Source organism: Dendrobates tinctorius, unplaced genomic scaffold, assembly GCF_039654945.1.
Source record: "Dendrobates tinctorius isolate UK_male_01 unplaced genomic scaffold, ASM3965494v1 ptg000208l, whole genome shotgun sequence".
In the NCBI taxonomy this organism is placed as follows: Eukaryota; Metazoa; Chordata; class Amphibia; order Anura; family Dendrobatidae; genus Dendrobates; species Dendrobates tinctorius.
Genome location: NW_027361875.1, coordinates 5,698,299 through 5,982,111, shown reverse-complemented (window position 1 = coordinate 5,982,111; position 283,813 = coordinate 5,698,299). Strand labels below are relative to the sequence as shown.

At 44.5% G+C, this 283,813-nt stretch overlaps 1 protein-coding gene across 1 annotated transcript; it reads right to left on the bottom strand.

The window, feature by feature from the left end:
- Nucleotides 1-51,395: 51,395 nt before the first annotated feature.
- On the bottom strand, nucleotides 51,396-194,958 carry ITPKA (inositol-trisphosphate 3-kinase A). The gene is made up of 7 exons (XM_073554174.1): nucleotides 194,288-194,958; nucleotides 109,130-109,220; nucleotides 75,624-75,837; nucleotides 60,527-60,731; nucleotides 59,962-60,063; nucleotides 59,695-59,766; nucleotides 51,396-57,726 (listed from the first exon to the last, which is right to left on the bottom strand). The coding sequence occupies exons 1-7, from the start codon at nucleotides 194,828-194,830 to the stop codon at nucleotides 57,526-57,528; spliced, it is 1,428 nt and encodes a 475-aa protein (XP_073410275.1). The 5' UTR covers nucleotides 194,831-194,958; the 3' UTR covers nucleotides 51,396-57,525.
- Nucleotides 194,959-283,813: the final 88,855 nt, after the last annotated feature.

The following is a 283,813-nucleotide window of genomic DNA, read 5'->3' as shown; positions in this document are numbered from 1 at the left end:
TCCTAAGGTAGGCTCACTACCTAGGACTGGCAGACAAGAACAAAAGACAAAAAAACAAAACACACACAAAAAAACGCCACCAACTGCATCAATGGCAAATACCTGATAAATTAATCTTGAAGATACGGCAGCATAATCATCAATCAATAGATAAAAATATCCCCCAATAGTCAATAAAACTTCACCACACTTGAGGGTATCCAAGGAAATAACTCCTCAGCCATAAGAACACCAAAGCTTAAGGCTGAGTGCAGACGTACTTTTTGGCCCTGCGGATTTTTCCGCGCAGAATGGATGAAATCCGCAGGTCAAATGACCTGCATTTTTCCTGCGGATTTCTTCCATTTTTCCTGCGGATTTCTTCCATTTTTCCTGCGGTTTTATTGTGGTTTTTGAGCGGTTTTCCACTGCGGTTTTCCCCCTGCGGATTTGGTGACAGGGGAGATGGAAAACCGCACAAAAGAAGTAACATGCTGCGGATTTTGTACCGCGGGAAAACCGCGCCTAAAAAATCCGCAGCGTCTGCACAGCGTTTTTTTTTACATTGATTTTAAGGCTACTGTACATCACAATGCGGATATGCAACGTTTCTGAGCGATAAAATCCGCTGCGGATCCGCTGCAAATCTGCATCGTGTGCACACAGCCTTAAATAAAGCCGAACATATGGATATAAACAATTAGAACTTAGCGTGTGTTGAGGCCACCCCGACGCGTTTCCCCGTTAGCACGGTTCATCAGGAGGAATAGATGATACGGATGCCGTGATGATGCTAGGCATAGCCGGCAGTCACACAAGGGGGATATAAATAACCCCCGTTTAATCAATCGCCTTAATAAGCTCCGCCCACCTATGGTCGGCGGTATCACATCCAGGTCGTATAATCACTGCATGTCCCACTTCCCCCTCACCTGCGGTCCACAGCTCAGCCCCAGGCGCTCCCAGGACTCGCAGGATGCGCTCGGATCATGTGACTCGCGTCACTTCCGGTTTCGGGAGTACAGAGCTCCGATCATGTGACTATCGTCGCTTCTAATAACCTACAGCTCAATAAACTTAGCGATCTCATCTATTCAGGCTCAGTAATGGACCCCGAATTTTCAAAGTAGCGTTAATGAGAATACATTAATAAATGCAAACATGCACATATAAATACATGGTAACCATGGTAATATATAACCACATTGAAATGCTCATATGCAATAAATATCTCCTTTCAGAGCTAATAAATGAAATCCAGATCAATAGCTATACATACTCACAACGGTACCAATGAGGAACAAAAACATGAAACATACCTATATTAATATATACATTTCAATCAAGAAGGATTAACCTTCAGGGAATAACTAGGCATGCTCTGATCTGGATTTCATTTATTAGCTCTGAAAGGAGATCTTTATTGCATATGAGCATTTCAATGTGGTTATATATTACCATGTATTTATATGCGCATGTTTGCATTTATTAATGTATTCTCATTAACGCTACTTTGAAAATTTGGGGTCCATTAGTGAGCCTGAATAGATGAGATCGCTAAGTTTATTGAGCTGTAGGTTATTAGAAGCGACGATAGTCACATGATCGGAGCTCTGTACTCCCGAAACTGGAAGTGACGCGAGTCACATGTTCCGAGCGCATCCTGCGAGTCCTGGGAGCGCCTGGGGCTGAGCTGTGGAACGCAGGTGAGGGGGAAGTGGGACATGCAGTGATTATACGACCTGGATGTGATACCGCCGACCATAGGTGGGCGGAGCTTATTAAGGCGATTGATTAAACGGGGGTTATTTAAATCCCCCTTGTGTGACTGCCGGCTATGCCTAGCATCATCATGGCATCCGGCATCCGTATCATCTATTCCTCCTGATGAACCGTGCTAACGGGGAAACGCGTCGGGGTGGCCTCAACACACGCTAAGTTCTAATTGTTTATATCCATATATTCGGCTTTATTTAAAGCTTTGGTGTTCTTATGGCTGAGGAGTTATTTCCTTGGATACCCTCAAGTGTGATGAAGTTTTATTGACTTTTGGGGGATATTTTTATCTATTGATTGATGATTATGCTGCCGTATCTTCAAGATTAATTTATCAAGTATTTGCCATTGATGCAATTGGTGGAGTTTTTTTGGGTGTGTTTTGGTTCTTTTGTCTTTTGTTCTTGTCTGCCAGTCCTAGGTAGTGAGCCTACCTTATGAAATGTGTTATATAAGGATCTATTCCTTTCATTTCTTTTCTATATTGTTTTCCCACCTATATTTATAGGGTTATATCAGGGAAGAGAGGGATAGCCCACGGTGAGTGGGGGCGCCAAAAAAATCGTTTCTTAGGGTGCCAACCTCCACGGCAAGGAAGGAGTCAGTTTAGGTATAGTGTAGGGTCTTGGCAGGCAGGATTATTGTATTTTTGTTTATTTTTTTGATTTTTTTTATTACCCTTCACATTGAGTTAGGTGTTTTTTATAAAGAAGAATTAAAACTATTGCTTTTAAGGGAAATATATGTTCACTATCTGATTGCATTTTCCTGAACAAAAATTTTGCTTAAGGCTACTTTCACACATCAGGTTTTCGGCGTCAGGCGCGATCCGGCGTCGTGCCGGAATGCCGGATCCGGCAAATGTTTTGTAAAACCTGATGTGCCGGATCAGGTTTTCTGCTGGATCCGTCTTGTTCTTGACAGACAAAACCGGATCCGTCTCATCCGGTTCATCCGTTTTTCTATCCGTTTTTCGACGGATTACGCCGGATCCGGTTTTTAAAATTGACCCTTGTGGCCTTCCGAACGGGATTGGCTACTGGAAAACTATATATAGCATGTTCCTACAGCCCTTCTTTGACAGGTTGTAGAGAAGAAAGTGCAGTTTGGAGAGAAGAGCAAGTTACTGGCGAAGATGGATGTTGTCATTGGAAATATTACCACTAGAAGTTCTGTGACGGTTTCAGTAATGAGGGACAATTTTGCACTATACTTTATGTCACCTCAAGGCAGAGTACACTGGCAGGATGACAGAGTGTGAAAGATTTGTGCCCTAACCAAACTTGTGTACCTTCTGGACCAACAGTATATACCTTTGCCAACCAAAGTTGGCTATCTTGTCATGGTCTTTTTTTTTTAGCTTTAGGCCACAGGTGTGTACCTGGTTGTGTTTTATGCAAAGTATTTCACCTTTTAACAAAAGTTGTGTACATTGTTAGGAAATCACCAACAATAAACACAACTTTTTAGGTGAAATACTTTGCTTCAAACACAACCAGGAACACAACTGTGGCAAAAAGCTAAAATTTACCCACAGTTATATACCTGGTTTTGAATACCTTTTTACCTTTGAAATACCCTGTATTTAACCTTTTTTTTAAACATAGTTCGCCGCAGAAAGAAATGACAGACAACCATTGTGAAACGATAATTTAACTTTTATTTAAAATTTTTTTTTTTTTTGTAAAATGTTTTTAAAGTGCAAAAAACCTTTTTAATAAAGGTTTTAAACCCAATGGGCATTTTTATTAAAAAACACACATTACAAATCTGTGTAGTGTGGGGTGGAAATACTGCTGGAGGGGCTGCGGGACACTTCGACACTGGGTGTGTGGAGAGAGGACTGGGATCGTGGTGGGGAAGGAACAGTTAGAGGTGAAGGTGTGGAAAAAGCTACAGAATGGGTGGACATGTGGGAGGCAGAAGAGGTGGTGGGCGGTGGAGTGGAGGGTTGGGCAGGGACTGTAGGAGCAGATGATGTTGATGGAAAGTTGTATGGGGAAGGAGTTTGGTACGGGGAAGGAGTTTGGTATGGGGAAGGAGTTTGGTACGGGGCAGGTTGCTGGAAGTGGGGAGATGTCTGGTACTGGGGAGGTTGCTGGTACTGGTGAGGTTGATGGTATGTAATAGGAGGGGGAGGATGGAAAGTGGCTGGAGGGGGTGCAGATGTAATAGGAGGGGGAGGATGGAAAGTGGCTGGAGGGGGTGCAGGTGGAGGAACTACAGTGGTGGGAGGTGGAGGTTGGGAGGTAACCTGCTGTAGAGCACCGTGGCACGAATGCATTACATGCATCTGCTGGGTAGGAGATAGTGTTGCCATGCGCTCCACAACAGACCTGAAAAAGGTGTGGTTTGGTGAAGGTCTTGCTTCTGAATGCATGGTTTGCAGAAGTGTCTTCACCTCCAGAATGCTGGAGTTGATCTGCTGAAAGCCTGAGGAGATTTGCTCTGACAAGACTTTTAGACAGTTCTGGAAAGATGCATTCAGATGCAAGAACTCTGGCGCATAAGTCTTTTCCTGACCCCTCTGCCGCTGCCGCCCAGTACCCGCAGGTGTACTAGAGGTGGCAGGGGCAGAAGGGTGGGGTAAAGGGAAAGCGATCTCCTCACCAGCAGCTTCATGTAATGTAGGCGGCCACGATGCTCCTGTGCTGGTGGATGGGACAGATGGGTCGAATGTGTGGGAAGGCTGGGAAGGTGCAGATGTACCGGGGCGGTCGAAGTGTCCCTCGGTGCCGGTCTCCTCAGGGATCGCCTCAGAAGGGTCCAATCGTGCAGGCTCCCGAGTGCTGCTCACCGTGCTGTGGAATAAAGAGAAAAAAAACAATTAAAATACTGACATGGTATGGCCCTGGCTGAAAAAAAAAAGTTACATCTAACATTTTTTTTCACATGTGGTGTGTAATATTTACCTTCTAGTGACCATTGTTTCCCGGAGGAACGACAGGGCTTGTGCGTACTTGTACTTGCTCCTGCGTCCTCCAGATCCACTCGGGGCCCGCATCTCTTTATTGAACTCCTTCTTGAAACGATCCCTCACAGACCGCCACCGATTCACAATTCTGTTCCCTGAAACGAGAAAGGAGTGGTTAGTATACAACATCAGTGTTTCACAAACTCCAGTCCTCATGGTCCCCAGGGGTCATGTTTTCAGGATTTCCATAGTAAATAGAAATCCTGAACACATGATCCGTGGGGACCACGAGGACTGGAGTTCGGGAAACACTGGTTTACATCAAGCAACCGGTACTGTATATACTTACGCTCTTTAATCTGGGCCCGAACATTGAGGTCCTCCCAGCGGCCCACAAGGAGCGAACAGATTTCCTCCCAGAGTCGTCGGGTAACGATAAGGTCAGCGTGGCGGCGGTCAGCCATATTCCAGAGCGGCTCCCTTTCTCTGACGAGATCGATGAGGTGGTCCACATCGAGTCCTCCATCCTCACCGTCAGAGTCGGGAGCACGCTGTGAAGGCTGTTAAAGAAAAAGACAAAAATAACATAATTAGCCTCCACAAAAGAAATGAAATAAAAAGTGCAAAAAAACAAAGCAAAAATATTTATACTTACACGCTGGTGACCGCCGCGTTGCTGTCGCCGACGACCCTGGGAGGCACTGCGAGGACCTCTTGGCCGAGCACCAGATTGGGAAGACTAGAGAAGAAAACAAAAAATGTTATGTCTTTGGATGTAGGCATTTGTTTGCTGTGTGTGGTCTGCAGAACATTGATTTCTATGTGTTGTGTGTAGTGTGATGTTGTGTTTCTGCGTTTGATGCAAAAAACTTACCAATTGTGAGCCCACTCCAGGTGTCTGTCCACCCCTTCCTTCTTCTTCTGGGAGCTCCTCTTCATCTTGTGATTCCTGTTTTGAAATAAAAGGCAATGAATAGACATATATTACAGAGATGATGGATTTTGGAAATAAAAACTTACCGTCAAACGCTGACGATGCGAGGGAGGGCTCCCAGAAGAAGATGTGCTGTCCTGTTGATGGCCAGACTCCATGGCTGTGGGTATTGCTGCTGCTGTTGCTGCTGCCAGTGATGCCATTTCTGCTGCTGCTGCTGCTGCATCTCTTGGGCGGCTGTTGAATAAAGAGAAACAAAGGGCCAATGAATATCTTGATATTCCATGGCCCTAGTTTGGAGGAATGGGGGATTTGATAATTACCGTCTCTCATCTGCTGCTGGACTCCCCTCCTCAGCATGTTCCATTTGCTGCTCCATTTGGGGTGGTGGTGGTGCTGATGGTGCTGCAGTGGTCTCCTGCCTTCTCCTGCTGCGCTTGGTTGCTGTCTTGGGTGGCATGTTGGGTGTGGCTGTGGGTCCCACTGTCTTGCTTTTATATATGTCTTGTGGGCAGAGCTACTGAGCATGCTCAGACCAAAAAAACCGGATCGGCTTTCGCCGGATCAGGCGCATTGCGGCACTTATAGGCTTTCATTGTGTGAAAAAGCCGGACGCGCCGGATCCGGCGGGTCCGGCTTTTTCGCCGGAGACAAAAAACGTTACAGTAGCCGTTTTTTCCAGACGCCGGATCGCGACACATTGCCGGATCCGGCGAAAACCGGATGAAATGCATGGCCATCCGGCGCGATCCGGCGCAAATGCAAGTCAATGGGGGGGAAACCGGATCCGGCATTGCATTTCGCCGGATCCGGTTTCTGTCAAAAGCGCCGGATCGCGCCTGACGGCGAAAACCTGATGTGTGAAAGAGGCCTAAGTGAGTTATTTCAGGTGCAGTCAATCCATGCAATCCTAATTGATTCCGCACATGTTGTGCTAATGGTGCGTTTTTTACTGCTGCGGAATTGCTTCGCGGTAAAAAACTCAGCATGTTCATTAATTTTGCAGCATGTTCATTAATTTTGCGGAATCGTGTGCGATTCTGCATACATACACTTGAATTGAAATAACGCATAGGAAAACGCGTCAAAATTGCTTACAAAACCACGTCAAAAACCGCATGTGTTTTTCCGGCAAAGGGTGTGCATTTCTGCTCAGGAATATTCTGCTTCAAAACTGCAATGTGGGCACATAGCCTTAATACAGATCTAGGGCCAGCTATATAGGTACCTCTTCCCAGAGGTGGACATATCATTGGGGCGACCTGCGCAGGGGCCCAAGAGGTAAAGGGGTCCACTTCTACCTCCAAAGCAGGTGCAGTTTTGCATTTTTAGGAGCTCTTGGGCTGCATATGGCCCATATACTGTTCTGGCGCAGGGGCCCTCATCGGTTTGTGTCCACCAGTGCCTCCTTCTGTCCCCAGGGTCCTCCTCACGCCTGGGCATCACTAGCGCAGAGGTGTCAGCATATTTCAGGAAGATAAATGCTCGGCCTCTTTTTCTGGGAGTGTCCGATATCCCTCCGGAGAGTGGTCAAGTATTCGGAAGTAAATAATGAGCCTAAAATTGCACCTACAGGGGATGTCTACCTTTCTGACCAAAAAGTTTCTTCTTTTGAGCGGCTCTCAGTGGATTTATGATCATACAACGCTGAATATGAATTGTGAAAACCAAAAAGTCTCCGGAGGTGTCCATAGCCTTTAACCTCATAATTACCAGGCCTGAAAGGGCATTAATTACCTGGCAATTTTTTGGCGGTTTTGCCTCTCCGCATTTTATCAGTCATACCTTTTATTTTATTTTTTTATACTGATGTGACTGTACGAGGCTTTGTTTTACATTTTATGAAATTGTTTTATTTATCTGCTTTTTTTTTGGAGGGGGGGATTCAAAAATATACTGTGTAATTTATAAAGTTTGTGTTTTTTGTGTGTGTGTGACATGAATATGCAATAAAAAATGTTTAATTTTGTCATTTTTGTGAGTGAGGGTTATTACATTTTAATTAAACTTGTTTATATTTTCTCTTTCCATGTGTTTGTTACATAAAATGTCCTAACAGTAAAAATATCTTTTTTTGGTCTTTATTGCTCCATCAGAGCCCAAGTGCGGGGGAAAAAACACCCCTCTGCTCCGCCATATGTCACCTGCTGAGCTTATCTGTATTCATCTGTGTGTCACGATCGGAGTGTGGACCATGATTCACGGACGGGCCGCGGGTCTCCCAACCTGAACTTGAGGGACTCATATATCTATAAGGCCGGTTTCACACGTCAGTGTCTCTGGTACGTGTGGTGATAGCTTTCACACATACCGGAGACACTGACACACGTAGACCCATTCAAATGAATGGATATGTGCACATATCTGTCTTTTCTCACGGACCGTGTGTCCGTGTGCTCCACACGTCGACATGTCCATTTTTGTGCATCTGCACAGATCACACGGACCCTTACAAGTCAATGGGTCCGTGTAAACACATACTGCATACGGATGCCGCCTGTGTGCCGCATCAGTACCACACGGACAGCAGCCGGGGAAGAAGCGCTACAGTAAGCGCTGTTCCCCCAGGGCAGGTGCTAAAGACGGCTCTTATCATTCTTCCGTGCTCTGCCGGCGATTGGCGCGAGCAGAGGAGAACGATCAGAGTTATATTAAAGTCAGAATGATGACAGCAGGAGGGGACTTTTGGGACTATTAGTAATCTGGATAGAAATAGGAGAGGGGACAACTTGCTGATTCCGGTGGCCTGCTCTCTGTGAGATTTTCCTGGTTGGTTAAAGAAAATAGGCGGAAACCCACGTCGGGTTTTTCATTCATTTATTTCATTAGATTGCAGGCGGCGGGTGAGGGATACCCCGATCATCCGCTCCTGCTGTCACTGTTCTTAGCGGTTGCAGGTGTCGGATGATGGGAGTAAGAGTCCCACCTGCTGTCATCGTTCTGACTTTAATATAACTTTCATCATTCTCTTCTGCTCGCGCCATCTCCGGCAGAGCAGGGGAGAATGATGAGAGCCGTCTTCAGCATCCGCGGCGTCCGTGTGGTACTGATGTGGCACACAGTTGCCACATGTGTGCCGCAAGTAGACACATGGACACGAATATCTCCGGTACCATTTTTTCCGGTACTGGAAATATCAGGACATGTGAAACCAGCCTAAGACACGCGGTTATAATGTGATTGTTGGGTCCTATAGAAACATCAATACTGTTGATGTTTCTGCTCACTACGTGTGCTCATTGAGCTCTATGTAGCTGGGACAAGAGAATACAGAAGCGGTTCATTCATTCCTCTTCAGGTTTCATATTGAGGGTTCCTAGGAGCAGGTGTAAATCTGAGACCCTCGGTTCTCCTAATTTGTCATACTATATAGAGGTAACAGGCCGGACCGTGAAATGGCGCTTTAATCAATTGTCTAATCACTTGTCAGCCTTTGAAAAATTATAAATTATGCAAAAAAAATTGCAATATAGTTCAAGGCTTATTCCCAAGATAGCAAGTCATAACCTATCCCCTATAGTTGGCTATTTCTGGCAGTCTCATAGACCATGGGTGGACATACCATTGGTGCAACCGGGGCAACTTCCAGGTGGAATTCATTATGGTGAACTATTGGGCTGCAAAGAGCCAAATATATTGTTCTTACACAGGGGCCCTATTCTGTCTTTATTGTCCAGTCCAATAGACAATGAATGAAACCTTTGCACTGCCAAGATGAAGCTGGGCTGAGTCTCACCCTTAGAACTGCTAGACATCAGACCACCGGAATCAGCAAGTTATCTCCTCTCCTATTTCTATCCAGATTACTTACTGCTTGAATCTCTAGTTTAGTGGGATCGGTGCGATCTGGTTATTGTTATGGGATCATGCTAACGATATTGGATTTATCCAAAGCAAACAACCCCCTTAGTGACAGTTTTCATGAGGCACCTGTTTCTATAACATTTTAATACATCTGCCTATTGCCTCCAGGATTCTGGTTTTCTATAGAAAGAAATCAATAAACGCTTTCTATTATCTCGCAGGCTGCATAATTCTGAATAGCCTCCGGGTGGCAGCATTGCCCAGAGCATACATTATAAAAGTATCTGTGACTTGAGATTCTGGTTTATTTGTTTTTCCTAAGTCATGTGGCAAGGGTCGATATTGACTATTAAGATTGCTACTTCCTATAGGCGGCACTAGAGTTCTAGTCCTCTTCCTCTCTGAAGAGGACTAGAATTTACATATTTAATTTCCCATAGGGGCACTGCAAGGCTTAAAAGCCTCCTGCATGTCAGGCTTGACATGTCACTCTCCGCAAGAAGAAACATTTCCCCTTGGATCCCTTCTAAGGCCGGGGTCACACTAACCTACGCAAAATACAGTCCGTATTTTACATGCGTAATACAGAGAAATGTCCCCTAAATAGTGCTCCGTAAGTCATCCGTAATCAACGTGCGGTCGTGTATTTTGCGCATGTCTGCATCCGTATGTAATCCGTATGGCATCCGTATGGCGAGATTTTCTCGCAGACTTACAAAATGGACATTTAACGGTTTTGAGGCCTGCAAACTATTTAAATTATAAGCCTACACCCTATTTATTGGCTCCGTAACATGTGCCTGCCTCCATTCTGTCTATTTTTGACCTTGCCTTGACTAGGTGTGTTGGTGTTGTATGGCCAACATGACAGACAGTCTGAGTTTCAACACAACTGAGCAGGTTCTCTTCAACTGGCTTTTGTCACGCCGCTTTGGTCAGCCATACCCAGTGATAGTGGATCCGCGGAGGAGGAGACGCATGTGGGTACATCCACTTTTGAGGCAACGACTCACAAGAGGTCATTTCCACCGCCTCTATTCTTCTCTACGGGAGCATCCGGATAAATTCTACCAATACTGTCGCATGAGCCTTGCAACATTTGATAGACTCTTGGAGACAGTGCGCCCTGGGATAACCTTTCAGGACACAAGGATGCGCAAAGCTATATCTGCAGAGGAGCGACTTCTACTCACAATACGGTATGTACTACACAACCACATTCTCAATGTTCATGATGTGTTGCCCAAAGTATGTATTTTTTGCTTCTTGGAGTAACTTTTATGCCCTCATCTTAGTCCACCTATGTGTGAACTTACAGACCAGAATGTTATGTGTAATATGTACTGAATATCACTAACTCATTGTGCAAACAAAGATGTGTGTGTTATTTCATAGAATCATAGAATCGTAGAGTTGGAAGGGACCTCCTGGGCCATCTGGTCCAACCCCCTGCTCAAAGCAGGATTCGCTAAATCATCCCAGTCAGATGTCTGTCCAGCCTCTGTTTGAAGACTTCCATTGAAGGAGAACTCACCACTTCTCGTGGCAGCCTGTTCCACTCATTGATCACTCTAACTGTCAAAAAGTTTTTTCTAATATCTAATCTGTGTCTCCTCCCATTCAGTTTCATCCCATTGCTTCTAGTCTTTCCTTGTGCAAATGAGAATAAAGTTGATCCTTCTACAATGTGACAGCCCTTTAGATATTTGTAGACAGCTATTAAGTCTCCTCTCAGTCTTCTCTTTTGCAAACTAAACATTCCCAAATCCTGCAACCTTTCCTCATAAGACAGGGTTTGCAGACCGGTCACCATTCTGGTCGCTCTTTTCTGAACTTGCTCCAGTTTGTTGATGTCTTTTTTAAAATGTGGTGCCCAAAACTGGACACAATATTCCAGATGAGGTCTGACCAAAGAGGAGTAGAGGGAAATAATGACTTCACGTGATCTAGACTGTATGCTTCTGTTAATACATCCTAGAATTGCATTTGCCTTTTTTGCTGCTGCATCACACTGTTGACTCATATTCAGTCTGTGATCTATTAGTATACCCAAGTCTTTTTCACATGTGCTGTCACTTAGCCCTATTCCTCCCATTCTATATATGCTTTTTTCATTTTTATTGCCCAGATGTAGTACTTTGCATTTCTCCCTGTTAAAAACCATTCTGTTAGTTGCTGCCCACTTCTCCAGTTTATTTAAATCTTTTTGAATCCTCTCTCTCTCTTCTCTAGTATTAGCTATCCCTCCTAGTTTTGTGTCATCAGCAAATTTAATCAGTTTACCCTCAATTCCTTCATCTAAATCGTTGATAAAGATGTTGAACAATACAGGGCCCAGGACAGAGCCCTGTGGTACCCCACTTGAGACATTCTTCCAACTGGATGTGCAGCCATTTACGACCACTCTTTGGGTCCGATCACTAAGCCAGTCATGAATCCACCTAACAGTTGCCTTGTCCATTCCATACTTAGTCATTTTTTCAATAAGGATTGTATGAGAGACTTTGTCAAATGCTTTGCTGAAGTCAAGATATACTATATCTACAGCATTTCCTTGATCCACCCAATCAGTGATACCGTCATAGAAGGAAATTAAGTTAGTCTGACATGACTTATTAGTTACAAACCCATGCTGACTCTGTTTGATCACTTCATTCTTATCCAGGTATTGACATACATGTTGTTTAATAATTTGTTCAAAGATCTTTCCTGGTATAGAAGTCAGACTCACCGGCCTATAGTTGCCTGGGTCCACCTTCTTCCCCTTTTTGAAGATAGGAACAACATTTGCTCTTCTCCAGTCTTCTGGCACTTCTCCTGTTCTCCAAGAATTTTCAAAGATTATGGAGAGGGGTTCAAAAATTTCTTCTGCTATCTCCTTCAGTACTCTGGGGTGTAATTCATCTGGACCTGGAGACTTGAATTCATTTAGGTTAGCTAAGTGTTTCCTCACTATCTTTCTGTTTATAGATATCCTGGATTCTTCTATTCCCTTAATAGGACAGTGAATAACAGTTGGTGTTACATTTCCTTTCTGAGAGAAAACAGATGCAAAATAGGAATTTAAAAGTTCAGCCTTCTCAACATCCTGTCTTACCATTTCATCATTTTCATCCAGTAAAAATCCTATAGCATCTTTGACTTTTCTTTTACTTTTGACATATCCCCAAAATCCTTTATTATTGCTTTTGACATCTCTTGCAAGCCTCAATTCATTTTCAGCTTTAGATAATCTGATTTGTGCCCTGCAGGTTCTGCAGACAGCATTATATTCTTCTTTAGATATGCCTCCCTCTTTCCATTTTATAAACATTTTTTTCTTCCTTTTTAGCATGTGCTTAAGTTCTGTGTTCACCCATCCTGGTTTCCTTAAATGCTTCCTATTCTTCCCTCTTTTCGGAATTGTTAACAACTGTGCTTTGAGAATTTCATTTTTCAAGATTTCCCATCCTTCCTGGACATTTTTGTCTTTAAGGATATCCAGCCATTGGATCCCTCCAATTATCTTTCTGAATCCCTTAAAATCTGCCTTTCTGAAATCTAACCTTGACGTCTGAGTCTTCACAGGTCTTCCGCCTCTAGTTATCCAAAATTCTAAAATAGCATGGTCGCTACCTCCTAGGGTTCCAGCCACTTTTACCTCCTCAACCATTTCCTCCCTGTTTATAAGGATTAGATCCAAGGTAGCAGTTCCCCTTGTTTTCTCCCCTACCTTTTGGAAGATAAAGTTGTCAGCAAGAGAGGATAAGAATTTCCTTGACCTGTTAGTTTTGCCTGAGAGAGATTCCCAACAAATGTCTGGATAGTTGAAATCTCCCATGACAACTATGTCATATTTTTTGGAGAACTTGGCCATTTGCTCTGAAATCCTACCAAGTTTGTTATGTATGGACCTGTTTGTTTTGTAAATGTGTGCATTCTAAAATATTCCTTTTCTGTTGCTCTTCAGCTTCCTGGCCACTGGCCTGTCTTATGCTGCCCTACACTATGAGCTTTTTTCAATATTGTCGCATGATCATTGCAACATTTGATCTCCTCTTGGAGACAGTGCGCCCTGGGATCACCTTTCAGGACACAAGGATGCGCAAAGCTATATCTGCAGAGGAGCGACTTCTACTCACATTACGGTATGTACTACACAACCACATTCTCAATGTTCATGATGTGTTGCCCAAAGTATGTGTATTTTCTCATTTTTTTGGCCTCATCTTAGTCCAGATATATTTAAACAGCTGACCAGAATGTTATGTGTAATATGTACTGAATATCACGTAGTCATTATGCTTGAAAAAATATGTGTGTTAGAAGATGTGAAAAAAGAAAATGTTTGGTACGTGTGTAGCTGTTGTGTAAGGAGTGGCAAGAGTGGACCCTCTGGGTCACGGTACCGGGATACCTGGGGCAAGCTGGCCAGGTGGTGCCGACCCCTATACAGGGACCGTTAGGAGCAGGCCCGAAGGACTCGAATACCGCGACAGCTGATACCAAGAGGGGTGGCTCAGGTGCGGATGAGACAAACAAGGCAGAGGGTCAGGAGCGACTGGAGTCAGGAGTGACTGGAGTCAGGAGTGACTGGAGTCAGGAGTGATCGGAGTCAGGAGTGACCGGAGTCAGGAGTGACCGGAGTCAGGAGCGACAGGAGTCAGGAACGACAGGAGTCAGGAGTGACTGGAGTCAGGAACGACAGGAGTCAGGAGTGACTGGAGTCAGGAGCGACAGGAGTCAGGAGTGACCGGATTCAGGAGTGACCGGATTCAGGAGTGACCGGATTCAGGAGTGACCGGATTCAGGAGTGACCGAAGTCAGGAGTGACCGGAGTCAGGAGCGACTGGAGACAGGAGAGACCAGACGGCGCCAGAGTACCGTACGGTAGGCACACGATAATCAGGCGCCTCCATGAGGGAGGAGCCGCCTGATATACCCTGTGCTGGAGCTTGATTGGTAATCGCTCCACAGGGCTGGTGCAGCAGGGGTTAAGTGAGGGGAAGAGCGCGCGCCTGTGGCCTAAGGCGCATGCCCGGGACAGGAGCAGAGGAGGAAGCCCCATGCAGAGCTGCAGGATGGGAGACTGGGAGCGCTGCGCGCCGGCTGGAGTGGTGAGTGGGGAGACGGGGGAAGACCCAGGGAGCAGGAGCAGGTAGAGCGGGACCCAGCGAGACAGGTGACGCTGGCCCCGACCTGACAGGCGGCGCTGGTACCGACCTGCCAGGTGGCGCCAGCGTGACAGTACCCCCCTTTACGTCTCCTCCTTCTGAGATTGGCCAAGAATCGGTCCATGATGCGTGGAGCATCCACGTTCTCTCGCGGCTCCCAAGACCTCTCCTCAGGACCGAACCCTTTCCAATCGATGAGGAAAAAGGTCTTTCCCCTAACCTTTTTCATGGCCAAAATATCTCTCACCTCAAAGACGTCATCGGCCCCTACTGGCTGAGGAACAACAGGAGGCACAGGGCAGAACTGATTGAGGACGACCGGTTTCAGGAGTGAGACATGGAAGACATTATGGACCCGGAGTGAAGCAGGCAGCCTCAATCTATAGGCCATACTTTTGATGCGTCCAAGAATCTCGAAGGGACCGATGTACCGGGGACCCAATTTATACGGAGGGATTTTCAAGCGGATGTGCTTGGTTGACAGCCAGACTTTGTCTCCTGGATGGTATGGTGGGAGATCCCTCCGCCTCTTGTCATGTTTTTTCATCCGGGCCGCGGCTTGTATAAGAGCCTCTTTGGTCCTCCTCCAGACCTGGGAAAACTCTTGGGAGAGGGCATCGGCGGCGGGTATGCCAGAGGATGAAGATACTGGAAGAGGCACACCTGGGTTCTGACCGGAGACCACAAAAAATGGAGACTTGGTGGTGGATTCATTGGAATGATTGTTATGGGCGAACTCTGCCCATGGAAGAAGATCGACCCAATTGTCATGATGGGCGTTGGAGAAGTTCCGCAGGTAGGAGGTCAAGACTTGGTTGACCCGTTCAACTTGCCCGTTGGTCTGTGGATGATAAGCGGAAGAGAAGTCCAGAGATATGCCCAAGAATTTAAAGAGTGCTCTCCAGAAGCAGGAGGTAAACTGTACCCCACGGTCAGACACGATTCCCTGAGGAAGCCTGTGTAATCTGAAAATCTGATGAATGAAGATTCTGGCCAATTCGGAGGCCGTTGGCAAGCCGGGTAACGGGACAAAATGGGGAAAACCGATCGACTACTACCAGAAGTCATGCATCCAGAAGAGCGGGGTAAGTCGGTAACAAAATCCATGGCAATGTGTTGCCAGGGGGCTTCGGGACCAGGCAACGGCTGAAAGAGACCGGAGGACAAGCTTCTAGGTACCTCGTTCCTGGCGCAAATTGAGCAGGAGGCCACGAATTCTAACACATCCTGGCATAGAGAAGGCCATCAGTAATAACGGGAAACCAGCGCAAGGGTCTTCTTGATGCCAACATGTCCAGCGATCTTGGAGGAGTGGCCCCAGCATAGTACTTCTGCCCTTTTGTCCTGCGGGACGAGGGTCTTGCCAGGCAGCACACAACGAAGATTCACAGGAGCTACCGTGATAAACCGGGCAGGATCGATAACATGCGAAGGAGCATCCTCCTCTTCAGGTGACTGCAGGGACCATGAAAGAGCATCTGCTTTGGTATTCTTGTCACCCGGTCGGAAGTGGAGCTCGAAGTCGAAGCGAGAGAAAAACAATGACCACCTGGCTTGTCTGGAGTTGAGTCTTTGAGCCGACTGGAGGTAGTCCAAGTTTTTGTGGTCAGTGAAGATGGTGAAGGGATGGACTGCCCCTTCAAGGAGATAACGCCACTCCTCCAGCGCCATCTTTATGGCCAGCAACTCTCGATCCCCAATCATGTAGTTACATTCTGCGGGTGAGATTGACTTGGAGTAGAACCCGCACGGAGCCAAGCGCCCGGTGGACGTCTTTTGGGAAAGAATCACCCCAGCCCCAGTAGAAGATGCGTCTACCTCCAAGACGAAGGGTTTGCCGACCTCTGGCCGATGCAAAACTGGAGCCGTGGCAAAGGCCCGCTTCAGGGCGAGGAATGCGTCTTCAGCTTCCGAGGGCCAGATGTTCGGTCTTGCTCCCTTCCGGGTAAGGGCAATAATAGGCTTGGTTAAAGCAGAGAAGTGCGGAACGAATTGCCTATAGTAATTTGCGAAGCCTAAGAACCGTTGAATGACTTTCACTCCAACAGGTCGGGGCCATTTGAGCACCGCGGACAATTTCTCTGGGTCCATTCGCAACCCCAAGTCTGTGATGATATACCCTAAGAAGGGTAGGGAGGTCTGCTCAAACAGGCATTTTTCTAACTTGGCATAAAGTTGATTCTCCCGCAGGCATTGCAAGACCAGGCAAACACTCCTCCTGTGAGAGGACAGGTCTGGTGAAAAGATGAGGATGTCATCTAAATACACCACGAGGCACGAGTACAGAAGATCCCGGAAGACGTCGTTAACAAATTCTTGGAAGACCGCTGGGGCATTACAAAGTCCAAAGGGCCTGACCAAATATTCATAATGGCCATCCCGCGTGTTAAAGGCGGTCTTCCACTCATCTCCGGCACATATTCGGACCAAATTGTAGGCCCCCAGCAGATCCAGTTTGGTAAAGATCCGGGCACCACGCAGGCGGTCAAACAGTTCGGGAATAAGTGGTAGAGGATACCTATTCTTGACTGTGATGTTATTTAAGCCTCGGTAATCAATGCAAGGTCGAAGGGATCCATCCTTCTTACGAACAAAGAAAAACCGGCCCCTGCTGGAGAAGACAACTTCCGGATAAAGCCCCTGGCCAAGTTCTCCTGGATGTACTCCGTCATGGCTAAGGGTTCTGCAGGTAACAATGGGTATATTCTTCCCCTGGGAGGAGTAGCTCCAGGAACTAGCTCGATTGGACAATCGTAGGCCCGATGTGGAGGAACGGTGTCAGCTTCCTTCTTGTTGAAGACATCCGCAAACGAATGGTAGGCCACAGGAAGCCCCGGAAGGTCCGCGGGCACTTGTTGTAGACTGGTACGGGTAACAGGCAGTAGACAACATTCTTGGCAAGAGTGACCACAGCGAAGGACTTCCCCGGAGCGCCAAGCAAGGACTGGCTCATGCGACCTGAGCCAGGGCAGGCCAAGGAGCAGGGCGTGAGACAAATTAGGCAAAACATAAAAAGCAATTCTCTCCCGGTGGAGAGCTCCAATCTGCATTTCCAGCTCAAAAGTGACTGTGGTGACAGGAACAGGTAACGGCTTGCCATTCACCGAGGTGATCACATGCGGCTCTTCAAGGGTGATGACAGGAATACGAAACTTGTCCACCTCTTCCATCCGAATGAAGTTGCCCGCCGCACCCGAGTCCACATACGCTTCCACAGATCTACGCTCCCGACCTAGGAGAATTAAAGCTGAGATAGTAAGGGGTAGAGAGGGAACAGAGTCACCTAGGGAGGCCTCTCTTACCTGGCCTAGGCGGAGGAGTTTCCCGACCTCTCAGGACAGAAACGCAGGAAGTGGATGGTTCCACCACAATAGAGGCATAATCCTTGCTCTAACCTTTCCCTGTGCCACAGCTCCGATAGCTTAACGCGGTCCACCTGCATGGGCACCGGGGCAGAACTACTGGCAGGCTTGAATGAACGAGGACTGGGGGCTGGGTTGAATCTAGAATGGGCCTCTCTCCCTGACTGTCTCGCGGGAGCATTCCTGGAACCGCAAGTCAATACGAGTAGCCAGGGAAATAAGGTCTTCTAAAGAGGTGGGGGTATACTGACCAGCAAGCTCGTCCTTAATTTTCTTTGAAAGCCCCCTCCAAAATGCCCCTACCAACGCCTCATTATTCCACCCCAGCTCTGAGGCCAGGGTCCGTAAGCGAATAGTGTACTGTCCCACGGTAAGAGTTCCCTGTCGGAGATTGAAAAGGGACTCCGTGGTGGAGGCCAGACGCCCGGGCTCGTCAAACACCCGACGGAAAGTATCCAGGAAGTCGTGTAGGCTGGATACCACCGGATCATCCCACTCCCACAGGGGGTTCACCCATGCCAAGGCCTCCCCCTCGAAATGGGACACGATAAATGCCACCTTAGCCCTATCAGACAGGTATTGCTGGGGCAACAGCTCGAAATGTAGGCGGCACTGGTTAAGAAACCCCTGGCACAATTTGGGATCCCCGCTATACCTAGGAGGCTTCCCCAAACATGGCGGTGGCTGAGGTACAGGGTCGCGGGGCAGAGAATATGGGACTGTGTATCACGCTGCTGCGCGAGCTCCTGCTGGAGTCCTGCCAGTAGGGGGGCACTCCCTGGATCGGAGGTTTGAATGGCGGATAACCGAGTGTCCATGGACTTCATAAAAGCCATAATCTGGGTTTGGTTCTCCCGCAAAAAGAGTAGTTCTTTTTGGGTGGCTGCCGAGGCACCAGCGGGGTCCATGGCCTGATTATGCTGTAAGGAGTAGCAAGAGTGGACCCTCTGGGTCACGGTACCAGGATCCCTGGGGCGAGCTGGCCAGGTGGTGCCGACCCCTATACAGGGACCGTTAGGAGCAGGCCCGAAGGAGTCGAATACCGTGACAGCTGATACCAAGAGGGGCGGCTCAGGTGCGGATGAGACAAACAAGGCAGAGAGTCAGGAGCGACTGGAGTCAGGAGCGACTGGAGTCAGGAGCGACTGGAGTCAGGAGTGACCGGAGTCAGGAGTGACAGGAGTCAGGAGCAACCGGAGTCAGGAGCGACAGGAGTCAGGAGCGACAGGAGTCAGGAGTGACTTGAGTCAGGAGCGACTGGAGACATGAGAGACCAGACGGGGCCAGAGTACCGTACAGAAGGCACACGATAATCAGGCGCCTCCATGAGGGAGGAGCCGCCTGATACACCCTTTGCTGGAGCTTGATTGGTAATCGCTCCACAGGGCTGGTGCAGCAGGGGTTAAGTGAGGGGAAGAGCGCGCGCCCGTGGCCTAAGGCGCATGCCCGGGACAGGAGCAGAGGAGGAGGAGGAAGCCCCATGCAGAGCTGCAGGACAGGATACTGGGGGCGCCGCGCGCCGGCTGGAGTGGTGAGCGGGGAGACGGGGGAAGACCCAGGGAGCAGGAGCAGGCAGAGCGGGACCTGGCGAGACAGGTGACACCGGCCCCGACCTGCCAGGTGGCGCCGGCGTGACATGTTGTTTTTCTAATTTTTGGATTCTAAATGTTAATAATAAATAATAATAAATTTTATTTCTATAGCGCCAACATATTCCGCAGCACTTTACATTTCAGTGAGGATTTGTAGACAATAGACATTACAGCATAACAATAATCACATAGATTATAACAAATACCAAGAGGAATGAGGGCCCTGCTCGCAAGCTTACAGTCTATGAGGAAAAAAGGTAGACACGAAAGGTGGATGGTAACAATTGCCCTGATTGTATGGACCAGCCATAATGTTAAACGTGTAACAGTACAGACACAGAGGGCTAATAGATGCATAAAGCATGTGGGAACATGATGCGGGGAACCTGGTTATATGTTAAAACTTTTGACTGTGCCACCCAGGGATAGATTAGGTTAATGTGTTGAGGCGCTAGGCCAGTCTGAATAAATGCGTTTTCAGGGCATGCTTAAAATTGTGGGGATTGGGGACTAATCGTATTGACCTGGGAAGTGCATTCCAAAGAATTGGCGCAGCACGTGTAAAGTTTTGGAGACGGGAGTGGGAGGTTCTGATTATTGAGGATGCTAACCTCAGGTCATCAGCAGAACGGAGGGCGCGAGTAGGGTGGTATACTGAAACAAGGGAGGAGATGTAGGGTGGTGCTGAGCCATGGAGGGCTTTGTGGGTGAGGGTAATAAGTTTATACTGAATTCTGGAGTGGATGGGTAGCCAGTGTAATGACTGGCACAAGGTAGAGGCATCGGTGTAACGATTGGTGAGGAATATGATCCTGGCTGCAGCATTCAAGACAGATTGGAGAGGGGAGGGTTTGGTAAGAGGGAGACCGATTAGAAGAGAGTTACAATAGTCGAGACGAGAATGAATAATACAAACAGTAAGAGTTTTTGCGGAGTCAAAAGTAAGAAAAGGTTGAATTCTAGAAATGTTTTTGAGGTGCAGATGACAAGAGCGAGCCAGTGATGGAATGTGGGGGGCAAAGGAAAGCTCGGAGTCATGTTATATTTCTGTTGTTCTTCAGCTTCCTGTCCACTGGCCTGTCTAATGCCGCCCTCCACCATGAGTTTCTCATTGTAAGATCTAGCATTTCTGGAATAGTCAGGTCGACATGTAGTGAAATCTGGTCAAGACTACATCAACTCGTCATGCCCGAGCCCAGGATGGAAGACTGGTTGAGGATCTCAAGGGACTTTGAGGAGGAATGCCAGTTTCCAAATTGTATTGGGGCCCTTGATGGGAAACATATCCGGGTGCTTAAGCCGCCGAACTCTGGCTCCCAATTCTTCAATTATAAACAATACTTTTCTGTTGTATTGTTGGCTCTGGCTGACCCTCAATACAAGTTTATAATTGTCGACATTGGGACCTATGGAAGGACGAGAGACTCAAGAGTCTTCAATACTTCCATTATGGGTCGGCGACTACGCAACAACCAGTTGGATCTATCCCCCACCACGCAAGCTACCAGGCTCCACTCAAGAATCAGTCCCTTATGTCCTTGTGGCAGATGAGGCGTTTCAGTTAACGAGCAATGTATTGAGGTCATATCCCCGGCGCAACCTGGACCACCGGCGCAGAATTTTTAACTTGCGTGCACGGCGACTATTGGAGTGTTTCTTTGGAATTCTTTGTGCCAAATGGCAGGTCCTCCAGTCTGCCATTCAGCTGAGTGAACAAAATGTGAATGAAGTTATAAAAGCATGTGTCGTTCTTCATAACTTCACCAGGATACATGATTGTTCCTCCTCTGCTGGTGTTGTGCGTGGGTCGGACAATGTGCGTAGTGCAAGACCACATGTCAACCCTCAACGTAGACCACTCTCTGGTCTCAAAGTGTGTGATATTTTATTATATTGTGTGATATTATTTTATGTCACCTGAGAGGGAAACTTCTTGGCAAGAGCATGCTGTGTCTATGTTATAAATTTTTGCTTTTTGTCTGTGTAAATATATATTTTTCAACCCCTTACGTTTCTCTCACTCTGTAATTGCCTTGGTAAGCGTATGTTAGTATGTCGTGAGCTTTTTGCATAATTGAGACAGAGACGTAAAATTATGTTGACAAATTTTTACTTTTGCCAATTTTTTAAGGGGGGGTTTCAAACCATATTATTGCCATATGGTAAATGTGGTAATGGCACAAAGTGGCCTTTTTGCAGATTATAAAAGTAACAAACAACACATTTGCAGAACAAAAAAAAATATAGAAACAAAAAAATAGCAAAAACAGTTTTCCAACATTACAAATGGTGGTAGGTTGGGGGAGGAGAAGGTGAAAGACCAGCCTGTGTTTGCTGCTGGCTATTTGGCCCAACTTAGCCATCGCCCTGTGTGGGGGCATACTGTTGCCCATGATGTGGGTAGTGTACTGCCTCCTGTGATTGTGGTGGGTACTGAGCAGACTGATACTGGAGAGGGGCCTCCTGTTGGAGCTTGTAGGCCCTTGGCTCATACCCACCAAAATAGCCATGTCGTCCCCAAGCAGGTTGGGACCAGCCTCCAACACTGGGTGGGAACAAGTGGCCATATTGGTGAGGTTGGCTAGAGGCAGACAGATGTGGCTGCTGTGGGCAAGGTTGGGTAGGGGGAGGAAGGGGGTGAGGTGTAGGCACACGTATTGGAGGATCCTCAGAGCCTGATTGAGCAAGCATGTGTGTGGGTGGTCTAAGGAGCACCAGATTCCTTGGGGAAAGCTGCCACCTCTCCAGATATTCAAATAACTCATATGGCGTATTGTGGTGTGTGCTTGCGTCAAGCAGAATCTGAAAACATCCTCGATTACATAGCCTCACCTCACGGGGAAGGGACTGAAGATAAGGGCCAGGCTGCGTGAGTACGCCTCCTCCCCATCATCATTATTAACACTAGCCAGATAGTTGAGCACCCCGTGTCAACATTTGTACGGCTATCTTGGACAGGGATCTGGCGCCTTCTTCTTCCTCCTCGCCGCCGGGATGGTCCAGCAGGCTGTGGGGAGCCCTGTAGCTGGGTAGTTGGGCTGCTGCTGATGTTGCCCTGATCATCCTGTATGGCGGATGGTGCTGCAGCAGGCGGTCCTGCGTGTGGATGTGGTCCTGGTGGTGGGGTTTGTGGTGCAGGTCCACATGCAAGGGCAGGCGCTGGGTGATCAGGAGAAGAAACTTGACCCATGCTTTTTGGAGGGGGAGAAGATGGGCCAGCCACCTCTTCCCCTCCAGCCACAGGATCAGTGATGGGCTCTGTATAAGACCCAGTTTCCCTTTCCGTAAGGTTAGACTGAGTTCTGTTATGAAATATAAAATAGCCAAAACAAAAAAAGATTACTTTTGGGCCTGTAAAGTATCTGTGTATTGTGGTGTGAGGTATCTACTTACGGTCTCAGATCCAGAATTGGAGCGAGGAAGGAGAGGCGATCATAATACACATATTTTCGCTTTGTGTGGCCCGCATCACCACTCCTGGCCCACTGCTGACGTTCCCGCCTGTACTGGTCGCGGATGCTGCGCCAGCGTCTCATCACATCTTCAACTGCAATGTGACAGGAAATATTCTAAATTTCACATATTTGCTAAATAAAATTTGCCAAAAGTTGCATAGTCATGTGGCCTTTTAGGGTGTGCTTTCTACCCAGCGTGGCATATATAATTGGGGCAACCAGGCCAGATACACAGGATCACAATAGCTCAGGGGTCAAGTAACTACTCTTAAATTGTTTGCCTTAAATTGGAGGATGAGGAGGATGAGAACAATGGGTCAAATAAAAATCTACACGCCTCAAGAGGCAAAAAGGCCAAACACAGGAAGGAAAGGGGGGTGGCCTTATTCCAAAAGCCTTTTTTGCGGTGAGGTCATTTTAAACCTTTTCTTGCCCAGTTGGCATAATGGGCATCACGTTGGTCCCAGATTTCCGGCCGCTCCTGCACTAATACAATAAGCATCTCCAAATTGAGGTAGTAGGGTGCCATGATGCTGTACTCCATGGAGGCGTACTTCCTGGATGTCTGGAGCGCTTTTTGAGCTAATTAGCATGTCTAAGCTTCCTGATGATGTATTGGCCCATTTCCTGTCACCTGCCAAAGTCCTGTGTATTTCTCGCAAGTCACATGTGTGTAATCCGTATTTTTTGCGCACCCATAGACTTGCATTGGCGTACTACGGGCGTAGTACGCTGACAATCGTAGCATGCTGCGATTGGCACGGACCGTAAAATATACGCGAGAAATATACGGCTAATGGGAGCTAACCCATAGAGAATCATTGGTTTGTGTGCAATGCGTGTTTTTACGCCTCTCACTCGTCCGTATTTCTCGCTAGTGTGACCCCAGCCTAAAATTACAACACACCACATTTTGGATGAATTGAGTACAAGGGAGACATGCAATCATCAACACTAAATAAATGAAATTACTTTAATCATTCATTCTCCGAAATGCAAATTAGTCAAAATCTGGTGTCATACCAACAATTCATCATAGGCCTGTTAGGTACGGCCATGGTTCCCATGATGAACTGATATGCTGACTACTGTGAGAACAGGATCATTGCTGAAATTTTGTTGACCTTTTTTAACAATCTTAATGCTGTCACGTTTTTTCACATAAGGACTTGTTCACACAGAGCATTTTTCCTCTTTTTTTTCCATACATTTTTCCATGCAGAAAAAAATGTAGTTTAACAGTAGCAGCAAAATGAATGAGATTTTGTAAGTCTCATTCACACTGTCAGGCTTTTAGCCTTGCTTTTTTTTTGAGCTGCAGGGCGCTGTCTTTAATTTTAAACCACAGAGCATGTCAGTTTTTTTCAATTGCATACATTAAAAACATGTAAAAAAAAACTAAAAAAAATGAAAACGCGTTAATTTAGAAACATTTTTTCCTGCCACACTCTGTGTTTTTAATGCAGAAAAGAAAATTGCAAAAAAGCAGTGTGAACTTCCCCTAAGGCTGTGTGCACACGCTGCGGATTAGGTGCGGATTCATCCGCGCGGATTTTGTACAATCCGCAGGTGAAACCGCAGGTCAAAAGACCTGCGGTTTTACCTGCGGATTGCTCTGCGGTTTTGCCCTGCGGTTTTTCATCTCCTCAATGGAGGAGATGGCAAACCGCAGGGGAATCCGCAGAAAGAATTGACATGTCAATTCTTTCTGCGGATTGAAAACCGCAGATAATCCGCGCGGAAAATTCCGCACCGTCTGCACTGCGGTTTTTGATTCCCATAGGGAATCATGGTACTGTACACCGCAGCAAAAACTGCTGCGGGTCCGCAGCGGCCAAAACCGCTGCGGAACCGCAGCAAAATCCGCAGCGTGTGCACACAGCCTAAATGTCCCCATAAAACTTTTGCATTTACTGTTAGTTTAGGTTTATTCAATAACGCTTGTTTTTTGTTTACTGTCTTCTTTATTATGTATTTCTCACCATTTATAGACGTTGTACTGTTATATATGTTGGTACATTACCTGCATAATCCGCCATTGGATACTTGGTGCTAAATTCATGGACACACACAGGGGCAGCATAAGCCCATAGGATTTTGCAGACACCGTTAATACACGTCCATTCAGAGCTACTGCTGCAGATTTCACCCATACTAATGAATGGGGAAAATCTGCACCAAAAATGCAAGTAAAAAAAAATCATAAAAATGTGGCAAAAACGCTTCTATTTTACGCTGCGTTTTCCAAAATTTCTGCATAAAATACGTAACGTGTGCACATAGCCATATTATATTTTATGCTCAGTAATAACTTCAAGCAAATGACTGCAGCGGAGAGAGAACGCCCTATTAATGATCAATGTCTGTCATCACCAGCCTCGCTGTTTACACAGTAGAGTATTTCTTAGCGTACAATACATTTTCCTTGTGGATAGGCAAATAAAAAAAATGTAATGACGCAGATAGATATGCATTAAAAAAAATGTACAGTATATGTTATGCAATAAGCTATTAGCATCTCTCTTTGAGGTTCCGAAAAATTGGAAGGCGTGCTAGACACCAGGGGAGTACACAAGGGACGATCAGTTTTTTACAGTGTTTTTTGGCAAGAAGGTGGTCACTAGAAGGAGATAAAGCCTTGGCAATATAAATCTATAACCCCCAACCAGCTTCAGGAGAGCTTTTCTAAATCCCCAGATAATTAGAATTGTATAAAGCTGTGTGAACGTACAGATTTGAGAACACGGACCCATTGACTTGCATTGCCGATTTTGATCAAACCCTCACTGCATTCTTCCCTTTTTAATTGTGAATTTTAGGTGCAGATTTGGCGCAGTGATTTTTAATTCTCCTCTATACAGAACCGCTGTAATTCTGTGCTAAAATGCAGTTGCGCTTCTTGCATACTGTACATTTTTTTCATGCTCCCCAAAGAAGCCCTGCAAAAGGAAAAATTGCACCATAAACATAGAGTTCAGCACCATCTTTAAGGCAAATGGCAGGAGTTTTCATGGTATCACATCCAGAAGATGTTCTGCACAAATAGGCGACAAAAAAAAATGTAATGTTTGCAGTATGGCATTTAACATGTTGGCCTATGTGCACATGAAGGCTTTTGGAGGAGTTTTTGGCACAGAAAAAGTTTTTGAGGAGCTTTGGAAGAGAAGTTGGAGAGTTTGTGCACACAAGGGGTAGGTGAACCCGATGAGTTTTTTCAAACAGAAGACTTCAGCATTTTTTTATTGTTGAACTGTCTTTTGTGTCCTTTTTTCAGCCACTTCCTGAGCGTTTTTCTGACTGTATTCGCCTTCAACGATTTTTTGGCGGTTTTCTATGGTTTTTGTAAAGTCCGAGCAGAAAATGCCAGAAGGGTGGACAGGTCACTTCCTTCAAAGATGTTCAAAAGACTGAAAATATGTCCAGCAAGTCGTGTTAACATAGAAATGTTTATGTTCATTCTTATGATAGGTTTTTCAGGTTGTTTCCGCAGCGGAATCCATCTGACAAAACGTTGCGTGCACCTAGCCAGTTTCTGCTCCAAAACGTTGTGAAAAACTCCATGCGCACAAACCCTTACTTTACATGCAAGGGAAAGAGTTAAACGCTGGCGCTCACATACTTCAGGCTCTGTAATCGGAATTGTTACCTGCAGGGACGTGTACGAGCTAAATACGTGATTCCAGTAGGATCTTGGCAAGTTTTATTGTGTTGACATGCTACATGGAAAAAAAAAATCCAAGTTTTGTAATATTAGCCACGGGGGACAAAGCAAAACATAGAGAAAACAATAAGAAGTTCTGTGTTTTATGGGTATTTATATATAAACCTCAGGGCTTATACTAAATATTACAAATTGCTAGTAGAAACCAGGGAGAACACGTACACTGAGTATTATGGGAAGGTGACGCCCTGTTATGTGATACTTTATCTGTCACATCCAAACTTTACGAGGTACACTCTATACAAGAGTTTGCTCCAACTTTTTCAAACTTATAAAAGTCTTTGAATTTTATGTTTTTGTGCCTACATTTCTCCGACTGTCTGATCCCAAACCTTCAGTATACAACATTAGAATTAATAGATATAATGGAAGGGGTCCCTAACTATGAACCAGAGTTGATAGGGTCTTTCAGAGTCTCTTACTTTGACAGGCCCAAGTCTTCCATCTATCACATGGCCACTCATTTATATACGGTATATTGCTGCCATATAATTCATTTTCCGTGCAGGGGAAAAATATATAATTTTAAAAATATTTTAATTATTAAATGCCCCTTTTAAAATATTTTGTGGCGGACCAGCTATGTGCACCCTATTGACCGCCAATTAATTTCAGTGGGGACCGTGTAATTAATTATTTGTCCAGCGGTGGCGCTGTCAGATTCCCCGCTGTTTACAGCTACCAATGCTAAAAGTCCCTCCAGCAGGACTCCATGTGACATCACCTTTAATTTGGCATTTCTTTAAAAAAGATCATTAACACATCCTCAGTGCAGCCAGCCAACACATTCCTAAGAATGGATTCTCCAACCTGTCTGACCTGTTTTACAGATGGCACCTTTATAGAGGGGTGGTTAACACCCGACAGCTAATTTGTATAGTGGTATAAATGTCTATTTACTCAGTGTCACTACACCCTGGGGAAAGTCCAGGAGAACCGCAGATTCCTAAACTCGGGATGCCCCTGATTTCCAACTGTCATTTTCTTCATTAACGAGAAGCTTAATAAATCTTATACAGCTGACGGACTCATAAGAACAAAGGATCCCACATCATCATAAGGCCTCATTCACACGTCCGATATTTCCACCTACTGGAAAATGGCCCGATTATTCTGATCACAGTCTGAGGTCTGAGTGTCATCCATTTTTCTCATATACGAAGAATTAAAAAAAAAAGGTTTCTCCACTTTCTCCTTTCTGAAAGTCCGTGAAAATCAGACTGCACTCAGATGTCAAGTACAGACCAATATTTTTCACAGACCCATTGACTTGCATTGCTGATTTAGATCCGACCCTCGGATCAAAATTGGACATGTCTCCACGATTTTCCATGGACCCCTTATGTGAAAATCAGACATATGAATGAGCTCAAAGACTGAGGCCGGATTCACACATCCATGTTTCGCGGTCCACTGAAACACCCCAGTTTCCTTCCTGAACACGACAGTCTCATAGGCAGATATGAGGCTGTGGAGTTCGCGTCAGGAGATTCACTTCCAGTCCGTTCATTACAGTCTACTCCTGTGAATCTGGATTAATGATTCTGTTCAGAAAATTACATTTTTTTTCTTATACAATCCAACCAGTACTTAAAATGAGCTTTGCTTCTCTAATAATGATTCTAGAGAGGTAATGCTTCTCATTGTGCATTGTGAAGACCACCAGTTGGCAAAGGGTGGCAATGCCATTGGTAAAAAAGCTACCACTCTAGTATCATCTATCGGTAGATACTCTATGTCAATGTCCGACATTAATGAGCTTTGCTACATTATTAAGAACATTTGGCCAAAGCAGGAAGAGAAGTCTATTTGCAGGCAACTGGTTCAGGATTCTTGCCCCTCATGATTCCTGAACAGGGCACTGGATGACAGTGTAAGAGGCCTATTACTGTATTTGGATGAAGTGGGAGTAATGTCTCTGATTGTGGAGACCTTCAGCTGATGTATGTAATCTAATAGGCCAGGCAATGATCTCTGCGAAAAAGGTTTGCAAATTATGGTACCTCTCTTCCAGAAAGACAAACAATAGATGGGTGTAGATGAGAGTCTCCTTATGGCAGAACCTCTGCTGATGCTTAGATCTTTTAAGGCTCCCAACACATAAGACTAATGTTGGCCGCACACACCGATATCGCAGAGTTCAGACGAAAGTCTAAGGAGTGTGGAGGTGCCATCTGATTGTCAGGGGATGCCTGATTTTGGACTACCAATCACATTGTCTCCCAGAGATAAGCTTCCACCAGACATGTTTGGTAAAGTATTTGCAACACCCGCTAGGGCTGGGGTTACTCGGTACCAGACCGGTCAGTTCTTAAAGGGGATGTCACAGCATCAGTGACCCGGTCCGTAGCCCTGGGTATCCAATGAAAAATGCTGATTAAAGGGGAAATAAAGATTAGAAGAGATGATTCGTGACGCCACCTGTGGTACTTGGCCAAGAATGGTCGACGCTGCTTAAAGAGACCGCTGGGGCTAATGGTGAAGCAGCAGAGTTGATACAGCTTTTCACAGATAGAGCTTAGTCCCAGGGCAATTATATTGTTAAAGATGATGATGATGGATGTAGTGCAGGGTGGATGGTGCAGTAAACAACTCAGAGGACACAGCAGGGTGCAGTTTCCACACTTTTACACAAGGTTTCAAGTGCAGCCGGGGCACTAGGTACAAATGACAATGGAGGTCCGGAGAACCTGGAAGCAACTTAGACACTGACTGACTGACTCCGCCTCCAGGCCAGAACTAATAGAGAAGATCCCCTGACACCAGGTTTAGAGCTTCTCCTTCTGGTCTGGAGTCAGGAAATGTGTTGGATGTAAGTGTTATCTGGTCAGGGAACCCCTCCTTGCTTCCAGGCATGTCATCACCCCCTGTGAGGGAGGCAATGCCACTGTAGCAACCGGACTCCAGGGGTGCCACAATCCCCCTAGTGAAATTCAGTACTCCCGGACAGAGGAAACAAAACATTATAACAAGTGAACAATGTAACCATTTACAAAATTTCAAAAATAAAAATTCCAAAAACCTAAAGCTCAAAAATAGTCCTGTTGACAATTAGTCCAAGCGTCATTGTCCATTGTTCATTCCTGAGCCATGTTGTTAACTATATACAAGTAAGTTCCTGGTCACACATAGTCCTATGGTCCAATTGTCCTTCAACAGGTTATTACGAACATTTTTAAAAGTTCATACAGTAAGTCTCTGTAGGCTCATATGCTTAACGGTTACGTATTACATTACATATTTACGTATCTTCCTTACGCACTTTACTTACATGCGGAACCTTATGGGGGTTTGACCTTGGGTACTACGGGCAGACTTTGGTAGCACTGGTATTGCTAGTGACTTAAGCAGATTCGCTGTGCTTGCTACCACTGGTGTAGTGCGCTCTTTCCAGCTACGCTACAAGTGACTCTACGTAGCACAGGTATACCTGATTTTCAACGACTGCTGATGCTCACTGTGGGCATGACATATTCGCCGCTGGCAGGGGTTTAATTTTCTTGCTCCTCTACTGGTGTGGCATCTGCTGCTTGAGGTCGCTGGTCTTCAGGCTGGTCTTGAGTGGTATCTCCTTCTGGCACCACTGGCTGGGGAAAGATCAAGACGGGCACAACTATGGCCTGGTTCACTCTTGTCCAATCTGGAGGGAACTCTCCTAGTACTGTGCTGATCTTTTTCTGCACCTCTTCCATGGGCTGAGGAATGTCTGGGTCTTCCAATCCGTTCCTTTAGTTGGTCAGGGCATGTGTTGTGAACTCATTTTCTGGTTTACCTCTGGCTTCTGGTGAGGGTGGTGGAGATGGCTGTGTTGACAGAGGAGTCGTGAGTTCTCCATCCGGGCTCCCTCTGGTGGTGACAGCAGGTAATGAAGCTGGTCTAAATGGCAGAGACCTGCCACCTGAGGAAGAGGACTGTGAGTGGACATCCGGAGTCTCTGACTGGATTTAAGACAGCCGACTCCCTAATTTTGTGCTGGTGATTTTCTCCTGCCCTGAGGTTCTGGTTTCCAGTTCTGTTCCTGCCTTCTCAAGCTAAGTGTGCTCTGCTATTTTTCACATGAGATTCGGTCTGGTTTACTCAGTTTTTGTGGTCAGCCAGCCCCTGCTGGGGCTGTGCTGAATTTCCATTCTTATGTCTCTGTTTATGCCAGTTTGCTTTTTGTCCCTGATCAGATTGGTCTCTTTTTGCTCTGTCTTCAGAATATACCAGAGTGCTGATATAGGGAATTGAAGTCTAGCGACTTCAGGGTTTTTGTTATCAGAAAGTGTTGGACATTTTTTGGCAGGGTTTTGTGCGTGATTGCAGACAGCATCTTTCCTTTCCTGTCCTTTCTAGTTAGTGTGGGCCCCATCGTTTGCTCAGCCTATTTTTCTATCTGTGTTTGTATTTTCATCTTGTCTCACCAACAATACAGTCATGGCCAAAAGTATTGACACCCCTGCAATTCTGTCAGATAATACTCAGTTTCTTCCTGAAAATGATTGCAAACACAAATTCTTTGGTATTATTATCTTCATTAAATTTGTCTTAAATGAAAAAACACAAAAAGAATTGTCCTAAAGCCAAATTGGATATAATTCCACACCAAACATAAAAAAGAGGGTGGACAAAAGTATTGGCACTGTGCGAAAAATCATGTGATGCTTCTCTAATTTGTGTAATTAACAGCACCTGTAACTTACCTGTGGCACCTAACAGGTGTTGGCAATAACTAAATCACACTTGCAGCCAGTTGACATGGATTAAAGTTGACTCAACCTCTGTCCTGTGTCCTTGTGTGTACCACATTGAGCATGGAGAAAAGAAAGAAGACCAAAGAACTGTCTGAGGACTTGAGAAACCAAATTGTGAGGAAGCATGAGCAATCTCAAGGCTACAAGTCCATCTCCAAAGACCTGAATGTTCCTGTGTCTACCGTGCGCAGTGTCATCAAGAACTTTAAAGCCCATGGCACTGTGGCTAACCTCCCTAGATGTGGACGGAACAGAAAAATTGACAAGAGATTTCAACGCAAGATTGTGCGGATGTTGGATAAAGAACCTCCACTAACATCCAAACAAGTTCAAGCTGCCCTGCAGTCCGAGGGTACAACGGTGTCAACCCGTACTATCCGTCGGCATCTGAATGAAAAGGGACTGTATGGTAGGAGACCCAGGAAGACTCCACTTCTTACCCCGAGACATAAAAAAGCCAGGCTGGAGTATGCCAAAACTTACCTGAAAAAGTCTAAAACATTTTGGAAGAATGTTCTTTGGTCAGATGAGACAAAAGTAGAGCTTTTAGGGCAAAAGCATCAACATAGAGTTTACAGGAGAAAAAAGAGGCATTCAAAGAAAAGTACACGGTCCCTACAGTCAAACATGGCGGAGGTTCCCTGATGTTTTGGGGTTGCTTTGCTGCCTTTGGCACTGGACTGCTTGACCGTGTGCATGGCATTATGAAGTCAGAAGACTACCAACAAATTTTGCAGCATAATGTAGGGACCAGTGTGAGAAAGCTGGGTCTACCTCAGAGGTCATGGGTCTTCCAGCAGGACAATAACCCAAAACACACTTCAAAAAGCACTAGAAAATGGTTTGAGAGAAAGCACTGGAGACTTCTAAGGTGGCCAGCAATGAGTCCAGACCTGAATCCCATAGAACACCTGTGGAGACATCTAAAAATGGCACTTTGGAGAAGGCACCCTTCAAATATCAGGGACCTGGAGTAGTTTGCCAAAGAAGAATGGTCTAAAATTCCAGCAGAGCATTGTAAGAAACTCATTGATGGTTACCGGACGCGGTTGGTGGCAATTATTTTGGCTAAAGGTTGTGCAACCAAGTATTAGGCTGAGGGTGCCAATACTTTTGTCCGGCCCATTTTTGGAGTTTTGTGTGAAATGATCAATGTTTTGCTTTTTGCTTCATTCTCTTTTGTGTTTTTTCATTTAAGACAAATTAAATGAAGATAATAATACCAAAGAATTTGTGTTTGCAATCATTTTCAGGAAGAAACTGAATATTATCTGACAGAATTTCAGGGGTGTCAATAGTTTTGGCCATGACTGTACATGTTTGGGGGCTGTCTATTGCTTCGGGGTCTGCTCTGGGGCAGTTTAGATTTCCCCTTTTCTTGCTTTAGGCTTATTTAGTTCTCCGGCTGTGATGAGGCGTCTAGGATCATCGTAGGTAAGCTCCACGGCTACTGCTAGTTGTGTTGATAGGATCAGATGTCTGCAATCCGCTTAGTTACCAACCTCTCTGGTTTTCTGGGGCTTAGCTTGCTTTTGTTTTTCCTCCTCGGTGACTCATTCATAACAGGCACGGTTTTAGATGATCTCTTGACACTGCCGCTGAGGTTTCTCCTTCATCCTTACTGATGAGGCACACCTTGATGTTATCAAAGTCTGAAGGTAAAATGGTGTATGTCTAGTTTGTGCACTCGTCTCCTCCTTTTGAGTACCTGTTCTCCGGGTGACAAGGGAACTGCAGGGGCGCGATAATTATAATTTCTTTCCTGCCTCTGTCTTGCCTAGGACAAATTTCGTTCCACGCACTCTTGCACTTTGCGGTATTGCTTCTGCCGCTCTGTAACCCAGTCTGCATCCGGTGATGTTGTCTCAGGTGTTAAAACGCCCATGTCCAAGTCAATGGGTATCTTGCCAGGTCTTGCCCTCATCAGGTAGGCTGGGATGCAGTTGGTGGAGTTTACTGGGGTATGGTTGTATAGATCTACCAGATCCGACAACTTCTCTTGCCATAGGTTTTGCTCTTCCAGGGGCAAGGTCTTCAATAGGTCAACTACCACCTGGTTCATCTTCTCGTACATGCCATTTGTCTGTGGATGCTATGGTAAGCTCTTAATTGGACAACTGGGCCATCCATCGCTGCTCCAGCGCACCCAGCTTAGCCTTTCCAAGGTGGGTTAGCGAATTTTTGTCCGTGTAGATGGTAAGCTTCGCTGAAGCCAGGCAGTGCTTCAAGCGTTCCGTTACCGCCGAGACAGTGGCAAGGAACTCCAGCTTAAAGGAACCGTAGTTGTCGGGGTTCCTTTCAGAGTGACGAAGTTTCCTGCTGACATGGACACTCTCTCTCTACCTTTCTGCATTTTTTACAGCACAGCTCCTAAGTCCAGGTTGCTGGCGTCCGTGTAAAGTGTAAATGGTTGGTCATAGTCAGAATAGGCCAGGACTTCATCTCCCGTGAGAGGCAATTTCAACCGAGTGAAGGATTCTTCTATCCTGTGGTTCCCCTCGAATAAAGGGCTCTTGTTCTTGGCCTTCTTGGATTGGCTCACAAGCAGGTCTTGCAGAGGTCCGGCTATCTTGGTGAAGCCCTTGATGAATCTTCGGTAGTAGCTCACCAACCCAAGGAACTGCCGTACTTCATGAATGTTGCTGGGTCTTTGCCAGTCCCGGATAATGGTGACTTTATCAGGGTCTGGTGCCACACCTCCCGCACTTACCATATGACCTAGGTACTGCACCTTGGGTTTCAAAAGGTGGCATTTGGATGGCTTTACTTTCAAGCCAGAGTTGGACAGCACTTCGAACGCCTTGGCCTGGAGCTTCAAGTGGTTTTCATAGGTTTTGGAGAAGATGATGACATCATCCAGGTACAGCAGAACGGTTTCAAAGTTTTTATGTCTTAGGCAGAATTCCATTAACTGCTGAAACATTCGTGGTGCACTGCAGAGTCTGAATGGCATGTAGTTAAACTCGCAGAGGCCTATTGGTGTCGTAAATGCTGTCTTTTCTTTATCTGCCTCGGCCACAGGAACCTGCCAATACCCACTGGTGAGATCTAAGGTAGAGAAATAGTTAGTGGATCTCAGTGCAGCTAGTGATTCCTCAATTCTAGGTAGCGGGTAGGCGTCTTTATGTGTAATCTTGTTTATCTGCCTATAGTCAACACAAAATCTCATGGTACCATCTTTCTTTTTAATGAGGAATACTTGGAGCTGCTCAGGGGCTACAACTATCTGATTACCCCTGCCTCCTTCATCTCCCGAAACATATCATTGGCACATTGATAGTGTGCTGGGGCTACAGGCCGGTACCACTCTTTAATGGGTGGATGATCTCCAGTGGGGATATGGTGTTGGAACCCTTTTGCCTGCCTAAAGTCTAGAGGATGTTTGCTGAAGACCCGCTCATACTCTCAAACCACCCGGTAAGCCCCATGCTTTTGGTGTGAAGGGGTGGAGTCAGTGCCTACATGTAGCTGCGGACACCACTCCTACAGCTGCCCCTCAGAGCCATTGTCCTCCACCTGGTCGGATGGAAGCAAGGGCTCGGCTGCCTCTATTGAATTGTTACTGACGGAGAACAGCTTAGCAAGGGTGGCGTACCGGGGTAATTGGACCTCTCTCTCCACAATTCAAGATGCGTATTGGTACCCTCCCCTTGCGGATATCGACTACCACCCTGGCTGTCAGGACAGTGGGCCTACTATCAGAGTACACTGGTTCTACCAGGGCCTGGTAATCTTGACCTCTGAGGCCTATTGCTGCCCAACACCAAGTTAACATTTCACTCCTTAGGGGTACAGCAATGAGAAATGGATCACTCACTCTGACACTGCTGACTTCTCCACCAGACAGCTCTACCTGTTGTCTCTGTATCTGTGCTCTGATCTCCTTTTGCAGGACTCGTTGACTGGAACTGGGCGGTCTCGGCTACCCGTTGCAACAAAACAATAATTTCTCCAAGACAATTTTCTATTACATTGGTACCTAAATTAATCAAAGGATGGCGTTCTCGTTTGTCGATATCAACTATAATCAAACCTTGCGACTGCAATTCTACTTGGCCAATCTTAATGGTCACCTCTTTATACCCCACCTGAGGCCAGTACCGCTTAAAGAGGACATAAGGCATTGTTGACACCTGGGAGCCCGTGTCCAGTAAGGCGTTCATCGGGAAGCCATCAATCACGACGGGCAGGACCGGCCGTCCTCCCACATACTTGTCTCGCCAGTTTTGTGGGCCTGGACGTCTTACTCCTGGGGGTTAGCCCTCAGCCCCAGAGGTTGCTCATTCAAATTACAGAATCTTGCAATGTGCCCCACCTTGTTTTAGCGGCGACGGATGGGCTGTCCGTCCTCGTCGTAATGATCGCTGCACCATGGGGTCTGCGGCTGCCGCTGGATCTGGTTGCTCCATGGGGGCTGCAGCCACTGCTGCAACTGGCCACATCATGGGGGCTGCGGCCGTCGCTGGGCCTCCACCCGGATTGGACATTTTCTCCCCCCCCAGTGAACTTCAGCCAGGCCCTGCGTGTTGTTACCGTTGCAAGCGGCTGCTCTGCAGACAAGATCGATGGAGCTCCTCCAGATTTTTCCCGTCGGGGTCTCCTGCTTCCGCTCACCACAGAATGTGAATGCCTGTGCTTCACTTCGCGCCCTTCTTTCAGGATCCACCCACGACGACACGCCCCTCTCTTCCGCCGTGGGACACAACAATGGCGGTGATTTCACAACTCAACAAAATCTCTGGCGCACAGTACACAGCAATGCCGGGCTCCGAAATCCTGTTTGTGATGCCAAAATGGAGCACCTGCCAGGGCCGTGGGGATATTCGGTATCGGACCGGGTCACTGCTGCCGAGACACATCCCCTTAAGACCTGGCCCAGTACCGAATATCCCCACATCCCTGGCGGGCGCTCCATATTTCTCGTAAACAACACAGAAGTGCTCAGCAGAATGAGAGCTCCTATATATGAGAGAACAGGGGAAGAAGGTGATGGCCAAAGGATCGACGGATGCAACGTTCGACCGACAGCCATCTAATGTGTATGGCTAGCTTTAGTCACATTGGTGCCACTTTTTTCCTGGAAGAGAGATTGAAAGGGTACATTACCATCATCAAATATTGGCGTTAAGATGTATAAATATGCAAACTTTAAAGGGAGTCTGTCACTCCATTTTAGTCATACTCATCATGTTGGTTTTCCTCGGGTTTTCCTCGAATCTTCTCATCTGTTATGAAAGCTACTCGTTCACAATACCACCATGCTTGATGGGTGCAGTGTGTTGTTGCCACCTATTAAATGGAATCTCTCACCCCATTTTAGCCCTATCAGCTGCCGGCACCACCATCAGGGGCTTATCTACAGCATTCTGTAATGCTGTAGATAAGCCCCCGATGTAACCTGAAAGATAAGAAAAACAAGTTAGATTATACTCACCCTGGTGTCCGGTCCGATCCAATGGGCGTTGCGGTCCGGTCCGGCGCCTCCCATCTTCTAGCGATGCCGTCCTCCTTCTTACTTCTGCCGCGGCTCCAGCGCAGGCATACTTTATCTGCTCTGTTGAGGGCAGAGTAAAGTACTGCAGTGCACAGTCACCGAACCTCTCTGACCTTTCTCGGCACCTGCGCACTGCAGTACTTTACTCTGCCCTTAACAGGGCAGATAAAGTACGCCTGCGCCGGAGCTGCGGCAGAAGTAAGAAGGAGGACGGCATCGTATGAAGATGGGAGGTGCCGGACCACGACACCCACTGCACCCGCCCCCGCCCCACGATGAGTATAATCTAACTTGTTTTTCTTGTCTTTCAGGTTACATCGGGGGCTTATCTACAGCATTACAGAATGCTGTAGATACGCCCCTGATGGTGGTGCCGGCAGCTGATAGGGCTAAAATGGGGTGACAGATTCCCTTTAATAGGTGACAACACACTACACCCATCAAGCATGGTGGTATTGTGAATGAGTAGCTTTCATAACAGATGAGAAGATTTGGTAAGATCTAGGGACATGTATGATTTTGCATTCTTACTTATCTGAGGAAAACCAACATGATGAGTATGACTTCATGTGTCTCAATGCGACATCTGATCGAGCATGGAGACATTTAAAGGTATTGCATGAGCCAAAAGATTTTTCTATAGCTGACATCACATATCTGAGAACCGGCTGTGTGCTAGAGACCTAATAAATCAGTGGTGGTGTGGAAGTTGACAATGAAAGCTATTTCAGACTGGGAAACTCAATGCTTATCTGTAGAAATGGGCGGACACAATTGGATGTTCGGGTTCGGCAGCACAGTTACAAAATGTTTGAGTACCAGAACAGTGCCTGGAAACTCATTCACTTGAATGGGGAGCCCGAACATCCAGTATTTGCCACGCTGTCATGTGCATGACAGCGCAGCAAACACCACTTCTGATCAACGGTAAAATCATCACCGCTGGTCAGACAACTGCGGTTCCCATGCTGTAAAAAGACAGCATAGCCCACAGCTGTGATCGGAGGTATAAAGTTTACCTTTGGTCATTGGTGTCAGCTGATGGGACTACAGGGTTCCCCTGTATTTTTGATAACCAACCAGGCATCAATGACTAGCGGTGACGTCATCGAGATTACAGCCGGTCACAGAGGCTGCATTCTCAGACAGGCAAATTAACAAACAGCAGCTGTCAGCGTTAGCAAGGCTGTTTATGAAGAATAGGGGGTCCCCATGCCATTTTGTTTTTAATTATTTAAATAATAATAAAAAAATGATATGGGGTCCCCCAATTTTGACATTCAGCCATGCTAAAGCAGACAGCTGAGGGCTGGTATTCTCAGGCTGTGTAACGATCCATTTTTGGATTTTAGACAGCTCTGGTTTGTCTCAGTTTAAAACTTTTTTCCTTTTGGACCATGGGGGGGTTAATGTTAGTTTTTCCCTGCTGGCAATCTGGTGTTACTGCAGTGCTGCTGGGTCAGCTGATGCAGGTGGTGACCACTCCCATCATCCTTTAAAAGGTCACCTGATGTGTCAGCTGACTGTTGGTGATACAGTTCCTTTCTGGAGACCAGCCTAGCTAGAGTAGCTTTCTGGTATCAACCACGTCTGGTGTTTGGAGTCCAGTTGCTGTTGTTATCTGCGGTGTGGAGTTTAGCAGCCGTGTACATAAGCTAAGTGTGGTGTTTTTGTTACCCTGTCCCTTTTGTGTTAGTCACTTCCCCCTGTGCGTATTATTCTTCAGAGGTGAGGCTAGTGCTCCTTGCTGTGCAGTGCACTAGCCAGGGCAGTAATAGGTGAATACTAGGGAAGAGGTATCATGACGGCGGCGGGGGGAAGGACCCGCATAGGGCGTTAAGTGAATGCAGGGACAGGCTCAGGTTGGAGCTCAGGTGGTGACCATCCCTCATTCCCTATTGGTAGGGCCTTCCTCTCACCTATGCCATGCCCTTTGTATGTGTATTGTGCAGCTCGCTGACTGACCATCCATTGGGTCGAGTCACTCTGTGACAGGCCGGTAAGAGGCCATAGATATTGGCCACCCCAGCCTAAATATAGCAGCCTGCAGCCGCCCTGAAAAGGCACATATATTAGATGCGCCAATTCTGACGCTTTGCCCAGCTGTTCCTACTTGCCCTGTAGAGGTGGTAAGTGGGGTTCATATATGTGGGGTTGATGTCTGGTGACATCAAGCCCATAGCTTAGTAATGGAGAGGCGTCTCTAAGACACCTATCCATTACAAATCCTACAGTTATATTGTAAATAAAAACACAGCCAGAATAAAGTCCTTTAATTGAAAGAATGACAGACTCCTTTAATGATTCTAAATTAAAACTATACTCACATCAACGCCCATTTAATTAAATCCCTCATCTCCTGTAATAAAACAAAAATAAAAAACAACCATTTCCCTCACCTGTCTGTCGCTCTTTCCCACGCCGTAATCCATGTCTCCAGGTCACAGGGAGAATTTTACTGCGGTGACTTTGAACTGCAGTGAACTCGCCTCTGCACCGTGAGACTTTCTCACTGTGCTAGCAGTGATCTCACCGAGGTCACCGCAGTTCATTGGCCCAGTTGGGAACGCAGACTCAATGACCGTCAGTAACCTTGATGACATCACCGCTGGTCACTGATGCTGAGCTCGCAGCAACTCATTCATCAGTGGTTCTCAGCCTGGATGGTCGTATCTTGGCACCGTCCAGGTTGAAAGCTGTTTATCTCCCAGACATGAATTACGGCGTGGGACCCAACGACGGACAGGTGAGGGATGTACAGGAGACGAGGGATTCAATGGAATGGGCATTAGGTGAGTATAGCAGTGTTTGCTATTTTTAAATAAAAAAAGTAAAAGTGTTTTGTTTTATTTCAAATAGAGGCCTTTATTCTGGGTGTGTCTTTATTTACCATACAATTATAGGATTAGTAATGGATAGGTGCCTCTCCACCTCTCCATTACTAATCCGTGGGCTTGATATCACCAGACAATACAAAGGTGACATCAGCAGTACAAATATTACTCCACTTGCCACCGCTTCAGGGCAAGTGGGAAGAGCAAGGCAAAGCGCCAGAATTGGCACATTTAACAGATGCGCTTTTTGTGGGCGGCTTGCGGGCTGCTATTTTTAGGCTTGGGGGAGCCAATATCCATGACCCCTTACCAGCCTGAGAATACCAGCCCCCAGCTGTCTGTTTTAGATTGACTGGTTGTCAAATATGGGGGAAGCCGTTTTTTTTAAATGATTTAAATAATTTTTTAAAAACCGGAGTGGGGACCCCTTTATTCTTGATAGCCATCCTTGCTGAAGCTAACAGCTGAGGGTTGCAGCCCCCAGCTGTGAGTTTTGTCTGGCTGGTAATCAAAAATATAGAAGACCCCACGCCGTTTTCTTTTTAAATTATTTATTTATGGTGCAGGCGCCGGCTGATGAATATTCCTATCAGTCACCACCTGCTCTCACTGTTATTAGCAGCAGCAGGCGCCGGTTGATGGGAACAGTAATTCCATCTGCCGACACCAGCGACCAGTATATAAAAGGGGGCTGCCTCTGTTTCCAGAGAGACTCTATAGAACATCAGATAAGGAACTATGACTCCAACTGGAGGAATACAGATCTGCCCCACTGCCCATCAGTGAACTCACAAAGATGTTTGGAGAATCCAGGTTAGAACAATCATGTCACCTGGCCACATACCTCACTGTACTCAGTCAGCTTCCTAAGCTTGCCACTATCTCCTCTGTGGGTGTCCATCAAAAGCGAGATGCTACTGGTTGGGGTGGTTGGCTCTGGATGTCCCGAAGTTGCAGATGTTCTAATCCCCGGCGAGCCAGGGGAAGGGTGAGACTCTGTCATTTGCACCATCATGTGTACTTGCTGGGACTATGCTATATGTTATTTACTGTTGGTGATCCAATAAAGTATTGCCATATTGTGTTACCCTCACCCTATGTTGTGTGAGGAGCATTCTACCCACGAGGAAGGAGTGCAGGTGTTCAGTGGGATGAGCCCTGGCCTGTGCGGTCTTTGGAAAGACAGCCATTCCAGTGGATGAGAGCACCCCCTGACTCATGTCTCCACATTACTCCTTGTGAAGAGTGACATACTAGTGTAAGGAGACTTCCAGGCCATGTATTGCTTTTCTGGGAAATTAAATATGCAAATTGTCTTTTCCATAATCTTTACTTGCAGACATGTGTTTCAGGGTGTTACCCCCTCCTCTGTGGAAAGCAAAAGATCTGATATGGCTGTATGAGGGGTGAAATGTTACCCATTAGACTCCAATCAGAGGCCTCTTATATAGCCAAATCAGATGACTTGCTTTGCACTGATCAGGGGCAACACCCCAAAAACACGTGTCTTCACATTTGGATTCCGGTTTGACTTTTATCCCAAGTCATGTGGCAAGGCTCGTTAAAGGGTTGATATTGACTTTTAGGATCGCTACTTCTAATAGGTAGCACTAGAGTTCAAGTCTTGTTCCTCTCTGAAGAGGCAATTTGCATATTTAGTTTAAAAAAGACACACACCTCTTAATAAATCAGGCACATCTCACCAGAAAATCAAATGCAGTAGTGCATATCTCTAGCGCTATTGCATGGAGTGCTGAATTTTTTTTTAATCAAAGAAGGAAGGAAAACAACTGCAGGGAACAAAAGCGCGATAGGGTCTTATCCGATGGAGATTGTAAGATATAAAATGAGATTGCACTCACCTGATGTTTCCAATAATTATAGCATGAAAAAACTCCTCAGAGTTTGCCAGCTGCCACAGATCCACTGGTCAAACTAGTGACCGATTCAGCGTATTCAAAATAGGTTTTTGTGGATATCATCCGCGCTGCTGTAGAAATGAATATTCAGGCGTATTGGAGATAAAGATGATGGTTTATTCTCAACGCGTTTCAAAGTCACTAAGACGTCTTCCTCAGGAGATGCTATAAAAGTACAACATCACTATATGCTGTTTAAATAGATAACAATTTATTTTTTACACAAATGTAGATTTGTGCCATAATTTCTGTCAATTTCTGGCATAAATTATATTAAATATGCTGCAAATGCAAGCAGTCATACCCTTATGCCAAGCTTTGTACACTCTTCAGGAAAATCTTGTGAGCAGAGAAAAAGTAAAAAAGTTGAAAAGTTTATCCATGCCAAAAATTGTTGTGGAATTATTAAATTCCCTCCTTTACAAATTTTTATAAAGTATCTAAAAAAGGGATCATGCATATATAAGCTACACCAAATTTATTAATGCCATGCACCAATTTTTTGCTGCTAAAATGATCTAACATTTAGCCAAAAAAGAGGTGGTACAAAATTAAGGCCCCTTACACATTAGGTACCTTGATCATTTGGCCAACAGCTCTGCTGATGTGATACCTATGCCAAAGCCTGTCTACTCTATTCCTGCTTCGATCATGGGCTGATGCAGAGCCACTATTTGGCAGCCCTATTTTACTCCTGGGACTTGTGGCTCTGTCCTGTCTGGAAGCTTTGGGTTTAAATCCTAGTTTGATTTTCTTCCCACTGTCAGCCCTTGGTGGGGTTGCTCGCCATTTGATTCCCTGAGAATCAGTTTTCCCTGCCAGTTCTAGCCTGACAAGCTCTTGTGTGTATCTCAAGATATCCCTCAGTAGATATTCCGTATTCTGACTTCAGCTTGTTTACAGACTATTCTCCTGTCCGGCAATTTTGTACCTACCGATACTCAGGGTTTCTGACCCGACGTCCTGACTATTCTTTTTGTCAGACTGCTCCACTGAACAGCAGCCGCCTCCGTGTCCTCAGCCCATGGCCCCGACCCCCCCCCCCCCCCCCCCGTGTAAGTTCAGATCACTGTAGAGGGGTTAAAGGCTGAAGGTCAGACAACCCCTAGGATCTGTTAAATGGAGTAGCTCCCACCAAGCAGGTTCCTGCTATTTCAGAGCTACCAGGTGACCACCATCAGCGTCCTCGTGACACCTGTATTCTCTATACAAATTTGTGCTCAACTAAATCAAGAATCCCTGTGTATGTTAAGACTGTCTGTTCCGGATCTAACCCATCTTAAACAAGTACTACCATCAATGTTTTTATCCTCTTGATGTACTGCAATCATATTATATAGCACTGTGTACTTACAATTGCTCATTTTGCACTGTTACCCAGTTCATTTGTCTCTTTTCTCAGCTTTATGTAGTAATGGGAAGTCTCTTGACTGCAGAATTCATTCCTCTCTTCAACTCCTCCTTCTCCCTCCCTGGGACTTTTGCAGACTCATGCAGGGAAAAGTGACCTCCTGTTTCCACATAGCGCTTAGAAGGATTCAGCTAGTCAGTGTTTAATAACATGTCATAGACTTAATGGAAAAGAGTAGAATTAGCTGGGTGGAAGGGAAAATCAGCAATTGTAAGTACACAGTCCTATATAATATGACATCTGCAATAAATTAAGAGGATAAAAATTTTGATGAGAGTGCTTCTTTAACCTCTTAATAACCGCTGATAAGCTTTTTAATGGCAGTGGTTAAGGGTACTTAAACCACAGCGCCGTTAATTAATGGTGCTGTGGAAAAAGTGTATAGCGCCCCCCAGAGTCGCATTTTCTCCGGGGTCTCGGCTGCTGGGTAGCCAAGACCCCAGAGAACATTATTCGGGTCGGTTTTACCGACCCCAGTTTTGCGATCGCTGTTATTAACAGTATAACGGCGACCGCAAAAAAAAAAGTCCGATGTGCCATTTACTTTCTCTCCATTCTGATGTGATTGCACATCAGAAGAGAGAAATAGCGTCCCCGATCCCCCCGTTGGTCCTCAGCCCGCGCGCTTCTCACCTTGATCGCTGCCATCTTCTTCCGGGAAAAAAAGGCTCAGTGCGCCCGCCGAGATCTGCCGGCCGGCACACGACAACAATGGGAAGATTTTTCCTTTTGGTTCGTTTTGGTCTATCACAGTGATCAAAATAAAAAAATAGTAAAATAACGCCTTACAGAAGTTCACCAGGGATTGGCAGGCTTGGGAAGCCACAGTTAGCGAGTCACAGTTGAACCAGTCAAATAAAGGTTGGGGACGGGCCCTGGGTGGGAGAGGATTAAGACCGGAGCTCTTTGTTTATACTGCAATGGTTGCATAATTACACATTTATGATACTTTGACCTGTGTCGTACATTTGTGCTAATGTTGTATTATAGTATTTTCAATAAAAACAAATTAAAAAAAGATAAAAAATAAATAAAAAGTAAATAAACCCACCCTTTATCACCCCAATAGTTAGGGAAAAATAATGAAATAAAGAAAATATATTTATTTATGGGATTAGGGTTAGGGGTGTGTTGGGGTTAGGTTTTTGGTTAGGGTTATGGCTAGGGTTGGGATTAGGGTTGTGGTTAGGGTTATTGCTAGGGTTGGGATTAGGGGTGTGTTGGGGTTAGGGCTGTGGAGTGGATAGGGTTATGGTTAGGGTTGGGATTAGGGTTAGGGTTGTGTTGGGGTTAGGATTGTAGTTAGTTATGTTTAGGAGTGTGATGGGGTTAGGGTCAGAGTTAGAATTGAGGGGGTTTCCACTGTTTAGGTCTCCAAACGCGACATGGCACCACCATTGATTGCAGCCAATTTTGCGTTCTAAAAGTCAAACGGTGCTCCCTCCCTTCCGAGCCCCAAAGTGTGCCCAAGCAGTGGTTTACCCCAACATATGGGGCATCAGCGTACTCAGGACAAATTGCACAACAACTTTGGGGGTCTAATTTCTCCTGTTACCCTTGGGAAAATAAAAAATTAAGGGCTAAACATCCTTTGTGTGTTTTATTTTCACGACTCTGCGTTATAAAATTCTGTGAAGCACTACACATCTAGATAACTTCCTTGGGGGGTCTAGTTTCCAAAATGGGGTCACTTGAGGGGGGTTTATGCTGTTTAGGCACATCAGCTGCTCTGCAAACGCAACATGACGCCCACAGACCATTACATCAAAGTCTGCATTCAGCACTCCTTCCTTTCCGAGCTCTGCCATGTGCTCAAACAGTGGTTCTCCCCCATATATGGGGTATAAGCATACTCAGGACAAATTGCACAACAACTTTTGTTGCCCAATTTCTCCTGATACTCTTGTGAAAATAAAAAAATAGGCTTGAGGAAAAAAAATGATTTTTTATTTTCACGGCTCTGTGTTATAATTTTCTGTGAAGAACTTAGGGGTTCAATGTGCTCACCACACATCTAGATAAGTTCCTTAAGGGGTCTAGTTTCCAAAATGGTGTCTCTTGTGGGGGCTTTTAATTGTTTAGGCACATCAGGGGCTCTCTAAACACGACATGGCGTCTGATCTCAATTCCAGCCAATTCTGCATTGAAAAAGTCAAACGGCGCTCCTTCCCTTATGAGCTCTGCCGTGCGCCCAAACAATGGTTTACCCCCACATATGGGGTATCGGCGTATTCAGGAGAAATTGCAAACAAATTTTGAGGTTCATTTTCTTTTTGTACTTCTAAAAATAAAAAAATTGGTTCTGAAGTAAAATGTTTGTAAAAAAAAGTTAAATGTTAATTTTTTCCTTCCAGATTGGTTCAGTTCCTGTGAGGCAGGTAAAGGGTTAATAAACTTCTTGAATGTGGTTTTGAGCACCTTAGTTTTTAGAATAGTGTCACTTTTGGGTATTTTCTGTCATATTGACCCCTCAAAGGGGTGAGGTGGTCCCTAAAAAAATGGTTTTGTAAATTTTGTTGTAAAAATGAGAAATCGTTGGTCAACTTTTAACCCTTATAATTTCCTAACAAAAAAAAATTTTGGTTCCAAAATCATGCTGATGTAAAGTAGACGTGTGGGAAATTATTTAGTAAGTATTTTGTGTGACATACTCTGATTTAAGGGCATAAAAATTAAGTTTGAAAATTGCAAAATTTAAAAGATTTTTGCCATATGTCTGTTTTTTTCATAAATAAAATGCAAGTCATATCGAAGAAATTTTACCACTAACATGAAGTACAATATATCATGAAAAAAAATCTCAGAATCAGCGGGATTCGTTAAAGCGTTCCAGAGTTATAACCTCATAAAATGACAGTGGACAGAATTGTAAAAATTGGCCTGGTCATTAAGCTGCAAATTGGCTCTGTCACTAAGGGGTTAAAGATAGGCAAAATTAGTAAATTTGCCACTTTATGTCATATAGTTAACAAAGGATGTGAGGTGCACAGTTGGGAACTGTATGAAGTATAACGTATTTTTTTTTTATAAAACAGAATTTTTTAGAGTGAGTTACAAACTATTTTTGAATCGAGGGATGCTTCTAAAATCTAGTTGACTGCTGTCGGAAACAGTCAATAAGTATTCTGACATTCACATCCCTACCAGCCCAGCTAAACTGACTGAGGCCGAGATCACACACAGCGAGATACGGCCGAGTCTCGCAGGTTAAAACCAAGCTCTGGCGCCGGCACTCCGGAGCGGAGCGTGCAGCCGCACAGCAATACATGGAGCTGCACGCTCCGCTCCGGAGTGCCGGTGCCAGAGCTTGGTTTTAACCTGCGAGACTCAGTCGTATCTCGCTGTAGTGTGACTCCGGCCTTAGACTAGGGTTATACTGCAACACGGGTAATGCAGCAACTCTCCTACATACCGTATTTCGTAGAAACAACCCAGAGAGAACCAGCAGTCAAAAAATCCATAAAATGCAATATTTTATTGAATAATGTTTAAAAAAATATTATGGACATACAGTGTATTGATAGGGAGGAACAGAAAATATGAACACACAGTGGTCATAGGACCAGCCACACTGCAGACACAGCACCAGGAAACAGCAATATATAGAATAATTGCAATAATAATAATAATAATAATAATTGCAATAAGTCAGGGACACAGAAAAATAATGATCTTAAAGCAAGGAGTGTTTAAGAAACATCTCCATGTAGCAAGTGCTACTGCCCTTATATAAGCTGAAAGAGTTCCCTGATAGTTGGAGACACACATCATAGCTCAACCGATGCTCAAAGAGCATCGCAAATGGAATAGCTGATAGCTACATTCATGTACCTGGAAGCAGTGGTGGCAGTGGGGTCGATCCAGTCCCCGACGCGCGTTTCGGAGCCAAAGGACTCCTTCCTCAGGGGGCGTGGAAAAAGGCGCGACCACCGGGGTTATATAGCGCGCCCGCCAGAGGCCGTCTGCGCGCTCGAAATGCCCACCCTGCATCAGCCGGATCCATGCTGCGGTGACAACGGAAACACGCGGGCCCACGTGATCCAGCGCGCCAAGCAAGGACCACAGATGACCGTACGACGGACACTGCGCATGCGCGCAGACAGCGTCGAGCCAGAGCCGCCATATCTAAAAGGGGCAGGGATAAGGGCAAAACAAAAAGTGCATCAAATAATACTCATTATGTATACATAAATAAAATATACCATCTGTGCACTGCATATTAATCAGTACATAAAGAATGGCATAGGAATAAGGAGCTTGGCATAGCATGTGGAACTAAATGAATAAATTCCACATATATATAAATAGGCCACATCTATAACATATGGTAACATATAAATTACTATTGTCAAGATTGGAGCTGGAAAAGGACTCACAATTAGACAGGATTCATTATCCGGTACATAATATATAAATGAACTGTATCCATATGTAGATATAGCCATAATGGTATAGAAAATCTATATCACATTTGCTAATGCCAACGCACCTAAAGAGCATCGAAAAATACCCCATAAAACTGCACATATATGAGGAAAATACAAAAATACACACAGATATGTATATATATATGTAAATAATAAAAGAAATGTACAAAACACAACACAGAATTCAAAAATGATAAACAAAATTAAAGATACAAAATACATATAGGCTATATGCCAATATGGATAACACCCAAGCCCATCACTCAACATGGGTAGGTATACACTGCCCCATATGTATATAAAAAACACACACAAAGAATTCCAGAAACATCATCGTGGATCAATGCGTCAAGCAGCTTTTATGATTCCAAAGAACCCTCGGACACCTTCCACAATTTCAAGAGACAATATGTCATATTCAGGTCACTAAAAGGATATAAAAATGCATATTAGTAAAACACAAGACCACAATGCTCATATTAATGTCCACCCAGGTGAATTACAAGTATGGGGCATACGAAATATTTTCATTTAATCCACGTGGATAGATGGTACCTAAAGTCCAGATCCATCTGGTTTCTGACCTAGCCAACCGATTAGACAATTTACCACCCCTTATATTGATGTTAAGAGCATCAATACCCCTTACTCTAAGGAGTGTAGCATTGCACTGATGGAATTCCTTGAAGTGCCTAGGTAGCGTCTTCAAGCTTGAATCATCAGTACAAGTGGCAGCAGCCAATATACCCAAGACATGCTCCCTTGTGCGTACCTTCAACTGCCGTGTGGTCATGCCCACGTAAATGAGCCCACATGGACAGGTGGCATAGTATATCACTTACCGAGTGGTACAAGATATACGTTGCTTAATAGAAAATGTCCTGGTACCATCAAAGTTAGTGAATGAGGTACTCCGTTCGATATTGGGGCAGGCTATACATCTGCCGCAAGGAAAGCATCCATGTCTAATCGGAAGGTCATCCAAGAAAGTATGTACTGGATGATCAACATAATGACTAGCCACCAATTGATCACGTAGATTCCTAGCCCTTCTATAGGTGATGGACGGACACTCCGGGAGAAATTTATTCAGAATGGGATCCACCATAAGGATAGGCCAAGCCCTCCTCATCGCATCACGCATCATTCCATGTTGGGGGTGAAAAGAAGTGATAAATCTCACATCATCATTCCCCTTAGATTTATTGCGATCCCTGTAGAGCAGCTCATTACGAGTTACATGTTTAGCACGTTGATAGGCCTTTTGTACACTCCGTTTACTGTATCCACGTGATAGAAACCGAGTTTTTAATTCATTGGCACGGTTCTCAAAATCTACATTAGTGGAACAAATACGACGGAGTCGTAGGAACTGTCCCACAGGGATAGCTTTAATGAGATGATGCAGATGACAGGATGAGGCATGTAGTAAGGTGTTAGTAGATGTCTCCTTACGGTAAATATCAGTCTGAATTGTTCCTTCTATATCCTTTTTAACAGAAACATCCAAAAAGTTGATTTTTTCCGGATCCCAAGTCAATGTAAGCTTGATATTCAGATCATTACTATTCAAAGTAGATATAAATTGCAGGAGGTCGATGGAGCTGCCCTGAAAGATAAAGAAGATATCGTCGATGTAGCGCACCCATAAATGGACACACTCAATCAACCCCTGTTTATCAGACAGGAAGAGGTCCCTCTCCCACAGCCCCAGGAAGAGATTAGCATAGGATGGCACAAAGGCTGCACCCATGGCGGTCCCCTGGAGCTGTAGGTAGAAGGATCCCTTAAACACAAAAAAGTTGTGTGTGAGAGTGAACTCTAAGAGCTCCAGGATGAGGTCCCTAAGTCCCACTGAAATAGTGGAGGTGGTCAAATAAAATCGTACGGCATGTAGGCCATCGATATGCTTTATGTTGGTATATAGGGACTCAACATCAACAGAAGCAAGAAGAGAATCACTCTCCAAACAGAGTCCATCGACCTTCCGCAAGAGATCTCCAGTATCCTTGAGGAAGGAAGGCAAACTGGATACCGTATTTCGTAACCAAAAGCATTTGCACAACTTTCATTTTACAGAGTGAGCTGGTTAAAAAAAAATCAGGGAAGGACAGGTGTGAGCAAAACCCAACAGTGTTGGATTATTTGCAATTGTAGTTTTACAGGTTGCAACACACCACTATTGACAATCATCAGATGCAATGTAATAATGCATCACCGTGATCTTCAGGATTTGTGACCAGTGTTGCTTTAGTGTTCTTGCACCAGTTAACCTAGGTATGCTAATGACAGAGCACAGAATGCTACCTCTGCATAGATAAATGAGGTGGCAGGTAATGCTCAAGTTCAGCTCTAAAGCAGTTAGAATTGTGATTTTAACTCTGGACAATCTTACATGGTGTAATACCTTAACTCAAATAACTTTTCTACTCCAAATTGTTTGGCAGTCATCCCAGCTTCAGTGCCAGGTTTTGCTCCCATCGCCTGTGGCCGACTCTCTTGGTACCAACCCACGCCAGGTTACTTAGGTAAGCATAGTTACCAGCTACTATGTTTTACAGGAGTCTGTCCCATCATCCACTTCTCTCAGCTCCAGCCACTTGTCTTGTCATCTCCCCAGCAAACGCCTGCCTGTTATACAGCCAACTGCAAATACATTCTAGCTCAGTCGTGTAAATCCTGGTGTTATTGAATTCTCAACTCTGCTGCAACTCGGTTCCTGATAATGAATTCATCTTTTCTAATTCTAGTGCAATTTACACCTTTGTCTCTGTAAGCAAGGTCCCTTACTAGACTTCATCTCTGCTCGCACTGGCAGCTCTCTTCTGTTTCTCTGTATCGCATATCTGCAAGCAAGTTATCAGTTACAGTGGGGAAAAAAGTATTTAATCAGCCACCAATTGTGCAAGTTCTCCCACTTGCAGGGGAAAACTGCAAAAAACATGTAGTGAAACCGCACAAAAAAAGCACTAAATACGCAGGAAATATGCGCAGAAAATTCCAAAGCAGAATGCGCACCGTGTGCACATACCCTTAATGACCAAATACTTATTTTCCAGCATAATTTGCAAAATAAATCTTGCCACATCAGACAAGGTGATTTTCTGGATTTGTTTTCTCATTTTGACTCTCATAGTTGCAGTCTACCTATGATGTCAATTACAGGCCTCTTTCATCTTTTTAAGTCGGAGAACTTGCACAATTGGTGGCTGAATAAATAGTTTTTGCCCCATTGTTCTTATTCAACAACAATTCCTGTGTGTATTTCATCTATGCAAGCAAATTATCAAATTGCTTATTAATTAACTATTCCTGTGTTTTACATCTCTGCTAACAAGTTTTCAGATTTCCTATGTATCTATTGTTCCTGTGTATAACAGCATTCATGCAAGGTAGTTAAAAGATTGCTTCTGTGTCTACTGTTGCCATTTGTATGTCTGCTTTATCTGCTCTTCCTTGCTGCATTTATCTGTCTGCCGTTCTGTATACTCTGCTTTCCTGGTCTTGGCAAATCCATCCAATCTCCTCCGGTCCATGTTGTTCACCCTGAATTACGGCTTATAGAATCCATCTTGCTTATCATATAATTAATAAAATGGAGAACAGTTCTAGAAATACACAGGCATTTTACAAATTATAAGGCTACGGTATTTATCCTGAATGTTGATGGCAATTTATTTATTCACATAAAACAGATATCTTGTGAACAATATACAATATATCTTACCGGAGATACTACAAGTCATATTACAGTTGTTTTAGTGTTATGAACCCATATATATATATATATATATATATATATATATATATATATAGGAATAATAGGAGGTTATCTATGTGATCTATGCATCAATGATACATAAAAATAGGTGCACCGTCTTGCAATATTAATCTACCAACAAACCCTTTTATTAAAATGTTCTTTTGTACAATGATTTAGCATTACAAGTTTTTTTTTTTTACATCTCAGTTGTCGTTTTTTTTAAAAACATTGCTTTGCAAAACTGTTCCCATCAGTTCACTGAAAAAATAGATAATATTTTACATAACATTTTACAAGTTCTTTATTACAGTGCATTAACGGGCCTCAACATAGTGGATCACATAGCTTTGTAGCTGTTTGGATAAAGTAATGGCAAGTTATAAAGTTAAGGACACCTTGGATAATCTGGGAACCATGATGACAAGGCCAAAGTCCCCTCGTATCAAGCTACCTTCATGACCATTGCTGGAGATGGAGGCAGCAGCAGCTGAGATTTGGGAAATGTTAAAGGGTTATATGAGATTAGAAAGTCCTGACTGCTTTCCTCCAGAAATGGTGTCAGTCTTGGCCATGGGCTGTGTCTAGTACTGCATTTCAGCCTGATTCAATTTAAAGGGGTTGTCCAGCGGAAACAAGTTATCACCTTTCCTGTGCATAGGTCAGGGGTGGACATGTAATTGGTGCAACCTGTGGAGCCGCATGCGCAGATATAGACTGCAAAAATGGCCATAAACTGCATCCAGTGAAAACATCATGTCAATGTCATCTGAAATATAGCTCATACGCCATTTAAAACTGTGGAGATGAGACTGCATGCTCGTATCTTTACAAACTTCATACTGACTCACTATATAAACCCATCAAGTGCCATGTGCTTAGGTAAGGAATATACAGTAGGGCAATGCATACCGTGCTATGATGGGATATTGTACTGCATCCCAACTAGGACACTTGTAATTGCACTCCTGTCCAAAAAATACATAATAACGTGGTATACATTTTTTTACTATGCGGTTCTATGGTAGCCATCAAAACTGTGGCTGCTGTATCGGACTAATATCTCATGAACGTATACGTCTGACAGTAGGCGCAAACTAAATGAGCACTCATTGGCCTAATTATGACCTACTATATGATTCATGGGCCTAACTGTACACAAAGGGTTAATGCATGTGTCTATACTCAATGTATAAGACTGCGTTCTGACGTACCCTAAATGCTGCCATTTTATTTTGATGCTTTTTATCTGCAGGTTTTCTGCACCAAAATAAGCATTAATAATCTTCTCTGACTATTGAGAATTGGGTTTTTTTTTTTGCTGAAATTCTCCCCTTTATTTGACACTTTTTTTTGTGCAGATTTGAAGTATGATTTTTTTCTAATGGAGAAAAGCTTTGATTCTGCACTTAAAAATGTAACTTTCTCATGGTTGCCTTAGAAGTGTAGGCAGAAAAAACGCACCAAAAAAAAAGTTCAACTGCATCTTTAAACGCACAGTTTGAATGAGTCTTAATGAAATCACATCCACTTTGCTTAAAGGGAATCTGTCACCCCTTTTTTGAGATATCCTATAATGATATCATTCAATTGTGTGTCACATAAGGATTCTCTTAGTACTTTTGCTTCTCCCTGACCCCGCACCTTTCATGCATAAATACCTTTTTTATATCGGTTCAGATGTATGTAAACTGCCACGGTCCGGTCCGCTGGGCGGGGCTTATTCACCTGCTCCCCCTCCCTGTCTAAGAGAATCCTTATGTGACACACAATTGAATGATATCATTATATGATATCTCAAAAAAGGGGTGACTGATTCCCTTTAAACAATTAGGGCAGCAGATTTTCTGAAAAAGAATGCAGCATTTACACTGCATGGGAACACGGTGTGAGAGTAACTGGTCACTACAGCAGCATTCTGTGATCATTACCAGTTTGTCAGTGTAAAGACAGAATATACGGCATAGTATGCTAATGTACAGGAAAAAAACGCTCCATAGCACACTGTGTAACCTCCAAAAGAGAATCCCTATACCATATATCAACCTGCACTAAATCTAACATATTAGTGTTTCTTCTAGGGGAAGAATGAATAAAGGAGTATTCCAATCTGATAATGTGATGGAACATTGCTAGGCTATATAGTCAGCTTATGATAAGATTAGTAGAGTCCACCACTGAGGACCCACACCAACCCAGGGAATACCAGGAACTCAGTACCGCCATGCTTGCACTGACAGCTTCATTGGGGTGTGCAGGAGAAGTCTTCCTGATTTACATTATTCTAGCTGGGACTTGTGATCTCTCCCAGACAGGGAGTCTATGTCTTACTGCAGGGTGCTGATTTGTTATAATCAGCTTTCTGCTCTCAGGCTTGGGTATGGCCACCAGCAGCTACTTCTGCCCGCCAGTTATAGTTTGTTACTACCTGGTCTATTGCTTTGTATGTCTCTTGGATCCTAAATATCCGGTTGTTTAGATCATGACCTTAGTTAATTTCTCTGTTTACCTGACCATCTCCCGATTTTGTCCCTAACTTTGACCTCCTAGAAACGACCCATCTTGACGAACCTTCTCTTTGCTAGCTCACTCCAGTGGCCAATATCCACTCCGAAGATGTAACCCAGTGGGCCCTGAGTAAGTCCAGATTCCTGTATGTGCTTAAGGAATAAGGACCTGGGTTCCCCTGATACCTGCTAAATGGAGTGGTTGAACCTTCTCCCATGGCTTCTGCCACGAGACAGAGCCATGCTTGCCCTGCCGACTTCACTGCTGTTTTACATTATTCTTGCTGGGACTTGTGAGCCCTCTGAGACAGGGAGTCTAGGTCTTACTGCAGGGTGCAGCTTATCTTTTGTAATCACCTCTCTGCTGTAATCCTTGGACAAATCATGCTCTATTTACACTACCAGCAGCTACTTCTATCTGCCAGTTATAATTTGTTACTACCCTGGTCTATTGCTTTGTGAGTCTCTTGCATCCTAAATATCCTGGTGTTTAATTCCTGACCTTAGGTCGTTTCTCTTTTTGCCCAATTGTCTCCCACTTGACTTTGACTTCCTGGAAATGACACAGCTTGGCGATCCTCTCTCCACCGGCCAGCAGTCACTCCAGTGATGTAACTCTGTGGGCCCTAAGTCCAGTTTGGGGGTTAATGGGTAAAAGCCAAGGCTCTCCTGGGACCTGGTAAATGGAGTGACTTATGCATGAAAGCCAACTAAAAGCTGCTAGGCTTCCACCTACAGTGTGCCTTTACATTTGTGCCGTCCTCTGAACCAGCACTACAGTAAATAGATTATTTTCAGCCTTTATATGTGACTAAGCACATACACTTAGCACACAGCTCCTATCCTGGCTCTTTTCCATGATCAGTTCATGAGATGTTCACAGTTGAGATATTATGTAAAATGATCTCATAATCCTCCCTATAGCAAAAGTATCAACATCATAGTGTTAAATATAGCAAATTATGGCTCTGTTCATCAGCATTCGATATGTAGGCCCTGAGAATGAAACAGACTAAAAGGGGTTGACCAGGTTTACATTTTTTGGGGAATAGGCTTTCTTAGTGAGAAAAACAAAACCGGCCTTACTTTCCTCCTGCCACTCCATTGTTGCCTCTGCACTGCTACCTCCAATCTTTCTGGTAGCAGCGGTGAAGTCACAACTAGAGCATGAGACCGCTGCGCTCCAGTAGTCATACCAAGATGAACAGTATGAGAACTGCTGAGCCCAGTGATTGACTGCAGTGGTCATGTTTTCTCGAAAATTTAGAGGGGTCTCTGATGTCTCAGATGTGTGGCCTGACTCCATGCTTTCCTGGAGCACTGTGGGCTGTAATATACAGTACAGAGATAAAATATGGGAGGCTGCGAGAGCACCCAAATGATAACAGCTGCCTTCCACTAATTTTATAAGAATAAGTCAGGACCTGGTTACTAATAACACATATCATAGACCAGACCCATAGCCACAAAAAACTCAAAACCATGAACTAGGATTTCTCAGTTACTTTACCAATGACAAATATCTTTGCCTAATGAAAAATAAAAATATTAATTTATATTTTCTGAAAATTAGCATCTAAGAAAAGCTGCATTCTGGTACAATGTACATGAGAAATGAAGAGTGACAATGGAGAAGATTTTTTTCTACAGCTCATACATCTCATCAGCGTCACATGCTCTGTTAAATAAGATGGAGCACAATATGTATAGCTCATCTCCTATAAAAAAGTCCCTACACTGTAGATTGTGTAGCCTGAAAATCTTAGAACAGGTAAGAAAACAATACATGTATATAAAAGGTAATTGTGTTACAGACCCGCATCGTGTCCATTTAACACATCATATAGATGGTCTATACGAGGGATAAACCCAATGAATAACCTTGGGTTACAGTCTCTAATGTATTTTAAAAGTAGTCAGGTTTTTAATTCTTGATTGCGAATTACGTAATAGTGACCACTCAGTTTCTATCAGACCTCAAGACCAAGAAGTCTTTGGCATTACCTATGTGAACTTAGATCACTATAGGGATACTTTGGAGCATGGGGAATAGCAGATGAAACCACAATTCCAGGGCGGAAATCGACAACATACAGTAGTGGCCATAAGTTTTGAGACTAACACAAATTTTGGTTTTCACGTTTGCTATTACACTATTTTTAGATTTTTTTGTTATCTTTAGATCATGAGTTTTTACACTTTTATAGACACATACATCAAGTTTATGTAAAGACTCAATATTTACAGGGTTGAACCTTATTTTTTAGGACTTGTGCAATTTTCCTTTACAGCTGGGTATTAGCTTCTGGGCCAGTCCTAGAGGTGGTCTTCATCAGAGAATATAATTTTCCTCGTCCTCTGCAGTCCAATCCCTGTACTCACTACAAACTTATTTTCTCTGATGAAGCCCACTCTAGACTATTTAGGACTCTGGAATATCTGGAAGAATGATTATCCTGAGAATAAAAGGTGAGCGCTACCATGAGTCCCGTGTCATCCAACAGTAAAGCATCCTGAGACCATTCATGTCTGGGGGCTTTTCATTTATGGAGGGAGTTGACTCATTATTTTGCCTAAGAAGACTGCCATGAATAAAGAATGGGATCCAAACATCCTCTAAGAGCAATGTCTCCCAAGCATCCAGGAGCAATTTGGTGATGAACTATGCTTTTTCCAGCATGATGGAGACCATGTCACAAGACATAAGTGATAAGTGGCTCATTGAACAAAACAATGAGGTTTGGGTCCATGGCCAGGAAACTCTCCTGATCTCAATCCTACTGAGAACCTGTGGTCAAACCTCAAAAAGCGGGTGGACAAACAAAAAAACAGAAATTTTGATAAACTCCAAGCACTGATTAGACAACAATGGGCAGTTGAGTTTTCACTTAAACGTAATTTGTCAGTAAAAGTTTAAAAACTTATTAAATGCTGATAATTGTACTTCAGTAAGCAAAGAAATATTGGCCTAAAACCTAAAGATAATGAAGCAGCAAAACCAACATTTGTGTAAGTCTCAAAAGTTTTGGCCACGACTGCATATGCGACTATACCCGAAAAGTTATTTGGCCAACAGCTATCCCACATATTTGTATATGGAAAAACAGAATAGGATTGGCCAAACAATAGTTCAATTATGGAGCTCTGCAGATGCCCAAACTTATTAATTGTTGGTCATTTCCACTGAAACCTACCAACCGGGACCAATGCGTATTGGCACATGAAGACCTTTTCTTAGGTACTCCTAAGTTGTAAAATTATTATTATTACATATTCTTTTGTGGGATTATTTAATAATTTTGTCCATGAGCAGCCCACATAGCGATCCTACAAAATCATTAATGTAACTGACCGGCTCACTGGGGCTATTACGTACATGGGTCCATCTTTCATGAGTGTGCCACCATTGTCTGGAATAGTCTCTGGCAGTATAGCAGGAGGGCTTTAGTTGGGTATTGATGTTGAATTTTATGTAATTATTCAGAAAATGCGTCAATGCTGATGACTGATGATTCGGTGTCGTACAGTACTAAGAAATTTCGTCAAAGAAAGGAAGGTTTTTGCGAAGATCATCATAGATTACTATAGTTAGGCATAAATAATCCATGCCAAAACCAGTACAAGCATTGTGAGTCCTATGTTAAAAGATTCTTCAGGTCCATCACCAGTAAATAAAATCCATAGTAAACAGCATCAAAATGAAGGTAAAATCCTAATGTAGTGGTCAGGAGACTGGTGGAGGAATCCGTATCAAGATCTAATGCTTGATAAGATTTCAATTAGATTGTCAAATCCATAAAGATAACCGTCTTCTCGGTTCCCCTCTTGCCAGGGAATACGGTGGTTCAAAATTTGTCCCTCTGGTAGTGGTGTCGTTTTTCCAAAATCTATAAGCCATATGTTACACTTGCATTTCTTGTCGTGTACAAAAAGCAAGGAGCTTCCAATTACCTGCGGTGGCAGAAAGCAAAGGTTTATCACAGATTTAGTAAAATATAGAAGAAACTAGAAAAGAACTTGGATCAGGAGTAAAATGAGCCAACAGAATACAACTCACTTCCGTCTTGTGTTTAGCAATGCTGAGACCCCAGGTAGGTAACTGCACAGGGCGCGATTTGAGAGTAGGGGGTGCGATTTACAGATTTTTTTGATGTCAGAATGATACTATACACATTGCTCTGCTTTTATAGTGAGTTTTCCCATGTTATAGAGTGGCAGCATATCGTCAAGAGATGTCTTTAGGATTCACACGCTTGTGAACGGAAATTGCAGAACGGCTTCACTAAATAGCAATGGCTCAAGGTGCCACTGTGCAGAGGCCGCAGCACTGATTCAGCACTGCAGCCTGTGCGTCCTCAGAATCGGTGCCGTTCATCATGTACTCGTGCCATATCTTAGCAATGCCAAGCAGTTTGGAGCTAAATGTGAAGGCTTAGCTTGTGCCATGCTGCTTGCAGGAGATAGTTGTTAGTAAAGTGACAGCAACACATTTCAGGGTCGTGCTAACCTCTTCGCTACATGTACATCCTGACAGAGGTCTGGCGACCCTGAAACACGTTGATCGCCTTTTAATAAAGCTTTCAAAGTGAGAACAACTATCATCTGCATCTTCTGCAGGCTGCGCAGCACAGCCTAAACCTTCACATTTATCACCATACTGCTTTACATGCACGGATCATCTGGATCCAGGCAGCAGATTACCAGCAGCTGCTCTATGTGTTTTCAGATAAGACTGATGTAGGTGTTGTGTGAGCAGGGACACAGAGAGGCCTGCAATATCTGAGAATCTACGCTATTTGTCCCCCTTATTTTTTCTCTGGATTCTAATTTTCTTTAACTTAGCAATATGGCGCCATTTTATGAGCCATAAATACCCCCTTAAGTGTTCATGCACAGCTAATTGGCAATGCTGTAGGTGTCTGTACCTCGGAAATAGACTGTAGGTGAGGACAACATGGGGTAATTACATCACTGAGAGAATGAGGGCTGTATATGCAATGCATAGTTTTTATTTCCATTGTTACCATTTTTTGCCAACAGTTGGTGCATCCTGGATTCAGTAACGCAATATGTAGACTTTAGATTAGGTACATGAAATTATAGTAAGCGTTTTAGCCCAGATGCAAATCTTTATAAGGTGTATTACAGCTCTGTCAGTGACGGCCTGGCAGCTCTAAAAATGGCTACCACGGACAGGCTTAGCGCAAGCCACTCTGTTTACCAGATTCCAGGAGTTGCACTGGCCTTCACCCTTTAACCCCTGTACAGGGATCTGGACTTACACATGGTCCCCTGGGTTGGGGCCATGGAGTAGGCTGCTGGACGGTGGCACAGGTTTGTAGGAGTGGTCAGTTGCCCATGTCAGACTCAAAAGGGCAATCAATGTATAAAATCAGAAAACTAGTCAGTAAATGTGCCGACATCAGAACAAGAAACCTATGGACAAAACAGCTAAAAATCAGAAGCAAGCCAGCGGAAGAACAAACTGCCAGTAAGCTGGGAGTATTAGTAGGGTGTAATGCTGTCCAAACTAGTCAGTAAATGGGCCGAGGTCAGAACAAGAAACCTATGGACAAAACAGCTAAAAAGCAGAAGCAAGTCAGCGGAAGAACAAACTGCCAGTAAGCTGGGAGTATTAGTAGGGTGTAATGCTGTCCAATTGGCTGAAGCAGGGAACTGACTATTCCAGCTGGACAGTCACACATCCATACCGCCAGACTGGATGGCACTTCAGGTTCCAGCCACCCTTCCCTTAGTGGCTGAACAGAGTCAGAACTTCAGAGCTTCTGGCCCCGATGTCTCCTCTATCATTGGTGCCACCCAAGGAATTAATACAGCAGCTTCCAGTGATAGAAGTAGATGTGGCAAGAGCAAGTCCTGGAAGAGATGTGGCAAAAGGACTGTAAATAATCAACCTACCTCATGATGTCTGAAGAACTCTGAGGACTCCACAACACCTTTGATTTCCTGTAGTCTAGTCAGATACTTCTTCTGCAGAATACAGAAAAACACTGTTGTAATATCAGTGGATTGTCTATCACACCTCAAAACATCAAGTTCATGTGCTGGCGAGAAGGATGGGAGGTAAGAATATCACCATTTTAGGGATCAGCTAAGAGCCCTAGTAGTTAGTCCGCCACTATGGATTGGTATTTACTCCACCAATTATATCTCCAATCTACATACCAAGATTATCATGTTCCCATCAATAAATCCAAGGAAGGCTCTGTGGATTTGGTCCCGAGTTTTCGTTGTCTTGAAGTGTGTGTTGCATGTGCCGTCACCTTTCTACAGAAGAGAGCAAGGATTTAGTCTTCTTTCACAAGATAACCAGCTCGACACAGTAAAAGTAACAGATTCCAACTAGTGCTATCAAAATAAAAGCAGTTTTATAGTTCTGCAATATAAACTTAATTGGTGTCCGTCATGTGTCTAACGAAGGCACAGTCAAGATGCAGCCGCATTCACATGAGAATGACTATAAATGCGGAATTTTTGCTCAATAATACACTATATACGAGGCCAGTCTTGTGGATGATAATGTATTTGGCATCTTTATATGCCCATCCCTTGACCTGCTGAATGTGATTGACAAGCTGATGGGATATATTTGACACCCTCCCCCCATAATATATCAGGTTGACCAACATTGTGCTTTAGTTTGGGAAATTCTGTATTTTTGCCCTTCTAGGAATAGAAAGAAGTACCTTTAAACACACAGTTGTTATTAACCACTAAAAAGCACACTGACCCTAATGCCCTCAATCCTAAAGCCCAAAGTTGATGTTGAGCTGATGGTCTCTCTCCATTGCATGTATCGGGGTTTGGTGACGGCTTGCTGAGCGCTCTCCTCCTCTGTAGGTGCATCAGGATCCACCTCAATCATCTTCTTATACATGTCCTTCCTGAGCTTGGGCTTTCCACGGGCCTTCATCAACTCCTCTTCCAAATATGTCCTGGGAGATAAAAATGATATAAAAACAATCATGACCAGACCAAACGTATTATATATGCATATTTATATCTGTCGTTTCCCTTACATGGGGCTTCTGGAGATTCTGACATGCATTTATTGACTCAGGCACTTCTGCTTTTCCATCAAAAATTTCCCGTTACTCTTTTTGAATTTTATCTCTTTTTATTTTATTTTTTAAAAAGATCTAATTTTCAGCATTCTAAGTGAAAATTTTTAGGAAACATTTGTAGATGTGAATTAATATAGAAAAAACAAAATTAATACCATTTGTAAAAAGACTAGAAATTCCTATGACATCGGGAATTCCTTGATCACAATTCCCCAAATAGATTGACCAGAGCTTAAACAGCTTATCTCTGTAATTGTATTGGACATAGTATCATATATATGAAGGGTTCATTGCTTAAATATTATGGTATATAAATCATTCATGAAGCCAGTTCTACTTACAAGTCTATTTTAGCAAATTAACAATCATTAAACTACAATTTTGGATTATCGTCCCTTAGAATCCTGCATTCTGTCGTTCAACTGATTTCATCTAAAATGGGATTTCTTTATTTTTCAATCTTAGTTTTACTAGGATTTTCCTATTAAATTATGGTAATTCTTTTTATATTTATTATTTATAAAGGGAAAACAACAAGATCAAGGATCAAGGAAGAGAATCGGTAAAATAAAATGAAGAACCCTCCAAAAACGCGGCAAAAATGCTAAAAAAAAAAAAGAGATGGAAAGCTAAATAAAACTTCTAAAATTTACTTAAAATTGCCGTAAAATAAAAAAATTATATCTGTAAACTTTTTTTTCCGTAAATTGACAACTGGGGCAGGGATCATACACAATCTGACACTGTGGACAGTCTATGGATAGAGACAGACAGTGTTGAGACATTCTATGTTTACAAGTGGAATGGAAGAACCTAGTTGGCAATGTATTCATATATTTTTAGAAGGAATAACTGAGGAACGACACAAAGCAGAGATGCTGCAGAGCTATTTTCTGGGAAAATATTTTTTTTACAAACACATTTTAGGAGTGGCGGTAGCACCCATGGCCTCATAGATAGCTTTCAAGACTTAGGCTGATTTCCAAAATCTGTGATGCAAGGACTGTTCTCACATCGGAAGACCAAATCCGTCTTCTGGGTCTTCCGACTTGAACCAACAGCTTCATAGACATCTATATATATAAAACTGAATGTATGTATGAGTGTATCACCAACCAATCACGAAGCATCTTTCATTTCACCAGAGCTGTTCAAAAGAAGCTGAGCTGTGATTGGTTGCTATGAGCAACAGTTTTCCTTGCAACCAATCACTAAGCATCTCTCATTTCACCAGAGCTGGTTAAAAGAATCTGAGCTATAATTAGTTGATATGAGCAAGTTTTCCCACTTGACAACACCTCAGCAGACACTGACTGCGTGGGAGAAATCTAGCATCCCTGGGGACATAAGCTCCCAGCCATTGTCTGCCCCCAGAAAGGAGCACAGAGCACTTTGGTTTTGACCCTGAGCCTCTCTTAAAGGGATCCCCGGTATGGAAGTTAAAACCGTTCCACTCAGCTCTGTGGTTCTGACCCCAGGGTCTCTTAAAGGGATCATTGGTATGGAAGTTAGGGCAAATCCACTCTGCGCTTTGGTACTGACCCCAGGCCTTTCTTAAAGGGATCTCCAGTATGGAAGTCAGGGCAAATCCATCCAGCGCTTTGGTTCTGACCCCAGACCTCTCTTAAAGGGATCCCCGATATGGAAGTCAGGGCAATTGCCTTCAAATGCTCTGGTATTGACCCCAGGCTCTCTTAAAGGGATCTCCTGTATGCAAGTCAGGGCAAATCCACTCAGTGCTCTGATCCCAGGCTCTCTTAAAGGGATCTCCGGTATGAAAGTCAGGGCAAATCCACTCTGCGCTTTGCTACTGACCCCAGGCCTCTCTTAAAGGGATCTCCGGTATGAAAGTTAGGGTAAATCCCTCAGCGCTCTGATTCTCACCCCAGGCCTCTCTTAAAGGGATCCCTGGTATGGACGTTAGGACCGTTCCACTCAGCGCTCTGGTTCTGACCCCAGGCTGATGGGATGATGTGGGATATTAGGGGGAGTAGTCCGGTGGCTCTGGCTGACGGGATGATGTGGGATATTAGGTGTAGTAGTAGTGTGGCTCTGGCTGACGGGATGATGTGGGATATTAGGGGTAGTTGTCCGGTGGCTCTGGCTGACGGGATGATGTGGGATATTAGGGGGAGTAGTCCTGCGTCTGTGATGGGATGATGTGGGATATTAGTGGTAGTTGTCTGGTGGCCCTGGCTGATGGGATGATGTGGGATATTAGGGGTAGTAGTCTGGTGACTCTGACGGGATGATGTGGGATATTAGGTCTAGTAGTCCGGTGGCTCTGGCTGACGGGATGATGTGGGATATTAGGGGTAGTAGTCCGGTGGCTCTGGCTGACGGGATATTATAGTGAATGTGGCTATGCGGAGGGGGCGGGGCTCTACACTCAGCTTTATATATATAATCATTATAATTTGTTATAACTAACCGTAGTTAGTTACTATGCCCGGGCAGCGCCGGGCTCTTCAGCTAGTATATATATAAAGCATTCCTCTCAGGTCTGGAAACCAAGTAGTCAGTCAGGTTCTTCTAATCCGCGCACGGTACATGTACAAGGACTGCGTGAAACCGGCCTAACTGCAAGTCCTGACGAAAAAATATTTCATATTTTGAAACATAATCTAAAGTTTTCAAGCATCTGAATTTATTGAAAAACATTTGTGTAAGCCCACTGACATCAATCAGTAGAATGATTAACCAAGCTACGAGTAAGGCCGGGATCACACATGCGAGAAGCAAGGCCGAGTCTCGCATGTTAATCCCCAGCACTGCCGCTGGCACTTGGGAGTGGAGAGTGAGGCTGAATGTATTGCTATACGGCCGCACGCTCCGCTTCAAGTGCCGGGTATTAGGTATTCCTCGCATGTGTGATCCTGGCCAAAGTCACCAGTAGGGAACCAATTTCCTTGTGGATCAACCAATATAACAATATAGTTAATTTCATTTACTCAAAAGCTTCTGGAAATTGAATATATTAATTCGGGCATGTGGAAACATATTAAACTATTAAATATTGGTGTATCCTGGAGGCTGACATGTGGATAATAATTAGAAATTGGGAATGATTTACAAAACATGGATCTGCTCTTGCATGCTACTGGATTCAGTTTCCTGCTCTCGCCTCTCAACTCTCGAAGTAAAGAGTTGAGCATTTGAAAAGACAAAAAAATATAAAGAATGATCTAACGTATAGTGCAAAATATAACAGAGCTATGTATAGATGTATAATGAGGTCACACGGACAGCTGAGCCAGTGTCCATGAAAGCAAATCGGATGGCTGCTTTATTTTTATAGTGTAATGTAGGCAATGATATGTGATTCCACTGGTTGTTTAGGGCAACGGTTCCTGCACTAGTTCTTATACATGAAGCTCAGTGTTGGACCCCGAGCTATATTCACCCTTCCCAGGTTTAGTGATGAGCTTCCAGTGTCTGTCCCACCGCTTACATCACATCGACATGGTTGCTGCCAATCAGTGATCTCAGTGGGTCTCTGGAGTTTGTGTCATCTACTTAGCTCACTGACTGGCTACATCTTGGACGAAGTGACAATAACAGACACTAGGAGCGGAGGCGGAGTCTCACTGCTGGACCTGGGAAGGGTGAATAAAGGAAACTGGGAAACCCCCCTAAAGTTGGTGATGGTGTGATCAGTGGAAGCCCCACTGATCCTGAAAATAGGGAATGGTGTATTTGTGCCATCGCTCCATTGGTGTATAGTCGAGTACAGAACTCCAAGATAGATGTGGAAATCTTGTGGAACTCCTTGTAGTAACATTGCATAAATAATTACTAATTACAGAAAAAACATGTTTTTTTACCATTTCATTTATGTAACAGAAAACTTGAACTTTCAAAATAAATGGTAATTTGAAAAGGTCCTAATGAAATATTGCATTTAGGTCAAATTAGGTAACAACCCTATGAAGTGAGGCTACGTCAACAATAAGTGCATACATCTCACCGCAGCGGCAATTAACGTTAATGTGTTATTACAACCAGTCATGTAGGAAAGTCATTATATCTTGTTTCATCATCATAAAATATATTGTTACCGGGTAATTCTGGGTGTAATCTGTCTACACCCAGTCTACCAACAGCTAGTCATCAGACTGAATCATTTTCTTATTGGTTCAGCTGTATAATCAATGACCAAATATGGTCCAGCAACTATCTAATAAAGAGGGCCATATATATTGTGATGTCCTAACTAGTGGTAGTGGTGTACTGAGGAATAGGTGTGTATCACACAGACAGAAGTCTGCTGTGATCTGAATCCAAGACAGGTTGCTGGGTCCTGTAGTCCCATAAACCTGTATCTTTAGTAAAGGGCTGGATTTAGGGTTAACTAGAAGTGATAGGTGGGACTGGTTCACCACACACCTCCCAAGGGGTGTGCTCCTGTAAAGACAGGAAGGTCCTATTTGTTTCCTGTGTGGAGCACATGAAGGAAGTCCATGTGTGAGATTGGAGCGGGCTGGAGCTCCAAACGGTCCAGGAGACACCAAGGGTCTGGACTACGGACACGAGTCAGAGGAAGCTAGGCTGGGACACCTGAGGTGCTGTTAGCCAGGTAACCCAGAGCCTAATGTTCTGACGGAGGCACTGGAAATGTGTGAACAGAACCGGACTGGAATAGACTGATCATGGATTCTGTGTTGTTTACATGCCTACCAGGGGTTATAAAGTGGTTTATGAGGCTGTAATAAACCGGAGCTGTGGACTTGTTTAAAAGGAATCTGCTCCTGTGTGTTCCAATATCGCTGCCAAACGCACATACCCCAGCCCACTAGTGATCGCTACGTCACAATATATATTATTGGGCAGGCTACCGGATCTGACAAAGTTGGATCCATGGACAAGTATGCCTGATCTTATTTGTTTGGAAACCAGGCCTGCTGCTTGAAATTTTTTTTTGAGAGGCCAGATGACCTCTTTAACAAAAGTGTTTTTTGTTTTTTTTTTAAATCTAGGGATGTAGCTCTTTCAGAAGAAGTGGTTGTTAAAAAAGATTTTCTGGACAGTTGTGTGATTGCCGTTTTTTGCATCATCAGAAGTCACTCCTGTACGATGGCTGTCAGTCCATATCCAGCTATGTCTTTCATACAGAGGCATAAAGAGGTTTATTTTCTGTAGAATTCCAGCAGAAAAAAAAACTGTACCAATCTCACAAAGCTATTCTCTCCAAGAAGCCCTGATTTTCAAGGGGTCGTCAACTACTAATTAGCTTTATAAAAATGGACCCAACGTGGTGCTAAAATAAACATACCTACTCATCTAATGGATGCCAGTGTCCCGGCCAGCCTCCTGCCTTCCTCAGCATAAGCTGATTGGCTGCAGTGGTTAAGTTCCGTCTGAGTCAGAAGATTGTGCCAGAGAACTGTTTCTTATGGCTCAGATGGAAAGTGATTGCCTAAGGCCTGTTTCACACTTCCGTTTTTGTGTCCGCCAAACGGATCCGTTTCCGTTTTTTTGACGGAAACTGATGCAAACGGATCCGTTTTTTAAAAACGGATCCGTTTTTTTGACGGATCCGCGGTAACCGTAATGGAAGTCTATGGGACAAAAAAAAACGGATCCTGCAAAAAATGGCGGATCCGTTTTTTTACGGAAAACAACGGATTTTGACGGATTTGAAAAAACGGAAGTGTGAAACAGGCCTTAGCCAATCAGCAGACTATGGCTGTGTGAGAACTTTAGAGGAACTCCTGGGGTGGACCCGCTGGACCGTGGTAACGAATCTCCCTCGGGCAAGCTGACCAGGTGGACCACCCCCTATACAGGGAGCGTTAGGGGCAGGCCCAGGGGAGACTATCACCACGGCAGCTGGTACACAGGGGCGGACACAGGAGTCACAGCAGGAGACCGGAGAGGTTGGAGGGAGGACCAACAGGACAGGAACACGGGAAGACGGGCAGGACTAAGATGCAGGCAGGCACGGCTGTAACACGGGAATGCGGCTAGGCAGAGACACAGGCTAGTAGACCCGGCAGAGACATGGGAACACCACGGGACGGAACCACGGGCAGGCACTAGGAGAGAGGAAAACGAAGAGGGGAGGTGAGAATCATGGACAGACAACAGGAGCTTGCAGCAGGGAAAAGCGCAGGGAGATGTGGGACCAGAATCACTTGTGAGGCACAAATGACAGACAGGCATAGCCAGGAGGAAGAGGCGGCCTGATGAGCAGAGTGCACAGCGGGACTTCCGGGTCAGGATCCTCCAGGGGCAAAGAGCAGGCTGGAAGGAGCGGCCGACATCAGGAGGGAAGGAGTGTGCGTGCACTGCTGAACTCAGTGCGGGCGCACACCCGACGGGAGGCAGGAGTTGGAGCAGGCACCGGAGGACGAGCGGGTGCGTGCCAGGACGCCGAGGACTGGTAAGTATGCCGGGAGTCGGTGACGTGACAAGCGGCGGCAGCGGCGTGACAGACTGGCTGCAGCATACACCTGAAGAGAAAGGTGGGAGACAGGAGGGCAGCCGTACTGAAGAGCCACTGGTGTCCAATATGTGCGTAAGTTATTTTTCAAGTTATCACTTTCATGGACTTATTTTAAAAACATTATAAGGCCTCAAGTGAGCACCAAATGGTAACACATTAAGTCCCAATTGGGGTAAAAGGTGTTAAAGGGAACCTTTCAATAACACTACCCCTAGGCAAGCAGTTAATACATTAAAATAACTATTATAGTGTCGTCCGTTGTGCCAAAATTTTGGCATTTAGTAATAGGCAAATTAGGTTCCCTCAACTTTATTTTGATACTAGCTGAAGAGCCCGGCGTTGCCCGGGCATAGTAACTAACTACGGTTAGTTATAACAAATTATAATGATTATATCTATATATATAAAGCTGAGCATATAGTCCCGCCCACTCCGCATAGCCACATTCACTATAATATCCCACATCATCCCGTCAGCCAGAGCTACCGGACTACTACCCCTAATATCCCATATCATCCCGTGAAAGCCACCGGACTACCCGCATCATCCCATCAAAGCCAGTAAAAGTAGAATAGTGAAATTGCACAGAAACATGGTTCACTAAGATACCAGGTTTTCTACTGATCAGGCTGACATTCTCACTTATCTGCCACCATAAATATCACAGTCATGCTTTTCACCAATGTACAAGCACAAACCTTATACATTAGTACAGTAGAGAAACCTTCACACACATTTTCATGCACCGTCAACTTGTAATTTGTCCGGTTGAGTTGCTCATGGATGTACAGTATCTGTATGCAGTATAGTATCATATTTAATGGGTTGTTATGGGAAAAGCGTTACGCGTTATATGGGTATATTCAGGTGAATTATGGGGAAAGTAGCACTTTAAAAAAACTGACAGCATCAGAGCACAGTAACACATCAATAATGCATAAAAGTGTCTGTGAGAAAATATTAAAAACACATGACATTTAAAATGTGCACTTTCCTACATTCATGTGTGTCACTTAATGATACCACACGGGAGGGAAGGATTCATTTCTGTCATGCTCTCTGCTCCTTTCTGGTGGACAGACGATGGCTGGGAGCTTATGTTCCTGGGGATGCTAGATTTCTCCCACCATGTCAGTGTCTGCTGAGGTGTTGTCAAGTGGGAAAACTTGCGCATAGCAACCAATCAGAGCTCAGCTACTGTTAACCAGCTCTGGTGAAATGAGAAATGCTTAGTGATTGGTTGCAAGGAAAACTGTTGGTCGTAGCAACCAATCACAGCTTAGCTTCTTTTGAACAGCTCTAGTGAATTGAAAGATGCTTCATGATTGGTTGGTGATACACACACACACACACACACACACATTGATTTTTATATATAGAGATTTAAGAAAGCGCAACACAGCTCAATCAAGATCCAAGCTGAAACTGAGACTTTACTGAGTACTTCCTATTTCTCATGTAAATAAACTACTAACTTTAGAATAAAAAAAAACCTCTTGGAGACAAAAGAGAAAGCAAAAGTATCTCATGAAACTAAAACTTGATGAGTTTGGTTTTCTTTTAGGGTGTGTGCACATGTAAGAGTTTTTTTCGCCATTTTTTAAGCGTTTTTACCGGCAAAAACACTTACAAGAATCATCCCATTCATTTTAATGAATTCTGCACTTTCTGTGCATATTGATGCGTTTTTTCCGCAAAAAAAATGCATTGCGGTAAAAAACGCAGCATTCTCATTAATTTCGCGGAAAAATCCACATTTCTTCTATATTCTATGAGACTGGGGATGCTCTGGAAAAAACGCGTAAAAAACGTGCAAAAATCGGGTGGAAAAAAAAGCGCGTTTCCTGGGAAGGAGTCCGGTTTTTAGTCAGGAATTTTCAGCATACGTGGGTACATAGCCTTAGACTTCACCATAATCGCTTATGTGATTATTGTCAAGTAATAATTATGGATATTTTCTTTAGCCATTTCCCACCTGGAATTATTGGTTCCAAACGATTCAATGAACTTTTTTCCTTATTCACGGATGTCAAACCTAGTAAACACACAGTTTTATAACAGCGACTAGAAGAATACTCATCCAACTGGTGCCCTAATCTTCTAGCAAGGATAAAGAGCGACAACAAAGAGCATCTCTGAAGGACTAGCCAGTAGTGATGCGTGAACGTACCCGGATAAGGTGTTATCTGAGCATGCTCGGGTGCTAGCTGAGTGTTTTTGGCATGCTCAAATAATATGTTTGAGTCCCCGTGGCTGTATGTCTCGTGGCTGTTCGACAGCTGCAATACATGAAGGGATGGCCCGTTTGTTAGGCAATCCCTCCATCTGTTGTGGCTGTCAAAAAGCCGTGAGACATGCAGCCGCGGGGACACGAACATATTTTTCGAGTACACCAAGGTCACTCGATTAGCACTTGAGCATGCTCAGATAACACCTTATCCGAGCACATTCGCGCATCACTACTTGCCAATTCCATGCAATAAATGTACACAGACCATGGTCAGTGGGAACTGTGCAATGTTTTATTTCCCTTGTGGAGGCTCCATAGGATGATTAAAAAATTGGTACTTGGTTCCCCTGTGGATTACAGTTGATCACTGGGGGTCTAAGCCATAGGTCACCCTATGTTTACCCAATCGCTGGAGGACCGTTTTTGAAGACAACCTTTCAAGAACCAAGCATGTTAGAACTCTCATGCAGCATATTAGAGTTGTTGTCCAGTTAAAGGTGTTATCCATGTATGAGTGATACAATTCTATACACCTTCCTAATGCACTTCCGTTAGAAGAGCAAGACCAATGTTTCCTTTTCATCCTTTATGCCAGATCTTGGCACCTTCACTTCCAGCCCTAGAGTGAACTTCCTATGCCAGCATGTTTTCAGAGCCGGGTGTGAAGTGGGTCTGGCTGCCTGGTCCTTTTCAATAATTAAAAGGGTTGTCCAATTTTATTTTTTTTTACTTAAAAACATGTATTTGTGGCTAATAATCATTTTTGCAACTGGGTTTCATAAAAAATGTAGCTTCTACAGCCTATTTCTTCATTGCAAATTTAGCTTCGATGTGCTCTGTAACCATAAATCAGTTGAGAGGAGCGCAAAAAAACCCCAAAAAACAACAGTTAAAAGAGTTACAAACTACCTACTAACCTGTCATAGCAGGCTGACTGATGGATCATGTGGTTCCAGTGCCGGAAGAAGGCAGTCATGTGATCGCACCTGTCTCGGATCCATGCTTTTCTCTGCTCTCCCCAGTCTGCTGAACTCTAATTTGCTCCATATCGGGCTTTGCAGATGGCCTGGCGTGATCTCATATGATATTGTGCCTGGGCCTAAACGAGCCCTACCAAGGCACACACCTGTGTCATGGCATTCAGACGTTCCAATTACTCCAGAGTTCTGTTTGCTACCTGTTCCCGGTCTTCTAGAACCTCTGCTACGTGTCCGCCAGTGACTTCCAGGATGTCTCCTGTTTGCCTACAGCTTTCAGGACCTCTGCTACTTGTTCAGGGTCTACTAAGACCTCTGCTACCTGCTCCCAGTCTTCTAGAACCTATGCTACGTGTCCGCCTTTGACTTCCAAGACGTCTCATGTTCGCCTACAGCTTTCAGGACCTCTGCTACCTGTTCAGGGTTGACCATGACCTCTAATATGTGTTTCAGGTCTTCAAGAACCTCTGCTACCTGTCTGTGGCATCCAAGACCTCTGCTAAATGACTGTAGTCTCCAAGGATTTCTGCTATCTGTTTCGAGACTCCTGCCTGTGGTTTCCCATACCTATGCTATCTGTTTCCTGTGTGCTACAACTGCCTGCTACACCTATGCCCGTGTGTCCACCCGGACTTTGAGACTCCACCTCTTCTAATGAGCCCAACAGAATACCATAACCATGGATCCCAAATACGCAACATCGTTGGCATACTGTGTCTTTGTATTCAGACATTTTAGCTGCTACTTCTGTCTTTTCACCTGCTCCTGGTCTTTCAGGTCCTCTGCTATGTGCCTGCCTGCATCTTCCAGTACCTCTGCTAGCTGTTTCCAGTCTTTCAGGACCTTTGCTACGTGTTCACCTAAAATTTCTAGGAAGTCTCCAGTCTACCTGCAGCTTCCTTTACCTCTGTCAACTGTTTCCCTTGTGCCTCAACTGCCTGCTGCACCGACGCCTGTGTGCCCACCAGGACCTTGGACTTTGTGTTAGGCGTTGGATTCCTGCAGCGGCACGACAGGAGTCCAGAGTCTCACATGCTGCTCTGCAGCAAGCCATTCCTGAGGCTAAGTCCCTCTGCCGCTCCACTGAGCATGCTCACGAGACGATCTCCCATTGGAGGTCGGGAGTCCCGTGCTCAGGTCCTTCTCCAGATCTGATTGGTCCATCTCAGAGATCTGGAAGGTCCCGGCAGCGCACGGCTATGAAAGGCCCGCATGGTCGCTTGGCCATGCGCTAGTATAGACTCTTCTTGCTAGATGTGTGAATGGTGATGGATGTATGACTCTGGTGACTGACTTATTAAGATTCCCCTCCCTCTGATATTACGCATGTGGATAGGGAACTAGGGAAAGAGTCAGCGCCAGTCAGTGGCAAGCCATAGGCCACTGTGCACATTGCACCTCTACACTAGCGTCCGGTGGTGTCACGTCTCGGCACTATCGCATAGCGGCTGTGTCTGCCGCCGCGCTGCATTCAGCAGCACTTACCGGCATCCGCAGTAGCGACGCCGCACGCACGGTAGGTCTAGATGGACACCGACCCCAGTCTTGGGCCCGTGTCCTGTGACTGGATACCGTGCGTACAATTTCGCTGAGACCTGTGAGTCTAACAGGCTCGGCGTTTATGTTTATGTTACAGCGCCTCTGTGAGCTAACAGAGTCCGCTCTGCGCACATCGGGTGACGTTGAACCCGTACGCATTATACCGCCATATAGCGCGTCTGCCATTAATTAGCAGCAGTGTTAACACCTTCTGCACGGTGGACCCCGAGCGCCGAACGCACTTTATTATTTATTTATTTAGTGCGTTCTGCCGTTCCTAACATTATACTAGCGCCAGGGTCTGGCTAATAATGGCGGACCAGCAGCAGCTACAGCGGTACATTCGGCAGCTGGAGGGCAGGTTGGCAGCCCTCGAGAGTTCCACCTCGGCTGCGGATGCTGCTGCGGTCGCTGCCCAGACAATTGCAGAGGCTGTCTCCCGGGCGTCCATGTCCACGCCCATGCCGACAATTTCCCGCTTCCCGTTGCCAGATACATTTTCTGGTGACAGCGCCAACTGTAGGGGTTTCGTGAGCCAGTGCTCTATCCAGCTCGAGTTACTGGCCGCGCGATTCTCTACAGAGCGGGCTAAGGTGGGGTTTATCGTCTCCCTCCTGTCGGGCAGGGTGTTGGAATGGGCTACGCCATTATGGGAGCGTGATGACCCTGTGGTACTGAGCGCTGCTCAGTTTCTAAAATCACTAAAGCAGGTCTTTTTGTGGCCCCGGGTCACTCATGACACCTCTCTCCAATTACTTGCGCTAACGCAGGGACCCCTGTCGGTCAGTCAGTACGCCGTCTGTTTCCGGACACTGGCTTCCGAGCTGGAGTGGCCTGATAATGCACTCATCCCTGTGTTCTGGAGAGGGTTGGCTAAGCATGTCAAAGATGCTTTATCTACCAGAGAAGTCCCCATAAGCCTGGAGGAGTTGATTGCAATCTCCACCCGTACTGACCTCCATTTTACGGAGCGCGGGCTGGAGCGTACTCAATCCAGACAGAAGCTTAGGGTGGCCCCTGACTTCTCTGAATTTCTTGAACCCCGTGATCTGGAAGTTTTACCTCCTGAGCCCATGGATGTGTCTCGCATTGGTCCTAAACCGCGTCCGGCACAGGGCTCCACATGCTGCTACCTGTGTCGACCGTCTGGCCACCTGGCTAACACGTGTCCACAGCGATCGAAAAGGCGTTCACCTCCAGTAGTAGTTGGTGGGGATCTACCTAATATGTAAACTTTCTCCTCCAAACCGGTATTCCGAGGGACGTTAGACAGTGGAGCTTCCACCTGGGAGGTAGAGGTCACGGTAGACTCTGGGGCAGAAGGAAATTTTATGTCTTCAGCCTTCGCCCAAAAGCACGCTATTCCACTGGTGCCACTTCCTCACCCCGTGACCGTCAGGGTGGTCAACGGATCTACCTTACCATCTCAGATTACCCACCAGACAGCACCCCTGGGGTTCTCAATTTCGCCGTCTCATCGCGAGACGTTGTCCCTGCTCATTATGCCAAAGGGCATCGATCAGGTGCTTCTGGACTCCCTTGGCTCCGTTGCCATTCCCCTCATATAGAGAGGTCCTCGGGGAGTATACTGGGCTGGAGCAAGGACTGTGTGGGAAGGTGCATGGGGGGCAGTGTCCAAGTAGCCTCTGCGGAGGTGCCCGTGGATCATTCCGCGCCCCTCACTGGGAATTTGAGGTCCATGGTTCCAGACGTCCCTGAGCCAGTGCCGCCGGGCAAGACCTTTGTCCCGCCTCACCTGCGGTCCAAGGTTCTCGCGTGGGCACATGCGTCCAGGGTGGGTGGTCACTTTGGTTACAAGTGGACCACAAAACTCCTGGCTAGCTCTTATTGGTGGCTGCACAGGGCTCGGGACACTAATAAATACATTCAGGCATGCGCCTCTTGTGCTCGGAGTAGCTCCTCTAAACAGAGGTCAGCTGGGTTACTGTATCCCTTGCCGGTGGCAGACCGGGCAATGGAGGTCCTCGACAGTCTGGGTCGCACCCCGCATGTCACTCAAATCTCTAAAATGAGAATGAAGACGCCCGCCGACACACACTGGCGCCCCGTTCCAACTTCTGCTCCTGGCGATTTAGCCATCCCTGACGCCTTCCACGTGTCCCTTCTCAAACCTGTTCACATGTCCCGGTTTTTCAAGTCATCTGCCGGAGCATCAGACTTGTCTTCGGATGAGCCTGAGGCCTATACCTCTGTGGGACACAAGGTGGTACGAGGCAAAAAACTTTATTTGGTGGACTGGAAGGTTCAGGAGGTGAGGGGCCCTAGGAGGGGGGGTAATGTTAGGCGTCGGATTCCTGCAGCGGCACGACAGGAGTCCAGAGCCTCACATGCTGCTCTGCAGCAAGCCATTCCTGAGGCTAAGTCCCTCTGCAGCTCCACTGAGCATGCTCACGAGACGATCTCCCATTGGAGGTCGGGAGTCACATGCTCAGGTCCTTCTCCAGATCTGATTGGTCCATCTCTGAGATCTGGAAGGTCCCGGCAGCGCACGGCTATAAAAGGCCCGCATGGCCGCTTGGCCATGCGCTAGGATAGACTCTTCTTGCTAGATGTGTGAATGGTGATGGATGTATGACTCTGCTGACTGACTTATTAAGATTCCCCTCCCTCTGATATTACGCATGTGGATAGGGAACTAGGGAGTCAGCGCCAGTCAGTGGCAAGCCATAGGCCACTGTGCACACCGCACCTCTACACTAGCGTCCGGTGGTGTCACATCTCGGCATTATCGCATAGCGGTTGTGTCTGCGACGCCACACGCAAGGTAGGTCTACACGGACACCGACCCCAGACTTGGGCCCGTGTCCTGTGACCAGATACCGTGCGTACAATTTCGCTGAGACCTGTGAGCCTAACAGGCTCGGCGTTTATGTTTATGTTACAGCGCCTCTGTGAGCTAACAGAGTCCGCTCTGCGCACATCAGGTGACGTTGAACCCGTGCGCATTATACCGCCATATAGCGCGTCTGCCATTAATTAGCAGCAGTGTTAACACCTTCTGCACGGTGGACCCTGAGCGGCGAACGCACTTTATTATTTACTTATTTAGTGCGTTCCGCCGTTCCTAACACTTTGAGGATCCACCTCACCTATGAGCCTAACAATGCGATTTGCATACTTTCGCCTTATCCTGACTAGACGTGTCTTACCTCGTTGTCTGGCACATGACCGCATGTATGCAAATTACAAATCGCATATTTGCAGTTACATGCCTACCTGCTCACATAGACTGCAAACTTGATCTACAAACCTGGACAACTGCTTTAAGGTATAGCTCAATATGCATTTGTTAAGAAAATATGCTAAATCTCTAAATCAGCCAAAAATAAATAAAATTTGGCCACTATTTACCCCTTTCCCCTAGGTACAGTTACCATGGTAATCCTGCCTAGAGCAGATAAAATACGGCCTTGATGCACATTGTTCAATAACTGCTGTAGTCAGTAAAATGTCACTGTGTGGGCAGGGAAAGGATATAGAAAAGAAGAAGCTGATATTTACAACGTAATAAAATAAAAACTACGTACGAGAACATTTATTCTCACACCCACCTGACGCCCATCTTACAGTCCATGACACAAGGTTCATCAAAGTTGTTAAGAAGGTCGTCCAGTTGGATGTAGCTTTCCCCGTCTCTTTCTGTTACCCCGTGGAAAGTGGGAACGCAGGAGGCCAGAGGGTCTCTCATCAGGAGCTCAAAGCAATTTTTCTCATTTTCTGAGTAACGTTTTAAAATCGTCCCCCCGGCGGCAGCTTTAAAGCTTCCTACAAAAATACAAATTGAAGACAGTATTATTATAATGTGCTGTATATCCACATACATACATACCAATACTTAGGTCTTTCAGCGCAGAGGATATTTAAAGTGATCAGATCAGAACAAAAAATTATTAATTCAAACAATAGTTCTAATACATTGTCCAAAACACACTGAAAAAAGTCCAGTTGTGCCCAACATACCTTAACGACTATTCTATTTCTACAGGAGGGAGGAGGAGATGCTGCAATAATATAAGAATATGAGGGAATTGCTACAAGTGCTACTCACAAAATTAGAATATCATCAGAAAGTTAATTTACTGTATTTCAGTTCTTCAATACAAAAAGTGAAACTCATATATTATATAGAGTCATTACAAACAAAGTGATCTATTTCTAGTGTTTATTTCTGTTAATGTTGATGATTATGGCTTACAGCCAATGAAAACCCAAAAGTCATTATCTCAGTAAATTAGAATACTTTATAACACCAGCTTGAAAAATGATTTTAAAATCCGAAATGTTGGCCTACTGAAATGTATGTTCAGTGAATGCACTCAATACTTGGTCGGGACTCCTTTGGCATCAATGCGGCATGGCATGGAGGCGATCAGCCTGTGGCACTGCTGAGGTGTTATGGAAGCCCAGGTTGCTTTGACAGCAGCCTTCAGCTCGTCTGCATTGTTGGGTCTGGTGTCTCTCATCTGCCTCTTGACAATACCCCATAGATTCTCTATGGGGTTAAGGTAAGACGAGTTTGCTGGCCAATCAAGCACAGTGATACTGTTGTTTTTAAACCAGGTATTGGCACTTTTGGCACTGTGGACAGGTGCCAAGTCCTGCTGGAGAATGAAATTCCCATCTCCAAAAAGCTTGTCGGCAGAGGGAAGCATGAAGTGCTCTCAAATTTCCTGGTAGATGGCTGCGCTGACTTTGGTCTTGATAAAAACACAATGGACCTACACCAGCAGATGACATGGCTCCCCAAACCATCACTGATTGTGGAAACCACACTAGACCTCAAACAGCTTGGATTCTGTGCCTCTCCACTCTTCCTCCAGACTCTGGGACCTTGATTTCCAAATGAAATGCAAAATTTACTTTCATCTGAAAACAACACCTTGGACCACTGAGCAACAGCCCAGTTCTTTTTCTCCTTGGCCTAGGCGTTGTCTATTGGTCATGAGTGGCTTGACACAAGGAATGAGACTCTTTTAGCCCATGTCCTGGATATGTCTGTGTGTGGTGGCTCTTGAAGCAATGATTCCAGCAGCAGTCCACTCCTTGCACATCTCCCCCAAATTTTTGAATAGCCTTTTCTAAACAATCCTTTCAAGGCTGTAGTTATCCCGGTTGCTTGTGCACCTTTTTCTACCACACTATTTCCCTCCACTCAGCTTTCCATTAATATGCTTGGATACAGCACTCTATGAACAGTCAGCTTCTTTAGCAATGACCTTTTGTGGCTTACCCTCCTTGTGGACTGTGTCAATGACTGCCTTCTGGACATCTGTCAAATCAGCAGTCTTCCCCATGATTGTGGAGCCTACTGAAACAGACTAAGGGACCTTTTTAAATACTTAGGAAGCCTTTGCAGGTGTTTTTGTTAATTATTCTAATTTACTGAGTTAATGACTTTTGTGTTTTCATTGGCTGTAAGCCATAATCATCAACACTAACAGAAATAAACACGTGAAGTTGATCACTCTGTTTGTAATGACTCTATGTATTATGAGTTTCACTTTTTGTATTGAAGAACTGAAATAAATTAACTTTGTGATGATATTCTAATTTAGTGAGAAGCACTTGCAAGCCCTAAAATAATAAAGCCTAAAATTGAGCCTTAGAGAGTAATTGACACCAGGTCAAAAGTGGCTAATTTATGCTCCCCTGTGGTGTATCATGTGGGTTTTGTTTTTTTCCCCCCTTAAATCCGCCATACAATTCCAGAGATATAGACCTTTTTATTTAGTGCTTCATTTTATGGTCTTTAACAAAGGGGCGTGGCTTACAGGGTAATTATGCAGATCTGCTTAAAGACATGCCCTAGAGGATCTTGTTGGACAAGCTCCTTTGAAAAAAGAGCATATAAATTAGCACTTTACTTTAAAAGGGGCATCTGACATTGGACTGTGATAAGCAGGGTCACTCAAGCCAGGGGCCAACACCTGGTTTCCACATTTTGCTTTAAATGAGAAGCTGCTATATCGGGTTACTAAACTGAGAAAGGAAGTGATAGAGTAGTTTTTAGTACCGGGCCCCTATAGGCATAGGCTACTAGACCTGGCCAATTCTCATGTCTTGGGAGGTCATCTGGGAGGACACAAAACTCATGAGCGGGTCCTTCAAAGGTTCTACTGGCCTGGATGTCACAGGGAGATTGCCATCTACTGTTGGTCCTCTCTACCTGTGAGCTAACTGCTCCCGTATGCCACTTCCAGAGTCCACTAGTGCCATTGCCTATTATAGAGGTCCCATTTGAATCGATTGCCATAGACCTTGTTGGGTACTAATACACCCTGGTGGTAACTGACTATGCAACATGTTACCCAGATGCGGTACCACTGAGAAACTCCTCCGCCAAAAGTATAGCCCGAGAGCCAATCCATATTTTCTTCCAGAGGGACCTGCCAAAGGAGATCCTGACGGACCAAGGAACTCCTTTTATGCCCAAAGTGAATCGAGAGTTGTGTAAGGCTCTCCATATTACACATCTCTGGATGATGATGTACCATCCGTAGACGGACGGCATGGTGGAGAGGTCGTAGAGAAGAATGGTTGAGACTGAGATTATCTACTGCTATACCTGCTGCTCTCTATCAGGGAACTACCACATGCCTTTATGGGGTTCTCACCATTTGAGCTACTATATGGATGGCACCTCTCGGAGACTTTTGGATATTGCGAAGGAGACCTGGGAGGCAGAAGTTACACTCCACCGGAGCATCATCGAGCATGTGGCCCAAATTCAGGACAGGATTGCGAAGGTGATAAAGACTGAGAAGGAGAGACTTCTTCAAGCACAAGAGGCCCAGGCCAGGGTCTAGAATCAGGCAGCAAGTCTAAGAAAGTTTAGCCCTGGAGACCAGTTATTTGTGTTGGCACCCATGGTCGAAAGTACATTTCTGGCCAAGTGGCAGGGGCCATACAAGGTGGTTGAAAAATTCAGTGACGTAAACTATAAGAGATTCTCTAGCCAGGAAAAAGAAAGCCGTACTAAATGTAGAACATCAACCTGCTCATACCGTGGCGAGACAGGGAACCAGTGAAAGTTACATGCCTGAGGGCCAATCCTAAAGCTAAGGTCATGGATGTCACAGTGGCAGAGACACTGGTGTCTCATACCCAAAAGACAAAGATAAAGAAAGCCATATTGGTATAATGAAAATTCATTAAACATGGAGTAGCATACCTATTAGTTGTACTGCTGTCAAATTACAAAATGCTCAAAAGTAAGTGAACCTGTATGGTGGAAAATAACTCATATCAAATACCGTTGGGTATAATCATTTGTGAAAGAAACTGTGAAAAGATTGAATGGTGTAATTTGTTCACCATATCTCCACCCCAGGGTGGGGTTTAGAAGGTAAATGGAGTTTAACTCCAGAGTGGTGCTTGTGTTTGTAGTAAACTAAACCCTGTGTTTGGTAATTCCTGCAGGTACACAGACTGTGTACCATATTGTTTTCCTTTCCTGTTTTGCCCAAAGGGATGTGTTTATTTTTACTTTGCATTGGTTTAAAGAGCAGGGCTGTGGAGTCGTAGTCAGTGTTCATTTTGGTGGACCTACTCCGACTCCTAAAATATATAATAAATTGGGTACAGTAGTTCAATGCAGAATGTGCTGAATATTTTTTCATAATAATTTGGGAAAGGTATGAAATGTCCTATAAATGGCTGTTCTATTCCTGATCTAAGGCTACATTCACACACAGCGCTTTTGCTGCGTTTTTTGAGGATACGTTTTTCAGCTGCAAAAGCAAATCAGCTTTTTAAAAAACCGCATCATCTGAAAGGTTTTTGAGCTGATAGAGCAAATTTCTAATCTGCTTTTGCTATTGAAAACATTATCTATCTATCCATCCATTTATCCATATCTGTCTATCCATATCTTATCTGTATCAAAAAGAATGAAAGCCGGGTAGCACAAAGACCAACACTCTTTTTTTTAGCACCAGTCAGGTACACCTCATAGCTGCCCAAAAGGATGCCCAGGACAGGCACTGCTCGTCTTCAGTAACACAGCAACATCAATTGATAGTTGGAATAAATAGACTGCATTCACCACATCTTCTTAAGGTGTAGGCTTTATTTTCAAGTGTAGGGGTGTGCAGTATGAGGTTCTGTAGCAGCTGAGGTGTGCAGTATGAGGTTCTGTGCCACAGTATGAGGTTCTGCCCCCCCCCCTAGTTTTGATCCTGGCTACGCCCATGGTGTGAATGTAGCCTGAGGATCTAGACTTTGCCATAATAATAATAATAATAATAATAATAATAATAAATTTTATTTCTATAGCGCCAACATATTCCGCAGCACTTTACATTTCAGAGGGGACTTGTACAGACGATAGACATTACAGCATAACAAAAATCACATAGATCATAACAGATACCAAGAGGAATGAGGGCCCTGCTCGCAAGCTTACAATCTATGAGGAAAAAAAGGAGACACGAAAGGTGGGTGGTAACAATTGCCCTGATTATTTGGACCAGCCATAATGTTAAGTGTTTAACAGTACAGACACAGAGGGCTAATAGATGTAAAAAGGATGTGGGAACATGATGCGGGGAACCTGGTTGTGGTAAAATTTTTGACTGTGCCACACAGGGATAGTTAGGTTAATGTGTTGAGGCAGTAGGCCAGTGTGAATAAATGCGTTTTCAGGGCACGCTTAAAATTGTAGGGATTCGGGACTAATCGTATTGACCTGGGGAGTGCATTCCAAAGAATTGGCGCAGCACGTGTATAGTCTTGGAGACGGGAGTGGGAGGTTCTGATTATTGAGGATGCTAACCTCAGGTCACCAGCAGAACGGAGGGCACGGGTAGGGTGGTAGACAGAAACGAGGTATGAGATGTAGGGTGGTGCTGAGCCATGGAGAGCTTTGTGGGTGAGGGTAATAAGTTTGTACTGGATTCTGGAGTGGATGGGTAGCCAGTGTAAGGACTGACACAAGGTAGAGGCATCGATGTAACGGTTGGCGAGGAATATGATTCTGGCTGCAGCATTCAAGTCAGATTGAAGGGGGAGAGTTTGGTAAGAGGGAGACCGATTAGAAGAGAGTTACAATAGTCTAGACGAGAATGAATAAGAACAGTAAGAGTTTTTGCGGAATCAAAAGTAAGAAAAGGTCGAATTCTATAAATGTTTTTGAGGTGCAGATAACAAGAGCGAGCCAGTGATCGGATGTGGGGGGGCGAATTAAAGTTCGGAGTCAAGTATAACCCCAAGACAGCGGGCATGTTGCTGGGGAGTAATAGTGGAACCACACACAGAAATGGCAATGTCGGGTATAGGTACATTAGTAGAGGGAGGAAACACAAGGAGTTCAGTCTTTGACAGGTTCAATTTCAGATATAGTAAGGACATGATGTTAGACACAGCATTTAGACAATCGCTGGTGTTATCTAAAAAGGCAGGCGTGATATCAGGAGAAGAAGTGTATAATTGGGTGTCATCAGCATAGAGATGGTACTGGAACCCAAACCTACTGATTGTTTGACCAATAGGGGCAGTATACAAAGAGAAGAGGAGGGGGCCTAGGACTGATCCTTGAGGAACCCCAACAGTAAGTGGAAGATGAGAGGAGGAACCAGCAAAAGATACAGTAAAGGAGCGGTCAGAGAGATAGGAGGAAAACCAGGAGAGAACGGTGTCATTGATGCCGATGGTGCGGAGCATGGTGAGGAGGAGCTGATGATCCACAGTGTCGAATGTTGCAGAGAGATCCAAGAGAATTAGCATGGAGTAGTGACCATTAGATTTAGCTGTTAGTAGATCATTAGCGACTTTAGTGAGGGCAGTTTCAGTAGAGTGTAGAGAGCGGAAACCGGATTGGAGAGGGTCGAGAAGCGAGTTATCAGAGAGATAGTGGATCAGACGGGAGTGGACCAGGGGTTCCAAGAGTTTAGAGATGAAGGGAAGATTAGAGACAGGTCTATAGTTAGCAGCACAGTTTTGGTCGAGGGATGTTTTTTTTAAGTAGTGGATGTATGATGGCATGCTTAAATGAGGAGGGAAAGATACCATAAGAGAGAGAGAGGTTAAATATTTTAGTTAGGTGAGTGGTGACAGCAGGGGAAAGGGACTGGAGGAGATGTGACGGAAATGGGTCACTGGTGCAAGTGGTTGGGCGAGAAGATGCAAGGAGCCTGCTTACTTCTTCTTCTGTGACTGGTTCAAAATCAGAGAGTGAGCTAGATGCAGTGGGGGGAGGGAGGACAGTGCATGGTATGAGGTGATTGGGAGATTGTCTTAGCTGAGATAAGTCAGTGCTGCACTCCAGCACCAGTGAAGCGCCTCCTCTACAGACAAGGGTACAAAGTAAACACACTCAGAAAGAAGGAAGGCCTGCACTCATCTCAGAACAATTGCTAGAGTGAACAGGATAAGAAGATTAAGGTAATTACTTCTTAAAGCATATTTAAACTTTCAATAAACTGTGCATAAACCAATAGTCCAGTATACTGTATGTTCGATGCTTGTTTGTTTTTTCTTTGAGCTCATATTTTTGGGAAGCTAGCTTTTATACAATTTGCATACAATATACAGGGAAAATACAGCAATAGGATTGATGAGGACTTATATGAGGACTTGTATAGGTATAGAAGCCAAAACATCAAGTTATTAGCTATGTTATCAGTTTCTTTGTTCCTGGAGTATGATACACAACAAACTTGCTCCCTCCCTCCTCCCCTCTTCATAGACTGTGAAGCATTTAGTGAGCTGTACCCTAAGAAAAGCCTTGGAAATTCAAAGTAAAGCTATCTAATAACATATTTTACAAACTTTAGATTTGTCATCTGTACTACTGATATATGCAAAGTTTGTTTTATTTCTATCTAAAATTTATACAGTGAGGAAAGTATTATTTGATACACTGCCGATTCCCACCTACAAAGAATGGAGAGGTCTGAAATTTTTAATCATAGGTATACTTCAACTGAGAGAAACAGAATCTACAGGAAATGTCTGACCTCTGTAATTGCAAACAAAGATTTCTGAACCAAATATTAAGTTCTGTTTTTCTATTGCATCAAATACACATTACATGCAATAAAATGCATTTTATCTATATAATACAATGTGATTTTCTAGATTTTTTTTTTAGTCTGTTTCTCACACGTGAAGTGTACAATTGCAGACCTCTCCATTCTATGTAAGTGGGAAAACTTGCAAAATTGTCAGTGTATCAAAATCTTATTTTCCCCACTGTACATGGTTCCCTGTTCTTGCTAGAATTATAATCTACATTATTTTATAGGACAAAATTATTTTTATAGTGAATTTATATGATTACAAAAGTCTAAGAAGCTCCCCATGAAGTCAGCTGTATTTGAGCATTTCACAGTGACTCAAGATGAAAAATATTTTGTGTGTCAATGTATGACAAGTGACCCAGAGGAAAACAAATGCTGTGATGCCAAAATCAGTGCATACTCAGGCAGTGATAAAAATGCTCCTACAAGAGCTTCCAATCTAAAAAGACATTTACAACGCTTCCACCCAGAAGTTTTCAAAGCTGTGACTGAGAAAGATAACAGCAGCACCAAGAAACCCTGTGCCCAGCACTTCCTGCCAGGCAAAGGAGGAGGAAAGAGCATCTCAAACAACATTAACAAGATATTTTGTAAGTGACAAAGTTACTGTAACAATGACAGCAGATATGTTTAAAAGACAGCTCATACAGCTTGTTGTGAAGGACGGTGTACCATTAACATTATTTGCACGACCAGCTTTTACAGCTCTTAATGGAGAAATGGCCCGCAAACTTGGTGTTTCTCTGGAAAGAGAAAGTATTAGAAAATTAGTGATTGAAGAAGCCCTTAAACAAAAGGAAGATCTTAAAAAGACTCTCAAAAGACACTTCATGTTTCTTAAAATGGATGCCTGCACACGTCACAGAGTGAACTATTTTGCCATCAATGTTCGATATGTTTGTGACAACAAAGAAATTGTTACCAAGACACTGGCAGTAAAAGATACTAAAGCTCATCACAACAGCCAGTTTCTACAGGCCTTAGTGGAAAAAGTTCTGCAAGATTACAAACTCAACAAAGAACAGGTTCTTGCTATTGTAACGGACAATACTTCAAACATGATAACGGAGAGAGACACAGCTATTGGAAAATAAAATTTTTCTGGCAGCTGTTTATGTGGACCCAAGTCATCGTATACTGCTTGATGATCAACAGCTTACTAAAGGAAAAGAAGCTCTGACTGAGGTAGCAGTTAGGATGAGTGGCCTACAGGAGGACTGCCAGGCGCAAGAGGACTTGGGTCCTGACAGTGCTACTGCCGCCATATCTTCATCCTCATCAGATGAGGAGTTTGACTTTGACAAGTATTTGGATGACATGTAGCAGGCAAAGCTTTGCCACAAGGAAAAAGATTTCACTCCGTCTCCTATAGCAAGCAGATTGACCATATTTCAGCAAAATGTTTCACTTGCTCTCAAAGAAATAGAAAAATTCAACCGTTCATCAAAACTGACTGTGCATGAGGCAATTCCTTTATACCCGGAAATTGTTAGAGATGTTGCCCATGTGGTTACGGCTTTGCCTCCAACCCAAGTTAGTGTAGAGAGGTTGCTCTCTGGCCTTAAAATTATTAGGTCAGATTTGAGGTCCTCTATGAAGGAGGATCTGATGGAGGCAATTCTATTTCTTAGAACAAATTCATAGACTGCACAAATGTTATTTAGTATGTTTTTGTTGAAAACAGTTTTTTGCCACTTACATAGTTTATTACATAGTGGTATATATATATACTGTATATATATATATATATATATATATATATATATATATATATATATATATACACACACACACACCATATATACTCGAATATAAGCCGAGATTTTCAGCCCATTTTTTTGGGCTGAAAGTCCCCCCATCTCGGCTTATATTCGAGTCATATACACACGGGGGGGTCGGAAGTGGAGGGTGGGCGGGGGTGTCAGGTCATACTTACCCGTCCTGATGCTGTCTCTTGAGCCCCCAGCTTCTCCGCGCTCTCTCTTCCTGCCTTCAGCGCAGGGTGGATTTGATTTAAATCTAACTGATTTAAATCACGATTTAAATCACGATTTAAATCACTAGTCAGTAAGGCTTGATTTAAATCAGTGATTTAAATCAAAGTTTCTACCTAAACTAGTTCTTGCTACTTTAACATGCAAGTAGATGAAGATTTTTAGAATCACTTTTTATATTACTTTTTTCTCCCCAGTTTAATGGGTTAATCATTCATATTTGGACACCACTGTTCTGTTGTACTTAGGGTGGTTTCACATTAGCGCTTTTTAAGCGCACGCACGGCCAGGGGTAGCTCCGCCCCCGAGCCGGCTCTCTGCCCGGCGTGCCCGCCCCTTGCTTGTAGCGCCGCCTCCTAGCGCACAGCGGTGCCTGCGATCGGCGCACCCTATCTTTAGCATAGGGTGCGCAGATCGTGCGCAGGCCGTGCGCTAGTTGCGCTTTGACCTGCGCACTTTTGACGGTGCGCCGTGCGCGCCAAAATCCGAAAAGTTTGATTTTGGCGCGCACGGCGCACCGTCAAAAGTGCGCAGCGCAGGTCAAAGTGCAACTAGCGCACGGCCTGCGCACGATCTGCGCACCCTATGCTAAAGATAGGGTGCGCCGATCGCAGGCGCCACTGTGCGCTAGGAGGCGGCGCTACAAGCAAGGGGCGGGCACGCCGGGCAGAGAGCCGGCTCGGGGGCGGAGCTACCCCCGGCCGTGCGTGCGCTTAAAAAGCGCTAATGTGAAACCACCCTTAGGAAGGAGAAAAATAATCCTGACCTTAATAACAATTTAAATAGATTTATTCAACTGAAACAATAACAACATTACAGCATAAGTTATTTGCTTAAACAAACATCCATGTTTGTTAACTAATTTGGCTAAACAAAATATATATATATTTTAAGAAACTTAGACTGTCAGCCCAGCCGACACATGAAAACCTTAAATACTCCTGTCCCTGCTGTCCTCTGTAGCTCACTTGTCGTCATCTTCATCATCATCTTCTTCTTTGTTCCTATTCATAATCTGGAAAAGAAAAACAAGCTTTCCTGCTTTATTGGGTCCCAACCGATTTCTCAATTTAGAATGAATGAGTCCAAAGGAAGAGAATATTTTTCCAACGCCTGCAGAAGAAGCTACTGCTGTTAAAAGTGAAATCATTACTTGAACAGTCTCTAAATCCAAGCGCTTAAGTGACTTCCACCAGTTTACTGGTGTGACCTTCCTTAGAATATCTTCAGCAAACATATATTTCTTGAATGGTTCCCCCTTAGCTCTGAAGTTTATTATAGTTGGCATTAAAGATGGATGATTGCTGGATACCCATGTCATAGCTAACTCCTCTTCCTCAGCACTTAGGTTTTGACCCTGATATTGGATATTGACAATATTTGCCAAAAAATGAGCTGGAGTCAGTGCTTGTCCCATTCGTTTGTTTACTGCTTGTAATTTAATTCTGTCCATGTGTAGTTCTGTTTTTAAGTGTTCACTCAGTTCCTTCCAAATTTCAACAGCAACCGCAATAAAACAGCTATTTTTCTGTATTTTGTTTAAAGCTTGAGAGATGGGTTTCAGGAAGCTCAGCATATGTTCAACATTTCTCTTAAGCCCAATCTTGAGGATTTTGGCCGTGACAGTGCCATCTATTTTATCTCGATTTTCTTCACAAAGTGTCATCAGAATAGGCCAGTTTTTGATATACTGCTCAAAACAGTCCACCACAGAGTTCCATCTAACATCTTGTGGGAGCGTTAGCTTGGTTCCACCCATCCTTTTCAGAGCTGCTGCAGCAAAATGATTATTACGGAAGTATTTAGCAATTTCAACAACATTAGCCTTTATTTCTGGAACACTTAAGTCTTTGGCTAAGAGGTGCAGCAAATGAGCACTGCAACCATATGTTATTAGCAGCTTTGTATTCCCTCCCTGCTCTTCTAAATCTCTTCTCATCTTGGATACGTTTGCAGCATTGTCAGTGACCAAACTACGTACTAGACATTTGAATTTTTGTTCACATGTAGTTATAGCTTTTTCTGCCACTTCTTGTAAGTATTCTGCTGTGTGTGCATTTCCTGACGTATCAGTTGTTTGTGCAAGGAAGACTTTACCTTCTTCTGTTGTTATACAAGCACATACAATAGGATCATTGTGGACATTACTCCACCCATCAATACTTAGGTTAACAATTTTACCCTCCAGAGCTGTTGCACATTGCTCCATTTCTCTGTCATACACTTGATCCAGCAGTTTCCCTGCAACATCAGCTCTGCTGGGTGGACTGTATCCTGGTCTCAGTGACTGAACCATATTAATGAAATGTGGGTTCTCAGTCAGACGGAAAGAAGAGTTCGTTGCATAAATAAACTGGGCAATTTTTTTATCAATCAACTCTTTTTCTAATCTGCTAGTTCTTATCACAAACCTATCTATGGTGGTTCCAGGAGGTAAAGGTTTTTTCTTCCTTTTGGGTGATGGTGATATGTGGCTGTGGGTGTCTGATGATGATGCTGGAAGCACTATCCTGGATGGATAACTCTGAAACTGTAGAACAGGATGATGGTGATCTTGGAGGTGGATAGTTTCCAGAATCCATGAATTCCCCTAAACAAAAAAAGTCAATGCTGTTATTTTATTGTTTATACAATTTCTGCTTATTGTACACAACACATCACTGCCCCTGCCCCAAAAGGAATATTTGTTTTTCTTCATAACTGTACCAAATGACAGTAACATGCAGTAATAAGAAATATAATTTTTCTCACACATGACAGTTCAGTCTTTAGTAATAGGATTCAATAAAAATGTTTACCAACCTGAAGATCCTGCCTGTTCAGAAGTGTTTCTTTGGTCATCTTCATCACCGCACTTCTCATGATGTTGCCTCATTCGCGCCACCAGGCCTTGCATCTCTTTGTTGCATCGTTTGCATTTTGCACGCATGCCTGCCTTACCGATAGGCGAAGGAGCTTCATTAAAATATTCCCAAACTGGGTCTCTTTTACGGCCTGCTGTCATTATAAGGAAAGAATGTAATAAACCTCAGATCGTACACACAAACAGATCCAGACTTGTCTGTCTGTGGCTATGCTGCAGTATTGTGCTCAAAGTTTCACTTTCATTTTCTTGTCTGCTTGCCCTTCCTCCTCCTCACACTTAGATTCACATTCTTCTTGTGTTGTGCAGATCTATTCCACTCCAAACAATCAGAAACATATTGTCTAACTTCTTGGACTTGGCACTGAAGGGGTTGATTCTGTATTCATAGGTTTGTAGAACAATAGGATTAAGGTCTTTTTCTCAACTCTGTTCATGTTGTAACATTTTTGCCGTGAAGAAGAGGCTGGGACCTCTGCGGAGTCAAATTCAGTTTTGAGAACTGCGTAAGTAAAGCGAGCGTCTGTGATAATATAGGAGAGAAACTGCCCACTAATCCTACAGAAACCTCTGGAAGAGCATGGCATTGTGAATGTTACACATATACAGCCTTTATTCTACTGAGTTAAACAACTCAGCTTTATCTCATGATGGAAGAACCTTTGGATGGTAAAATATTTTCCTCAAAAAGCAGTTTATTGAAAAAAATCCGATTTAAATAAAAAAAATCCGATTTAAATAAAAAAAATCCGATTTTTTTTATTTTTTTTTAAAAAAACATTGATTTTTATCCACCCTGCTTCAGCGGTCACGTGGTACCGCTCATTAAAACTCATGAATATGTGCATATTCATGAGTTTTAAAGAGCGGTATCACATAACCGCTGAACGCAGGAAGAGAGAGCGCAGAGAAGCTGGGGGCTCAAGAGTCAGCGTCAGGACGGGTAAGTATAGCGATACTCACCTGTCCTGCGTCCATGGCTGCTTGCTGCTGTCTGTCATCGGTCAGTGACTTCAGAGAGCAGAGGGCGCGGTGATGTGATTAGTGCACGCCGCGCCCCCTGCAGTCTGAATGTCACTGACCGATGACGTGGCAGATAGCGGTGAGCAGCCATGGATGCAGGACAGGTGAGTATCTGACACCCAGCGACGGAGAGGTGACTATGTCATTTTTTTTATTTTTACATGCAGGAGCAGCAGCACATGGGGGAATAATCTAAGGAGCTTCTTATGGGGTCAGCATATGGGGGAATAATCTAAGGAGCTTCTTATGGGGCAGCATATGGGGGAATAATCTATGGAGCTTCTTCTGGGGACACCATATGGGGGAATAATCTATGGAGCATTTCACCACCCTAGGCTTATACTCGAGTCAATAAGTTGTCCCAGTTTTTTGTGGCAAAATTAGGGGGGTCGGCTTATACGCGAGTATATATATATATATATATATATATATACACTCACTGGCCACTTTATTAGGTACACCTGTCCAACTGTGTGTTAAGACTTAATTTCTAATCAGCCAATCACATGGCGGCAACTCAGTGCATTTAGGCATGTAGACATGGTCAAGACAACCTCCTGCAGTTCAAACCGAGCATCAGTATGGGGAAGAAAGGTGATTTGAGTGCCTTTGAACGTGGCATGATTGTTGGTGCCAGAAGGGCTGGTCTGAGTATTACAGAAACTGCTGATCTACTGGGATTTTCACGCACAACCATCTCTAGGGTTTACAGAGAATGGTCCGAAAAAGAAAAAAAATCCAGTGAGCGGCAGTTCTGTGGCCGGAAATGCCTTGTTGATGCCAGAGGTCAGAGGAGAATGGGCAGACTGGTTCGAGCTGATAGAAAGGCAACAGTGACTCAAATTGCCACCCGTTACAACCAAGGTAGGCAGAAGAGCATCTCTGAACGCACAGTGCGTCGAACTTTGAGGCAGATGGGCTACAGCAGCAGAAGACCACACCGGGTACCACTCCTCTCAGCTAAGAACAGGAAACTGAGGCTACAATTTGCACAAGCTCATCGAAATTGGACAGTAGAAGATTGGAAAAACGTTGCCTGGTCTGATGAGTCTCGATTTCTGCTGCGACATTCGGATGGTAGGGTCAGAATTTGGCGTAAACATGAAAGCATGGATCCATCCTGCCTTGTATCAACGGTTCAGGCTGGTGGTGGTGGTGTCATGGTGTGGGGAATTTTTTCTTGGCACTCTTTGGGCCCCTTGGTACCAATTAAGCATCGTTGCAACGCCACAGCCTACCTGAGTATTGTTGCTGACCATGTCCATCCCTTTATGACCACAATGTACCCAACATCTGATGGCTACTTTCAGCAGGATAATGCGCCATGTCATAAAGCTCGAATCATCTCAGATTGGTTTCTTGAACATGACAATGAGTTCACTGTACTCAAATGGCCTCCTCAGTCACCAGATCTCAATCCAATAGAGCATCTTTGGGATGTGGTGGAACGGGAGATTCGCATCAGGGATGTGCAGCTGACAAATCTGCGCCAACTGTGTGATGCCATCATGTCAATATGGTCCAAAATCTCTGAGGAATGCTTCCAGCACCTTGTTGAATCTCTGCCACGAAGAATTGAGGCAGTTCTGAAGGCAAAAGGGGGTCCAACCCGTTACTAGCATGGTGTACCTAATAAAGTGGCCAGTGAGTGTATATTCGATATTACATATTTACAATTTATTACAGTTTTTTGTGTTCTAAAGTTGTATTCCAATAAATATATATTATGTTCTGTCTAAATATCTTGATTATTATATCATAAAAATGATTGAGGCTGTGTGCCCACGTAGCGATTTTTAAGCGTTTTTGCCGCGATTTTCGGCGCGAAAACATTTAAAAATTGTGTACAGAATGCCCCCCATGCATTCCTATGGCATTCCGCACATGCTGTGCTAATGCTGCGCTTTTTTCCGCGGCGGAATCGCATCGCGGAAAAAATCGCAGCATGCTCATTCTTTTGGGAGGGAATCGCAAAGAATTGCCGCGATTCCGCACCCATAGGAATGCATGAGAATCGCTTACTTCCCACATGTGGCTATGCCCACCATGCAGGAAGTTAAGCGTCTCATGTGTGGTTGGCACCCACGGTGTGGAGGAGAGGAGACTGTCCTCCAGGCCCTGGGTACCATACCCCTGTAAAAAAAAGAATAAAAAATAAAAAATTGGAGTATATTTACCTTCCGACGTCCCGCGCTGCATTCCCGGGCCTCAGCGTTCCCAGTAATGCCTTGCGGCAAGGCCCTGTGATGACGTAGTCTCGAGTGACTCTAGCGATCTCGCGAGATCGCTATAGCAACGCGAGACTACGTCATCACAGGTCTCGCAAGGCATTACTGGGAACGCTGTGGCCCGGGATGGCAGCGAGGGACGCCAGAAGGTAAATATACCCCGATTTTTTTATTTTTTTTAGCATTTTAACATTCTATCTTTTACTATTGATGCCGCATAGGCAGCCTCAATAGTAAAAACCTGGTCACACTTGTCAAACACTATGTTTGACGAGTGTGACCAACCTGTCAATCACTTTCCAAGCGATGCTTCAAATCGCTTGGAAAGTACTTGAATATCGCACGCGAAAATCGCGGCAAAATCGCGTTCATAATCGCGGTAAAAACCGAGCGATTTCTGGGAAGGAGTCCGGTTTTCTGTGTGCGTTTTAACACGCAACGTGGGCACATAGCCTGAATGTCTGATGTTCACATTGTACTACAATAAATTTTTCACTTAAATATAAGCAATATATGTGGGAGTCAGAGTCGGTGTAAGGGAAATTGAGGAGTCGGAGTTGCAGGTTTGGCTTACCGACTCCACAGCCCTGTTGGGCTACTTTCAGACATCCGGCTTTGGAATCCGGCGGCCTGCGGTGAAAAGTCGTAGTACCGGATGCGGCTGAAAACGCAGACACCGGATGCTTCATTTAGCCGGATACGGTGGAGGAGAAATTTAAAGGAACAGATCAGCAAATGTGAGTGAATATGAGAGAGAGTGAGAGAGAGTGAGATTTTATTTTTTACCGCCGCTTGCAGGGTTAATTGACGTGGAGAGATCCGCTTGCTGGGTTAATTGATGCGGAGAGATCCGATTGCAGGGTTAATTGACGTGGAGAGATCCGCTTGCTGGGTTAATTGATGTGGAGAGATCCGTTTGCAGGGTTAATTGACGTGGAGAGATCCGCTTGCTGGGTTAATTGATGCGGAGAGATCCGTTTGCAGGGTTAATTGACATGGAGAGATCCGCTTGCAGGGTTGACGTGGAGAGATCCGCTTGCAGGGTTAATTGACGCGGAGAGATGTTATTTTTGCCGCCGCTTGCAGGGTTAATTGACGCCCGAGGAAATATGCCGGGCATGCGCAGTAGAGAAAAGCGGTGCGGCAGAGGGAAAAAACGTTGCATGCAACGTTTTTTCACAACGCTGCATCGTCACTTTTCGCCGGATCCAGGAAAAGCCGGACACGCTGCGTGTTAATGCGGCATCATCCGCCAACAATGTATCCCAATGGGGTAAAAGCCTGATCCGGCACCACATATCTCCGGATCCGGTTTGGGAAATTTTTGCCGCAGGGTGCCGGAATCAAAAAGCCGGAAGTCTGAAAGTAGCCTAAGGCCTCTTTCACACATCAGGTTTTCTGCTTCAGGCGCGATCCGGCGCTTTTGACTAAAACCGGATCCGTCGAAATGCAATGCCGGATCCGGTTTCCCCCCCATTGACTTGCATTAGAGCCGGATCGAGCCGGATGGCCATGCGTTTCATCCGATTTTCGCCGGATCCGGCAATGTGACGCGATCCGGCGTCTGGAAAAAACGGTGACTGTAACGTTTTTTGTATCCATCGAAAAAGCCGGACACACCGGATCCGGCGTGTCCGGCTTTTTCATACAATGAAAGCCTATGAGCGCCGCAATGCGCCGGATCCGGCGACAGCCGGATTCGGCGGCCGGATCCGGTTTTTTTGGTCTGAGCATGCTCAGTAGCTCTGCCCACAGGACATATATAAAAGCAAGACAATGGGACCCTCAGCCACACCCAACATGCCACCCAAGCCAAGAACCAGGAGCAGGAGAAGGCAGCAGACATCTGCAGCAGCAGCACCATCAGCACCACCCCAAATGGAGCAGCATGCTGAACAACGGGAGGGGAGTCCAGCAGCAGATGAGAGACGGTAATTATCAAATCCCCCATTCCTCCAAACTAGGGCTATGGAATATCAAGATATTCATTGGCCCTTTGTTTCTCTTTATTCAACAGCCGCCCAATAGATGCAGCAGCAGCAGCAATGGCAGCAGCAGAAACACCACCCACAGCCATGGAGTCTGGCCATGAGGAAGACAGCACATCTTCTGGGAGCCCTCCTTCGCATCGTCAGCGTTTGACGGTAAGTTTTTATTTCCAAAATCCATCATCTCTGTAATATATGTGTATTCATTGCCTTTTATTTCAAAACAGGAATCACAAGATGAAGAGGAGCTCCCAGAAGAAGAAGGAAGGGGTGGACAGACACTTGGAGTGGGCTCACAATTGGTAAGTTTTTTGCATCAAACGCAGAAACACAACATCACACTACACACAACACATAGAAAACAATGTTCTGCAGACCACACACAGCAAACAAATGCCTACATCCAAAGACATAACATTTTTTGTTTTCTTCTCTAGTCTTCCCAATCTGGTGCTCGGCCAAGTGGTCCTCGCAGTGCCTCCCAGGGTCGTCGGCGACAGCAACGCGGCGGTTACCAGCGTGTAAGTATAAATATTTTTGCTTTGTTTTTTTTGCACTTTTTATTTCATTTCTTTTGTGGAGGCTAATTATGTTATTTTTGTCTTTTTCTTTAACAGCCTTCACAGCGTGCTCCCGACTCTGACGGTGAGGATGGAGGGATTGATGTCGACCGCCTCATCGATCTCGTCAGAGAAAGGGAGCCGCTCTGGAATATGGCTGACCGCCGCCACGCTGACCTGATTGTTACCCGACGACTCTGGGAGGAAATCTGTTCGCTCCTTGTGGACCGCTGGGAGGACCTCGAAGCTCGGGCCCAGATTAAAGAGCGTAAGTATATACAGTACCGGTTGCTTGATTTAAACCAGTGTTTCCCGAACTCCAGTCCTCGTGGTCCCCACGGATCATGTGTTCAGGATTTCTATTTACTTTGGAAATCCTGAAAACATGACCCCTGGGGACCATGAGGACTGGAGTTTGGGAAACACTGATGTTGTATACTAACCACTTTGTCCTTTCTCGTTTCAGGGGAGAGAATTGTGAAGCGGTGGCGGTCTGTGAGGGATCGTTTCAAGAAGGAGTTCAATAAAGAGATGCGGGCCCCGAGTGGATCTGGAGGACGCAGGAGCAAGTACAAGTACGCACGAGCCCTGTCGTTCCTCCGGGAGACAACGCTCACCAGAAGGTAAATATTACACACCACATGTGACAAAAAAATGTTTAGATGTAACTTTTTTTTTTCAGCCAGGGCCATACCATGTCACTATTTTAATTGTTTTTTTTTCTCTTTATTCCACAGCACGGTGAGCAGCACTCGGGAGCCTGCACGATTGGACCCTTCTGAGGCGATCCCTGAGGAGACCGGCAACGAGGGAGACTTCGACCGCCCCGGTACATCTGCACCTTCCCAGCCTTCCCACACATTCGACCCATCTGTCCCATCCACCAGCACAGGAGCATCGTGGCCGCCTGCATTACATGAAGCTGCTGGTGAGGAGATCGCTTTCCCTTTACCCCACCCTTCTGCCCCTGCCACCTCTAGTACACCTGCGGGTACTGGGCGGCAGCGGCAGAGGGGTCGGGAAAAGACTTATGCGCCAGAGTTCTTGCATCTGAATGCATCTTTCCAGAACTGTCTAAAAGTCTTGTCAGAGCAAATCTCCGCAGGCTATCAGCAGATCAACTCCAGCATTCTGGAGGTGAAGACACTTCTGCAAACCATGCATTCAGAAGCAAGATCTTCGCCAAACCACACCTTTTTCAGGTCTGTTGTGGAGCGCATGGAAACGCTCTCTCCTGCCCAGCAGATGCATGTAATGCATTCATGCCACGCTGCTCTCCAGCAAGTTACCTCCCAACCTCCTCCTCCCACCACAGTAGTTCCTCCACCTGCACCCCCTCCAGCCACTTTCCATCCTCCCCCTCCTATTACATCTACACCCCCTCCAGCCACTTTCCATCCTTCCCCTCCTATTACATCTACACCCCCTCCAGCCACTTTCCATCCTCCCCCTCCTATTACATACCATCCACCTCCCCAGCATCATCCACCTCCCCAGCACCATCAACCTCCCCAGCACCATCAACCTCCCCAGCACCATCAACCTCCCCAGCACCATCAACCTCCCCAGCACCATCAACCTCCACAGCACCATCAACCTCCACAGCACCAGCAACCTCCACAGCACCAGCAACCTCCACAGCACCAGCAACCTCCACAGCACCAGCAACCTCCCCAGTACCAGCAACCTCCCCAGTACCAGCAACCTCCCCAGTACCTGCAAACTCCCCAGTACCAGCAACCTCCCCAGTACCAGACATCTCCCCACTTCCAGCAACCTGCCCCGTACCAGACATCTCCCCACTTCCAGCAACCTGCCCCGTACCAGACATCTCCCCACTTCCAGCAACCTGCCCCGTACCAGACATCTCCCCACTTCCAGCAACCTGCCCCGTACCAAACTCCTTCCCCATACAACTTGCCATCAACATCATCTGCTCCTACAGTCCCTGCCCATCCCTCCACTCCACCACCCACCACCTCTTCTGCTTCCCACATGTCCACCCATTCTGTAGTTTTTTCCACACCTTCACCTCTAACTGTTCCTTCCCCACCACGATCCCAGTCCTCTCTCCACACTCCCAGTGTCGAAGTGTCCCGCAGCCCCTACAGCAGTATTTCCACCACACACTACACAGATTTATAATGTGTGTATTTAAATAAAAATGACCAGTTTTATGGTTTCAGTTTTATAGTTTCAAAGCTTTATTAAACAAGTTTATTAAAATTTTAAAAAAGTTTACTAAAAAAAACATTTTTCAATAAAAGTTAAATTATTTTACACTGGTTGTCTGTCATTTCTTTCTGCGGCGAAAAAGGTTAAATACAGGGTATTTAAAAGGTGAAATGGTATTCAAAACTAGGTATATAACTGTGGGTAAATTTTAGCTTTTTGCCACAGTTGTGTTCCTGGTTGTGTTTGAAGCAAAGTATTTCACCTAAAAAGTTGTGTTTATTGTTGGTGATTTCCTAACAATGTACACAACTTTTGTTAAAAGGTGAAATACTTTGCATAAAACACAACCAGGTACACACCTGTGGCCTAAAGCTAAAAATAGAGACCATGACAAGATAGCCAACTTTGGTTGGCAAAGGTATATACTGTTGGTACAGAAGGTACACAAGTTTGGTTGGGCACAAATCTTTCACACTCTGTCATCCTGCCAGTGTACTCTGCCTTGAGGTGACATAAAGTATAGTGCAAAATTGTCCCTCATTACTGAAACCGTCACAGAACTTCTAGTGGTAATGTCATGGTAATCTTGCAAGGTGGTTTCTTCAGAGGTGTCCTCAATGGAAATGGGTTCCTTGCAGATAACAAAATTGTGGAGTACCACGCACGCTTTGATCACCTCGTCCACAGTTTCTGTCTTGAGGTTGATCGCAGTCAACAGGACCCGCCATTTGGCTGTCAGAATACCAAAGGTACATTCAACCATTCTTCTTGCTCTTGTGAGGCGGTAATTAAAAATGCATTTTGGTCTTGTCAATCCTCTGCTAGAGTACGGTTTCAAAAGGTGTTCTGACAGCTGGAAGGCTTCATCCCCTACACAGACAAATGGCATAGGTGGACCAGATGTTTGCGGCAGCGGTCTAGGTGGTGGGAACTGGAAGGTGTTTCCATACAGTTTACGCCCCATGGCAGACAGTTTGAAAACTTGAGAGTCATTGGAGCGGCCATAGGCCCCAATATCAACCGCAATAAATTTGTATTCCGCGTCAGCGATGGCCATGAGGACAATTGAAAAATATTTCTTGTAATTGAAATATTCCGATCCCGATCCAGCTGGCTGACAATGCGGATATGTTTCCCGTCCACAGCGCCCAAGCAGTTGGGAAACTGACATATCTGTTGAAACTTGTCAGCAATTTCAATCCACCTCTCTGTTGTGGGCTCTGGTAAAAACTCTTCAGCTAAGGAGTCCCACAGTGCACGGCATGTGTACTTCACTATTCCAGATATGGTGGAAATCCCGAGTCTGTACTGGAAATGCAGTGACGAAAGGGATTCTCCAGTTGCAAGAAATCTGTGGGGAATTAAAAAACAATAAATTAGTTTTAAATCACAGCATTACATACCAAAACTGAGCTATAACACTTGGAGATACAAACTACCACCAACAAGATTGCAGTGAAAGTGTGCTCTGATGCGATCACATCCAATAAATGTGGCTTACCTTAAAGTCACCATCAGACGCTCTGCGGGTGAAACAGAGAAGCGGCAATAGGTGTCCGCTTTTCTTATGAGGTGTGCAATGCGCTCCACCAAGTAATCAAAATTCTCCATTTTCATCCTAACATATCCAAAAAATTTATCCGGGTTTCGTCGAAGGTCCATGCAGAGTGTAGAATAGACCCCACGCGTCATTCTCTTGGCTGTGATGGGGTGGATCCACAAACGTCGTCTACGATGCCTGATGCGCTGCTGTCTCGCTCTCTCCTTCTCCAGAACAATCACCCTCAAACGATTCGCCTCCGCTATAAAATCCGCCAAATTCTTCAAAATATTTCCAATGACAACATCCATCTTCGCCAATAACTTGCTCTTCTCTCCAACCTGCACTTTCTCCTCTACAACCTGTCAAAGAAGGGCTGTAGGAACATGCTATATATAGTTTTCCAGTAGCCAATCCCGTTCGGAAGGCCACAAGGGTCAATTTTAAAAACTGGATCCGGCGTAATCCGTCGAAAAACGGATAGAAAAACGGATGAACCGGATGAGACGGATCCGGTTTTGTCTGTCAAGAAAAAGACGGATCCGGCAGAAAACCGGATCAGTCACATCCGGTTTTACTAAACATTTGCCGGATCCGGCGTTCCGGCACGACGCCGGATCGCGCCTGACGCCGAAAACCTGAAGTGTGAAAGTAGCCTTAAAGAGGCAGTGTTCTTGTTTCTACCTCTGTGTGCAGCAGAGTGAGCCAATCTATTACACTTAAAAAATTATAAAAGTAGGATGCTCTCACACGTCCAAGTTTCACAATCTGTGTATGGACTACATTTTCTAGATCGACCATGGGTCTTCTTAGCCAAACTCAACAGCCTAATGTGCTGTTTAGTTCGGATTGGGTGATTCACAGTGCTCCAGGAATCAGTGTTTGCCTTTAAAGAATTTTTATTATGTTGTCAAATTAGAGCCTTTTAGAAAATGGATTTATCTCCTGCCCATCTGAATCATTTTTGAACATGAAACAACTGAGTGGCATTTCTAGGTAAGAGAGGGCTCTCTCTTTAACTAGAAACACAAAAGAGAGGGAAGGCATCTGCTGCAGCCAGTTGTCTCTCAGCCAGACACAGGATTAAGGAGATGAACCATGGCTGACTCCTTCTGATAAAGACAAGCCTTCATTCAGGCACGTTAACGGAAAAATGAAAAAAATGATGGCGCTATGTGCAGCTCAATAATGAAAATAATTCTGCAATCGTGAAAAAGTAAAAGAAGGAGATGCAGAGATCTATGTGGATTTTCTATGCTTACTTTTCCTTTAAAGTTAAGTGTGAATGTTCATGTAGTTTTTCTGCCTCAGTGCACCAGCATGTACAATTCTCTTTTACTGAAGTGTATAATCAGTATGATTGCAATAAAGAAGGCTAAGAGGAGACGTAATAGCTGTCTACAAATATCTGAAAGGCTGTCACATTGTAGACGGATCATCCTTATTCTCATTTGCACAAGGACAGACTAGAAGCAATGGAATAAAATTGAAAGGGAGAAGATACAGATTAGATATTAGAAAAAACTTTTTGACAGAGTGATCAATGAGTGGAACAGGCTGCCACGAGAAGTGGTGAGTTCTCCTTCAAAAGAAGTCTTCAAACAGAGGCTGGACAGACATCTGTCTGGGATGATTTAGCGAATCCTGCTTTGAGCAGGGGATTGGACCAGATGACCCAGGAGGTCCCTTCCAACTCTAACCTTCTAGGATTCTATGAAATGATTTATTATTAAAGAAGAAGTCTAACCAGGTCAAAAGTAAATCCACTATATAGTATCAGAGATATGTACCTTTTTATTTAGTGCCACATTTTATCGTTCTTGCCAATGGAGCGTGACTCACATGATTCTCTGGGGGGGTGTCTTTAGGCTACTTTGCATATTTACCTTGTGAGCACCACCCCCTTGGTGGTAGACCACAAACCACAAAAAGTAGAACTATATAAAAAGTTTAAAATCTCTGGAATAAACATAAGCAGTAAGACATTTTAAAATTGGGACTGACTATTTTGAAGGATATGACTTAAATAAAATGACCCCTAACTTTTTCAGATCCCAAATTATATATTTACTCTCCAACTCTCACGTCTTGCATTGCACCTATTGGCGTCTATCCCTTCAATATTCCTGTACAGAACCAAAGTCATGGCTGTAACTGTGCATTGCGGGATTTGGGAGCATTCCAAAGGTTGTAACCTTGGATACCTAAGCTCCTGCAATGCCCTGCACATCGGGTAAGTGACATAGCGAATCAGAAGAACTATACTACATTTCTAATTGAAGGTATTTGCTAATATTATTATTATTACACCTATGACACATTGGAATAGGATCTTGGAGATGGGAACACCCCTTTAAACAGCGTCCCATATCTCAGGTTCCTGAACCCATCTGAGTGTGACAAAGGGGTGAATGGGATATTGGGTTTAGCTGCAGAGACTCTTGCATTTTTTTTCAAGATTTAAATAGAATAAGGCTTGGAAACAACCTGTTCCATCCTTGAGCAGGGTCAAGGATATTGTTACTTCTAATGTGGCGTCTTTTTTAATCTAATGATTGGCTTCTGATGTCTTTATTCTTTTTAGCAGATTATCAGCCTTGGTTTCCTAAGCATGACTTGTGCAAGAGTAAATCATTAACCGCCTGCCAAGGTTAGAGCCATGAAATTGCCAGGTGTTCCCCAATGCTATGAAGAAATCATCCAGACGTCTGTTTATCATGTACGTGTGCTATCGGTGTTCTCCACAGATACGTCACATACCAATTATAGTCTACGCACCAAGTGGTCCGCAAAGAAAGGCGGAGACATGGCAGATTTTGATATGAATCCAGGATCAAGATGACTTACACAAGACTATGGATCCGAGAAAATCACTGAGCGGCACACAGATGCCATCCTTCTATAATCCATGTGCTGTCTGTTTTTTACATTGTAGGGGTAGAGTCTTCCGTCAGGAGGATTGCATCCAAAATGTGCCAGAAAAGTACCACATAAAAGCAACGTAATGCACAGCGGTATCAAAACGACATTGCTGTGCACATGTTCCATCTTACATCACTTCTTTTAACTGCTTCAGGGTTCGGCAAGGAATTGACATGCTCATTCTGCACAGCACAGAGCAAAAGACGCCGGCATTCAAAATGTCACAAGACTGAAGGCAAAGCCCACTGAAGGTAAAAACTGAAAGGTTATGTTCACACTGTCTTTTTTGAAGGATGTCAAAAACATCCATTTTTTACGAACGAATCGCTCCTTTTCTTTGGAGTTTTGTAAACCTGAAGCTTTCTTTTTACTGGTTTCTTCCTGACATTTTTTTTAAATCCATTAAACAACGAAGAAAACACTGCCATTCTTTTGACGGAACAATGCTCAAGAAGGCACCAGGACATTATTTTAACCTCCCGATTCACTCCTATTGTATAGTAATGAGCATCTTCCTATTCAAAAGACTGAGCATAAGAACAGTAAAGCCGGGGTCACATTAACCGACGCAAAATACGGTCCGTAGTTTACAGGCGTAATACGGATGAATGACCCCTAAATAGTGCTCTGTATGTCATCCGTAAGCAAGGTGTGGTCGCGTATTTTGCGCATGTCAGCATCCATATGTAATCCGTATGGCGAGATTTTCTCGCAGGCTTGCAAAATGGACATTTAACGATGTTGAGGCCTGCCAACTATTTAAATCTTTAGCCTGCACCCTATTTATTGGCTCAGGAACAGGTGGCTGCCTCCATTCTGTCCATTTGTGACCTTGCCTTCACTAGGTGTGTTGCTGTTGTATGTGCAACATGGCAAACAGTCTGACTTTCAACACAACTGAGCAGGTTCTCTTCAACTGGCTTTTGTCACGCCGCTTTGGCCAACCATACCCAGTGATAGTGGATCCGCGGAGGAGGAGACGCATGTGGGTACATCCACTTTTGAGGCAACGACTCACAAGAGGTCATTTTCACCGCCTCTATTCTTCTCTGCGGGAGCATCCGGATAAATTCTACCAATACTGTCGCATGAGCCTTGCAACATTTGATAGACTCTTGGAGACAGTGCGCCCTGGGATAACCTTTCAGGACACAAGGATGCGCAAAGCTATATCTGCAGAGGAGCGACTTCTACTCACAATACGGTATGTACTACACAACCACATTCTCAATGTTCATGATGTGTTGCCCAAAGTATGTATTTTTTGCTTCTTGGAGTAACTTTTATGCCCTCATCTTAGTCCACCTATGTGTGAACTTACAGACCAGAATGTTATGTGTAATATGTACTGAATATCACTAACTCATTGTGCAAACAAAGATGTGTGTGTTATTTGCTCTGAAATCCTACCAAGTTTGTTATGTATGGACCTGTTTGTTTTGTAAATGTGTGCATTCTAAAATATTCCTTTTCTGTTGTTCTTCAGCTTCCTGGCCACTGGCCTGTCTTATGCTGCCCTACACCATGAGCTTCTGATTGGAAGATCTACCATTTCTGGCATAGTCAGGTCAACATGTAGTGAAATCTGGACAAGACTACATCAAGTCATCATGCCCGAGCCCAGGATGGAAGACTGGTTGAGGATAACAAGGGACTTTGAGGAGGAATGCCAGTTTCCAAATTGTATTGGGGCCCTTGATGGCAAACATATCCGGGTGCGTAAGCCGCCGAACTCTGGCTCCCAATTCTTCAATTATAAACAATACTTTTCTGTTGTATTGTTGGCTCTGGCCGACCCTCAATACAAGTTTATAATTGTTGACATTGGGGCCTATGGAAGGACGGGAGACTCTAGAGTCTTCAATACTTCCATTATGGCTCGGCGGCTACGCACCAACCAGTTGGATCTACCACCACGCCAGCTACCAGGCTCCACTCAAGAATCTGTCCCTTATGTCCTTGTGGCAGATGAGGCGTTTCAGTTAACACGCAATGTCATGAGGCCATATCCCCGGCGCAACCTTGACCACAGGCGCAGAATTTTTAACTTGCGCCTATCACGTGCTAGGCGACTGGTGGAGTGTTCCTTTAGCATTCTTTGTGCAAAATGGTGTGTACTTCAGTCTGCCATTCAGCTGAGTGAACAAAATGTTAATGAAGTAGTGAAAGCGTGTGTGGTTCTTCATAACTTCACCAGGATACATGATTGTTCCTCCTCTGCTGGTGTTGTGCGTAGGCTGGACAATGTGCGTAGGGTGAGACCACCTATCAACCCTCAACGTAGACCGCTCTCTGGCCTCAAAGTGCGTGATATTTTCACTAATTACTTTCAGGCACCTGAGGGGGAAACTTCTTGGCAAGAGCATGCTGTCTCTATGTTGTAAATTTTGGATTGATGTGTGTCCAAAAATATATATTTCTACCCATTCTGAATCTATGACTGTTTAATTGCATTGGTAAGTGTATGTTGATACGGTTTTTGAGAATTGAGACAGAGACGTAAATTTTTACTTTTGCCTTTTTTTAGGGTTTTTTTTCTTAAAGGCAAACATATTCTTGCCCTATGTAAAACTTGGGCAATGGGCCAAATTGGCCATTTTGCAGATTTGAACATTGTTGCAAAATAAACTTTACAAACATATCCAACAAAATATATAATGCAATAACAACATTGCAACATCAGACAATTGGATTCCAAAGTCAAAAAGAGGAGGTCTCCATCATCAAAATGATATAAAAAATATAATACAAACATTATGAATGTTTTCAAATCATATTAATAAGCCACCATGACAGGCAAGGCTACCTTACGCGTTTCTGAGACATATTACATGTCTGCAAAAAAGACAATATTTCAGCGCACTATACAGGAAAATTCAAAGGATCACATTACAATACTCACTTGATAATACATAGAGAGAGTGTGATGTTCTTGAGGCTGTTTGCCTTGATTTGGAAAGAAAGTTAGCTGCCCACAAATTTACGAATTTTATATGGACAGCACGCCTTTTCTATGTATTATCAAGTGAGTAGTCTATTTTGATCCTTTGACTTTACCAGTATAGCGCGGTGAAATATTGTATTTCTTACAGACGTGTAATATGTCTCAGAAACGCGTAAGGTAGCCTTGCCTGTCATGGTGGTTTATTAATATGCTTTGAAAACCTACATAATAAATGTTCGTTTTATAGTTTTTACATCATTTTGATGATGTAGAGCACCTTTTTTTTACTTAGGATTGTGATTTTTAGCACCAGTTGTAACACACTGGACATCTCCTGCCATCAGTCCGCTTATGGACACTGATGTACAGTATGGATCAACAATTTGCATGTTTGTAGCCACTTATAAATTGTGGAATGTTGGGGAAGGAGAAGGCGGGAGAGCAGCCTGTGGTTGCTGCTGACTATTTTGAGCAACATCGCCCTGTGTGGGGGCATACTGTTGCCCATGATGTTGGTACTGACCTTCCTCCTGTGATTGTTGGGGGTAGTGGCCAGAGTAATACTGCTGAGGGGCTTCTTGTTGGGGCGGGTAGGCCCGTGTCTCATACCCACCAATATAGCCATGTCGTCCCCAACCAGGTTGGGACCAGCTTCCAACACTGGGTGGGAAAAAGTGGCCATATTCGTGGGGTTGGCTAGAGGCAGACATATGTTGCTGCTGTAGGGAAGGTTGGGAAGGGGGAGGAAGGGGGTGAGGTGTAGGGCCACGTATTTGAGGATGTTCAGACCCTGCTTGAGCAAGCATCTGTGTGGGTGGTCTCATGCGCATAAGATTTCTGGGGGAAAGCTGCCACCTCTCCAGATATTCAAAAAGCTCATATGGGGTATTGGATGGTGTGCTTGCATCATGCAGGATCTGAAAACATCCTCGAATACGGATCCTCACCTCACGGGAAAGGGCACGGAGATAAAGGGCAAGGCTACGTGAGTAGGCCTCCTCCCCATCATCTGCATTGACTCTAGATAGGTAATTTAGGACCCCAGTGTCCACATTGGTCCTGGTATCTTGAACAGCCATCTGCCGCCTTCTTCGTCCTCGCCGGGATGTTACAGCAGCCTGTGGGGAGCCCCGGATCTGGGCAGTTGGGCTGCTGCTCATGTTGCCCTGCTCCTCTAGTATGGGTGATGGGCCAGCAGCAGACGGTCCTGGTGGTGGTGTTTGTTGGGCAGGCAATGGGTTCTCGTTTGATGACTCTTCACCCATGCTTCTTGTTGGGGTAGAAGATGGGCCAGCCACCTCATCCCCTACAGGATCAATTATGGCCTCTGTCTATGAGCCCGTTCCTCGATCCGTAAGGTTGGATTGAGTTCTGTTATGAAATAGAACAGAGCCAAAAATACATCAATATTTTTGGCCCTGTAAAGTATGGGTGCAATGTGGTGTGAGGTATCTAATTACGATCTCAGATCCACAATTGGGGCGAGGAAGGAGAGGCGGTCATAATATACGTATTTTCTTGTTACGTAGCCCGCATCCCCACTCCTGGACCGCTGCTGACGTTCCCGCCGGTACTGATCCTGGATGCTGCCCCAGCGTTTCATAACATCTTCCACTGCAATGTGACAGGAAATATTATCAATTTCACATATTTGATCGGTGACATTTGCTACCAGTAGTCAAGGCATGTGGCCTTCTGGGGTGTGCTTTCTAGCCAGGGTGGCATATCTAGTTGGCCCATCCAGGCCAGATACACAGGGTCTGAATAGTTCATGTATCAAGTAACTACACTTAATAACTTGGTTGGCTAAGAGGATGAGGAGCTTGTGGCCTGGGCAAAATTATGGCAGTGTGAAACTATGCGTCACATCAAAATCTACCCGCCTCATGAGGAAAAAAGTAGAAGCACAGGAAGGGGAGGGGGGCAGAATCTGAATGCATTTTTGGTTGTGAGGTAATTTTAATCATTTTTGGGCCTTGTACTTACTCAGTTTCTGCTGCTCCTCACGTGGCCGATCACCAAAGTCATGGAACATCTGGCGACATATGCGCCTCCATGACGCCTCCTTTCTTGCCCGGTTTGCATGATTGGCATCCCGTTGGTCCCAGAGTTCTGGCCGCTCCTGTACCAGTACAATGAGCATCTCCACATTTAGGAAATATGGCGCCATGACGCTGCTGTACTCCGTGGAGGCTGACTTCCTGGATGTCTGGAGCGCTATTTGAGGTGATTTGCATGTCTAGGCTTCCAGATGATGGATTGGGCCATTTCCTGTCACCAGTCAAAAGACCTGCGTATTTCTCTCAAGTCACACGTGTGGTCCGCGTGTAATCCGTATTTTTTGCGCACCCATAGACTTGCATTGGCGTATTACGGGCATAGTACGCTGACAATGGCAGCATGCTGCGATTGGCACGGAGCGTAGAATACGCCCAAGAAATATACGGCTGTTGGGAGCAAACCCATAGAGAATAATTTGTCCGTGTGTAATGCGTGCTTTTAACGCCTCTCACTCGTCCGTATTCTTCGCCAGTGTGACCCCGGCCTAAGTCATTTTATCATCCAAGTTAATAGGACAAATCATTAGATCATTTTGCTAGTGCTTTTTCTGCCACTTTTTTTTTTGAGTGGACCCGTTCAAAAATGAATGGAATGCAGGGACGCAGTGTGAACAGGCCCAAACGCTGAACTTATTTTACTTGCTTATATAGAGCCATTAAATCCGTTACATTGCGTTACAGACATAATCGTAAATGTGCTCACTGGAGCTCACAATCTAAATTCCCTATCAGTATGTCTCTTGAGTGTGGGAAAACCCAAAAGAAACCCACACAAACACAGGGAAAACATACACACTCCTTGCAGATGTTGTGCTTGATGGGATTTGAACCCAGGACCCCAGTGCTGAAAAGCAACAGTGCTAACCACTGAGCCAATACACTGAAGGAAACTGTATGCTTTTTTCACGTATGAGAAAAAAAAAAGCAGATGTCTGAATAAGGCCTTATAAAGACAAGAGCACAGCATTAGACGGATCCACATAATGGTAGCGAGAACACAGGTGGATGTGTCTGAAGGTGTCAGCCAAGGCTGCAGAGTCTTTCAGGTTCCCGTTCAAGATCTGGCAAGCAGCTTCCACGTTAACCTGGACGTTCGCTAATCTTATCAATAGAAAGAACATATTACTCTTTTTCACATGAGAAATGTAACAGAGTGCTGAGAAGACGTCACAGCAGATGGAGGACTCCAGCTGGAGTTGGGCAGCTTCTCTATTCATCCTGCCCTTACTGTAAAGAGACGTGTTTAAGGAAGGAAATCCCCTGACTAGGGCACACAATGTTCAGATGATACTGTACAATACAGATTTACTAAACTACAATGCTTAAACGTGAAGCTTCTTCAAGAAAGTAACTTATGAAACCCCAGTCGAAAAATAATGCATCTAATGTCATAACATTAGGACAACCTCTGCAATATTGTTAGGTCCCCTTGTGGCGCCAAACTAGCTCGGACCCTTGGACTCTAAAAGATCCTTGAAAGTATCCTGTTGTGTCTGACATCCAAATGTTAGTAGTAAGAGCACTTCAGCCTTGTAAGTGTGAAGAGGGGTCTCCATGGATTAGACTTGTGTATCCTGGTGCTACCACTTTCCTGGATAAGTGGCGCTCATGGACCGGACCATCAACATGATGTTAAGAAAAACATTCTGTGTGGCAGCCCTTGGAAAGATGGGCAAGTGGTGTAAGCCAAAACCAGGAGTGGGTGATAGATACAGAAGTGGTGACGTGTTTCGATCATACTTTTCCTCTGATGGTTCCACTCCTGGTTTCGCTTTATAAATACTGATGTAAAATACTGACCAAATACTGAACGTGTGAACATGGCATAAGGCCTCATTCTGCCGTCCGTGCTTTATGTACTTGATCTAGCTGTGTTTTTCATGGATATAACACTTCTCATTATAGTCAAAGGGACAGTTCACATGAGTGTGTTTTTTTGCAGAGAAAAAGGAAACCCAAGTCAAGGATGAAAATTGCAGCTTCACGTCTATAGGTTACTGAAAATCTTGGACAGCGCACAGTTGAATCCTACTGCTACCTGTTGTTCATGGACTTGTTTGAAAAGCTTTAGGCTGTGTGCACACGATGCAGATTTGCAGCGGATTTTACCGCTCAGAAACGCTGCATATCCGCATTGTGATGTACAGTAGCCTTAAAATCAATGTAAAAAAAAAACGCTGTGCAGACGCTGCGGATTTTTCCGCGTGGTTTTCCCGCGGTACAAAATCCGCACGGCATGTTACTTCTTTTGTGCGGTTTTCCATCTCCCCTGTCACCAAATCCGCAGGGGGAAAACCGCGATGGAAAACCGCACAAAAACCGCAAGAAAACCGCATGAAAAATGGAAGAAATCCGCAGGAAAAATGCAGGTCATTTGACCTGCGGATTTCTTCCATTCTGTGCGGGAAAAATCCGCAGGGCCAAAAAGTACGTCTGCACTCAGCCTTAAACAGATTATCCAGTACTATTTAATTTGGTTACTATGGGACTAAGAACAGGCAGGTAGTTGCTAACCTGTTGTGCCTACTACCGATCTCTCCCAGCACAGGACAATTGCAGACCGCTGATTCAGTGGCTTCCGCTGACATCACCTACACAGAGCAGTGGCTTCACTTCTCTTCTGCTCTGTCGATGGGACGTAAATGCTGACGTCATGCTAACTGACAGTTGGCTCCCTGCTGCCTTACTGCGGAGAGCTGGATATCAGTCAGCATGCTATCAACAGTCACGCCTCATCTATGGAGCTGCCCTTTAGGCCTCTTTCACACTTCAGTTTTTTGCATCAGTCAAAATCCGCCAAAAGGACGGATGGCGGATCCGTTGTAGTACTGATGACAACGGATGCCAGGCGTCCGTTTTTTTTGCCTGGAAAAGAGGAGAGAGAGAGAGAGAGAGAGAGAATTTTTTTTTTCTTGTCCGGCACCCAGAAAGAATTTCGGGTTAAATTAGTGTCTGGAGGATCCGCCAGAGAAAAAAACGTTGCAAGCTCCGTTTTGAAATCTTTGAGGATGGTGACGGACAGCAACTTTTGGCGGATCCGCAAAAAAAACGGATGCAACGGACGGCAATCCGTCACAATCCGCCAATAATGGAAGTCAATGGGGAAAAAAACGGATCCTCAAAAGAAAATTGCGGATCCGTTTTTTTCAAAACCTGGCGGATTGTGACTGATTGTAAAAAACTGAAGTGTGAAAGAGGCCTAAGAAAAAGAGCTTCTTTGTTCATGTGGAGCAGCTGAATCACTGACATGGGCAAGAGGGAAAAAACAGGAACTGTAAAAGGCATTTTTACAAACCAAATCTTGTGTATGGCTTCAAGTGAAAGGAACGGAATACTGAGATAGGCACATGTTCAGACACACAGATCTCGGATACCAGTTCAGGTACTGCCGGAGCCACTTCAGGACTAGCCACATAAGGACCAGGGATTTCGGGTTCAGAACACTGGCCAAACACGGACCAGGGTACCTCCCAACTCGTTAGTAGACCACCATGCTACCTAATGGTACTATTTTGCTTGGCACCTTCCTATTGTGGGTACTGCCGCTCAGCTCCTACTGAAGGGAATAGGAGCTGAACTGCAGTTCCCAGAAAATGGCACTACATAATGAAAGAAGCTATGCTGCCCAAATCTGGGTGTTGGCCCCCCAATCTGATAGTGAACATGATAAGCCTTGACCATTCGATTAAAGACTTCACAGTGAGTAATTACAGATGGGAAACTGTATGACAGCCCTGCTCACCTGTATGGCCAGCAAGCTGCACCCAGCGTCTCTTGAAAGGACTGATAACAGGAATGTTCACAATTGTTCTGATCTTCTGCCAAGATTTGTTCTGCAAGCAAAAAACGAGACAAATAACATTATGCAACCGAACAAAAAGAAAAATTGTGATACAATAGTAAAAGAACAGTCCATTCATGTACAACATAAATGTGATTATTAGTGTAAGCTCTGTTCACACCAAGGTCACAGTATGCGCTGTGAGATACTCTTAGTACAAAGGCTGAATGGGCCACACATTTACCCAACAGATGCCAAAAGAAAGTCTTGCACCGGACATTTATTAGAAGGCTGGCTGTAGAAGAGAGCTCTTCAGGCTACACTTTCCTACACAGTCATGTATTTTTTGCATGAAGGCATATGAATAATATATGTTATTATATGGCATACATCTGGATGATTCCCACTCTAAGGCCGGGGTTACACTTGCGAGAAAGTCGCACGAGTCTCTTGTCTCAATACCCGGCACTCGGGATCGGATCGCTCAGCTGCATAGAAATGCATAAAGCCGCACGCTCTGCTCCCGAGTGCCGGCGGCACTGCCGGGTATTGAGACGCGAGACTTGTGCGAGTTTGCCGCAAGTCTAACCCCAGCCTAAAACTAAGTGTAGGATCCATTTTAAGACAACACTCCTGCTCAGAGATCGGACCAAGAACATTAGCTTTCTATTAAAAGTGATGGAATATTTTCTTATTCACCAGATAGGTGATTGCTAGATTGGAGTTGGTTTCACCGCTGAGACACACACTGATTGCTGGAATGGTTTGTGCGTGGTCACTGACGCTCCACTTAGGCTGTGTGCACACGCTGCGGATTTTGCTGCGGTTCCGCAGCGGTTTTGGCCGCTGCGGACCCGCAGCAGTTTTTGCTGCGGTGTACAGTACAATGATTCCCTATGGGAATCAAAAACCGCAGTGCAGACGGTGCGGAATTTTCCGCGCGGATTATCTGCGGTTTTCAATCCGCAGAAAGAATTGACATGTCAATTCTTTCTGCGGATTCTCCTGCGGTTTGCCATCTCCTCCATTGAGGAGATGAAAAACCGCAGGGCAAAACCGCAGAGCAATCCGCAGGTCTTTTGACCTGCGGTTTCACCTGCGGATTGTACAAAATCCGCGCGGATGAATCCGCACCTTTTCCGCAGCGTGTGCACACAGCCTAAATCTCCATGGGACCCCTGACCACCGAACTTGGCTACCTTCATCATTCCAAGAGACTGTAAAGAGAATCTGTCACCAGGTTTTTGCTATCTAATCTGAGAGCAGCATAATGTAGAGATAGAGACCCTGATTCAAATTATGCACCACTTACTGGGCTGCTTGCTGCAGTTTTGATCAAATCAGTTTTATCAGCAGGAGATGGTCACTAGAGGACTAGTAAACCTGCTGTCAACCTGGTAGTACAACCATTGAGCTGCATAACCCCGCCCTCACTGATTGGTATACAGTTGTGGCCAAAAGTATTGACACCCCTGCAATTCTGTCAGATAATACTCAGTTTCTTCCAGAAAATGATTGCAAACACAAATTCTTTGGTATTATTATCTTCATTTAATTTGTCTTAAATGAAAAAACACAAAAAGAATTGTCCTAAAGCCAAATTGGATATAATTCCACACCAAACATAAAAAAGAGGGTGGACAAAAGTATTGGCACTGTTCGAAAAATCATGTGACGCTTCTCTAATTTGTGTAATTAACAGCACCTGTAACTTACCTGTGGCACCTAACAGGTGTTGGCAATAACTAAATCACACTTGCAGCCAGTTGACATGGATTAAAGTTGACTCAACCTCTGTCCTGTGTCCTTGTGTGTACCACATTGAGCATGGAGAAAAGAAAGAAGATCAAAGAACTGTCTGAGGACTTGAGAAACCAAATTGCGAGGAAGCATGAGCAATCTCAAGGCTACAAGTCCATCTCCAAAGACCTGAATGTTCCTGTGTCTACCGTGCGCAGAGTCATCAAGAAGTTTAAAGCCCATGGCACTGTGGCTAACCTCCCTAGATGTGGACGGAAAAGAAAAATTGACAAGAGATTTCAACGCAAGATTGTGCGGATATTGGATAAAGAACCTCGACTAACATCTAACATCCAAACAAGTTCAAGCTGCCCTGCAGTCCGAGGGTACAACAGTGTCAACCCGTACTATCCGTCGGCGTCTGAATGTAAAGGGACTGTATGGTAGGAGACCCAGGAAGACCCCACTTCTTACCCCGAGACATAAAAAAGCCAGGCTGAAGTTTGGCAAAATTTACCTGAAAAAGCCTAAAGCGTTTTGGAAGAATGTTCTCTGGTCAGATGAGACAAAAGTAGAGCTTTTTGGGCAAAGGCATGAACATAGAGTTTACAGAAGAAAAAAGAGGCATTCAAAGAAAAGAACACGGTCCCTACAGTCAAACATGGCGGAGGTTCCCTGATGTTTTGGGGTTGCTTTGCTGCCTCTGGCACTGGACTGCTTGACCGTGTGCATGGCATTATGAAGTCTGAAGACTACCAACAAATTTTGCAGCATAATGTAGGGCCCAGTGTGAGAAAGCTGGGTCTCCCTCAGAGGTCATGGGTCTTCCAGCAGGACAATGACCCAAAACACACTTCAAAAAGCACTAGAAAATGGTTTGAGAGAAAGCACTGGAGACTTCTAAGGTAGCCAGCAATGAGTCCAGACCTGAATCCCATAGAACACCTGTGGAGAGATCTAAAAATGGCAGTTTGGAGAAGGCACCCTTCAAATATCAGGGACTTGGAGCAGTTTGCCAAAGAAGAATGGTCTAAAATTCCAGCAGAGCATTGTAAGGCTGAGTTCACACGTGGCGTTTTTTTCGCGTTTCCGCGGCGGTTTTAACCGCGCGATTTTGCAGCGAAAACGCGAAAAATAAGCATCCCATGCATTCCTATGGGATTCCGCAATGCTGTGCTAATGCTGCGGTTTTTACCGCGGCGGAATCGCTTCGCAGTAAAAACCGCAGCATGCTCATTAATTTGCGGAATCGCGGCGATCCCGCACCCATTGGAATGCATTGTTCTGCTTACTTTCCGCATGTAGCTGTGCACACCATGCGGAAAGTAAGCAGAACATTTGCGGATGGTACCCACGGTCCGGAGGAGAGGAGACTGTCCTCCGGGCTTTGGGTACCATATCCCTGTAAAAAATAGAATTTAAAAATAAAAAAATATTGTTATTCTCACCCTCCGACGTCCCGCGCAGCCTTCTCGCTTCTCTTCACGCTCCCGTTCCCAGTAATCCTTTGCGAAAATGCCCGCGATGGCGTCCGTTCTCGCGGGATCGCGAAGTCTCGCGGTCATTTGCACGACGTCATCGCGAATGACCGCGAGACATCGCGATCCCGCGAGAACGGACGTCATCGCGGGCATTTTCGCAAAGGATTACTGGGAACGGATGCGCGGGACGTCGGAAGGTAAGAATAACACCATTTTTTATTTTTTTTACATTCTATCTTTTACTACTGATGCTGCATAGGCGGCCTCAGTAGTAAAAAGTTGGTCACACTCGTCAAACACTATGTTTGACGAGTGTGACCAACCTGTCAGTCAGTTCTCCAAGTGATGCTACAGATCGCTTGGAAAACGCTAGCAATTCTGCAAGCTAAATACGCTTGCAAAATGCTAGTTTTTCCGCGGGAAAATGGCGGGAATTTAAAATGCGATTTTCCCACGGACTGGAATTCCGGAATTCTCGCGGTAATTTCCGCGAGAGTTCCGGTACGTGTGCACTTAGCCTAAGAAACTCATTGATGGTTACCTGAAGCGGTTGGTCGCAGTTATTTTGGCTAAGGCCGGGGTCACACTAACCGACGCAAAATACGGTCCATAGTTTAGAGGCGTAATACGGATGAATGACCCCTAAATAGTGATCCGTATGTCATCCGTAAGCAAGGTGTGGTCGCGTATTTTGCACATGTAAGCATCCGTATGTAATCCGTATGCCATCCGTATGCTGAGATTTTCTCGCAGGCTTGCAAAATGGACATATAATGGAGCCCTATGACAGGGTTTCTAACACAAAAGAAAGAATAGATATAGACACATAGAATACATACAGTCATGGCCAAAAGTATTGACACCCCTGCAATTCTGTCAGATAATACTCAGTTTCTTCCTGAAAATGATTGCAAACACAAATTCTTTGGTATTATTATCATCTTCATTTAATTTGTCTTAAATGAAAAAACACAAAAAGAATTGTCCTAAAGCCAAATTGGATATAATTCCACACCAAACATAAAAAAGAGGGTGGACAAAAGTATTGGCACGGTTCGAAAAATCATGTGATGCTTCTCTAATTTGTGTAATTAACAGCACCTATAACTTACCTGTGGCACCTAACAGGTGTTGGCAATAACTAAATCACACTTGCAGCCAGTTGACATGGATTAAAGTTGACACAACCTCTGTCCTGTGTCCTTGTGTGTACCACATTGAGCATGGAGAAAAGAAAGAAGACCAAAGAACTGTCTGAGGACTTGAGAAACCAAATTGTGAGGAAGCATGAGCAATATCAAGGCTACAAGTCCATCTCCAAAGACCTGAATGTACCTGTGTCTACCGTGCGCAGTGTCATCAAGAAGTTTAAAGCCCATGGCACTGTGGCTAACCTCTCTAGATGTGGCCGGAAAAGAAAAATTGACAAGAGATTTCAATGCAAGATTGTGCGGATGTTGGATAAAGAACCTCCACTAACATCCAAACAAGTTCAAGCTGCCCTGCAGTCCGAGGGTACAATGGTGTCAACCCGTACTATCCGTCGGCATCTGAATGAAAAGGGACTGTATGGTAGGAGACCCAGGAAGACTCCACTTCTTACCCCGAGACATAAAAAAGCCAGGCTGGAGTTTGCCAAAACTTACCTGAAAAAGCCTAAAAGATTTTGGAAGAATGTTCTCTGGTCAGATGAGACAAAAGTAGAGCTTTTAGGGCAAAAGCATCAACATAGAGTTTACAGGAGAAAAAAGAGGCATTCAAAGAAGAGTACACGGTCCCTATAGTCAAACATGGCGGAGGTTCCCTGATGTTTTGGGGTTGCTTTGCTGCCTCTGGCACTGAACTGCTTGACCGTGTGCTTGGCTTTATGAAGTCAGAAGACTCCCAACAAATTTTGCAGCATAATATAGGGCCCAGTGTGAGAAAGCGGGGTCTACCTCAGAGGTCATGGGTCTTCCAGCAGGACAATAACCCAAAACACACTTCAAAAAGCACTAGAAAATAGTTTGAGAGAAAGCACTGGAGACTTCTAAGGTGGCCAGCAATGAGTCCAGACCTGAATCCCATAGAACACCTGTGGAGAGATCTAAAAATGGCAGTTTGGAGAAGGCACCCTTCAAATATCAGGGACCTGGAGCAGTTTGCCAAAGAAGAATGTTCTAAAATTCCAGCAGATCATTGTAAGAAACTCATTGATGGTTACCGGAAGCAGTTGGTCGCAGTTATTTTGGCTAAAGGTTGTGCAACCAAGTATTAGGCTGAGGGTGCCAATACTTTTGTCCGGCCCATTTTTGGAGTTGTGTGTGAAATGATCAATGTTTTGCTTTTTGTTTCATTCTCTTTTGTGTTTTTTCATTTAAGACAAATTAAATGAAGATAATAATACCAAAGAATTTGTGTTTGCAATCATTTTCAGGAAGAAACTGAATATTATCTGACAGAATTGCAGGGGTGTCAATACTTTTGGCCATGACTGTATATATATATATATATATATATATATACACACACATGTCATTGAGACCCATATATATATTTATATTTCACAGAGTTCTTCATAGCAGAATAGCCGCTAATTCAATTGCCGGCTTTTGTCAAATCATTCCCCAACCCGACATGAAATGACACATGGTTTACATACAGTAAACCATTTCATTTCATTTCATGTTTTGTATGTCTTTCATTAGTAATTAGATGAGGGTTGATGTGTAAAATTTGGGAGGTGTAGGTGTTAATTTAAGGGGTTAATTCGTATTAAAAAATGTGTGGGCTCCTGCTGTAATTTGTCAATGCGGGAGCCCACACATTTTTTTTACACCGTACAAGGGTGCGAATACTTTTGTCTGACCCATTTTTGGAGTTTTGTGCGAAATGATCAATGTTTTGCTTTTTGCTTCATTCTCTTTTGTGTTTTTTCATTTAAGACAAATTAAATGAAGATAATAATACCAAAGAATTTGTGTTTGCAATCATTTTCAGGAAGAAACTGAGTATTATCTGACAGAATTGCAGGGGTGTCAATACTTTTAGCCACAACTGTACACAGATAGCAGCCATTCAGTGATGTGGATGGGGTTTTACCGGGCTCAGCATTCAGAGCTGCTAGATCTGCATCAGTGAAAAAATAGATTTTATCAAAACTGCAGCAAGCAGCTCAGTATGTGATACATATCTGGAATCAGGGTCTCTATCGCTACATCATGCTGCTCTTAGATCAAGTAGCAAAATCCTGGTGATAAATTCCCTTTTTAGACCTCGTTCACACGTACCGTTTTTTTCGCGTTTCCGCGGCGGTATTTTCCGCGAAAAATAAGCATCCCATGCATTCCTATGCTGTGCTAATGCTGCGGTTTTTACCGTGGCGGAATCGTTTTGCGGTAAAAAAAGCAGCATGCTCATTAATTTCGCGAAATCGCGGCGATCCGGCACCCATAGGAATGCATTGTTCTGCTTACTGGCCGCATGTGACCCTGGTCATCCGACCCGCAGAGGGGCTTTAAAGTCATGACGCTACATAGGCGTCATGGGTTGTTTTGGCACGACTTTTCATGACACCTATGTGGCGTCAAAGGTCGTGAAGGGGTTAAGACTATTGAGTCAAAACGCGTCAACATCCATTTTCATCTATATTGATTTTTTTTTAATGGATTTTCAATAAAGTCATACAGTTTTTACGAAGCTACCAGTTAATGCACAATTTCAGGAATCATTCATGCCAACACCTTCCAACATGTTCGTAAATGAGCATGTATGGACTTGATCATTGTTATGGGCAATTTATATGCACCCGCGAAACAATGGGCAGCAATCACGGAATAGCAGGATGTGCAAGATTCAGGAAAAGATGTCATAACTGAGTAGGAACCTCAGGTCTGCTGTAGAATAGGCTTAATGGGATTACCAGAATACACAACGCTGAGTGCGATTGCACATACATGAGATAATCATTATACATCAGACCGTGCACATGATGGACACTCCCAGCTGAGCCTCACAGTTCCCTGCACGATTCTAAATCTTTATATTATCTTAGAGGAACTCAGTTTATACCAGTACTCACTAACAAGTCCTCTACCAATCACTTGACCGTGCACAGGAGAATGTACACATTGCACTTCTGCATCTGGACAGTTCGAGTGACAGCAGGATTCTCTCGCGGCTATAAAAGGTTCGCATGGCCATGCGCTAGGATAGACTGTATTTACAGACTATGTGGAGCAAGTGGTGTATGCACGTATGAATGTCTCTGGTGACTGACTCATTCTGAAACCCCTACCCTTGGTACGCATGTGTTGTGCAGCCTAGCCTGCTAGCGCCCAGGCTTAGGTGTAGGTAGGTCTGAGGTTGAGTCAGGCATCAGGCCTCACCAGGGACTTGGCACACCTCAGTGCACGTGCTCCATAGCCAGCGTCTATAGCGGCGTTCACGGCAGCGACGCTGCGTGTTCAGTGGGCCTAGAAGGACTCTAACCCCGTGTCCTTGGGGTAGAGTTCTGTGGCCGTACACTGTGCGCTCTTTTGGTCGGGCTCTGTGAGCTTAACAAGCTCCGGCATCTACGTTCAGTGGTTGTGCGGCTCTGTGCATTAACAGAGTTTGCCCCTGTTCACATTGGGTGACGTAACCCACGAGTGACAGGTTTCACACCGCTTAATTCTTCCGCCATTATTTAGCAGCAGTATACCACCTCTGCACGGTGGACCCCGGGCTGCGAACGCACCTATTATTTTATAATTTGGTGCGTTCCGCCAGCCCCAACAGATATGATGACACCCGGTGCCCCCCGGCAGTCATACCCTTAAGCAAATGTTACATGGAAATGTCTATAACCCTGCAGTGTGGCCCCTATTACTGATAGTACTAAATAGTTTCCAGATTGCCGGCACCTGATACAGCAGGGGGTCACGTATCAGCGCAGAGGTCACGTATCAGCAGGGAAGTTTCTTCTTTATGAAAGAGTCATTAGACAGTTTAGGAATCTGTTGCAATCACACATGTGGAAAGTCTGTATTGCCTGTTTAGCAATGTGTTACATATGTAAATATGAAGCATGAACTGTCTGCAATACTATTCTCCATTTTTAAAAGAGAACAGTCGTTTTAGCCCCCCAACATCAGAAAGATGACATTTCCGGATGTCACCGCATCGCAGCAATGGATATGCGTTGCCTCCAGGCTTTCACAAGATGCTGATGGAGCTCCCTGCACTACAGAGCACCACCGCCAAACCTACCGCACCAGCCTGGGATGGGATTTCCCGGAGGCCACCACATCGCAGTAATGGATTTGCGGGACCTCTGGACGTTCACAAGATGCCGGCGGAGCCCCGTGCACCACCGCTGAACCTGCCACCTCAGCCTGGGACGGGATTTCCCGGAGGCAACCGCACCTGCCTGGAATGGGAGTCATATCGCCGGACCACGAAACATCTCCACCAGCACTGCTGACACCCCCCCCCCCCCCGGTAAGCTGAATTCTGACTGTTTGTCGGACTGCCTTTTGGGGTGCGTGTTATGGTCCGGTGCGTCTTATAGTCCGAAAAATATGGTAAATGGCAGGCACATTATCCCCCATAGAAATTACGCAGATACTGAACATTGATGAGCAGTGAAGAGTCAGAGCTAATTACTTCTGGATTCATGTTATGTCATAGTACACACAACATGTCATGCTGTGACAGCCTCAAACTGTCCCTGGAACTGGGACCCTAACTATCTTTGTCTTAGGGGTGCTCTTGAAGGTAGAAAGGCTTGAGTCTCCGACCTTTTTATGCTCTTGTTAATCCTTGATCTGTTCCGTACCCCACCCCATGAGGCCTGGGACAGAAATTTAAGATAAACAAGACACAAAGACAAAACAGGGATAACATAGTTACATAGTTAGCAAGGCCGTAAGAAGACATTTGTACATCCAGTTCAGCCTATATCCCGTCAGAATAAATCCCCAGATCTACGTCCTTCTAAAGAACCTAATAACTGTAAGATACAATATTGTTACACTCCAGGAAGATATCCAGGCCTTGATCCCCTCGACTGAGTTAGCCATTAACAGTAAAGAATCCTCTTCTATGTTGGTGGAAAAACCTCTCCTCCAGACGCAGAGAATGCCCCCTTGTGACCGTCACCTTCCTTGGTATAAACAGATCCTCGGAGAGATATTTGTATTGTCCCCTTATATACTTATACATGGTTATTAGATCGCCTCTAAGTCGCCTTTTTTGAAAGACTAAATAATCCTAATTTTGCTAATTTCTCTGTGTATTGTAGTTTCCCCATCCCCTTTATTAATTTTCTCGCCCTCCTTTGTACCCGCTCTAGTTCCATTATATCCTTCCAGAGCACTGGTGCCCAAAAATGTACACAGTACTTCATGTGCGGTCTAACCAGGGATTTGTACAGAGGCAGTATAATGCTCTCATCATGTGTATCCAGACCTCTTTTAATGCACCCCATTATCCTGTTTGCCTTGGCAGCTGATGCCTGGCACTGGCTTCTCCAGGTAAGTTTATCATTAACTAGAATCCCCAAGTCCTTCTACATGTCAGATTTACCCAGTGGTTTCCCGTTCAGTGTGTAATGGTGATATTGATTCCTTCTTCCCATGTGTATAACCTTACAGAAGACCTCTATCATACAAAAGCACTAACCAACAATAGAGAGGATAGGAACAGTTAGGAATAAACTAAATCCGGAACAGGGACCAGGAGATAAACACACACGTACTACAGCAAACCACAGATCACTAATACAACAACTCCACTCCAACCACTTAGATTTAGCACACAACACAGGAAATAGAGTCATTTACCAGCAGGGACAAGAAGGTCTGGACAGTTTTTATAGGAAGAGGTAAAGACCAAATCAGAAGCAGCTGAAATGGAGGTGCATGTTTCTTACCAGCAAAGAAAGGGTTGTTAACCTCTTCAGCACCAGAGGAAACTAAATCCATTTAATATGGGACACAAATCACACCATTTCTAAAGAAGACCTACGATTCATTACCCAATGTGACCATCTAACTCCAGGTTTTCGAGAGGGATGTGAAACACTCGTGACACAACATGGCTGTCACGTGGACCCGTCCTGTGTGACACGACCTGCAGGCCGGTAACTAAAACAACAAGACAGGCACGTGTAACTGTCCTGTGTGACACGACCTGCAGGCCGGTAACTAAAACAACAAGACACGGGGGAAGGGGCAACAGTTACAACGGTGGGCCCTGCGATAGGGAACGGGGACGTGGAGACCTCCTGCACTCCCGAGTCAGTGTCCCTCTACTCCTAATGATTCCTAGGCCGGTTCCGCACCGGGCGTCGATCAGGATACCTGTCACCCTAGCACACCCTACACATATCCCTTGCTAGTGACCTGCCTCCATTTTTAAATTCTGCAGTCACTCATGCACTCACACTGCTTCTTTCACCACTCCCCGATGACAAATCATTTCAGTGAAAGAGGCAACCGATGCAAAAGCTGCGTGATGGCAGTGAAAGAACTTTCAGTCACTTATCCCTGCCTCCATCACCACAACTGATTCAATAAGTCATTAGGGGACGGTGGTAACAGAACATAAGGTAAATGACCTCAGCGCTGCCCCATGATGACGTACTGTACAAGAGGAAAATAATAGAAGCTGCAGGAAAGCGACTCCAGGGCCATCCTCCCGTGATGCCATTTGAGACTCCCCTCAAACAAAATCACAGGAAAAAAAGGTAATAAAAATACATTTAGAGATTTTCAGGAGAACAGTAGGGATTTTTCAAATATAGCAAATTACAAAAGTGGTTAGAGCTTAAAAATAGCTATTTATAAAGGGCAAAACTGTAAATAAATAGATATGACCACTCATTGAACCCCTTAAGTTCACAGCTAGTTTTGGACTTAGTTGATTTCTTTTTTTTTTAATTTTTTTACATTCACAGGACAGAGGGAAACACGCCAGCACTGAAATGAGATTGAGGGTGCTGTTTGATTGACATAGGACTCGTCATCCACATGAAGCAAGGCAGGATCAGGCTCGGACTGGCCCATGGGGTAACAGGGGAATCCCCCGGTGGGCCCTTGGTGCAGATCTGGGCCCCCAACCCCACTGTATGGGCAGTGCTTGGCATAATTCACTTGATTCACTCTGTACAGAAAAAAAAGCATCTCATCATTCACTAATCAAACTGCCCAGTTTATTATAAAGAGGTAGAGGTATATTTGTGAACGAGGGTAATTAAATATGTGTATGCAGGTGAAAAGTAGGCCCCTAAAGTCAATGTTACCGGTGGGCCCTTGGCATCCCAGTCCGATACTGGGCAGGATTATGGGGAGAGAGGAGCAGGGATACACCAGCAGTGCCCACTGGGCAGCGCCGCCATATGAGGGCATTATAAAAGGTATTTTTTGGGGCTATGCAGGGTTTATATGCAGATTGCTAGACTACTGTAAAAGTGGTGGTAAAGGTGGTGGCCACAGTTTATATTGACAAAACCTGGTTTTGATGCAGAGAGCACTCATTGTAGAAGTTGCAATCTTTTTTTTCTATGAAAAATGTGCTTTGTATAAATTATATTTAGCAGAATATAAGTGCCATACAAAGCTGCCTATATTTTCTCAACCGACTTCTCAAAGCAGCTCTAACCTACAGTCTGATTGCAAATAAGCAAATGTAAGAGAACTGATTATGTAAGTCAAGATTAGCGCATAGTAAATTGAAATATTTTCAATGTTGCATTGCACAACATAAAAGGTGGATTTACTTTGCACAATAACTAGGTTAGTCACTGCATTTAACTTTCAATATGAAAATGAATACAGAATGTAGGAAAATTTAAGGATTAACCTCAGTTTTCAATGTGCCTATGATCTAGTAATCAGTGGTAGAATCCAGCAGAAAAGTATTCACTTTCCTTACAGCACTCCCAAAGGAGAATTAAGGTATTACACATTGAAATCAATATAGTTCTCCGGAGCGAAAAAGACATTCTTTGTAACTGATCTTTCTAATTCCCCAACAGGATATTTAAAAATTGGCTTTGGCTTTCAGACCACAACATCAATTACCATTTAAAAAAGGTGAAGCATAAATCAGATAACTACTTACCTCACTATCCAGACTTTGTATTACATTAATATTCATGACACCGGGATCTACAGATTCAACTTCTTGATAGGTCTCCATTATTTTAACCTTCGACAACTATAGATAATGTACAGAAGTCACAATGCTCTCTTCGCACCATCTCTTGCCAGTTTGAAGAAGATGATGAGTTCCCTCAATATATAAGTTCCCCCCAGAGTCCTCAGCCTAGATGAGCTACTAAAACTCAATATCTATTTTCCTCTCATAATCAAGCTTTGTAATTATATGTCTCTATTGCTGGATTTAAAATAGTTGTAGAAATAACTTAAATGAGCGCAGTTCCCGAAAGACCAGGAAAGTAGAACACTGTCAGATTTGTGCCTGGCAACACGAAATAGGATGGAATATGTCTGACACAGAAAGAATTTTAATACAAATATCTAAGAAATCATCTTCTTAAATATGAAAAGTGACAGGCCAAGTTCACACGTTCAGTATTTGGTCAGTATTTTACATCAGTATTTGTAAGCCAAAGCCAGGAGTGGAACAATCAGAGAAAAAGTATAATAGAAACACGGCACCACTTCTGTATTTATCACCAACTCCTGGTTGTGACTTGCAAACTTAACGTGGTATTAAAATTACTTTTAGTAAAGAGTGATATTCATGGCAATAATCTGCATCAGTTTCCTAACTTTAGGCCGGGATCACACATGCGAGAAACACGTTTAAGTCTCGCATGTTAATACCCAGCACTGACGCCAGCACTCGGATCGGAGCGTGCAGCCGCATAGCAATACATGCAGCTGCAGGCTCCGCTCCCGAGTGCTGGCGGCAGTGCCGGGTATTAACATGCGAGACTTGGCCGTGTTTCTCGCATGTGTGATCCCGGCCTTATAGGCATGCTGTGGACTGAAATTCCAGGGAATGCCTTAACCCCTTATTGACCAGGCCAAATTTTTTCTGACCAGTGTAACTTTATGTGGTAATAACTCTGGAATGCTTGAACATACAGTATCCCACTGAAGATTTCCTACAACGGTGTGTACTACTCCCTTCAGAGGAGAGCACAAACAGGCACTAACCAGAGTAGAAAGAGAAGTGGGAGGCCCCGCTGCACAACTGACCAACAAGACAAGTACATTAGAGTCTGTAGTTTGAGAAATCGATGCCTCACAGGTCCTCAACTGGCAGCTTCATTAAATAGTACACGCAAAACGCCAGTCTACAGTGAAGAGACGACTCAGTAATGCTGGCCCCTCAGAGCAGAGTGGCAAAGAAAAAGCCATATCTGAGACTGACTAATAAAAGGAAAATATTAATATGGGCAAAAGAACACAGACATTAGACAGAGGAAGATTGGAAAAAAGTGTTATTGACAGACGAATCCAAGTTTGAGGTGTTTGGATCACACAGAAGAACATTTGTGAGACGCAGAACAACTGAAAAGATGCTGGAAGAGTGCCTAACGCCATCTGTCAAGCATGGTGGAGGTAATGTGATGGTCTGGGGCTGCATTGGTGCTGGTAAAATGAGAGATTCGTACAAGGTAAAAGGAATTTTGAATAAGGAAGGCTATCACTGTATTTTGCAACACCATGCCATACCCTGTGGACAGCGCTTGATTGGAGCCAACTTCATCCTACAACAGGACAATGACCCAAAGCACACCTCCAAATTATGCAAGAACTATTTAGGGAAGAAGCAGGCAGCTGGTATTCTATCTGTAATGCAGTGGCCAGCGCAGTCACCAGATCCCAACCCAACTGAGCTGTTGTGGGAACAGCTTGACCGTATGGTACGCAAAAAGTGTCCATCAAGCCAAACCAACTTGTGGGAGGGGCTTCTGGAAGCAAGAGGTGACATTTCTCCAGATTACCTCAGCAAATTAACTGCTAGAATGCCAAAGGCCTGCAATGCTGTAATAGCTGCAAAGGGAGCATTCTTTGATGAAAGCAAAGTTTGAAGGAGAAAATTATTATTTCAGATAAAAGCTTTTTTTCGAACCTTGTCAATGTCTGGACTAGATTTTAAATTCATTTGGCAACTCATTTGATTAATAAAAGTATGCGTTTTCATGGAAAACACAAAATTGTCTGGGTGACCCCAAACTTTTGAACGGTAGTGTACCTGCATTGATATGCACAGTCTCTTTTTTCTTGCTGTAGAGAAATTTTCCAGCCACTTTTACTGCTGAACATACCGCAAACAAATGTTCTGGATTGTGATCTTGTTTTCACTGATCATCCTCCTCAGGAGTTATATAACTGCAGGTGCTCTATAAATTCATTTCAGGTGTACATAAACGTAAAGCTGAAAGAATAAACTATAATTTGCTGTACCCCTCCTTTATTTGGCAATCTAATATGTTAGCACTGATTGGGTGAGGCATTCATGAGTAACCCGAAGGAATGCAATCATGAAACAAGATCAGACAGGTGACCGCAAAACAGCACTTATCCTTCTTTTATCTCCCGTACACTGGGCCAAAATAATGCAAGACCTAAGCCTGTTTTTTTATTATTTATTCAGAGTATTCTCCCCAAACAAACAGTTCTGGGATTCCAAACTATTTTGAGAAAAGAGCTTGTTCTTGCAGATTCTTTGCCTGTGACATACTCAAACAAGACAATTTATCATAAATAGTTTGCATAATTAAGGGAACCTCCTTGTTAATAAAGTCTTGTATATACAGCAGGCTCTGCACCGACTAAGGAACTGTGCAAAAGTCTTCCAAAGAGGGAGAGAGAGTATCTAAAGGAGTGGCAAATGCAACCTGAGCTTGCAGACTTGTAGAAACAGAGACCATGACAAATTGTACCATGGCAGGCAAAAATAACAGCTTCCTTTCAGTGAATCAGAAAGGTATGTCTGTAACATAAAAGGCTAAACATTGAAGGTTAAGACTTAAAAGCTATAGAAACCTTTGACATTGAAAAGTGATTTTTACATATGTGCTGGTATCTTTCATTTATAAAACTGTGCTTCTTTTCAGACCCCTTCTAACGTAGTTTGCAGCCCGATGCAAGTTTCAGATTTTACTCTTGTGGGAGTGTCTCTTCCAGTAATATAGGCTGGATGTGAGTTCTGTTTGTAACCAGGGTGCTGCTGTCATCTTTGTCTCATACATCAGCCCAGCTTCTATCCTGCACTTATTTTATCTAAAGGTCCTTTCCTATTTTTCTATAGCCTATTTTATAGAGCTGTTTTGACACTTTTTTTGGAATAGCTGGTGTGACAGGGTCACTGGCGTTGTATGTGAGGGGAGATATGTATACCGAAGATGGCTTTCTTAAGTAATTAATAAATGGGGAAAAACATCTCATCCTGTATCTGAGCCGGAAACTCTCTTCCTGAGAGAAAAACTATACCATTGTTAAGAAAGAGTGCCTAGTCATAAAATGGGCCGTGGATACACTGCAGTATTACCTACTAGGCCATAGGTTTAAGCCAGTGTCAGACCATGCCTCTCTGAGATGGTTAAGGGAAAACAAGGGTAAGAATGCCTGGATGACTAAGTGGTTCTTAGACCTCCAAGATTTCTGGTCCCACATAGAGCATAGACCAGGAAAGTTACACGGTAACGCGGATGCTCTGTCCCGAATCCCTTGTTTGGTGTCTGAAGGCGCCAAAACCCCCGGCTTTAGGCAGAGGAGGGGGATATGTGACAGGGTTACTGGCACTGTAAGTGAGGGGAGATATGTGTCACGAAGATTGCTTTCTTCCATGATGTGAAACCCATATTTTTCTCCCCAGCATGCTATGTGATGAAGGGATTAACCAGCCATTACAAGGGTCGGTGTTTAGTGAGTAGGTGACAGATGGGCCTGATGCCTACTCACCATATCTCTACCTCAAGGGTGTGGCTGGGAAGTTAAATGTGCAGCCACTGTTTTTTTCTCTGTGTTGTGTGTTTGTAGACGAAAGTCTTCAGAAGTGGCTCCAAGACAAGCTGAAGATATATGGTGGTCTGAGCGGGTGAACCCCTCAAGGATAAGGACTTTGCTGTGATTTATCTTTTGTTTTGACATTATGCCAGAAAGGCCATGTTTATGTTGTTATACCCTGCCCTGGTTTATGCTGTCCCATAATAAACCAACTGGTGACTTGCATAAGAAGCGTTCCTGTGTCTAAGGCTAGTTTCACACTAGCGTTCTTGGGCGCAGCGCAGGGCCGCCGCTAAGTACCGCCCCTGGCCGCGCCCCCTCCGGTCAGTTCCTCCTCTGATCGCATGAGGATGCATGCGATCAGCGTATCCTATATTTAGCGTTGGATACGCTGATCGTGCGCTGGTCTGATTTTGCTGGCGCTGCGCCCAGAGCATAAAAATGCAACACAGCGCGGTTTTGTGCGCTGGGCTCAGCGCCAAAAGGGGCAACGCCAGCAAAATCAGGCCAGCGCACGGTCAGCGTATCCAACGCTAAATATAGGATACACTGATCGCATGCAGCCTCATGTGATCAGAGGAGGAACAGAACGGAGGGGGCGTGGCTAGGGGCGGGGCTTAGCGGCAGCCCTGCGCCCAAGTACAGTAGTGTGAAACTAGCCTAACTCTGAAAGCTTCTTAGTCAACCCCTTACACTAGATAAAGAACTAATAGACACACTGCAAAGGCAAATAGAAATTCATTAAAGGGAACCAGTCAGGACGCCTACCTATCCCAAACCGCCACCATAGTGTTATATATGAAAATTTCTGTATTCTAATAAGCTCTTTTTTGTGCCACACTAACATTACTGTCTTTTAAAAATTATGTTTTATAAGTTATAAATGAACTTTTATACTTCAGCTCAGTCTAAGCAAATGAGTCAGGCCGGTGATCCTAGCATAATACCCCAGAAAAAGTGAAGGCGAAACGTAAGTCGGGCATTCGTACTGTTACCTATATGCACATTGTGTGACTCTGTGTTTCATAAATCTCACCATGGTATATTATTATACCCTTTGGAGTGCTTTGATGTAATTGATTTGTAAAGAAAGACTTTGCCTTAAAATCATTAAAACGGAATCTATCAGCCCATACTGACAGTAGAAACTCAGCACATAGCCTTCTAGTGCAACTCTAAATATCACACCTTTAGTGTCCTAATCACTGCTTGTGTTCAGCAGAAACATGCTAAGAGTGGTGCCTGGGGGCACTCTTAGTGTAGCCAAGAGACTCAGGTCACTGACTGTGTATGCCCAACTCCCTCATTGGTGATTGACACCACTGGCATGAGCTTTCTCTGTGGATACTGCTCGCTCCAAGCAAATCAGCGCTATCAATCATCAGTGAAGGAGGTGGTACATGCAAAACTAGTATGGGGAACGGTGCATTGATCCTCTTGGCCACACCAATGGTGCACTGAGCACTCAAGTTACCATCTAATTAAACTTGAGCTACGAGGCTACGATTGGAACATCAAAAGGTGCAATTCTATAGGTCCTACACTGTTACGTGCTTATCTTATACTGTCAGTATAGCTGCCAAAACTCCCTTTACTGGAGTCTATAGCTTAAAAACATGGAGCAGAGTATTAGCTTAAACACTGTAATTAGGGTCAGTTTAGCGTAGACTGACTGACGGCACGATGCGCCCGCCAATCGGTAAACTTGTAACGTTCCATGGTCCTATGCCTGTTTACACAGGCAGACCAACGCAAACAAATTGCCCTGAATGACCTTTACTGGATCGCTCAGTGCACATAGGCTGCCATTGTTCTCGGGAGCGCGAATCCTGTTTACATGGTGATTTGTTATGATCATATCACCCGGTGAACGTGCATTTTGTTCATTCATCGGGTGATCGACAGCCTGTAAAACCCGGCAACCTAATGGAGAAATGGTCATTATTAACAATGGTCTTTCAGGATTATCTTGCAATGTAAATGCCTCTTTATTTAGTGATTATTTATTTGCCACTTTATAATGGCGTGTGACATCATAATTTTTGACCTTTACTTCTTCCGTAAGCCTGGGGCTGCAGATGGACTACATTTGCCCTAGGCTCCCATAAGGGGGTTATATTGAATGCATTGAGTTGATTACATTATTGCGTACCAGAAACAAGCAGGACGTGGTTAGGCAACTCTCTTATTTTACAGGATTCCCCTGGTTTGTGGCGTATGGCACAGATAAAATCTAAGGCACCGGAGCTTTTACACGTCTACATATAAATAATGGAATAGGATTTTTCACTAAATTGTGAAAAATTGTACTTGTAAAAGTATGTTCTGGAATACATTGCTCTGTTAGGATGTGGGCGGAATCACTAGGGTCTTCAACAAAAGTTAAACTCTGGCAAAAGTAAGCAAATATGAGAACAATTAGAAGTTGTTAGAGGGCTGGAGCTCCTCTTTTATAGCATTACTAAGAAAAAAAACTTCATTTTGATTTTTATGGGAAATCCACTTTGCTGTTCACATACCGTAAGTAGTTTTTGAACTTTTTTTTTTCTCATGAAAGGCTTTTGAAAAACGCCTAAAGGAAAAAAAAGTGTATATCACTTCTTTGAAGTGGATCATGAAGGAAACCTCTCCAAACTAAGGGCTTATTCAGACATCCATTTTTTTTTAATCGTACAAGAAAAATGGTCTCAGTTTCACCAGTGATTTCGTTGAGAATTTCATCAGTTTTTCTCAAATGAGAAGCAAAAACATAAAGTTTTTCTACCATCTCCTACGGTGGCACGTAAAAGTTTGGGCACCTCTGGTCAAAATTACTGTTAGGCTGTGTGCACACGTTGCGTTTTTTTTTGCACTTTCGCAGCGTTTTTCCACTGCGGAATAGCCGCAAAAATGCAAAAAAAAACCCTGCATCCCATGCAATCCTATGGGATTCCGCAATGCTGTGCTAATGCGGATTTTTCCGCTGTGGAATCGCATAGCGGAAAAATCCGCAGCATGCCCATTCTTTTTGTGGAATCGCGGCGATTCCGCACCCATAGGATTGCCGTGAAACGCTCACTTTACGCATGTGGCTATGCCCACCATGAGCAAAGTAAGCGGATCATGTGCGGATGGTACCCAGGGCCTGGAGGAGAGGAGACTGTCCTCCAGGCCCTGGGTACCATAATCCTGTAAAAAAATAGAATAAAAATAGTGATATAATCACCCTTCGGCAGCCCCCAAAGTCCTTCCCGCCTCTCAGCCACGCTGCTGGCATCTTCTGTTCCCAGTAATGCTTTGCGCGAATGACCGCTGATGACGTCGCGCTCTCACGAGCGTGACGTCATCTCGGGTCATTATTCACTACTATTATTCCCTACTATTTTATTATTCCCTACTATTATTCCCTATTATTCCTACATCCTATTTCCAAGCGATGCTAATCGCTTGGAATGCGCAAGCATTCCGCAAAAAAAAACTCTTGCAAAACGCTTGTATTCCGCGGGAAAAACGCATGTGAATTTGCATGCATTTTACCAGCGGCAGGAGTGCGGAAATGTTGAGGAAATTTCTGCCGCATTTCTGAAACGTGGGTACATAGCCTTAATGTGAACAGTTAAGCAAGTTGAAGATTAAATATCTCTAAAATGGCTAACATTAGAGATGACATATTTCCTTTTTATTTTAGGCAAAAAAATATATGTACCGGTAGTCATTTTTTACATTTTAATTAACCTGTTAGGCTGTGTGCACACGTTGCGGATTCTGCTGTGGTGTACAGCACCATTATTCCCTATGGGAATCAAAAACCGCTGTGCAGACGGTGCCGATTTTTTCGTGCGGTTTTCCTGCGGTTTTGAAATCACAGAAAGAATTGACATGTCAATTCTTTCTGTGGATTCCGCAGCGGTTTCCTATCTCCACCATTGTGGAGATGGTGAAACCGCAGGATAATCCGCAGATAAACCGCAGGTCTTTTGACCTGCGGATTTTACAAAATCCGCGTGGCCAAATCTGCACCCCAGTCCGCAGCGTGTGCACGTAGCCTTAAGGTTATTACTTGTTCACCATTATTGTTAGAAAAGGCCAGGTGATACATATTTCCCACTTTTATAAAAACCCAACCTCCTCTAACTTTTTGCCAAAAAACAGCAGCCATTGGGTTCTTCTAAGGCTGGTTTCACATTAGCGCTTTTTAAGTGCACGCACGGCCGGGGGTAGCTCCGCCCCCGAGCCGGCTCTCTGCCCGGCGTGCCCGCCCCTTGCTTGTAGCGTCGCCTCCTAGCGCACAGCGGCGCCTGCGATCGGCGCACCCTATCTTTAGCATAGGGTGCGCAGATCGTGCGCAGGCCGTGCGCTAGTTGCGCTTTGACCTGCGCTGCGCACTTTTGACGGTGCGCCGTGCGCGCCAAAATCCGAAAAGTTTGATTTTGGCGCGCACGGCGCACCATCAAAAGTGCGCAGCGCAGGTCAAAGCGCAACTAGCGCACGGCCTGCGCACGATCTGCGCACCCTATGCTAAAGATAGGGTGCGCCGATCGCAGGCGCCGCTGTGCGCTAGGAGGCGGCGCTACAAGCAAGGGGCGGGCACGCCGGGCAGAGAGCCAGCTCGGGGGCGGAGCTACCCCCGGCCGTGCGTGCGCTTAAAAAGCGCTAATGTGAAACCAGCCTAAGAAGCTGCCTAGTGCTCTGAAAATGAAAATGGTGGAGTCCCACAAAGCAGAAGAAGGCAATAACAAGATAGCAAAGCGGTTTTTCAAGTTGCCCTTCCCCAGTTCGAAATGTAATTAAGAAATGACAGTTACCAGTCTAGAAGACCAAGCTAAATTTTAGTGAGAGCTGCTCATAGGATTGCTAGAGAGACAAATCAGAGCCCCCACTTGACTGCAAAAGACCTTCAGAAAGATTTAGCAGACTCTGGAGTTGTGGTACATTGTTCTACTGTACAGAGACACCTGCACAAATATGGCATTTATGGAAGAGTCATCAGAAGAAAACCTCTCCTGCGTCTAAACAAACTGATTTATTTTGGAAACAAGTCCTGTGGCCCGATGAGGTTAAAATAGAACTCTTTTGCCTCGATGATCAAAGGTATGTGTGAAGAAAAAAGGGCACAGAATTAAGCATGGGGGTGGATCAGTCATGCTGGGATTTTGTTGCAGCCAGTGGCACAGGGAACATTTCATGGGTAGAGGGGAGAATGGATTTAATGTAATTTTAACAGTAATTTTGACCAGGGGTGACCAAACTTTTACATGCCACTGTATCTAGCTCTGATAAGAAAGATCGCTGATGGAACTTAGACCAAATTTATAGTACAATAAAATCACTGATGTCTGAGCCCTAAGGCCTCATTTACACGTCCGATTTTCACATACTAGAGCTACCTGTATTTTTCACAGATAGCACATGTACTAGTTGTAAAAGTCTATGAGGCCATTGACATGTTTACGATTTTTTTGTGGATCAAGAAGTCCACAGAAAAAGTGTGGAAACATGTCCGATTTGGATCTGAGGGTGGGGTCAAAATCGGCAATGCAAGTGCGGTCCAAAATTGGACCACACTCAGCGGAGAAACTTTTTTTTTTTTTATGTCTCCACGTATGACAATATGAATGACGCTTGGTAAAACTTTGATCAAAATAATTGGTCTGTTTTTCTGGTACATGGAAAAATTGGACGTGTTAATGAGTCCTAATAGTCAGCGAAAAATGGACCGCATTAAGATGCCACTAGTATTCCACCAGTGAGCTGAGTTTTGCACCAACCTGCAGACTTGTTTTAGTCTGCAAATAGCCAAGAACCACAGACATATGAACAGGCATATAGACAATACTAAATACACTGTCCATGCAAAACACGGAGAGGACACGCAAGTGAAACATGAACGTCTGAATGAGGCCTAATAAGCACAGCAACGGCTTATGCTATGGATACTACACAGTCATTTATTTAGTGATGGACATAGTATATCTTAAAATGAGATCATACACAGGTATGACTTTCACAAGCTGAGCTCTTTCCTTGGCATTTAAGTGTGACTGTTCCCACTTCATGGCAGGATTTGTGTAATTCACATGTGAGTTTTTTCACACCAACCATAAAATAGGAAACTGCTACTGATCTCAATATAATGTCTATAAATCATATACACTCTATCATTGAAGATACGGAAAATACAGCAGTATGGACTGGGCTTGGACAACCCCTTATTAATGATGTCAGAGAGGTGAACCCCCCACAAAAACGATAATCAACTCCCAAACGAGTGCTGCCTCACCGGTCTACTGGGATCAGAATTCGGCGGGGGTAGTCACGTGATCGCTGTAGCCAATCAGCGGCTGCAGCTTTTACATTTTTGTTTGAGCCGGAAGAACACTGCTCCTTCCACTCAGTCGAAATGTGAGCGCTGTCATTTACACACATAAAATAGGAGTTTGAAATTAAAATGGACAAAATTGTGAAGCTGAATGCATTTTAGCCTCATTATTAGGGCTCCTGCAGACGGCTGTATTATTGGTGCCAGTGCGATCCCACAAAACATCGGATCACAAATGGACCAATGCTATGTTATGGGGCCGCGCACATGCGACAAAACTGGTCCAGGGATAAAAGTTGCTGCAAGTTTAAACTGGATCCAATAATTGAATGGCACTCGGCCATGCAAGTCAATGAGCCGGTGGAAAACATCGGGATCCACTCAGATAACAACTGAGTGCAGTTTGCAGTCCATCTTTTCTTCATCCGAGCGAATCGGACCACACTGTGCTAACACTCTGATCAAACTCTACCAAGAGTGTCATTTGCAAAATCAACCAATATCTTTGGGATATTCGCTCGTGTGACCCGAGCTTTATACAGTAGCTAGTATTCCACAAAGCTGTGATGTCGATGACTATAAGAGATCTGAATTACAGCCCCTGAGGGTGCAACAACAGCAAACATATTGGTTGTCAACCTTCTTTCCAAAAACAGATGTAAGTAAAAAAGTTCTGGTCCAAACTGTCAATCTGCAGGAGCGCATTGCTCCCGGCAATGCTGGAAGCTGGGGTCTGAGAGCGGCGTACTCCTGAAGATACAACTTGAGAAAACCCCTTCCGTTACCTTTTGAGCTAAGTATTGTACCATGCAATCATACAATATATAATAAGGAACAGGATACTGCATTTCATCATATTCCTTCATCCTTCACAATAAAGCATTAGCTGACTTCTGACATAGCTGGTTCTGGAGATAGCCAGGGCTGTATACTACTCTTCTTCACATAGAGATTAGAGACTAAAAAAATAGAATAACAGGTGTATCCTTTGTTTACATCCGGTTCCAACCACAATTGCAACTGGTGTAAAAGTTATAAAGTAACAGAGAAATGCCAGATATAATTGTGTCATGGCTTATGCTTACTCTCTAAATGCCACGACCCAAAGCAAAGACTGAAGCACAAGGGTATGTGCACACGTTGAGTATTTGGATGCAGAAATTTCTGCATCTCTTGGCAGGAAAAATGAAGTGGCAAAAACGTGCGTTTTTGCATGTGTTTGTGGACAGCAATGGTCGTTATAGATACACAGACATATAATTGCACAACCCCAAGACATATAATAAAATTGCACCCTGTAGAGCTTATTGGATAGCTTTTTATGAATAAAGAAAAAAAAACTACATGGGGTCGACTTCTGGGGCGGCTGCGGGCTGGTATTTTTAGGCTGGGAAGGGTTCAACAACCATGGAGCTTCCCAGACTGATAAGATTAGTCCCCAGCTGTCTGCTTTACCTTTGCTGGTTACAAAAAAAATAGGATGACCCCACAGGTTTTTTTTTTCATTTAATCATAAAAAGCTGTCAAATAAGCTCCGCAGGATTCATTTTTACTATGTCGGGGGTTGTGCAATTATATGTCTGTCGGTCTCTATCGCTATAGCATTCACTGCTGTGTAAACATGCATGCAAAAAATGCACAGCAAATCAGCAATCATATTTAGGCTGGGGTCACACTAACCGACGCAAAATACGGTCCGTAGTTTACATGCGTAATACGGATGAATGACCCCTAAATAGTGCTCCGTATGTCATCCGTAATCAAGGTGTGGTTGCGTATTTTGCGCATGTCTGCATCCGTATGTAATCCGTATGGCATCCGTATGCAATCCGTATGGCGAGATTTTCTCGCCGCCATGCAAAATGGACATATAATGGAGCCCTATGACAGGGTTTCTAACAGAAACGAAATAATAGATAAAGACACATAGAATGCATATATATATATATATATATATATATATATATATATATATATATATATATATATACACACACACAAGTCATTGAGACAAACATATACATATATTCGTTGTTAAAAAATGCGTGGGCTTCCCATTGCCCTGTAGCGATGGCAAATGGGTTAATCTAACAAAGGGTTAATGTCACCTTACAATCGAATGGTGACATTAACCCTTTGTTAGATTAACCCACTCGCCACCACTATAGGGCAATGGGAAGCCCACGCATTTTTTTACAACAAATTAACCCCTTAAAATAACAACTACAACTCCCAAATTTTGCACACAATCCCTCATCTAATTATTCGTCAGGGACATATAAAAAAACGTGAAATGAAATGCTTGACTGAATGTAAACCATGTGTCATTTCATGTCGGGTTGGGGAATGATTTGATAGAAGCCGGCAATTTAATTAGCGGCTATTCTGCTATGAAGAACTCTGTGAAATATAAATATATATACAGTGGGGAAAAAAAGTATTTAGTCAGTCAGCAATAGTGCAAGTTCCACCACTTAAAAAGATGAGAGGCGTCTGTAATTTACATCATAGGTAGACCTCAACTATGGGAGACAAACTGAGAAAAAAAAATCCAGAAAATCACATTGTCTGTTTTTTTTTTCATTTTATTTGCATATTATGGTGGAAAATAAGTATTTGGTCAGAAACAAGCAATCAAGATTTCTGGCTCTCACAGACCTGTAACTTCTTCTTTAAGAGTCTCCTCTTTCCTCCACTCATTACCTGTAGTATTGGCACCTGTTTAAACTTGTTATCAGTATAAAAAGACACCTGTGCACACCCTCAAACAGTCTGACTCCAAACTCCACTATGGTGAAGACCAAAGAGCTGTCAAAGGACACCAGAAACAAAATTGTAGCCCTGCACCAGGCTGGGAAGACTGAATCTGCAATAGCCAACCAGCTTGGAGTGAAGAAATCAACTGTGGGAGCAATAATTAGAAAATGGAAGACATACAAGACCACTGATAATCTCCCTCGATCTGGTGCTCCATGCAAAATCCCACCCCGTGGGGTCAGAATGATCACAAGAACGGTGAGCAAAAATCCCAGAACCACGCGGGGGGACCTAGTGAATGAACTGCAGAGAGCTGGGACCAATGTAACAAGGCCTACCATAAGTAACACACTACTCCACCATGGACTCAGATCCTGCAGTGCCAGACGTGTCCCACTGCTTAAGCCTGTACATGTCCGGGCCCGTCTGAAGTTTGCTAGAGAGCATTTGGATGATCCAGAGGAGTTTTGGGAGAATGTCCTATGGTCTGATGAAACCAAACTGGAACTGTTTGGTAGAAACACAACTTGTCGTGTTTGGAGGAAAAAGAATACTGAGTTGCATCCATCAAACACCATACCTACTGTAAAGCATGGTGGTGGAAACATCATGCTTCGGGGCTGTTTCTCTGCAAAGGGGCCAGGACGACTGATCCGGGTACATGAAAGAATGAATGGGGCCATGTATCGTGAGATTTTGAGTGCAAACCTCCTTCCATCAGCAAGGGCATTGAAGATGAAACGTGGCTGGGTCTTTCAACATGACAATGATCCAAAGCACACCGCCAGGGCAATGAAGGAGTGGCTTCGTAAGAAGCATTACAAGGTCCTGGAGTGGCCTAGCCAGTCTCCAGATCTCAACCCTATAGAAAACCTTTGGAGGGAGTTGAAAGTCCGTGTTGCCAAGCGAAAAGCCAAAAACATCACTGCTCTAGAGGAGATCTGCATGGAGGAATGGGCCAACATACCAACAACAGTGTGTGGCAACCTTGTGAAGACTTACAGAAAACGTTTGACCTCTGTCATTGCCAACAAAGGATATATCACAAAGTATTGAGATGAAATTTTGTTTCTGACCAAATACTTATTTTCCACCATAATATGCAAATAAAATGAAAAAAAAACAGACAATGTGATTTTCTGGATTTTTTTTTCTCAGTTTGTCTCCCATAGTTGAGGTCTACCTATGATGTAAATTACAGACGCCTCTCATCTTTTTAAGTGGTGGAACTTGCACTATTGCTGACTGACTAAATACTTTTTTTCCCCACTGTATATGTTTGTCACAATGACATGTATGTATGTATATATATATATATATATATATATATATATATATGTATTCTATGTGTATATATCTATTCTTTCGTTTCTTTATTAAACCTGTCAGTGTGAGTTTACTGTATAGCACACTGAATAGCCGACTTTGCTAAAAGACACTGGGTGCGTATTTCTCGCAAGTCACATGTGTGGTCCGTGTGTAATGTGTATTTTTAGCGCACCCATAGACTTGCATTGGCGTACTACGGGCGTAGTACGCTGACAATCGCAGCATGCTGCGATTGGCACGGACCGTAGAATACAGATGAGAAATATACGGCTGATGGGAGCTACCCCATAGAGAATCATTTGTCCGTGTGTAATGCGTGGTTTTAACGCCTCTCACTCGGCCGTATTCCTCTCTAGTGTGACCCCGGCCTTATAGCTGCGCTTTTATAGTGTTTTTGACTGACTTCATTGGAGTCAATGTGAAAAATGCTGCAAAAACACTGTAAGAATTGACACGCTGCAGATTTGAATCTGCAGTAAATCTGAAAGCCACAAATAAGCAACATGTGCATGAGACGTCAGCAATCTCATACACTTTGTTGGAATCAGGATTATCTTTAGGTTTAGTGACAAATCCGGTCATTAAAAAACGCAACATGTGCACACAATCTTAACAGAAAGCTGTCACCCCGAAAATGCTAGCTAAACCACTTATGCAAGTATATAGGGGACTTAACAGTGTTAACACAGTGCTCACACCCATAAATCATATCTGTTGTATAGAATTTAGTGGTCTAGTTGCCATTAAAAAACCATATGCAAATAAGGCGACTTTGCTGCATTCTGCACAATTATGCCCTCTACATTTTGCATACAGAGCACTGTCAGATCTTGATTGACAAACCTTTCAAAGAATTAACTGTGTGGAGGATTTTTAATGAAAAAATAAATTGCAAAGTTGACTTATAAACAAGCACTTCGTAATTTTAACCATTTATGAAATTGAGAAAATCCCTTTACCTGTTAGGAAAATAAAAGGGTCTTCTGGGATCAACATACATTTCTGCCGTCGCCCTGTGACTGCAGATATATTGCTGGATCCTGATAGTGTGCAAAATTCCTACTGTCAGAATTTCCCTTTATTTCCAGCTTGATCATGTGTGAAAGGTGACTGCGGGTATACAATTTGTCAATTAGCGTGTCATTTGTTTCTCCGAATACAACATTGAGAGAAGCAGTAGAAGTTGCTAGTTGGCACTATGTGCGTAGGCCACTTTAGCTGGAAAAAGACGCAGACTTATGAATGACCGCAGCTCATGCACTGTGAGCTGATTTCTCACCTGGGACTGGCGGTGATGTATGCGTTATACATACTCCTGGCCAGCGCCCTACTAGTACACTTGTACTGAGCAAGGCCACGCCCCATCTAGTGAAGCGCCCATCCAGTGGGCGTGACTAACTAGAGGGCGCGACCTCGCTCTATTCAAATGTATGAAGCAAGGCGGAGTCCACTGGCCTGGGAAGTACTTTTTGGGCCCCTTAGGTTCCAGGACTACGGTGCGATTGCAACCCATGTGACAATTGTAGTTACAACCCTGCTTATGGCACACAGGATACAAGTCTGGTTTGTACAGTCATGTAAATAGTCCCATCTTGGCATTTACAAGACACAAAAGAAAAGCAGAAAAGTTCTTGTTAATTAATTCATTGGGAACAAAGTCCACTACTTCATCTGATTTCTAAAACACTATATCAAAGTTTTCAGGCTGTTGCAGCATTTGTGGCCAAGTTCTGTGTAATCAGACCCAACCTCATGGGAGGTAAGTAATGTCAATACAGCTTATGACATTGTTATCTGCATGGGGCGTTGTATTTGCTTTGGAAAATGCCACATCCTTCAGCAATCACCCTCTCCGGCAAGGATAAGGCTACATTTAGCTAAAGACCTGTATACAAAAAACAAGAACCCCAATACCTATCACACTTATACTTGATTGACACTCCATTTGTCTTTCCCTTACACAAACGGTCAAAGTATTGGACCGTAGACAGTGAATGACCATAGATCATGGGTCGAGAAATCAGTAAATTCCTACTCCTATCGTGAAGATATTACAAAACATTTTCTTACATAGCTTTCAAGATTGAGTTGACAGATACCTGTCAGTGCTGTAAAACTTCGCTCACATCTGCATCGTAAGAGTAGAAGAACGCGGCATGGCTGGATCCTTTACATAAAGGACAACACTGGCGCAAGAAAGAGCTCAATGACTATAAGGGGTTTCTGTTGTTTCCAGCATGGTGTTTGCCAACTTATTGCACAAAATAGAGCAAAATCCTGTGCAATTCTGTAAGGCTTTTTTGACAATGCACATGTAAAATAGGCTAATGTCAGATTGGCTGTCTCATGGCTTTACCAAGAACAGATTAAGGTACAACAGGTTGCTCTGAAGTTTAAAGGGGTTGTCCAAGCTTGGGGTTCAAGCCCGCTGTCACACTTGAGACTTGTTAATCCTCAAAACATTCTCTCTAGTGCCAGCGTGTGATTGCAAGTATGCAAATTGCATACTCCCGGCCACATTCCGACTAGACGTCTCCGGCCTTGCTCAATACAATTGAATTGAGTGAGGCCGCACACGTCTAGTCAGCATGTGACCACTTGTATGCAAATAACGTCCCCACCTGCTCCTGGTATCGGAGAATACTAACTAGCGCATACTGTGCTCACCATCAGGGTTTACAAATCATCAGTTACCATAAAGGGCTTGTTCACAGATTGCATTTTTCATCCAGTTTTTTGACAGGTAATGTGTTTTATTAAAAAAAAAAAAAACACAGCAAGTAAATTCTTACAGCATTTTCACTGTCACTTTTCCCAATTTTGATCAAAGTGGCTTAGCACCAAAAACCTCATAAAAAAGCGCATTTAAACCTAGTAAATAAACAGCAAAAAAAAAACTATCCGGTATAATTTTCTGGCCACAGCCTGTTATTATCATACATAAAAAAAAGATAAAAAGTTACATGTGAACATACTCTTACTAAGGACAACTTGAGTTTTTGTTTTTCTTCTTTGATTGTCTAGATAGTTTATAGGCCGGGGGGCAACAAAAGATGACACTGGCAACTGAAGAAAATTTTCTCCAGTTCCACAGCTCAATATACGGGCATATATGATATATATCCAGCGAATTATTGGTTTCACCCTACACGGTAACATTTGGTCTAATGCAAAAAAATGCAGAGAAAAATCGAGGAATGTGGCCTCATAGTGTCTCCTTGGAGAGAAAAAATAATTCAGTTAACCTTGCAACTAGAACGTCTGAGTTATGAGGTCATGAAAATTATTTTCTATAGGGTAAGGCTAAGGCCCCGTCACACATAGCGATCTCGCTAGCGAGATTGCTGCTGAGTCACAAGTTTTGTGACACAACAGCGATCTCACCAGCGAGATTGCTGTGACAGCGATCAGCGACCAGCCCCCCTGCCGGTATTGCTGATCGCTCTTGGAAAGCCCTGGACATTTCTTTGATCGCTGGTCTCCCGCTGGCCAGCACGCATCGCTGCGTGTGACAGGCGGGAGACCAGTGGTCAGCTGGTAACTAACGTATACATCGGGTATCTAAGGGACGCACGTCCCTTAGAAACCCGATGTGTACCTTAGTTACCAGCTCCCTGCATCAGCGCGCTGGTAACTAAAGTACACAGTGACGCCGCGCGCTCGGCGTTGCTGGTGCTGATCGTTGGTGAAGCTGTCTGTGTGACAGCTCACCAGCGATCATGTAGCGACTCACCAGCGATCCTGACACGTTGATATCGTTGTCGGGATCGCTGGTGAGTCGCTGTGTGTGACGGGGCCTTAAGGTTGCAACAATTTCAGAAAAATACTATGGCTTATATGAAATCAATATAAGAATATTAAAGGTGAATACAGAATGTGGAAAAGACACGAGGTGACCTGTAATAGCCTATGGCCAGCATACCCAGTCAGGGGTTTCCTGCCCAAGAGTTCTGAGATTTCACATACAGTTAAATTATGGCTGACTTGCACAACCGGTTTCACAAAGTATACGCCATTAGATCCTCTATTAGGATTTCTTTAATTGGAACGCATGAATATTTTATCTGCTTTAAGTACTGAGTGTAGCATACATCTGCAAATCTCAATGACTTTACTTTTGATTGCATCCAAATAGAAAATTAAGACAGCGCCTCAAAAGTTGGTGAAAAATTCTTTCAGTTTCTTTATTCTGCCCTCTGTGGCAAAGTTTTGATCTTACATGATCTTTGATTGTTTACTTTAGATTGCGTCTGCACTTTACTGCATTAACGTCAATGTCATATTATTCTGTAACTTTACAGCTTGACTTCAGATTTGAGACTATGTTTTAATCAGACTTCTCCATGACATAAAGGACCCTCAGAAGATTATGTTCTGGGCTGCGTGTATGATGAATAATGGCCTGCGCTACAATTGTCATTACAATGAATAATTCTAGAATGCTTATTTTTTTTTTAGAACATGTACCATCACTTATTAATCATGTTTAGTCCCTGAAGACAAATGCAGATATCCATCAATTTAAGGAAATACCAATCCTTGAGAAGAATGATAAACAGGTGGTAGATTTATCCACAGTGTTTGTTATTACACAGGGTTATCTTCATGTTCCTTATCTACAGGGGTTGATTTCCTAGTGATTTCCACCATCACATAGACAGCTGTGGAGGACAAGCATTGCTAAAAAAGAGAAGCTTCTTGCTAATCTCCCATAGAGGACAGAGCATTGGGGAGGGCTTCTACAGACAGAGGTTCACAGAAAGCAGAGGAGAACAGTTTCTTCTCTTTATGTCCCATTCACACATCCGTGTGAAACATCCTAGTGCTGTCCATATTTTCCTGGACAGCACATGGACCCATAGAGTTTCATTAATTGACACATGAATTTTAAAAACGGATCAGTGTCTCTGGTGGTAGAGTAGGTCCTGTGTTGTAGATCAGACTCGGCCATTAATGAAGCACTCCTCCTTCTCCCATCAAAGTTTGTATCCTCTTAATATACTTACTGTATATATTAAAACGGACTAGCTGAATCCAAAAACATTGGATGTCACATAAACCATCCAAGTGGCACCCAATTTTTAAGGAAAGATTTCAAGATTTCTATCATGAATCTAGGAAACTATGTGATCAGTCGGCATATGAACTGCGGTAACCTTACTGACGTCACCACTCAGAGTGACAAATTTCTCCTGCTGCGAGCAGTGACATCAGTAAGTTACCACAGTTCACAGGCTGACTCACACAGAGCTTACCATTAAAACTGCTGCCTATGGCCTGCGGTAACCTCAATCACATCACAGCTCGTCACTACACCCGCGTTCTCACGCTAAGCTCAGTGTGTTCCAGCTGGCGTGGTGAGCAGTCACATTATTGATATCACCGCTCAACACACCATGTAGCAGAGTTGGCGATCGTCATGGGACCTTATCATTATGGATTAACAGCTTACAGGTAAGCATTACATAGATTTTTTATTTTTAGGTTGATAAATAAGTAAAAGAGGGTCAGGTAGTGTTTTTCTCAATTAAAGGACTTTTCTATGTGTGCCTCTTTATTCATTTTGACTACAGGGTTAGTAAGGGGGGGTGTCAGACAGATGCCTCTTAATTACCATTACTAAATCTAGGGCTTGATATCAGCAGACATAAAACAGCTGACATCAACCCCAAAACTATTACCCCGCTTGCCAATGCACCAGGGCAAGTTGGAAGAGCCGAGGCTAAGCGCCAGAATTTGCGCATCTTATGGATGCGCCATTTCTGGGGCAGCTGAGGGATGGTATTCTTAGTCTGGGAGTGTGCCACTATCCATGGCCCCTTAATAGCCTATTAATTTCAGCCCGTAGCTGTGTTTTTAGCCTTTGCTGGTTAGTAAAAATAGAGAGGCTACCACATCCTTTTTTTAGGGGGTCCCCCCCTTTTTACTAACCAGTAAAGGCTAAGCAAACAGCTGTGAGCTGTTAGTAAGAGGCGGGGAATATTAATGGCTATTGGCCCCTTCCCAGAATATTAACACAAACCTGTTATGCGAGGCTTAGGTCGAAGGAGGCTGACAAAACCCGGGCCCCTGCGGAGTCCCTCAAACTAGGGAAAACCCTGTCTGACCCTCAACCCAGGGTTTTTGCTAAAGGTGCAAATGCCTGAGCCTCCAGCCTCTCCTTATCTCCTGCTCAGCCCTAAGCTGAACCCTCCACCCTCCACCCAGTGAGTTGTCAAACCACCAAAACCCACACAGTAATGACAGACAGGGAGAACTCAAACCACACCGCGCCGCAACCACACAGGACAATACTATAATGTGAACAGGGCAAAACAAAGCACAAATATAGGAAGACGAAAAGGTAACAACGGATCATACGACACCAGCTATGAATTTCTCTCTCCAACACCTCCACTCCAGACCGGAACCACTTGGCACAAAACACAAGCTATAATCGGCGATGCCCACAGGCCAGCACGACTATTTAAAGACCGTGGGCGTGACCAAACATCCCACCTGATTTCCAGCTAGATTAACCCCAGATAACCTGAGTAAAATCAAGCCGGCGCCACTGAGGCTATAGTGGACGGAGATGGAACTACCGCTGCCTGCCGGACGCTGTGGTGTGAACAGCGTCCGACATGACAAAACCCAAAGCGGTCTGCTTTTCCTCAGCTGGGTAGGAAAATTACGGGGGACCCCACGCCGTTTGTTTTTATTTATTTATTTACTGAATATGAGCAATACACAGACAGGTGCTAACTGTAAAGCTTTTCCCATACGCTGATGTGTGTTACACTGATGACACATGGATGTCAACACATACATCTTGCCACATGTCATCATATAAAACATACTGGTTGTAGTGCATCTAGACATCAACACAAGTTATCATTTATAGCGAGTTAGTGAGGGGAGCCTTGCTGAGACCCCATGGTTTTCCAGGATATGGGGATTGTATCCCTGGTTGAATTAATTAGAGGCTGCACTTGTCCCTGTTACTCAATTTAAGATCTATAGGACTGTCAGAGTTAATTTAGTAGATTGCATGTAGGATGAAACGCTGGAGACATCACTGTAGCTCCACTGAAACAATGTGGCAATTTCAGTGCTCAGACTTCCACCAATTAATCACCATCCATGGATAGGTAATAAATTCTTCTTAGACCCCTTTCATAACTGGCTCCAGAGGATGCTGCTGGCTATCCAGGGGAAATGTAGAATTACAAGAGGGTTGTTCTAATCATAGTCAACCATAAATGCAAAGACAGGAGTGTTCTAGCTTGTAGAAGAGGGTCTCGATTGAGGAACTCTTCCAAAACTTTTTTTTTATTTGGCACACTTATTCTTTTGATGAATAAATATAAAACATAAATAATGTACAAAATAAATTGGAAAGTTTAAAACAAGAAGAATTAAAAAAGCCGCATCAACACCAGGACGCTAGGACAAAGCCACAGACTGCTAAATTTTGTGATTATAGGAAAAATCCAGACATTGAGTGTAAAGCACAGATTACCTGGCTCTTGTGCGAGACAGTATTGTAGATAACTCCTACCAGATACTCGCCCATGACTGATCAGTGGTAAGTCCCGAGCACACAGAGGATATCTATGGAATAAAACCTGCTGTGTGATGGATGCTGGGATGGGAAACTTTCTACCACCCCACTAATTATATGGCTCGGGGTTAAAATAGCATTGGCTAGAAGCGCAATGGAGAAACCCTGACTATCAGTTACACAGGTTGTGAAACACTTATAAGAATGGCTCATTTGCAATTATTCAAACTCATGTAAATCAATTTATTGTGGAAACTGCACTGAGAAAGGGAACACGCAGCAGCAGTAATAACACATATCTAGTAACAAAGTGTGTGTGTCCACCAACTTAATAAGAAACCACAATCACCCGTAGAGGCACAGTAATTATATATAATGCTGGCAATAATAATGGATTTTATTGTAGCTCAAACCTGTGTTCTTTCCACACCAAAATATGTCACTACAATCTTCTCTGATTATTAGGTTTTTGCTGTGGGGGTTTTCCCCCTTGTTTTTGGTGCAGATTTGCAGCAGCATTTTCAATGCGCTTTTCTTTTTATTACAGAAAAGTTTTGATTTTGCGCTTAAAAATGCTGCATTGCTTTTCTTGTTGTTTTTTCTTTTTTTAAATGGGGCTCCCCATGGAAACTTTTAGAAAAAAAAATAATCTGCACACATACATATACACACAGCACATACATGTATATGCACACATGTATCAACACACACTGCACACATGTACATATACACATATACAGTTAGGTCCATATATATTTGGACGGAGACATTTTTCTAATTTTGGTTCTAGACATTACCACAATGAATTTTAAACAAAACAATTCAGGTGCAGTTGAAGTTCAGACTTTCAGCTTTCATTTGAGGGTATCCACATTAACATTGGATGAAGGGTTTAGGAGTTTCAGCTCCTTAACATGTGCCACCCTGTTTTTAAAGGGACCAAAAGTAATTGGACAGATTAAATAATTGTAAATAAAATGTTCATTTCTAGTACTTGGTTGAAAACCCTTTGTTGGCAATGACTACCTGAAGTTTTGAACTCATGGACATCACCAGATGCTGTGTTTCCTCCTTTTTGATGCTCTGCCAGGCCTTCACTGCGGTGGTTTTCAGTTGCTGTTTGTTTGTGGGCCTGTCTGAAGTTTAGTCTTTAACAAGTGAAATGCATGCTCAATTGGGTTGAGATCAGGTGACTGACTTGGCCATTCAAGAATATTCCACTTCTTTGCTTTAATAAACTCCTGAGTTGCTTTGGCTTTATGTTTTGGGTCATTGTCCATCTGTAGTATGAAACGACGGCCAATCAGTTTGGCTGCATTTGGCTGGATCTGAGCACACAGTATGGCTCTGAATACCTCAGAATTCATTTGGCTGCTTCTGTCCTGTGGCACATCATCAATAAACACTAGTGACCCAGTGCCACTGGCAGCCATGCATGCCCAAGCCATCACACTGCCTCCGCCGTGTTTTACAGATGATGTGGTGTGCTTTGGATCATGAGCTGTACCACGCCTTCGCCATACTTTTCTCTTTCCATCATTCTGGTAGAGGTTGATCTTGGTTTCATCTGTCCAAAGAATGTTCTTCCAGAACTGTGCTGGCTTTTTTAGATGTTTTTTAGCAAAGTCCAGTCTAGCCTTTTGATTCTTGATGCTTATGAGTGGTTTGCATCGTGCAGTGAACCCTCTGTATTTATTTTCATGCAGTCTTCTCTTTATGGTAGATTTGGATATTGATACGCCTACCTCCTGGAGAGTGTTGTTCACTTGGCTGGCTGTTGTGACCATGGAGATTATTCTGCGATCATCCACCACTGTTGTCTTCCATGGGCGCCCAGGTCTTTTTGCATTGATGAGTTCACCAGTGCTTTCATTCTTTCTCAGGATGTTACAAACTGTAGATTTTGCCACTCCTAATGTTGTAGCAATTTCTCGGATGGGTTTTTTCTGTTTTTGCAGCTTGTTTCATCTGCATGGAGAGCTCCTTTGACCGCACACGTTTCCTTCACAGCAAAACCTTCCAAATGCAAGCACCACACCTCAAATCAACACCAGGCCTATTATCTGCTTAACTGAGAATGACATAGCGAAGGGATTGCCCACACCTGTCCATGAAATAGCGTTGGAGTCAATTGTCCAATTACTTTTGGTCCCTTTAAAAACAGGGTGGCACATGTTAAGGAACTGAAACTCCTAAACCCTTCATCCAATTTTAATGTGGATACCCTCAAATGAAAGCTGAAAGTCTGAACTTCAACTGCATCTGAATTGTTTTGTTTAAAATTCATTGTGGTAATGTCTAGAACCAAAATTAGAAAAATGTTGTCTCTGTCCAAATATATATGGACCTAACTGTACATATACACACAGCACACACATGTATATGCACACATGTATATACAAACACTACACATGTATATACACACACAGCATCGATGTATATACACACATGTATATACACACACACTGCACATATGGTATATACCAGCCTGTGTCCTTTTTAGTTCCCCTAGATTCCTGAACTTAAAGGACCTTTGGTGACATCATGCTCACATAACTGTGATGTCAATAAAGCTCCTTAAAGGGGTTGTCCAATACAAAGACAACCCCTTCTTGATCAAAATGTTTGGCCAGATGGCGCTGTAAATTGTGGCCTCTGTTGACACAGGATGAATTATAGTTAGCACTTGGCAGCCCACCATAGGGCGTCATTAATAGGCTGTAAGGCAGATGCTCTGCATCCTCTGTGTGTGAACAGTGCCGCATACAGGTTATATTTGTTTGCACTGTGTACCAATCGGCCAATCCCTGATTGTAGGCTGGCTGTCTCATAGGTATTACTGCACCTGTGTAGCCGCCATCTTTATTTGGGTCCACTGCTAGTGCATTTGTCTTGAGGCCTAGACAGGTAAGCATCTCTGCCTGTTTTTTTGGTGTGCTTTTTCTAGGTTACTGGAGGATTTTCAAGTTCTTTTTTGTGGTTTTGTTTTTCAAAATGTTTGGTCCCATAAAATAATAAAGTTTGTACTCACCTCCCGTGCCGGCATCGTTCCTGCAGTGTCAGCAGTCGCTATCCCTGGGGTTCTCGTGTGATGTTGTGACACGTGACGTCAGCGCCCAATCAGAGCTGGAACCACTATCCTCGCCTTTGGACAAATTGAACATGAAGAGGAAGTCCGGGTTGCAGCTGATCTCGGACTTCCTCTTCATGTTTGATTTGTCCAAAGGTGGGGACAGTGAGGCCAGCTCTGATTGGTCACTGGCGTCACAACACTGCAAGAGACCAGAAGAGAGAGACTGCCGACACCATTGGAACGGCGCCGGAACGGGAGTTGAGTATAGGCTTTATTATTTTTTAGGGGCCGAGTGAGGAATATGTCAAGAAGTTATCCAAGTGGTGGCAATTTTATCCTCAGAAGAGAAATGTTGGGGCTCTTAAGAGAGTGGGGGCCCAAATTGACCAGTTTCCTCCATCCCCACAAAACACCGTTCCTGAATGTAACTATGGCTTATTTTTGGAGTGGGGCTTATATTTTAAGTACGTAGACTAAAAAAATCCAGTAAAATCATGCTAGGGATTATTTTCGGGGAAACACTGTAGTTCATTCTGTGCTTAGGAGTTAAGGGGGTGGTCCTATCCAGTGACTGTCAGCCTTCTCTGTATAAGTATTGTGGTGTAGTTACCACTATGTCAGCTAGGGGGCGCTGTGTGGGTGTCCCAGGACGGGTGTACAGGCACATTCAGTGTGGTAACAGGAGCAGGGTCCTGGGTGACCATTATGGGTCTCAAGGTGGGTGGCCTTGGGATGTAGGCTCCAGGGTGTATTGATCAGCAGAGGTACTGCTGATCTTTCTGTTACACTGTGTCAGGGAAGCCTGTGTGTGTCTATACAACCTTTAGTGATGTCATAGCCATGTGATCACCTGTGGGTGTGGTTACAGGGCTATGTAATTGAGGTGTTTGGCACATGTGAGAGTGTGTGGAGGGAGTCTGTCTGAGTGTGGACAGACTTCCATGTGTCCAGGCGGGACACTACAGAGGTTGTATATGGGGAGGACTACACCTCCCAGCATGTGCTGAGACTCTCGGTCCGAGTCTGAAGCCACGGACGTTTATGTTCTTTTGTGCTTAAGCTAGAGGCTATTTTGGTGATACGCTGATTTATGGTTTATGGAGCAAATAAACCTCATGAATTTTGGGAAGAACCTGCCTCATGATTGTCTCCCGCTGCACCTGAGCGAGTCACATCCCTACAATTGGCGGAGAACGCGGGCAGCGATTCCCAGAAGCACGTGTGGCAGCGCTGGAGATTCTGAGCCAGGAGAGCAGACGGTCTGACAACCGTGAGTAATACTGACCAAGGTCAGAGAAAGTGACTGTGTTAAAATTTGTGGGATACCTCTGAGGAGAAGAGGCGTCCGGGAACCTGTGTGGCCGACACAGGTAACAGACAGGAGTCTGTGTTGCACTGACCAGGGTCAGTGAGAGACTGTGTTCCTGGAGGGTTCAGTGAGCAAGGTCCTGGAGGGTCAGTGTTGGGAAGAGCCCTGAAGCACGTGCTATGACCTTGGACCTGGTGAGGCGTGTGTTGGGCAGTCTCAGGTGGAGACGGATGTCCTGAAGAGCACCCGCTGAGCCCCTGGACCTGGTGAGGCCGGTGTGTTGGGAGACCCTGGGAGGAGGGCTGCTCCCTGAATAGCACCCGATGTGCCCTGTGTGGTGGACAGTCTCAGGCAGAGACGGTACGTCCTGAGTGGCACACGAACAGGACACGTGAGAGACTGTGCATGTGTTTTTTTTTCCTTTTCCTCGTTTTCTCTGCAAAAACCTGAAAGTGCTTGCTGTGGCTCAGTGGGGTCATGAAGGCCTCCAGCACAGGGACCTGGTGTTTTTCCTGGGAGCATTGGTAGCAGACGCTGTCTGTCTACACCATCCTGCTACAGCTTTATTGCATATGACTAAGCGGATACAGTAGTTGTGGCTTTACACAACTATTAAGGGTGAGTACCCTGTATTATTGCTGCATAACCCATTATACCTGCACTGGTAAGGCCCTATGGGTGCACTTTTGTGGCTTTTTTATCTTTGAGGGTGACAAGCGGCTTCCAGTAACCCGGCGGGGTTACGAAGGTGACAAGCGGCTTCCGGTGGATCGGCGGGTCCACGAAGATGGCGCAGCAGGGGCTGCAGTGACACCAGCCGCTGTGTATGTGTGTGAACAGCAGCCGGAGGTGCCGGTGATCAGTGACAGCAGGAGCTGTGGTGGTGCCAGCAAAGACTTGTGTGGTATCGTTAAAAGACAAACTGTACTGTGTGAACTGTGGCCTAAGAGGTTCTGCAGGACGGACATGGGGAAATCCCAAAAGGGAGCGGTAACCCAAAAGGGGGCGGTGACCCAAAAGGGGGCGGTGACCCAAAAGGGGGTGGTGACCCCAAAAGGGGTGGAGTCCCAAAAGGGGGCGGTGACCCAAATTGGAGTGGTAACCCAAAAAGGGGTGGAGTCCCAAAAGGGGGCGGTGACCCAAATTGGAGTGGTAACCCCAAAAGGGGTGGAGTTCCAAAAGGGGGCGGTGACCAAAATTGGGGTGGCAACCCAAAGCGGGGTGGTGGTCCAGAAAGGGGCCAAGTGTGAAGTGACAGCACTGGGTGACTCAGTAGGTATGTCTGGAGTACCGCAGTGTATGTGCAGGTCTTTTTCAGAATGTGGAATATCCTTTCCAGGGAGTAATGATGGGCCACAGATGTGTACAGTGATGCTGCACCGGGAAGGAGCCTTTGGTCGGCTGGAATCAGAGTCAGGTGACTCTGACAGGAACTCCTCTCGTTTTCTCTCTGACCGAGAAAAACATCAGGGTTCGCTGTAAACACGGGGTCACGGTGAACTACGCAGTAGACAGAGTAGTGTTTGAGGGGACCAAAGGTGGTGAGTGCCAAGGTAGAGGAATACCACGGGACTTAGTCTATGCCTGGGAGAGGGGCCGGGACTTTCTTTTGTTTGATGACGTTTGGTCGGACGGTGGAGATGCTTTGACTGTGGGGCAAGCAGACACTGAGACAGTGACGGCTCCTGACATGGACAGGTCAGAGGTAGAACTGACCAGAGGAAGAAGTACATCTGCCCAACTGACGGACCTGACGTCTCGTGATAAGACAGATGGTGGGCTGGGAGATGAGACTACTGGACTAGACACATTGGTGCTGGACGGTAACTGGAGGGTTCACTCGACTGGTGTGACTGACCCAGTGGTACCCTTTGATGATATAATTAAAGAGGTAGTGGTGAGACATGTGCTGGCCAAAAGAGAACAAGATCATGAGATACAGCTGATAAAGGAGACTGTAACAGAACATGTCGAACGGGAAAGAGTCCTAAGGCAAGCAGCTGAGCACAGAGTGGATGAGCTGGAGAAGGAAGTCTCTGAGCTCAGAGGTCACCTGTCAGCATGTAAAACCATGAACAAGACCCTGTTGGAAGATATGGAGGTGCTCAGAGAGGCCCAAGAGAAGCATCAACAGGAGATTCTCAGGAGAGAGGATCAGCATCGCTACCTGGCAGAGGAGCGAGATAAAGTTCTGCAAGAACTCAGTGGAGTAGTAAAAGGTCTTCTGCAGAAGAAGTGGATGGGCGAAGACGTACAGCGGCCGTGCCCGACTGATAGCAAGGCAGAACTGCCAAAGCCCATCTTGGAAAAGGGTCCTGAAGACTGTAAATCTCAGGAAGATGGTGAGCCAAGAGCTGCACAAGACAGTCACCCGGTCTTGGCAGATACCTTGAGGGAAGTGTCCGTGGGGAACCCAGAGCCATCTGTCCAGGATGAGAGCAAGTCCATGACCTTCAAGTGTGTGATGGAGGTACCCGAAGACGTGCGAGAAGCGTGTGCCAGCGAAGGTGTGCATGAGACCTTTAAAAAGGCAGTAAAGGCCTATAGTGTGAGCTGGGCACCAGAAACAGACCAGTTGGTGATACTGGCAGAAACGGAAGACACAGAGAGAAGGGTGGCTGTCCTGAAGGAGATGCACCTACAATGTCTCCCCACGAAACAGATGCTCGTGGAGCGTAATAGGAAAGCCGCTCGACGTCTGGAGCTTGCAAGGGAAGCACAAAGTTGGCTGGGCTTTGTGGAAGACATAATTCCGGTACCCAGAAATCTGGTGGGGAAAGTCGTTGGCAGACTTGGAAAGGTGATGCAGGAGATGGTGAATCGATCCTGTGTGAAGAGAGTGAGGATCCCACCTGCTGGTGAAATCCAAGTCGTTATTGAAGATGACATGGTTCCTGTCATTGTGGTTGGTTCGGTGGAAAGCATTGGGAAGCTTCACTTGCTCCTGGAATATCGGGTAGCGTACCTGAAGGAGATTGAGCAGCTAAGACAGGATCGGCTGCAGATGAATAAGCAGATACAGAACGTCAGGTGGCGTCCACCTCCAACCCAAGTTGTAAAGACCCGAAGGGATCCTCCAAAGAATGAAAGGACAGGTAGTCGAAGACAAGAACGTCGAGAGTCCGCAAGTGGCAGTTCTAATCTTAGTAGCATAGGCAAGAGACCCGGTGGTGGACGTAGCGACAGAGGGTCAGACTCATACCAGCCAGTTAGCCCAACTGGACGTGGGACTCATGACCGTATGAACCGGGAGAGTCAGCTAGTGAGAGAAAGGTCGGGTGATGGAGCGCACTGCAGACAGATGGAGACTAAAGAGTGCCTGGTCACCCTGACGGACTTTGACGGGAAGGCCAAAGCCCAAGGCCGAGATACTGACCGCTGGGGGCGGGGGAAGCCTAACGTAAATATGATGCAGTATGACTGCCGAAACAGATGGAGACGGTCCTCTCGATTGGTAGGGCAAGGTGACATGAGTGCCCGGTCTCAAGATCCCTGGGTGATGTCATGTGTTCAACCCCACAAGTTTGAACAGAGGGGGGAGGTATGTGGTGTAGTTACCACTATGTCAGCTAGGGGGCGCTGTGTGGGTGTCCCAGGACGGGTGTACAGGCACATTCAGTGTGGTAACAGGAGCAGGGTCCTGGGTGACCATTATGGGTCTCAAGGTGGGTGGCCTTGGGATGCAGGCTCCAGGGTGTATTGATCAGCAGAGGTACTGCTGATCTTTCTGTTACACTGTGTCAGTGTGTGTCTATACAACCTTTAGTGATGTCATAGCCATGTGATCACCTGTGGGTGTGGTTACAGGGCTATGTAATTGAGGTGTTTGGCACATGTGAGAGTGTGTGGAGGGAGTCTGTCTGAGTGTGGACAGACTTCCATGTGTCCAGGCGGGACACTACAGAGGTTGTATATGGGGAGGACTACACCTCCCAGCATGTGCTGAGACTCTCGGTCCGAGTCTGAAGCCACGGACGTTTATGTTCTTTTGTGCCTAAGCTAGAGGCTATTTTGGTGATACGCTGATTTATGGTTTATGGAGCAAATAAACCTCATGAATTTTGGGAAGAACCTGCCTCATGATTGTCTCCCGCTGCACCTGAGCGAGTCACATCCCTACAGTATGAACATAAAGATGGCTGTCAGTCACTAATCAGAACCGTCCCCTTGACTACTAAGGTGAATTACACTGGATTTTTTCCCACCAACCGATATACATCAATCTGCTCAGCTCCTGCTCTATATTATACTATATATAGCTCTGCTCAGCTCCTGCTCTATATTATACTATATATAGCAGATCGGGCCATGTGCAACGTGACAGGTTCCCTTTAAATAATTATCTAAGAACACGATACAAGAATATGTTAACAATTAATTTTATCTCGTGACAAACAAGCAACCTAAATTGTCAGGTGTATCAGCTCCCTGTCTCCATCCCTATGCAGCATATATTTATAGATATTGCATAACCAGCAATTAAGTAATATATATAGTTATTTTTCTAATATCTTTCTGTACAAGAAGAACCAATTAGAGAACACGGATGATGGGGCAAGAATAAGAGCTTGTTTACTTGTCAGTTTAATACCAGACAGATTGTTTTATAACGATTCTATATACCGTAATATTTGCTTCATCATTTATCACAGCTCTGTAAGCTTAAAGGGCATCTGTCAGCAGGATCAACCCTCATAAGCCGTCTATATGGGCATGTAGGTCATAGACAGTGGAATAAAACGATATCTTGATATTGGAGATCTGATGTCTTATTTCCAAGAATTCCACATTTTTCTTAATATGTAAATGAGATGTTTAGATCTATGGGCCGGACATAGATCTCCTTGAGAATCTACCTTGAGGGCTTATTATAACTGAAAGGGGGCGCTACCAGTGTGAGACATGTAGATCAGGAGAGCAGACTGTCAGTCATTACATGTCTCACACTGGTAACGTGAGGTGAACCTGTACCCTTTGGCTCTGACAAAGATGTTACAGATCGAAACGCGTTGCCGTGTCCGTGTGTATGGCATACTATGAAGATGACATAATTTTAATGTTGAAATAAAGAAGAAATTTTTTTACACGCAGCTGGAACTAATTGCTTTTTCCAACCTGTACCCATGCAAAGAATGAAATAAGAGGCAGCTGTGCATGTGTGCTTCTATCCGATGACTTCTGTGGGAGTCATGATAAAAGCTGAGCATGCTTTCTGTAAACTGCTTGGCTTTTTACGCATGGGTTTGCTCACATGTAGCACTTCTGATGCATTGTTTTCTGTAAAACAAACACTATGAATGGTAAAATCCAAAATATTGTGCTTTGGGGGCATTTTAATGTGTTTCAGATGCATCTTTATAGGGATTTTTTGTGTACTTTTTGTGTTTTTTACCTGCTAAACATCATTCATCTTAATGGATAAAACGGCTGCAAAAACACTGAACCACCTAAGGCTATGTTTACACAATGTAATTTGTGCAGCATTTGTTTGCTGCAATTTTCTAAAATCATTGTAAAATGAAAATCATCACTTTTTCACAATTTTGGCAAATAATAGCAAGCATTTCACCATGATCGAAGTGTTTCATTTTGCTAATTGAAATCAATACACATCCATACACAGTTCACGTGTTTATAGCTGCTCGCAATCTAAACCACACCATCCCTTTAATAAAATTTTCCCTTTTGCATTAACAAAAAAACTTTGCATAAATCATTTTGATTTGTAAAAGAGCTTAGGGTATTAGAGAAATTTATTCTTTCCTAGTCACACTAGCGATTAAATCGGACGAGTGCAATATGATAAAAAATCGCATTGCATTCGTCCCAATGTTATTTTATGGTGCTGCTCTCATCATCCGTTTTTTTATCGGATCCGTTCCTTGGACCGAGACAATTGCAGCATGCTGTGATTGTCACCGATTTTCGGATCGGATTCCACAATGCAAGTCTATGGATGCGATTAAAAATCGAAATGAAAACCCACCACACGTGTGACTTGCGATTAAATCGCAAGACTTCTCCAGTCAACAGGAAAGAGCATCAGGCATTGGCACTGGATGTCAATTTGATGCTTAGATGCGAATAAAATCGGTTCATCGCCGGAAATTCGGATGACAGACGGATCCCTGGACAAGAAATCTTTGTGTGATTTCGTATCGTTAAAATCGGACCGATTTTTTAATGGTTGTGTGTGACTCCAGCCTAACTCTTGCACTCTGAAAAACTGCTAAAATCTGTCTTGGACAAAGTAAGAAAGACTCTAAAGCATCAACTTATAGCTCCTATTAAACTCTATGCTACGGGGAAGTGGAAGAGAAAGGACGAGACATGAAGGTTTCTAGTAAGTGTTTATCTCAATTCAGCGCTGGTCTCACAGCTACACTGCTCACTTTTACTGGACAATTTCCTCCAAGCTGATACTGCTTCTATCTGTGGGCTATACAGACAAAGAGGAGCAGGAATACATCTCTCTGTGTGCACTGTGCACAGGAAACAACATTATAGCAGCTGGTCTCTACCCTATAACTCAGAGCCGGCTGTGAGAAAACTGGTGAAAAATGCTGGATTCAAGGCATATAATAACCAAACAAATAGTGTTACTTCTAATGCTAAAAGGTCACCTGAAATAAGAGGTATGCACTAATTTAAGACAGATAATTTCATTTTCCCACTGACTGGACGTTTTGTGAACATCTCTATGAAGCTTTTCTTTTTTTGTGAAGTTACTTGCTTACAGACATGTAGCAAATGGCCTATTTGAAACGCACACAAACAGCTCCAATATGGAAAGCATGATCATCAAATATGATGTGTCGTGGGTCGGCGTGCGCTGTAACAAGCATGGATCCTGGAATATGCTGCTGGTCATGTGCAGACAACTGGAAAAAAAAATTATAAATCAATGCTGCTCAGATCTGTATGCCACAACAGATCACACGAGTGCATCAGTGCATGAACATGACCTAGATGGGAAGACTCCACCACTGGGACAGGGCTGCCTGACCTTGCACATGTCCACTCATCCCTACTTGTAAGCACTCCGCACATTCTGCTCCCTAAGGCTATGTGCACACGTATTTTTTGGTGCTGCGGATTTGTCCCCGCGGATTTTGTAAAAATCTGCTGGTAAATTTCAGGTCAAAAGACCTGCGGTTTACCTGCAGAGTAGGCTGCGGTTTTGCCCTGCGGTTTATCACCTCTACAATGGAGGAAATCGCAAACCGCAGCGGAATCCGCAGAAAAGAATGACATGTCATTTCTTTCTGCGGATTTGAAACCACAGCAAAACCGCGAGGAAAATTCCGCAGCATGTGCACAGCGGTTTACATTTTACATAGAGTAAAATGGTTCTTTACAACGCAGCAGATTCTGCTGCGGACCCACAGGGCCAGAAACGCTGCGGATCCGCAGCAAAATCCGCAACGTGTGCACATAGCCTTAAAGTGCTAATATCTAATGAACAGATGAAAACTTTACCAAGCAGTAAATTGCAAAACTGCTTATATATAAGTACTAAAAAAACTGGAGGAATTTGAACTGAGAAAGTAAGTTAATGTGTATGCACAATGTAAGTGCATATTAACACATGACCATTAACCAGAGAAAACAAAAACAAAAAACACAAATATCCTAAAATAAAAAAGTAAAAAATAAACTGCAAATAATGCATACAGGTAGTAATAATAATAATAAGGGTATTTAGTAAACATAATTTTGATCAAAATAATGTAGAAGCCATCCCGCCACGTCACGGCAACCCTTGTGGGACAGTCCCTACTCTAGTATTTAAAGCCTTTCCACTTGCCAAGTGGCATGAATGTGAACAAGGAGAGAGGGTCTGAACCACTAGTAATAGCATAGGCCAGACTGGATGGCTTTCCCAGCTCAGAAAGAGGGCGGTCACACCCTTATGGCAGTTTCACATGTCAGTGGCTCCGCTACGTGTAGTGACAGTTTTCTCACGTACTGGAGACACTGACACACGTAAACACACTCTAATGAATGGGTCTATGCAGATGTCAGCGTGTTTTCACGGACCGTGTGCAAAACACGCTGACATGTCCATTTTTGTGCAACAACACGGATCACACGGACCCATACAAGTCAATGGGTCCGTGTAAACACGTACCGCACACGGATGGCGTCCGTGTGCCGTCTTTGTGCGTTTTTAAGAGTCATAGGGTTAATATTGAAACCAATTATTTCACCACACGGACAGCATACGGATCACACACGGATGGTACATACGGATAGCACACGGATCACACACGGATGGCCTACGTATCCACACGGATAGCTCCGGTACCGGAATTATCTGGACGTGTGAAACCGCCCTTATATGCACAGAATGCACAATGAAATGAATAAAAAAAAACTGAAGTCTGAACTGAGAAAGTAAGTTAATGTGTATGCACAATGTAAGTGCATATTAACACACGACCATTACGCAGAGAAAACAAAAACAAAAAACACAAATATCCTAAAATTAAAAAAGGGTTGCCTTGAAGTGGCGGGATGGCTTGTACATTCTTTTGATCAAAATTATGTTTACTAAATACTCTTATTATTATTACTACCTTTATGCGTTATTTGCAGTATATTTTTTTATTTTAGGATATTTGTGTTTTTTGTTTTTGTTTTCTTTATATATAAGTACTGTGTGATGATACCCATGAATGAAGATGGGAATAACCCTGTAACAACCAGGCCTATAATGCGGCCGTTACGTCCACACATATCAATGCTTTTTTGCTATTGCATTCCAGGAGCCATCATTGTTTTTAATATTTATTTGTCAACATAGCAGTACCATGGCTTGTCTTTTGCATGATAAGTTTCATTTGGCACTGCCACTTTCTGGGGGTTTATTCGACCTAATAACTATGGGAAGAAATAGAAAAGCCCAGCAATTCTGTTTTTTTTTTGCTACTTATAAATGTACACTTTTCAATTGCTGCACAAGTAAAGTGTTACATTTATTCCGTGGGTCATCCTGATTATGGCAATACCAAATTTATATGGTTTTATTTATATGTTTTGCTACTTTTGCTTAAAGGAAAAATTGGGTTAATTGTTAAATAAAGAAGATGCTGCCGTTGTCTGTGCATAGTGACTCAAGTATTATATATTGTGCCATGTACTGCTCATATACGAGGGTGGTGGCCCACCGGAGGATTCTCCCGTTCTGCTGTGGGCCAGTCTGAGCTTGCATAGTGGATACATGTGAAGAAAGCCTAACACACTTTTGCAACACTGGTTGATTATTAGGTATAAAATATTTTCAGGAATACTGTTCTAATATGTCAATGTCTACAAAAAAAAGCTCATCCTTCTACAAAAGGAGCAGAATAATGGATCAGCATTGTAGGAGAATAAGCCGGACTAGATGGACTGTGTCTTTTTCAGCCCTATTATGTTACTTTCAGCATACATGAACCAAATCAAAATAAATATTGCTTTACACTGCAAGATGTGAGCAATTACACAAGACAATACACGGGAAATCAGAGCGTCACTGTCAGGAACTAGTTACAGCATTGTCCTAAATAATAAAACATGTGCCAGTAAGTCGGTTACACAAGCAACATCTGTGCAAAACATTGTCAAAAGGATGAAGGCAATAACATTCCTCTGAAGACGTCGCTGCGCTGCTTTTCTGCTTGGTATGTTTCTTCATGTAAAAAAAAAAATAAATAACAAACTGCCCTTTATAGAGGGTTTTCTCATTCATGTAACGCTCCTAAACTTGCACCCTAGGACCCCCATGGATGCCACTCCCTAGCTCCAGCCACCCATTTCTATAAAAAATCGTTTACTACAATAAATATTTAGGACCAACAGGATTGGTAAAGAAATAGTCATCATGTGGACTCAAATGTTGGGACTCTTAACCAATACCTCGGGCAGATCAGGTTTGGCGCCATGTATCAGGGGAGGGCAGACTGTGCAGAGAGGATCTCTGCTTCCTAATATGAATGGGAGTTATAGCAGTAGGATTTCTATGTGTACCATTCAAGAAAACATCCCTGTGAATGAGACTCAGGGCAGATTCAGACGACCGTATATTTTCTCTTTTGAGAAAACGGGGTTGATTATGCAAACGACACCCTGATCAAACTCTGACCAGATCACAGTGTGATCCTATTCTCTCAGTTCAGAAAATGGAGAAAAAAAATGTCCATCTTCTCCATTGTGTCAGTCCGTGGGAATCGGACTTCACTCAGATGTCATCCGAGTGCAGTGCAATGTTTTCCATAGACTCACTGACTTGCATGTGCACATCGGAACGAGTACTAAAACCAGCTCCTTCTTAGATTTGTTAGCAGAGGTCCTAAAGATCAAACCCCACTGATCAATATGTTTAAATAGTTAAGGAAACATTATGGTGGCAAAATCCCCTTAAAGAGGACTTGTCAGCACTGACTTTGTGTCAATGTTTCTACCACACTTGTATTCTCCGGAAAATAATAATTCTTATAACTCTGTGCTGTGCTCCTCCTCCTGGCATCTTATAAATACTGTACATTGTCAATTGCCCCTCACCATTTCTTTTGTAAGAAGTGTACCCCCCCTCCCAAAACTAGCCACACCCAGGTGTCAATTTATTCAAACATTTCCAGGAGAAGCAATATCACAACAAGGAGTTTTAAGGAAAGATGCCCCAGAATTGTTTTATTGTGGAGAATACATGTAATTACTAAACATAGATATGTCGGGGGAACTGACAGCTACATTTATACAATTCTACCTTGTGATCTGAAAAAAATGCGAAAAAAATCCAAAAAATTTAAAGCAGCGTAAAAAGTTAATATATAAATAAGTGAAATAAATAAATTGACGCATAATATGTTTACCTGCTCACCCTGTGCATAACTAGCTAACCCTAATGCTTAGGCCACGTTCACACTATCAGTATTTGGTCAGTATTTTGCATCAGTATCTGTAAGCCAAAGCCAGGAGTGGGGGATAAATCCAGAAGTGGTGACGTGTTTCTATACTTTTCCTCTGATTGTTCCTCTCCTGGTTTTTTCTTACAGATACTGAAGTCAAATACTGACCAAATACTGATCGTGCGCACATGTCCTTAGACTATGTTCACATGCACAATTTTTGCAGTGATTCTTTGCTGAGCTTGTCATGTAAATTAAAATCTCTGTTTAAGGGTTCATTCACAGGTTTTTGTTTAAACACGTATGTGAAAAAATAATAAGGTCATCAGTGTTTTGCATCAGTGTGTCCTTTTGTACCATCAGTGTACGGACCGTGGGTCTGTTTTTACCATCAGTGTCATCAGCGTACGTTCCGAGCATCCGTTTTTACCATCAATGTGTCATCCGAGTGTCCATTTTTAGCATCAGTGTTTGGTCAGTGTGTGGATTTTTACAATCATTGACATTGATGTACAGTCCGAGTGTCCCGTTTGTACCATCAGTGTGTCATCCGTGTGTCTGTTTTTACCATCAGTGTCACCAGTGTATGTGCTGTGTGTCCGTTTTTACCATCAGTGTCACCTGTGTATGGTCTGTGTGTCCGTTTTTACCATCAGTGTCACCAGTGTATGTGCTGTGTGTCCGTTTTTACCATCAGTGTCACCAGTGTATGGTCTGTGTGTCCGTTTTTACCATCAGTGTCACCAGTGTATGTGCTGTGTGTCCGTTTTTACCATCAGTGTCACCAGTGTATGGTCTGTGTGTCCGTTTTTACCATCAGTGTCACCAGTGTATGGACTGTGTGTCCATTTTTACCATCAGCGTGTCATCATTGTACGGTCTGTGTGTCCATTTTTACCATCACTGTCACCAGTGTATGGTCTGTGTGTCCATTTTTACCATCAGCGTGTCATCAGTGTATGGTCTGTGTGTCCGTTTTTACCATCACTGTCACCAGTGTATGGTCTGTGTGTCCATTTTTACCATCAGCGTGTCATCAGTGTATGGTCTGTGTGTCCGTTTTTACCATCACTGTCACCAGTGTATGGTCTGTGTGTCCATTTTTACCATCAGGTGTCATCAGTGTATGGTCTGTGTGACCGTTTTTACCATCACTGTCACCAGTGTATGGACTGAGTGTCCATTTTTACCATCAGTGTCACCAGTGTATGGTCTGTGTGTCCATTTTTACCATCAGCGTGTCATCAGTGTATGGTCTGTGTGTCCGTTTTTACCATCACTGTCACCAGTGTATGGACTGTGTGTCCATTTTTACCATCAGCGTGTCATCATTGTACGGTCTGTGTGTCCATTTTTACCATCACTGTCACCAGTGTATGGTCTGTGTGTCCATTTTTACCATCAGTGTCACCAGTGTATGGTCTGTGTGTCGGTTTTTACCATCACTGTCACCACTGTATGGTCTGTGTGTCCATTTTTACCATCAGCGTGTCATCATTGTATGGTCTGTGTGTCCATTTGTACTATCAGTGTCATCATGTCTCTTTCATGGACCCATAGACTAAAACTGGTCTTGCCATCCCTGCTGCCTGAAAAAACAGACATGAAAAACACATATACAAACACACACAGCTGTCTGAATGAGGCCTGGCAGTACCAGGAAAATCAGAAATCTCATGTACGGGCTGTTTTTTTTCTTGACTGAATTTGAGAACAGCAGCTTGTGAAATCTGCAGCCTGTCTATTCTATCTATTTTGCTGCACTTTTTTAACCACAGAAAGCAACGTGAAAGTAAAAAAAAAAAAGCTGCAAAAAATATGACTTTTTGCAGCATTTTCGCTGAGTAAAACTAACTTTTTTAAACGTGTACTGTACACAATGCACACGTGTAATCCGCACCCAAAAAAACACATAAATAATGCCGCAAAAATGGGTAGTTTTAATGCAGCATTTTTACTGTCAAGAGAGCAGGTCTGGGCTGCAGAAAAAGAATGCAGCTAGTGCTGTTAACATAATGTTCATTTTTTGCCTGCCACTTGTGTGCTGCATAACTAGTCAGAGAGTGCAGCTCAATAGTTTATGTGCTGGGCTTTGCTACAATACTGTACAACCCTCAGGAGATAGAGAACGGGTGAGACCTGTTGGGATATGAAGGCCGTTGTGGATCTCAAATCAATAAATCCTGGAGGGAAAGAATAAACCTGCTAATGGCAAAACAAGTAATTCTGCAGACGTTTCTAGCACTATGTAAACTGTATACAACACATGAACAAGTCCCTGCCGGCAGGACGCCGAGGTTTATATTAGTAAATTGCCTTGTAGTAACATTTGTGCAACGCAATAAACAAGCACGACACCTCGAAGCTGCGGGCAGGGGCGGCTGGAGATGCCGGCTACACGGGTCACACTAACCGACGCAAAATACGGTCAGTATTTTACATGCATAATACGGATGAATGGCCCCTAAATAGTGCTCCATATGTCATCCGTAATCAAGATGTGGTCGCATATTTTGCGCATGTAAGCATCCGTATGTAATCCGTATGTAATCCGTATGGTGAGATTTTCTCGCAGGCTTGCAAAATGGACATATAATGGAGCCCTATGACAGGGTTTCTAACAGAAACCAAAGAATAGATATAGACACATAGAATGCATATACAGTCATATGTAAAAGTTTGGGCACCCCTATTAATGTTAACCTTTTTTCTTTATAACAATTTTGTTTTTTGCAACAGCTATTTCAGTTTCATATATCTAATAACTGATGGACTCAGTTATATTTCTGGATTCAAATGAGGTTTATTGTACTAACAGAAAATGTGCAATCTGCATTTAAACAAAATTTGACCGGTGCAAAAGTATGGGCACCCTTATCATTTTCTTGATTTGAACACTCCTAACTACTTTTTACTGACTTCCTGAAGCACTAAGTTGGTTTTGTAACCTCATTGAGCTTTGAACTTCATAGCCAGGTGTATCAAATCATGAGAAAAGGTATTTAAGGTGGCCACTTGCAAGTAGTTCTCCTATTTGATTCTCCTATGAAGAGTGGCATCATGGGCTCCTCAAAACAACTCTCAAATGATCTGAAAACAAAGATTATTCAACATAGCTTTTCAGGGGAAGGATACAAAAAGTTGTCTCAGAGATTTAACCTGTCAGTTTCCACTGTGAGGAACATAGTAAGGAAATGGAAGAACACAGGTACAGTTCTTGTTAAGCCCAGAAGTGGCAGGCCAAGAAAAATATCAGCAAGGCAGAGAAGAAGAATGGTGAGAACAGTCAAGGACAATCCACAGACCACCTCCAAAGACCTGCAGCATCATCTTGCTGCAGATGGTGTCACTGTGCATCGGTCAACAATACAGCGCACTTTGCACAAGGAGAAGCTGTATGGGAGAGTGATGCGAAAGATGCCGTTTCTGCAAGCACGCCACAAACAGAGTCGCCTGAGGTATGCAAAAGCACATTTGGACAAGCCAGTTACATTTTGGAAGAAGGTCCTGTGGACTGATGAAACAAAGATTGAGTTGTTTGGTCATACAAAAAGGCGTTATGCATGCGCTGTATTGTTGACCGATGCACAGTGACACCATCTGCAGCAAGAAAATGATAAGGGTGCCCATACTTTTGCACCGGTCAAATTTTGTTTAAATGCAGATTGCACATTTTCTGTTAGTACAATAAACCTCATTTGAATCCAGAAATATAACTGAGTCCATCAGTTATTAGATATATGAAACTGAAATAGCTGTTGCAAAAACCAAAATTGTTATAAAGAAAAAAGGTTAACATTAATAGGGGTGCCCAAACTTTTACATATGACTGTATGTATATATATATATATATATATATATATGTATATGTATTCTATGTGTATATATCTATTCCTTCGTTTCTTTATTAAACCTGTCAGTGTGAGTTTACTGTATAGCGCACTGAATTGCCGGCTTTGCTAAAAGACACCAGGTGCGTATTTCTCGCAGGTCACACGTGTGGTCCGTGTGTAATCCGTATTTTTTGCGCACCCATAGACTTGCATTGGCGTACTACGGCCGTAGAACGCTGACAATCACAGCATGCTGCGATTGGCACGGACCGTAGAATACGGATGAGAAATATACGGCTGGTGCGAGGGACCCCATAGAGAATCATTGGTCCGTGTCTAATGCGTGCTTTTAGCGCCTCTCACTCGGCCGTATTCCTCGCCAGTGTGACCCCGGCCTTAGGTGCAAAAGAATTTCCCATCACCTTTCATTTTACCGCATCCACGCAGCCTGAACTGAATGCTTTGTTCCTTAGGATTTCATCCCACAAATCTTCTCCCAGTGTGTATAATGGTAAATTAAAGGGGTTGTCCACTGCCTTTACAACCCTTACTAAAAGGTTGCAGTCCCCATAGTAAAATTAAAATAGCATACATTCACCTCTCAGACCGGTGCCGATCCAACGACGTCAGCTCCGGGTCTTCAGAAGTGTACATGATATTGTTAGGAGTGCTGCAGCCAATCAGCAGTCACTATTGGGCTGCTGTGCCATTGGACGAAACTCGGACAAGCGGAAAAAGTGGGAGTGTGGTGGCAGTCTGATTGGTTGCAGGGCTCGTGCGGCATAGTGATGTCACGCAAATCCTAAGAGACCAGATGCCGACATCGCTGGAACTGTGCCATCGCACGAGATGAGTACATGATTTTATTATTTTACAACAGGGACTTCTTCATTTAAAAAGGGGTTGTCCAGAGAGTGTTTAAGTTTAATGCACATATGGCCGACGATTTCAAAAGCAGGCAGATCTGACTACACTTTCCATTGCAAGATAAAGTGTTGGAAAAAAAACAGCAATGTGAATTTCTCTTTGAAATAAATAAGAAGACTATTCAAAAAGTATGTGAATGAGGTTTTAGATGTTGATCCACTTCAAAATTCACATTAAAAAAAACAAACACACGAGGTGGAAAAATTAATGAGTTTTAGCACAGACTGTGCAACATATTCACATACATACATTAAGGGGAGCCTGTCAGTGGATTCGTGCTGGCCAAAAAGCAGGCTGCACGACTGCATAATTTCAAGATCTTTCCTGGAGAGACCTGTCAACAACTAGAGCGGGGCAGGGATCTTCGAACACAGGCACATAGGAGGTTGTTGAGTTTGGGTCAAGAGCCCTGAAACCAGGAGGTCCATCATGGTCCATACTCAAACTGTGGTACATGGATGTGTGAACGGGGCCTCATAGTGTCATCCTCTGTGTTATAAACACCCTACTCATGGTTGTAAAGAATTATATGTGTTTATAAAATATATTTATTACATTTCTACTGCATATGTAAAGCAATCTTGGCATCATCTGACTACTCAAATCTTGAAGCATATGGGTATATTCATACAGGGCACAATTCTGCAGGAACATAAAGGGTTATTACCAAAGTAACAAGTTGTCTCCTCTCCAGAGGAGAGCAGAGATCCCCAGAAATTCTTGCAATAAACCTGCATCTGATGGCATCTTGTGATTGCTGTCCGATTATTCCCTGGAACCAAAGATTGCACTGACGAGTTTGATCAGACACACGGATAAATGACGGACAAGTCTCTGTACTACGTGGACCACTCAGTCCAAGGAAGAAATCAGACATGTGAACTACACCAAAAAATATCATAGGTACAAGTGTGACTTGTAAAAAAACATGTATGGTACTTGTACGAGGACTGTAATCTGAATCAGCCCTAAAGTGGTAAGTTCGGGTTGAGAGACTCATGATCAGTCGGAGCTTCATCATGGTCCATATACGGACAGTGAGATATGCCCATCTTAACCCGGCGTTAGAGTAACACATTTTCTGTAGAATCATATGGATGCGAAATCAGAATGATAAAGAAACAAGACAGAAGAAGAATATACGCCTTTGAAATGTGGTGCTAGAGAACGTTGTCATCAATACCATGGATATCAAGAAGAACCAATTTTGGAACAAACCAAGCCAGACATGTCATTCGAAGCAAGGATCCCCAAGCTACGACTTGCCTTCTTTGGACACATCACACGAAGAGAACAATCACTGGAGAAGGACATCATGGTCGGAAGTATGAAAGGAACAAGGCAAAAAGGAAGACCAGCAACCCGATGGCTTGACACAATCAAGATAATGGCGGAGAAGATTCTGGTGGACCTATGTAGGCTTGTACAAGATCGATCTTCCTACAGAGCGTTCCTCCATCATGTCGCCATGGGTCGGATTTGAGCCAAAGGATGATAATAATAATAATAGTGATAAACTCATTGGCAGTTCGCATAAGATCCTCCCCTAATATTGCGGGCAAAGAAATGGCGGATCGGACAGACACCATAGGCCTACATGCTGACGATATGGTGATATTTATGCATAGAGCGGAAGAAACACTGGCAAGAGTGATCACCATTATAAAATAAATTCAGTAAATATTCTGGCTTGAATCATAGAATCATAGAATCATAGAATCGTAGAGTTGGAAGGGACCTCCTGGGCCATCTGGTCCAACCCCCTGCTCAAAGCAGGATTCGCTAAATCATCCCAGTCAGATGTCTGTCCAGCCTCTGTTTGAAGACTTCCATTGAAGGAGAACTCACCACTTCTCGTGGCAGCCTGTTCCACTCATTGATCACTCTAACTGTCAAAAAGTTTTTTCTAATATCTAATCTGTGTCTCCTCCCATTCAGTTTCATCCCATTGCTTCTAGTCTTTCCTTGTGCAAATGAGAATAAAGTTGATCCTTCTACAATGTGACAGCCCTTTAGATATTTGTAGACAGCTATTAAGTCTCCTCTCAGTCTTCTCTTTTGCAAACTAAACATTCCCAAATCCTGCAACCTTTCCTCATAAGACAGGGTTTGCAGACCGGTCACCATTCTGGTCGCTCTTTTCTGAACTTGCTCCAGTTTGTTGATGTCTTTTTTAAAATGTGGTGCCCAAAACTGGACACAATATTCCAGATGAGGTCTGACCAAAGAGGAGTAGAGGGAAATAATGACTTCACGTGATCTAGACTGTATGCTTCTGTTAATACATCCTAGAATTGCATTTGCCTTTTTTGCTGCTGCATCACACTGTTGACTCATATTCAGTCTGTGATCTATTAGTACACCCAAGTCTTTTTCACATGTGCTGTCACTTAGCCCTATTCCTCCCATTCTATATATGCTTTTTCCATTTTTATTGCCCAGATGTAGTACTTTGCATTTCTCCCTGTTAAAAACCATTCTGTTTGTTGCTGCCCACTTCTCCAGTTTATTTAAATCTTTTTGAATCCTCTCTCTCTCTTCTCTAGTATTAGCTATCCCTCCTAGCTTTGTGTCATCAGCAAATTTAATCAGTTTACCCTCAATTCCTTCATCTAAATCGTTGATAAAGATGTTGAACAATACAGGGCCCAGGACAGAGCCCTGTGGTACCCCACTTGAGACATTCTTCCAACTGGATGTGCAGCCATTTACGGCCACTCTTTGGGTCCGATCACTAAGCCAGTTATGAATCCACCTAACAGTTGCCTTGTCCATTCCATACTTAATCATTTTTTCAATAAGGATTGTATGAGAGACTTTGTCAAATGCTTTGCTGAAGTCAAGATATACTATATCTACAGCATTTCCTTGATCCACCCAATCAGTGATACCGTCATAGAAGGAAATTAAGTTAGTCTGACATGACTTATTAGTTACAAACCCATGCTGACTCTGTTTAATCACTTCATTCTTATCCAGGTATTGACATACATGTTGTTTAATAATTTGTTCAAAGATCTTTCCTGGTATGTATATAAACTGGGAGAAATCTGCCCTGATGCATCTCTCCCATGCCCCAATGCCACGACTTGAGAATCTCTCCTCATTACCCATAGTACCCAGTTTTAAATATCTGGGTGTTCATATTTTTCAAGGCAGTACGCTTGATTTGCAGCTTAACATACACCCATTGCTAGAGATGGTCAAAGTCAAATTCACAATTTGGAGTAAACTCCCGCTGTCTGTAGCCGAACGTATTAATTTAATTAAAATTATATTACTCCCTAAGCTCAGCTATTCTCTTCAACATAGTGCTGTGGTGGTGCCCAGATCCTTCTTTGTGAATCTGAACTCCCAGATTATGTCTTTTATATGGGGGAAAACCAGGCCCTAAACCCAAACTATCCACTCTGCAAAGACCTAAGGGGGGGGGGGGGACAGCGTTACCGGATTTTTTTTCTGTATTATCTGGCTGGACAGGCCAGAGTTATAAGTAAGTGGATGCCCAGTCGTCACCTCCCTAATTCTGAAGATCATCTGCTTCATGCCGCACGGGCTAATTGCCCGCTGGGTTTTTTGGAATTGGGGAAAATAAATGTCCCTCGTTTGTTACCCCCTACTTCGCCTGGCACGATCAGTATGGAAACAGATTAAAAGGGTGATTGGATTTGAGGATATTATAGCTGAAATGCCCCTTTGGAATAATGGTTACCTTCTGGCATTACTTGAACACCCATCCGCCGAATTCTGGACTCAATACAATGTTTTAACGATAGGTGATCTACATGATCGTGGAACTCTGATATCTTTTGAACAATTACAGGTTAAATGCAATGTCCCGAGATCCCAATTCTTTCGTTATTTACAATTAAGGTCAGCCTTTTTGTCACACGTGAGATTATATAAGTGTAGACAATGGTATATCATCTCTACCCTTGATAGGAATCCTTAAATCACAGGGTCCCCAGGGTCTCATCTCCTCTCTGTATATATACATGCTGTCAGTGGGGTCTGAGTCCGCCATAGATTCGGTTAAATGAAAATGGGAAAGGCTCATCCCTGGTGTACAGGAAGAGGAGTGTGAGGAAATTTTGGAGTCTCCAGTCTGGGTATCTCCGTCTGTTAACAACAGGATGATACAATTATATATTATAAACCAATCATATTTGACTCCGACTCGACTCTTTAAGATGGGCCGATACCAATCATCGGAATGTTTGAGATGCCATTCAGTAGACGCAGACTTTATCCACATGATCTGGCAGTGTCCTATCATTGCACAATATTGGAAGGAGGTGACATCATTATTAACATCTCTGGTACAAGTTCCTGTTCCTCTTGAGCCACTGGTCTGTTTGTTTGAGGTATGGGATAATGAGACATGGGGTCAATATACTGGGATTTTCTTGCGGGAGACGTTGTTTATGGCACAAAATGGTACTGGCACTACGGTGGATGGGAGGCTCATCTCCCTCTCGGGATCTGGATCAATTTAGTGAACTCGATTATCCCATATGAACGCACACTATATCAAAACAGGGGATGCCTGGGTAAATTTGAGAAGATTTGGGAGAGGTGGAATTCCTCTCACCTTACTTTGTAGAGTGGAGATGTCACATAAAGTAATAAATAGCTAATTGTGTGGAATTAAACTGCGAAATAGTTGTTGTTTTTTGTAGATATAGGTACGGTTCAGAAGTTAGGTTCATCACTTGAGTAATAATATAAAGACCAATGTGATTTAATTGACATTATGTTTTATTTTGTATACAACTGGTATGCACATTTTGCTTTGCATTTAATGTCATGTGAAACATATATATTTTATACAGTATTTCACACCATGTACAAGTATGTATGTTGTATACCCTGTTTATGGTTTAATAAACGAATTTAAAAAAAAAATAATAGCTATAAACTGAAGCTAGTTCAGGACAATGGAAATGTGTGAAGAATAGAAGTAACAAGAAGTAATTGCTCACTGCACTGAGGACAACAGGTTGATAATGAATTGCACAAATGGAATACAATTCACAAAGCCCTGACTCTTGCCCCATTTAAACAAATGAGAGATGTGCTGTACTGGTGGGTTTATGGTAAGATAATGAAACCTCTGGCAGGTCTGCTGATACAACTCTCAAGGACACAATGAGTCAGAAACATCTTACAAGAGGCTGTAAACCTATAAAAGGAAATGTGGGAGCTTTAACTGTTTTGTAATACTCCATGAATGCACAAAGATGGAATTTAGAGGCTTCCTTATAAAGATAAGCGGTTTAATAATCTAATAATTCCCAAGTAACTGGCAACTACGAATCATTAACTTCTAAACTATGATAGTAATGAAATGTAAGTGCAGAAAAAGATCAATCACACAAGGGAAAACCTCAGTTTATCACTGATGAAAACGTATTATGCATACATACAGTTGTGGCCAAAAGTACGAATTAAATGAAGATAATAATGCCAAAGAATTTGTGTTTGCCATCATTTTCAGGAAGAAACTGAGTAATATCTGACAAAATTGCAGGGGTGTCAATACTTTTGGCCACAACTGTAAACCTGCTGCTATCAGCAGCGGCATCTCCAAACGGCACTTGTAGCCACATTCACATCACATTTCCATGGTCAGCTTTTGTAGGAGTTATAGTCAGGTCCTATTTAGACAGACCCATAATTGTGAATGTTCCTAGGAGAGCTCGGTCACAATAACAGTCGGATCATCAGGTGAGATGATTTAATTTGCTTAAAAAAATCTTCATTCTCTGTAGCACATCATCCTGTGTAAACAGGACAAATACTGCTGAGAACATAATGTTCTATACGCACTGATTGAGAGCGTTAAAGGGGTTGTCCAGGTTTGAGATGAAAGACTGCTATGTGACTTTAAACTTCTTAATCCTCACAGCACTTGCACTGCACACGGTCAGGATTGTCCAGTGCAGGTGGCGAGAGCAGGCAGCCATATGACTGCAAGTAAGCGATTTACATACATACAGTACAGTCGCATGCCAACTAGACGTGTTCATGGCTAGTTGAAATGTGGCAATTGTGAAATGTGTGCAAATCCATGCTTGCAGTCACATGACACCGGAAAATCCTAACAGTGTGCTGTGCAAGCACTGTGAGGATTCAGAAGTCTGCAATCACATAGAGTGACTGCAGACTTTCATCTCAAACCTGGACAAGCCCAAAATGGTCTGTACATAGAGAAGTGAGATCTTCTGATCCAAACAAGCCAATAAATGACAGCTATTTGGCTTCCAGGTGGCTGATGGGTGGTAATCTAAAATCTGTAGCTGGAGATCGGGGTGATCAGCTAATATTGCCACTTAAATCAGGACAAAGAAAACATCTCTGCAATGGGCACTGAAGGGTAAAATGTAGAACTACATGGCTGGTGGACATATTATCACGAGTGTGTCATGTCCCCCTGGAAGACCTGGAGTTAGGCGGTCACGTCGAGTAATGAATCGCAGGTCTTCTTTAGAGATGATGTGATTTGTGTTCTATATTAAATTGATTTATTTTCTTCTGGTGCAGAAAAGGTTAAGGACTATTTATATGCTGATCAGAAACATGCAGCTCCATTTCAGCTGCTTCTGATCCGGTCATTAGCTCTTCCTATATAAACTGTGCCTGTGGGTGAAAGATTTGTCTTCCTGTGCTGTGCGCTAAAGCTAAGTGGATGAAGTAGAATTGTTGTAGAAGTGTTCTGTGGTTTGATGTACTACGTGTATGTTTACCTCCTGGTCCCTGTTTCCATTTAGTTTATTCCTCCCAGTCCCTATCATCCTCCCTATTGTTGGTTTGTGTTTTTGTATGATAGAGGTTTTCTGTTATCCCTGTTTTGTCTTTGTGTCTTGTTTACCTTACATTTCTGTCCGATGCCTCATGAGGTGGGGAAAGGGACAGATCAGGGTTTAACAGGAGCATAAATAATTTATCAAATTTATGCCCATAAAAATGATACCTAATACTTCTTATCACATTATACACAAAATTCAGTTTTACATACCAATAGCCGATGAAGTAAGCAGAGGTCAAATATAAAATCAAGTTTTATTAATCATGATTAAAAAATACATATAGATTAAAAACAGAGTGCCCAGAAGGGAGGAAAAAGACACTATCAAAAGGGTATATAATAAATGTATAATATATAAGTGCTTCAACCAATATACCGTATATACTCGTGTATAAGTCGAGATTTTCAGCCCATTTTTTGGGGCTGAAAGTCCCCCTCTCGACTTATACACGAGTCATATACCGGGGGGATCGGCGGGGGAGGGGGAGCTGGGGTGTCAGATCATACTCACCCTTCTCTGCAGCTCCCCTGCTTGTTACATGTTGTCGGCGCTGCTCTCTTCCTGCTTCAGCTGTCAAACGGTACCCGCTCATTAAATATGCGCATATTTAATGAGCGGGTGCCACGTGACCGCTGAACCAGGAAGAGAGCAGTGCCGACAACATGGAACAAGCAGAGGAGCTGCAGAGACAAGCGCCAGGACCCGGTGAGTATGAAGGGGGGGTTGGGAGGCATAGTCACCTGTCCCTGCGCTCTGCTGTCTTGCGTCCTCTGCAGTGACATTCAGGTCAGAGAGCGTGATCGTGCCCTCTGCCTGCACAGTCACTGCAGAGCGCAACGCTGATGAGCAGGGGGCAGAGACTGAGGTGAGCATACAGGTTTTTGTTTTTTTTCGTAAGGGAGGCAGCGGCAGCAGCAACATGATGGGGCCACTCACTGTGCAAATAACTGGGGCCACTCACTGTGCAGAAAAGCTGGGGCCACTCACTGTGCAAATAACTGGGGCCACTCACTGTGCAAATAACTGGGGCCACTCACTGTGCAGAAAAGCTGGGGCCACTCACTGTGCATCATAACTGGGGCCACTCACTGTGCATCATAACTGGGGCCACTCACTGTGCAGATAACTGGGGCCACTCACTGTGCATCATAACTGGGGCCACTCACTGTGCATCATAACTGGGGCCACTCACTGTGCAGAAAAGCTGGGGCCACTCACTGTGCATCATAACTGGGGCCACTCACTGTGCATGATAACTGGGGCCACACACTGTGCATCATAACTGGGGCCACACACTGTGCATCATAACTGGGGCCACTCACTGTGCAGAAAAGCTGGGGCCACTCACTGTGCATCATAACTGGGGCCACTCACTGTGCAGAAAAGCTGGGGCCACTCACTGTGCATCATAACTGGGGCCACTCACTGTGCATCATAACTGGGGCCACTCACTGTGCATGATAACTGGGGCCACTCACTGTGCATGATAACTGGGGCCACTCACTGTGCATGATAACTGGGGCCACACACTGTGCATGATACAGTAACTGGGGCCACACACTGTGCATCATAACTGGGGCCACTCACTGTGCAGAAAAGCTGGGGCCACTCACTGTGCATCATAACTGGGGCCACTCACTGTGCAGAAAAGCTGGGGCCACTCACTGTGCATCATAACTGGGGCCACTCACTGTGCAGAAAAGCTGGGGCCACTCACTGTGCATCATAACTGGGGCCACATACTATGCAGATAACTGAGGCCACTCACTGTGCACGCCGCCGCGAGGTGCAGGACCGTGGGGTACTCGGTCCACACAAGATTCAGAAATTTCCATTGCTCTGCTGATAGTGTATAATGCAGGGGTTTTTTTATCCATGGAAAAACAGAACCTGTGAACAAGCACTTAACTATGCATCTGGCCACTCTCAGATTGCAGGGTGACCGGTAATCTTGGCAACGATCAGTACACTACAAAATTTAAAATCCCTCAGTTCATGAAATTGGACAGGATTTGGAATAGGAGGTAAAATGTAAAGTTACTTCTTTTCCAAGAACTCTGCAATGTTACCTAAAGACTTGAGACAACCTGAGACTCCCCGCCTTTCACCCAAAAGAGAGGATATGGGTTATTTTGTTAACCCCTTCACCCCTAAGGGTGGTTTGCACGTTCATGACCGGGACAATTTTTACAATTCTGACCACTGTCCATTTATGAGGAAATAACTCTGAAACGCTTCCATGGATCCCGGTGATTCTGACATTGTTTTCTCATGACATATTGTACTTCATGTTAGTGGTAAAATTTCATTCATATAACTTGCGTTTATTTGTGAAAAAACGGAAATTTGGTGAAAATTTTGAAATTTTCGCAATTTTCCAACTTTGAATTTTTATGCCCTTAAATCACAGAGATACGGCACACAAAAAACTTGATAAGTAACATTTCCCACATGTTTACCTTACATCAGCACAATTTTGGAACCAAAATTTTTTTTTGTTAGGAAGTTATATGGGTTAAAAATTGACCAGCGATTTCTCATTTTTACAACACCATTTTATTTTTACGGACCACATCACATTGGAAGTCACTTTGAGGGATCTATATGATAGAAAATACCCAAAAGTGACACCATTCTAAAAACTGCACCCCTTAAGGTGCTCAAAACCACAATCAAGAAGTTTATTAACCCTTTAGGTGCGTCACAGGAATTTTTTGAATATTTAAAAAAAAATGAACATCTAACTTTTTTTCACAAAAAAAATATTTCAGGTTCAATTGTTTTTATTTTACCAAGGGTAACAGGAGAAATTGGACTGCAAAAGTTATTGTGCAATTTGTCCTGATTACGCTGATACCTGATATGTGGGGGGGAACCACTGTTTCGGCACATGGCAGACCTCAGAAGGGAAGGAGCGCCGTTTAACTTTTTCAATGCAAAATTGGCTGGAATTCAGATCGGACGCCATGTCACGTTTGGAGAGCCTCTGATGTACCTAAACAGTGGAAACCCCCCACAAGTGACCCCATTTTGGAAACTAGACCCCCCAAGGAACTTATCTAGATATGTGGTGAGAACTTTGAACCCCCAAGGGCTTCATAGAAGTTTATAACATACAGCCGTACAATTAAAAAATCATATTTTTTCCACAAAAATGATCTTTTCAACCTCAATTCTTATTTTTCCAAAGGTAACAGGACCCTAAAAGCTATTGTGCAATTGGTCCTGAGTACGCTGATACCCCACATGTGGGGGTAAACCACTATTTGGGCACATGGCAGAGCTCGGAAGGGAAGCAGCGCCATTTGACGTTTTTCTTTGGAATTGAGATCTGACACCATGTCGCATTTGGAAAGCCCCTGATGTACCAAAACAGTGGAAAACTCCCATAAATGACCCCATTTTGGAAACTAGACCCCCTAAGGAACTTATCTAGATGTGTGGTGAGCACTTTGAACCCCCAAGGGCTTCACAGAAGTTTATAATGCCCGAGCATGAAAATAAAAAAATCGTATTTTTTCCACAAACATGATCAATTAGTCCCCAATTTGTTTATTTTCCCAAGGGTAACAGGAGAAATTGGACCCCAAAAGTTGTTGTCCAATTTGTCCTGAGTACACTGATACCCCATATGTGGGAGAAAACTATTATATGGGCACACGTCGGGGCTCGGAAGGGAAGTAGTGACGTTTTGGAATGCAGACTTTGATGGAATGGTCTGCGGGTGTCGTGTGCGTTTGGAGAGCCCCTGATGTACCTAAACTATTGAAACTCCCCACAAGTCACCCCATTTTGGACACTAGACCCCCCACGGAACTTATCTAGATGTGTGGTGAGCACTTTGAACCCCCAAGTGCTTCACAGAAGTTTATAACGCCCGGGCGTGAAAATAAAAAAATCATTTTTTTCCACAAAAATGATATTTTTGCCCCCAATTTTTTATTTTCCTAACGGTAACAGGAGAAATTGGACCCCAAAAGTTGTTTTGCAATTTGTCCTGAGTAGGCTGATACCCTACATGTGGGGGTAAAACACTGTTTGGGCACATGGCAGAGCTTGGAAGGGAAGGAGCACCATTTGACTTTTTCAACTCAGAATTGGCTGGAATTGAGATCAGACGCCATGTTGCATTTGGAGAGCACCTGATGTGCCCAAACAGTGGAAACCACCAATTCTAACTCCAACCCTAACGCCAACACACCCCTAACCCTAATCTCAGCCCTAACCCTAGCCCTGGCCCTAGCCCTAACGGGAAAATGGAAATAAATACATTTTCTTTTAATTTTATTATTTTTCCCTTACTAAGGGGGTGATAACGGGAGGTTTGATTTACTATTTATGGCGGGTTTTTATGTTTGGCAGCTGTCAAACGCTAAAAGATGCTTTTTATTGTAAAAATAGTTTTTGCATCACCACATATTGAGAGCTATAATTTTTCCATATTTTGACCCACCGAGTCATGTGAGGGAAGTAAAATGGCTCCACAATATGCAAATCTTTTCATGGCCAAGCTTGAAAGCAACTTTTTGTCCTCATGTCCCATCAGGCCTCTGGCCTACTACCGCTACATTGATGATATTTTAATCATCTGCACGGAGTCTGAACAACAACTAAAGATGCTCCACAAACAGTTTAATCAATTTCATTCCACCATCAACTTAACACTCAACTTCTCCAGCACTGAGATTAACTTTTTAGATACCATCATTAAGCTAAAGAACAATGAAATAGAGACATCCCTGTATCAGAAGCCAATTGACCGTCCAGCATACCTTAAATGGGACAGTTTCCATCCAAAACACATAAAGAACTCTATTATCTACAGCCAAGCCATCAGATACAATCGTATATATTCCAAGCCCATGGATAGAGATGAACACCTTGGTCGCCTCAAAAAGACCTTTTTGAATCAGGGCTACCATCCAAGAACAATTCAAAACCAAGTTACAAGAGCCACCAGAATGTTAAGGAATCACCTGCTACATTACAAAGCTAAAGAAGAAAATAACTGGGTGCCTCTAGTAGTCACCAACAACCCAAATCTGGAAGTGCTAAGGCAAGCTGCATGAAAATTACGACCTTTTCTACAAGAAGATGCCCGATTACAATCCATTTTTCCAGACCCCCCACTACTGTGTTTTAGGTAGCCCCCAAATCTAAGAAGCATCATTGTCAGGAACTCGCTGTCCTCCCCAACAGCTGCAGGAACCTTTCCTTGCAACCAGAAAAAATGTAAAACCTGTCCATTTATAATGACCACGGACAAGATAAAGATCCCCAATTCAAATCAGGACTACAAGATCCCAGGTACTTTCAGCTGCATCACATCTAATCTGGTGTACTTAACTATATGTACCAGATGTCCAACTGGGGGTCTGTATGTAGGGGAGACAGGGCAAAAGCTTAGAACAAGGATGAATTCTCATCGCCACACAATAAGAGAAAAAAGAATGGATCTACATGTGGCAAAACATTTTTGTATGCCTGATCACAGCACCATGGACATGAAATTACTGGTATTGAAAGTTAATTTCACATCTCAGAGAAACAGAAGAGTCTGTGAGTACAAACTCATGACGACCTTTGACACACTCAATGCAGGAAAGAATGTGTTGCATGGATTTATGTCTTTTTACATCAATTAAGGAATTTGCTCCTAAGACCTTGTGGGGGCATCACAAAACAGAACCAGACCTCAATCAGAGGACAATAAAACATCCAGACTCCTTATCTATGAACTGTTCCATTATTTATGTCTATCCCTCTCCCAAAATGATAATTCTGCTTCACGTCACTTGTCTTATCTATTGCACTATTTCTGTGCTGTATTGTGCATAAATATGTGATTCTTCAGATTTTGTATTAGTCTATGCCTGATGAAGAGACCTGCGTTGTCTCGAAAGCTTGCAATTTGTTACCATCTTTTCAGTTAGCCATTAAAAGGTATCAACCACTGAGGACTCTCAATTCTGAATATTCTTCTATCTACTGGCTAACACGATACAAAGATATACCGTACATCGTTATATCAGACACCCTGGTTAGTACTCAGCAGCCTGAGATTTCCAGCAGTCAGTTTACCACTATGATTCCCACGCACCTATGTTAGTGGTGTCCACCAACTCCCCCATATACATATGCAGCTCGTCAAAGTCACCACTATGCATTTGGTATTGTTATAATAATTAAGAGGTTTTACACTCTTCTACATCTAGGATAAGCCGTAATAAACTGCTTGTGGGATCTGTCTCCAGAAAACGAAGCTGGAAATCAAAATGTTCTGCTATTGCTATTCAGGCCATGAGGTATACAATGCTGCCTGGTGGTGACCGTTCAAGCTAGAAGGGATGTCTGCAATTCACGTCCCCTTTTCACATGTCCATTATCGCAGATATCAGTACTGAAGGGCCACTGAGTACTTACTGCTAGAGATGAGCATACCCGAACTTAAAAGTTTGGGGTTTGTACTGGACAGTTAGTATTTGGTGCTAAACCCATACACGGACTTCTCCCGGAAGTCCGTTTTCATGTTCGGAGCTCTGGGGGAAGTCTGGGGACAAGAGAGAGAAGTTCCTGCTTCAAAGTTTGGGTTTGGGTTCTGGTTCAAGTTTGGGTACAGTTCTGCAATTTTACACGCACGCTGAATACGCACGAAAAAATAAGCGCTGATGTGAGCTGCCCCATAGATTAACACTGGGACGAGTGCTATGCAATGTTTTCTCGCATGGCACTTGGTAGTGTGACCCCGGTCTTAGGATGATCTCCAGACACCACAAGGGGCTCTATATAGAGAGGAGAATTTGCTACAAAGTGTTTATCAAAAAAACCTAATCCTACACATGGTCCCCAATATCACATTGGGTGACAGCACTTCTACACTGACAGCAGCTGCCTAGATCTATTAGATTGCTCTTCTGATTTTCCTATGTTAACATGAGATGTTTTAATCCCTCCAGAATTGGCAACAGATTGTCAAGTGCACACTTAGAAATTCACTGTATACAAATAGAATGGAAATGTCTGTGCTGCTGAGGAGTTCCCTGACATTCAAGGCTTCAGATAACAAATATTTGAACAGTAGTGGCCTGTGACATATTATCAGACACCGCGCCGGCACAGACTGAAACATAATGCACTTAGCGCCATACTGCACAAATGAAAGCTGCCAATGCTGCATCATAAAGAGTATAGGAGGGAAAAAGTAGTAATAGCCAGGATTTTTGCATTAAAGTGCTTAAAGGGGTTGTCCAGACTTGGGGCTCGAGTCTGCAGTCACTCTTTGTGACTGAAGACTTGTGAATCCTCAGTGTGCGCACTGTCAGGATTCTACTGTGGCGGGAGAGGGGGTCATGAGACAAGCAAGCGTTACGAATACTTCTGGCCACATCCTAAATAATCATGTGCGGCCTCAATTCACTAGTATTGAGCGAGAATGCGCACATCTAGTTGGCACATAAAAGAATGTGTGGAAATCACATATTTGCTGTCTTGCACCTGTCCGCTCTCGACAGCAGATGATCCTGAGAGGGCGCACACTGCATGCTGTGAAGCTTCACAAGTCACACAGAATGACTGCAGACTTGAACCCTAAACCTGGACAACCCCTTTAAAGAGGACCTTTTACCGTGTCAAACGTGGCCATTTTTCTTCTTATTTTATTCTCCCAGCTCCCCTGGTTATTCCATTTTTTATTTTTTCTTTAAATCCATCATATGGTTTCATAGACACGGGCCTTTTTATTCAGTGCTTTATTTAAGCGTATGTTCACACGACACCCTTTTCAAGTGGATTTGGGGCGTGTTGACGCCAAAAATGCAAAAGTAAATTATACATATTTGTTTTTATGTAAAAACGACCTTTTGTTCAAATGTTTCGGCTTTTCAGTGTCTTTTAAGAGCTTCAGATAGCCAACATTCAAAGTGACTAAAGCACTACTCCAGCGTTTTGTTTTTTTCCATTTGATAGGGATCACGCATGTAAATGTAATGCATGTATCCACATACTCACCGGTCGGCATCTTCGCCTGTTTTCAGACGTGCTCCAGCATCACAGAACAGCCTTTGTAAGCATCACAGAACAGCCTTTGTAACCGGTTGGATCACAGTGTGCTACAGTAGTCACTCTTCTCAGTACAAATCTATAGGACTCAGATCAAGGCTACAGTCTCCTTCTGATTTCCCATAGACTTCTATTGAGAACCATTGACCTCTGCTTCATACAGCAACCAATGTGTAATTCAACCAGTCACAAGCAGTCATGTGGTGTTGGAGAGGGGCTGAAAACGGGTGAAGACTATGATTACATGCATTACGCTCACATACATGATCCCAAACAAAGGGATTAAAAAAAATGCTGGAGTGGTGCTTTTATAAGAAGTGACTAGAACCAAAATGGAAAAAAGCTCATAAAACCCACAAAACCCACTGTAAATCAAAAACGTTGAAAAAACACTTAGGAAACTACCAAAAAAAACACTAAAAAAAAGCTGGCGTTTCTGATTGAAAAAGACGTTGTGTGCACATAGTCCTATGGCCTTTGCCAAGTAGGCGTTGCTTACCGAGCAATAATGGAGAGCAGCCAAAATACACACCCCCGGAGAATCCAGTGAGCTATGCCCCCCTTTGTAAGGGTCCTTAAAATTTGCATAGTGGCACACTAATAAGGCTCGTATCTTTGGAACTGTATTTTGGGAAAAAATATGAGCAAACACTGGGCACTTTCGGTTTGGTGACAGATCCTCTTTAAATGGGTTTTCCCATCTCAAAAACTGATGTCATCAGAGTTAAGTAAGCCATCACTTTATGATCAGTGGGGATCTAACATTTGGCACCCCATCACAGAAAGCAACTCTGGGTCAGAAGGCGACCTAGCATTGCTTTGTTGATGTGGGATGAATCACCACCCTAAGGGCAGGTTCACATGAAAAAATAAAAAAACAGTTCAGTGCTTCATCCCATCCAAAAAGTGGGACATTTTTTTCCACTTATCATCAGTGTACAGTCCATTTCAGCTGTTAATCATTTACAGGACCATTTACAGTTTCCTATGCAACAGAACTGCAATGTACCTGTAAAAGCTGGCTCTTAAACTGTGGCTCCGTACGGCATCTGATTTTTTTTGCGCATTAATAGACTTGAATGGGCGAGTCTCATCCGTTTTACGGAAGAAACTAGTGCATGCTGCCATTACTTTCACACGCGGATTCAATCTCTCACAGGGCTGCCATTTAACATGCAGTAATGCAGAGAAGATATTCTGAGCGGGACAGATATTACATTATGACACATAGTAACGTCCTCTAATGTTACAACTTGTCACCATTTCATTTACTTTTCACATTAGTCAGGGCACCGGCGAATTATCCTGAAGTGGGAATATGGGCCGTAGGCTACAATAAAATCCCATAGGTTTATTGCTCAGTTCTTTTCTTCGACATATTAATACTTTTAAGAATGCATTGGTTTACACTTTACCGAGTGATCGGTTGGCAGAGACTGACATAAGACCCCATATTACATGCAGAAACAAGTACCATGAGGGGAGAGAGGGAGCATAACTTTTGTGTACACTAGTGGGAAAATTTTGGAAAACTACAACTAATTGGAAAACAGCATTGCTGTGATCACTGCGGAAAGTGAGTCACTACAGTGATCAAACACAACCTGGGAAGAAGGGGCAAGACAATGCTGCAACTACTGGGGAGAAGTGCTCGTAATACACCTGGGGAGCCTGTAACTGTGTGTTTGCTGTATGACTTTTATGTTAAAGGTGATGCCTGGATTAGAAAACACCTTAGAAGTTTCTGAATTAAAGGGGTTGTCTGGTCACAACAGATTGAGGATCTTATCCATAGGATAGATCATCAGTATCAGATTGGTGGGAGTCCGACATCCGACACCCCAACAATCAAGCTTTTATTTGCTTTAGCAGTAGACACATGTAGGCACTATTAATGGAGCTATATTCAAAGTGTAGCAGCTGCTGCCGGGTGCTACAGAGCAGCTCCTATTAATGGGTGTCTCCTAATGATGGGTGTCCGAACCCCACAGATCTGATAATGGTGATGTATCGATGGATAAGCCATCAATATGTTGCGAATGGACTACCCTTTAAAGGGTTTGTCCACTACTGCACAACGCCTTGTTAACAGCTAAACTGTTCATCATAAAATTAAAAAAAAATGGTACAGTCTTTATGCTGTTCCTTCAATCGCAATGCCATATCATTACATTGCTATAGCATGTGACAGCTGAAGCTAATCAGCGACCGCTGATCGGCTGCAGCCTCTACTATTCCACCAGAGTGGACTTCTACTCGAAGGAATACTGAAGGGCCACAACAGATCAATGGTTGATGATTGGCTGCAGCAGTCACTTGACATAACAATATCACAAGACCACAATGGATCAATTCTTATGGAACTAATTTGTGGACTTCCATGTGCTGCTCGACAAAATACAGAATCCCAATTATGGTGAAAGATTAATCATTTATTCCCAACGCGTTTCGAAGTAAGGACTACTTTTTCCTCAGGGGATGACAAACATGAACAGATAGCGCTATCTGTTTATGTTTGTTCTTCCCTGAGGAAGAAGTAGTCCTTACTTCGAAACACGTTGGGAATAAATAATTAATCTTTCACCATAATTGGGATTCTGTATTTTGTCGAGCAGCGCATGGAAGTCCACAAATTAGTTCCATAAGAATTGATATATCAGCGGTCACTTGGTTGACCTTTGGACGTGCAGCAGCTGACTACGAATCTCATGTGCTTGATCTCTCCTACAAATAGGTGAGTGAATCTCTTTTATTCTTTCAATATTAACCCGGATAAGACCCTATTGCGCTTTTTCTGTTCCTATAGTACATTGCATTAAGAGCACAATGGAGACATAGCACTGTGAATGGAGGAATAGAAAGTATATATATTTTTTATGTTATGACTGGACAAACCCTTTAACAGCGGGCTAGAATGAGAGAGAGAGGGTTCCCTATGAGACTCTCTGGAGGACCAGGGACATCCATAAAGTACACGGACATGCTAATGATTCCAAGAAGTATCCTGCAATGGTTACTCCCCCATCCAAGTGGTGCTGCTGCAGGAGATGATCACCTGCTGCCAGGTTTCCCCCATATTATCGCATTTTTGGGGTATCTATCTAACAAAAATCTGTTAACCCACTTAAAGGGATTCTTTGTAGTGAACAAATCAATCTGGAGTCTAGTGCTGACAACTACTGGCCAATGCGAACAATACAATACTTGACAGTATTTATTTGCAAGGAAAACACCACAAAATACAAAATAAACACAGTAAAATAAAGCAAATTCTCTAAACATAAACTTCCAAATATTGTGCCAGGCTCTATAAAACAACCAGTATCTGTAGAGACTGAGAGAAGATGATTTCACTTGCTGAATTTGTGATCTAATACAATCATGTAGGCTGCCTTTACTGTTACTGAAGATAATCCAACACTTTACAGAGTGCGCACGACTACAGCGTCACTTATTAGATTGGAAAAGATCCCTACCAGTCAGTACATGCATCCCATCACGTAAGGGGCAATAATGCCCCACAATTTCATTTCAATTGAATGGTCTCTTCTAGAAAAAAAAATATTCCTTTTCCTGCACAATACCCCCAAGAGAGGACTGTGGATATGAGTAGGTGAAACGTTCTTACACATATAAAACTGGGCATCTGTGCAAAGGGACATTTGAACCATCTAAATATGTCTTGTGCAAGTATCCGTTGGCACCAGATGATACACGTGGCTACACAAAGAATTCCGCATACAGGATGGAGCAGGAAAATACCTAATAAAATGAACAGGCATTTGGCACAAGCAGTAATTTCCTTATCATTGAACTCCTCGCTGATGACTGTAAGGCTATGTGCACACGGTGCTGATTCTGCTGCGGATCCGCAGCGTTTCAGGCTCTGCAGGTCTGCAGCAGATATAGCTGCGTTGTACAGTACCATTGTTTTCAATGGTAAACTGAAAAACGCTGTGCACATGCTGTGGATTTTTCCGCGCGGATTTGCTGTGGGTTCAAATCCGCAGCATGTCAATTCTTTGTGCGGATTCCGCTGCAGTTTCACACCTTCTCCATTGTAGAGATGCTAAACCACAGGCTAATCCGCAGGTAAACCGCAGGTCTTTTGACCTGAGATTTCACCTGCGGATTTTTAGAAATCCGTGCGGAAAAATCCGCAGGACCAAAATCTACGTGTGCACATAGCCTAAGGCTGGGTTCACACGTAGCGGAACTCTCACGGAAATTACGTAGCGGAACTCTCACGGAAATTACCTCGAGAATTCCGGAATTCCATTTCGCGGGAAAATCACAGTTTAAATTCCCGCGATTTTCCCGTGGAAAAACTAGCATTTTGTAAGCGTAATTAGCTTGCAGAATTGCTAGCGTTTTCCAAGCGATCTGTAGCATCGCTTGGAGAACTGATTGACAGGTTGCTCACACTCGTCAAACATAGTGTTTGACGAGTGTGACCAACTTTTTACTATTGAGGCCGCCTATGCGGCCTCAATAGTAAAAGATAGAATGTAAATAAAAATAATAATAATAATAATAAAAAAAAAAAATTGTTATTCTCACCTTCCGACGTCCCGCGCAGCCTTCCCGCCTCTCTCCACGCTCCCTCCACCATGCGAAAAGTAAGCAGAACATTTGCGGATGGTACCCACAGTCCGGAGGAGAGGAGACTGTCCTCCGAGCTTTGGGTACCATATCCCTGTAAAAAATAGAATTTAAAATAAAAAATATTGTTATTCTCACCTTCCGACGTCCCGCGCAGCCTTCCCGCCTCTCTCCACGCTCCCGGTCCCAGTAAGCCTTTGCGAGCGATGACGTCCGTTCTCGCGGGATCGCGACGTCTCGCGGTCATTCGCGCGATGTCATCGCGAATGACCGCGAAACGTCGCGATCCTGCAAAAACGGATGTCATCGCAGTAATTGTCGCAAAGGATTACTGGGATCGGGAGCGTGGAGAGAGGCGGGAAGGCTGCGCGGGACGTTGGAAGGTGAGAATAACAATATTTTTTTTATTATTATTTTTTACATCCTATCTTTTACTATTGAGGCCGCATAGGCGGCCTCAATAGTAAAAAGTTGGTCACACTCGTCAAACACTATGTTTGACGAGTGTGACCAACCTGTCAATCAGTTCTCCATGCGATGCTACAGATCGCTTGGAAAACGCTAGCAATTCTGCAAGCTAATTACGCTTGCAAAATGCTAGTTTTTCCACGGAAAAATCGCGGGAATTTAAAATGCGATTTTCCCGCGGAATGGAATTCTGGAATTCTCGTGGTAATTTCCGCGAGAGTTCCGCTATGTGTGAACCCAGCCTTAATGAGCATGCTGCGTTTTTTACCGCGAAGCAATTCCGCCGTGGTAAAAACCGCAGCATTAGCACAGCATTGCGGAATCCCATAGGAATGCATGGGATGCTTATTTTTCACGGTAAAAACCACCGCGGAAACGCGAAAAAACGCCACGTGTGAACCCAGCCTAAGGGTATGTGCACACGCTGCGGACTCTGCTGCGGATCCGCAGCGGATTTGGCCTGCAGACATAGTACAGTACCATGTTAGCCAATGGGATTTCAAATCCGCAGTGCCCATGCTGCAGTTTTTTCCACGCGTAATTGCTGCGGTTTTAAATCCGCAGCATGTCAATTCTTTCTGTGGATTCCGCAGCGGTTTGCCAACTGTTCCATTGTCCAGGCAAATCCGCAGATAAACCACGGGTCACTTAACCTGCGGTTTTACCTGCAAATCCGCAGGTGAATCCGCAGCGTATGCACTCACCCTAACCAGTTAGAGGAGGGTTTTAGCATATGCCAGCCAGACCAGTCACTTCTGCCTATGACTACCACAATCTGCTCTATATAAATAAGTCCCCACAATACAATCACCAATCAGTGAATATTCCCTGTGCCAGTCTGACTGTGGCCATGCACCCTGTGCCACAATCTGTACAATCACCAATCAGTGAATATTCCCTGTGCCAGTCTGACTGTGGCCATGCACCCTGTGCCACAATCTGTACAATCACCAATCAGTGAATATTCCCTGTGCCAGTCTGACTGTGGCCATGCACCTTGTGCCGCAATCTATACAATCACCAATCAGTGATTATTCCCTGTGCCAGTCTGACTGTGGCCATGCACCTTGTGCCACAATCTGTACAATCACCAATTAGGGAATATTCCCTGTGCCAGTCTGACTGTGGCCATGCACCCTGTGCCACAATCTGTACAATCACCAATCAGTGAATATTCCCTGTGCCAGTCTGACTGTGGCCATGCACCCTGTGCCACAATCTGTACAATCACCAATCAGTTAATATTCCCTGTGCCAGTCTGACTGTGGCCATGCACCCTGTGCCACAATACGTACAATCACCAATCAGTGAATATTCCCTGTGCCAGTCTGACTGTGGCCATGCACCCTGTGCCACAATCTGTACAATCACCAATTAGGGAATATTCCCTGTGCCAGTCTGACTGTGGCCATGCACCCTGTGCCACAATCTGTACAATCACCAATTAGTGAATATTCCCTGTGCCAGTCTGACTGTGGCCATGCACCCTGTGCCACAATCTGTACAATCACCAATCAGTGAATATTCCCTGTGCCAGTCTGACTGTGGCCATGCACCCTGTGCCACAATCTGTACAATCACCAATCAGTGAATATTCCCTGTGCCAGTCTGACTGTGGCCATGCACCCTGTGCCACAATCTGTACAATCACCAATCAGTGAATATTCCCTGTGCCAGTCTGACTGTCATGCACCCTGTGCCACAATCCGTATAATCACCAATCAGTGAATATTCCCTGTGCCAGTCTGACTGTGGCCATGCACCCTGTGCCACAATCTGTACAATCACCAATCAGTGAATATTCCCTGTACCAGTCTGACAGTGGCCATGCACCCTGTGCCACAATCTGTACAATCACCAATCAGTGAATATTCCCTGTGCCAGTCTGACTGTGGCCATGCACCCTGTGCCACAATCTGTACAATCACCAATCAGTGAATATTCCCTGTCCCAGTCTGACTGTGGCCATGCACCCTGTGCCACAATCTGTACAATCACCAATTAGTGAATATTCCCTATGCCAGTCTGACTGTGGCCATGCACCCTGTGCCACAATCTGTACAATCACCAATCAGTTAATATTCCCTGTGCCAGTCTGACTGTGGTCATGCACCCTGTGCCACAATCCGTACAATCACCAATCAGTGAATATTCCCTGTGCCAGTCTGACTGTGGCCATGCACCCTGTGCCACAATCTGTACAATCATCAATCAGTGAATATTCCCTGTGCCAGACTGACTGTGGCCATGCACTCTGTGCCACAATCTGTACAATCACCAATCAGTGAATATTCCCTGTGCCAGTCTGACTGTGGCCATGCACCCTGTGCCACAATCTGTACAATCACCAATCAGTGAATATTCCCTGTGCCAGTCTGACTGTGGCCATGCACCCTGTGCCACAATCTGTACAATCACCAATCAGTTAATATTCCCTGTGCCAGTCTGACTGTGGTCATGCACCCTGTGCCACAATCTGTACAATCACCAATCAGTTAATATTCCCTGTGCCAGTCTGACTGTGGCCATGCACCCTGTGCCACAATCCGTACAATCACCAATTAGGGAATATTCCCTGTGCCAGTCTGACTGTGGCCATGCACCCTGTGCCACAATCTGTACAATCACCAATTAGTGAATATTCCCTGTGCCAGTCTGACTGTGGCCATGCACCCTGTGCCACAATCTGTACAATCACCAATCAGTGAATATTCCCTGTGCCAGTCTGACTGTGGCCATGCACCCTGTGCCACAATCTGTACAATCACCAATCAGTGAATATTCCCTGTGCCAGTCTGACTGTGGCCATGCACCCTGTGCCACAATCTGTACAATCACCAATCAGTGAATATTCCCTGTGCCAGTCTGACTGTCATGCACCCTGTGCCACAATCCGTATAATCACCAATCAGTGAATATTCCCTGTGCCAGTCTGACTGTGGCCATGCACCCTGTGCCACAATCTGTACAATCACCAATCAGTGAATATTCCCTGTACCAGTCTGACAGTGGCCATGCACCCTGTGCCACAATCTGTACAATCACCAATCAGTGAATATTCCCTGTGCCAGTCTGACTGTGGCCATGCACCCTGTGCCACAATCTGTACAATCACCAATCAGTGAATATTCCCTGTGCCAGTCTGACTGTGGCCATGCACCCTGTGCCACAATCTGTACAATCACCAATTAGTGAATATTCCCTATGCCAGTCTGACTGTGGCCATGCACCCTGTGCCACAATCTGTACAATCACCAATCAGTTAATATTCCCTGTGCCAGTCTGACTGTGGTCATGCACCCTGTGCCACAATCCGTACAATCACCAATTAGTGAATATTCCCTATGCCAGTCTGACTGTGGCCATGCACCCTGTGCCACAATCTGTACAATCACCAATCAGTTAATATTCCCTGTGCCAGTCTGACTGTGGTCATGCACCCTGTGCCACAATCCGTACAATCACCAATCAGTGAATATTCCCTGTGCCAGTCTGACTGTGGCCATGCACCCTGTGCCACAATCTGTACAATCACCAATCAGTGAATATTCCCTGTGCCAGTCTGACTGTGGCCATGCACCCTGTGCCACAATCTCTACAATCACCAATCAGTTAATATTCCCTGTGCCAGTCTGACTGTGGCCATGCACCCTGTGCCACAATCCGTACAATCACCAATCAGTGAATATTCCCTGTGCCAGTCTGACTGTGGCCATGCACCCTGTGCCACAATCTGTACAATCACCAATTAGTGAATATTCCCTGTGCCAGTCTGACTGTGGCCATGCACCCTGTGCCACAATCTGTACAATCACCAATCAGTGAATATTCCCTGTGCCAGTCTGACTGTGGCCATGCACCCTGTGCCACAATCTGTACAATCACCAATCAGTGAATATTCCCTGTGCCAGTCTGACTGTGGCCATGCACCCTGTGCCACAATCTGTACAATCACCAATCAGTGAATATTCCCTGTGCCAGTCTGACTGTCATGCACCCTGTGCCACAATCCGTATAATCACCAATCAGTGAATATTCCCTGTGCCAGTCTGACTGTGGCCATGCACCCTGTGCCACAATCTGTACAATCACCAATCAGTGAATATTCCCTGTACCAGTCTGACAGTGGCCATGCACCCTGTGCCACAATCTGTACAATCACCAATCAGTGAATATTCCCTGTGCCAGTCTGACTGTGGCCATGCACCCTGTGCCACAATCTGTACAATCACCAATCAGTGAATATTCCCTGTGCCAGTCTGACTGTGGCCATGCACCCTGTGCCACAATCTGTACAATCACCAATTAGTGAATATTCCCTATGCCAGTCTGACTGTGGCCATGCACCCTGTGCCACAATCTGTACAATCACCAATCAGTTAATATTCCCTGTGCCAGTCTGACTGTGGTCATGCACCCTGTGCCACAATCCGTACAATCACCAATCAGTGAATATTCCCTGTGCCAGTCTGACTGTGGCCATGCACCCTGTGCCACAATCTGTACAATCATCAATCAGTGAATATTCCCTGTGCCAGACTGACTGTGGCCATGCACTCTGTGCCACAATCTGTACAATCACCAATCAGTGAATATTCCCTGTGCCAGTCTGACTGTGGCCATGCACCCTGTGCCACAATCTCTACAATCACCAATCAGTTAATATTCCCTGTGCCAGTCTGACTGTGGCCATGCACCCTGTGCCACAATCTGTACAATCACCAATCAGTGAATATTCCCTGTGCCAGTCTGACTGTGGCCATGCACCCTGTGCCATAATCCGTACAATCACCAATCAGTGAATATTCCCTGTGCCAGTCTGACTGTGGCCATGCACCCTGTGCCACAATCCGTACAATCACCAATTAGTGAATATTCCCTGTGCCAGTCTGACTGTGGCCATGCACCCTGTGCCACAATCTGTACAATCACCAATCAGTGATTATTCCCTGTGCCAGTCTGACTGTGGCCATGCACCCTGTGCCACAATCTGTACAATCACCAATCAGTGAATATTCCCTGTGCCAGTCTGACTGTCATGCACCCTGTGCCACAATCCGTATAATCACCAATCAGTGAATATTCCCTGTGCCAGTCTGACTGTGGCCATGCACCCTATGCCACAATCTGTACAATCACCAATCAGTGAATATTCCCTGTGCCAGTCTGACTGTGGCCATGCTCCCTGTGCCACAATCCGTACAATCACCAATCAGTGAATATTCCCTGTGCCAGTCTGACTGTGGCCATGCACCCTGTGCCACAATCTGTACAATCACCAATCAGTGAATATTCCCTGTGCCAGTCTGACTGTGGCCATGCACCCTGTGCCACAATCTGTACAATCACCAATCAGTGAATATTCCCTGTGCCAGTCTGACTGTGGCCATGCACCCTGTGCCACAATCTGTATAATCACCAATTAGTGAATATTCCCTGTGCCAGTCTGACTGTGGCCATGCACCCTGTGCCACAATCTGTACAATCACCAATCAGTGAATATTCCCTGTGCCAGTCTGACTGTGGCCATGCACCCTGTGCCACAATCTGTACAATCATCAATCAGTGAATATTCCCTGTGCCAGACTGACTGTGGCCATGCACCCTGTGCCACAATCTGTACAATCACCAATTAGTGGATATTCCCTGTGCCAGTCTGACTGTGGCCATGCACCCTGTGCCACAATCTGTACAATCACCAATCAGTGAATATTCCCTGTGCCAGTCTGACTGTCATGCACCCTGTGCCACAATCCGTATAATCACCAATCAGTGAATATTCCCTGTGCCAGTCTGACTGTGGCCATGCACCCTGTGCCACAATCTGTACAATCACCAATCAGTGAATATTCCCTGTGCCAGTCTGACTGTGGCCATGCACCCTGTGCCACAATCTGTATAATCACCAATTAGTGAATATTCCCTGTGCCAGTCTGACTGTGGCCATGCACCCTGTGCCACAATCTGTACAATCACCAATCAGTGAATATTCCCTGTGCCAGTCTGACAGTGGCCATGCACCCTGTGCCACAATCTGTACAATCACCAATCAGTGAATATTCCCTGTGCCAGTCTGACTGTGGCCATGCACCCTGTGCCACAATCTGTATAATCACCAATTAGTGAATATTCCCTGTGCCAGTCTGACTGTGGCCATGCACCCTGTGCCACAATCTGTACAATCACCAATCAGTGAATATTCCCTGTGCCAGTCTGACAGTGGCCATGCACCCTGTGCCACAATCTGTACAATCACCAATCAGTGAATATTCCCTGTGCCAGTCTGACAGTGGCCATGCACCCTGTGCCACAATCTGTACAATCACCAATTAGTGAATATTCCCTGTGCCAGTCTGACTGTGGCCATGCACCCTGTGCCACAATCTGTACAATCACCAATCAGTGAATATTCCCTGTGCCAGTCTGACTGTGGCCATGCACCCTGTGCCACAATCTGTACAATCACCAATCAGTGAATATTCCCTGTGCCAGTCTGACTGTGGCCATGCACCCTGTGCCACAATCTGTACAATCACCAATCAGTGAATATTCCCTGTGCCAGTCTGACTGTCATGCACCCTGTGCCACAATCCGTATAATCACCAATCAGTGAATATTCCCTGTGCCAGTCTGACTGTGGCCATGCACCCTGTGCCACAATCTGTACAATCACCAATCAGTGAATATTCCCTGTACCAGTCTGACAGTGGCCATGCACCCTGTGCCACAATCTGTACAATCACCAATCAGTGAATATTCCCTGTGCCAGTCTGACTGTGGCCATGCACCCTGTGCCACAATCTGTACAATCACCAATCAGTGAATATTCCCTGTGCCAGTCTGACTGTGGCCATGCACCCTGTGCCACAATCTGTACAATCACCAATTAGTGAATATTCCCTATGCCAGTCTGACTGTGGCCATGCACCCTGTGCCACAATCTGTACAATCACCAATCAGTTAATATTCCCTGTGCCAGTCTGACTGTGGTCATGCACCCTGTGCCACAATCCGTATAATCACCAATCAGTGAATATTCCCTGTGCCAGTCTGACTGTGGCCATGCACCCTATGCCACAATCTGTACAATCACCAATCAGTGAATATTCCCTGTGCCAGTCTGACTGTGGCCATGCTCCCTGTGCCACAATCCGTACAATCACCAATCAGTGAATATTCCCTGTGCCAGTCTGACTGTGGCCATGCACCCTGTGCCACAATCTGTACAATCACCAATCAGTGAATATTCCCTGTGCCAGTCTGACTGTGGCCATGCACCCTGTGCCACAATCTGTACAATCACCAATCAGTGAATATTCCCTGTGCCAGTCTGACTGTGGCCATGCACCCTGTGCCACAATCTGTATAATCACCAATTAGTGAATATTCCCTGTGCCAGTCTGACTGTGGCCATGCACCCTGTGCCACAATCTGTACAATCACCAATCAGTGAATATTCCCTGTGCCAGTCTGACTGTGGCCATGCACCCTGTGCCACAATCTGTACAATCATCAATCAGTGAATATTCCCTGTGCCAGACTGACTGTGGCCATGCACCCTGTGCCACAATCTGTACAATCACCAATTAGTGAATATTCCCTGTGCCAGTCTGACTGTGGCCATGCACCCTGTGCCACAATCTGTACAATCACCAATCAGTGAATATTCCCTGTGCCAGTCTGACTGTCATGCACCCTGTGCCACAATCCGTATAATCACCAATCAGTGAATATTCCCTGTGCCAGTCTGACTGTGGCCATGCACCCTGTGCCACAATCTGTATAATCACCAATTAGTGAATATTCCCTGTGCCAGTCTGACTGTGGCCATGCACCCTGTGCCACAATCTGTACAATCACCAATCAGTGAATATTCCCTGTGCCAGTCTGACAGTGGCCATGCACCCTGTGCCACAATCTGTACAATCACCAATCAGTGAATATTCCCTGTGCCAGTCTGACTGTGGCCATGCACCCTGTGCCACAATCTGTACAATCACCAATTAGTGAATAAGCCACAGAAGGAGCCCCAACCAAGTATTGAGTGCATTTACTGAACATACATTTCAGTAAGCCAACATTTTGGATTTTAAAATCATTTTTCAAGCTGGTGTTATAAAGTATTTTAATTTCCTGAGATAATGACTTTTGGGTTTTCTTTGGCTGTAAGCCATAATCATCAACATTAACAGAAATAAACACTAGAAATAGATCACTCTGTTTGTAATGACTCTGTATAACATACGAGTTTCACTTTTTGCATTGAAAAGCTGAAATAAATCAACTTTTTGATGATATTCTAATTTTGTGAGATGCACCTGTATGTCCCCAATCTGGCTTGCAAAACAAGAAAAACACCTTTTATAACACTCACCTACTGGGTGGTCAGGTCCGCTGGGTGTCACGGTCTTGGTCGGGTGCCTCCCTTCTTCCTGCAATGCCATCCTCCTCTCTTCTGCTTTGCGTGGATCACGTGTTCTACGTCATGCACACAGTGTCCTGGCATCGTGATCCTGTGCAGGTGTACTTCTCAGGGCAGAGAAACGTACTGTAGTGCACAGGTGCCGCGGCTCTTTCACCTTTCCCGGCACGTGTGCACTGCAGTACTTTGCTCTGCCCTCGACAGGGCAGAGAGAAGTACGCCTGTGCAGGAGCGCAGTGCCAGGGAGCCTGTGTGGATGACGTAGGATGCGTTAGCTATGCGAAGCAAGAACTAGAACGGCATCGCGAGAAGAGAGGAGGCGCCGGACCAAGACAGCGATACCCATCGACCAGAGTAGACCGTCCAGTAGATATTATAAAAGGTGTTTTTCTTGTTTTGCAGGCCAGATTGGGGACATATATACAGCATATTAGAATGCTGCATATCAGGGCTGAAAGGTGGTGGTCTTATCTCACATGAGACAAACCTGTTGACAAGTCCCCTTTAAATTAAAATGCCTAAAACCACTAACAGAGTCGTTACTCCGCTTCCTCATCTCCAGTGCCAGCCTGGGTTGCCAACCATCCAGAAATTCCAGGACTGTCCCCTTTTCTGCCCTGTTTGTAAAAGAAATGTAAGGAGTATGTGATTTTTTTTTTAAGCTGAAGAAATTCATACAAATTATTATGACTGTAATTATCATCATTTTGCAGTTTACAGTGAATGCAGCCGATTTCTATATATCAGAATGATGGGCTGCAGACATGTATCAATTATAACCATAATGATTTATTATGGTTTTCCAATGCGTCCATAAAAAATATTGTCTGTCCGTGATTTTTTGATAGGCTGTCCAGAAAACATAAAAAGTGAAGTTGGCAACTCTGGTGTCAGCTCCACTCTGCTGCTTCGGTCTAGTGTTCCACTCCCCAGCTCCAGCCAAAACACTGAGACCAGAGCAGCAGTGGGGAGCCAGCACTCCACCCGGAGAGGGTGAATACCTACTGTGTTTCTTGTTTTAGGCATTTTAAAGTGTTTTGGGTCCACTTTCTTAAAAATGGAAACCTCTTTAAGGCCAGGATCACACATGTGAGAAACTCGGACAAATCTCGCACCTTAATACCAGGCACTGCCGCCGGCACTCGGATTGGAGCATGGGGCCGCACAGAAATACATGCAGCTGAACGCTCCGCTCCCGAGTGCCGGGTATTGAGATGCGAGACTCATCCGAGTTTCTCGCATGTGTGATCCCGGCCTAATTGAACTGGTCTGCTCATATAAACTAAAGGAACCTCTTGGTCCCCTTAGGCTACGTGCACACGCTGCGGAATGGGGTGCGGATTTGGCCGCGTGGATTTTGTAAAATCCACAGGTAAATCTGCAGGTCAAAAGTTTTACCTGTGGATTGCTCTGCGGTTTTGCCCTGCGGTTTTTCATCTCCACAATAGAGGAGATGGCAAACCGCTGTGGATTCCGCTGAAAGAATTGACATGCAATTCTTTCTGCGGATTCAAAACCGCAGCAAATCCGCGCGGATTTTTCCGCAGCGTCGGCACAGCGTTTTTTTTTTCCCATTCATTTGAATGGTACTGTACACCGCAGCTAAAGCTGCTGCGGGTCCGCAGCGGCCAAAACCGCTGCGGAAACGCAGCAGAATCCGCAGCGTGTGCACGTACCCTAAGTCTCCAGAGACCAGGTGCTACTGCAATCCCTGCACTCACTAAAGTCACACCCCTGAAAACTCCTATAAGACTGCAATGTTTGTTTGCAATGTCAAAACTGTCTAACATGATACAACACTGCATTAATGCTGCCAGGTTCCATGTAGCATCCAGTCCCTGTGGTGCCATTATGGCAGGATTTACTGAGTTATGCCCTAACATTTATACCCTATCCTACACCCTGTGCCAATCACACACCTTTGGACACTTCCTGAACTGTTTCACTGCTCTGCTCAGAAAGTTACAGCACCTTTTTCTATTCTGCCTTTCAGAATAAGTCATGCAACCTGCGCCAGCCAGGGTTCAGGACAGTGTGGCGCCCGGTCATGCCCCTGTGCTGGACAAAATCCAGGACAGTGTAGCACCCAGTCATGCACCCTTTGCCGGCCAAAATACAGAACAGATTGGCACCAAGTGATGCACCCTGTGCCATCCAAAATACAGAACAGAGTGGCACCAAGTCATGCACCCTGTGCCATCCAAAATACAGAACATAGTGGCACCAAGTGATGCACCCTGTGCCATCCAAAATACAGAACAGAGTGGCACCAAGTGATGCACCCTGTGCCATCCAAAATACAGAACAGAGTGGCACCAAGTGATGCACCCTGTGCCATCCAAAATACAGAACAGAGTGGCACCAAGTCATGCACCCTGTGCCATCCAAAATACAGAACAGAGTGGCACCAAGTCATGCACCCTGTGCCATCCAAAATACAGGACAGAGTGGCACCAAGTCATGCACCCTGTGCCATCCAAAATACAGAACAGAGTGGCACCAAGTCATGCACCCTGTGCCATCCAAAATACAGAACAGAGTGGCACCAAGTCATGCACCCTGTGCCATCCAAAATACAGAACAGAGTGGCACCAAGTCATGCACCCTGTGCCATCCCAGGCTCCTTACCAGGTTCTGCTCCTCGCTGTGCTCCAGGTCCACATTGCCCTGGCTCTTGCTCTCGGAGTCGCTGAGCAGATCGTCCTCCGAGTCCTCCAGGGCAGACGAGGAGCCGGTGGAGGACAGGGACGTGGTGGACACGGACAGCCGCCGGTTGGCAAGCTTCAGCAGCCCCTCCGTCCTCATCCCGTGCCAGCCGGGCACATCTATGAGCGGCGCCGCGGGGCTGGGGAGCGGCTGCGGCTCCTCACTACTGGTCACCAGCAGCTGCGGGATCACTTGTGTCCTCCGCGCAGGGTCCCAGCTGCCTCTCCTCGGCTCCTCGCACACCTCCCCGTTGCTCCTGTGCCAGCTCCCGCTGCCCATCCTCCTCCGGCGCCGCGGCTCCCTCTGGCCGTCCCGCTCCGCTGCGCACCGAGCTTCAAAGTAGAGTCGCAGTTCCCCTACGCTCAGTCTCTTTCGACCACTGCCTAGATTTGGAGAGATAGGGGGCTCCCCTGGACCCCCTTCATGGTTCATTCCGGTGCCGTTCGTTACTTCTGTAGGAATCATCCAAAACGTCGTGTCGCGGGGGGGATCTTGAGGACAGCGTGCTACAGAGAAGTGTGAGTGTTTGTCATAGATGTGTCCGTGTGAGCAGCGCTGAGGTGCGGTGGCTGCGATACTGTACTCACTTCCTCCTTCTCAACCTGGGACTTGTTCTGTGGGAGGGCGGGAGGCTTCTTCTGTGCCGCGTGTAATAGGACAGGATTTACTGCTCTGTCCTGACTATTGTTACTGTACACTTACTATAAACCTGCCCGGGAACGGTGGTCACAAGGGTTCTCCAAAGGCGAAAAATTCAGCTATTTAGAAAATACGTAAAATTTAAAAAAAAAAAAAAAATCTGGTAAAAAATGAAACATTTCATAGTAAAAAGTTCACTTTCTGCAAGTACCTGACAGGAAAAACCATCCCCACGCGGCATACCGCCACAGCAGGGGAAATGGCGGGGATTTGGGCCTAAATGGCAGCCCGACCGTCACTCCAGAATGACTTTAAGGTTTCCAGCATCCATTCGATATATCCATGAGGCTGCGGATGCATCACGTCTCTAAGATGGCGACAGAACCATCGAGGTTTGACCCCAGGAGCCTTTTCCTATAAGGGAACTGGGCATGTTGAAAATGGCAGGATGTTATCGGGCAGGAGGAGATGATCAGATTGATGCATCCTTGTAATTCGACATTGATATTGTTTGCGACAATGGTTATTTCTTACAGTATAACTTGTTATTTCGAGAATACATTTTTGAAATTCAAGAATCTATCATAATATTAACTTTTAATAGAATAGTAACATAGTTAGCAAGTAGCATAGTTAGCAAGGCTGAGAAAAGATATTTGTCCATCCAGTTCAGCCTATATTCCATCAGAATAAATCCCCAGATCTACGTCCTTCTAAAGAACCTGATAACTGTAAGATACAATATTGTTATTCTCCAGGAAGACATCAAGGCCTCTCTTGAACCCTTCGACTGAGTTCGCCATCACCACCTCCTCAGGCAGGTAATTCCAGATTCTCATTGCCCTAACAGTAAAGAATCCTCTTCTATGTTGGTGGAAAAACCTTCTCTCCTCCAGACGCAGAGAATGCCCCCTTGTGACCGTCACCTTCCTTGGATTAAACAGATCCTCGGAGAGATATTTGTATTGTCCCCTTATATACTTATACATGGTTATTAGATCGCCCCTCAGTCATCTTTTTTTCTAGACTAAATAATCCTAATTTTGCTAATCGTTATTGTAGTTCCCCATCCCCCTTATTAATTTTGTTGCCTTCCTTTGTACTCGCTCTGGTTCCATTTTATCCTTCCTGAGCACCGATGCCCAAAACTGTACACACTACTCCATGTGCAGTCTAACCAGGGATTTGTACAGAGGCAGTATAATGCTCTCTGTTATGAATGAGTCACCGTAGGAGGCAAAAACAGAAATGCTAGCTAAGTCCAGAAAACCAGAGAAGTTGGCAGCTATCGGATTGCAGACCCCTGAACCTATCAACACAACTAGCAGTAGCCGTGGGGGGTTCCTACGATGACCTAGACCCCTCGATCACAGCCGGAGAACTGCCTAGCCTAAAGACAGAAAGGGAAATCTAAACTGCCCCAGAGCAGACCCCAAAGCAAAAGGCAGCCCCCAACATATAATGACGGTGAGGCAAGAAGAAAGAACACTAACACAGACAGAAAGATAGACTGAGCAAAGACGGGGCCCAAGCTAACTAGATAGGAGAGGACAGGAAGGCTGCTGTCTGCAATCCGTGAAAAACCCTACAAAAATAAGAGCCAACAAACTGACAGTGAAAAAAAGGCCCTGAAGACGCTAAGCTTCAAAAAGCTATGTCAGTACTCAGGAATATTCTGAAGACAGAGCAACAGGCAAAAGGATATTCAGCTCACCCCAGCAGGGAATGGCAGAATCCAGAAAAGCAAGGCAAACAAAAAACAAAACACCAAATGCTAACAGGCAAAGCAGAAAACTTAGCTTTAGAGGAGCAGGAATCAGACTGGTCTCAAAGAAGTCCACAGAGAAATCACCCGCAGGGCAGAAGGGCGTCGGCAGCCTTATATCCAGTCTGTGACTTCACTCAGCCAGTCATCCTCATTAGGCTCAGGTGCCTGATAATCAGGCTCATTACCTTCCTTTACCAGAATAGGGAGTTCACCAGACCTCAGTGACGAAGGGGAAAATGAACTCACAACAGTACCTCCCCCTTGAGGAGGGGTCACCGAACCCTCATCCACGCCACCAGGGCGACCAGGGTGAGCCCGATGAAAGGCATGCACCAATCTTTTGGCATGAATATCAGAGGCAGAGACCCAGGAATTATCCTCCTGAACATAACCCTTCCACTTAACCAAATACTGGAGTCTCCGTCTAGCCAGACGGGAATCCAGTATTTTCTCTACCTCATATTCCATGTTACCTTCAACCAATACAGGGTCCGGAGGTGCCACCCCAGGAACAACTGGTTCAACAAACCTCTTCAACAAGGACTTATGGAACACATTATGGCTCTTAAATGTGACAGGAAGAGCCAAACGAAAAGAGACCGGATTAATAATCTCCAAAATCTTGTAAGGTCCAATAAATCTGGGCTTAAACTTAGGAGAAGCCACCTTCATAGCAATATTTTTTGATGATAACCACACCATATCACCAATCTTAAACTGGGGACCAATGGTCCTATGTCGATTGGAAAACCGCTGGGCCTTTTCCTGGGAGAGAGATAACTTATCCACCACTTGGTCCCAGATCTGGTGCATTCTCTCCACCACAGTGTCAACACCTGGGCAGGCAGAAGGCTCCACCTGCCCTGAAGAAAATCGAGGATGAAACCCAAAGTTACAAAAAAAGGTGACATCAAAGTGGCAGAACTAGCTCTATTATTTAAAGCAAATTCGGCCAAGGGCAAAAATGAAACCCAATCATCCTGATCAGCGGAAATAAAACATCTCAAATACGACTCCAAGGTCTGGTTTGTTCTCTCTGTCTGCCCATTGGTCTGAGGGTGAAAAGCAGAGGAGAAGGACAACTGAATTCCCAGCTTGGAACAGAAAGTCCTCCAAAATCTAGACACAAACTGAACTCTGTCAGATACAATGTTCTCAGGAATCCCGTGCAAGCGAACCACCTGTTGCAAAAACAGGGGCACCAACTCAGCGGAAGACGGCAACTTAGGGAGTGGTACAAGATGAACCATCTTAGAGAACCTATCACAAACCACCCAAATAACAGTCATTCTTTGAGAGACCGGCATATCAGAGATGAAATCCATTGAAATATGGGTCCATGGCCTCCTGGGGACCGGCAAAGGCATCAACAACCCACTAGAGCGAGAACAAGATTTAGACCTGGAGCAAGTCCCACAGGACTGCACAAAATTCCTGACATCATGAGACAAGGTGGGCCACCAAAAAGAGCGACTCACCAGATCTCTAGTACCAAAAATACCTGGATGACCAGCCAATGCAGAGCAATGAACCTCAGACATCACTCTCTTCTTCCACTGGTCAGGAACATACAACTTTCCACTGGGACAACGCTCAGGTTTGTCCTCCTGGAACTCTTGCACTGCAAGTCTCAAATCGGGCGAGATGGCAGAAAGAACTACCCCTTCGCCTAAGATGGTAGCAGGCTTGGTCACCACAGGAGAATCAGCAAAGAAGCTCCTAGAGAGGGCGTCTACCTTGACATTCTTAGTTCCAGGAAGAAAAGAGACCACAAAATCAAAACGTGTAAAAAACAAGGCCCACCTAGCCTGTCTAGGGTTCAAGCGTTTAGCCGACTCTAGGTAAATCAAATTCTTGTGGTCAGTGAGGACCACAACTTGATGTTTAGCTCCCTCCAACCAATGTCTCCACTCCTCAAATGCCCATTTCATGGCCAACAGTTCCCGATTCCCCACATCATAGTTACGTTCAGATGGAGAGAACTTTCGGGAAAAGAAAGCACAGGGATTCATTTTAGATGTTACAGGATCCTTTTGGGACAAAACAGCTCCTGCACCAATCTCAGAAGCATCCACCTCTACCTGGAACGGGAGTGAGACATCAGGTTGCCGCAAAACCGGGGCGGATGTAAATCTTCGCTTCAGCTCCTGAAAGGAAGCAACAGCCTCCGGAGACCAATTCAACACATCAGCACCCTTCTTAGTCAGATCAGTCAATGGCTTGGCAATACTAGAAAATTTTGCTATAAATTTCCGATAAAAATTAGCAAAACCCAAAAACTTCTGGAGGGCCTTCAAAGAAGTGGCCTGAACCCAATCATAAATGGCCTGTACCTTGGCCGGGTCCATTTCAATAGTTGACGGAGACAAAATAAATCCCAAAAATGAAATCCTCTGTACTCCAAAAAGGCATTTCGATCCTTTGACATACAGGGAATTCTCCCTCAAGATCCGGAACACAGTCCGAATATGTTCCACATGAGAATCCCAATCCTTGGAGAAGATCAAAATATCATCCAGATAGATAATCAAAAATTTATCGACAAAGTCTCGGAAAATATCGTTCATGAAGCACTGGAAGACAGAAGGGGCATTAGTGAGCCCAAAAGGCATCACCAGGTACTCAAAATGTCCCTCCGGAGTATTAAACGCCGTCTTCCAGTCATCCCCCTGCTTAATGCGGATAAGATTATACGCCCCCCTGAGGTCAAGCTTGGTAAACCAGCAAGCACCTCTAACTCTAGAGAATAGATCCGAAATCAGGGGTAACGGATACTGATATTTAATAGTAATTTTGTTGAGGGCACGATAATCAATACAAGGCCTTAAAGAACCATCCTTTTTGGCCACAAAAAAAAAAACGGCACCTAAGGGTGAAGAGGATGGTCTAATATGACCCTTCTCCAACGCCTCCTTAATATAGGATCGCATAGCCTCGTGCTCGGGTACAGATAAATTGAAGAGCCGACCCTTGGGAAATTTACACCCCGGGCTCAGTTCAATTGCACAGTCATAACTCCTATGAGGAGGCAAAGATGCAGATTCATTCTCACTAAATACATCATAAAAGTCCGCCAAATAGTCAGGAACATCATGCGACTGAGGAGAGGTGGAAAAAAACGGAGCCTCACTAAAGGCACACCGACAACCCCAACTCACCACAGACACAGATTTCCAATCCAAAACTGGATTATGAATTTGCAACCAGGGAAACCCCAGAACAACGGCATCATGCAGACCATGCAACACCAAAAATCTGCAATTTTCTTGGTGGTCTGGGGTGACCCGCATGACCACCTGGGTCCAAAACTGAGGTTTATTTTTCGCCAAAGGAGTAGCATCAATCCCCCTCAAAGGGATAGGCGTCTGCAGAGGTGTCATCGGAAATCCACAACGTTTGGCAAAATCCAAGTCCATTAGGTTTAGCGCTGCTCCTGAATCCACAAAAGCCTTGGCGGAAAATGTGGACAGGGAGCAGATCAGAGTAATTGCCAGAAGAAACTTAGGTTGAACACCACCAACAGAAAATGTGTGTGCAAAGCGTTTCTCTCGTTTAGGACAAACAGAAATAATATGCGAGGCATCTCCACAGAAAAAACACAGCTTATTACGCCTTCTGAACTCCTGACGTTGCGCCCTAGACAAAACTCTATCACATTGCATAGGTTCAGACGTCTGTTCAACCGGTGGAAACACCTCTCGTGCAATCCTGCGTTCATGTAAACGCCGATCAACCTGAATGGCTAATGACATAGAATCGTCCAGACTAGAGGGAACAGGAAATCCCACCATAGTATCTTTTACGGCTTCTGACAAACCCTTCAGAAAGAGAGCAGCCAAGGCATTATCATTCCAGGTAGTAAGGACCGCCCACTTTCGTACCTTTTGACAGTACAACTCTGCAGAATCTCGACCCTGATTCAATGCCAACAGGGTCTTTTCAGCCTGATCAATAGCATTAGGTTCGTCATACAACAACCCCAAAGCTTGAAAGAATGCGTTCACATTAGTCAGAATAGGATCATCTGGTTTCAAAGAAAACGCCCAATCCTGGGGATCGCCAAGCAGCAAAGAGATGACAATTTTAACCTGCTGCACGGAGCTCCCTGACGAGTTAGGCTTCAAGGCAAAAAATAATTTACAATTATTTTTGAAACTCAAAAATTTAGATCGATCCCCAAAAAATACATCAGGTGTAGGGATCTTTGGTTCAACAGCATGCAAACGAGCAAGGTAGGCGGAAATTCCCCGCACTTCCGCAGCAAGCTGCTCCACATGATCAGACAATTGCTTTATCTCCATTGAGAGGAAAAAAAAATTCCCCCTACGGCCTCAGAGATATAGAGGAAAGAATATACACACTTTTTTTTTTTTTAACACAATTCTTTCCTGCTATTGAGTACCCTAGGATCTGCAGTATGGCGGGTGATTCTGTTATGAATGAGTCACCGTAGGAGGCAAAAACAGAAATGCTAGCTAAGTCCAGAAAACCAGAGAAGTTGGCAGCTATCGGGTTGCAGACCCTGAACCTATCAACACAACTAGCAGTAGCCGTGGGGGGTTCCTACGATGACCTAGACCCCTCGATCACAGCCGGAGAACTGCCTAGCCTAAAGACAGAAAGGGAAATCTAAACTGCCCCAGAGCAGACCCCAAAGCAAAAGGCAGCCCCCAACATATAATGACGGTGAGGCAAGAAGAAAGAACACTAACACAGACAGAAAGATAGACTGAGCAAAGACGGGGCCCAAGCTAACTAGATAGGAAAGGACAGGAAGGCTGCTGTCTGCAATCCGTGAAAAACCCTACAAAAATAAGAGCCAACAAACTGACAGTGAAAAAAGGCCCTGAAGATACTAAGCTTCAAAAAGCTATGTCAGTACTCAGGAATATTCTGAAGACAGAGCAACAGGCAAAAGGAGATTCAGCTCACCCCAGCAGGGAATGGCAGAATCCAGAAAAGCAAGGCAAACAAAAAACAAAACACCAAATGCTAACAGGCAAAGCAGAAAACTTAGCTTTAGAGGAGCAGGAATCAGACTGGTCTCAAAGAAGTCCACAGAGAAATCACCCACAGGGCAGAAGGGCGTCGGCAGCCTTATATCCAGTCCGTGACTCCACTCAGCCAGTCATCCTCATTAGGCTCAGGTGCCTGATAATCAGGCTCATTACCTTCCTTTACCAGAATAGGGAGTTCACCAGACCTCAGTGACGAAGGGGAAAATGAACTCACAAAAGCTCTCATCTTGTGCATCCAGACCTCTTTTAATGCACCCCATGATCCTGTTTGCCTTGGCAGCCACTGTCTGGCACTGGTTGCTCCAGGTAAGTTTATGATTAACTAAGATCCCCAAATGGAGTCAGATCCTACACAGGACCATTAAGGCCCCTTTATATTTAGCGATGCACCAGCGATCCGACCAGCGATCCGACCCGGTCAGGATCGCTGGTGCATCGCTAAATGATCGCTAGTGAGCTGTCACAGGCAGACCTCACAGCGATGCAGCAGCAACGCAGCGCACGATACTCACCTTTCACACACAGCGATCCTGACGTCCTCCCGCCCGCCTCCACGCGTCGCTCGTCATCACAGCAGGAAGCCCAGCAGGAAGCTGACGACGAGAAATGGAGCCGGACATTCTCGTGCGATCAGCGATGGACAGCGGGGGAGCCGGTCGGCGGTAAGTATCACACATAGCGATATTGCTAGCGATATCGCTATAAAGTCACAAAATCGGTGACGTTATAGCGATATTGCTAGCGATATCGTTATGTGTAAAACCCCCTTAACAAGGAACTAAACAAGTTGGTATCTTGTCTGTCTGACAAATCCATAAGAGGCAATGACCTGATACCAGAGAGTCCAAGAATAAGGACATTCTACATACTTCCTAAAATCCACAAATCTGGAAATCCAGGGAAGCCGATTATTTCATGTGTGGGCACCCTTACTGAGCAGTTATCTGGATGGGTAGAGGGTGTTCTTAAACCCCTGGTAAAGGATACACCCAGCTACATTCAGGACACAACTGACCTATTGAATAAACTAGCAGAAATAGGTGCTCTACCACAGGGGTCCCCAACCGCCGGTCCGCGGCCCAGCACCGGGCCGCTGCAGTGCCCTTGCCGGTCCGCGGACACAAGGGGAGCCAGGGGCGGTCAGTGGCATAGCGGGGGCTGGGGCGGCGCGCATCAATTCTTAGATTGCTCTCAAGTGTAGCGGCGGCAGGGAGCGATCAAAGCAGCTCCGCTGCCTGCAAGAGGGAATAGCAGGAGCGGAGCTGCAAGGACCCGTCCAGCTTCCTGCCGCCGCCCGCGCTTCCTGTCTCTGACACAGAGAGGAGCGCGGCCGCTGCTGTGTCAGAGCGAGGAAGCGCGGGCGATGCTGCGGACAGGTGAGAGGAGAGAGGTGGTGTCTGTGTGTGTGTGTGTGTATGTTTGTCTGTGTTTGTGTAGGTTAGCCTGGCCCTGGAGAAGATGGGGACATGAGGAGAAGACCGTGATGGGGAGAGAAGGCCATGATGCCTGGGGTAATGGGAGAAGCCATTGATGGGAGTGATGGGGAGAAGGCAATGATGGGAGTGATGGAGAGACGGCAGTGATGGGGTGAAGGCAGTGATGGGGAGAAGGCAATGATGGGGAGAAGGGAGTGATGGGGTGAAGGCAATGATGGGATGATGGAGCAGGCAAGGATGGGGGTGATGGGGCACTCATTCAAAACCTATGGTGAGTTGAGTCACATTATAAATGTTATTTAATTATAAGTATGCACTGCTAAACTACAACTGCGTCCATAGTCCCGCCCCCTTATGACCAAAGCCCCGCCCCTGCCACACCTCCATCCCCACCCTGCCGGGCCATGGAAGAATGGTCTTGCTTGAAACCGGTCCCTGGTGCAAAAAAGGTTGGGGACCACTGCTCTACCAGAAGGAACCATCCTGGCCACCATGGATGTGGAATCTTTGTACTCTAATATCCTACACCAGGATGGATTAAATGACTGCAAAGTCTTCATTGAAAACACCAGGAATGATGCGAATTTTGTGGTGAAACTCTCAAAATTTATCCTCACCCACAATTACTTTGAATTTGACAACAAGATCTATCTACAGCAGACTGGCACAGCTATGGGAAGTAAAATGGCTCCACAGTATGCAAATCTTTTCATGGTCAAGCTTGAAAGCGACTTTTTGTCCTCATGTCCCATCAGGCCTGTGGCCTACTACCGCTACATTGATGATATTTTAATCATCTGGACGGAGTCTGAGCAACAGCTAAAGACGTTCCACAAACAGTTTAATCAATTTCATTCCACCATCAACTTAACACTCAACTACTCCAGCACTGAAATTAACTTTTTAGACGCCATCATTAAGCCAAAGAACAATGAAATAGAGAAATCCCTGTATCAGAAGCCAATCAACCATCCAACATACCTTAAATGAGACAGTTTCCATCCAAAACACATACAAAAACTCTATTGTCTAGAGCCAAGCCATCAGATACAATCGTATATGTTCCAACCCCTTGGATAGAGACAAACACCTTGGTCGCCTCAGAAAGACCTTTTTGAATCAGGGCTACCATCCAAGAACAATTGAAAACCTAATTACAAGAGCCACCAGAATATCAAGGAATCAACTGCTACATTACAAAGCTATAGATGAAAATAACCAGGTGCCTCAAGTAGTCACCTACAATCCAAATCTGGAGGTGCTAAGGGGAGCTGCACGGAAATTAAAACCTTTACTACAAAAAGATGCCTGACTACAATCCATATTTACAGACCCCCCACTGCTGTTTTTTAGGCAGCCCCCAAATTTTAAGAAGCATCATTGTCCGAAGCTCCCTGTCCTCCCCAACAGCTGCAGGAACCTTTCCTTGCAACCAGAAAAAATGTAAAACCTGTCCATTTATAATGACCACGGACAAGATAAAGATCCCCATCAGGACCACATCAGGACTACAAGATCCCAGGTACTTTAAGCTGCATCACATCTAATGTGGTGTACCAAATCATTTGTACCAAATGTCCAACTGGGGGTCTCTATGTGGGGGAGACAGGGCAAAAACTGAGAACAAGGATGAATTCTCATCGCCACACAATAAGAGAAAAAAGAATGGATCTACCTGTGGCAAAACATTTTTGTATCCCCGGTCATAGCATGATGGACATTAAATTACTTGTATTAAAAGGTAACTTCAAGTCTCAGAGAGACAGAAGAGTCTGGGAGTATAAATTTATGATAACTTTTGACACACTCAGTGCAGGAATGAATGTGTCGCATTGATTTATGTCTTTTTACATCAATTAAAGAATTTGCTCTTCAAACCTTCTGGGGTCATCACACAACACAGAACCAGACTCCAGAGGGCAATAAAACTTTCACACTCCTTATCTATGAACTGTTCCAATATTTATACTTATCCCTCTCCCATAATGACAATTCTGCTTCTTGTCACTTGTCTTATCTACTGCACTATTTCTGTGCTGTTTTGTGTATAAATATGTGACTCTTCAGATGTTGTATTAGTCTAGCCTGATGAAGAATGGAGAGACCTGAGTAGTCTCAAAAGCTTGCAATGTGCTACCATCTTTTCAGTTAGCCATTAAAAGGTATCAACCACTGAGAACACTCAATTCTATATATTCTTCTAAGATCCCCAAGTCCTTCTCCATGTCAAATTTACCCAGTGGTTTCCCGTTCAGTGTGTAATGGTGATATTGATTCCTTCTTCCTATGTGTATAATCTTACATTTATCATTGTTAAACCGTATCTGCCCCCTTTTGGCCTAACACCGACCCCTGCCGTACCCCACTGGTCACAGCAACCCAGTTAGAGAATATACCAATTATAACCACCCTCTGCTTTCTATCACTAAGCCAGTATAATGATGTATATTTATATCATATATATTTACATCATGGCGATGATGCGGGGCACAGGAGCTGTGCCTGCATGATCGCTGCCGGGAGCTTAGTGTGAGTTATAGCCTAGCTGTGCCTGCACGATCACTGCTGGGAGCTTGGGGGTAAGTTATAGCTGAGCTGTGCCTGCACGATCACTGCCGAAAGGTTGGGGGTAAGTTATAGCCGAACTGTGTCTGCACGATCGCTGCCAGGAGTTGATGTAAGTTATAGCCAAGCTATGCCTTCACGATCGCTGCCGGGAGCTCGGTGTAAGTTATAGCCGAGCTGTGCCTGCACGATAGCTGCTGGGAGCAGGGTGTAAGTTATAGCCAAGCTCCGGTTGTCACGGCCTTTGGCAGCTCCCGCACACCCCTCCCCCCCCAAGTTATAGCCGAGCTGTGCCTGCACGACCGCTGCCGGGAGTTTGGTGTAAGTTATAGCCGAGCTGTGCCTGCACGACCGCTGCCAGGAGTTTGGTGTAAGTTATAGCCGAGCTGTGCCTGCACGATCGCTGCCGGGAGTTTGGTGTAAGTAAGTTATAGCCGAGCTGTGCCTGCACGATCGCTGCCGGGAGCATGGCGTAAGTTATAGCTGAGCTGTGCCTGCAAGATCGCTGCCGGGAGCTTGGTGTAAGTTATAGCCGAGCTGTGCCTGCAAGATCGCTGCCGGGAGCTTGGTGTACGTTATAGCCGAGCTGTGCCTGCACGATAGCTGCTGGGAGCAGGGTGTAAGTTATAGCCAAGCTCCGGTTGTCACGGCCTTTGGCAGCTCCCACACACCCCTCCCCCCCAAGTTATAGCCGAGCTGTGCCTGCACGACCGCTGCCGGGAGTTTGGTGTAAGTTATAGCCGAGCTGTGCCTGCACGATCTCTGCCGGGAGTTTGGTGTAAGTAAGTTATAGCCGAGCTGTGCCTGCATGATCGCTCCCGGGAGCTTGGCGTAAGTTATAGCTGAGCTGTGCCTGCAAGATCGCTGCCGGGAGCTTGGTGTAAGTTATAGCCAAGCTGTGCCTGCAAGATCGCTGCCGGGAGCTTGGTGTACGTTATAGCCGAGCTGTGCCTGCACGATCACTGCCGGGAACTTGGTGTAAGTTATAGCGGAGCTTTGGTTGTCACAGCCTTTAGCAGCTCCCGCACACCCTTCCCCCCACAGGCCATTTAACCCCCTAAATGTCGTGATTGGTAGTGATCGCAACATTAATAAGGCTGGTAGATTTAGAGGACTCCCTCTCCCATGCAATCGGTATCCCCACGACATCATCACGAGGGCCTGATCATTGCCATAGCAACCTGAGGTTGTCATGACAACCTTCGGGTCTGTCAGCTACGACGGCCTGTTATGGCAATGCCCGGACCATGGTCTAAAAGGCGATCTGTCAGTTCAACACTTACAGGTATAATGTATTATACCAGCTCTGTGATTGACTGTCATTCCTTTATGACTGTACATGCAAAGATAGCTGTCAATCACTGAGTAGGACCGCCGACTGGACTCCTCTGCATGCAAATATCAGGGATTTCAGTGACTACAATACAAGTTTTACTGAAACTTTTCCCACAATCCAACATATCATTCTACCCAGCTTCTTCTCCAAACCGTGCTGTCCATATATAGAGCTGCATGTACAATGGGTCAGTTTCCCTTTATCATTACCCCAACAATACAATTTTTTATACACATAGAAAATATATATATCTTTAATAATACAAGTTTAATGCTAGTACATACACTCAAATTACGCCTCTTTGCTCATTGTCACCATTTTCTGAGACCAGTGCCTTATTTTCTGTAGATGGACTTAAATGAGAATATGTTTTTTGTGTGATAAGATATAGTTTTTATTCATTCCACTTTGGGCTACAGTGGGGCAAAAAAGTATTTAGTCAGTCAGCAATAGTGCAAGTTCCACCACTTAAAAAGATGAAAGGCGTCTGTAATTTACATCATAGGTAGACCTCAACTATGGGAGACAAACTGAGAAAAAAAAATCCAGAAAATCACATTGTCTGTTTTTTTTTCATTTTATTTGCATATTATGGTGGAAAATAAGTATTTGGTCAGAAACAAAATTTCATCTCAATACTTTGTGATATATCCTTTGTTGGCAATGACAGAGGTCAAACATTTTCTGTAAGTCTTCACAAGGTTGCCACACACTGTTGTTGGTATGTTGGCCCATTCCTCCATGCAGATCTCCTCTAGAGCAGTGATGTTTTTGGCTTTTCGCTTGGCAACACGGACTTTCAACTCCCTCCAAAGGTTTTCTATAGGGTTGAGATCTGGAGACTGGCTAGGCCACTCCAGGACCTTGAAATGCTTCTTACGAAGCCACTCCTTCGTTGCCCTGGCGGTGTGCTTTGGATCATTGTCATGTTGAAAGACCCAGCCACGTTTCATCTTCAATGCCCTTGCTGATGGAAGGAGGTTTGCACTCAAAATCTCACGATACATGGCCCCATTCATTCTTTCATGTACCCGGATCAGTCGTCCTGGCCCCTTTGCAGAGAAACAGCCCCAAAGCATGATGTTTCCACCACCATGCTTTACAGTAGGTATGGTGTTTGATGGATGCAACTCAGTATTCTTTTTCCTCCAAACACGACAAGTTGTGTTTCTACCAAACAGTTCCAGTTTGGTTTCATCAGACCATAGGACATTCTCCCAAAACTCCTCTGGATCATCCAAATGCTCTCTAGCAAACTTCAGACGGGCCCGGACATGTACAGGCTTAAGCAGTGGGACACGTCTGGCACTGCAGGATCTGAGTCCATGGTGGCGTAGTGTGTTACTTATGGTAGGCCTTGTTACATTGGTCCCAGCTCTCTGCAGTTCATTCACTAGGTCCCCCCGCGTGGTTCTGGGATTTTTGCTCACCGTTCTTGTGATCATTCTGACCCCACGGGGTGGGATTTTGCGTGGAGCACCAGATCGAGGGAGATTATCAGTGGTCTTGTATGTCTTCCATTTTCTAATTATTGCTCCCACAGTTGATTTCTTCACTCCAAGCTGGTTGGCTATTGCAGATTCAGTCTTCCCAGCCTGGTGCAGGGCTACAATTTTGTTTCTGGTGTCCTTTGACAGCTCTTTGGTCTTCACCATAGTGGAGTTTGGAGTCAGACTGTTTGAGGGTGTGCACAGGTGTCTTTTTATACTGATAACAAGTTTAAACAGGTGCCATTACTACAGGTAATGAGTGGAGGAAAGAGGAGACTCTTAAAGAAGAAGTTACAGGTCTGTGAGAGCCAGAAATCTTGATTGCTTGTTTCTGACCAAATACTTATTTTCCACCATAATATGCAAATAAAATGAAAAAAAAACAGACAATGTGATTTTCTGGATTTTTTTTTCTCAGTTTGTCTCCCATAGTTGAGGTCTACCTATGATGTAAATTACAGACGCCTCTCATCTTTTTAAGTGGTGGAACTTGCACTATTGCTGACTGACTAAATACTTTTTTGCCCCACTGTATATATGACATTTTGATTGCTTTATTAGCATTTTGATCTCTTTCCTCTTTACAGCTTTTACCATATGGAATAATGCATTTTATAGTTTGACAAATCAGATTTTTAGTACACGACGATGAAAAATAGGTTTATTTTTTACATTTTTATATTTGTTAATTGGGATAATGGCGGGGGGGGGGTCATTCAGACTTTTATATATTTTTAAAATCTTTTTTATTACATTTTTACTGACCGTAATTTTTTATTCCCTCTAGGGTTTGAGCACTTGTACTATATACTGCAAAAACTTTAGACCATGTTTCCATGTAGAGAGGTAAATGCTGCATTTTTACTGCTGTGTTTTTTTTTTGTGTGCAGAAAATAAACTGCATTTAACTGCAAATCGGATGTTATTTCATGAAAATCTGTGCCCTCTGTGCGGCTATATCTGGCAGTTGATAATGAGTGGAGGTTGAGTATGTGCACCTCCTCTCCATTCAAGACAGACCAGTCACAGAATTCTAGAGCCCCAAACTCAGGGCCAGTGTGGGTCTCAGCAGTGGAACGCTCATGGTGACCAAGGCAACCCTTAGGCATCCACAAGGTATTGTAAGATATACAGATACAAAATGATATATACAAATATTTTATATCATATCAAGATGGACTTTACTCAGTGGTGGGATTCAAATTTTTAACAACAGGTTCTGTGTTTGTGTGTAGGAAAACCACCCCCATTTTAAGCCACACCCATTTAAGACACACCCATTATTAAGCCACACCCATTTACACGCACCTTTTCCTCAAACATATACAAGTAGGGGCGCAGTCAAACAGTTGAAAAAATAATAAATTGGAATGAGATCAGAACAGTGCACTTTATGGCCAGCGGCTCTCCTGACCCGAGTGTGACAGCTGCATATATTTCTATGCAGCTGTCTCACTTGACTGTCCGGCTGGCCAGGCTGTGCACTACATGTCTGCGTCCTAATGGAAATTAAAAGTAAAAATCACCATACCCTTCCTGTAAACTGGTGTTACTCAAGTCCCATCTATGTCAAACAATGATGATTTTAATTGCAGAGTTAAATTGGCATATTTCCACAACTAGAACACCACAAAAAGAATGGTTCATGAAAATATCACAACCACAAGTATAATCGACAGAGTAATAATTTATTAATGTATAGTACTTATAAAATCACATCAGAACTACAAAGTGCCAAGTCCCCAATAGGCAGCATTGTTCCCTAATAGGCAGCACAGGTCCCCAATAGGCAGCATTGTTCCCTAATAGGCAGCACAGGTCCCCAATAGGCAGCATTGTTCCCTAATAGGCAGCACAGGTCCCCAATAGGCAGCATTGTTCCCTAATAGGCAGCACAGGTCCCCAATAGGCAGGCACAGGTCCCCAATAGGCAGCATTGTTCCCTAATAGGCAGCACAGGTCCCCAATAGGCAGCATTGTTCCCCAATAGGCAGCACACGTCCCCAATAGGCAGGCACAGGTCCCCAATAGGCAGCATTGTTCCCAAATAGGCAGCACAGGTCCCCTATAGGCAGCATTGTTTCCTTAATAGGCAGGCACAGGTCCCCAATAGGCAGTATTGTTCCCTATAGGCAGCACACATCCCCAGTAGGCAGCACAGGTCCCCAAAAGGCAGGCACAAGTCCCCAATAGGCAGCATTGTTCCCTATAGTCAGCACAGGTCCCCAAAAGGCAGGCACAGATCCCCAATAGGCAGCACAGTGCTGCACAGGTCCCCAATAGGCAGGCACACAGGTCCCTAATAGGCAGCACTGCACAGCACAGGTCCCCAATAAGCAGCAGCACTGCACATATACAACTGACCTGGTGTTGGCCTGTGTGTACCACAGGCTGAAGTTGAACTGAAGACTGAAGTAAATAATCCCGCGGTGAGGCAGGCAGGCGGCGGCCATGGTCACCACACACAGACTAGTATCCTCCTGTCCAGGCTCAGGCGCTCAGCACAGACCCCCGGCAGTCGGCACAGACCACCGAGAGGCCCATACAGACCACCGGCAGCCGGCACAGACCACCGACAGCCGGCACAGGCCCCCGAGAGGCCCATACAGACCACCGGCAGCCGACACAGGCCCCCGACAGGCCTGTACAGACCCCCGAGAGGCCCGTACAGAACACCGGCAGCCGGCACAGGTCCCCGACAGGCCTGTACAGACCCCCGAGAGGCCTGTACAGAACACCGGCAGCCGGCACAGGCCCCTGAGAGGCCCGTACAGACCACAGGCAGCCGGCACAGGCCCCCGACAGGCCTGTACAGACCCCCGAGAGGCCCATACAGACCCCCGACAGTCGGCACAGACCCCCCCGCAGTCAGCACAGACCGCGCATCATGATGCGCACAGACCGCGCATCATGATGACATCATTTCAGCAGCCAATCACAGCCACAACAGTGGCTCATTGCATTACGGGGACTTCCGATTCCGGTATCCGATATAGAAAAAATATCGGTACTCGGTATCGGAATTCCGATACAGCGAATATCGGCCGATACCCGATATTTGCAGTATCGGAATGCTCAACACTAGTCACCACTGATCATAACTTGGCGCAGCAATTTCTTAAGAGACTCATAATGTATAAAGGTGTAGTAAGACAATGTGGACAATTTCTTCATGTCAGTGGAAAAAATGGTAATTTTCCATTTACTCAGCCTTATCTTAAATAATTCTGTGAATCAGCTGAAAGTTAAAAATGCTCACTACACCCCTAGATGAATTCCTGAAGAAGTATTGTTTCAAAAATGGAGTCCCTTGCTGGGGTTTCTGCTGGTTTGGCATGTCAGGAGCTCTTCAAATGTGACATGTCATCCGCAATCTATTCCAGCCAAAATTGAGCTCCAGAATTCAGTTGGTGCTCCTTTCCTTCCGAGCCCTGCTGTGCGCCCAAACAGTAGTTTTCCACCACATATGAGATATTGGTGTCCTCTGGAGAAATTGCACAATAAATTGTATGGTCCATTTTCTCCTTGTGAAAATGAACCATTTGGGGCAAAACCAATATTTATTTGGGAAAAGTGCATTTTTTCATTTTCATGGCTCAACGTTATAAAATTCTGTGAAGCACCTATGGGTTCAAGGTGCTCCCCACAACTCTTGATAAGCTCCTTGAGGAGTGTTGTTTCCAAAATGACATCACGTGTGTAGAGGGGATGTGTTCCACTGTTTAGGCACATCAGGGGCTCTGCAAACATTACATGACATCCGCATTCTATTCCAGCTAACATTGCACTACAAAAGTCAAAGAAGCTCCTTCCCTTCTGAGCCCTGCCTTGCCCTCAAACAGTAGTTTTCGACCACATATGGGGTATCGGCGTACTCAAGAGAATTTTCACATCAAACTGTGTGGTCCATTTTCTTCTGTCACACTTGTAAAAATGCTAAATTTAGGGCTAAATCAATATTTTTGTGGGAAGGAATAACATTTTAATTTTTTCCTTCCACGTTGCTTTAATTCCTGGTAAGCACCTGAAGGGTTAATAAAAGTATTGAATATGGTTTTGAGCACTTTGAGGAGTGCAGTTTTTAAAATGGTGTAACTTTTGGGTATTTGGGGTATTTTCTGTCATATAGACCCCTCAGAGTCACTTCAAACATGATGTGGTCTCTAAAAATATTGGTTTTGTCAATTTTGTTGTAAATTGAGAAATCGCTGATCAACTTTTAAAGGGAACTTGTCACCCCCCCAGGGCATTTTTAAGTAAAAGAGCCACCTTCTGCAGCACTAAGGCTGCATTCTGTGAAGTTGGCTCTTATGTTTCTCATACCTAGTAACACTGAAATATTGACTTTTATAAATTGCTCCCTCTACCTGTATTGAGTCCCAGAGGTATGGTGTCTCCCCCTGTATCAGTCGCCTCCCAACTGTCCATCTTCCCCCTCTTGCGTCTGTGCACCACCTCCTCTTGTGTTGCTGTTACATGCCGGCGCCTGCGCTGTGCCAACAGTTCTCGGGCATGCACAGTGCGCACTGCCCGGGAACTGACATCAGGCTATCGCGCCTGCGTGTCGCGGAGGCCCCAGATCCTGCCTTGCAGTGTGAATACATCATAACACACTGCAGGGTGGGATCTGGGGCCTCCGCAACACGCGTCATGCCCCAGAACTGTTGGCACATCCGCAGGCGCCAGCATGTAACAACAACACAGGAGGAGGCGTCGCACAGACGCAAGAGGGGGAAGATGGACGGCTGGGAGGCGGCTGATACAGGGGGAGACACCATACCTCTGGGACTCAATACAGGTATGGGGAGCAATTTATAAAAGTCAATATTTCAGTGTTACTAGGGATCAGAAACATAAGAGCCACCTTCACAGAATGCAGCCTTAGTGGTGCTGAAGGTGGCCCTTTTATCTTAAAAACGCCCTCTGGGGATGACAAGTCCCCTTATACCGTTCTAACTTCCTAACAAGGAAAAAAATGGATTATGTTTAAAAAATGATGAAGATCTAAAGTAGACATGTGGTAAATGTTATTTATTAACAATTTTGCGTAACGTAACTGGTTTAAGGGCATGTTTACTATCTCTGTGCTGTGACGTCTCAATACTTAACCATTATCTGTGACATCACAGGTTATATTTCCTGTTCTGTGACATCACTGCCTTCATTATTCCCGTCCTAGGAAATCACTCTGTGCAGAAGTCCTTTCATGTGACTTTAGTCTTTATTAGCTACGTATTGCGACATCACTGTGCTCTTTGTCCTGTTTTGTTATATAGTTCTGTTAGTAATCCAGATAAAGTGATTCACTCTGTGTATATTGTGCCAGTATTGTGACATCACTGTGACAATATGTTATGGCACTTTTAGTCATTACCAATGTGCTGTCACACCATTGTCTTTAATATACCTGTTCGGAAACATAGCTGTTTGTTTTGCCAGTATTAATACATCACCGTGACATTACAATAGGACATCGTGTGCAATATCTAGTTTCTGTGATGTAATTGTAAGACCTTTTGCTGCAGTCAACGTCACGTATTTTCCAAAGAATAAGTACTCTATATGAGGTGCACAGTTTGCACTAGCAACTAAGCACTAATTCCTCTGATAAACCTTTGATACCTAAACTTCAGACTATGCTACTATTTATATGACCCCAGTATAGTTTGCAGCCCTGTACAAATCACAGGATACATATACAAACTGATGCAAAGTGCATTACCACACACAATATGTAAGGAGTATTCTGGATCTGTTGAAAGAAGCGATCAGATTTTAAGAAATAATCTTGAGGGGAATAAATAAAAGAAAAAAAAATAAGATATAGAAATGTGGTAGACCTGCTGACAACAATATGCTTTTTCATGTTCTAACCTCTGAATGTTGAGAATTAAAGGGAGTGTGTCACCCCAAAGCACAATTAGCCCCTTCAGCTGCCAAGCCTGTTTTCACCTTTATGACTAGTCCAAATTTTACAATTCTGACCAGTGTCCAGTGTCACTTTATGAAGCAATAACTCTAGAACACTGCAACGGATCCCACTGATTCTAAGTTTTTTATTCAATACGACTTGTGTTAATTTGTGAAAAAAATGGAAATTTGGCCAAAACTCTGGAAATTTTGCAATTTTAAAACTTTTCATTTTATGCCCTCAGAGAGCTATGTCACACAAAATAGTTAATAAATAACATTTCCCACGTCTACTTGACATCAGGATAATTTTTGAAACAATTTTTTTGTTAGCAAGTTATAAGAGTTAAAAGCTGACCAGTGATTTCTCATTTTTTCAACAAATTTACAAAACGCTTTCTTTTAGGAACCACATTACATTTGCAGTGACTTTGAGGGGTCTATATGACAACAAATATTCAAAAGTGACACCATTCTAAAAACTGCAACCCTCAAGATGCTCAAAACCACATTCAAGAATGTTTACTAACCTTTCAGGTGCTTCACAGGAATTTTTAGAATGTGGAAGGAAAAAATTAACATTTACCTTTTTTTGCAAAATTTTTTACATTAGACCCAAATATATTTTTATTTTCACAAAAGTAACAGGAAAAAATGGACCCCAAAATTTGTTGTGCAATTTTTCCTAGGCATGCCGATACCCCTTATGTGGTGGAAAACCACTGTTTGGGCACATGACAGGACTCGGAAGGGAAAATACATTTGACTTTTTGAATGCAAAATTTGCTGGAATAATTAGTGGACACCATGTCACATTTTGAGAGCCCCTGATGTGCCTACACAGTGGAAATCCCTCACAAGTGACACCAATTTAGAAACTAGACCCCTCAGGGAACTTATCTAGATGGGAAGTGAGCACTTTGAACCCCCATGTCCTTCACAGGAGTTTATAATGTAGAACTGTGAAAATAAAAAAAAAAATCACATTTTTCCCCCAAAATTGTTCTTTTAGCCCCAAATGTTTTATTTTTAGAAGGATAACAGGAGAAAATGGAAACTCAAATTTGTTGTGCAATTTCTCCTGAGTATGGTGACACCCCATATGTGGACGAAAACTACTTTTGAGTCACAGTGCAAAGCTCAGAAGGGAATAAGCGCCATATTGGAGTTCCGATTTTGATGGACTGGTTTGAGGGTGCCATGTCACATTGGAAAAGCCCCTGAGGTGCCAGAACAGCAGAACCCCCCCATAATAGACACCATGTTACTAACTACACCTCTCAATGAGGGGTGCAGTGATCATATTAACACCACAGGTACAGTGGGGAAAAAAAGAATTTAGTCAGTCAGCAATAGTGCAAGTTCCACCACTTAAAAAGATGAGAGGCGTCTGTAATTTACATCATAGGTAGACCTCAACTATGGGAGACAAACTGAGAAAAAAAAATCCAGAAAATCACATTGTCTGTTTTTTTTTTCATTTTATTTGCATATTATGGTGGAAAATAAGTATTTGGTCAGAAACAAAATTTCATCTCAATACTTTGTGATATATCCTTTGTTGGCAATGACAGAGGTCAAACGTTTTCTGTAAGTCTTCACAAGGTTGCCACACACTGTTGTTGGTATGTTGGCCCATTCCTCCATGCAGATCTCCTCTAGAGCAGTGATGTTTTTGGCTTTTCGCTTGGCAACACGGACTTTCAACTCCCTCCAAAGGTTTTCTATAGGATTGAGATCTGGAGACTGGCTAGGCCACTCCAGGACCTTGAAATGCTTCTTACGAAGCCACTCCTTCGTTGCCCTGGCGGTGTGCTTTGGATCATTGTCATGTTGAAAGACCCAGCCACGTTTCATCTTCAATGCCCTTGCTGATGGAAGGAGGTTTGCACTCAAAATCTCACGATACATGGCCCCATTCATTCTTTCATGTACCCGGATCAGTCGTCCTGGCCCCTTTGCAGAGAAACAGCCCCAAAGCATGATGTTTCCACCACCATGCTTTACAGTAGGTATGTGTCACGTCTCCGTCAGATTTGGGGCCTGCTGTTCCGGTCGCAGCCACTAGGAGGCACCAGGCCGCCACTTCGCCGTCAGACTCGGGGACGGCTGTTCCTGCCTCGGCCACTGGGAGGCGCCGTGGTTCTATTACGTCGCCGTCAGACTCAGGGCCTATGGTCCCAGCTTTAGCCACTAGGAGGCGCCGGTCTGTCACGTCACCGTTGGATTCAAGGCCTGCTGTTCCGGTCACGGCCACTAGGAGGCGCCAGACCGCCACTTCACTGTCAGACTCGGGGACGGCTGTTCCTGCCTTGGCCACTGGGAGGCGCCGTGGTCCGCCCGTGAGTTATGGTGGTGACAGAGAAGTGGCTCCTGCGCAGGCATCTGGTGGGCGCAGGCTCCGCCCCTCTGTCAGTCATCAGGGGGTTACTGCAACTCCATCTGGCCTGGTCCTGGGGGCGGCCCTAATGACATCACCAGTCCAGGAACCTGTGAGGGATGACCTGATCCCTCAAATACCTTGGGACTGGTCTTGCAAGCCGCCGGATATATTCTTGGTTCCCCTGTGTGTTACTTAGTGATTGATTTCTGTTTGACTCTGACCTCAGCCTGGATTTCTGACCCCTCTTTTGCATGACGATTCTGTACTTCTGCTACTCTCCTGGTTTGTGACCTTGGCCTGGATATTCTGACTCTGCTACTTCCTAACGATTCTGTACCTCTGCCGCCCTCCTGGTTTTTGACTCTGACCTTGGCCTGAATTTGACTCTGCTATTGCCTGCCGTTTTTGTACTTCACTCTGACGACCGTCCTGCTCTGGCCGCTGCTCCTATTCAGACAGCTACCTCCTGGGCTCTGTTGTAAATCCAGATCCCTGTATAGGGGTAAAGGGTATCAGTGTTTCTCGGGGTGTTGCCTGGCTGCAGCCCAGAACCGCAGACGGACGTTACAGTATGGTGTTTGATGGATGCAACTCAGTATTCTTTTTCCTCCAAACACGACAAGTTGTGTTTCTACCAAACAGTTCCAGTTTGGTTTCATCAGACCATAGGACATTCTCCCAAAACTCCTCTGGATCATCCAAATGCTCTCTAGCAAACTTCAGACGGGCCCGGACATGTACAGGCTTAAGCAGTGGGACACGTCTGGCACTGCAGGATCTGAGTCCATGGTGGCGTAGTGTGTTACTTATGGTAGGCCTTGTTACATTGGTCCCAGCTCTCTGCAGTTCATTCACTAGGTCCCCCCACGTGGTTCTGGGATTTTTGCTCACCGTTCTTGTGATCATTCTGACCCCACGGGGTGGGATTTTGCGTGGAGCACCAGATCGAGGGAGATTATCAGTGGTCTTGTATGTCTTCCATTTTCTAATTATTGCTCCCACAGTTGATTTCTTCACTCCAAGCTGGTTAGCTATTGCAGATTCAGTCTTCCCAGCCTGGTGCAGGGCTACAATTTTGTTTCTGGTATCCTTTGACAGCTCTTTGGTCTTCACCATAGTGGAGTTTGGAGTCAGACTGTTTGAGGGTGTGCACAGGTGTCTTTTTATACTGATAACAAGTTTAAACAGGTGCCATTACTACAGGTAATGAGTGGAGGAAAGAGGAGACTCTTAAAGAAGAAGTTACAGGTCTGTGAGAGCCAGAAATCTTGATTGCTTGTTTCTGACCAAATACTTATTTTCCACCATAATATGCAAATAAAATGAAAAAAAAACAGACAATGTGATTTTCTGGATTTTTTTTTCTCAGTTTGTCTCCCATGGTTGAGGTCTACCTATGATGTAAATTACAGACGCCTCTCATCTTTTTAAGTGGTGGAACTTGCACTATTGCTGACTGACTAAATACTTTTTTTCCCCACTGTATGTTACAGAATTTTATATCATTGGGCATTGAAGAAAAAAAAAAATTACATTTTTATCACCAAAATATTGTTTTAGCGACAGATTTTACATTTTCACACTTGGAAGTGGGTATAAATGGCAACAAAATTTGTCCAACAATTTCCGCTGAATGTAGAAATTGTCATGATCTCAGTGCGGGTTTGACTCGCACACGTGGGGTTAATGTTTGGAACCAGTGCTGATGACTGGCATTTCTGGGGTTAAAGGTTGTGATCCTGATGCAGGCTTACCTGCACACCTGGGGCTATGATTGTGGCCTCTCCCTGGTTCTGGGGAGGCTTCTTATACTGTAGCTTCAGGACGCTCCCATCCCTGTCAGTTATACTCTTGCCCATGGCATTGTGTGGTGACCCCTGAGTGTGTAAGTGCTGTGTTCTGGTTGCTTGATTCTCTGTGTATGACTCGGTCTGTTCCCTGGATATCGCTTTGGATTCTGCCTGGTACCTCCTATGTCTGTTTGGTTTTGATCTCTGCTTGGCCCTGATTATCCGCTCTGTCTCATCCCTGGTACCGTACTGTGATCCTGTGTATGACCTTTGGCTTTGTCTGACCTCCCGTCTGTTTGTCCCTCCTGTACTCCGTTTGTCCGTACTGTTGTGACCTCCGTTTTGCCTGACTCTGAGTTGTACTGTCATATCTGAAAGCAGGACGCTAAGCCACGCCCCCTTGCAGTCACATGTCCATAGGTCCCGTGCAAGCTTGTTCATTGTCAGTGTCCGCAGGTCCCGTGCCTCCTTACTTTCCAGCGCTGACTGGACCCTGACACTATTAGCTTGTAGCACGCATTGTCACCTCTGCTGCCCTGCTCCCCAGGTAACTCTTAGCACTGCTTCTGTACTCAGGACACGCGCACTGGCTCTATGAGCAAGTGTAGTGCGGTGTCTCTGACATTATAACTGACCATTTCAGTTTTTTTTTTTTTTTCTGAAGAAAAAAAAAAAAAAGTGTGTTATCCTCATGGATCCCATACAAGCCTTGTCTGATCAGGTCAAGCACCTGACCCAAATGTTCCATAAGCTCAATGTGGAACAACGCACGATGGCCCAGACCCAGCAACAGTTGGTGGTTACTGTGCAGGGGGCTGTCGATGCAGGGGCTTCTGGTTCTGGGGGTAGAGATGTGTCATTAGCGTCCCCCGAATCTCCGGTCAAATTACCAGACCTTTTCTCAGGGGATAAAAAGGAGTTCAGGTCTTTCAGAGAAGGATGCAAGCTTTTTTTTTCTCTAAGGCCCCGCTCCTCCGGGGATGAGTTCCAGAGGGTGGGGGACATTATTTCCCTACTTCGGGGGGCTCCGCAAGCATGGGCTTTCTCTCTGTCTTCCTCTGCTCCTGAACGCATGTCAGTGAACGCATTCTTTGAGGCCCTCGGGCACATTTATGATGAACCTGACCGAGTGCGATTGGCAGAGGACATGTTGATGAGTGTCTGTCAGGGGAAACACTCAGCTGAGTGGTTTTGTTCTGAGTTCCGCCGCTGGGCGGCAGAGGTCTCTTGGAGCGACGCCGCACTCCGAGGACTCTTTCGCAGAGGCTTGTCCGAGCGGCTGCAGGATGCCTTGGTGTTACATCCCCCACCTAACTCTCTCGAGGACGCCATGACCCAGGCCGTCCGGATGGACCGCAGGCTGCGGGCCAGAGGGGTGATGCAGGTGGATACTCCATTATTCCCCAGTGGAAAAGAGACTGCCCCTGAGCCCATGGATGTAGGCGCCCTCTCCCTGAAGGATACGGAGAGGAAACGCCGGAAGGACATGCAGTTATGCTTTTACTGCGGTAAAACGGGACATTGGAAAAGGGAGTGCCCGAATTGCCCGTCTTCAAACCCGGTCGGCGGGAAACGACTAGGTCTGGGTAGTCAATGGGGAGGCTGCTCAGACCCTCAGGTACCATTTTCCTCGTTTTCTAAAGTAGTACTGCCTGTGGAACTGTTTGTGGATGGTAGTTCTTTTTCCTCTACAGCCTTCGTGGACTGCGGATCATCTATTAATCTTATTGACTCCCAATTGGTCACACACTGCAAGATAGGGACAGTTAGGCTCAAGGTTCCGATCAAGGTGATGGCCTTTGACTCATCTCCCCTCACTAAGGAGGGAATTCGCTTTATGTCTGATGTGTTTTCGCTCAGAGTGGGCGCTACTCATGTGGAAAACATAAGTTGTTCTGTGCTGGACAATCTACCTGCAGGGTTGGTGTTGGGCATGCCCTGGTTACAACACCATAACCCAGTTATTAACTGGAAAACAGGGGAGATTGTACAATGGGGGTTTAATGATTTTGAGTTGTATGATAAATCCACACTGCTGGTTGAACCTGTTAAATCTGTGTCTGTATCATCTGTCGAGCTGGAAGGTATTCCGGAATGCCTGAAGGACTTCGAAGATGTATTCTCCGAAAGCGAGGCCGAGACGTTACCGCCACATAGACCCTTTGACTGCGCTATTGAGCTGGTCCCGGGGGCTAAATTACCCAAAGCCCGTCTGTTTAGTTTGTCCGGTCCTGAGCGCTTGGCTATGAAGGAGTACATTACTGAAAGTCTGCGCAAAGGACACATACGTCCTTCAGTCTCACCTGTGGCGGCAGGATTCTTTTTTGTAAAGAAAAAAGATGGCGGGATACGTCCCTGTCTCGACTTCCGGGAGCTTAATCAAATTACTGTACGGAATACGTACCCCCTTCCGTTGATTCCCGATTTATGTAACCAACTATCAGGGGCAAAGTGGTTTTCTAAACTGGACCTTCGGGGGGCATATAATTTGATAAGGGTCCGTGAGGGGGATGAATGGAAAACCGCGTTCCTCACGACCGAGGGACTATTTGAAAATTTAGTCATGCCGTTTGGTCTTACCAACGCCCCTGCCATATTTCAGAATTTCATCAACGTGGTATTCTCGGATCTCATTGGTCGTTTTGTCGTTATCTACTTAGATGATATTTTGATATATTCCCCCGACAAGTATTCTCATTTGGAACATGTACGAACTGTGCTCCAAAGGCTGAGAGAAAATCATTTGTATGCCAAATTGGAAAAATGTGTATTCTGTGTACAAGAGTTGTCCTTTTTGGGGTTAATTGTATCCGGTGAGGGTTTTCGCATGGACCCCAAGAATGTGCAGGCCATTGCGGATTGGGTGCAACCCCGAGATCTTAATGGTCTTCAGCGCTTCTTGGGGTTCGCCAATTATTACCGCAAATTTATCCGGGGGTTTTCGCAAGTGGTCACACCTCTCACGGATCTAACATGCAAAGGCGCGGATGTGAGAAATTGGTCCTCGCTCGCAAAAGAGGCCTTTGCGACGCTGAAAAAATGTTTTATGTCTGCTCCTGTGTTAGTGCAGCCAGATCCGTCCAAACCATTCGTCGTGGAAGTGGATGCCTCTGAGGTGGGGGTGGGGGCGGTGTTGTCCCAAGGGCCTGCCACTCTAACCAACCTCAGGCCATGTGCTTTCTTTTCCAAGAAGTTCTCTGCTGCGGAAAGAAATTACGACGTAGGCAATAGAGAGCTTCTTGCGGTCAAACTGGCGTTTGAAGAATGGAGGCACTTTTTGGAGGGGGCCAGTCACCCGGTTACGGTGATCACGGATCACAAAAATTTGTCGCACATTGAATCTGCTAAAAGACTAACGCCCAGACAGGCCCGTTGGTCACTTTTTTTTTCCCGTTTTCAGTTTACGATTACATTTCGTCCAGGGTCTAAGAATGTCAAGGCTGGCGCCTTATCACGCAGTTTTCAGCCGGTGTCGCCCCCTGAGCCACCGTCCTCCATTCTTCACCCTGGGGTTGTGATAGCAGAGGTCTCATCTGAATTGGAACGGGAGATTCAGAGGGCCCAGTCGCAGGCCTCGGCGGCCAAGCCAGAGGGGAAGTTGTTTGTCCCAGAGCAACTTAGCCTGAAACTCTTGCAGGAGTTCCATGAATCCAAGCTGAGTGCTCACCCTGGTATTTCAACCACACGTCTGGCGGTGGCTAGGATCTTTTGGTGGCCTACCCTTGGTTCAGACATAAAAAAATTCATTGCTGGTTGTGGGGTCTGCGCTCGTTCTAAAAGCTCTCATAGCCGGCCGGCAGGGGAGCTGATACCCTTGGCAGTGCCCGAGAGGCCATGGACTCACTTGTCCATGGATTTTGTTACCAATCTCCCTCCATCTAAGGGTAATACAGTGGTATGGGTAGTGGTGGACAGGTTTTCTAAGCAGGCTCATTTCGTACCCCTGTCCGCACTACCGTCAGCTGAGACTTTGTCCAGGTTGTTTGTGCAGCATGTGATCCGGTTGCATGGGGTACCCCTGAATGTGGTGTCTGATCGTGGTGTGCAGTTTGTGGCTAAGTTTTGGCGTGCTTTCTGCAAAAAATTAGGTATGTCTCTGTCCTTTTCGTCTGCATACCATCCTGAGAGCAATGGGCAGACGGAGCGCACTAACCAGTCCCTGGAACAGATCCTCAGGTGCCTAACCTCTGCTAGACAGAGTGACTGGTGCGATGCACTGCCGTTGGCTGAATTTGCCTTCAATAGTCGGGTGAGTCAATCCACTGGTAGGTCCCCTTTCTTGATTAACTATGGGTTCAGTCCTCATTTTGGCGAGTTTTCTCGTCTGGATTCGGGGTGCCCCGGGGCTGAGGACTCTGTTCAGCGGTTAAAAGATACATGGGCAGAAGTCCAGCGGCGTATATCCAGGTCTCAAGGCAGGTATAAGTTTTTCGTGGACAGGAAACGAACACCTGGTCCCACGTTTCAGGTTGGAGAGAAAGTTTGGCTCTCCACGCGAAACATTAAGTTAAAGATTCCGTCAGCCAAGTTAGGACCCAAATTCATTGGCCCGTACAAGATTGTGGAAAAAATCAATCCAGTGGCGTATAGGCTGTGCCTTCCACCCTCTTTCAAGATCCCTAACTTCTTCCACAAATCTCTACTGAAACCTTTTGAAGCAGTCCGGGGAGACTCAGAGTCTGCTGCTTCTCCTGTTTTGGTCGAGGGGCAGGTGGAGTACGAGGTTGGTCATATCGTAGATTCCAGGTTGATACGGCGGTCGGTACAGTACCTGGTTCATTGGAAGGGGTATGGACCGGAGGACAGGTCCTGGGTACCGGCCCGATTGATGCATACTGATCGCCTGGTACGGGCTTTCCATGCTAAGTACCCGGGCAAGCCTGGGGGTCCAGAGGCCCCCCGTTGAGAGGGGGGTACTGTCATGATCTCAGTGCGGGTTTGACTCGCACACGGGTTAATGTTTGGAACCAGTGCTGATGACTGGCATTTCTGGGGTTAAAGGTTGTGATCCTGATGCAGGCTTACCTGCACACCTGGGGCTATGATTGTGGCCTCTCCCTGGTTCTGGGGAGGCTTCTTATAGCTTCAGGACGCTCCCATCCCTGTCAGTTATACTCTTGCCCTTGGCATTGTGTGGTGACCCCTGAGTGTGTTAGTGCTGTGTGCTGGTTGCTTGATTCTCTGTGTATGACTCGGTCTGTTCCCTGGATATCGCTTTGGATTCTGCCTGGTACCTCCTATGTCTGTTTGGTTTTGATCTCTGCTTGGCCCTGATTATCCGCTCTGTCTCATCCCTGGTACCGTACTGTGATCCTGTGTATGACCTTTGGCTTTGTCTGACCTCCCGTCTGTTTGTCCCTCCTGTACTCTGTTTGCCCATACTGTTGTGACCTCCGTTTTGCCTGACTCTGAGTTGTACTGTCATATCTGAAAGCAGGACGCTAAGCCACGCCCCCTTGCAGTCACATGACCATAGGTCCCGTGCAAGCTTGTTCATTGTCAGTGTCCGCAGGTCCCGTGCCTCCTTACTTTCCAGCGCTGACTGGACCCTGACACTATTAGCTTGTAGCACGCATTGTCACCTCTGCTGCCCTGCTCCCCAGGTAACTCTTAGCACTGCTTCTGTACTCAGGACACGCGCACTGGCTCTATGAGCAAGTGTAGTGCGGTGTCTCTGACAGAAATATCCTATATGTGGTTGTTGCCACACAGCGAAACTCTGGAGGGATGAAACTTTATTTGACTCATAGAGAACAAATTATTGTAGAACAGTGTGCAGACTCAAAATACAGAGCCCCTAAGTGCTAAAAGAGCAGAATCCCCCTTCAAGTGACCCCATTTTAGAAATTATACCTCTTTGGGAATTTATCTACAGGTATAGTGATGATTTAAAATTCATGTGTGTTTTCCAGAGACAAGCAGCAGTGGATGTTGCTTAGTTAAAATTTCAAACTGTTATTGTAGTGACCAGTACATTGTACAGGAAAGATATATATCTTTGTACATTGTTAGCCAGTAGATAGAAGAATATTTAGAACTGAGAGTCGTCCGTGGTTGATACCTTTTAATGGATAACTGAAAAGATGGTAACTAGGGATGAGTGATATTGCCAATATCGTATCGGAATTCCGATTTCCGATATTGGAAAATATCGGATATCGGAATTTCCGATTTCCGATATCATTGCAAGTCAATGAGAGAAAAAAATCGGAATTACAAAATGACCACTACAGTGCTATATAATGGATAAAATGGAGGAGAAACACCTCAGGATAATGGGGAAGGAGTTTGCAGAGGCAGAGGAGCAAAAAAATCGCTAGAAAAATGCACAGAGCGAAAGCTGTAGCAGGAAAACTGGTCGCCATCTTAATAGTGGTGTTTTTTCTTTGGGTTAAGATTAGTTGGGGTAAGGTAAGGGTTAGGGGTTAGGGTTAGTAGGGTTGGGTTAGTTCGGGTTATGGTTAGGGTTAGTAGGGTTAGGGTAAGGGTTAGGGGTTAGGGTTAGTTAGGGTTAGGGTTATGCTTATGGATAGTAGGGTTAGGGTTATTAGGGTTAGGGGTTATGGTTAGTAGGGTTAGGGGTTAGGATTAGTAGGGCTATGGTTAGGGGTTAGGGTATAGGGTTAGGGTTAGTAGGGTTAGGGGTTAGGGTTAGTTAGGGTTAGTAGAGTAAGGGTTTACGGTTAGGGTTATGCTTATAGTTAGTAGGGTTAGGGTTAGGGTTAGTAGGGTTAGGGTTTAGGGTTATGCTTATGGTTAGTAGGGTTAGGGTTGTTAGGGTTAGGTGTTATAGTTATGGTTAGAAGGGTTAGGGGTTAGGGTTAGTAGGGTTAGGGTTAGGGGTTAGGATTAGTAGGGTTATGGTTAGGGGTTAGGGTTAGTAGGGTTAGGGTAAGGGTTAGGGGTTAGGGTTAGTTAGTGTTAGTAGAGTCAGGGTTTACGGTTAGAGTTATGCTTATAATTAGTAGTGTCAGGGGTTAGGGTTAGTAGGGTTAGGGTTATGGTTAGGGTTAGTAGGGTTAGGGTAAGGGTTAGGGGTTAGGGTTATGCTTATGGTTAGTAGGGTTAGGGTTATTAGGGTTAGCGTTAGGGGTTATGGTTATGGTTAGTAGGGTTAGGGTTAGTAGGGTTACGGTTAGGGTTAGAGTTAGGGTTAGGGTTAGGATTAGAGTTAGGGTTATGGTTAGTTAGTAGGGTTAGGGTAAGGGTTAGGGTTAGTTAGGGTTAGGGGTTAGGGTTAGTAGGGTTAGGGTTAGAGGTTAGGATTAGTAGGGTTATGGTTAGGGGTTAGGGTTTAGGGTTAGTAGGGTTAGGGTAGGGTTAGGGTTAGTAGAGTCAGGGTTTACGGTTAGAGTTATGCTTATAATTAGTAGGGTTAGGGGTTAGGGTTAGTAGGGTTAGGGTTATGGTTAGGGTTAGTAGGGTTAGGGTAAGGGGTTAGGGTTATGCTTATGGTTAGTAGGGTTAGGTTTATGGGTTAGGGTTATTAGGGTTAGGGGTTATGGTTATGGCTAGTAGGGTTAGGGTTAGTAAGGTTAGGATTAGAGTTAGGGTTATGGTTAGGGTTAGGATTAGAGTTAGGGTTATGGTTAGGGTTAGGATTAGAGTTAGGGTTATGGTTAGAGTTAGTAGGGTTAGGGTAAGGGTTAGGGGTTAGGGTTATTAGGGTTAGGGGTTATGGTTATGGTTAGTAGGGTTAGGGTTAGGGGTTAGGGTTAGTAGGGTTAGGGGTTAAGATTAGTAGGGTTATGGTTAGGGGTTAGGGTTTAGGGTTAGGGTTAGTAGGGTTAAGGTTAGTTAGGGTTAGAAAAGTCAGGGTTTATGGTTAGGGTTATGCATATAGTTAGTAGGGTTAGGGTTAGTAGGGTTAGGGTTTAGGGTTATGCTTATGGTTAGTAGGGTTAGGGGTTAGGGTTAGTAGGGTTAGGGTTACTGTTATGCTTATGGTTAGCAGGGTTAGGGATTAGGGTTAGGGTTTAGGGTTAGTAGGGTTAGGTTAAGGGTTAGGGGTTAGGGTTAGTGGTAAGGGTTAAGGGATAGGGGTTAGGGATAATTAGGGTTAGGGTTAGTGATTTTACATTATTAAATTAAAACTGCCGGTGGTGGTGTCAATATGCCCTTTGACTGACATTTGTCCGTGTTCAGCTTACCTTGCTTTGCAGGGAGTTTCCAGGAGCACTACGTGGAGGAACGGATACACTCCCTTTAAACCATGCTTAGTCTTCTTCTGCTTTCCGATTTCCGATGTGAAAAAAATATCGGAATCGGAAATCGGAATTCTGATATCGCAAATATCGGGCCGATTTCCGATATTTCAGTATCTGAAAGCTCATCCCTAATGGTAACACTTTGCATTTGCAAGAGTAGTCTCAAAAGCTTGCAATGTGTTACCATCTTTAAAGTTAGCCATTAAAAGGTATCAACTACTGAGAACTCTCAATTCTAAATATTCTTCAGTATATTGTAGTGACCAATACGTTATGCCCTGCTCATGCTTCTGGAGACAAGCACCCATAGATTAGGTGGGCTCTCATCTCTACAGAAATGTGGACGTTAATTGTGGTTAATTCACACTGTGGGGCTCGGAAGGAAGGAGGAGCATTTAGATTTGGGAGCATGGAATTTGCTGAATTTCTTTTTTTTTTTTGGGGGGGGGAGCCATTTTGCTTTTCCAAAGTTTTTGTGCTACCAGTAACGTGGAAGACCCTTATATTTCCATTGACATTGACAGATGATGGACCTGAGTTGTCATGGTCACGCGAGGCTGGACACAGCGCCTCCAGCAGGGCGGATTTAGATGACACACGTGACCCTAGATACACCGCCTCCAGTTGGGCGAATTTAAATAATAAAACGTGCAGCTGGATACGCTGCCTCCAACAGGCGAATTTCGGAAATACACGTATGTCTGGAAACCCCACCTCCAGTAAGGCGAATTTAAACAATAAAAGGGAAAACCTGGGTAACAATAACAATGGTGGCCCTGTGATAGGGAACGGGGACGTGGAGACCTCCTGCACTCCCCTGAGTCAGTGTCTCTACACTCCTAACGTTTCCTAGGCTGGTTCCGCACCGGGCGCCAATCAGGAACCTAAAAACCCTGACTCGCCCTGCACCTAAACCCTCACTAGTGAAGTGGATGGTGCAGATACTAATCCCACCACTGCACAAAAACACACATAAGGAAAAGAGACTAAACAGGGAAACACCACTTATCTTTGCTCTGTTGCTTGCTCTCCCAGCAACAGAGCCCACCACCTGCGAGCATCTTTTCCTCCGACCGGATCCAACACCATAGTGCAGCCTTGGAGCAAACAGAGTCCACCACCTGCACGCAGCTGTCCAGAAACAGAGTCCAGCATATGAGTCCAACTGTCAGAGACACCGCACTGCACTTGCTCATAGAGCCAGTGCGCGTGTCCTGAGTACAGAAGCAGTGCTAAAAGATACCTGTGGAGAAGGGCAGCAGAGGTGACCATGCGTGCTTCAGGCTAATAGTGTCAGGGTCCAGTCAGCGCTGGAAGGTAAAGAGGCATAGGACCTGCGGACACTGAAACTGAATAATCTGGCACGGGACCTATTGTCATGTGACTGCAAGGGGGCGGGGCTTAGCGTCCTGTTTTCAGATAGGACAGGACACCATACAACAACTCAGAGTCAGGCAAAACAGAGGTCACAGCAGTACGGGCAAACGAGGTACAGGAGGGACAAACAGACGGGTAGTAAGACAAAGCCAAAGGTCATACACAAGAGGGCGATGTGGTACCAAGGGGGCAAGCAGAGAAGTCGGGTCACAAGCAGAGAGTCATACATGAGAGGTAGCGCAGTACAAGAGGGTCAGGCAGAACTCGTAACAGGGACAGAACCAGATCACAACCGAACAAGCAAGCAAGATATCAGGCACAAGGCACACGTATACAAGAGGTCACTTAACTCAGCCGAGGGCAGGAGTATAACTGACACCGGACCCAGGTCCAGTGAGCACTAAATAGCCTCCTTCTGCCAGAGATAGGCAGCACAATTAACCCATAGTCTAACCAGGACGGCTCAAAGCGAAATCCCGTCCTGGATCATGACAGTACCCTCCTCTCAATGGGGGGCCACCGGACCCCCAGGTCTCTCAGGGTACTTGGCGTGAAAGGCTCGGATCAACCGATCCGCATGAACTGATCGAGCAGGAACCCACGAGCGTTCCTCAGGACCGTAGCCCTTCCAATGTATCAGATACTGAAGGGCGCGACTGACCAACCTGGAGTCGACAATTCGTTCCACCTCATACTCAGCCTGCCCATCTACCAAAACCGGTGTCGGGGAAGATGATGATCCCTACCCACCGGACCTCACAGGTTTCAAAAGGGCCTTATGGAAAACATTAGGGATCCTTAGAGATGGCGGAAGACTCAACCGAAAAGCCACCGGGTTAACTGCTTCGGTAATTACATAGGGACCTATAAACTTGGGTCCAAGCTTCGCAGAGGGGACCTTGAGCCTTATATTTTTGGTGGATAACCATACCTTATCTCCGACCTGAAACACTGGACCCACGGATCGTTTTTTGTCCGCAAAAAATTTAAATTTGTCCTGGGCCTTCGTAATGTTATTCTGGACCTCCCGCCATACCTCCCCCAACCGCTGGATCGTCTCATCCACCCCAGGACACCCAGAATTCAAGCGGGAAAATTCTCCAAAATGAGGATGAAACCCATAATTGCAAAAAAATGGAGATGTACCCGTAGACTGGTTAGTGCGGTTGTTAAATGCAAACTCAGCCAATGGTAACACAGAACACCAATCATCCTGTCGGGCTGAGGTCAAACAACGCAGAATTTGCTCCAGAGACTGGTTGGTCCGCTCAGTCTGCCCAATAGTCTCTGGATGGTAGGCGGATGAAAAGGACAGACCAATACCCAACCTCCTACAAAAAGATCTCCAAAATCTGGAGACAAATTGCACTCAGACACCACATTCAGGGGTACCCCATGCAACCGCATCACATGCTCCACAAACAATCTGGACAATGTTTCCGCATTAGGTAGAGCTGCCAAAGGTACAAAATGTGCCTGCTTACTAAACCTGTCCACTACGACCCAGACCACGGTATTACCCTTGGAAGGGGGAAGGTTGGTGATGAAATCCATGGACAGATGAGTCCATGGTCTCTCAGGAATTGGCAGTGGTACCAATTCCCCGGCCGGACGGTTATGGGGAGTTTTCGCACGGGCACAAACCTCACACGCAGACACATACTCCCCAACATCAGAGGCTAAATAAGACCACCAGAATATTCTAGCAATGGCCTTCCGGGTCGCAGAGATCACTGGATGTCCACCCAGAACTGAGTCATGGAACTCCTGGAGGACCTTGAGACGAAACTGAGCTGGCACAAAAAGTTTATCCACCGGCTTAGCTGGAGGTGCAAGAGCCTGGGCTTCTCGAATCTCCCGTTCCAACACATTAGAAACCTCTGCCACCACCACCCCAGGCTGAAGAATGGAGGATGGAGGTTCCGGGGGGGACACCGGATCTAGACTGCGTGACAACGCATCCGCTCTGATATTCTTGGATCCTGGTCGAAAAGTGATCGAGAAGTTGAATCGGGAAAAAAAAGTGACCATCTAGCCTGTCTGGGAGTCAACCTTTTAGCTGACTCAATGTAAGCTAGGTTTTTGGGGTCTGTGATTACTGTTATAGGATGAACAGCCCCCTCCAAAAAATGCCTCCATTCTTCAAAGGCCAACTTTACGGCCAGAAGTTCCCGATTCCCCACATCATAGTTTCTCTCCGCAGGGGAGAACTTCTTTGAGAAAAAGGCGCAAGGTCTTAAATTGGTCAAAGTGGCGGGTCCCTGGGACAATACCGCCCCCACCCCCACCTCTGAGGCATCTACCTCAACAATAAATGGTTCAGAGGGGTCCGGTTGAATAAGAACCGGGGCCGAGATTAAACATTTTTTCAAAAACTGAAATGCCGCTACCGCTGCGGTTGACCAATTCTTGATATCGGCCCCCTTTTGAGTCATGTCTGTGAGGGGTTTAACCACCTGTGAGAACCCCCTTATAAATTTCCGATTAGATTTCAGAAAGGCAGATTTTAAGGGATTCAGAAAGAGAATTGGAGGGATCCAATGGCTGGATATCCTTAAAGACAAAAATGTCCAGGAAGGATGGGAAATCTTGAAAAATGAAATTCTCAAAGCACAGTTGTTAACAATTCCGAAAAGAGGGAAGAATAGGAAGCATTTAAGGAAACCAGGATGGATGAACACAGAACTTAAGCACATGCTAAAAAGGAAGAAAAAAATGTTTATAAAATGGAAAGAGGGAGGCATATCTAAAGAAGAATATAATGCTGTCTGCAGAACCTGCAGGGCACAAATCAGATTAGCTAAAGCTGAAAATGAATTGAGGCTTGCAAGAGATGTCAAAAGAAATAATAAAGGATTTTGGGGATATGTCAAAAGTAAAAGAAAAGTCAAAGATGCTATAGGATTTTTACAGGATGAAAATGATGAAATGTTGAGAAGGCTGAACTTTTAAATTCCTATTTTGCATCTGTTTTCTCTCAGAAAGGAAATGTAACATCAACTGTTATTCACTGTCCTATTAAGGGAATAGAAGAATCCAGGATATCTAAAAACAGAAAGATAGTGAGGAAACACTTAGCTAACCTAAATGAATTCAAGTCTCCAGTTCCAGATGAATTACACCCCAGAGTACTGAAGGAGATAGCAGAAGAAATTTTTGAACCCCTCTCCATAATCTTTGAAAATTCTTGGAGAACAGGAGAAGTGCCAGAAGACTGGAGAAGAGCAAATGTTGTTCCTATCTTCAAAAAGGGGAAGAAGGTGGACCCAGGCAACTATAGGCCGGTGAGTCTGACTTCTATACCAGGAAAGATCTTTGAACAAATTATTAAACAACATGTATGTCAATACCTGGATAAGAATGAAGTGATTAAACAGAGTCAGCATGGGTTTGTAACTAATAAGTCATGTCAGACTAACTTAATTTCCTTCTATGATGGTATCACTGATTGGGTGGATCAAGGAAATGCTGTAGATATAGTATATCTTGACTTCAGCAAAGCATTTGACAAAGTCTCTCATACAATCCTTATTGAAAAAATGACTAAGTATGGAATGGACAAGGCAACTGTTAGGTGGATTCATAACTGGCTTAGTGATCGGACCCAAAGAGTGGTCATAAATGGCTGCACATCCAGTTGGAAGAATGTCTCAAGTGGGGTACCACAGGGCTCTGTCCTGGGCCCTGTATTGTTCAACATCTTTATCAACGATTTAGATGAAGGAATTGAGGGTAAACTGATTAAATTTGCTGATGACACAAAGCTAGGAGGGATAGCTAATACTAGAGAAGAGAGAGAGAGGATTCAAAAAGATTTAAATAAACTGGAGAAGTGGGCAGCAACTAACAGAATGGTTTTTAACAGGGAGAAATGCAAAGTACTACATCTGGGCAATAAAAATGAAAAAAGCAAATATAGAATGGGAGGAATAGGGCTAAGTGACAGCACATGTGAAAAAGACTTGGGTATACTAATAGATCACAGACTGAATATGAGTCAACAGTGTGATGCAGCAGCAAAAAAGGCAAATGCAATTCTAGGATGTATTAACAGAAGCATACAGTCTAGATCACGTGAAGTCATTATTTCCCTCTACTCCTCTTTGGTCAGACCTCATCTGGAATATTGTGTCCAGTTTTGGGCACCACATTTTAAAAAAGACATCAACAAACTGGAGCACGTTCAGAAAAGAGCGACCAGAATGGTGACCGGTCTGCAAACCCTGTCTTATGAGGAAAGGTTGCAGGATTTGGGAATGTTTAGTTTGCAAAAGAGAAGACTGAGAGGAGACTTAATAGCTGTCTACAAATATCTAAAGGGCTGTCACATTGTAGAAGGATCAACTTTATTCTCATTTGCACAAGGAAAGACTAGAAGCAATGGGATGAAACTGAATGGGAGGAGACACAGATTAGATATTAGAAAAAACTTTTTGACAGTTAGAGTGATCAATGAGTGGAACAGACTGCCACGAGAAGTGGTGAGTTTTCCTTCAATGGAAGTCTTCAAACAGAGGCTGGACAGACATCTGACTGGGATGATTTAGCGAATCCTGCTTTGAGCAGGGGGTTGGACCAGATGGCCCAGGAGGTCCCTTCCAACTCTACTATTCTATGATTCTATGATTCTATGATTCTAATTAGCGAACCCTAGGAAACGTTGCAGACCCTTCAAATCACACGGTTGAACCCACTCGAGAATGGCCTGCACCTTATTAGGATCCATGCGATACCCTTCAGCAGACACGATGAACCCCAGAAAGGACAGTTCCTGAACAAAAAATAAACATTTTTCAAGTTTAGCAAAAAGACAGTTCTCCCTGAGCCTTTGGAGAACTGCCCGAACATGACCAATGTGAGCCTGTTTATCAGGCGAGTAGATTAAAACGTCATCCAAATACACCACCATAAAACGTCCTATCAAATCGGAGAACACATGATTTATGAAATTTTGGAAGACCGCTGGAGCGTTGGTCATGCCGAAGGGCTTGACCAAATTTTCAAACAACCCTTCAGTAGTGAGAAAAGCGGTCTTCCACTCATCTCCGTCCCGGACTCGGATAAGGTTATACGCTCCCCGTAGATCTAATTTCGAAAACCACTTAGCTCCGGACAACTGATTGTATAAATCAGGAATAAGTGGAAGGGAATAAGTATTCCTCACAGTTATTTTATTTAACTCACGAAAATCGAGGCATGGGCGCAAACCACCGTCTTTTTTTTTTACAAAAAAGAACCCTGCCGCCACAGGAGAAACAGAAGGACGAATATGTCCCTTACGGAGGCTCTCGGAAATATATTCCTTCATCGCAGCCTGTTCCGGACCCGAGAGGTTATACAGGCGGGCTTTGGGCAATTTAGCACCTGGAACCAGGTCAATGGCACAATCAAATGGGCGGTGTGGTGGTAAAACCTCAGCCTCTTTTTCGGAGAAAACGTCTGTATAATCTATCAGGCTCTCCGGAATGCCTTCTAGACCCACGGACGACACAGACACAGAAACAAGACATTTCTCAGAGCAATAGGGACCCCATTTAACAATATCCCGAGATTCCTAATTAATCACAGGATTATGCAGATGTAACCAGGCGAACCCCAACACCAGTCCCGCAGGCAGGTTGTTCATTACAAAACATGAAATACGTTCCTGGTGTAAGGAACTCACTTTAAGGAGAAACTCTTCAGTACAAAACACAATGTCATTCTTAACCAGTGGTGTTTTGTCAATAGCAACAAGGTGAATCGGAGTCTCCAACCTAACTGTCCCTAACTTACACCTGGCCACCAAGTCAGAGTCAATAAAGTTCAATGATGAACCGCAATCCACGAAGGCAGAAGTGGATGTGGAGACACTCCCACAACAAAGTTCCACTTGAAATAACATTTTAGAAAATGCAGAAAAGGGTACCTGAGAGCCTGGGTGACCTCCACGATAATCACCCGGGCTCAGTCGCTTGTTGGTTAGTGGCCGGGAGGGGCAATCCTTTTTCCAATGTCCAGACTCGCCACTGTGAACACAGCATTTTCTCACGTGCCGTTGTCTCCTTTCTTCCTCCTTAAGGTTGATGGTTCCCATCTCTGTGATTTTCAATGAAGAACTGGCTCCCCTTCCTTGGGAGAATAATGATGTCTTGGTTTGTATCACTCCCCTTGCCCGTAACCTGCGATCCATTTGGACGGCCTGTTTCATAGCTTCCTCCAGGGCATCAGGTGGGGGGTGGAGAGCCAAGGCGTCTTTCAGATGCTCAGACAGGCCTCTAAGGAACAACCCCCAGAGGGCGTCGTCGTTTCAGCAGACCTCAGCAGCCCAGCATCTGAACTCTGAGCAAAACCACTCGGCTGAGTGCTTCCCCTGGCAAACATTCATCAGCCTGTCCTCAGCCATACGCACCCGATCAGGCTCATCATAAATATGCCCCAGGGCCTCAAAAAATGCATCCACAGTCATACACTCAGGGGCCGTGGTAGGAAGGGAGAAAGCCCAAGCTTGGGGGGCTCCCCTTAACAGAGACATAATGACCCCCACTCTCTGACTTTCATCCCCAGAAGAGTGTGGTCTTAAGGAAAAAAAAAGCTTACAGCCCTCCTTTGAAAACTCTGAAGTCATTTTTATCTCCAGAAAAGGTATCTGGTAACTTCACTGGAGACTCAGGGGAAATTAATGTAACATCCCGAGCCCCAATTGAAAGAACTCCCTGCATAGTGTCGGCGATTAGCTGATGAGACTGAGACAGGACTCTTTGTTCTCCAAAGAGTTTCTGAGACATCTGTGTCAGATGCTTAACCTGTTCAGAAAGAGTGTGCAAAGGATCCATCACACACACAGGTGAATGGGAGCAGAGAAAAAAAAATGGTATGGGTCAGTTATAATGTCAGAGACACCGCACTGCACTTGCTCATAGAGCCAGTGCGCATGTCCTGAGTACAGAAGCAGTGCTAAAAGATACCTGTGGAGAAGGGCAGCAGAGGTGACCATGCGTGCTTCAGGCTAATAGTGTCAGGATCCAGTCAGCGCTGGAAGGTAAAGAGGCATAGGACCTGCGGACACTGAAACTGAATAATCTGGCACGGGACCTATGGTCATGTGACTGCAAGGGGGCGGGGCTTAGCGTCCTGTTTTCAGATAGGACAGGACACCATACAACAACTCAGAGTCAGGCAAAACAGAGGTCACAGCAGTACGGGCAAACGAGGTACAGGAGGGACAAACAGACGGGTAGTCAGGCAAAGCCAAAGGTCATACACAAGAGGGCAATGTGGTACCAAGTGGGCAAGCAGAGAGAAGTCGGGTCACAAGCAGAGAGTCATACACGAGAGGTAGCGCAGTACAAGAGGGTCAGGCAGAACTCGTAACAGGGACAGAACCAGATCACAACCGAACAAGCAAGAAAGATATCAGGCACAAGGCACACGTATACAAGAGGTCACTTAACTCAGCCGAGGGCAGGAGTATAACTGACACCGGACCCAGGTCCAGTGAGCACTAAATAGCCTCCTTCTGCCAGAGATAGGCAGCACAATTAACCCATAGTCTAACCAGGACGGGTCAAAGCGAAATCCCGTCCTGGATCATGACACCAACTTTCCAGCAACTGAGTCCAGCATCATGAGTGCAGCTCTACACCATAGCTGCCACTCCACCAAGCCATGCAAGAACTCCTTGCTGACACCATAGCTGAAACCACCAAGCCATGCCAGCCCTCCTTGCAGACACCATAGCTGCCACTCCAGGACTCTCACTGAGCTGCCCGGGACTCTCCTTCAGCTCCATCCTTCACCCAGGCTTGCTTGTAACTGAAGACTATCACCAACAGTGATTACCACACCTGACACTCTTTTACAGAGCAATCACACCTGTTTTATAATTACGTGCACAAAACTAAAGTAACCAAAGTGCAATGACCCTAATGGCCACCGGGGGGAAACTAGAACTGAAACCACCACAGTGCAATGACCCTAATGGCCACTGGGGGAAAAACCAAACTTTAGCACACAGCCAAAGGAAAAAAAAGGTTACTTGTGCATTTTCTCTGTCATATCCAACCTGGATCATGACATGAGTAGAGAATTTTTTTGTGGAGTGAGTTGAAGCTTTTATTGGGAATATTTTACATAACGTTTGGGATCACATTTATTCGGTTTTCTATGCTGAGCACTTACTTTGGGGTTTCCATCTAAATCTCCGAGTGATGTGATTCAGATGAAATCCCTGAGGAATCTATTCACTATAATGAGGCAGCAGTTACTCTGGACCCCATCTGGGGTCTGTTCAGCTATGTCCTTTTTTTCAAAAGTGAACAAGACTGTGGTGGACCGCATTTTTATGCACACCTAAAAAGACTGACACGGCTAAATCACAGGTCAGACAGTGCCACAGTGCCTCCATTTGCCTCATTATAGGGAATTTTCTGCCAGGGGTTCCGTCTGAATCATGTATTTAAGAGATGTACAACTGAAACCCAGGTTAAATGTGAGACGAGCCTTACTGCGAACTTTGAGAGGCAGAATGTACAAATCAACAGCAGGTGTACAATTGTTTTTATTTATTTTTTACGCCATTCCTTGTGCAGTGTAAATGATTAGACGTCTTTATTCTTCAGGTCGGTGCAATTACAGTGATACCAGATTTATATCTTATTTTTATGTTTGGCTGCTGTCCCACACTAAAAGATGGTTTATATTAAAAAAGCTAGTTTTTGCATTGCCTTATTTTGAGAGCAAAAATTTTTCAATATTTTGTCCTATACAGTCATGTGATGGCTTGTTTTTTTTGTGGGACCAGTTGATGTTGTATTGGTACCATTTTAAGGCCAAGACATTTTTTGATCACTTTCTAATCCAATTTTTGGAAGGCAGAATGAACAAAAAACAGCAATTCCAAAAATTTTTTGTATGTTGTTCTGCATGCGATCAGATTGATAAGGCAGCTTTATTCTTCGGGTCAGTACGATTACAGCGATACCACATTTATATAGTTTTTTATGTTTTGGCGCTTTTACGCAATAAAACCTATTTAACTATTTTATAGGAAAAATAATTATTTTTGCCACGCTTTATTCTGAGAACTGTAACTTTTTTATTTTCACGCTGTTTTTGCGGGACAAGATGAATTTTTTAGGGATACTATTTTTATTTACATTCATCTTTTTCATCGCTTTTATTCCACTTTTTGTTTAGCGGTATGATGATAGAGTATAGTTTTTTGTGGTGTTCTCTAAAGGGGTTAACTAGGGACAGTTTTAGAGGTCGGGTCATTCCGGACGCAGCGATACCAAATATGTGTACTTTTTGTTTATTTTTTTGTTTTCATAAAAATATTTATTAATGGGTACAATATATTTTTATTTATTATTTTTATTATGTTGTGTAATTATTTTTTTTATTATATTTTTACAAATTATTTTTCACTTTTTTTTCACTCTGTCAGAGCTTGATCCGAGTGTCATCTGAGTGTTATCCGATTCTCTCACATGAGAGAATCGGAATACAGGTGCAGAGAAGGTGGAAAACTAATTACTACATCTTCTCCATTGTCTCTGTGAGTGTTCAATGAAATGCATTCTGATGATATCTGAGTGCAGTCCGATTTTTTACACGCATCCACAGACTTGCATGGGTGCATGTAATCCAAACATCGGATGCACTCACAGCATGCTACGATTGTTCTCTCATCAAAAGGAGGATTTTTTGCACACTTGAAGGACATATTTCTACAGTAAAGGTAGGTAAAGCTAAACCATTTTTATGAGTATGTACGTGGAACTGCTACTGCACCAGAAAAGTCTTTGAAGCCGGAGTAGAAGGATGTTAAGACCCTCCTTGCACATTAGACTAAAGTTGTCCAAACCCGTCGTGATGTAGGACGGTGGAGCTTATGGGTGACAGTAATAAGTTGGTATTGTATTCCACAGACAACAAGCAATCAGTGCAGTGATTGGCACAAGGTGGAGATGTCCATGTAGGATAGTGATGAGAAACCTTTTGAGCTTGGTGTGCCAAAATTTGGCAAAAAAACGAGCATAACTCGGGTGGTCTGTCACTTGGAGAAAAAAACATAGTTTTGCGATATTTATAGTTTAAATAACAAAAATGTACAATTGTAATATATAACTGTATTTAATAAACCAAAAACTAATTATTTAACTTGCCTGCTTGAGACTTCTTTGTTCATCCATCAGTTGGTTTCTTTTGTTGATCTTGATATTTTTTATCTTGTGTAGGGTGCCCTGAACTAAGATAAGTGAGGAGGAGGGGGACTCCTTTAACTAACCTGCCTAGTAATGACTTTTTTGTTGCTGAATTTCATTGGCTAAAACTTAAATTGAAGGTTGGTATTTTGTACACTTTAAGCCCAAGCAAGTGCTACTAACTTTATCTGTCAATCTGTTTCTTTTGTTGGTTTTGATATTATTTAACGCTGAGAATAAGGTCTCACAAAAGTACGTAGAGGAAAAATTGTGAGTAAAGCCATTGCTATATTTTTCAAGGTGCTAAAAGTGTCTGGTAATCAGTTCCAGGCACTCCAAATTTCCTGATCACAGTGACACTTCTTGATTCTCCAAGCCACATCTTTTCAGATTGTCAAGCTTTGACCTCAAGTCGACAAACACTTGAGCCCAGATGCTGTCTTGAAATTCTGCAAGTTTCACCTCCAAATCATCAATTTGCATCCATTGGAAACCGTTTAATTCCAAACAACTGTAGACTACCTACTGCATCAGGATACTTAATTATTTTCATAGTCTGTTCTAGGCTTCTAAATTGATTAAATCTATCACTGAACTGGTCATGTAATGAGCCTAAAACATGGCTGGTTCTTTATATGCAAGGGTTCCATTTCATTTTGTACAGCTCCACTGGCCTTCTCAAAACACTTTGTTACTCGAGGAAAATACTTCTAAGTTTTAGTTTCTACATCTCGCTTGAAAATTTAAAGTTTACTTTCAGTCTATGTGCCCACGCAGCGATTCTGAAGCAGAATATTCCTGAGCAGAATCGCACACCCTCCTCCCGGGAGAACGCATGTGGTTTTTGGCGCGCTTTTTTAAGCGTTTGTCAAGCGTTTTAGCATGCGTTTTCCTATGCGTTTTTGCCCATACAATTGATGGTAAATTAATGAACATGCTGCGTTTTTTACCGCTAAGCGATTCCGCAGCGGTAAAAAACGCACCATTGGCACAACATGTGCGTTTTCAATTATGATTGAATGGAATGCTTTTCTTAAGCATTTCCGCAGCAGAATCGTGCGTTTAAAAATGCTGCGGAAACGTTTAAAAAGCGCTATGTGGACAAACAGCCTCAAATGCTTTTATGTATCCAAACATAACGTCATTACTTTTGCCAAAACCTTGTAACTTTAAGTTCAGTTCATTAATATAAACAGAGAGATTTGTAAAAAACATCAGGGTGTTGACCCATTTATTATCATCGAGTTGAGGAAAGTTTCACAGATCCTTATCCTCAAGAAATACCTTAATTTCTTCAAAGCACTCCAGAAAGCGATCAAAGCCTCGGCTCAGCCATCTTACATTATTGTACATCATCATTCCACTGTAGGTGGAATCAACTTCCAGTAAAAGTGCAGAAAATTCTTGCTCGTGAAGGGGGCGAGCAGCTATTAAATTAACTATTTTTGTTACAACTGACATTAAGTCGTTTAAAGGGAATCTGTCACCTACTTTTGGCGGGCTATTTAAATGAGGTCGGTCCGGTCTGATGGGCGGTGTTTCCGATCTTTGCCGCCTCCCCATCCTTGGCCGCCGTCCGCAGTTTTTTCCTGAATATTAGTAGGTGTCCGCCATTTTTCACGTGTGCGCTAAGCATTGTTGGCTCGCGCACGTGCAGTATGCTTTGCCCAACTGCGGGCAAAGCCTGACTGCGCATGCGCCGGTTAACTAGGCCCCCGGAACACAGCAAAATACTTCTGGGGCATAGTTAACCGGCGCATGCCCAGTCAGGCTTTTCGGCTTTGCCCGCAGTTGGGCAAAGCATACTGCGCGTGCGCGAGCCAAGAATGCTTAGCGCACGCGCGAAAAATGGCGGACACCTACTCCTATTCAGGAAAAAACTGCGGACCGCGGCCAAGGATGGGGAGGTGGCAAAGATCGGAAACACCGCCCATCGGACCGGACCAAACTCATTTAAATAGCCCGCCAAAAGTAGGTGACAGATTCCCATTAAGTGGGTGAATTCTGCCTTGGCACATAAATGCTTCTGATGGATAATACAATGAAAAGGCACAAACGGATGTCCAATAGCTTCCGTAAACAATTTGACAAATCCGACTTTTTCCCCACACCATGTTTGGTGCTCCATCTGTTGTCACTAGCTTAAAGCAACTTGGTACTCAAACATGAAGCAATTTAACAGTTCCTTTATTGTGTACATCCAGACAACAAATAGCTTGAACGTTTTTGGTCCTTAATTAGGACCTTCATCAGAGCATTAATCTAGTGGATGATAACTAGAGACAGGAGCTGTGAAGAGGAGCCTATATACTGGTAGGCTGAGTGTCCAGGATCCTCATCTGCAGCAGCACACTTCCCTGGACCCGGGACAAGCATCATTCCTTTCCAACAGTGGCCATTAATAAAAGCGCGGCCTCATTTTTTGAAGTTCCACGGGATTCTGTTGAACCCATACCATTGTCTAATTGTTACATAGTGCCTATCCACTTCCTTGGGCCATTAGCTGCCAAGCGCTCTCCCATTCTGCTTACTATCTCGATTTTACCCAGCACCTCAGGATTCTCATCCTGGACACTCAGCCCACCAGTATATGGGCTCCTCTTCACAGCTCCTTTCTCTAGTTATCATCCACGAGAATAACGCTCTGATGAAGGTCCTAATTAAGGACCGAAATCTTTCAAGCTATTTGTTGCCTGGATTCACACAATAAAGGAACTGTTAAATTGCTTCGTGCTTGAGTGCCAAGTTGCTTTAAGCTATTGAACATTCGGTTGGATACCTAACTTGGGCACCTACCTCCCATTTTCTGAGTGCCGTGTACCCTACACTTTACAATCTGTCGTCACTGTCACAACTTTAGCGATATCAATGCTTAGGTCACGGAATGTTTGTATAACAACCTTACTTATTTTGCTTCCTGATGTACTTGTTAGCACTCATACTAATTTTATCAACTCTTCTATCATTTTGAGACCATCAGAATATCGACCAATAATGGCCAACTGAGCATGTGATGTGACATCAGTAGTTTCATCAGGAGAGATAGAAAAATATTTACTATTTGTCATGATCTAGACCAGGTTTTGGGTCTTGTCTCTCCTTTCCCGGTCTTGTCATGTCAGGGGTTAACTTTCTCTGCCTCGTTCCGGTGTTGGGTCTGCTATTTCTCTGCGCTGCATCCTGCAGGCAGTGCCAGATATATTTCCTGCCTACGGCGGGTGCAGCTGGCTCTGGTGAAACCCTGATTTGTCCTGCTGCATTTAGCTATCTTAGCCCGTGTCTGGTCTTTCCTATCTTACCCACCCCGTCTCTGTTTGTCCCTGTGTGTTTGGATTCCCTGGTATTTGACTCTGCTTTGGGTCTGACCTGATTCTGTCTCTTCCTTCTGGTACTTCTGCTACTGACTGGTACTGACCTTTTGACGCTCCTCTGACTGTGTTTGAGATTCCCATTGGTACTACGCTACTTTCTGGCATCGACACGGCTTGTCTGACTATCCTGCTGTACATTCATCTACATACCAGGAAAGGTAACACTTCTATCTAGTCAATTATCTTTGTTGTTTCTATCATATACTTTGTATACCGAACCTGGTTGTATTATTGTGACTAGGGATAATATAATATATCATTGAACTACGTGACTATACCATGTTAAAACTATATTTTACCCCTTTGGTCCTCATACCCGTCGTGTGCACCATTGTCAGCCCATGTGTTTGTTGTGGTCATTTGACTTTTATCTTACCTTTCCTTCATTCCTGATAAATTATAATAAAATTGTATTTTGTATTTTCATATCTAATAGTATTGGACTTTTTTGATCGCCTCTCTGTTTCTCTCTCTATTGTGAGGTAGCGCTGTTATTCAGTTAGGGGATCCTCGCTAGGCAGCGAACAAAACACATCCGGCACCGTGTTTTCATAAATCATAACATAGTCCATGCGGTTAATTCCTCCATCATAAACCCACAGAAGCAACATAAATGGCATATAACAGCATAGCGTCCATTATAGCTTCACTCTGGTAGCATTGTCCAGCATACACAGGCTCTTCAGCCTCATAATTATCTCACCCACGTCAGGGTTCTCTCATTGCTGTTGCTCCATGCTGCAGACATCCACTCTCTCCTCTGGGACTCTCAGACGCTGGCAGCCATTACACCCAGCCACACACAGGCTGCTAGCCAGGAGACAACTCTCCTCACGGGACCTTCTGCTATGGACAAACCAGTTCCCTGCATTCATCTCATGTGACCTACCCTGGCCACATTATATGGTCCATAGCCATTCCCACCGGGTCACATGACTATGACCTCATCACAGGTCCTTTACACACTCACATAGTCTTTTACAATAGGGTTCTTAAACACACCCCCTGTGTGGGTTTGTAGGTGACCAGGCACGCCCATCTCTCTAGTTACCTGGAGACTTCTCCCTTACACCTTGAAACAACACCTCAGCAATATCATTGCTGATCAATACACATACATAAAAGTCTCCATCTCAAGGCCACCCACCTTGAGATACATAACCATCCTTCAGGATTCTGCCACTCATCCTTTCTCTTGGGACATCCACACAGCGCCCCCTAGTGGACACAGTGGTTACTACACCACACTATATATATATGATTTTTTTTGCGATTGTCCAGCTACGTCCATTTATAGACCCAGTATATAGCATTTCATTAGAATGCATTTTTTCATCTTTTACTAATTTGTGAATGGGTATTGCTTCCATGAAACTGTTATGATTCTTGATATATTGTATTGGAGAGGGGAGACATCAAAGGTAAAAGGGATTTGTGGATGGTTTCCGCACTGCTGAAAGGATTGAGACTTATTTCCCAGTAAAGATTAAATAAGGTGGTGGGTTATTGTACACATTTCGAAGTACAGAGATACTTCTTCAGGAAAGACCACATGTATCTGGTCCTATTGGGGCTTATGCAGAGAGAGTTTGTGTTCTACATTGTCAAATACTACAGAGAGGACCACATGAAGCAGCAAAATAGTGGATATTAGATTCAACTGTCAGGAGATCATTGAACACTTCAGTAAGCTCAGTTTCTGTAGGGTGTAAAGTGTCGAAACTGGATTTAAGATGTTAGCAGAGGGATACCTAGTTAGTCTAAAGTAAACCAAATATTCCAAGAATTTAGAGTTTAGAAATTATTGATAATTTCTCCTTAGGTCGCAGTCAGAAGGCCGTATAACTCAGATTAAGATCGGACCGCAATGCACGGACTGGTCGGTGACTCTCGGGAGAGCTGCGGCAGTCCGATCATTGCTTCCCCATCTCAGTCTGATTTATACAGGCATCTGACTGTGCCCTTGGTATATCTCATCAACATCAGATCAGTTTAGTTTCGACAGCCAGTGCACCATCAGTATTTGCTTACATGTGGAACCGTGTTGTAACTGTCCTCCGGCACTGCAGCTCACCTCCTATTTTTCTTAATGGAAAAACCTAGGAATTGCCCCTGCACAGTAAACAGAGCCATGTGGTAGGTTTGTTTGGCAGGTTGCGGAGCCAGAGTTGTAAGTTTTGAGCATAAATTTCTAAAAGAAATCTGCTGACCTTTGTGATTTTCTCCACAGGCCATCGGCACACCTAACTTCACTACAACATAAATTACAGCCGCTATTGATTTGCACTTTTGTTGCTTAAACTACAAGAGATTTAAGTGTCATTTTTTCCCTGGGGCAAGGTCTTTGATGATAAGGATAGAGTAACATCAAAGTACAAACTCAAATAATCTTTAAGACTCTAAATGTCTGAACTGAAATAAAATAAAATAAAGTGAACTATTCATCCATGTGTTTTTGCCATAATTAACACCCTGATATGTCACAACTTAAAGTAGTGCAAGAACTTTGTGACTTTTGCCATTTTTTATGCCAGTCCTGTGTAGGGGGTGGACTGACCTATGAACTTGTCTGATAAAGAGGGAAATGTAAGAAGAAGATGTATACAATGCTTTATTCTGACTTGTATGTATATGTGTGGGACAACAGCTAAAATTAGGTAAAGATGGTGTAGTATCGGGTTTTGGCCACAAGATGGGGACATAGAGTAGTGAGAAATGGACTTAACAGCAAGCCTTAGGCTAGGGAAACTGCATAGTCACGGTGGGCGGAGTTATGGGACTGAGAAGGGGATATCCAGAAGGAGGAGATTTAAGGAAAGAGAGTCCCAGGGGCAATGCAGACACCCAGGAGGAAGAGAGAAGCAGGAAGAGTACAGGAGAGGACAGAGGAAGGAGAAGCTCAGGAAAGACAAGAGAAAGAGACGGTTACTTGGAGAGGGGGGTGTGTTGTGAATTCCCTTGCTCGGATTTCTGAGCCAAAGCTCCCTTTGCTCCCTCTGGTGGTTGCTAAGAGTGGTGGAGCTGGCCAGGTTGATGGAAGTTCCCCACCTGATGATGATAATTGGGAACCTGGGATTACTGGCTGGGATCATATAATTGAGCTGGCTGCTCTTGGTGGTTGCAGGTGATTTCCTCCATGTGCATGAGTTCTATTGTCCCCTGCCTGATCTGCATGGTTCAGTTAAGTGATTCTTTTGCTAATCCTTTGCATCTAATCTGGTTGTGCCTTTTTTGCTTTCTGCTTTGTTGCTAGGGTTCAGCGTACTCCCTGCTGGGGGCAGTGCTGAACCCTGCTCCATATGTTACAGCTTTGTCAGGTTGTTCAGTCCCCTGTTATGTTAGTATCTTTTGCTTTGCTTCCAGTTTATACCAGAGTGCTGATCTAGCGGGGGTGAGGTCGTGTGGCCTCAGGTTTTTGTATATCAGAAGTGTTGGATTTTTCTAGGGTTTTGTGCGTGATTGCAGACAGTATCTTTTCTGTCCTGTCCTGTCTAGACAGCTGGGGCCCCACCGTTTGCTCAGTCTGTTTTCTGCCTGTTTGTGTCTCATCTTGTCTCACTGACAATATATGTTTAGGGGCTGTCTATTCCTTTGGGGTTCTGCTCCGGGGCAGTTTAGACTTCACCTTTCTGGCTTTAGGCTTAGTTAGTTCTCCGGCTGTGTCGAAGCGTCTAGGGCATCGTAGAAACGCTCCACTGCTACTGCTAGTTGTGTTGATAGGATCAGGGGTCTGCAATCCGCTTAGTTACCAACCTCTTTGGTTTTCTGGTGGCTTAGCCTGTTTCTGCCATCCTCCTCGGTGACCCATTCATAACAGGGGTGGCCCTGAGAGGACAGCTGCAGGACGGGATGGCAGTGACTAATGGAGGTCTGGTGTCAGGATCCTGTCAGCGCCGGCGTGCAGCCTCCGCTGAGTAGGGACTCACCCGCACTGTAGGGGGGCCCGGGGTCAAGTACAGCCGGAAGGTACAGATACAAAGGACCTGTGGATGCTGAAGTTTAGCAAGCAGTCACAGGACCTACGGTCATGTGACTGCTAGGGGGCAGGGCTTAGAGTCCTGCTTTCAGAGATGGCAGGACACGATACAGAATTACTCAGAGTCAGGCAAAACGGAGGTCATACACAGAGATATACAGGGAGTTCATCAGACATCAAAAGTGAAGGGGAAAATGAACTCACAACAGTACCTCCCCCTTGAGGAGGGGTCACCGACCCCTCATCCACGCCACCAGGACTCATCAGGATGGGCCCGATGAAAAGCACGAACTAAACTTTCGGCATGAATATTGGATGCAGGGACCCAAGAATTATCCTCCTGGCCATAACCCTTCCATTTAACCAAATACTGGAGTTTCCGTCTAGCCAGGCGAGAGTCCAGTATCTTCTCAACCTCATCTTCCACATTACCTTCCGCCAATACAGGGTCAGGAAGTGCCACCACAGGAACTACTGGCTCAACAAACCTCTTTAACAGAGACTTATGAAACACGTTATGGATCTTAAATGTAACAGGAAGAGCCAATCGAAAAGAGACAGGATTAAGAATCTCCAAAATCTTGTAAGGTGCAATAAATCTAGGTTTAAGCTTTGGAGAAGCCACCTTCATAGAGATATTCTTTGATGACAACCAAACCATATCACCCACCTTAAACTGGGGACCAATGGTCCTATGACGGTTGGAAAACCGCTGGGCCTTTTCCTGGGAGAGAGACAACCTATCCACCACTTGGTCCCAGATCTGGTGAATTCTCTCCACCACAGTGTCAACACCTGGGCAGGCAGAAGACTCCACCTGCCCTGAAGAGAATCAAGGATGAAACCCAAAGCTACAAAAAAAAGGTGACATCAAAGTGGCAGAACTTGCTCTATTATTTAAAGCAAATTCGGCCAAGGGCAAAAATGAAACCCAATCATCCTGATCAGCAGAAATAAAACATCTCAAATACGACTCCAAAGTCTGGTTTGTTCTCTCTGTCTGCCCATTGGTCTGAGGGTGAAACACAGAGGAGAAGGACAACTGAATTCCCAGCTTGGAACAGAAAGTCCTCCAAAATCTAGAAATAAACTGAACTCCTCTGTCAGATACAATGTTCTCAGGAATCCCGTGCAAGCGAACCACCTGTTGCAAAAACAAGGGCACCAACTCTGAGGAAGATGGCAACTTAGGGAGTGGTACAAGATGGACCATCTTAGAGAATCTATCACAAATCACCCAAATAACAGTCATTCTCTGAGAGACAGGCATATCAGAGATAAAATCCATTGAAATATGGGTCCATGGCCTCCTGGGCACCGGCAAAGGCATCAGCAGCCCACTAGAGCGAGAACAAGGTTTAGACTGGGAGCAAGTCCCACAGGACTGCACAAAACTAATGACATCACGAGACAAGGTGGGCCACCAAAAAGACCGACTCACCAAATCTCTAGTACCAAAAATACCTGGATGACCAGCCAATGAAGAGCAATGAACTTCAGACATCACTCTCTTCCTCCACTGGTCAGGAACATACAATTTTCCAATGGGACAACGCTCAGGTTTGTCCTCCTGAAACACTTCCAGAGCACGTCTCAAATCGGGCGAGATGGCAGAAAGAACTACCCCCTCACCTAAGATGGTAGCAGGCTTGGTCACAACAGGAGAATCAGCAAAGAAACTCCTAGAGAGGGCGTCTGCCTTGACATTCATAGTGCCTGGAAGAAAAGAGACCACAAAATCAAAACGTGTGAAAAACAAGGCCCACCTAGCCTTTCTAGGATTCAAGCGTTTGGCCGACTCCAGGTAAATCAAATTCTTGTGGTCAGTAAGGACCACGACTTGATGTCTAGCTCCCTCCAACCAATGTCTCCACTCCTCAAATGCCCATTTCATGGCTAACAGTTCCCGATTCCCCACATCATAGTTACGTTCGATGGGGAGAACTTTCGGGAAAAGAAAGCACAGGGATTCATTTTAGATGTTACCGGATCTTTTTGGGACAAAACAGCTCCTGCACCAATCTCGGAAGCGTCCACCTCTACCTGAAACGGGAGTGAGACATCAGGTTGCCGCAAAACCGGAGCAGAAGTGAACCTTCGCTTCAGCTCCTGAAAGGAAGAAACAGCCTCCGGAGACCAATTCAGCACATCAGCACCTTTCTTAGTCAAATCAGTCAATGGTTTGGCAATATCAGAAAAATTAGCTATAAATTTCCGATAAAAATTAGCAAAACCCAAAAACTTCTGGAGGGCCTTCAAAGAAGTGGGCTGAACCCAATCATAAATGGCCTGTACCTTGGCCGGGTCCATTTCAATAGTTGACGGAGACAAAATAAATCCCAAAAATGAAATCCTCTGTACCCCAAAAAGGCATTTCGATCCCTTGACATACAGGGAATTCTCCCTCAAAATCCGGAACACAGTCCGAACATGTTCCACATGAGAGTCCCAATCCTTGGAAAAGATCAAAATATCATCCAGATAGATGATCAAAAATTTATCCACAAAGGCTCAGAAAATATCATTCATGAAGCACTGGAAGACAGAAGGGGCATTAGTGAGCCCAAAAGGCATCACCAGGTACTCAAAATGTCCCTCTGGAGTATTAAACGCCATCGTCCATTCATCCCCATGCTTAATGCGAATAAGATTATATGCCCCCCTGAGGTCAAGCTTGGTAAACCAGCAAGCACCTTTAACTCTAGAGAATAGATCAGAAATCAGGGGTAACGGATACTGATATTTAACAGTAATTTTGTTGAGGGAACGATAGTCAATACAAGGCCTTAATGAACCATCCTTCTTGGCCACGAAAAAAACCCCAGCACCTAAGGGTGAAGAGGATGGTCTAATATGACCCTTCTCCAATGACTCCTTAATATAGGATAGCATAGCCTCGTGCTCGGGTACAGATAAATTGAAAAGTTGACCCTTGGGAAATTTACACCCAGGGCTCAGCTCAATTGCACAGTCATAACTCCTATGAGGAGGCAAAGACGCAGACTCATTCTCACTAAATACATCATAAAAATCAGCCAAATAGTCAGGAACATCATGCGACTGGGGAGAGGTGGAGAAAACAGGAGCGTAACTAAGGGCACACCGACAACCCCAACTCACCACAGACACAGATTTCCAATCCAAAACAGGATTATGGATTCGCAACCAGGGAAACCCCAGAACAATGGTATCATGCAGATTATGCAACACCAAAAATCTGCAATTTTCTTGATGGTCTGGGGCGACCCGCATTACCACCTGGGTCCAAAACTGAGGTTTATTCTTCGCCAAAGGAGTAGCATCAATACCCCTCAAAGGGATAGGCGTCCGCAGAGGTGACATAGGAAATCCACAACGTTTAGCAAAATCTAAGTCCATCAGGTTCAGAGCTGCTCCCGAATCCACAAAAGCCTTAGCGGAAAATGTGGACAGAGAGCAGATCAGAGTAATTGCCAGAAGAAACTTAGGTTGAACACCACCCACAGCAAATGTGTGTGCAAAACGTTTCTCTCATTTAGGGCAGACAGAAATAATATGCGAGGCATCTCCACAGAAAAAACACAGCTTATTACGCCTTCTGAACTCCTGACGTTGCGCCCTAGACAAAACTCTATCACATTGCATAGGTTCAGACATTTGTTCAACAGGTGGCAACACCTCTCGTGCAGTTTTGCGTTCATGCAAACGCCGATCAACCTGAATGGCTAATGACATAGAATTGTCAAGACCAGAGGGAACAGGAAATCCCACCATAGTATCTTTTACGGTTTCTGACAAACCCTTCCGAAAGAGAGCTGCCTTCATTCCAGGCAGTAAGGACCGCCCACTTTTGGAATTTTTGACAGTACAACTCTGCAGAATCCTGACCCTGGCTCAATGCCAACAGGGCTTTTTCAGCCTGATCAATAGCATTAGGTTCATTGTACAACAGCCCCAAGGCTTGAAAAAATGTGTTCACATTAGTTAGAATAGGATCATCAGGTTTCAAGGAAAACGCCCAATCCTGAGGATCGCCGCGCAGCAAGGAGATGACAATTTTAACCTGCTGTGCGGAGCTCCCTGATGAGTTAGGCTTCAAGGCAAAAAATAATTTACAATTCTTAAAGTTCAAAAATTTAGACCGATCCCCAAAAAACACATCAGGAGTAGGGATCTTTGGCTCAGCAACATGTGAATGAGCAACATAGGCGGAAATTCCCCGCACTTCAGCAGCGAGCTGCTCCACACGATCAGACAATTGCTTCATCTCCATTGAGAAGAAAAAATTCCCCCTACGGCCTCAAAGACATAGAGGAAAAAATATACACACAAAAAAAAAAAAATTCTGACACTTTTTTTTTTTCCTTCCCTTCTTTTTTTTTTTTTTTTTTTTTACAATTCTTTCCTGCTATTGAGTACCCTAGAATTTGTGGTATGGCTGGTGATTCTGTTATGAATGAGTCACCGGAGGAGGAAAAAACAAAAATACAAGCTAAGTCCAGAAAACCGGAGAGGTTGGTAGCTATCTGATTGCAGACCCCTGATCCTATTCACCACAACTAACAGTAGCCGTGGGAGGTTCCTACGATGCCCTAGACCCCTCGTTCACAGCCGGAGAACTAAATAAGCCTAAAGAAAGAAAGGGGAAATCTAAACTGCCCCAGAGCAGACCCCAAAGCAATAGACAGCCCCCAACATGTATTGTCGGTGAGAAGCAGATGAAAACACAAACACAGACAGAAAGACAGGTTGAGCAAACGATGGGGCCCAACTAACTAAATAGGAAAGGACAGAAAAGATGCTGGCTGCAATCCGCAAAAATCCCTACCAAAAATGTCCCAACCGTCTGATAGGGAAGAAGGCCCTGAAGTCACTAGACTTCAAAATCATTATATCAGCACTCAGGTATATTCTGAAAACAGAGCAAAGAGATAAACTGATCAGAGACAAAAATGGAGCTCAGCCCATCCCAACAAAGGCAGGCTGAACACAAAACACGAAGCAAACAGACAAAATCTCATGGAAAGATAAGAGAGCAAAAACTTAGCTTTTAGTAGACAGGACTAACTGGTTGCAAGAGCTCAGAGCAGATCACCAGCACCCTTGTAGGGCGTCGGCTGCCTTATATCCACTCAGTGATTCCGGGTGTCCAATCAGGCTCCACCTGCTCAGATGACAGGTTCTTCTCAACCCAATCAATTTCACTACCTCTCTTCACCAGCAGAGGGAGTTCATCAGACATCAACAGTGAAGGGGAAAATGAACTCACAACAGTTATGGCGTTGTAACCAGGGCATGCCCAGCACCAACCCTGCGGGTAGATTGTCCAGAACAAAACAACTTAGGTTTTCCACATGAGTAGCACCCACTCTAAGCAAAAACAAGTCAGACATAAAGAGAATTCCATCACCTTGATCAGAACCTTGAGCCTAACTGTCCCTATCTTGCAGTGTGTGACCAGTTGGGAGTCAATGAGATTAATCGATGATCCGCAGTCTACGAAGGCTGTAGAGGGAAAAGAACTACTGTCCACAAACAGTTCCACATGAAGTAACACTTTAGAAAATGAGGAAAAGGGTACCTGAGGGTCTGAGTAGTCTCCCCGTTGACTACCCAGACCTAGTTGCTTCCCGCCGACTGGGTCGAAGATGGGCAATCAGGACACTCCCTTTTCCAATGTCCCCTTTTACCGCAGTAAAAGCATAACTGCTTGTTCTTCCGGCGTTTCCTTTCCGTATCCTTCAGGGAGAGGGTGCCTACATCCGTGAGCTCAGGGGCAGTCTCTTTTCCACTGGGGAACAATGGAGTCTCCACCTGCATCACCCCTCTGGCCCACAGCCTGCGGTCCATCCGAACGGCCTGGGTCATGGCGTCCTCGAGAGAGTTAGGTGGGGGATGTAACGCCAAGGCATCCTGCAGCCGCTCGGACAAGCCTCTGCGAAAGAGTCCTCGGAGTGCGGCGGCGTCCCAAGAGACCTCTGCGGCCCAGCGGCGGAATTCAGTACAAAACCACTCAGCCGAGTGTTTCCCCTGACAGACGCTCATCACCATGTCCTCTGCCAATCGCACTCGGTCAGGCTCATCATAAATGTGCCCAAGGGCCTCAAAGAATGTATTCACAGACAGTCCCTCAGGGTTTAGTTGGAGGAAGGGAGAAAGCCCTAGCTTGTGGGGACCCTCTTAATAACGACATAATGACCCCTACCTTCTGTTTTTCGTCCCCAGAGGAACGTGGTCTCAAACTAAAAAAAAGTTTGCAACCCTCCATGAAGACCCTGAACTCCTTTTTGTTCCCAGAAAAAAAGTCAGGCAGTTTAACAGGTGGTTCCGGGGACACCAGAACAACATCCCTTGCCCCAGCCCCCGGAGACCCAGCAGATAAAGCCCCTCGCACTGTCTCAGAAACCTGCTGCTGAGAACGAGCCAGAGCTTGCTGCTCCAGAGATAAACCCTGAAACATCTGAGTCAGACTTTTCATCTGGTCAGCCAGAGACTGTATGGGATCCATAACTCTCTGCACAAAAAACCCCCAAAAACTTAATGGTCAGTTATAATGTCAGGATCCTGTCAGCGCCGGCGTGCAGCCTGTATTCTCCCTCCACCGTGGTGGTTCCCCTGCCATCGCTTCAAGTGGCGCGCAGAGCAGGGTACTGTCACCAAGATGGAGGCAGCAGACAGCTACGACTGGGTGTCCCGGCTGCAAAGCACCCTGAAGATTTATAACATCAGCCCAGACCTTGAAGTGGACATTGCTTTGACTGCCCTAGAAGGAGAAGCCCATAGAAACGTCTGCCTACAATCAGAACTCACTCGTACCCTGAATGAGTTAGTGAAGTTCCTCTAAGAGATGTACGGCGAGACTGCTAGCACGGGACACCTTCGCGCCAAATTTTTCTCGAGGTTGCAGCGGGAAGAAGGAATTTTTCAGTATGCGACAGCACTGCAAGAAGTGTTAGCGGAGGTGCAGAGAAAGGAGTCGGATGGACTTGGCGGCATGGGCTTTAAGGATACTCCGGGAACAATTCATTCTGGGACTGCACAACACATCCTTGAGGTGAGCACTGTCAGAACGGGTCTGGGCAGATACGGCTCTTCCATTTCATCAAATCCTGGCAGAAACAGTGGCCCGAAGCAAAAAAGACAGCTACACGTCTGGGGTGATGCGTGTCCAGGGCACCAATACCAGAGGGGACCCAAACCATCAGGAGGTGCTGGTCCAGGTGGTGCAGGACTTACAGTGGTCCCTTGTCAATGTGCAAGAGAAACTGACCCAGATGGAGTGAAGAATGGGAGATCTGTCCGCTGAACGTCCCTACTCGGCCGTGCCGGCCCCGTCAGCCCTGCCCGTCGCCTGCCGTGGGAGAACTACAACAGTCTGACCCAATTATCTGAAAAAAACATGTACACAGAAACAAAAAATTGCAAGAAATGACATATAATCTTTATTTCAAATAGAAAAAACACACATTTAAAAAAAGACTGGGCTTTAAAAAGTGGGAAACCACAAATAGGCACCACTACCCACAACACAGCCATGAGGAGGTTGCACATACTATGTATATTACCAAACCCACACTAATATAGGAGACCCCATGTAGTCATGGTATAGACACTTAAAACATGCATAAACGGTTTAGACAAACTAAAAAGGTGCAAATACACATTACCTCCCGTGGGTGATGATGCCAGCCCCAATGCATGTGTCAGCAAAAACGCCTTCCTCTGGGGGTGGTATCACACCAAAAAGAGCAGGTTTTTATAATCCACAGAGGCCAGTCAATAGATAAGTAACCATTTATTAATTATCAGTGATTCTAATTGATCAAAGGGATATGAGTATGTCCGCAATTACATATTTAAAATATAAGGCGGAATATAAAGACATTAGACCAATTGATTCAAAGGGGGCGTTTTACAGAACAACCTAGATATTCAGTGTCTTAGATTCCTCATCCTATAAGAAGATGGATTAACAGGCTTGGAGGCGTCACCACAACAACCATTAGTGACGCCCCTTTTTAGTGAAAAAAAAATAAAAAAATCCGCCGAATATGTTCATCAGACGCTGGTTTTGAGAAGAGATCGGAGGAACTTAAGGGAAGGTTCAAAGCTAGTGGCTATAGCAATAGACAAATTAAGCTAGCCTATAATAGAGCTCGGAAATCGAATAGACATGAGGCCGAAAAAAGTGAGAATAGTTACTACCTATCACTCACAATGGAATTTAATGCAGAAAGCAATTTCAAAATACTGGCCCATCCTCCTGGCTGATCGTACACTCCAAGTATACTTACCTCCCACACCTAGCATCACAGCAAGATGTGGCAGAAATCTAAGAGACGTCTTAGTCCAAAGTCACTATAACAAAAGTGACCAAAAAATACTCCTCCCAATCTCAGAAGCCCAGATGGGGTTGTTCCCCATGTGGCAAGTGTGTAGCGTGCCTTAATATTGAGAAGGTCACAACGTTTCTTTCTTCAGATGGCTGCAGAGAGTTTAAGATCACTCAAACGATCACATGCTCGACAAAGGCAGTAATATATTATGCCTGTTGCCCATGTAATAAAATGTACGTGGGCATGACTACAAGAGCCTTAAAAGTTGGAACTAAAGAACATGTTCGTGATATCTCTGATGCCAAGGAAAAAATGGATATTAACCATTTACGCACGCTGCCCAAACACTTCAAATTGTACCATCAATGTGATCCCAGTAATTTGAAAGTACGGGGAATAGATCGGTGGGTTATGGGAGTTAGGGGGGGGAGAGGTGAGCCATCCCCTAGCATGCCTGGAGACTAGGTGGATCTGGACCCTAGGAAGTATGCATCCACATAGGCTCAACAAATCCCTTAGTTTTGTTCCATTTCTCTAGTATCGTCTCTTTTCAATTTTTAATCACACCTTTATTATGTATATTTTGATTTTAATCTTCTTTTGTGTTTTACTTTAGAGTATGTTTTTTGACATATCCACATTAACCAGGATTAAATATAGGACAGCCATCTAATACCTTCGACAATTTGATATATGGGAATGACGTACGTATTTCTCATTTCTTCACTACATGATCCAAAAATCTAAGATGGAACAGTTGGACAAGATGTACACTATCTATATCAAGATGTACAGTTGTGGCCAAAATTCTGTCAGATAATACTCAGTTTCTTCCTGAAAATGATTGCAAACACAAATTCTTTGGTATTATTATCTTCATTAGAGTTGAGCGATACCGTCCGATACTTCAAAATATCGGATCGGAATGGATCGGCCGATCTTTAAAAAAAGTATCGGTATCGCCGATGCCGATACCAGAAGTCCCATTCAAGTCTGCCGCTCTCTACGGGCTGCAGGAATCCAATGACGGAAGGTAGGTATCCTTCCGCACTGTATTCCTCCGCCACTTAAAAAAAAGTCCCTAGTCTCACTTTATGGTAAAAGCTGTGTGGGAAATTCCGTCATTGGATTCCTGCAGCCCGTAGAGAGCGGCAGCATCAGCTGATGCTGCAGTTCTCTACCCAAGATCATCGTGGGACACACTCGTGGACTGCTTCGGATCATGGGTGAGTATTTTTGTGGTTTGTTATGTTAATATTTATTCCGTAGACGACAATGGCTTCGGGGAACAATGTGACAAGTATTGGTAAGTATGTTACTCTATGTTATATGTACTGTATGTCTATGTATGTATTGTATGAATGTATTGTATGTAGCATGCATGTAGTATGTATGTAGCATGTATGTAGTATGTATGTAGTATATATGTGGTATGTATGTAGCATGTAGTATGTATGTAGCATGCATGTAGTATGTATGTAGTATGTATGTAGCATGTATGTAGTATATATGTGGTATGTATGTAGCATGTAGTATGTATGTAGCATGCATGTAGTATGTACGTAGTATGTATGTAGTATGTATGTAGCATGTAGTATGTATGTAGCATGTAGTATGTATGTAGCATGCATGTAGTATATATGTAGTATGTATGTAGCATGTAGTATGTATGTAGCATGTATGTAGCATGCATGTAGTATGTATGTAGTATATATGTGGTATGTATGTAGCATGTAGTATGTATGTAGTATATATTTGGTATGTATGTAGCATGTAGTATGTATGTAGCATGCATGTAGTATGTATGTAGCATGCATGTAGTATGTATGTAGTATGTATGTAGTATGTATGTAGCATGCATGTAGCATGTAGTATGTATGTAGCATGCATGTAGTATGTATGTAGTATGTATGTAGCATGTATGTAGCATGTAGTATGTATGTAGTATGTATGTAGTATGTATGTAGCATGTAGTATGTATGTAGCATGCATGTAGTATATATGTAGTATGTATGTAGCATGTAGTATGTATGTAGCATGCATGTAGTATGTATGTAGCATGTAGTATGTATGTAGCATGCATGTAGTATATATGTAGTATGTATGTAGCATGTAGTATGTATGTAGCATGCATGTAGTATATATGTGGTATGTATGTAGCATGTAGTATGTATGTAGTATGTATGTAGCATGCATGTAGCATGTAGTATGTATGTAGCATGCATGTAGTATGTATGTAGTATGTATGTAGTATGTATGTAGCATGTAATATGTATGTAGCATGCATGTAGTATATATGTAGTATGTATGTAGCATGTAGTATGTATGTAGCATGCATGTAGTATATATGTAGTATGTATGTAGCATGTAGTATGTATGTAGCATGCATGTAGTATATATGTAGTATGTATGTAGCATGTAGTATGTATGTAGCATGCATGTAGTATATATGTAGTATGTATGTAGCATGTAGTATGTATGTAGCATGCATGTAGTATATATGTGGTATGTATGTAGCATGCATGTAGTATATATGTGGTATGTATGTAGCATGCATGTAGTATGTATGTAGCATGTATGTAGTATATTATTTTTTTTTTTTTTTAAACATTTAACACATTAGCCGGATGATGGGACTACTACTGTCCCATCATTGGCTAATGTGTCAATCACTGTCATGGTAGCAGGCATCGCCCGATGGGACTTGTAGTCCCATCGGACAATGCCTGCACAGACCCCCGGACATCAGCACAGCCCCCCGGCAGGCCGGCACAGCCCCCCGGCAGGCCGGTACAGACCCCCACAGGGTGCACAGACCACCGGCAGGCCGGCACAGCCCCCCGGCAGGCCGGTACAGACCCCGGGCAGTCCACACAGCCCCCCCGGCAGGCCGGCACAGCCCCCCGGCAGGCCGGCAGAGACCCCTGGAAGGCCCGAAATGACGGCGCATCATGATGCGCACACACCGCGCATCATGATGACGTCATTTCGGCTGTCAATCAACTTTGAACTTCCGATTCCGATGCCCGATATTGAAAAAATATCGGATGTCGGTATCGGAATTCCGATACAGCAAGTATCGGCCGATACCCGATACTTGCGGTATCGGAATGCTCAACACTAATCTTCATTTAATTTGTCTTAAATGAAAAAACACAAAAGAGAATGAAGCAAAAAGCAAAACATTGATCATTTCACACAAAACTCCAAAAATGGGCCAGACAAAAGTATTGGCACCCTCAGCCTAGTACTTGGTTGCACAACCTTTAGCCAAAATAACTGTGACCAACCACTTCTGGTAACCATCAATGAGTTACTTACAATGCTCTGCTGGAATTTTAGACCATTCTTCTTTGGCAAACTGCTCCAGGTCCCTGATAATTGAAGGGTGCCTTCTCCAAACTGCCAGTTTTAGATCTCTCCACAGGTGTTCTATGGGATTCAGGTCTGGACACATTGCTGGCCACGTTAGAAGTCTCCAGTGCTTTCTCTCAAACCATTTTCTAGTGCTTTTTGAAGTGTGTTTTGGGTCATTGTCCTGCTGGAAGACCCATGACCTCTGAGGGAGACCCAGCTTTCTCACACTGGGCCCTACATTATGCTGCAAAATTTGTTGGTAGTCTTCTGACTTCATAATGCCATGCACACGGTCAAGCAGTCCAGTGCCAGAGGCAGCAAAGCAACCCCAAAACATCAGGGAACCTCCACCATGTTTGACTGTAGGGACCATGTTTTTTTCTTTGAATGCCTCTTTTTTTCTCCTGTAAACTCTATGTTGATGCCTTTGCCCAAAAAGCTCTACTTTTGTCTCATCTGACCAGAGAACATTCTTCCAAAACGTTTTAGGCTTTTTCAGGTAAGTTTTGGCAAACTCCAGCCTGGCTTTTTTATGTCTCGGGGTAAGAAGTGGGGTCTTCCTGGGTCTCCTACCATACAGTCCCTTTACATTCAGACACCGACAGATAGTACGGGTTGACACTGTTGTACCCTTGGACTGCAGGGCAGCTTGAACTTGTTTGGATGTTAGTCGAGGTTCTTTATCCAACATCCGCACAATCTTGCGTTGAAATCTCTTGTCATTTTTTCTTTTCCGTCCACATCTAGGGAGGTTAGCCACAGTGCTGTGGGCTTTAAACTTCTTGATGACACTGCGCACGGTAGACACAGGAACATTCAGGTCTTTGGAGATGGACTTGTTGCCTTGAGATTGCTCATGCTTCCTCACAATTTGGTTTCTCAAGTCCTCAGACAGTTCTTTGGTCTTCTTTCTTTTCTCCATGCTCAATGTGGTACACACAAGGACACAGGATAGAGGTTGAGTCAACTTTAATCCATGTCAACTGGCTGCAAGTGTGATTTAGTTATTGCTAACACCCGTTAGGTGCCACAGGTAAGTTACAGGTGCTGTTAATTACACAAATTAGAGAAGCATCACATGATTTTTTGAACAGTGCCAATACTTTTGTCCACCCTCTTTTTTATGTTTGGTGTGGAATTATATCCAATTTGGCTTTAGGACAATTCTTTTTGTGTTTTTTCATTTAAGACAAATTAAATGAAGATAATAATACCAAAGAATTTGTGTTTGCAATCATTTTCAGGAAGAAACTGAGTATTATCTGACAGAATTGCAGGGGTGTCAATACTTTTGGCCACAACTGTAGTTCAAGAATACCATTTTTTTTGTCATAATGAATTATGTATGAATTAACAGCAACAATTACCAAATTTTTTTGGCTTTGTAAAAGCACTTTTTTCCCCCAAATTTGAGGGGAAAATGGGGGTGCATCCTACAAAGCGGATATACCTTTCTGTGCTGCCGCTGAGGGTGTCCAGTGCTTGCCGCGGCGCTCTGTCCCCCGGTGCTTCCGCCGCGCTGTCCCCGGTGCTTGCCGCGCTCTGTCCTGTGCAGCATGGGGGGGCTCTGCCGTTCCATGCATGCTTTCCTGTGGATTTCTTCCGGGAAAGTGGCTGCTGCGCATGTGCAGATGGAGATCTCGGCACTGAAATCTCGGGAGATTTGGGGTGCGTCTTATAATCCGGAGCATCTTACAAAGCGAAAAATACGGTACTTATGTATGTTTAGTATACAATGAGGGGTCTGTATACGTTTTGATGGGTTTTCATCTTTGTAATAATGGTGATTATATTTATTTATTGCTGTATACCTAGTTGTCATTCTTAATGGTGATTATATCCATTCATTGCTGTATACCTATTTGCTATTTTCTATGTGTTATGCGGTTAGTACTTATTGTATAGTTTAGTGATTGAATACTAGAAGGTGTATGCCCAATTTTGATCTTGTTTACTGTATCTAGCAGCCTATACTACATGGAAGTGGTGATGTGGATACTGGTCATCTTGTTTTCCTATTCATATCGCTGTGAATGTTTCTTCTTGACAAGCGTCATTGTTTAGTTCATTCAATCGCCTGTCCTGCTGTGTGAATGCACCTGCCGGGTTGTTGGGAGACATAGCGGGGCGTGGCTTCCGGCCCGATGTGTCAATCATGTGACTCGACTCCGCCCACGTCATTCTGCTGGTTGAAAAACAATCTGACCAGTTCTGACTCTAAAACTTGCTTGATAGGGTACATTACGAGTCACAATTCAACTCTATTGACTTGCATAATGCTTTGATGCAACAGAGCCATCACTGGCTTTCTTGCAGTCAAAAGCCCCAGTGGTGATTGCACTTTTTCAGATGCAAAGCTGGAGCCCTCTAAGTGAAGTGCATGCAATGTAGAGTCCTCAATATTGATCTGTCCCTTCATCTCCTGTCCACTTGCCTCTGATCGGCAGCTTTCTTTCTATACTATGCATAGGTGAAAAGCTGTTGATCAGTAGTTTTACAGTGAGAAATGTATGCAGCTCATGAGTAGCATTTGTCATGCAAGATATTTTAATTATTAATAAAAATTCATAGATGCTGCAGGATAGACAGCTGCAAGATGTTAAGGCAAAGCCTGTGCAGCTGCGTTTCACGTCATGTGAACCTTCTTTGGTGAACACAATCTTCTACTTTGTTTAAAAGGGTAATTTTTTTTGATAGATGCAAATTGAATGACAAATTGCTCAAAATTGCCAGGTCCACTGAATTTTGTAAAATTCTACACAAATTAGATTTGTATTAATTGATTCACTCATCTTTAACCTGAAGGCTATGTGCCCATGTAGTTTTTAGGTGCTGCGGATTTCTCCCCGCTGATTAGCCTGCGGTTTAGCCCTGCGGTTTCACACCTCATAACGGATAAGGTGTGAAACCGCAGCGGAATCCGCACAAAGAATTGACATGCTGCGGATTGTAACCTGCAGCAAATCCGCGCGGAGAAATCCGCAGCATGTGCACTGCGTTTTCCAGATTACCATTGAAAACAATAGTACTGTACAATGCAGCAGAACCGCTGCGGATCCGCAGCAGAATCCGCACCATGTGCACATAGCCTAAAGGCAATCTGTCACCCCATTTTTCGACTATGAGCTGCCGGCACCGACATCAGGGGCTTATCTACAGCATTCTGTAATGCTGTAGATAAGCCCCCAATGTAACCTGAAAGAGAAGAAAAAGGAGTTATATTATACTCACCGGGGGGCGGTCCGGTCTTGGTCCGATGGGTGTTGCGGTGCGGCACCTCCCATCTTCTAACGGTGACGTCCTCTTCTTTGCTGCCTGTCGTGGCTCCGGTGCAGGCACACTGCTCTACCCTGTTGAGGGCAGCGCAGAATACTGCAGTGCGCAGACGCCGGACCTGCTCTACCCTTTGCTGCCTGCGCCGGAGCCACGACATGCAGGAAAGAAGAGGACGTCACTGTTAGAAGATGGCGACACCCATCGGAGCGGACTGAACACCAGGGTGAATATAATCTAACTCTTTTTTTCTTATATTTCAGGTTACATTGGGGGATTATCTACAGCATTACAGAATGCTGTAGATAAGCCCCTGATGGTCGTGCCGGCAGCTGATAGTTGAAAAATGGGGTTAAAGATTCCCTTTAACCAAAATAGCTTTGGACTATCAGTTACAAATTGTTATGCTGCTACTTCTCTTGACTTTTTAGATCTTGAACTTTCTATTGATCTCAGTGGAACTTTTCAGACCATACACACTTCAAAAGTGGTGAGATGAACAGTTAGCCATGATTTTAACAGGGAACATTACCTTCTTTGGTTAAGAGTGTTTCTTTTGACCAATTCAAAGGAGTTTGCAGCAAAAGGAATTATATTAGATCTACAGTGGGTACGGAAAGTATTCAGACCCCTTTTAATTTTTTACTCTTTGTTTCATGCAGCCATTTGGTAAATTCAAAAAAGTTCATTTTTTTCTCATTAATGTACACTCTGCACCCCATCTTGAATTGAATTGAAATATCACATGGTTATATCAGTCCAAAGAAAGAAAGAAAACATCCGGCACTGTCCCTGGGAAAGAAATACCCGCAAAGCTGCTTGTAACCGCTATCAGTGTAACACCTGTAACCCTTTACTGAATGGGTGCTCTATCCATATGAAGAAAAAACATAGAATGTCATAGTAAAAAAGACAGCAGGATGGCACTCACCGTTCTCTTGGAATGATTCACTTTATTTCATATCGACAAAGCATAGGCACCGACACGGGAGAAATGTAAAAAGACGGACAACAGCCGTTTCGTGCACAATGCACTTCAACAGGTCCCATGCTCAGGCTCAAGGAAACACTAATTTATACCACATGTGTGAACAAAAAAAAAACTCCACCCCTTGCCTGAACGTCACAACTCCTGGCATGTCTCTGCAGCCCCTGCTTCTCCCTCTGCTGTCTGCTTCCTGCGTTCAGCGGTCACGTGGTACCGCTCATTAAACTTATGAATATGCACATATTTATGAGTTTAATGAGCGGTACCACGTGACCAGCTGAATGCAGGAAGCAGACAACAGAGGGAGAAGCAGGGGCTGCCGTTGCAGAGAAGACCTTGCACCAGGAGGGGGTGAGTATGACGGGGGAAGAGTGATATTCACCTGTCCCCGTTCCATCGCCTTGCATGGCTGTGTCCCCGGGTCCTCCAGCTGTGATGGCAGAGGGCGCGATGACTTAGTCAGTGTGCACCCTCTGCTGAAAGTCACTTCAGGGACCCAGGAGACAGCGGTGGATGGCGATGGAACAGGGATCGGTAAATATCGCCAGTGCTGGGGCTCAGGACACCGGCACCTGGCCCCCAGCGACGGAGAAATATGTCATTTTTTTTATTGCAGCAGCAGCAAATAAGGGGTATTTATGAGCATCTTATGGGGCAGCATTACCCCTTGTGCAGCAGTATATTATGGGGGGTATTTCTGGAGAATCTTATGGAGCAGCATTAACCCTTGTGCAGCAGCATATGGGGGGTATTTATGGAGCATCTTATGGGGCAGCATTATCCCTTGTGTAGCAGCCATATTATGGGGGTATTTATGGAGCATCTTATGGGGCAGCATTAACCCTTGTGCAGCAGCATATGGGGGGGTATTTATGGAGCATCTTATGGGGCAGCATTAACCCTTGTGCAGCAGCATCTTATGGGGCAGCATTAACCCTTGTGCAGCAGCATATGGGGGTTTTTATCTTTGGAGCATCTTCTTGGACCACCACTAACCCTAGGCTTATACGTGAGTCAATAAGTTTTCCCAGTTTTTTGTGGCAAAATTAGGGGGTCGGCTTATACAGGGGTCGGCTTATACATGAGTATATACGGTACTTGCTTACTCAGAATTTCTCTGTATTGGGATGAATACTGTTCTTTCATTCTTTCACAAAAAAAAGATTGGGTATCTGGAGCGCCCCCCAGGACTGTGGGTTACTCGGTACTGGGCCGGTGTCTTAAAGGGATGTGTCACGGCAGCAGTGACCTGGTCCGTGGCCCTGAGTGTCCATGTAAAATAAGAAGCTATGAAAAATAAAGTCTATGTGTAGATAAGTTTGTGAAGTCACCTGTGGTCTCTGGTCAGAGGTTACAGAAAGAATTCAGAGGACACAGCTGAGTGCAGTTCCAAAGCGTTACTCACAGTTCTCAATAGCCAGCGATGCCCACTTGATGCTGCGTCCTCCAGGTGAGTAGTCCAGCAAACTCCCAGGCAGAGAGAGAACACCTTTCCAGAACTCCCTTCAGTGTGTTCCTGTCTTCCTGTGCTGATTTCCTCCCTCCTTTCCAGCACCTTCACAAGCAGTGTCCCAAGCCAGCAGACTCGGATCTTGGCGGGAATAACCTCTAGGTCCCTGGATCCTATGTGTCTGCATTTTCAGTGAATAATTGTGGATTTGGCTGCAGAAATTGCAATGCTCAGAGCCTCTGGTTGATCTAGCTGGGTCCATTATCCACTCCACTAGTTTTAGGGCCAGTCCCTATACTGTGAACTGATCCCTCCACCCAACATCAGCCAGCATGCAACGAGCCCCACAGACAGTATGGTCAGTGCCCGTGCCTCTAGGATCCCTTCCTTCTTCAGGGAGATTCCTTCTGTCTTTCCCTTCCCAGCCTCCCCTCCTGACCAGGAGCTGCTTCATACACGTCCTTCCACTTCCTCCCCTCAGGGCGGAGTCCTGACCCAACTCTCTTCTACCGCTCTCATCCCACTAGCTCCACCCACCTCCCAACATCCTTTAACACCCAGGCAGGGTTGAGATCATCCTCCCGTAGGGTACATCCAGATGTCCTGCTGCTATAGGGTGTGTTTTGGGTGCAGGTGTTAGAGTACTGTCAGGTGTCTCCACCTTACCTGGGAAGTGGGATACCACATCTCTGGGTGAGGTGAAGTACCTCTGTGGCGATTGAACCCTCAGGGGCACCACATATCTACATCCTTGTGCTTTTTACTCCCAAAAGTTCACTCAAACGGAATATAATTATGATATTTGTGTGAATTTCTGTTAGTTAAAAGAGCCTTTGAGGAATGGAGACATTGGTTGGAGGGGGCAAGACATAAGGTGACTATCTTTACCGATTACAAGAACCTGTTATAGATTGATACTGCTAAGTGCTTAAACACCAGACAGGCTCGGTGGGCGCTTTTTTTTTCGCCCGATTTGACTTTGTCGTTGCTTATATCCCCAGTTCTAAGAAGGTCAAGGTTAACGTTTTGTCCCTCCCTTAGCTTTGTCCCAGAGTTGAGGAACGAAAATCAAGTGGTATGAGAAACCCCTCTATGGCCTTTTAGGGAGCCAGGTCCAAGGTGGTGTTTTTAAGTTGTGCATCTTGGGTTTTTCTATTCTGTACGGGGACCAGTTGGGTGTGGATTCGAGGTCTCCCTGTAGTTGGTCTTCCCTTTTTCCATTACCCATAAGTTTTACATTCAGAACACAAACACACAGTCTACACTGTAGAGCTCCATGATTTTTTTTTCTATTTTAAATAGCATATGCATATTGAAAAGTGTTGTTCACTACCTGACAACACTATATTAATGGGCCCAAGGGTCCATGTGGACAAAATATGAACACTGAGCTGATCAGTGGCCACTGATGTGATGACCCCACCAGATATTGATACCAAGAAAGTGATGTGAAATGCGGAGGTACCAATTTTTTTCACCTACGTAGGCCTAATAATAAGGGGTTGTCTGATAGTGAATAAGCCTGTGACGCGAGTCACTATAGTAAATATTAGTCCCAGAAGTGGAGAGAAAGACTACAATAACATAGTAAAAATATATACTACTTACTAAATAAGTAAAGGGAGGTCAAGCAATCTGAGGTAAGGTCCAGCAAATGGCGCAGTACAACAAGGGGAAGTCAGAGACAAAATCCAATTCACAAGCCGAGGTCAGGAAAACCAGAAAGACAAGACAGTTTACAGGAAGCAGGCACAAGAGAAGTCAGGTCACAAGCAAAGAGCCTAAGTCCGGGAAGGGAGTAAAGTCAGGCACAGAGCACAGAGGGATCAGTCTTACAGAGGCAGCAGCAAGTGTACGATTGACACTGGATGGAGGAGCTAGCCTGCTTAAGTAGAGTACTAATCAAGGAAAGTGAACACAGATGATTGCAGCACAGATCCATCACAACCAAAACAGACAGACAGCCTCCACACAAAGTAACATAGCAGACAGGAAAAGAGTGGAGATCGTGACAAAGCCCTTCATTTTATAGAAAAAAATATTTTATGCGTACGCTGTTTTATTATCCCCATCCTATTTTTCAAATCCCTCTTGTATGTTAAAGCTGCAAACTGCAAGCTGCACTAGACATTATTCAATTACAGTAAAACAGTATTTAATTGAAAAGTTAGCAGAAACAACACAGCGAGTCCAATTCTTAATTTTTTTATTTTTGAATTTTTATGATTTTTAATGCTATCCATAGACTTCTTGTAGTGCATTATTTCACCCTTCACCTCACTCTGTTGTAGGGAAACATGACTTTATGCATTTTTATTGAATAATGAGTAATACAAACTCCCCAGCTAGTAGTAGTAATGTTAATGTTACTATGGAAACCTAAACCAACTCTGCAATGTGGGGGAGGCCATCTGTAGAGCACCCACATACTGTATGTGGGGGGGAAAGAAGTTGTGATACATTACTTAAATCTATTTTTTAATGTTTTTGTGTTTTTAAAACGTATATTATTGTAGTAATGTGCTGATAGTAAAAGTTCTCTGAATATATAGGAAGAAATTAAAGGGGTTTTTCATTTTTTTTCTTTTTAACAAACTGTGCTTTACTCAACCTCCCTGTGTCCAGGACTGAGTCTCAGTCTTCAGCGCTAAGGCTAATTTCACACTTGCTTTTTTTTGCAGCGCGTTTTTCCCGCAAAAAAACGCATTGAAAAAACGCATACAAACGCATACAAATGCTGCGTTTTTTTCAAGCATTTTTTTGAGCATGCATGAAAAAAACGCAGCGTTTTTATGCGTTTGTATGCGTTTTTAGTGCGTTTTTACCGCGTTTGCGTTTTTTTCCAACATTAGGTGGCCCCTCACACTAACCCAAACCATGACTTTACTAACCCTAACCCTAACCCTGACCCTAACCCTGACCCTAACCCTAACCCTGACCCTGACCCTAACCCTAACCCTGACCCTGACCCTAACCCTGACCCTAACCCTGACCCTAACCCTGACCCTAACCCTAACCCTGACCCTGACCCTAGCTAACCCTAACCCTTAACCAAACCATACTAACCCTAACCCTGACCCTAACCCTAACCCTTAACCAAACCATACTAACACTAACCCTAACCCTAAACCCTAGCTAACCCTAACCCTAGCCCTAAACCCCCTTAACTAACCCTAACTCTAACCCAAACCCCTAAATTCCATTGTCCAACTAATGGTAAAAAAAAAACGCATGCGCAAAAAAACGCATACATAAGCATGCCAATGCGCACATATGCGCACCCATAGACTTATAATGGGTGTCTTGCTGTAAAAAAACACATTGCGTGCGCATGCGTTTTTTTGAGGCAAGTCGGACGCCCAAAAAATGCAACAGGATGCATTTTGTGCGCCCGAGCGCATACCGCAAAAAAACGCATGCGCGGAAAAACGCATACAAACGCATGTGTATGCGCACATAAGCGCATCCCATGCAAAGTATAGGAAAAAAAAACGCATGCGTTTTTTAGCGCTAAAATCCCGCGAAAAAAAACGCAAGTGTGAAACCAGCCTAACACCATGGGTACAGTGCTGCAACCAAACAGTGATCTCAGCGGCTCATGCTGTCAACTTTGGCAGAGACGCAGTACTCACTGATTGTCTGCAGCACTCTCTACGTGATGTTAGCGTTGCAGAAAATAACAGACACTCGAAGCAACAGTGGAGACTCAGCGCTGGACTGGTGAGAGTGAGTAAAATATTAATTTTAAAAAATTGCAGATATACAGTATATATATACTAGATGAAGAGCCCGGTGTTGCCCGGGCATAGTACCTAACTGTGGGTCCTGCTGTCTTCCTTAACATTCCTGCTCTCCACCCGCCGTCCCGTTCTAGCCCTCCGCAGCCGCGCTCTACATCCATGTCCCGGTGTCCCTCCACAGCCCCGCTCTCTTCTTCCACAGCCCCGGTCTCTTCGTCCACAGCCCTGCTCTCTCGCTCTCTCCCTCCACAGCCCCGATCTCTTCCTTCACAGCCCTGCTCTCCCCGTCTACAGCCCCGTTCTCTTCCTTCACAGCCCTGCTCTCTCCGTCCACAGCCCCGTTCTCTTCCTTCACAGCCCTGCTCTCCTCGTCCACAGCCCCGTTCTCTTCCTTCACAGCCCTGCTCTCCCCGTCTACAGCCCCGTTCTCTTCCTTCACAGCCCTGCTCTCTCCGTCCACAGCCCCGTTCTCTTCCTTCACAGCCCTGCTCTCCTCGTCCATAGCCCTGTTCTCTTCCTTCATAGCCCTGCTCTCCCACTCTCTCTGTCCACAGCCCCGTTCTCTTCCTTCACAGCCCTACTCTCCTGCTCTCTCCCTCTACAGCAGGGGTCTCAAACTCTGCAGAGTAAATGGGTCGCACATACAAAAAATTTTAGCTGGGGGGCCGCATTCCTTTCAAACTTAATACACCCCGTACACTCGCGGCTCCGCACACCTCGTACACACGCAGCGCCACTCTGTACACCTCGTACACACAGGGCTCCACTCCGTACACCTCGTACACACAGGGCTCTGCTCCATACACCTCGTACACACAGGGCTCTGCTCCATACACCTCGTACACACAGGGCTCCGCTCCGTACACCTCGTACACACAGGGCTCCGCTCCGTACACCTCGTACACACAGGGCTCCGTACACCTCGTACACACAGGGCTCCACTCCGTACACCTCGTACACACAGGGCTCCGCTCCGTACACCTCGTACACACAGGGCTCCGCTCCGTACACCTCGTACACACAGGGCTCCGCTCCATACACCTCGTACACACAGGGCTCCGGTCTGTACACCTCATACACACAGGGCTCCGCTCCGTACACCTCATACACACAGGGCTCCGTACACCTCGTACACACAGGGCTCCACTCCGTACACCTCGTACACACAGGGCTCCACTCCGTACACCTCGTACACACAGGGCTCCACTCCGTACACCTCGTACACACAGGGCTCCGCTCCGTACACCTCGAACACACAGGGCTCCGCTCCGTACACCTCATACACACAGGGCTCTGTACACCTCGTACACCCACAGCGCCGCTCCATACACCTCGTACACACAGGGCTCCACTCCGTACACCTCATACACACAGGGCTCCGTACACCTCGTACACACAGGGCTCCGCTCCGTACACCTCGTACACACAGGGCTCCGCTCCGTACACCTCGTACTCACAGGGCTCTGCTCCATCCACCCTGTAAACCCCTCCTGACCCCATGCATAAACTTACCTTCATCCAGTACCATAACAACCAGCACACAGACAGCAACGGCCCTCCTGTACACACTGAGGCCCCTGATCATGTGACCTGACTCCTCCCCCTCCTGTGACCTCATCACAGGTCCTGTGCAGTGTGTGCACACAGAACAGCCAATGCCATCGCCGCTCCTGAATGCGTGCCTTCCCCCTGCCTGAGGGAATGATACATGTGGTGCACCACGTGTATGAGACCCCTGCTCTACAGCCCCTGTCTTCCTTCCTCCACAGCCCCGCTCTCCATGCACCACATGCGGTGACGCCGGGACCAGGAGAGAGGTGTGCAGATTGTTCGTTTGGTCGGAGTGGGCGGAGCTGGGTGGAATGGGTGGAGCTAGAGCAGAGCTGCAGCGCATGTTATTGGACGGCCTGTGGGGGGCGGGGCCTAGCGCAGGCGACCTGAGAGGACGGAGTTTGACGGAGTGGGCGGAGCTAGAGTGGAGCTGCAGCGCGTGTGATTAGGCGGCCTGTGGGGGGTGTGGCCTAGCGCTGTAGTAGGCCGCAGTAGAAGCAGGGGACTAAATTTAGGCTGGTAAGCTGCAGGGGAGAGGGGGGATAGCGCAGTTGGCCACGGGGAGCGCTGACTGAGCCAGGACAGGGCTGGGAGAGTACCGGCACTATTTGGCCCCTGTCCTGAAGACTGCCTTCCTCACAGCCCCGCTCTCCATGCACTGTCCTGCTGTATCCGTTCTCAGCCCTGCTCACCAACTGCGTCCCACTCTGCTGCTTTGTGATTGGTTGGTGTCCCACTCTGCTGCTTCATGATTGGTTGGTGATACACACACACACATTCAGATTTATATATAGAGAAATATATACTAGATGAAGAGCCCGGCTTTGCCCGAACATAGTAACTAACTGCCCTCCCACTCTTTCCCTCCGCAGCCCCGCTCTCCACTCGCCATCCCACTCTCTCCCTCTGAAGCCCAGCTGTCCACCCACCGTCCCGCATTCTCCCTCAGCAGCCCCGCTGTCAATCCACCATCCTGCTCTCTCCCTTCTCAGTCACTGTCTCCACTGGCCATCCTGCACTCTCCCTCAGCAGCCCTGCTTTCACTCCGCAGCCCCCCTGTCTCCCGCCACAGCCCAGCTCTCCATCCACCGTCACGCTCTCTCCTTCCACAGCCACACTCTCCAATCACCGTCCCACATTCTCCCTCCACAGCCCCGCTCTCTCCCTCAGCAGCCCCTTTCTCCACTGGCCGTCTTGCTCTCTCTCTGTGTAGCCCTGCTTTCCACTGGTCGTCCCGCTTTCTTCCTCCGCAGCCCCGCTCTCCACCCACCATCACACTCTCTCCTTCGCAGCCCCGCTCTCCACCCGCCGTCCTGCTCTCTACCTCTTCAGCCCTGCCCTCCACGCGCAATCCCGCTCTACCTTCCAGAGCCCCGCTCTCTATCTGTCTCCCGTTCTCCCTCCACAGCCCCGCTCTCGATGCACCATCGTGCTCTATCCCTCCGCAGCCCAGCTCTCCATCCGTGTCCCGCTCTCTACCTCGCAGCTCTGCTCTCAACCCACGTCCCACACTTTCCCTCTGCAACCCTTTTCGGGGCTATGTGGAGTGGGCATGGCTTGATTCATACACACACACACATACATACACTCAGCTTTATATATATATATATATCTGTTTTGCATCTTTTTTTGTTTGCAGACAAATTCATCTTTCCATTTATGATTTTTTTTAAGTCTATTTTATTCTATTTATTTATTTAATATTTAAGATATTTTTGCTTGATTCATCCGTTGTGGCTTTTCAAAATGTAATCTGGAGTTATTTTTTTGTACACTTCAACATTTTTAGCTAAGTTTATGACATTTTGCAAAACATGCGATTTTTTTTCATCCAAGAAGTCTCAAAAATGGTTTGCAAAAAATTCATGAATAATGTGCACCATTCTGATAAATTTAGCACAAAAAATGCTGGCGGCTACAACAAGATAAAAAGAAAAGAGAATTATGAAAAAGATGATTCGGCCCCATACAGTTTGTATATTCTTGTTCTTGCATGGGATGCAGCTTCCTAGATGGTCTGCTTCAAACTCATCCTGATAGGGTAACACAATCCCCAAAAAGATGGCTAAGCCACTTACAGTATGTGAGTTTATGAGACAAGCAAATTTGATTGTAAACCCCACTGGAGACAAGGCTCTTCATCCAATTTTAATGTGGATACCCTCAAATGAAAGCTGAAAGTCTGAACTTCAACTGCATCTGAAGTGTTTTGTTTAAAATTCATTGTGGTAATGTCTAGAACCAAAATTACAAAAATGTTGTCTCTGTCCAAATATATATGGACCTAACTGTATATATGTGTGTGTCACTGACATCTGTATGTCCATGTATTGTATGTATTGTATATGTATATATCTATTTTATTCTAAGGCCATGTGCACACGATGCAGATTTGCAGCGTTTCCGCAGCGGATTTTACCACGCAGAAACGTTGCATATCCGCATTGTGATGTACAGTACCTTTAAAATGAATGGAAAAAAAAAACCGCTGTGCAGACGCTGCGGATTTTTCCGCGCGGTTTTCCTGCGGTACAAAATCCGCAGCATGTTACTTCTTTTGTGCGGTTTTCTATCTCCCCTGTTACCAAATCCGCAGGGGGAAGACCGCAATGGAAAACCGCACAAAAACCGCATGAAAACCGCGTGAAAAATGGAAGAAATCTGCAGGAAAAATGCAGGTCATTTGACCTGCGGTTTTCTTCCATTCTGCACGGAAAAATCCGCAGGGCTCAAAACTCCGTCTGCACTCAGCCTGACTTGTCAGTGTGATTTTACTGTATGCGGTACATGAATTACTGGCTTTTCAAAGGAAACTGGTGCATAAAAATTGCACAGGAAAGATACAGTAAGGCCATGTGCACACGATGCAGATTTGCAGCGTTTCCGCAGCGGATTTTACCGCGCAGAAACGTTGCATATCCGCATTGTGATGTACAGTACCTTTAAAATGAATGAAAAAAAAAAACGCTGTGCAGACGCTGCGGATTTTTCCGTGCGGTTTTCGTGCGGTACAAAATCCGCAGCATGTTACTTCTTTTGTGCGGTTTTCTATCTCCCCTGTCACCAAATCCGCAGTGGGAAGACCGCAATGGAAAACCGCACAAAAAACGCATGAAAACCGCATGAAAAATGGAAGAAATCCGCAGGAAAAATGCAGGTCATTTGACCTGCGGTTTTCTTCCATTCTGCACGGAAAAATCCGCAGGGCTCAAAACTCCGTCTGCACTCAGCCTATATATCTTTGTACCGTGTTAGCCAGTAGATAGAAGAGAATAGATAAGACAAGTCTCAGTTTTTGTCAGATCTCCCCCACATACACATGTGGTGTACTTCTAAACTGTCAGGAGAGGAATAAAAATTGTCTGTGGACTTTAATAAATTTGTTGCTCATCTTTTTTTTTTTTTTATCAATTTATGTTACAATTTTTAGTAATATTTACATAGTAATCTTCACTCAGTGGTTGCTCAAGAAAAACAAGTCGCATTTAAAGGAATTGTAATTGATGAGAAAAAAAGTTGGACTTACGCTTCAGCCTTTAGAGGGTTAAAAATCAATTGCTAAGGCTACCATTGATCACAGAAAGAACAGTGATGAATGGTACAAGGAGTTTTTGTCCTCTGAGAATTATTCAAAGGGCAAAGTAATGACTTTTTCCACTTCTCATCTTTGATCTTTTCTGATTACCATGGCACACAAAAAGCATTTATACAGTGGGTACGGAAAGTATTCAGACCCCTTTAAATTTTTCACACTTTGTTTCATTACAGCCATTTGGTAAATTCAAAAAAGTTCATTTTTTTCTCATTATCCCCTTCACGACCTTTGACGCCACGTAGGTGTCATGAAAAGTCGTGCCAAAACGACCCATGAAGCCTATGTGGCGTCATGAATTGATTGCCCCCTTGCGGGTCGGGTGACCGGGGTCACTGAAAGGTCACCCGACCCGCACACAGAGGACACCTTAGAGATAACCACAGGGGGCGTGGCTTAGCCCCCACATGCCTACGATCGCTCTGATTGGCTGTTAAAAGTGAAACTGCCAATCAGAGCAATTGTAATATTTTATCAATGAAATTTGATGAAATATTACAAATCCAGCCATGCCCGATGCTGAAATAGCATCGGGCATGGCTGGAGACACTGAACCGACCCCCCCAACTGACTGACAGCGCCAATCGGCCGCCGCCACCATCTGACGGCGCCGATCGGCAGCCGCTGTCAAAATCTGCTCCCCCTGCCCTCCCTCCGGTCCCCCCACCCTCCGATCACCCCCTCTCACCCTGCACGGTAGCTCCGAAGTCCTTCTGGCCGTCCCGGTTTGCCGCCGTCCCAGATGATGGGCGCTGCCATCTTGGAAAATGGGCGCATGCGCAGTGCTCCCGCCGGGAATCTGCGACCTGCAGATTCTTTCATTTATTTTGATCACTTTCGCAGTGATCAAAATAAAAAAAAAGTAAATCACCGCCCCCCTTATCACCCCCCATAGGTAGGGACATATAATAAAATAAAGAAAATATTTTAATTTTTCCATTAGGGTTAGGGCTAGGTTTAGGGTTAGGGTTGGAATTAGAGTTAGGGTTAGAAATAGGGTTAGGGTTAGAATTAGGGTTAGGCTTAGAATTAGGGTTAGGGTTGGAATTACGGTTAGGGTTGAAATTACGGTTAGGGTTGAAATTAGGGTTGGGATTAGGGTTAGGGGTGGGTTGGGGTTGGGATTACGGTTAGGCTTGTGGCTAGGGTTAGAGTTGGGATTAGGGTTAGGGGTGTGTTGGGGTTAGGGGTGTGGTTAGGGTTATGATTAGGGTTGGGATTAGGGTTAGGGGTGTGTTGGGGTTAGGGTTGGAGATAGAATTGAGGGGTTTCCACTGTTTAGGCACATCACGGGGTCTCCAAACGAGACATGGCGCCACCAATTATTCCAGCCAATTATGCATTCAAAAAGTTAAACAGTGCTCCCTCCAATTCAAGCCCCGACGTGCGCCCAAACAGTGGTTTACCCCCACATGTGGGGTATCAGCTCACTCAGGAAAAATTGCACAACAAATTTGGGGGTCCATATTTATCCTGTTACCCTTGGGAAAATAAAAAATTGGGTGCTAAAAATCATTTTTGAGGAAATTTTTTTAACTCCTTTCCTTCATTGGACGTAATATTCCGTCCATGTGCCCTGGGCCCTAATTACCATGGACGGAATATTACGTCATAGCGATAAGCGGTGCCCACGTGGTGAGCGCCGCTTATCGCGGCCGGGTGTCAGCTAATTATCATAGCTGACACCCGGCACAATGTGTAAGGGGCGGTAACGGACCGCCCCAACACGTTAACCCCTTGTACACCGCGATCAAACAGGATCGTGGTGTACCGTGGGTTAAAGGGAAGCATCGGCAGGGAGGGGGCTCCCTCCGTGCTTCCCTGAGCCCCCCACAGCAGCGCAATGTGCAGCGCTGCTGCGGGGGTCTCCTTTCCTGCAGGCCCCCGGATCCAATATGGCGGCGGGGACCTCCAGGGGCCTGCAGGAAGCTGGCTTCCTCAGTGCCTGCAAAGCGCAGGCAAGGAGGAAACCTGCACACTGCCTGTGACAGATTGCTGATCTGTCACAGCGATCTGTGATGTGACAGACCAGCGATCTGTCACAGGACAGTTATGTCCCCTCTGGGACATTGCAATAAAGTAAAAAAAAAAAAAAAGTGTAAAAATAATTTTAAAAAAATCGCTAAATAAATTCAAGAAAAAAAAAAATATTCCCCAATAAATTCATTTTTTGGAAATAAAAAAAAACAAAACAATAAAAGTACACATATTTGGTATCGCCGCATCCATAACGACCCGCCCTATAAAACTGTCCCATTAGTTAACCCCTTAAGCGAACCCCTTAAAAAATAAAAATAAAAAACGAAGCAAAAAATAATGATTTATTATCATACCGCCGAACAAAAAGTGCAATAACGCGCGATCAAAAAGACGCATATAAATATCCATGGTACTGCTGAAACGTCATCTTGTCCCGCAAAAAACGAGCCATGACACAGCATCATCAGCGAAAAAATAAAAAAGTAGCTGAATAAAGCGATGCAAAAATTATTATTTTTTATATAAAATTGTTTTCATTGCATAAAAGCGCCAAAACATAAAAAAAGACATAAATGAGGTATCGCTGTAACCATACTGACCCAAAGAAGAAAACCGCTTTATCAATTTTATCGCACGCGGAACAGCGTAAACGCACCACCCAAAAGAAATTCATGAAACGCTGGTTTTTGTAAATTCTGCGTCCCAAAAAACAAAATAAAAAGCGATCAAAAAATGTCACGTGCCCGAAAATGATACCAGTAAAAACGTCAACTCGTCCCGCAAAAAATAAGACCTCACATGACTCGGTGGGTCAAAATATGGACAAATTATAGCTCTCAATATGTGGTGATGCAAAAACTATTTTTACAATAAAAAGCGTCTTTTAGCGTGTGACAGCTGCCAAATATAAATACCGCGATAAATAGTAAATCAAACCCCCCGTTATCACCCCCTTAGTTAAGGAAAAATAATAAAATTAAAAAAATGTATTTATTTCCATTTTCCCATTAGGGTTAGGGCTAGGGTTAGGGTTAGGGCTAGGGTTAGGGTTAGGGGTGTGTTGGGGTTAGGGTTGGAGTTAGATTTGGGGGTTTCCACTATTTGCGCACAGCAGGTGCTCTCCAAACGCAACATGGCATCTGATCTCAATTCCAGCCAATTCTGCGTTGAAAAAGTCAAATGGTGCTCCTTCCCTTCCAAGCTCTGCCATGCGCCCAAATAGTGTTTTACCCCCACATATGGGGTATCAGCCTACTCAGGACAATTTGCAAAACAACTTTTGGGGTCCAATTTCTCCTGTTGCCCTTAGGAAAATAAAAAATTGGGGGCAAAAATATCATTTTTGTGGAAAAAAAATGATTTTTTTATTTTCACGCCTGGGCGTTATAAACTTCTGTGAAGCCCTTGGGGGTTCAAAGTGCTCACCACAATCTAGATAAGTTCCTTGGGGGGTCTAGTTTCCAAAATGGTGTCATTTGTGGGGGGATTTCACTGTTTTGGTACATCAGGGGCTTTCCAAACGCGACATGGTGTCCGATCTCAATTCCAGCTAAACATCAAATGGCGCTGCTTCCCTTCCGAGCTCTGCCATGCGCCCAAATAGTGGTCTGCCCCCACATATGGGGTATCAGCATACTCAGGACAAATTGCACAATAACTTTTAGGGTCCTGTTACCCTTGCGAAAATAAAAATTGGGGGTGAAAAGATCATTTTGTGGAAAAAATGATTTTTTAACTGTACCGCTGTACGTTATAAACTTCTGTGAAGCCCTTGTGGGTTCAAAGTTCTCACCACATATCTAGATAAGTTCCTTGGGGGGTCTAGTTTCCAAAATGGGGTCACTTGTGGGGAGTTTCCACTGTTTAGGTACATCAGGGGCTCTCCAAACGTGACATGGCGTCCGATCTGAATTCCAGCCAATTTTGCATTGAAAAAGTCAAACGGCGCTCCTTCCCTTCTGAGCTCTGCCATGCGCCGAAACAGTGGTTCCCCCCACATATCAGGTATCAGCGTACTCAGGACAAATTGCACAATAATTTTTGCAGTCCAATTTCTCCTGTTACCCTTGGTAAAATAAAAAAAATTGAACCTGAAGTATTTTTTTTGTGAAAAAAAGTTAATTGTTCATTTTTTTTTTTAAATATTCAAAAAATTCCTGTGAAGCACTTGAAGGGTTAATAAACTCCTTGAATGTGGTTTTGAGCACCTTAAGGGGTGCAGTTTTTAGAATGGTGTCACTTTTGGGTATTTTCTATTATATAGACCCCTCAAAGTGGCTTCAAATGTGATGTGGTCCGTAAAAATAAAATGGTGTTGCAAAAATGAGAAATCGCTGGTCAACTTTTAACCCTTATAACTTCCTAACAAAAAAAAATTTTGGTTCCAAAATTGTGCTGATGTAAAGTAAACATGTGGGAAATGTTACTTATTAAGTTTTTTGTGTGCCGTATCTCTGTGATTTAAGGGCATAAAAATTCAAATTTGGAAAATTGCGAAATTTTCAAAATTTTTGCCAAATTTCCATTTTTTTCACAAATAAATGCAAGTTATATGAATGAAATTTTACCACTAACATGAAGTACAATATGTCACGAGAAAACAGTGTCAGAATCACCGGGATCCATGGAAGCGTTCCAGAGTTATAACCTCATTAAGTGACACTGGTCAGAATTGTAAAAATTGGCCCGGGAGTTAACGTGCAAACCACCCTTGGTAGTGAAGGGGTTAATTTTCACGGCTCTGCTTTATAAACTTCTGTGAAGCACTTGGAGGTTCAAAGTGCTCACCACACATCTAGATTAGTTCCTTGGGTGGTCTAGTTTCCAAAATGGGGTCACTTGTGGGGGGTTTCCACTGTTTAGGTACATCAGGGGCTCTGCAAACGTTACATGACACCCGCAAACCATTCCATCAAGTCGGCATTTCAAAACATCACTACTTCCCTTCCGAGCCCCAACGTGTGCCGAAACAGTGGTCTCCCCCACATATGGGGTACCAGCATACTCAGGACAAACTGGACAACAACTTTTGGGGTCCAAATTTATCCTGTTACCCTTGTGAAAATAAAAAATAGTGGGCTAAAAATCATTTTTTGAGGAAATTTTTTTTATTTTTATTTTCACGGCTCTGCTTTATAAACTTCTGTGAAGCACTTGGGGGTTCAAAGTGCTCACCACACATCTAGATAAGTTCCTTCAGGGGTCTAGTTTCCAAAATGGGGTCACTTGTGGGGGAGTTCCAGTGTTTAGGCACATGTGCTCTCCAAACGCGACAAGGTGTCCGCTAACGATTGGAGCTAATTTTCCAATCAAAAAGTCAAATGGCGCTCCTCCCTTCCGGGCCCTGCCGTGCCCCCAAACAGTGGTTTAAGACCACATAAGAGGTATTGGTGTGTTCAGGAGAAATTGCCCAACAAATTTTAGGATCCATTTTATCCTCTTGCCCATGTGAAAATGAAAAAAACTGAGGCTAAATAAAATTTATGTGAAAAAAAGTACTTTTTTTTCCGAATCAATTTGTGAAGCACATGGGGGTTCAAAGTGCTCACTATGCATCTAGATAAGTTTCTTGGAGGGTCTAGTTTCCAAAATGGGGTCACTTGTGGGGGAGCTCCAATGTTTAGGCGCACAGTGGCTCTCCAAACGCAACATATTTTCAAGCATATTTTCCATTCAAAAAGTCAAATGGTGCTCCTTCCCTTCTGAGCCCTGCCGTGCGCCCAAACAGTGGTTTATGACCACATATGAAGTATCGGTGTACTCAGGAGAAATTGCCCAACAAAATTTAGGATCCATTTTATCCTGTTACCCATGTGAAAATGAAAAAATTGATGTTAAAATAAAATTTATGTTGGAAAAATTAAAATGTCCATTTTTTCCCTCCACGTTGCTTTAGTTCCTGTGAAGCACCTGAAATGTTAATAATCTTCTTGAATGTAGTTTTGAGTAGCTTGAGGGGTGCAGTTTTTAGAATGGTGTCTCTTTTGGGTATTTTCTGCAATATAGACCCCTCAAAGTGACTTCAAATGTGAGGTGGTCCCTAAAAAAAATGGTTTTGTAAATTTTGTTGTAAAAATGAGAAATCGCTGGTCAACTTTTAACCCTTACAACTTCCTAACAAAAAAAATGTTTCCAAAATTGTGCTGATGTAAAGTAGACATGTGGGAAATGTTACTTATTAACTATTTTGTGTCATATAACTCTCTGGTTTAACAGAATAAAAATTCAAAATTTGAAAATTGCAAAACTTTCAAAATTTTCACCAAATTTCCGTTTTTTTCACAAATAAATGCAAAAATTATTGACCTAAATTTACCACTAACATGAAGCCCAATATGTCACAAAAAAACAATCTCGGAATAGCTAGGATACGTTGAAGCGTTCCTGAGTTATTACAAAATCATTATAAAAAAGGAATATACCATAATATTATAGTGAACATGTATTCCCATAAAATTTAATTTTATTCAATTGAAGTTAAAGAACACCTGTGCCCGTGAATGAATAATCAAAAAAGACAAAAAATGTTTTAAAAAAGCCCTGTTAAAGGCTACAATAAACTAACTGTACCCTTCCTTGCCGTGGAGGTTGGCACCCTAATAGATACGGTTGTTTGGCGCCCCCACTCAACGTCGACTGACCCTGTCTCCCCTACCTCACCCTATTTTCACAGGTGGGAAAACAATGCCAGATAGAAAAGATATGAAGGAAGAGAAAAACCTTAATATACACAGAATGCAATGCAAGAGTAACCCGGGCAATAGGCCCACAAATATGATTATAATAAAGGTAACCCTTAATTAGGGCTACTACTGCTAGCCCTCACAGAACAACAATAAAAATTTGCCTATTGATACACAATGAGCCAAAATAACCATAAATTGCTATCAGCATGATTGATAAGATAAACATGCAAAAAAGGACATAACGTCCAAGCAATATATTAGCAATATATGGCAATAGATAATCGCCTCTATTAATACAAATAAAGAGACCACTGATGGTGTATAAAAATAATCATGATGTTACATTGTTCCATAATAAACAAATAAATGAAAAAATAGAACACCACCCAGTGGTTACTTATCATCAAAGTCGCCCCGACGCATTTCCCTGGTGTAACGGTTCATCAGGAGGCCACAGACTTTAATACCACTGATACTCGATGTGCTCCATGATACCCAAAGAGAACAAGATGTAAACAAGGCATGGCGGCGGTCTCAGAAAATAAATTTAAATAGCCCCCGCTATCATGTATCAGCTAAGCCCATTGCGTTCCACCATCAGACCAGCGTGCGTGTCACGCCAAATGCGCATGACCGGAAGTGATGTACCCGGAACTTATCAGCGCCTGTTACCTCGCAACCAGAAAGAAACATCAGACAAGCACGGTATTAAGCCGTGACCTATTCGCATGTAGGCGCATTAACGCCAAGAAGAATCAATATGACAACCAGCGTCACCATATGTAAATAGGAAGGCTGCACTTGCATTTTGTGAAAGCCCGGAGGCCCCGCACATCCATTGCTGTGACCCGGTGGCCTCCGGGAAAATGGCCGCCGGGGGGTGGCGCATGCTCAGATTGAGATCTTTGCAGTGAGATCTCATCCCAAAATCTCAGGAGACGAGATGTAGGCACCAAGATCTCGTCTCCCGAGATTTTGGGACAAGATCTTGTTGCCGAGATCTCAATCTGAGCATGCGCCACCCTCCGGTGGCAATTTTTACAGAGGCCATCGCATCGCAGCAATCGATGTGTGGGGCCTCTGAGCTTTCACAAAATGCCAGTGCAGCCTCCGCACCACAGAGTATCGCCAAATCTGCCACACCAGCCTAGGATGGGATTTTCCGGAGGCCACCGCATCACAGCAATGGATGTGCGGGGATCCGGGTTTTCAGAATATATTGGTGGAGCCCTGGCACCCTTAGGCTGTGTGCCCACGTAGCGATTTTTAAGCGTTTTTGCCGTGATTTTCGGCGCGAAAACGTTTAAAAATCGTGTACAGAACGCCCCCCATGCATTCCTATGGCATTCCGCACATGCTGTGCTAATGCTGCGCTTTTTTCCGCGGTGGAAACGCATCGCGGAAAAAATCGCAGCATGCTCATTCTTTTGTGTGGAATCGCAAAGAATTGCCGCGATTCCGCACCCATAGGAATGCATGAGAATCACTGACTTCCCGCATGTGGCTATGCCCACCATGCGGGAAGTTAAGCGTCTCATGTGCGGTTGGTACCCACGGTGTGGAGGAGAGGAGACTGTCCTCCAGGCCCTGGGTACCATACCCCTGTAAAAAAAAGAATAAAAAATAAAAAATCGGGGTATATTTACCTTCCGGTGTCCCGCGCTGCCATCCCGGCCTAAGCGTTCCCAGTAATGCCTTGCGGCAAGGCCCTGTGATGACGTAGTCTCGCGTGACTCTAGCGGTCTCGCGAGATCGCTATAGCAACGCGAGACTACGTCATCACAGGTCTCGCAAGGCATTACTGGGAAAGCTGAGGCCCGGGATGGCAGCGCGGGACGTCGGAAGGTAAATATACCCCGATTTTTTTTATTTTTTTATCATTTTTAACATTCTATCTTTTACTATTGATGCTACATAGGCGGCCTCAATAGTAAAAACCTGGTCACACTTGTCAAACACTATGTTTGACGAGTGTGACCAACCTGTCAATCACTTTCCAAGCGATGCTTCAAATCGCTTGGAAAGTGCTTGAATATCGCATGCGAAAATCGTGGCAAAATCGCAATCATAATCGCGGTAAAATCGCGGTGAAATCGCACGGAAAAAAACGCTCAATTTCTGGGAAGGAGTCTGGTTTTTAGTGTCCGGAATAAAACGCTACGTGGGCACATAGCCTTAGAGTATGTGCACACATTGCGGATTCTCCCGCAGATTTTTCTGCACAAAAAACGCAGCTCTTAGCAGAAAATGCAGGTACATTTTTGGTGTGGTTTTGCAGCGTTTTTGATGCATTTTTGCCGCTGATTTGATACGGTTTTTCAGTGCGGTTTTGCCTGCAGATTTGTATGCATTTTTGTAAGCTAAATAAAGATATGTTATTTAACAATAAAAAAGATTTGTGATGTCATTTCTGTCCAACCTCCTCTTTTACATTTGTCCAACCCACACTCCATTACACACACAGATAGATATGGGATAGATAGATAGATGATAGATAGATAAATATGGGATAGATAGATGATAGATAGATAAATATGGGATAGATAGGTAGATAGATGGATGATAGATAAATATGGGATAGATAGGTAGATGATAGATAGATAGGTAGATACTGTAGATAAATATGGGATAGCTAGATGATAGATAGATAGGTAGATAAATATGGGATAGATAGATGATAGATACTGTAGATAAATATGGGATAGATGGATGATAGATAGATATATAAATATGGGATAGATAGATAGATGATAGATAGATAAATATGAGATCGATAGATATATAGATAGCTAGATAGATAAATATGAGATAGATAGATATGGGATAGATAGATGATAGATAGATAGATAGATAGATACTGTAGATAAATATGGGATAGATAGATGATTGTTAGATAAATATGAGATAGATGATAGATAGATGATAGATAGATACTGTAGATAACTATGGGATAGATAGATGATAGATAGATAAATATGGGATAGATAGATAGACGATGGATAGATACTGTAGATAAATATGGGATAAATAGATAATAGATAGATAAATATGGGATAGATAGATGATAGATAAATATGGGATAGATAGATAGATGATAGATAAATATGGGATAGATAGATAGATGATAGATACTGTAGATAAATATGGGATAGATAGATGATAGATAGATATATAAATATGGGATAGATAGATAGATGATAGATAGATATGGGATAGATAGATGATAGATAGATACTGTAGATAAATATGGGATAGATAGATAGATAGATAGATAGATAAATATGAGATAGATAGATAGATAGATAGTTGATAGATAGATATATAGATAGCTAGATAGATAAATATGGGATAGATAGATAAATATGGGATAGATAGATGATAGATAGTGTCACGGGGTCCTTCTCTGGTATCACACAATCAACAGAGCAAGCAAAGAGTGAACAATTCCAAGAACTTTATTCAGGCAAAAATACGAAAAGGTCCATATTCAGTCCACCACACAAAGGATAAGATAGTCCAGAATAAGAATGCAGTCCAGTATCAGGATAAAATGTCCAGGGAAACGAGTTTCCACAACTCTAGCACCAGAGGATAAAAATGGGTCTTTTCACCATCTTGTCTCTACCGGAACTGACTTGTCCAGCTGCCGTTCTTCCCCCCACCCCCTTCCTTGTCCAGGGGTAGTCAAACAAGTTGCCTCCCAGAAGAGAACAAAGGGCCTTAGGGATTAATGCACTACAGGTTGTCATCAAGAGACAGATACAGTGAGGCTGTAGACTTACAATGTAATAAGAAAAACACTATGAAAATAACTGGAATTGTTAAAAATAGGAATATACAAAAAATGACATCCACATAACATATCACACCATCACAGATAGATACTGTAGATAAATATGGGATAGATAGATAAATGATAGATAGATAGATAAATATGAGATAGATGGATGATAGATAGATGATAAATAGATACTGTAGATAAATATGGGATAGATAGATGATAGATAGATAGATAGATAAATATGGGATAGATAGATGATAGATAGATACTGTAGATAAATATGGGGTAGATAGATGATAGATAGATAAATATGGGATAGATAGATGATGGATAGATAGATAAATATGGGATAGATAGATGATAAATAGATGATAGATAGCTAGATATGGGATAGATAGTTGATAGATAAATATGGGATAGATAGATAGATGATAGATAGATAAATATGATATTGATAGATATATGATAGATAGATACTGTAGATAAATATGGGATAGATAGATGATAGATAGATAGATAGATAGATAGATAAATATGGGATAGATAGATGATAGATACTGTAGATAAATATGGGGTAGATAGATGATAGATAGATAAATATGGGATAGATAGATGATGGATAGATAAATATGGGATAGATAGATGATAAATAGATGATAGATAGCTAGATATGGGATAGATAGTTGATAGATAGATAAATATGGGATAGATAGATAGATGATAGATAGATAAATATGATATATAGATAGCTAGATAGATAAATATGGGATAGATGATAGATAGATAGATAGATAGATAAATATGGGATAGATAGATGATAGATAGATACTGTAGATAAATATGGGATAGATAGATGATAGATAAATATGAGATAGATAGATAGATGATAGATAGATGATAGATAGATACTGTAGATAGATATGGGATAGATAGATGATAGATAGATATGGGATAGATAGATGATAGATAGATACTGTAGATAAATATGGGATATATAGATAGATGATAGATAAATATGGGATAGATGGATAGATAACAAATAGATAGATAAATATGGGATAGATAGATGATAGATAAATATGGGATAGATAGATAGATGATAGATAGATAGATAGATAGATAAATATGGGCTAGATAGATGATAGATAAATATGGGATAGATTGATAAATATGGGATAGATAGATGATAGATGATAGATAGGTAGATACTGTAGATAAATATGGGATAGCTAGATGGTAGATAGATAGGTAGATGATAGATAGATAGATACTGTAGATAAATA

Excerpts from the sequence above, each read along its gene's own strand:
- ITPKA (XM_073554174.1), bottom strand. The coding sequence starts at position 194,830 with ATGATTCCTACAGAAGTAACGAACGGCACCGGAATGAACCATGAAGGG. Across the intron at positions 60,064-60,526 it reads TTAGGATTGAGGGCATTAGG|AAAGGTGACGGCACATGCAA; the intron begins GTCAGTGTGCTT and ends TCTCTTCTGTAG. Across the intron at positions 57,727-59,694 it reads AGTTCTTCAGACATCATGAG|GTAATTGGAAGCTCCTTGCT; the intron begins GTAGGTTGATTA and ends CTGCCACCGCAG.